The sequence below is a fragment of the Tyto alba genome, unplaced genomic scaffold, assembly GCF_018691265.1.
Source record: "Tyto alba isolate M040663 unplaced genomic scaffold, T.alba_DEE_v4.0 Super-Scaffold_2, whole genome shotgun sequence".
Lineage (NCBI taxonomy): Eukaryota > Metazoa > Chordata > Aves > Strigiformes > Tytonidae > Tyto > Tyto alba.
The window spans coordinates 69,870,960-70,159,317 of record NW_024881282.1 but is presented as its reverse complement, the minus strand read 5'-3'; the positions used below and the strand labels follow the sequence as shown (position 1 = coordinate 70,159,317).

The following is a 288,358-nucleotide window of genomic DNA, read 5'->3' as shown; positions in this document are numbered from 1 at the left end:
ATCTGAGAATGTAGTAGTTACCCTACAGACAGTGGGAAGAGATTAGACCAGTGCCATAGCAATTATACCATTTCTCAGGGTGATCCATTACAAGCACTTAAACGCCTTCAATTCTGCTTCATAAAGGCAGTCTGTGTCAAAAGCTGAAAGCCACTGGTTGAATTCTGAGCTGCAGATCTTCACTCTCAAGGATTTGGAGGAGTGGAATATCACTATTGCCTTCCATAGTGATGGAGAATCTTCTCTGAAATGTTAACAATCATGCTGCATGTCCCATATTTCTCTATTTGTGCACAATACATATACAGTTAATGATGGATAAAATATGCAGGGACAGACAGCTGTAGTAATGTTTTTCACAAGAAGAGAAAAAAAACAAAGTCAATGAAAATGGTTTTATGCTTTACTTTGTTTTTTTTTTTTTTTTCCCCTCCCTGGGTTGTGCTCTTTAATAATGATGACTATCTGTTGAAAATTATGTCTTTGTAAACTTTCACATATCTCTGCAGTTCAACTGTTGGCAAAGTACCATTGGGAATTTTATATGGGATACTAATCAGTCCTTGGCAGGAGGAAGAATTCGCTCTGAGGTAGGTAGCAAGGCCCCTATTCTGTCCTTACACAGCTAGGAAAGAAGTAGAGATGTCACACTCCAGCAGAATAATTTAGGCAGGAGGGGACCTCTGAAGGTCATCTCATCCATATCTCTGTTCAAAGCAGGGTCAGCCTCAAAGTTCAATCAGGTTGCTAAGGGCTTTTTCAAGTTACTCTCTGGATATATCTAAAGATGAAGACTTCACAGCCTTGAGCAACCTCTTCCACAGCTTAACCATTCTCTTTGTGAATATTTTTTTCCTCCCCTAAGTTTGATTTTGTCTTGTTGCAGATTGTGCTCGCTGCCTCTTGTGTTTTACTGTACACCTCTGAGCCAAGGCTGCCTCCATCTTCTTTATAACCTCCCCTTCAAGAGGTCCTCCCTCAGCCTTGTCTTTTTCAGACTGAAAAGTATCAGTCCTCTCAGACTCTCTTTGTTCATCACATGCTCACTTAAGCATCTTGGTAGCCCTCCATTGGAACTGCTTCAATGTCAGTCTTGTATGGTGGATCCCAGAACTGGACACAGCACTCCAGATGTAGTGTCACCAGTTCTGAATAAATGGGTGATCATTCTGTATGGGTCCTGACTACTTGACTGACTGAAATACTAACTCCACATTGGGATGAGACGATCTGGATATGCACATTTTTTCCCCGAGAAAGTTAAAAAAAACAATGCTCATGAAAGAGAACGGTGATATGGCAAATTTCCATTAGCAAAGCAGAACAAAATCAAGGAGGACCTTCCCTAACATTTAGGCCCACGGCTATAAAACAAGAAAAGACATCACCCTTGGCTAAGACCAGACTACCTTCTTCATGGTTCATGGACAATTTTTCTAAATGTGAAATTTGAGAAAAGTTAATTTACTGGGGGTTTCCAAAGATCAACATATTTCATACAACGAGTTAAAAAAGATCATTTTCTGCAGAAAACGGGTGTTTTAATAAAACTCATAATTACCTCCACTATTACTCAAAATTCATGGCATAATATATTATGCAGTTCTGCTAAATCTTGTGTCCTGGATTTGGAATTTGTATGAAAAAAGATAGAGGGGGTGCAAGAGCTAAAAAATGAGAGAGCAAGGAAAGCTTTGAGAGGAACACAAGAGACTAAGTGTAGCGACATTACTGAGAGGACAGTACATGTCATGAGGGCCTGATGGTAATAAAATTGGTGTGTGGGTCTCAATGGGGGCAGATGAACTGCTGGGAGATACACCTAAGGAAGATATCTCAGAACATCTGTCAGTACTAAAGGTCCAGGTGAAGATTTTCAAACATGCAACTTTCCTACAACAGATTATTAAATTTTGTTTCTGATTTTAGGAATCTTCCAAATTCCTCGGTGCAGAACGGATTGAATTTCAAGGAAAGTTTGATTAGCCAAATGGAGGGATATCACTCTGCCTATTTGAGTGAAAGTAAGGAGAAAGGAGAAATTAGTTTCAGCTGCATGAAGTGCAAGTATAACATGACAGGAATTGGAAGCTATGCTTCTTATTCTTTTTTTTCACTGCTTATCTAAATGACAATACTGTCCGTGCCTGAGAAGACACAAAGCACCATGGTCCAAAAGAATATAACTCCCAAAGACACCATCTTATGCCGACGCAATTTATCTGAAGAGCCTTGCAATTATGTTCCCTTAGTAAGTGCTACCACTGACCATTAATTAGGTGCTCTTGTTCAGACCAGAACCTCTCCTCACATGCTATCACATTGTGTTGCTACCTTGAGCCTGTCAACATAGCAATGTGAATGTCCATAGAAATCAGAGATATTCCTCTCTCCACCAAATTTAGCTTGTGCTCACTATGGCATCTGCCCATCTTTTGCCTCAGCAAGAGAGAGATGCCTTCATCAATATACTTCTTCACTAATTAAAAGTCTAGATTAATGCCAAGTAATAAAATTACTTACTAGGAAAAACTGTAGGGAACACTCCATGTTCTGCTTGTATTTAGTGCCAGAAGGAAGGGGCCTGGTAATAGCGAATAGCAATCAATGAGCACCTGAGGCACCACTCTAAATTGAATGCAAATTGATAGAATAAGAATTAAGAGGATGCAGTCATGCAAATATTTAAACAAAGTAACCTGCCTTAATCTATAAGGAACTCTATTCTCAGGTGTTGTAGTACTTACCTCTAGATATCAGCTCTATGTAATTTGTTTGAGCAACAGAGAAAAAAAAAAAAATCTGTCCCTTTGTTACAGACAGAGTATTGACTAAAACTGCCTGGAAGAAAAATATTTTTATTACACCACACCTGGAGGAGGAGAGCCTATTTTCCATATTTTTTTTTTAACTAACCATTGTTTAAAATTATTCTTGAGATGGCTTGTTTACTTCTCTTCTTCATCCAAGAAATCCATAGAGGTTTACTTATCAAAAAAACAGTTTTTGCTAAACAGTTGATAACAATCACAATTAAAATTAACCTGCAATTTGAAGTAACTCAAATTATGCCCCAAAGCTCTGTGGCATGTTCACTGCTGCTCCATCAAGTCTCATTCCTCATCAAACCTTGAAGTTTTGCATTCCCCTAGGACTGTATTTTTCTTTCTATCTTTTAATGCTATGAACATTTCCAACACTACAGAAGTAAATAATTTGTTCATTAATCAGTTTCCTCTGAATATCAACTTTGTTTATTTCCCTTGTAACTTGCCAAAGCAGGATTTTTATTATATTGGTTAAAATGAACCTACCTTGCAAATATTCAAAATCAGTTTTGTGATTCCATTTACTGGTCTCATTCTTACATGGTGGTACTTCCTGTTGAATAATATGAATGAAATTTCCATAATGAAAATGTAAAGACGAATTAAGTGTAATTTGTTAAACATATGCAATATGGCAGCATCCTGCAGACACCACTACACAGATGTGGAAGCAATTTAATTATCAAGATGTTTTTCTCTCTGTAAAATATTGAGAGCTCCTAAGAAGCAAGACACACACAACACTTGAGGTTAGTCCTTCCCTTTCTATTTCATCTTCATAAACATCACATGCATTTAAAGATAATGAACATGGGACACAAAACAAATAAGATTACTCAACCCTTTGGTGGTATGACTCTGTTCAATCATGGTGTTAGATTTATGTAATTAAAGTTTTAATGGTCTTCAGATACTTTATATGAAAAGAAATCCTCTATTTTTATTCACTAGTTACAATCTCATCAAAAATTCCTTTCCAACTCAGGGTATAATCTCAATGGAAACAATCCTTTTCATTAAAGAGCACATACGAAGTTGCAGAATGATTCTCCTGTCAAAGTGAAAACACATTTGTACATAGATGAAGCTGGAATTTAAAGATGAGATGATAAACCACACTATTTCTGGCTTGTGATCTACCTAAATGTTCTGAAAATCAGGAGGGAAAGAGTGCAAAGAGTATGCCTACAGAAGAGATGTTTTTAAGCTAACATTCATGAATATAAAATATACAATGAAGATACACAAGAAAATTTCTTACAGCACAGCAAGTATAATTTTAGGAAAAAGACAACACTCTTAGTTACATTACCAGATACAGGACCAGCTTCCTCCAGAAAGCTGACTTATATATATGAAACTTCACTGCAAGTTAAAACAGGCTTCTTAAGGCTAAATGAGATTAATTGGAACAATATGAATGCTGGAATAGGAATAGAAGTTAACTTTTTACTCATTCCAACTCAGGTTTGATTTGGTTGTATGGTAGCTACTATTAGATGAAGATGCTGTCCTCTTTCCTCAATTTCAATGCAATATATCAAAAGTAAATGGAAGCAGAAAAAAGTCTGAGAAAGACATTCCTTGTAATAGCTCAGCTCTACAGATTTGTGTACCTTAGCTGACATGCTATAGGGGCAGACCTTCAGCTGGCATTTCAGCTCCATTAACTTTCAATAGCACTATAACAAATTACTTGAGCTCACATTGTGCCCCATGATGTTTAATATCTCACAACCAGAGAAAAGTGGATTAAAGCAAGACCAAAGGCATACGGGATGCTACCCCTCCATATAGATCAGTGTGAGTTTAAACTTTTTTTTTTTTTTGTGGGTTTTATCCTTCACTTATTTAAAGCATCATATTCAAAGACAGTGAAACCTTGCTTAGCTGAGATTGGGAGTCAGTATGATTATTTAGTCATTGTAACACAGTATGTTAAATAGTTTTCTACTTGCTTTTCAGAAAATTTTGTATTTGTATTTGTTTAAAACTGAAAATATTTTGTATGTGTTAGTTTATCATACTATATATAAAACATTTAATATGTCTATATTGTACTTGAAATTTGTTTTTTTCCCTTAAGGAATATATGTATAAAACTTCAACTGTCAATTGCATAAACTTTCAGTATGTATCTATAACCATTTCTAACAATACAGTACTGATCCTTCTATTGATAATTTAGATAGCAGACTTGAACTACAAACTTTCACTATAGAAGACACACCCAGATTCACAAAAAATGAATAGAAAATTACACAGTGGAGGAAAGTAGTTACAAAGAAAACAAATGATTTGTTAAGTTTAAATAATGTCTGCCATTTCAAAGCAGTTTTCCCTCCAGAATCCCAAAAGCAGTATTTGACACTGGTAAATATATCCTGATCACAGACTGAAATAATGTGCATCTTTATCTAAGATTTTTTCCAATAAGATATTTCAGATTTAAAATACAAACAGACAAACAAGCAAACAACAACAAAAATAAACAAATATAAGCTATGTGATGTCAAGCACAGTTTCTAACATGCCCATATTCAAAATGCAGTAAAGTTTTCTCAACTTCCTGGATCTCTTTTTGATGAATCCAAGTACACATTGGAAACTGTATCCTTGCATGTTTCCTATTCTTTATATTGTATATAAATAAAACAAGACTTTCCTAAAATGGACTGAAAACTAGAGTAAGAGATTTTTTAACTGGACTGAGTTATCAAGCTAGATATTCAAGTGCACCCTTCTTATGTAGTTGTCATAGACAAAGTCTGTTCATAAAAGCTCTGTTTTCCTGGTCATGACTTGGAAACAGATGTCTGAAAAATTTTATTTGCTTGAGATTTAACTACTTGAAACAGAACTGAGATGCTTCTCTGTATATCCTCTATTGACAGTAATTCAATATGCTACACAGACTGTGTAGGATTGTCACGCCAAAGGTTTATCCTGAATTCTTCAAAGTACAGTAAGTAATTTTACCTTTTTTTTTTAGTCTATCCACCCTCTCCTCTGCACCAGCAAGTATAGCAGCCATTTACTCCTGTTCCACTGAGGAACAAGCACCAACACACAGAGCTGGATCGTGCCTCACATTTAAAAACAAAGTCAGTGATATGAACAATGACAAAAAAACTATTCCTGCATTAAATGAGAAAGCTGCTGTACAGTCATCTCATTACTACCGATTAGTAGCAAAATGAAGGCCAAGCAGCAGCTTAGTGATTCACTTACATGAAATGAAATCATTTAAATCCATATTTCTTCAAGTATCTTAATTCTGTTTGCACAACATTACTAACCATATGTCCTAGTAATAAGAAAGCAGATTAGAAAAAAACATTCTGGGACCTTTGTCATTGTAGAGATTATTCTTACTAATTTATGTGCTTAGATTTCAAAATCATCAGTGTGTTTCTGCTTTCCCATGCAAATTTTAGTAATAGGCTTGTAATTCCTGTTTCAAGATATACAAAGTCTGGTGGAAGAGTCTGAAACCAAAGTCAAAGTATAAGGGCTAATGTATAGGGAAGTACTGGAATGCGAGTTGTGCTTGGAAAGAGTGAAGAAAATGGTGGTGACTAAAAAGATTCAAAAATTGGTTCCAGCTTCTCCTTCTAGATTTTTTTCCTCACTAAATTAGTCTTTATCAAAATAATTTCAGCTGAATAAATAAAAGTCAAAATGAAACTTCAAAAATATTCTTTATCAATATTATATCAATAAATTGCACAAAGTATTCATGATCACACAATTCTAGTATAGCTTAATCCCATGAAGGAAAAGTGTCAAACTGATTGAAATATAAAACACAAGAAAAATTGTCCCAATTCAACCATTGTTAAGTGTAACTTTAAATTCATGTGGCTGGAGAGAGGTAGAAGGGCAAAAAATCTATAACTGCAAAGAACACTGTTTTTCTAATTGCAGCTGGAATAAACTTGATTTGAAAAATCTGCCTATTATATGTTTTCAATTTTGACAAGATTCCTCACTATGTGACATTGCTGGATGCTATGCTAATACTTTAAGACACAAAGGCTTAAACTCGGCATCTTTCTGGGAAGCATATAGTAGGCTTGAGGAAAATCAGGATTAGATGATATCAGCAAGCAGAGGGATTAGTTACAGTCCCACTGTGAGAAAATATTCATGGCTGCTTATAATAAAGAAAAGGGTGAGGGTCATTTGTCTAAATAATGCAACTATGGCAAAAAAAAATAATTAGCAAGTCAAAACCACGTATTAACCATATTATGCACTCCCTTATGAATTATGTCACTGTGTTGATGAGACTAGAATAATAGTTTTTGAATATATGTTGTATGTGTCAGCTTTCATTAGAACCGGATGTAAATTGTCCTCCACTTGAACCCTCACTTTTTAAATAAATCTGCACAAGAATTGCATGCAAATCTCTACTGTTCAGAGATTCATATCTCTTATTATTAACACAAAGTTCTTTATAGTTTAATTCATACATTTATATTGGGGTCAGAAAAGTCACTTATTAGGATATATTTTATATCAGAATGTGACAATTTAGTTGAAAATAATTAAGAAAAACTATGTTTTATTGCATAATGTCAATAATGAAATGGAAAACTTATTGATCTTTTATCTTTTCCAGTCTTATTTTGGCTCATGTGCTAGGAATCTCTGAAAATATAGTCTTTTTATTTAGATGACCTAAATTTCCACAACTATGCTTAGTAAAACTGATGAGAATATTCTTGGCCTGTTTTTTTCCAAAGAAAAAAGGAAGCCTGATATTTTAATATATATCCAAAAAATGTCTTTGGGAAACTGACAGTTTTGACATGTATCAAAAGAAGATTTATATACCTTTATGCTGGAAAGTCCATTAAATACAAATCTGTAATTCAAAAAAGGACACCAGTTTGTTTACAGGCTTCAGTACTGGCTTTCTGTAGGGCATAAGCAGCATCATAAACAATCTGTTCTCAGCAAGATCGCTTTTCACAAATGGAGACATTCAAATCTAATTGCTCTTCACAAATGTATTTTTAAATACATTCCATGATTTGATAAAACATGTCACCCTCCTTCTGAATTTCTACAATGATACAGCTTACAAAATGTTCAATAACATTTTCTTGTGAAGAAATTACTGTGCTTACAGAATTCTACAGATACCAGCTGGAATATCAAGAACCCAAGACAGCTAACTTTTCAGACTACATCTGGTAATTTCTAATTAGAAAAGGAAGGAAAATATAAGATTTACATTTAGCCTTGGGAGAATTTGGACCTACATGTAGCCCCAGTGCATGCTTCTCACTGCTGAAGCTTCCTTGTAGCTCTAGTAACTAGGGACTTCAAGAGGAAACCCCAGAGGGACCAGCAGAGACTCTCCTGTGTCACTGTCATTCAACCTTGCTGGCTGGCAAATGACTAGTGAAATTCTGCATCTCATATGCACAGGCTATGAAAGTAGAACAACTGATATTATTTGTGTTATCTAGATAGTGAAATCAGGGACTTACTGAAGTTAATGTGTGCTATCAGCCTCAATTAAGTACAACTCCATTTTCACAGACAGTGTGTTTTGTAGGACTTTAGAATAAAGTTCTGCAGGAGCACCAGGGCAATTTATTGGCTACCCAAAAAATATTTGCATGTTCATTTAATCTTTTGCACTTGAACAGTTCCACTAATCCGAGAGGAAGGGTGTACTCATGTTTAAGAAATTAGGTACAGGTGTAAATATTTGCAGAATCCGCATGCTTCACATATTTTTCCATTTCAAATGGTCGCATCACTTAACATTTTTCTGGTATTCAGAATAACCAAATATGCATATGAATCATAATAACTTTATGATGTGAATAATTATAGGAGGAGAGTTAAAAATGTTATAGAGCATAAAATAAATCTTACAAAATGTCAAATGTTGGTGGCTCTCTCAGTTTTCTGTAACTAAAATATGGCTAATTCAAAATGTTGTCCAAAAACTGTCTTCTGGACTGAGAATATGAATGTCAGGCTTAAACCCAATGAGGATTAAAATGAGATTTAATAATGGAAACACTGTCAGATCTTTAACGATAGCAGAGCTTCCAGGCACACCAACAATACTAGCAACAGTTGTTTGCAGATGTTCTTGTCATTTTAATCATCCAGTTAACAGAATTAGCAATGATCCACAGTTGTCTTTAGTATTCTGTTTGCAAACTGTGACATTGTGAAAAGATGAAGAGAGTCATGACAGTTTAATAGAAAAACATTAGGTCTTTTTAAAATTTATTACTTACAGTATTTAAATGTGTAGTGCTGGTAAAACTATTAGAACTTTTATTTCAGGAACATTTCCATTATATTTTTTTACTGCAATTTTAATCTAAACCGAAGTAAAAATACTTGCCTTCTGTAACTGTTACTGCTAGATATTCTTGCACAGTAATGCCCCATGTAGCACATAATACCAGGTTATCCATTATATGCATTGCAGCCATTGCTTTTAGTGTTATCAATTATGTATCAAGCATATCTTAAAAACCTTATCGAGATGTAATTGAGGAATGAAAACAGCCTCAACAGATTTAAAGAACAGACAAAACTATATTCTTATAAACCCAGATTTTGTTTCCTCAGTAGTCCTATTCTGCAAATTTCTCTAGACATATTCTAGCTAGTTTTGTTCTAGATAGGATAAGGTACTAAAGGATTCAGCTGCAATAGCTATGAAAGGCACATATAAGGTGCCAGCTGAGCATAGAAAGCCCCAATTATCATGGCTAAATTCCTGTTTGTCCCCAGGCAAGCTAGTTTTAAAACAGAGTTGGCATGTTTATACATGGTGCAGTCAAACCACTAGACTGAAACACAAACACATTAAAGTTGTGCTGTAAGTGAACAGAGTGATCATATAGCCTGAGAATTATGACCATACTTTCATGCTTCAAGACATCTTCTTAAATACTTATTACCATTAAAACAGTGCCCGCAGTCCAGCCAAGAAGCAGACTCCCTGTTGTGTGAAGCACAGTGTAACTACAGAATTGGACTGGATGCTCCTTGAGGCAGGTTTTAACATAATCTCTGAGTTTGCACATGATACTAACCTCATTTTTGTCAGATGGCAGTAACAAGGCACACCAAAAGGAAATCACAAAAGTCAGTAGGAAAAAGGTAACATCGGATGATCTTCACTGTAGATGAATATAATGTAATAATGCATCTAGGGAAAAATAATCTAAACCATGCCTACACAATGAAAACCTCAGAAGGAGCAGTTGCGATTCAGGAAAGAGACATTGGGTTCACTGAAACTATCAGTTCTGTATGCAGTGACACCCAAAAAAGCCAACAGGGTATTGGGAAGACTATTGAGAACAAGAAAAAGGTATCATTTTGTTGTCATATAAAATGGAGAAGTGCCCATATCCTGAATAGTGTGTGTTGTTCTGGTCTCTGCATGTCAAGAAGGTCTTAGCAATATTAGAGATCAGCCGAAACACTAAAAGCAATAAAGCCTTACAAGGAGAGACTAAAAAGCTTGGAACTCTACAGCTTGGAGAGCAGAGGTATAAGAGAAATTATCAAAGTTTACAAAAATCAAGGTGGCAGCGGCTAAGACAAATACCAAACCAAATTCACTAAATTCCTCAGTACAAGAATAGGAGGTGCCTGTTAAAAATAGTAGGAGTTCAATTTCAAACAGATAAAAGAACAGTTCTTTACACAGAATGTAAGAACGTAAATTGTATTTCTTTCCAGAATGTAGTGAATTTCTGGAATGTGCTGTCACAGGAGGTTTTGAAAGCAGACAGCATCAGCAGATTTGAAAAGGGATTTAAAAAATTCATGGGCAGCAAACCCATAAGCAAATATGAGTAAGGAATAGTAAGGGATGTATCCTCTTCCATCTCTAACATGACAGCTATGGGTACCAAAATGCCTACATAGAGAACAGACTACAAAAAGTGGTGAGGTTGGTGTTTTTCCTAAATAGCTTATTTTGTTGCTACTATTTTTCTTCCCCATTTCTGGAAGCACAGCAATCAATACGAGCTAATACACAGACTATACAGAGGTAGCTTCCAGTCCTAGCCTCCCCAAAAACTAATGTATAGCTCCTAAACCAAAGACAAGTATATATTGAACAGGTAATAGTAAATGGAACAGCAGATTGATTGGTGGTGTGATGGGTTTCTGTGGCACAGTCTTTTGGTATCAGGGGAGGGGGCTTCAGTGGTGGTCACTGTGAGAAGCTTCTCAAAAGCTCCCCCGGCTCCAAGTCAGACCCGCTTCTGCCCAGGACTGAACCAATCAACTGCACCTCTGCGATAACGTATTTAAGCAGGGGAACCTGAGAGGGGCTGGGACATGTGAGGAGGAGTTGTGAGAAGGACAAACACCCGGGTCAGTGGGAGGAAGGAGAAGGAAGCTGGGGAGGTGCACCAGAGCAGAGACCCCTGTGTCCCGTGGTGAGACGGCAGGGCCGCCCCCTGCCACCCGTGGAGGTCTGCGGTGGAGGCCGACCTGAAGCCTGAGGAGAAAGCTGCTCCAGGACAGGCGTCTGTGCTTGAAATAGTCTGGGACCCTGAGGGGAGAAGCGGCCCCCACTGTTGTGGTTCGGCACTGGGAGGACAGCAACATGCAGGGGTGACCCACGCCGGAGCAGCGTGGGAACGGCTGCGGCCCGTGGGGAGGGCTCACGCCAGAAGGTTCATGGAGGACTGTCTGCAGTGAGAGGGGAGCCCCGGGGAGCAGGGGAGGGATGTGCGGCGTTCACCCCAACTCCTGAGAGGGAAGGAGTGATGAGCTGACTGTAACCCCCATCCCCTGCCCCGTGTGCTGCTGGGGGAGGAGGGGGAGAGATCGGTAGCAGAGCTGAGCGCGGGGAGAAGGGAGGGGTGGGGGGAGGTGGTTTTGGATGTGGTGGTGCTTCTCACTGTCCCCACCTTGTCTGTTAAGTGTTGTCTTTGTTAACATTTTAATTAAAGTGGTTTTCTTTTTTTCTTCCTGTAAGGAGTCTGTCTTCTGCCTGTAAGCATAATAGGTGAGTGACTCCTCCCAAACCTTAGATGGATTCTTCGAGCCATATCTGCTCCATATTCTCCACACCCCCCCCCCCATCTCTGATGAGGGATGGAGTGAGTGAGCAGCTGCATGGTGCTCAGTTGCCCTCTGGGCCTAAACCATGACAGGTGGTTATTTTTAGTATTTTTAGTCAAGGTTGAAACCACAGCTTCTTGATACCTCTTAACTAAGTCATTTCTTAGGCTCCCAGCCTTCAGTACCATATCCTGTTAGAATATAATTCTTCTATTTTCCACAATACTCTTCCATTTGTATACTTAGAACCTTTGTCCACATGCCTTGAAGCAAGAGTGTTTACACTGAGGCCTCAGCAGGTTGCACATGCAGCCTTTGTCTTTCATCCAAATCAAAGACCAATGCTAATCACCTCTTTTTCATCCAAAAGTCCCCAGTTTTTCTCTTAGAAAGAGTATAACAACAAAAGTCAGACAACAGGTCCAGGCTTTTCCAGGTGAAACCATCCTGTTCCTAATAACTTCCCTGCTTGACTAATTATGGACCTCCACCCTGAATAACAATAGTCTCTTCACTTATGGATCCATTCTCTTTGGACTATACCCATATACAGCACTTACTATGGGGGGAAGATGAAATTTAACAGCAGCTAGTGGAGGAGACTAAGTTCTTCATTTCCAAACTTGTCTCAATTACCTTAATGCTGGAACTCCAAACGGAATGCTTCAACAAACATCCATACCCCAAACACTACCAGTAAGTCAGAGGAAACTGTAGCTGTGCACAAACGCAAGGTGATACAGGTATTCTGCTGTGTCTTGTGGAGTAGGCTAGCTTGGGGTTCATCTTGTACAGAAAAAAAACACAAGCAGCTCAACAGAAATTTCCAGCAGAAGCTGAAACTGGCTGATTAAGCAACAACTTGTTTATATGAAAACTAATACATCTTAATTCCTCTTGGTTGGAGACTTTGCAGCAACATTGTGCAGGGACATACTGTTCCTGCAGAAAGCAGTGATTTGTAGCTTCTCACTCAATGGTGTAATAATACTTACCTCAGGCATTGCCTGTCATTGGGGTCTGCTAGAATTATCCTAGTGTACATTGTTAATTGTAGAAATAAGTCTTCTGTAGGTGTTTGCTTTCAAATTTGCAAGGCTGATGCATTTAAATTCTAACTATGCATCTTCAGCTTGCCACTGGATTGCAACTTAAGCCCTACATGGTTAAAATCTTTGACAAGGTGCAGTTGCAGCTGTCTATATAAACTCTGACTTTGCTGGGATTTCTCATGTGCTTAAACCCTTTTTTGAAGTGAAGCTTTAGTCTATTAGAAAAATCAACTATCTGAAGCTTTGAACTTTTGAAAAGAAACTCTGTAATCTCTTTATGTTGTTATACACTTGATCTGATAGAGGGTTTACAAAGGAAAAGTGTGGATCCTACATTACACTGGAACAACATCTCTGATTTTTGCTATCCCCTCCAAAATGTACAGCAAAAAGAGGGATTCTTTACAACACTTTCATGCCCTACCAGGAGAGTTATGGACCAACATGCTAAAATTAACCTGAACACAGGCAGAAGTTGAATTATATGAACTCTACTGATAAATACATACTTGGTCGACTATCAGATGTATGTTAAGTACTCAGACAAAATATTTTTCTTTTTTTTTTTTCCTTTGATACAGCAACTTGGGCAGTCTACCACTACTCTATTATTTTAAAAATATATTCTGAAGGCCACTGTGACCATCTGTTGAAACTAAACAGGAGAAACATATATTGTAAGTATTCATTATCCTATTAATACATTAATTAGTTTATATATGTATTATGTTAGTAGTGTATTTCCTAGGTATATATAAAGAGAGAAGCCATGCCTTTGACAGTGCATCTGCAGCACAAAGATAACAGCCTCTTCATCAGTCAGTGTTCTTAGCATCCATGAAAGCAAGACATGTTGAAAGAATGACCTCTTCATTGCACTAATTTTAGCCAGTGTCTTGCACAGACTAAAATATAGACATACTCTTACCTCCTTCAAGGAAGCTAGTATTCTCTACTCAATTCCTTCAACTTCTGCATTTTGGGCAATCAAGTAAAGAGTCCTCAAAGGCTTTTGTACCTCTAAGTGTTACACACTCGTGCTTCAAAGTGACATAAAATGTGATTGCTGCTTTTAGTTCTCTTCTGGGCAGTGTGCTTCATTCCTCAGTACAAGTGAGCACAGATCTGCAGAGTGCAGGGAAGCCACACTTTCACTGCTGCTGGATTTCTTCATGACTTCTCCAACTATTCTTCAATCACCTTAAAAAAAGCAGAGGAAACCATTTTCTCATATACAGAGGCTTTTTACTTTCTCTTGGCCTACGTATAAACAATTTCACACTAACTGCTTGTGGTTTTCTCTTTGCAGTTTCACCAGTGTCAATATCCTTGTTACTGCTGTTGTAGTAATGCCAGTACTAGAACATTCCAAGAAATCAGCATTTTTAATTATTTACTATATTCAAGGGATTATTCTTCTCTAAGCTTGTGTGTTTTATTATAGTTTCTGATTCTTTAGAATATACTTGGGTAACATTTCCAAGCAGTTCTATGTACACACTGCAGTGGTAATTCCCTGTATATTAGGAAGGTACATAAACAATGTTGAGCACAATTAACACTGGATCTTTTCAACTTCTTTTATCAGAAAAGCACAGAAAAAAAAACATGCTCCTTAAGGAATAGAAGAGTATTCTTTATAATAAAGGTGTGTATAATCCTAATTTTGTCCCATAATCTAGTATTCTTCACTGTACTAACTCCCTTTCTGAGCTGAAGCAACTAGCACCCAAATTCAACAAACGAAAAACAGGCAAAATATGTGAAAAGAACATGTTATGTTGAAGATGAGAAGATTTGACACAGGTTAATTACCAGCAAGCCAGACTCTCACCGAGACTGAAGGAGTTAACGAGAAATACCAGTCGTCTTCATTCCATTGTAGCATGCCTGAACCAGAAAGCCAGCTCGAGTTTACAGATGAAATGAAGAGACCCTACCTAATAGATTGATTATGTGCATACTGATTTCCTTTATATTTGTTCTAATTCATAAAAAAGCATGGATCCCTGGCTAGTTCACAGAAAATCTGTCTTTGGTACTACTAAAGAAATAAATTAATGGGTAATGTTTTTATTATTATCTAAAGCCTGAGTAGAACACATCCAAAATATTTTTAGCTACAAGAAAGTTGCCTCTTTGGAAAAAGGTGTAATTAAGTAAGGAATTTTTCAATAGTCAGTGACTGAAGCTGAAATTTGAAGTACATTGAAGCTTACTACTAATGGGATATTAGATTTGATTTAGCTTTTCAAAGATGACACATATTGAGATACTACAAAACAAAGAAATCAGTCACCTCAAACAAACCGGACAGCAGCCTAAGACACACAATAGCTTAATTTTTAAAAGACTACACACCCAGTGATACTATTTTTTTAAAATAATACAAAATAACTTTCAGAAGGTTTTCGATCATTAATCAAGTATGAAACAAACATGACTATATTGTTCTTCAGTGACAGTTCACATTCTCCAAAATTAAATAAATTTTAAGTTCCTCCACATTTCAAATGTGAAGATCAACAACTGTGACCATTGTTTCCTTTTTTTTTTTTTTTAATCAAATCTCTAATTGGTTTGTCACCCCACTATACATGCACTAGTTCTTCTTCAATGTCCTAACCACTAGACTAGAGCCAAGATTTTGTTCATCTGTTCTTTTTCCTCTCTGTAATTTACATTTAGGGCCCCACAGTGCCTATTCTTCTTCACTGTCCTGAGGTGGGCTGGGTCCTTAACTTCTCTGCCAATAAAGCTTGTAGTAAAAGAGAAACACTCATATCTCTGGCACTCTGGAGCATTCACAATTGACTAATATCTTATGAATTTGATGCCTTCTGAGCCAGACAAATAGATTGGAGAGCTTCCTAGACTTAAAAGGATTTTTATTTGCCTACAATCAAATTTTGTCAGGATTTAGATAGACTGAATCCCACCCACTGTGTGTTTGCAGTGGGAGTCAGAATATGACTACTACAGCTTCAATGCAAACCAAGGCACACACTGAAAGCACACAGAAAATTGTGACATCAGTATACTTCATGTATTCCATATACTTCATAAGTTGACTGTAAACATTTGGTATATGAGGATCATTGCTGGGGGGAAAGGAGTTATTCCCTATAGATGTGGAGCTAAAGCAGAGATAGATGCCGTTGTTTGGTCAAGATCAAAAAACTCCAATTTAATAGATAGATTAAGCAATGCACTTATGTACAGGTTTAATTTTAAACGTATATGTATCATCACTGAAACAATGGCATATATTTGAACACTTGAGAGATAAGTTATCTACCTTACTGTCATTTAGATGGAGATTGAGGTGTCATTTCTGGAAGAAAGAAAAGTCAAAAATAATCATGCCATTATAAAACGGATATTGAAGCCTGGCTTTATTAATTTTTAATAAAAATGTTCATATTCTTTCATGTTACATTGACTATGTCCTACATTTTTTTAGTCAATTTGTTAAAGTGGTGTTTGAATTGGATTTTTCTCCCCAAGATTATATGGTTGTGTATTGTCCTTTGATTCTATTATTTTATGTTTTCTTAACTCCTAGTTTAAGTTGGAAACTCTGAATGAAAAGAATGCCAAACCTCAAATTTAAACTCAAACTCAGTTAAATCCATTAATTTTTACCTGCTTGAAACCATGAAAAATTATGAATTTCATCTGACCTCATTAAAAAAAAAAAAAAAAAAAGCAAACTAGAAGTCTGGGGTTCATGATCCTTAAAATAAACATACGAGGAAGCTCCACAAAGTTCCAGGTAGGGTAGTGAAGTTCTGTACCCAGTTTTCCTTATGAGACTTTTACATATTGCATACTATATATTGTCTAAGGTAGTTCTTTATCCTCAGGATCCTTCAGGAACAGATCATATAAAGAGAAGATAAAACCTTCCCAAAATGATCAAAAAGTGTTTATGTTTATGCTATAATTATACTGAGTTGCTTAATTTCTTTTTATTTAAATAAGGTTAAACACCTCCATAAAAGATAAACATTTTATTGCTACCGTAACATTCTTCAGCCTGGAGGGTTACCAGTATTGCCTACAAAATCCAACTATTTTTATACATATCCAGGTCACTGGCATTTAACTATTAGAGAAACTTTTTGTTTCACCAGATGGACTTTATATAGAATGAGATCTCCCAGGACTTTGGTTTATATCTCATGGAAATATAAAATATGCTTTTCACTTTGATTCAAATACAATCCATGGCTTACCAAACAGATCACTGTTTAAGAATGAATAATGTGATGAAAAAGATAGAATAACGTTCTCTAACCAATATCAGTGAATTACTAGATAAAGGAGCAGTGATATATGAATCCTCCTTAATCCTATAGAAAAGTACAGCTTGATAGGGAAGGATTACATGACACAAACACATTATCTGACATTTACTTCTGGTTTATCATAAAATATTTGCCCCTCTTATACAGTAAATGTACGGCTAAACAAGAAACAAGGAAATGACAGTAGTTCCTTTATGCTTATGTTCAACACAGACATCAAAAGGAGAACATCACTTAAATGGTTTAATTTAAACTTATTAGGGCATTGATATGTGCTGCTGCTTTAAGGATTGCATTGACTATCAACAGAGCTATCAAATGCATACAAAATCTTTAATGGCACTAACTGAGATTCACAAGTGTAAAAGAGTAAATCAAGTATTTTTGTAACAAACAGTAAAATTACAGAAGACCATTGTTTTGGAGAAAAAAAAAAAAAAAAAAAGTTAGTATTTCAGATATCTACTTCAGACAAATCTTGTGTTGTATCCCCTACCATTAATTTGTAAAGATAATTGATAAAAAACTGTATTTCACATTTTCCATGCACATGAACCATTTGTAGTTTAGAACCGTTCTCTATCTTATCCTTGATTAATTTAACAGCTAGCAGTTTTTAAACAGCTATAGTAAATATTCTGTTATTTTTGTTATTCTGCTTGCAGGCATGAATAATAAAAATAAGATAAAGTTACATCTGAAATAATCCATTGTTAGGAGTAACTCTTCAACTGAGAATAGATGACTCCCATTCTTAGACATAACTATTACATTCCATACGCTCCTGGGGAACATAGGAGAAAGAAATACCCATGAGGACAAGTGTAATTTTCAATTGCCAAAAAAAATATAAACTGAGGCTCACTCTACATGAATTGTGAGAAAGTACAGGAAGTAAAACTTCTTGCGTGATTTATCAATGTGCCCAAGAGAATGCAGAAAAGAGCTTCCAATTATCTCATGTAGTCTCCATTAAATAATTATTTAAGTTGTGTAAAGTTGTGAATGATCTCTCCTGTGTTTCCAGCACAGCAGAAAATAATTCATCTATATATTTAGATAGTTTATTTGAAAAGTACTTTTTTAAAATGATTAGTGAGATTTATAGGTAATGTCGGTGAAGAATTTCTTTATTGATCATAATAATTCTTGCCTTTTAAATCCCTTTTATATATTTGTCCGACTTTGAACGGTTGTGCTTTTCCAGAATATTAATAACTGTTCTCATTATTACTTAGAAGGACAAAGATAAAATTACAATGTTATATTGTGTCATTTCTAATTCCAACATGTCAGAAATACATCATGGACTTCATACTGCTCAAATATTAATCAATGAATGACAGAACTCCTGTTGATTACACTGCCCTAGAAAACAGAACACAGTATGAAATTCAAGAGCTTTAAACATATTCCCAGTTTAAAGTGTTTCTCTATGCATATGTAGCAATTTCTATTTAAAAATAGAGGAAAAAAGAAATAAAGAGTACAGGACAGATCATCTACTAATGCCACAACCATGTTTGTGTGTTCTGTCTTTTCCTGACCTTGGCTGTGGAATTGATCTGAATATTGACACCAACATCAGATGGTATAATGGGAGACTTATTGTAAATGAAGGGACATATAATTGGGTTGACTCCTGGTAAATCTCAGATTCAGATAGTTTGTCATACCTCTGAGATGGTATTTTGAGCCTCTGCAATCCCTACTATAAGCTCCTCAAGTGTTTGTCTGCTATTCTATGTATAACATCTGGGATGAAGAAACCTCTTCTCTGTTGGCTCTTAGGCACTGCCGTAACATGAATAGTAGCAATAATATATTACAAATGAGGTATCAGCTGTGCTGAGGAGGCATTTAGTGCCTGCGGAAGAAAAGGACCACATCATCTAAGCCAATCTTTTCACTGAAGTCAAATCTGATTTTAAAAAGTGCATTGTGTAATGTGTGATGTATGCCTGTTTTGATAGGACAAGGGCACTGCCAAAGCATCAATAACACAGAATAAAGTACAGTATCACTACAGAAAGCACTTTGTGCCAACATATAAAAGCATTCAACAGTGGCTATTTAGTCATATCCACAGTGGCACCAAAAAGCCAGCTTGCATTTTCCATAACTGTGTGACCAAAAGCATGATCGCCTTTAAAGAAACTAATTGCAACTCTGTAATAACTAACCTATCCAGGGCACTTGTAACTCAGCTGTAGAATCAATCATTGTAATGGATTCTGCTTACAGCTGTAGCTGAAGCTATATTAAATTCCATCAACATATTTGGAAAAAAAGGAAGAATATTTTCATCATAAATTAATGGTGATCTCCTATTCTTGATGCATCTATAATTGCCATGTCAGTGAGGGAAGCAAAGAGGCCTAGCTATAATGATAGGTGAGAAATTAAGGCACTTTGAACACTTCTCTTCCAGGAGAAAGAGACCTGGTTTCTGTCAATCTACCTGTAAATGCAATTTGAATCTGGGTCCTCCAAATGTAACAAAACTGTGCTCCGTGCTATTAATTGAATTTAAGAGTCAGGAACATTTCCTGTGGAAAGGCAGAGCAGATTGGGTACCTCTAAGGTAAGAGCTTGTAATTAAAAAGCAGATAGTCCCCTAAATCCATGAAGGATAGAGTTTAAGCCACAAAGCCATACCCCAGGATTTCCCAATGGTTAGCTACATTGTACTGTGTATTTTTAGGTACTGAACTTCAATTCCCCTGCATTGCATGGTGAACCCAAAACCTGATTTTCAGTAAAATTCAGGGTTCCTGCATTTCTTTGCATTATACTGATAAGTCCTCATGTGTGTCTTACTCTGACAATCTAAAGATGAACTTACTACAGGAACATTATCCTCTTACAGTGTTTAAAAAGAAAAAAAAAAAAAAAAACTCATTTGAAACAAAGCAATTTCATAATGTAAAGAATTATGGAGAAAAAGATATTTTTTTTTTGCTAGAACCTATTTTCAAAACCAGAATTCCCACTTGTACTAGTTTTGGTGAGGATAGAGTTAATTCTCTTCATAGTAGCTCATATGGTGCTGTGTTTTGGATTTGTGACCAGAACACTGTTGATAACACACCAATATTTTTGTTACTGCTGAGCAGTGCTTACACAGAGCCAAGGCCTTTTCTGCCCCGACCCCACCCCACCAGCGAGCAGGCTGGGGGTGCACAAGGAGTTGGGAGGGGACACAGCTGGGACAGCTGACCCCAGTTGACCAGAGGGATATTCCGTAGATGTCATGCTCAGCATATAAAGCTGAGGGAAGAAGAAGGAAAGGGGAATGTTCAGAGTGAAGGTATTTGTCTTCCCAAGTCACCATTACCCACGATGGAGCCCGGCTGTCCTGGGCATGATCTGAGATGGGCTGTCCTGAGATGGCCAAGCACCTGCCTGCCGGTGGGAAGGGGTGAATGAATTCCTTGTTTCACTTTACTTGTATGCACGGCTTTTGTTTTATCTGTTAAACTTTCAGCCTTCTGATTCTCTCCCCCATGCCACTGAGGGGATGTAAGCAAGCAGCTGTGTGGGGCTTAGCTGCCCACCAGGGTTAAACCACAACAGCTACGGAAACATTGGAAAATAAACTTGAAAACATTACTTTCTGCAGTGGATTGACATTGGCTGTCTGCCAGATGCCCACTCAGCCCCTCTCTCACTCTTCCTCACCAACAGAACAGGGGGGGAAATAAGATTAACAAGTTCATGAGTCGAGATAAAGACTGGGGGGAAATTAAATTTGTTGTCAACTAAAATAGATTTGGGTATCAAGAAACAAAAATAAAAATTAAAACAATACTTTCCTCCCACCCCCCCTTCTTCCCAGACTCTACTTCATGCCTCCATTCCTCACTCTTCAACCTCTTCCCCTCCTGAGCAGTGCAGGGGGATGGGGAATGGGGAGTTGTGGTCAGTCCGTAACAGAACTTGTTTGCCGCTTCTTCCCTCTCACACTTTTCCCTTACTCCAGTGTGGGTCCTTCCATGAGCTGCAATTCTTCAGGATAAACCTGCTCCATCGTGCTCTTTCCATGGGCTGAAAGGGGATTCTCTGCTCTAGAGCCTGAAGCACCTTTTCCCCTTCCTTCTCTGGCCTTGATATCCCCATGGCTGTTTCACATTTCCTCACTCCTCTCTCAGAGCTGCTGTACAAACACGCGATCACAGAGGTGCTGCCAGCCTCACTGATGAGCTCAGCTTTGGCCGGTGGCAGGTCTGTTTTGGAGCCAGCTGGAACCATCCAGCACGGGTCAGCCCCATCCTCCACTCACAGAGGCTGCCCTGCAGCCCCCACTGCCAGTGCCTGGGCACCGGCACCCCGTACACTTCCCTATGTAAATTTACCAATTATGGGTCCTCAGATTCATCACATTACTCACAGAGTAAAAGTAAATAATAATATTAGATACCACTGTGATTCAAGATTTTTCACTGTTTAAGAGGTAATTTTTCACTTTTCTTAAAATTAGTCTGGTTTCAGATTTCATGGGTGCAAACTAAAATTGTAGAGAACAGATAAAATTCAATGCATATATGAATTAATATTTACAATACTTAATGAATAGTATTAATCCAAAAAGTTTTACCTTTTTGATTAAATACTTTGATGTACATACTTTAAAAAGTGATTTTATAAAAAAAAAAAAAAATAAATTCTTAAGGAAGTATTTAATCCAACCTCATACCCTGTGATTCTCTTGAGTAATATTTGAGATTCTATTTTGGATGTGGCAGCTAGCTCACAGATATTCACAATGGCTTTCAGAAGAGTTACAAATGACTGACATGCTTTCACAGATGCACATATTCACAAAAGACCTTCTTCCCTAATCAGAGCAAAATGCAGCCCTCCCGCTCTGAAACACCAAACCTTTACCTGGATGGCTTTCAGAAGGCTCAGTTAGAATAGAAAGAGATATTGGAGACCACCCAATTCACATGGACTATCAATCAGGTTAAAGAAAAAGAGAAAAGAAACCACAATATAAAATCAGCCCCATGTGGTTGGGCTAGATGGGTTCTTAAAAGTGATACTTGCAGAAAACCAGTAATATTCCCAGTCAAAAAGTATTTGCAGTTTGCACTTGTGTAAGCAAGTTTATCTATTTTTACTACATTTTGCTGTTTTGATCATATTAAAGTAAAATATTTTCACACTTTAACACTGACCAGATGCTGATACCCTTATTCACCCATGAGATATAGACTTATGTTCTAAAAGAGTTTGCAGGAACACAGATTTATGGACAAAAGCATGACTTGAGTGGGTATCGAAATCCAGTCTGCAAGTGTCCTTAACCTCTTTTTTTGTTCTCTTTTAATTTTGCCATTTAAGAGAAAAATCCATAAGCACATCCTTCATTCAGGTTATGCTAAAAGTAGCATGTTATTTCTAAAAGGGGAAGATGGGAGAGTTAAAATGTTTCCATATAGAAGAGCTTATTCAAAACAGAATTTTAAAATCCTCCTTCTCTCAAAATAGTAAATGTAAATAATCTTTATTTGTATCATTCTGTGTGCAAAAATGTATGTATCAATTTGCCTTGTGGTATGAGCTTAGATGAAGATGATAGGGATGTGCATAATAAAATAAAAGAAATACAGGCAGATGAGAAGAGTCTGTTAAAGAGTCTTTTAAAATTCTTTTTTTTTTTTTTTTTTTTTTCTGTAATGTTGATACATGGTGGACTTTAGCAAGCAGCAGGTGTTTTCTTATCTTTCCAGGATAATCAGTAAATTGCTTGCATTGTGTATCTGTCAGCTTTGCCATGACTCTTTCAGTGTCTGTTGCTATTTCATACACTCTGGGGTCTTCGGTGTAGTTCAGCCTCCTGACAGCTATTGCAACCTCTTCTCATCACCTCTACTTTAGCAGTTTTCAAAAACACAGAAGTCAGACCTTTTATTTAAACATAATTCCCTTTAGGAGATTTAATATTTTTTTCTGAGGAAGATTAGAAATTTTATTAGCAAAGTCTAGTGCATCGTTTCAGTTTGGGGTTTGTTCGGGTATTTTTTTTATGTTGCAGAACTATTATGACATCCTAATTAAAGATGTTAATTTCTTCTAGCAAAAGAAACAACAGGAGGCTAGGAGCACAGCAGTGCTAAGTGCTCATACATGCTGAGATGCTGAAGAGCAAGGGAAGAACTACACTCCCTTGCACGGGAGAAGAGGCTTCCATGTAAATTCACATCTTTGCCTCACAAGAGGTCCAGTTTAGAAGTGCCCAGATTCAATGCTTCCTCACCAGGGAAGCCCTGAGCAACTTGACCTAACACAGGGTGGGACTATAAGTCACTTATATCCTAGGCCAGTCTATGATTCAGTTTCTTGCTGTCCAGAGATACCATCCCTTCCACACCTGAAATCTTACCCCGTACCTGCTTTGTCCCACAGGCCCTTCACACTTCCCAGCCTAGACCCTCCTTTCTTCATTCTCTTTCAGCCTAAAGTGTCTCCCATACTAGTGTTAGCACCTTCACTTTCACCAGACCAGTCTATTCAACCTGTTTCAAAACCTTCACATTTCTCTTACTTCCATGTCAAATTCTTTCATTCAGTTTTTAGTTAATTCCTTAAAACTTTAATTTAATGTGGTAGTCTTCTAATTCTAAATGGAGATGTAGCATAGAAATAAGTGTATGTATGTGTGTATGTGTGCAAGGAAGAATCATGGCCACTTTTTCTGGATGCAGAAAAGAGAAGGCACCAATCAGCCTTCCTATGAGAAATGACTGACTTTCAGGTTTCACAAAGGTCATAGTGATTATTTACTACTCAATAACATCACTATTTACACTGAAATAGAACCTGACTTGGCAAAGCTTTGGAAGGGATGTGACCAAATATTTTACTATAATGCAAGGATCAGCTGACTTACAAATACATGATGGGATCCTAGACAATTGCAAAGTCACTTTCTCCTATAGAGTATAACCTTAGCTTTCATAGGGTTATAAAAGAAAAAAAAAAAAAAAAAAAAGAAACAGGCAACGACAAAAAAAAAAATTCCAAAACACATGGCTTAAGCAGAAATAAAGAAAATGTATGTAAACAGTTCGGTCATGTATGAGTTTCTTTTTTTGGAACATACCTGATTATATAACATCTATGTTTCTTTGGTAAAGTCATAAAAATCTGACAAAGGAAAAATTAATAGACTTTAAGGTGCTAGTGTTCATCAAATTTATCCTTCTCAATTTTGAATTCTGAGATGAGACGTTATGCTATAGACTTTCTTTGCATATTCCAAATTGAAACAACTACTTATTGAAAAGATACATCATGAGGTTAATTACAATGAGATGACTTGACTTTTCATTGAAAAAAAAATCTTGTAACATATTTTTATCTCTTTTTCACAGAAAAAAACCAAATCACACAGTTAATAAGATTATTTATTTTCTAATATGGTATCTTTTCTCTAAAAATAATTATTAAAAATTATTTTAATGACCAAGTGGTTTTATAAGACCTGGATCAAGGGAAAAATTATTAACTATTCATAACCATATTTTTTTAATAAAATGACTGAGTATATTATATTGAACCAATACAGGAAAGGAGAAATATTTTCACAAAGGTTACCCCTTTTAAAATGTACTAACGTGCAACTTTCCAGCAACAATTTCTATTGCTTCAAATAATCATATCACAACCAGAAATCTTCTAATCAATATCTAAATAATTTTTCAATAATAAACTGCAGAACATGGAGGGTAAGGTTAGACTAAATATCTAGCTAAACATCCTTAATGCGTCTGTATGCACATCTGCTAAACATCCATTCATCTGTATCACAGTTTATGTCTAATACTAAAATTGACATTGTTCACATACGTGATTTACAGGATCAGCAGGAGCAAATGGTTGAGAGCATATTAATCGGGCAGCTGAAGGGTTATACTGTGAATAAGTTTCTGTCTCTTTTGGCCATAATATATTCCATTAAATTCAATAATGACAAAACCTAAAACTGGAAAGAGTATAGAGTTATGTAGGATTATAAATACATTATAACTGATTATTGTTTTAAATTTTATTGGCTACAGAATATTAATGGCCATATCCAACAAAGCCAAATACAATAGCTATTAATGCAGGACACTTATATTTATAAGCGGAAGATCTGCATTTGCCTGTATCTTTCAGCCAGCAACAAACAACATGGAGTTGGATGTAAAGTGACAACAAATTCTTTTGAAAGTGACTGCCCACTCTGACAAATGAGTAGCTGCTCAATTGGAAGAAACTCAATATTTTTTCTTCTTTCTCCAGTCAATTTCTAGTCTTCTTCTTAGATTTTACTATGAAATGCACTATTCCTTCCTTTCAGCCTCTTAGCCCTAGTTCAGTTTTTACTTTTTAGTTTTGAACACCATTCTGACTCCACCTCCACTGCCCCCGGGTCTGAGATGAAAGCCAGAAGAACTGGTTGTCTCTGTCACTTTTTCTGCAGAAACCAGAGCAAGGATGGTTCAGTTACCAGGGCACTAGCCTTCTCTGTTATGAACTCTCTAAAGCCATGTCAAGATGACAGCACAAATACACTTTTCTGACTGTCCTGTCATCCTGGTTGGATGGATGCCCAGACTGAAGGAACTATTGCAGAATATTGTTCTTCTCTTCCAGCCTTTATGCTGACTTTTCTTTTTCCTATATGGGACAGCAGGATTTAAGTGCAGTGAGAGTATGGGGCACCCCAAGAGGTGCTCATGAGGGACACTCACCTGGGAAAGCCAGTTCTTTCTAGATTTTTGCAGATTCTCAGGCATAAACTGGGCTTTGTTCCGAACCGACTTTGAAATGTGTGTCATATTTCTAGAAGTAGTGACATGCCCTAGATCTTCAGTGTGAAAGGATACTTTAAAACATGAAGATGGAAAGAAAAAAATCTAGGGATACATAGCAAGAGTGATGCTGTGTGTGATTCAATTTGAATTGAATAATAGATATTCTCATTTCAATCTTCAACCTTTGCAAGCACATATATGACTTCTGCAAGTGATTTTTGTGCACATTTTTCTAAAAAATGAAGATAAATTAGTAGATTAAGATGGATTAACCAAAGCAATTTTAGAAGTATCTTCATTTTTTGTGTGCATTCCTAAGAGGAAAATGCCCTGAAGTGTGTAATGCTTGTTGATAATTTTTCAGAACACAGTTTGCCAGTGGTAAATTATTTCTACTACTTAAATAACTAATCAATAGAGGTACTTTTTAGATGAACTTTTTATTCAAACATTCATTCTTACAGTCTTTAAAAATGCAAGAAAATGTTTCTTACATTTCATATTTTCCAAGGGGAAGGTCCTCTCCAAAACAGGTGTACATTGGAGTATCCAAGATTTTGGATACTCGTCATCCTAAAATAATGATTCTTCTAAGCAGCTGTCTCCACAGCCAACTTTTAGTATTTTCCTTAACTAAATAAAGGACTAATTAAATTATGCAGAGGAATCAAATCATGGAAATATATTTATTTGTACTTAATTCTGATTTGTGGTTCTACAGTTCCACTGTATTTCTCGCTGAGCTTTGTGTGTCCTCAACGCAACATTTTTGTGGCACCATCAAACTTCACCAGCTTTTCAAATGACACTCTTAATTTTTGACAAAAATTTCTTCTTTCAATAAATTCAGTATGCAGCAGGATGCAGTTATTATGTTGATATTAGGCTTCTAATTTTGTTTCATTTATGTAAGCAAAACATTTGCATGACTATTTGATTAAAGTTCTAAACAGAATTTCTTACACTGAAATGTTTTCTCAATATCTTGTAAATCATCTGAATATCTAACATAAGGTACTGGAAAGCTTACCTTTCCTTTTTAAAAATATAGGACATCTCAGGCTTTCATCTGCTTTCAGAAAATGATCAAATGTTTTTGAGATGACAAGCAGAGATATCAATGGAAAGTAATTATAATTCACATTTTAAAAATTATTAAAATATTATTTAAAATATTATTTTAAATACCAGAAAATAATTTTTTCTTTCTAATGCAACCTTTTGTTTTTCTCTTTTGCTGAAACAAAAGCTAGCTGAAACTACAATGGTGCTGTAATTTATAACCACGGCTGGATCATTAGGCAAAAAGATTGCCTTGATGAATTCTTACAGGCAGTGAAGTAGTCCCCAATTACTCCTAGAACCTGTTTTATTCCACCTAAATGAGCAGATTTTTTAAAAAAGTCTACTACTACTTTTTTTTCCTGAACATTAAGCATCTGGTTATGGAAGCAGTTGAGACATCAATGCCTTGCAAATGGTGCAACTGGTCATCTAGAACACATTCAGGCAAGAGGTATCTATTTACATATGCTTGTGGAGATTAAAATCTTTGTCTACTAGTGTACAGATTTAGCATTTTAATTACACAATTGAATCATGGACACAAACAACATCGTTTCTTAAACAGACTCCTTTTTAAAAGCTATAAAATGTTCAAAAGACAAAACAACTGATGTATTGCACTTTTTTTTTTTCTTAATCAGAGAATTATATTAGAACAAATCTGGTGTAGTTATAAGAAGGTGTTATATCACATGCAGTGGATGTTCCCCTAATATATCATTTTTATTCTGTTGGACACTAATTTTAAGTAAATAATGCCTCCTGAAACAGAAGGAGCAAAATTCATCAGCAAAATTGTTTTTAATTTCATCAAAGGTTCAAACCCTCCATTATAAACTGATTTTTGTTTTGTCATGTGGTACCTTTAGAGGATTCTCTTGGAACAGAATTGTTGAATTAGGTGCAATCCCTTTGTAATCTTTGGATAGCCTGCTAACTTTGTGCAGCCATGAAATTATAAAGCCTTGTAAGACATGAATAATAGGTATGTTCTATTTCTGCACAAATACATTTAGCTGAAGAAAAATTTGTTTCTCTATGTGACTTGACTCAATGCAAATAAATTGTACTCCACCAAGACGTATGTGCAGTTCTCCTGATTTATTCCTGTACTTGACTAGCATCTTTTTTTAATCTCTAATATCTATTAAAATAACTGAGACTTAGTTCATTCCCTTAAGAACTCTGTGTAAAGGGATGTACCGACTAGAAAAAGAAAAGCCTTGGCAAGGGAAGCTGGTATAAATCTTAATCCTCCAGCTCCCTCACAGAGAACTGTAAATACCCAAGAATGTACAGGCAATCAAAAACCAACTGAGCAGGCCAGGAGGTAGCCTTGAGGTAAAGGAAGACTCGTAGCATCTCATTACCTATCTCACAGGAAAATAATACTGCTTTGTTCCCATTTACACCTTAATGTCTTTTTTAAACCATTTGAGACTTGAGGTCTTGGATCCAGCTGCCATTACCAAGCAAGAATAGTTCAGCTGACACCCTGCTGACAAAGAGCAAAAGATGCTCGGTAGACAGAGAAAATGCGAAGGCAAAGAACCATCACAGGGATGCCCTGGCCTCCTGACAGCTTTCAGAGTTCAGAGTTCTTGGAGGCAGTCCCTGTAATTGTTCTCCAGAAGAACAAACCTGTTACTTTTTGAAGGAATGAGAGGGAGAAAATCTTCCCAAGAGGAAATTTGCAGGGATAGTTCCCACTTTGCTTTGTTCTCTCAATTTTTCCTTACAGTAAGAAAGATCTGTCCCCGTATTTCCCAAATACCTCAAACCTAAAAGAAGATAATCGCTAAAGTTGTTGTCACATTGTTTTTCCATTATCATAAGGGAAAATTTTATTTGTGCATAATGCATTACAAGCTGTACAGTATAGCAACTCTACCTTTCTAAATCCATCACTTCCTTCAAAGTGCTGCTTAGATCTTCTAAGGAGGATGACTGCATTTAGATATTTTAGGTATATTCGTTATGATTTGAAATCACAGAAATTGAACAATTGTAGTTAATTTTAAAGCAGGAAAAATTAGACGAATTATTTAATAAAGCTATATGTCTAGTTACTTAGAAAGGTCTACTGTGGAATCTAGTTCACTGAAATGCTGAGAAGAGTGGGAATAAATGACACAGCACAGATAGAATTAATATTGCAAAACAGATGTTCAACAAGTCTCTGTCTAGTTTTTGGTTTTTTGGTTTTTTTTTTTTTTTTTGCAGTAACAATCAAGACACAATTCACAACTGGTATGCAGAGTTTTCTATAACAGAATCCCATTTGTGCATAAAATAACTCTTTAATGTACTTTTTACTCAACAACGTTGTTATACATTAACAAATAGATGAATCAACTCATTGCTGCTCATTGTTTGGCATCATTTTTTTGGTTATATTCCAAGTTGCATGTCAGATAATATATCAAGAAAATTCTCATTCTAATATTCCTGCAAAAGTTGCATTAGGTTTTAGTCCAAATGAAATCCAATGGATATACTTGGACTAATTCCAGTAGTGCTTTTGGATTTGTCTGATCTTAAGCTAGTTCAAGAGCTAGACAAGTTGGACTTTAATTTGCTTCAGATAATCATAGTCAATTCATCTGTAAGTACTGGCAATCCCACAGGAGGTAGTTTTCATTTTTAAGGCCTCAAGGAAAGGGGCAAATTGAATATGAAAGGTGTGTGTAACACAATGTGGAATGCTCTGGCATATAACAAAAGAAGAAAGAATCAGACTTCTCATTCCCAAAAAATCTGCTCTAACCATAAACCCTGTAATGTGAAGTAAGGAACACCTACCCACACACCTTGGTATAACCATAGTTAAGTCTTAATGGGCTATAGAGACCCTCTGGAGCAAATAAAAGGGAAAGAATTACAGCCCAGCAGCCAGACCAGTACATTGACTCCCACTACTGAACAAACACAGGCTAAAGTAAGTGTTTATATCAAGCTCTCTAAAGCAACAGTTCTTCAATAAGCAACAATATCATTCTGAATACTAGTAATGTAGGAGTCAGTCTCAAGATGGTTTATCAACAATCCAACAGTGCCATCTATCAGATTTCATTAGAATTAAATTTTTCCATATGACAACACAAATGTGTCATTTTTTAATGCTAAACAATTGCAAGATTTGAACTACAGAACGTGTAAAAAACACTAAACACTGATCATGCATACATTAAATTAATGCATGCAGAGTTGTAACTAATCATAACTATCAGGATTGAGGGAAAATAAAAGAGAAGAAAAGGCAAGATTAATGTATATTTTTTAAAATGTTACATCTCTATTAGATGACATCAGTTAAATTCTTTTTCAGCAAATTGGTTATCTTCTCATATGATTGTCAAATGATTTTCTGGAGTTAGAATTTTGAAATGCTCTCTGAAACTTACCATCTAGCAGTCTTACAAATACAGTCTGTATCATCTAAAATAATTAAATAAGAGACAGTTCCATGAACACAATTATTTTTTGGACTTAATATCTGGAAAATTATCATTAGCAAAAAAATGTGTCTTCTCTTCTCCTGAAAAGCTAGCAGACAGGATAAATAAAAAGTTATCCTACCATAAAACTTACAAAACTCACATGGAATGCAATTAGAACTTCAGAAGTACAAGACAGCTATGTCATACTTGACTTTCAGTTTAACATCTAAGTTTTAGTTTCCTTTTCCTTCAATGAATAAAACTACATTGTGTAAACCTAAGGTAATGTAAATATAGGAGATGTGTTGGTGAGTCAGAGGACACGCAATACTCCCAACATATAAGGCTCAGGTAGGGAGAGAGGTAGATGTCACCTGTACAATTAAATAAAATTGTTCCTTCTTAAAATACATCAGGGAATGGTTCAATGGTACTTTTCAGAAGTCAAGTGGAATTGATTTCTGCTAACCCAGACTTGGAACTGAGTCACTGTATGGTAGTAAACACAAAGGAGGGTGAAAATCACCTGTTTAGTAAGTACATAAGTTCTTTGGTGCTCAAGGGAAAAGTGGCTGAATTCCAGGCCTCTTTACTATATCTATACAACTTGCAACTAGTTATAACTGTACAGTACTGTATGAAGATGGTCCTATCCCCAGACCAGTAAACAGTACAGATCTATCACAAACAGATATGCAGATGTAAATCCTTCTATGATGAAGTGAGATGGAAAATGAGAAGTTTCCAGTCTTGAATTTATGTGATGAGTTTTATTCCAGCCCATAGCTATCATGAGCAAATCAGAGTAAATACTACTTGACAAGTTCTATGAAATTCATTACATAAATTATTCAGTAATATTTTTCTTACTTTTGCCAAATTTATAGAGATAATAGAACAATTAGTAAATTATTCAGATAGATGAATCTCTCTTCCAGTCCATTGGCACTAAAATATTCTAGATTGTATGCAGAACATTATGTTCATTAGCAAAATATCTAAAGTTCTTTGTAGATTAAACTAACATCTGAAATTTTTGATAAATCCAGTGGGTTTAAATTGACGGTATTATAAAGCAGATTCCTGCAACTCAAATCGTCAACATTATCAGAACAGAAATCTTTCTTTTACAATGAGTAGGAAAATTAATTCTGTCATTAAATCTTAAATAATTAATTGTGTCTTCTGTTCTTTGCTGGACAATTTTAGTAGGAGGATTTGTCTTGAATAGTCTACTGGCTGTCCTTGACTTGGACACATAATTTTTAGACAAATTTCATCAGAGACTTTGGAATCACTGAGATGCACAAACCTATAATTAAATCAATAGACTTCATAGTGAATAACACAATAGTGTCTTAAAAATCCAGGTACAGTGAGATTTTCAAAAGTTCACAGTACTGGCCTAACTCTGCCCCTACTAAAGTCAGTGGGAGTTTTATCACTGACCTACGGAAGCACTAAAGCAGAAAGGGGGTAACTGGAAAGCATCTGATGTGGCAAACTTGGCAACATCAGCTCAGGGCTGGGTACTTTAAAAAGTCTTACCTTAAAGTTAAATATGTTCTTAGCTATTTCCATGCATTTACAAAGTATGAAAGGGAGTTGCATAGATAAAACTACTTTGGATCCATATGTTTACTTCGAACATCTTGAGAGAGATGTAAACTAAATAAGAAAGCAGGATCTTCTTTACCTCCAGTAACAACACCTATTCAAGAAACTGTTTGTTAGAACAAGTATTAGAATGTCCCTCAACACTTTATTTCACTATTTTAGTTGATTCTAGAACTTAAATCTTCTAGACTAAATTCAGGCAACACGTGCACTTTAATGCTAGTTTAACATCACTGTGAACCTGTATTCAGATCAGAAAGGACTGTACCAATTGCCTCTTGTGCAGATTAATCCTACCAGGGCAAGACTTTTGTATCTGAAATGAAGGACAATGGAGTTACAGAAGGAATTGTTAGATTCAACAAATACATTTTGATCAGAAGCTTTGTCTGCTACAGCTGGAAATGTTCATCAATTCTACCATATATTTTTGTCATTTCTAGCATATTCTGTCATATGACATGTTCTACTGTAATGAGCATGAATTCTGACATCTTTGGGGAGACCACAACATAGGCTCTCAAACTCTACCCTTACAACTCCTCTATTCAAATTTAGCTTAATAAGTATGTATCTAGCTACAATATATAACCAGAAATGGACCTTCTGTGTTAGCCTGTCTTCAGGAAAAAAAAAAAAAAAAAAAAAACAAATAAACAGTTCTGCAGCAGTGATTGATAAAAAGAGAGTACTCTTTTAAATGGTCTAAACAAAAAATTCCTCTGCAAATGCAAATATGCAACTACTACAGTCCTAGCACATTGTAGCAGTCCCAGCACACTGTAGCAGTCCCCTGTTTATAACCAAACACATTGACATTCAGTAAACAGTGCTGCATAAAATTTCATCTCCCTATGGGGAAAATTTTAACTTATTTTATTATTCCTTTGGAATATTTTAAATGAGAGAAAAATGAAGATAAACTGCAGTTGACCCTAGGCATTATAAATGTCATTAAGGCTCTCGCTCTGTTAGGCCCATCTGTTGCTTTTCAGGCCAGCTATTCATTAACCTTATTACCACCAGCCCCTATAGCCTTGAGTTGACATTTCCCTGGTTAATATGGAAAGCCTATTTCCTAGCACACATGAAGAGGCTGATTAAAGAATTTGTATGAGTTGTCTAATAGATGCAGTAGGATACAGAAACAACTGATCTGTTTTACCAAATCCAATGTGAAATTCCTTTCTGTGGGCTTCTAGGGGTCTGCAGTGTTCTTATATATTAACATGTAGCTTTGTACAGCTACTGTCCTAATCAAATCAGCAGAAAATCAGTCTTCTTGGCATCAGTAATAATATCTATCTGTCACAGCAATATAAATCCAACTGGTATAGTGTCAGATTTTGTACTAGATTTACTGATGAGCTGAAAAAACAACAGCAAATATGTTCATTCAACTGATATACCCAGCAGCTTAAAATATTGTGAACACATACACTGTTTATCATGTTTAACCCATTGATATGAAGTCACAATAAGGTGAATTGTTTGTTTTTTTAATCCCAGTGCTTCTTCATGCTGGGCATCCATGCAATTTTTTACTCCCACAGAGAATGTTGTGAGCAACTTAATTTGCAGAATGAGTTGAAAGGAAATGTTTTTCTCTCTCCATTTTAGATTAAGTATTGTAAACATAAATAAAATTCCATGTATTTCTAAACCTGCACACAATAAAACAAATGTTTCATAAAGCAAACAGTATTAAATCCTTCCATGTCATTGATTTGGAGGCAACAGTTGACATTATTTCACACACTAAAAAGAAATGATGAGCTCTTTTTTTTGTCAAGAGAATGTTTTCAATCTTTTCTGAGAAGCTTAAGAGTGAAAGTAAATGAACTAATGGGTTAAACTAGACAGGAATGGTTCAGCGGCCTTTCTTATAATCCCTTTGGCTCTTTTGATTCTTCTTGTGTATCTGTGGCAATACAAGGTAATTTCCAGATAATTTTTTCCCATAAGTGGAATGTCAGGATAATTTATAGAGGTACTCTATTGTCCCTGATCAGTTTATTTAGTTAGGAGTAAGCCTTTTAGGATTTTAAGGCTACAATTAAGACTGTCCTTAAAAACACACAATTCAGCAATTCAGCAATATAATTAATTAAAAATAAGATCCGACCTACAGAAACTACTACAATTACTGTAGGTAGAATATACTGGAAAACATACAGCTACCCAAATCTCTTTTACTTCAAGGATGTATTCATCAAGTATTCTACCTGTGTTAATCATTGTGTGTCTTTTCTTGTGAAGTTATCTGTCTCTACCATACCTTTTCTAAGCCTATGTAAGGCACACTCTCTTTTCACATTTGAGTCTTTTTCAACAATCAACAGCCTAGCACTAATTGATATAAGAAAAAAAATATAATAGTCATAAATGGTATAGCTCTTATCCAAAACCTAGTGAAATCAATGGAAAGACTTGCAGAAACTTTACATGGTTTTGGAGTATATGGAGTCCGCTGGTGGTCTTTCATAAGGCATGTGTCACTGATAATGTTACCAGTGTACACCTTCTCCCATTGTTATAACTTGGGTAATCTCCCTCAGCTCAGTGTCTTGACTTATATGCACCTGAGGACTGAGCCTGCACCTTTATTCCCTCACAGAAATACTGATATTTACAAGTGTTAAGTAACCAAAATATTACGTTGCAGGAGCTATTTAAAAATGGTGCTTTAGCACAAATAAGGATTTTCTATTAAAAAAAAAAAATGGCATTTTCTATTGGAATTTCCACCAATAATGGATAAATCTTAAAGATGCAGTTCAAGTTGATAAGCACCTCAAAATCTGGATGCCTATCTGGAAGTTAGTGACTAAGAAAGCTGAATGATTTGTATCCTCTCAGTTTAGCTGGGAATTTTAGGAAAATAATCTGTTTCTCGAGGCATGGCTAATAGATATAACTGAAGATACTCAAAGAAAATAATTAAGTATAAGGCCTGAAAAAAGAAAAAGAAGAAACATAACTAAATTTCTTCAGACCTCAGAAACATATTTACTTCAGATTTGATTCAGTAAATAGGTTAAGAAATTAACTTATTTATGTCATCACTTTTAGTCGTTAACATTATTTTAGTTTTTAATATTGAAATAAAAACCTACATCATGTTAAAATCCTTGCTTAGTATTTCACTGAGACACAGAGGGAGGACAAAACAACAGTTTCTGTTTGTTCTTCTGCAATGTGCTGAGCTGCAAGCTGAAGCTCTGTAATAGAAAAACTTTCCCAGTTCTGGTGCAACAGAAGTTTTTGCAAGTGCTTCAACTTCCAGAGAAGCAAGGCTGGAGGTAACTATATGAGCTTCCTCATCCTCATGGAACAGCATATTACCCAGCAAACATGAAGCAGTCTTTATGTGAGATTTAATATAAGAATATAAGGTACCAAAAAAAGAAGTTTCACACCTAGGAAGCTACTGTCTTTTTTTCTGAACATAATTATTTCATTTTTTCCTGCATAGGCAGCTCTCCCAACTTATGCAGCTGTGACAGTACATTTATCAATTTGCTGTCTTGAAGTTTGTGTTTTCCCTTAACTTGCACAATGCTACCTCACAATTCAGTTCCTAATTCAAAACAAGATTTCTTTTACAAAGCCCTGTACATACAGAAGAAAAGGCTGTGTGACTTATCCTTTATAACTGAACAAAGATAAAATGTAGAAAGTGTGAGAAAAATAGACATTCTTATTCGTATTTTTAGATTAAATTTTATTCTTGTTCTTCTGAAGTCCTTTGTTCTCTACTAGAGTGAGACCAAACACAAAATAACACCCAAGAAATTCTTGTTAGTGCTGTTAAGAATAACCGAGGTAAGTATTAAAGAAAAATATTGCATAGTGGGTTTTTTTCTAGACAATTAGAAGAATAAGTAATCTGCTCATTTCTACCAACAAATGAAAATAAAAACAAAACAAAACAAAACAAAACAAAACAAAACAAAACAAAACAAAACAAAACAAAACATGGAGATCATGGTTCCATTTCAAAACAATTGTTCACAGAGTTTTGACTCTGCTGGAATGTAGATATTTTCTTTGTGGCATTGGAAGTTCATCTCATATACAGCAGAACTTAATACATATTTCTTAAATAATCAATTTGAATGCATATTACTCAAATATCAAATAAGCTCATTCCATGTAGAAAAAGAGGAAGGCGTGTCTCTCAATTTTACAGGAATTGAAGAGATGGACTGTCGAGATTTTCAATGTGCAGAGAGCATGTGAGTTTGTACTGCTGATAGCAAAAAAGCAACCCAATAACAACCATAAAGCCCTTCTTGTGAGATAAGTTATGTAAATTGAAGAATGCCCTTACTGTCAGCAGGTATATTATTTAGAAGAAGACAGACAACTGTGTTAATCTCCCTTCTGCTTAATCCCTGTCTCTCCACAAATCATCATGTAGACAGTTTAAACAGATTTAGATGTGACTGAAATCAAGAAAAAGATATAGTCTCAGGATACTGGGGCTGATGCAGGCCTCCAAGAGGTAATTTTGTTTGTGGTAGAGAGAGAGCGCGGGAGAGAGAGTAAATCTAACAAATCTAACAAAGCAGCCCTCTGGCCCAGCCCTGAGGATCAAATCCAATTCTACCAAGATACACATTAAGCCCTGTCTATCACAGCTTTGCCCTTGAAAAGACAAATAATGATGAGATTCACCTCGTTGTGCTTGCCTCTGGAGACAGGAGACAGAAGACATTTAAGGAACATGCACTATTGCTCATTTTGAATACTTTTTGCTGTTTAATTCTTATTATCTTAGATCAGGGGTAAAATAAAAAGTTAACTCTGTTAGTTTAACCACTTGCTGTCCCTTAAGTAAGAAGCAATAATCACTAGAGTAATAAAAGCAGTCAATAATTGAGAAGGTGTGGGTCAGTGGAACAGTGGCTCATGCATTATGCATCTTGACCAAATTATTTGTTGCAAACTGCAGCATTTGTACTTGCTTTAGGTGAAAAGGACCAATTTCTACTTACTGCTCTACTGAAAATCATTGTCAAAAATGTTCTCAAAAGACCATGAACTGAAAAAAAAAAAAAAAACAAAAACAAAAAAAAACACAGTACAACTTCGAATATTTAATTTAATCATTTTCTGATAGTATAAATGTTAAATTCACTAATATTCTTTCTGTGCCTGGACCCTGTCAAAAACAGTCCTTTAGCACCGTTTTTCAGTGCTTTATAGTCAGGTTTCAGATGAAAGAAGTCCTTTTTCAGTAAGGATTACTAGCATGCCACTCTTGAAATTTTTCAAGCAGAAATTCTATCATTTAATGACTTTAGCTTTAACTCTTATCTGATCAAATTACCATTTTCAAGACTACACCTAAAATAACAAAAATAGCCTTTGGAATAATCTTCAATGCAAAGAAAATTATAATTACTTAGGTGGTCTGCATGATCACAGCTTGTAATTCTGTGTTGTAGAAGGAAACCAGAAAACTAATTAGTCAATATTAGTGATACTCTTTGAAGATGAATACCTATATGAAAGTTCTGAGAATTATTACAATTATTATATAACAATTTTTTTTAAAATTGAAGTAATTTAACAGAACTAAAGGGGTTGCCACTGTTTGCAGTTCCTTGGGCCAGCTCCCCAGGACCTATCTGATGGGTTGAGGGGAAAGTAAAAGAAAATCTGGGCAGATCATCAGTGTACAAGACTGCAGAGCCCCTTGGAAATGGCCAAATGGGTGCAGGTTTCTGCACTCAGCAGTAGCCAGGAGCCATTATTCAGTTGGGGATTACAAAAGAAAAATCTACCCTGTCCCCTTCTGCCAACAAGTACTGTTACCGTTACTGCCACTTGCTGTGGGGTCTTTCCTACCAGGCGAAAATATGTAGAGGGAAGAAGTGGGGACACCTCACAATACGGGAAATGGAGCTTGTGTTTGTATTCTCTTTGGAATGTTTGCAGTCTCCTCTGAAACCTCTTACCCAGCTTCAGCTGAAATTATTTCTGAGAAAGACTTCTGGTTTTGACAAATTAGCTTTTTAATGTCAAAAAAAAGGCTTTGTCAAAATGGCTCTGATCTATTCCAAATGCAGTAGTTCACTCCCTGGACCTTGAAGGTGCCTCTTTTGGCAGGCACTGCCTCTTCACAGCCAATTATCAAGCTGTATTTTAGCACTTTTATCTGTTTGTAGCTATCCATTCACTGTGTCCTTTCAAATATGTTTTCATGTTACTCAAACATGGTACTATGTGGCAATTGCCACCTTGAGATTTATTTTATGTGGTTTAAATTGAGTTTACAACATCTGCTATAGATTTCATTCTCAGCCAAGTTTCTTTACTTCATGAAATACATTTTTTTAATTTCTTAAATGCTTATAGGTCATAGGAATGTGACAAGGAAGTCATAAGGAAGTACAAGGTATAATATTCAAATTACATATAATAATATTAACATATAATTCAGTGAGAATGAATTGACAAATTTAGATTCCCCTTCTACATTGTGAGCCACCTTTCCTGGAACTATTCATAATTCAGACATATTAGAAGAGTCCTTAACTGTGGTATTTTATGAACTGTTGAATATTCATAATTTAAACTATACATTTTCTTAAGATTGCTCAAAGGAGCTACATAGTGAAATTTCTATTCACCAATTGCTTCATTGTTCATGAAGAAATGCTTGTGTTTGCAAAAACAGAGGTAAGATTTTACTAGTACTTTCTCATCACTTCTAAAAATTTGCTGCATGAAAACACATTGTTCAGTGAACTGCTTTGCCTGGATACTTGCAACAATACTCTAATATTATTGTACAGGTGAAAAGCAATTTCTGATGGCAAGTTTAAACTTATTCTTTGTCATGGCCACCTTGAACATATACTGACTTTTTTTTGTGTGAATAATTAATATAATTTTATAATCTTTGAAATGGATTTCTTTCAAAAAATGTTAAAACTATGATTGATTGTGCATATTGTGTTTACTGGGCCAACATTTCAGTCACTGAACACACAAAGGGCTTTGGAATTCAGCAATGAGCAAAGTTGCAAACTCCAAATGAAAAAATCAACCAGGGAAGGGGACTGGGATTTGTAAAGATCTAGAAAATTTAGTGATAATTAAACACAGTAAGAGGAATAGTCTCAAAGTTAATTACATAAATGGAAACACAGAAGGAAGCTGTGACTGCTCTATTGCTCTGAGCTGTTTCTCTAAAGGAATTGTCTCTGCAGAGATACCCAGTGCTCTGTATTGAGCTGAGGAACGTCTATGGATGGTGGTTACCTTATATTGCCTGTGGTAAATGCAACCTCTTTAGAGACTAAAGAACAGTGAGGTGGATGTCTGCAGTGACTGAGCCATAGTGGGCAATATAGCACAAACAGCTACACTTTATAATGGTAGTGTTGGACAAGAATGCTCTTTTAACGTCATTAGCCATCCTCTTTGCCCAGGTGCTGCATTTATAACTGGATGCCTGGTGTGAAAAGATTAATTGTATCTTTCCAAATTCAAATAATAAAGGAGCTGTCTCTAGCTCAAGACTGAGGTGCAAAAGCACAGTACTATCATGAAATCTGATCAGTCACTGTTCATGCCACCTGTTCAGCTCTGAAAACTGGTCTGCATGAGAGTGAACACAAGGGCTGTGACAAGGGGATAGTGTGTACTCAGCATTATCCTGTGGTAAAGTCAGGCCCATTCTGTGTAGCAATAAGAGATTTTGAACTCTTCTGCTAACCTTTATGATAGGCTAACAAAGTACTGCATTGACTGAAGGAGGGTCAGAATGAAATGATCCAAAAGACAAAAAAAAATATATTTTAAAGAACACCTTGTTTAAATATAGATAATGTTCACATGTCTCCCAGGTGTGATCACAACTAAATAATACATATGTCACCATCTTCATTTCATGCCTTTGCATTATTAAATATTCCAGTGCAATCCTAGCCTAAGAGGTAAGAACAAATAAAGGCAGCAGGCTGGATATTGCGGTACCAAACCTTGCAGTTAAATTCCTTACTGCTGCCCTTGCCTGGCACTGACGTCTTTGGGGCAGTTGTATTTTATGTACTAAGTGGAACTATGTGCTAGCTGAAATACGACTTGTAATGCCTTGGGCCTGGATTGCTTTATATCTTATGAAAATGTTAATTGCTTAGTAGCTATCTTCTTCCATTTTTTAATTAAACATCTTCCTAGGAAAATTTTTATTCTTGCAGTATGCCATGTATTGAATCTTTTCAAATAACCTCCTTGAACTAAAAGAAATAAAGTCTTTTTGGCTTTTCACCTTTTCTCATATTTCTAAACTTTATTTCTCTGTTCTGTTATCTTGATAGTACTGATGAACAAAAAGAATAATCTTAAAGCTTTTATGTTCAGTCTGATTTTTGGCTGAAATTTATTATGCTGTTTCTATTGTTCATTCTTGTTCAGATATGCAAATATCTTTATATAGGCACATTTTAATGAAAGCAAGCCTGTTTCTGGTATCTCCATGAAGTCGTCATGCTTTTATTCATTTCACTATAGTGTCTGAGAGAAAAATAAGAGAATCATATCTAGAAAGCCAAGTATAGAGTGCAATGAGCCTGCCACAATTCACTGTGGAGGCTTTTCTGGTTTTGACAAGTGACACAATAATTGTAGAGTTCAGGACCCTCTCCACTCCTGTCAAAGTCCAGGTGCTCCACTTAAATAATTCAAACTTTAGAGAAGTCAAAATCAAACTTCAGAGAAGTCATTGCTGCTTTCAAGCTGCACACACAAATGTAACCAAACCATACACATGTGCTCCAGGAAGATATTTGGTGTAGCATATTCCTTTGGCATTTGCAAGTCCAATCCTCCCAAGGTTATGCACACAAATCATCATCCTGAGAAGTCATCTTATGCTACAGATGAGAAAAACTATACTAGCATGTTCTTATGCAACAACATTCCCCAGAAGAAACAGGAACCAAGTGGAAGACAAATAATATAACTTGTGCTGAAAGCATTGCTCAAGATAGGAATTGTCGTTTCCTTTGCCTGATCCTTCCAGCAGCTCTCAACACTACACTGAAAAAATTGTTCACTAGCATGTCACAGAAATCAGAAAGGAGGCTGACATCCCAAGGTTATTCCATTAACCCAGGTTTTCTGCACTAGCCACAGTATGTAACAACAGTCCAGTTCAGTTTCATAGAATTAATGAAATTAAGGAGAAGGGGCTGTTTCCTCTTGTGTGTGATAGAAGTAATTGCAGCTAATTTGTGTTCTTGATGCAACGTTCTTAGACTACTGTAAGACTTTTGACTTAACACATTTTGCTTACAAAATTAGAGCAACACGAAGACAATATGAAACCTATCAAAGGAATAAAAATGCCTGATAGTTTCATAACTGGGTATGAGTGACACCCACCTTCAAGAATCTACTTCACCTGCTATTTGTTTGGTTCCCTTGGTTCTTTCTATAAGCAGCAGAGAGAAAGAGAAACTTCTTCAGAATGCAAAAATGTAACTTGCATTCTCAGAAACAGCCTTGGTAAGAACCCACTACCACAATTCTGTAAGGCACTTTGGGAGACTGGTAACTGAGATAACTGAAGATCCAATCCCCTAGACAGAAAAAGTAAAATAAATAACATCATTTGTATCAAGAGAGGACAGCAGTTAGATTTTTTAACATATGCTGTATGATGTATCTGTGATTACACAGAAGAACTTCTAGAGGACATAAAGTACTTCTAGAAGACATAACAGAGTGTGTGAAAGGCAAACAATAAGAACAGATCACTAATACTAAAGCTGGATCACTTGCTAAAATGAGCACTAGTGTAAACACTCAGTTTGGCTTTGAGTATTTTTTGATGCATTTAGTATGGTCAAATGCAGCCACACCTACAGAACAGAATCTGTCTCCTATTGCTTATCTGAAGACATAGGCATTAAGAGACCTAATCATCTAAACGCAAACTCCAAATGAAACAGCATGATCAAAACCAGTCACATAAACCCTGTTTGAATAAATAGGATATTTACTGGAAATAGATAGAAGATCCGTATTTCTGTACTTGTCTAGTGGTACAAACACCTGCTGGGATATTGTGTTGTCTAGCTTCAAGGCCTGCAATATTAAAAGGATGTTAATAGTGTATAAAATGTTTGTTGATCAGAAAATACTTCTCACAATACACGTCCTTCAGTAACTAGTTCATGCAGTCTGTCTTAATAAAGAGAAGGTTAGGGGATTTCATGCCCAAAGTCTCTGTACCTACATGACAAACAGGCACTCATAATAGAAGATTCATCAGTCCAGCAGGTAATTCTGTAATGAGATCAAATGATCTAGATGAAGCAAACCAAATTCAGATCGACCATAAAGAACTAAAGGTAAAGACTAATAAAACATTAAAATAATTTGCTACTGATTATGGCAGCCTTATCTCTGGAAACACTTTCAACAAGACTGGTTATTTTTCTAAATGGAACACTCTAGTTCATGTGGGAATTAATTCAAAAATTTCCCATGGACTGTGTTATGCAGGGGGTCACTGTAAATGATCACAATTGTTCCTTCTGGCTTTTATAATTTATGTAACTCTGAACTTGGTTCAATAAAATGAGTACAGCTGCCTAGCTGCAGGCACACCAGATAGTGGACTAAGCTTTCTCCTCTTTCACATGTGTAAACTCACATTCAAAACTCCCAGAAATAAATTAATATTCCTCTTGATACAACTGGCTAGTACATAACTCTGAAAAATCTATGTTGACTGTTTTATGTTTAAGCATGTTGGGCCAGAATTAAAAGAAAATTTAAGAACCTAGAAGAGTTAGTCTTCAGAGATTAGACACAGTTCACCAATGACTGGGCATCAGTTCCAAACCCAAGACATTCACATAAGCTTTCTCTATAATCAGATGAGAAGTGTTGGCATCCCAATGAGGTGGCTGCAAATCACAAACTAGGTGTCCAAAACTAGGAGAGTTGGGATGATTCTCTGCCTGATGGTGCCTTTCTCCCTTGCTGACTATGGTGTACCAAAAATGCCTCGCATAGACTAAATACCCAACTTACAGACAGCTAGGTGGGTGAAATCTGAGAGTATGTGATTAAGGGTAAAATTCTCATTCATGCCCTCAGTAGCTGCCTAATGCTTTATGTTTAACCACATGAGCAAAAGCTTTCCAAATAGATGGCTTATATGTACCAGCACAGGCGCTATCACCAATACATTTCTCCTCATCTAAAGATCTGGCTGTAGGGACGAAATTCCTTCTAGATACAGTTTGGTTGTCAGCAATCACAACTCTTCTGCTGAATGGAAGGATGTCTCATTTCTGCAATACATGTGAGTGTCAAGGAAGATAAACCTTGAAGAGCAATGAAAGTTGTGGTGTACTGAACACTTTAAATTCAAACCCATAAAGCTCAAGTCTATACAGTACATTCTGATGTGTCCCTACAGCAAGCAAATGAGAAAATGAGAATGACTAATGCATCTTTGAAGGTTGTGGAAGGACAACAGGGTATGAGTACAGATGCATGCTACAACTTTTCTGCTGGGTTAGAAGAGTTGTTCACTGGCATGATGAAGGAAAGAAGTAGCCAGGTTGAACTAGAGGAAAGGGAGGAATCCACTCAGCATTTACCATATCAACATCACAATAGCAGCTGATGCTGATGGAGTCAGGATAATCAGGAAAGCACCTGGTCATCACAAGAAAGAAAGCATAAGACAAGATAAGGAATTGTGGTAAAGACACATCCCTCAAAATAGGTATACCTGAATTGATAATCTTGAGGTTCGGTTTTGAGTACAAATAACCTGAAAAATCATATTAACACTTCAGCAAACAGCTGAAGAAACATCTCTGGGCACTACTTAAAAATGTAAATGGCATACTGGTTGACCAAATCCTTTCAGTTCTAGTCACTTTTCACACTTAGTCAAAAAAGAGGCAGGATCAACCTTTCACATTCACTTTTCTAATGATCTTGGATCACTGACAAGAAAAAGTGAAAGCTGAAAACTGCAAAGTCTATTGCTTTTCCCATACCATAAGAAACTGCTCTTCAACTGCTTGAGTGAGTGGGTGGATGGATAGATGAATGGATGGAAAGACGGAAAGAGAAAGAAAGATAGTTCATATACTTATGCACACACAGAGCTTTCAAATGTATAGAAGGGGGGGTGTGTGTGTGTGTATATATATATATCAAAAAGTGTATTTTCTATGGAAAAAGTTTAGTTCAGGCTGACCCCTGGGGAAAGCATTCAGAAAAAAAAAAAAAAAAAAAGAAAAAAAAAGTGCTCCAATGAGAAAGCTTTTGAGCACCCTTAAGTTACCTGACAAACATCCATTTCAAATAGATTCAAACACTGCAGCAAGCAGGCATGGTAGACAGTTGCAGAAAACAGAGCAGTTTGGAGTAGTAAGAAAATCTGATGCTGAGCAGTAGCTAAGGTAACATTTTTGAATCTAAGAATCAAAACAAAGAACTTAAAAAAATAGAAATTAAATAGATGCAGAACAGCATACACAGTTTATTAAGTCAGTCTCAACGTTACTGTTTTATGCTACTATTTTAACCACAGACTTCAGATTTTTAAACAAAGCTCCCGATCTCATGCAGGGTTAGCCTAGATTTTAAATTCTGATAGAAGCAGTTTCATGTGTTAGAGAAAACTCAATAGATGGAAAATAGATTGTTTTTCTTCAGTGATTATTTTATTCCACAGATCACGGAGTTGCTAAAGGCAGTGGGACGCTCCCCTGTGGTGCTTTTTGCTTGGTATTTGTCAAGTGAGTTGCAGAATTGTTCATCCGGTACTAATAAACAATCTCATTAATGCTGTCTGAGCCTTGCTGCCTGCTCCAGAAAATCTGTCCAAACCTTCATAGACTAGTCACCTTTACTGCAACACACTCTCTCCCTTGTGTGCAGGGAGAATTCCTCCTCCCTGCTGCATTCCTTACCTCCCCAACTATCTCTTCATGGTCCCAGTCATTAAATTAACATAAAAAGAATGATGTAGAGAAACTAACACATCAATTTAACGGGTGTATATTGCTTTCACAAATTACAATCCCCTAAGCAATATGAACCATATGATCCAGGGAACTAATAATTTTTCATCTCCCTATTATTCATGGACCATTTTTACTCATTGCAAACAGTCCATTAAAACTAGAGAGAAAGCTGATTTACAAGCGAGGTTTCAAATCCCATTTAAGGGTAACTCAGATCTCAGTCCTCTAGGAAAGTAGCATTAGTTTGCTCTGCTAGAGCTTAGAGTCCCTCTAAAAGCAAATAAAGTCTCAGGACTCATTCATATTGTCTGATTAGACACTCCTCAACCTTGCAAAACCTTGCCCATGTAGACAACATTTGTGTGGTTGGTGCCCAGGAATTTCCACTCCAGGTAGAAAAAAGGTAAAATAATTAATATTTTTCTGGACAAGGTCCCTTAACTACAAAAGCATCTAAGGTTTTTTATATCTTTAGATACAGAAGTAGGTAGGTAGTCAGTTCTGTTTTTCTGAGAGAACTCTTTTTGCTTTGAGAGTTTAAAAATTTTAGCTTGGCTTTTTCTTATTCAGTTATTGTTTTTATTGTATGTAGAGTCTTCATAGAGTATTTGTGCAATAGGCTTACAGTTCAAAAAAATATTTGTCTGAGTTATGAGAAAAGGAATCATTAATGACAAAATGACAAACCAGACTACCTTTATAAGAGAAGTTCTGCAGATGTAAAGGTATCAAAAAAAGTGTTCAGGGCATCTATACAATGCAAAAATAAGATCTGAAGGCTCTAAAGCCTCCAGAGTGAACAAACTCAATAAAAGAAACATGGAAATAACAATAGGTCATTACAGAGAATGTTTCTATGCAGTCAGGAATCTCAGCTCCTGTTTTGATAGCTGACCTACACACAAAGCATCCAGGTGACAGATTTCTCTGGGATCAGGGGAAATCATTCATGTGTGTACATGTCATATCATCCCTCTGCTTAGCCCATTCGGGTACTGAAATTTCAGGACCTTTCTTACAAAACTGTGATGACAGAGAGTCACTCACTGAAGGAGCTAGAGTGAATTCACAAAAGGTGATAGTTCTTTCTAAAGGAATAGGAAAATAACTGCTTAATTAGGAGCTGGGTAGCATAGATTTCCCTTTAAACCTTGCTCACAGCATCCAGGGCATTTTTGCACTCTTGCCCAGAATTATTCATGCACACCAAGAAATCTCATTTATTTTATTCTTTGTGAAATATGCTTGGCAATTTACTAACGCCAAAAGGGGGAAAGGAAGATTATTTTTTACCATTAGATTCAGATGCTGCTTCAGAACTAAAAAGCAGAGATTTAAAAGTGGGCTGAATTCCATTAATGCCACTTCATAAACTTTCCTCATGCATTCTCATCTGAAGCTCTGCATCCTGCCCAGCACAACAAACCAAACAGCTGTCACATGAGAGTGACACTTTGTCATGCCATACCTAGATCCACTGTCCAAGGTGGGTGAAATAGGAAAGAACTCATATTCTTCTGTCCCTGCTTTCTAACATCAATTTTTTACTAAAAAAATATAATACATACAGTTTTTCAATATAGTTATGATTTAAAGGAGTAACCACAAGTGTAAATGTTTTCAGTAATTTGTTCTTAAAGAATATGTCTCCCTGACATAGAAAAGAAAAAAAATAGTGAAATCTGAAATAGCTATTCAATGCCTAAAATTTATCATGAGATGAATTCACATGTACAAAGAGTCCTTGAAGAACATGATGAACCCCTGGAAAGCAACCCAATACATCCTGCACTCTTAACTGAATTAAATACTTCAGGCATCATTTGGTGATTATCTGACCACCTTTTTTGCTACACACATACATCACCAAAGCATGGAACACAATGAAGATGATACCCTCAGCTACAAGGGTACCATCTACAAGGCAAACAATAAATATATCTAAAAAATTTGCTCTCGAGTTGTTTGTTTCAACTGCCTCTATATGCAAAAGAAAACATTGCAGCAGGGATTAATAAAACACAGGTTTGCTTTTCATTTTATGGAATTATTAGCCATCGAGATTAAATAATCCAAATGCATGATTATGATGAATAAACAGCTAGTCAGCTAGGTCATTTCAGTAAAGCATAATCTGTAACACTCTTCCAAAAGGAGACAGAATTTAAGAGGCAGACTTATCATCAAATAAAACAAATTTATTCCTCACACAATTTTCTTGTTATTGCCATTGTCCATTTTTTCCTTCACCATTCCTGCTCATTTTGTCAAATTCAGTTGTGCTTTATTCAATTTCTTCTCCTATTTTCATGTTTTGTCCTTTCTAGTTATTTTCATCCTTTTTATAATATCATCTCTATTCTTGTCTTTTTTTCTTTGCAATTCCAGTCTAAAGGACTTCCTACTTTCTTCATCTCTTTTCTATATAGTGATTCTTTCAGTTTCTGTAATTTCCTGTCTAAATTTTCTACTCAATCTTGTATTCTGAACACACACTTCAAGTGTTTATTTTCCATTTTTTTTTTACTGAATTACATTACCCATGCTCATGCTACGTTGTTCTGCTTCCTAATTTTTAATTCAAATAGACATTAGCAATGTACCACAAATTTGTTGTTAAGATGTCAACCATTTCCTAACTAAAAAACAAAATAAATTCTCAGTTAAGGAAGTCAAATGTTTGGTATGATTAATATTAATATTTTCAGCATGACTGAGCAACTGAGGGGAGGATCTCAAACTTATTCTAGTAAATATCAGCAATTTAGGAAAAGATCATATTCTTTACTTATACATATTTGCAATTGCTTGCATTCCATTCAATTCTGGATTTGCACATAGATGACCTTGATGACTTTGAAAGATGCAGCTCAACACTGCATATCAAAACCCAGTATGTAGTTCCCTGGTTTTGCAGTGACTGCCACATTTTAGTGAGGTGACATGCAGGCAAAACAGCTCAGGTCTGGAAGCAGTAAAACAGCTTCTGGGCAGTGCTGCATCTGACTAAATGAGCCTCATCTCCCTTGCATGACTGACCCACAGAATAACAGAGCTACACTTCACCCCTTCTGTGTCTCTGGATCTCCTCTGATCTCTTCTACACTGCTGGGAGCCTTGTCAAAGCCAAGCGTCTTCACTCTCGATGCAGTTGGGATCATAAAATGACAAAGGACAACCATTCTTGTGCTCTTCTTTCTCAGAGTGGCTGATGGGCTTTTATAACCTGAAAAAAAAGAAAATCTGAACCCATACCAGTAGCATTGATGTAATTTTGCAATATTTTATTAATGTTTAGTTAGATATTAAGTGTGTTTGTGTGTATATATATATATATATTACTATTGCTCTGTAACATGTATTTCCAGGGACCCTGAGAAATACATGAACCCTAAAATAAGGATGTCCATGTGATGAGGAACTTATCAGAACTGTATCAAATTCTATCTGGAAAAGTATTACTGAGAAACTAAGGCTTAAAAATGTCTTAAAGAATCTGTATCTGAAGAAAATTCACTAAATTATCCTGATAAATATCTAAAAAGCTTTAGCTGCCTATGAAAGGTTATCCACAAACAACCAGTACATCACATTAATGCAAGCAGGAAACATTGGTAGCAAAAACAACTAACTGTTTTGACAGCATAGGTGAAAGCATCTCTGAGTTGCATATGCAGGTCTGCAGCAAGCACTGCAGGAATGTGCAGGGACTCCTTTTTTTCAAAATTAAGTGTGCAGAATTGATTACGGTGATGTGCAATACTGTACTGCTGCTTATGTTAAGTATTGCCTTATCATAAAAGGGAAATATAAGAGTCACATTTTGGTCTCCACTTTACATTTATGTTTAGTCAGTCCGATTATCTGTCCTTGAGGCTTAGTTGTAAAATTTTGATGCAGAAGACTGATCTTTTTCTGGATAATATTTAAACTTCTGTGCCACAACATCAAGATTCATCAACCCCATCCAAGGGAGGTAGTATAATTTGTAACATCCTTCTATGTCAGGAGGCTAATCTAGCACATCAAATACAGGACTACCTCCCAGGCTTGTGCTCCACCACAGTGCGGACTATCGTGTAGTGCCTATCCAAGCATAGTATATGTGGTATGTCAACACAGACCAGCCCCACAGAACAGGAGAATATCTCTAATTCAGTACGGACTCACATAATAGCTGTCTCCTTATTCACATAAAAGTACAGTGGTTTTGTGGTGAGTTGACCCTGGATGGCTGCCAGATGCCCACTCAACTGCTCTCTCACTTCCCCTTATCAACAGGACAGGGAGGAGAAAATAAGATGAAAAAAACTCATGTGTTCAGATAAAGACAGGGAGATCACTTACCAATTAGTCATGGGCAAAACAGACTTATCTTGGAGAAAACTAATTTAATTTATTACCAGTTAAAATAGATTTGGAAAATGAGAAACAAAGACAAGTTAAAACAACACCTTCCTCCCACCTCCAAACACCTCTTCCCAGTCTCATCTTCACTCCTTCATTCCCACCTCCTCTACCAATCCCCAGTCCTCGCGCGGTGCAGGAGAATGGGGAACGGCAGTTGTGGTCAGTCCATAATGGCTCCTGTCTGATGCTCCTTCCTCGTCATGCTTTTCCCTTGCTCCATTGTGGGACCTCCCATGGGCTGCTGTCCTTCAGGATAAAACCTGATCCACCACAGTCTCTCCAGGTGCTTCAGGGGAGTCTCTTCTCTGGCACCTGGAGCACCTCCTCCCCACCTCCTTCTCTGGCCTTCACGCTCACAAGTGTGTTTCCAACACTTTTCCCCTCACTCCTCACTGCCATGCAGCAGTTTGACCCTTCTTAAATGTATTTTTCGTGAGGCAGCACTGTCTTGGCCGAGGGGCCCAGCCGTGCCCTGCGGTGGGGGGGTTGGAGCCGGCTGGAACCGGCCGTGTCCGGCGCGGGGCAGCCCGGCCTCCCCTCACAGAGGCCGCCATTACCAACGCCTGAGCACCTGCACCCAGCACAGGTTTTTTCATCATACAAGCCCTGTGGTGGAGGAATGTGATATTTGCTAATGTCTAGATTGAAAACAAAGACATGGATGGGTTAAATGGGTTGCCCCAGGTCTTAACTTTAAACTGTGACAGATCAACCTCAGCAGGTGATTATAGCTTGTTGTCAGCCAGAAATTTCTGTAGGGTCTCTCAGATGATGTGATTTACACAGGCTATGGCTGAGGACTGTGAGCAGCAACCACATTAGTTCAGGGTTATGCACAAACACAGCTGAGAAGAATTTTCTTGACATTTATTTAAGCACCTTTAGACGGTTTTGACATTTTGTCCATGACCAGAGAGATATACTTATTACTTGAAATGTTGCATTTTTTACATTTTCATTCCTTTGATTTGTTTAGCTTGGTACAAGGTCAGGAGGATGTTTTAGCTCAGTGCTGTTTCTTGGATCAAAAATACTCCATGGCATAGGCTGACAAATGTACAACCAAAATTCTTGCAGCCTTCCTTACTGTAATATCCAAATGCTTCGCAGAAATGATGACATTTGCACCATTTTATATTTTAATATAGGCCATATAGCATTATATGCTTTTAACAGTGTTTTAGGGACTGTATTATATAAATCCTGAAGGAATCTGATCTGTAGGGGTTAAGAGGTATCTGTAGTGGGTCCATGCATATGAATTCATTCTTCAACAGTTCTGACTTCAGTAAATGTTTCGCTTGAAGTGCTCCCGTGAAGAATTAACATAATAAGTCAAAGACACAAAAGAAAAAGAAAAAATAAAAGTAAAAATACATTTTTCAGTGAGCAGAGGAGAGGGGAGAAGAGGAAAGACAAAATACAAAAGACGTGTCAACTCTGTTGGTAATTCATACAGAAGGGGAAGAGCAACTGAAATGCCCATTTGCCCAACTAGAAGAAAATCCTCAATTATAACAAAAATCAGCTTCATATATTAAAAAAAAAAAAAAAAAAAAGTCTCACTATTTCTATTAACATCTGTTGTGCATAGTTAAATCGGGTGGAAGGGTGAGTTAGCATGCAACAGATCATCAAAGTTACCTGTGGTCTTCACTGTAAAAGGTGAGACAAGGATGGCTTCAGACCTTTGCAAGCCTCCTTGATCAATGTCTGCCACAGGGACACAGAGAAGTTAATACAATTTATAGCAACTTTACCCCTAATTTGCACCACTTTGTACCTACCTGTTCTCTGGATTGTAGGACTTGCCAGGGGCTGGGAAATACCCTAACCTCTCCATACAGTTTCTCTGTAGTCTATCAGATCACCTTTGCCACAGCAAATTCTTACGTACTTACATAACGGAGCATGTTGTCCCTTTGAACTGCTCTGAGAAAAGATCAGAAGCTAAACTAGACTATTCAAAAACGTATATTTACTTGCCCTCTGAAACTAGCATAAGACACATGATGACATTTAGCACAGCATTTGCACAGTACTAGAACAGTTCAGAAATGTATTGTGGTTGGAATAAGTCATAAACTCATTTTGATCAAATATATTCAACAATGATGTAATATAGATTCTTCAGTGGACTGCACTGATGATAAGAATGATATTGAATGTAGGAACTATAACTTTCTGCAGCTATACATCTGCCTTTTCAAATGTTTTATTTTGTTTTCCTCATCTAAGATTTACAAAAAGCGGTTTTCCACTGCTGAAGTTCTTTGACTAAATCTGAATATCAGATAAGATGCCATTCACTGTCAGAGGATTGAAAAAGGTCTTCTCTGAATATAACAACCTTCAAATGTCTGTATAATACTTAAACTGCCCTTAATTTAGTAGCTGGACTGAACTAATTATCACAAACATCAAAAGGTTTTAAGAAATACAGTCATTAAATATTTTTCGTTTTCCTAGCATTGAAAAGCAACTCTTAGCTTTATTAACATAAGTTTTCTCTTTAATTGGGTGCTAATGATGGTGCTTTTTCAAGGTTTTTCCCAGCTAGTACCTTGGATTAGGTAAACATATAAATAGGTCTGTTAAATTTTGGGCCTGAAATTTCAGATTAACAACATCATTATAAAGAGGATATTCAATTATAACACTATTTCCTTGAATTATCTTTGGTGCTTTACATTTCAAAATGGCTCACAACATGACCAAAGTCATTAATATATGCCCAAACACTAAAAAAATAAAAAAAAAAAAAAAGTGATTTTCATGACCTCATAGAATCGATTGGTTTATGTTGGAAGGGACCTTAAAGATCATCTAGTTCCAACTTTTCTGCCATGGGCAGGGACAACTTTCATTAGAGCAGGTTGCTCAGAGCTTCATCCAACCTAGCCTTGAACACTTCCACAGCCACAACCGCTCTGGGCAACCTGTTCCAGTGTCTCACCACCCTCACAGGAAAGAATGTCTTCCTTACTAAATCTAAGCTAAATCTACCTTATTTCAGTTTAAAACCATTACCCTTCATCCTATCACTACACTCCCTGATAAAGAGTCCCTTCTCACCTTTCCTGTAGCCCTCTTTAAGTACTGGAAGTTTGCTATAAGGTCTCTCTGGAGCCTTCTCTTCTCCAGACTGAACAACCCAACTCTCTCAGCCTGTTCTTATAAGGGAGTTGCTCCAGCCCCCTGATCATCTTCATGGTCTCCTCTGGACTCATTCAAATCTGTCCACATCCTTCTTATGTTGGGGGCCCAGAGCTGGATGCTGTACTCCAGGTGGGGTCTCATGAGAGCAGAGTAGAGGGAAAGAATCACCTCCCTTGACCTGCTGACCACAATTCTCTTGATGCAGCCTAGGATATGGTTGGCTTTTTGCACTGCAAACACATTGCCATGTCATGTGGAGCTTCTCATCAACCAACACCCCTCGAGTCCTTCTCGGCAGGACTGCTCTCAATCCATTTGCTGCCCAGCCTGTATTTGTGTTTGAGTTTTCCCTGATCCATGTGCAAGAACTTACAGCTATTTTCTTACAGCTTGAGACAACCTCTAAACAACCATTTACTGAATTTCAGTGATGCATTATTTAACAGTATCATTCTTTTTCTTTTTGCCTTAAAGTGAACTCAAAATAGGGAAGCAGGAACTCCTCTAGCAGAAGGAAAACAGCTCTCAAACAACTGGAATGTGAAGAAACAGGATCTCAGAGCAATATTATCAATACATAACTTGTTTTTCCAGATATTTAATTAAAGCCCATTTGCTTACTGTAGTCACAACTGATGTTTATTGGTACCTTGAGTCCTGCTATAATTCACATTACATGCTACTTTGTGCACAAAGATTCCAGGGAGGTGATAAAGCTTCTGCCCTTCTTCATGACTTAAATGTGTTCAGGGTAAGGTTCTTTGTTTTATCTTTTCATTCTGGTAATACAGGAGGGTATGGAGGAGTGAGGGCTGTCACTGATGACATTTGAGGTGTGAGGTTTGTCAGTGATGGAGCGCCATAAGCCATGGTCCTACCCTCTCTCAGTCTAATGGTAACATAAGTCATTATTCTTTAGGAAATCCATAACAGCCTGCTGTCACCAACCTCCAGCACTGTCTTACACCAGAGACTATCTCTATTCCTGTTCTCAAAACATAATAATTTTTGCTTCGAGATTCCGGGAAAAGAACAAATCAAAATATTATTAATGTGTTTTATACACTGACCTTAACAGCAATGACTTTAGCTGGGAAAACATTACTTTTTAGTAAATATTCTTTCCTATATAAATGCTTCATTCTGTGTAGCAGACTTAAACCTTCCCCCAGTCAGACAAAGAAAAAGTTGGCAGTAGGTGAGCTGCAACTCAGCTCTTCTCCAGATTTCCTAAGTCAAATTTCCCTTTACCTGAGATTTTTAAATGCAAAATAACTGTCACTCACATGAACTGGAAACTCTCCATTCTTCAGGAATTCTGACATTTTGATCAAGATGATAAACTGATTAGCCTCTGAAATAGGAAGAGGGGAAAAAATAAAATAGAAAATTTAACATTGAATATTCATCCTCAAATTCTGTATCTATTTATAGCAATTTGCAGTCTGCTTGAAATATTTAACATTTTCTCAATTAAATTAAAAATTGATGATGATTCTTGTTTAATTTCTCATCAAAAACTTCACTGAAAGAAATAAGCTCATCTGAAGCATCTAAGAGAGATGACTGTTGTCTCTCAACATATCATTATCTGTTCAGAGGCAGGGGAGTACTCAGTGTGTACACAGGCTGAAATAAAGGCAACCTTCATCAGAAAAAAAACAGAATGAGACTTTTTCTGCACTGTGGTGTCTTGGCATTTCCAAGGCCACTGCAGAATAATTCCCATGCTACTGAATCACAGAAATGGTATACAAATGTATTCCCTGTCCCATGCAACTTTTTGGTTGTTTTGGGTTTGTTTTTTTTTTTTTACCCCATAAACCTTATAAATTTAGATTCAGAACATAATTCTTTCAGGTCATTTTCCTAACATTCCTGCTAACTACTGACAGTATTACCTTCCAATGCTGAAAATCTTTAATTTCTAAAGATTTTCTACAGACAAAAAAATCACAAGTTCTAATGATTTTACTAAACAAATTCAAGTTACACTTTTCTTTTGGTGTTGAAGCAAGGCAACATTCCATTGTGACTGAAAAGATCTACTCCAAACAAATTTCCCTTTATCTTTGAATAAGGTGCAACTATAACAATTTGATATACCAGACTGAGACCTGGACCTTACTCTTTACAACCGAAAAGTTTGCTCACTAGTGCCTTTGTGCTTTTAGCTATATGAATGCATCACCTTCTTTAACAATGCCCTCTGGTCAGCTGGCTTTCTGCACAAGGCATTCAGCTTCAGACAGATGTGGGGAATATTAATCATGCCAGTGTTTTACCTCCTATTGCCCTGACTTTTACTGGGGAAAATGAAGATCTCAGAAATAGAATATTTGAAAAAGAAGATTAATTTGGGATAAATTCTCTTCATTTTGGGCAAGATCCCAAGCGTGAATCAATCTGAAGACTCCGATGAAGCCAACTGAATTGTATTATTGAAACCAGTTGACTATCTTTTGCCACAGGACACTCTACACCTCTCAGGAGAAATCTTTTTCAGTTGATTCTAGGCTGCCTGAAATATTAAAAACACTAAATTAAATATATCCATATTATATGTAAATGGTACAATTTAGATTCTTCGGGAGCCAAACTAAAATTATCATGATTGGCACCTTGCTAACATATGTATAAATAATAATTAATTTCATTCTTGCAGGCTATTTCTCAGATAGCTTTGTAGGATATCTTCTTATAATTGCTGGATTTTTTCAGCACCTTACTTGTACAATATTGTGAATATATGAAAATATCCAGTCTTGATTTCTTATTTTTTAAGAACGTTCTACCCTTTAGAGCTACAGCAAAAAGCACAAAAACATCTCTAATACTTGAATGGCATAAAAAAACTACACAGTAAATTTAAAAGGAAAAAAAAAAAAAAAAAAAGACACACACACACAAAACCCTACAAAAACTCTAAATATTGAAAACAAACATAATATTCTGGAATGTCATTCATTATGTTTCAGCTTTTGAGACTGGCAATGCAGCTGTTAGACCCATTTCACAAATGAAGAAACTGAAGTATGGTTTTGGATGAATTGGGGTGAGCTGCTTTTGAAAATTAGCCAAGTGTTAGGGCCCAGAGGCAGGAGGGAGCACTATCTTCCCAAAAGCCCCAGGTAAAAGCTCAGACTGTATTCATCTACATGTTAGCCTGTATCATCATGTAATGAATTAATGCCTCAGAGAAAACTAATCAATCCTTGTCCTTTCAGGGTGATCATAGTGACAGGCTCCATTTCAGAAAGCCAGAGACCCTAGCTCCAAACCGGCCTGCTGTTCTCCAGGCTATGTAACCCAGTGTAACATCATAGCAACAGCTGATTAGCCAAATTTGTATGAAAGTAAAATAATTTATTCCAGTGTAAATAATGTAACAAATCCTCACAGATTATTTAATTAAGCATGATAGTGGCGGTTGGCAAGAGGCATTTTTGACAGGAGAAAAAAACTTTTAATTGGAAAGTATATTAATGGCCTCTATTTTTAATAAGGAATAAATGTTCATGAGACCTACCATGTCAATAATTCTTAACTTCCTCCAAAAGCAGCCACAGCTGGGGCAGGAGCCAAACAAGCTGCCCCACTAATGAGCCTGAGCCCTACTCTGAAGGAATAGCAGTGCTAATGACAGAAGGTCAATAAAACTCTGACATATGGGACTGGAGAGGGGCTGCATGACTGACCAACCGTAGTCACTTCTCAAGAGAGAGGAGCACCCACCCCCTGAGGCAAACTCATGCACTGGCATAAACCAACACCTGCCCTCAGAGGGTCTCTGGTGTGCCAGGAGCCCATGTCCCAGGAGGAGCTCCTGTGCTGCTTGGGAGCAAAAAGAGAAGAGAGCCAGCCTCTACCCTCCATGTTTGATGAATTCTTGTCTCCAGATCCTGACTCAGCCATGTGCCTGAAAGGGAGCTGCTCCACCATTTCCATATGGTGAACACATCAACTGATACCAACATTTGCACTCTCCAGGGTTTGCAGATTATTAGAAGCAAGAATACCAAACTCGAGTAAGGTAACTCTTTTTGCGGGGATATTTCAGCTCCACAGGATGAGGCAAGTTGCAGGAAAGGTTTGGAAACCAGAAGTACCATGGCCCTGCAAGGTCCACGTGGTGCCGTGGTTGCCACCCTAGGGGGCTGACAGCTCCCTAGCAAAAGTCGCTCTCAGGATGGCCTAAGTGCAGGTTCCCTGTGGGCTCAGCCCCTGCCCCAGCTGGGAGGCACAGGGGAGGCACACAGGCAGCAGCGTGCCCCCTCCTTACCAGGCACACCATTTCAGCAACTGGGCAACACCCATCTGGCAAACACAAATGAGCCAGGCACCAGAGAGGCTTTTGGACACAGCCTACAAGAATGATTATCACTTATCACTATTTTCAATTTGGTTTACTTTGTGAAGACAAAGGCCATAAGCTTTGAGAGAAAGAAAAAAAAAAAAAAAACAAACTAAAAACCAAAAACTATGACTAAATGTTCTTTTTTTTCCCCCCTTCCACCTTGCTTAGAGAAACCTCCCACAGCTTCACAGTGGGAATCAAGGCCTCACAAGGAAGAGCTGCCAAGAGACACTTTGGAGCAGCAGTGCAGTATTGTTGTGGTTTGAGCCTACTCAGCAGCTAAATGCCACACAGTCGCTCACCCACCCTTCCCCCACTTGGGAATGGGAAGGGAATCGGAGGAGCAAAGGGAGACTCACGGGTTGAAATAAAAACAGTTTAATAACAGTAACAGAACAATACGCTGACACCAGTATCAACAGGTAATGTACCATACAGCTGCTCACCACCTGCCGACCAACACCCACCTGCTCCCAGCCAGCAATCCCAAACACAAAGGCCCCACAGCAACACTCCCAGAAGTAGCAGCCTCTCCTAGCCCCCTCCTGCCTTTATATAGTGAGCACAATGTCACATGACATGGAATATCAGCCAATCCCGGCCCAGCCCTCCAGCTGTGCTCCCCCCGCCCCCGCACACAGGTGAGGGCACTAGGACCTGGGGAGCCCCTGGGGTCTCAGTGTGCTGCAGCACTCCTCCAGCTACTAAAACAAACAGGAACTCTATTCCAGCCCAAACCAGGACAAGTATGAACATCCAACTGTATCCAGCTCTGCTTCCCTCAAAGTAAAACAAAGCGGTATTACACTCCAGGTTTAGAAGCATAAATGCTTTCCATGTTGTTCTTATACAAATTTCAGTTTCAATACAATGATTTTTTATACAGAAATTAATTTCAGAATTTTTTTTTTAATTATAATACTTTCTATAATTGTTTTCTTGTTACAGTCTACAAATTCAAACAGGCAATTGGGAAGTTCATGCCCTTTGACGTAATTTTTAATTAGTTTGTATTTTAAGGGTAATTCATCTTATGCTTCTAATGTACGCAAGCAATAAAAAAGATAATATTGATCATGCATGTGCTTGCTGTAGAGAAACATTCTCATTTTCATTATTCTGCAAATAATATAGCTTTAAATGTAGAAATATAGACTAACAGTGTACACAAGTTTAGCAGAAATTATAGAAGAGAAGAAACTCTGCTCATGTATACACACTATATTTCTTCAGGCACTTTGGACTAAAAAAGAGGTCCTGCTGGAACATTTTAAGAATAAAGCAATTAACACAAGTAAGTGTTGACTGTTTACATTTTCAAGACCTGATCTCTCTCTTATTAAAAGCAATTGAAAAATTATGTAACAAGACTTAGATGAGACCTTTAATTTTTTTGTCACCTTTCTACACTGTTATACTGTTATGTAGGTGTACCGTTGTTTTGCTGGCATTAGAGATACAATGTGAAATCACATGTGTAAGTTTTCTTAGTGTTTAGATTATATTTTTTATGAGCTTTATACACAGTTGTGAGGATAAGGTCTAACCTTCCTACTAGTATTTCTGAATCAGACCTTTCTTTAATAGGCACTAAGGGAGAATTATTGTAGACTTTTCTAAATTCATTTCACAATCAACTCTGTCAGTGGAAGACACTATAATTCAGTAATATTGCATTCTGGTAAGCTCCTTTTTTTTCCCAGAAATACTACTTGAAATGTGCAAAATACGATTTTTCTTATACATACATAATCAAAAAAATATTGCAGGTGATGAATAGAGGTGAAATAGATTTATAAAAACACTTTGTGTAATGTCTCATAAAACCTTAATATCGCCAAAATTAGTTTCAATTGGAATAGTAATAAACATAATTGTGCAAAATGGAGACTATCTGAATAGACATAAATACACATCAGTGATATATATCAAAGTTTTGATTTGTGGGCAAAAGTATTGAAGATACAGTTTTGTTTAAAGATTCCCTGTCAGATCTGGAAAGTAGGAGGAAAACATGATGCTAACAGAAGGAAGTTTGAGAAATAAAACAAAGGTATCTAGAGAAATTAGAATGTGACATCAAAAAGTGGTACAGCTTAAGGAAGTACAGTCTCATACCTCCGAGTAAGACTAATGTAGATCAAAACTTGAAAGGAGAAGAAAGCAGGAAAGCAATTACATCAGAGGGATCAGGCTAAAGGCAATTTCCTATGGCTATGTGATAACATCCGCTCCTGCCAGGCTGCCTATAGCTCTGTTTTCTGGACAAAGCCAAGACTACAGCTGCCCAGGCGAGCTCTTGTCTGTTTGCATGGAGAATGAACACAGGATCAGAGGAGGGCTTCAGCTAATACAGTTCTCTATGGCTACCTTAGCTTTTGTCCCATTTTCTGAAAGACATAGAAGAGCAAGCAGATTTTTTTTTTTCATTTTGATTCCCACAAATCTTTATTCTTTTAACTAAGTCTGGTGAAAAATAAGTCACAATGGTCTCTCTATACTTTGCGCTTTAAAGAAAGGTGGTAACACCTCTTTTTGATCCTCAGAAGCCTTCAGTAACTCAGAAAATATAAATAAAATCTAATGCAAGAAAAGAGAAAGTTGTTAATCTTATTTTTGTTGGCTTTCTCCCAGATAATTTCCTTTTCATATTTAATTCTGGGATTTTGCCATTTCCATATCCCAAATTCAAGCCTTGGCAAGTTAAGATGCCCTGAACACCAATGAGTAGGCAACATCTTTGTTCATTGAACAAATGAAAATAAATTACAAAATGAATTTTCATTTTTTTTTTCACTAAGGTTGGCAAATGAGGGTTTGTCATTGTCCAGGTTTTGAATTCATATTTTAAGGTGGAGGAAACGACTAGACAACCAGATCTCCAGGGCTGATACATGGCTGTGACACTTGTGCTCTGCATGACCTCTTCCAAACACTTTCTCAGGGCCTCCTGCTGCCCATTTGTGTAACTGTTTACAGGAAGGATGAACTATCCCATAGGACTACACTACCAAAATTGGCATAATGACTTTAAATCCTTGAGTGCCTTGTGACATTGATGAGCAACTCCTTCCAGGGTGCACACCACTGTGATAATACTGAATTCAGCAGAGCCACACTAGTTCACCAAGTTGAGAAGCTACAACTGTGATTACTTGCAAATACTGATGGTCTCACATTAGGTCAGTACAACTCTGTTTAGTCCAAAAGTGCCTCCTAAGTGAAGCTTTGGTGGGATTTAGACCCTCTAACCCATCTGTCCTCAATCTTTGAAGTGTTAGGCACCTAACAGCTGTGGACAACCATACTGCTGCTTACGCTGCAGAGCTGCACCCAGTGCAGAGCTGTTTGAGTGATACAGCAGAGTGCAGTCCAAAAATGCCTGGATTTCCTGTCTGTGGGACTACTGTATATCTGAAGGGGTGCTTCTGCCTGCTCTTTGGCCACTTCCACAAGACCAGAGGAAGGGCTGCCCACCATCAGGACAGTGTTTTCCCTTACGTCCTCTGAGACACACAGCTGGACAGGTGGACCAGTACATGATGAAAGACTGCAAAAAACCTATCTCCATATGGTTCTCTCCTAAGACGTCTTGAGAGAGAAAGACCACTTGTAAAAAGAAGCAACTGTACTTCCAAATGCATAACTTGCTGAGAGAATATATGGTTTTAAAGAGATTGTTTTAATGCTGTGGTAGGTACAGGGTGAGGTAACATTTGCATCCAGCAGATAATGTGCAGTATATTATTATGTTTGAGGCTTTTGTTTGCATTAAATGTACAGAAGCCATTAAGAGGTATACATAGTACTAAACAGCCTCTGTACCTTTAAAATCTTTGTTTCAAAACTGGTTGCTTGCATTAGAGTCAATATCACTGAAAACTGGTTAGAGAAAAGGTGTATGTTTTTGCATTACTTGAGCTGCTGGTTTTGAGGGTATTGGGGCCCATCTGAAAGTGCCTCTGGGTCGCTTGCAGTGCAGCCCCAGCCGTGAGCATAGCACACCAGGCTTCAAACCTGCTCCCAAAGGTGGAAACAGCAGCAAGACTATTAACAGAATAATTTGTGGAGGCACTCTCAGTCCAAGATTGCCATCTTGTGGACTTCAATTGCAGAAGAATATTTTTTAAATCTAGGCTTGCCATCCTGTGATTAATGATAACAAATTTTGTATCTCATTTATTGCACTCCAAGAAAAATGGATTTTTTTTTTAAAGACTCATTAATGGATCTTTAAGAGCAAAGTAAGGATGTTAAATACTCCTGAAACAATCAGAGAAATTGCCATTTACAAAAAAATTAATAATGTCTCATAATAAATACTTTACAACTGCAATATTTAACAATTACAGGGAACAGTTTTATGTGCAATAATTTCCAATATAATTTAACTCCCGGTATCAACACAGGCTGGGGGGTGAAGGGATTGAGAGCAGGCCTGCTAAGAAGGACTTGAGGGTACTGGTGGATGAAAACCTGCACGAGCCATCAATGTGCACTCACAGCCCAGAAAGCCAACTGTATCCTGGGCTGCATCAAGAGAAGTGTGGCCAGCAGGTCGAGGGAGGGGATTCTGCCCCTCTATGCTGCTCTCAGGAGACTCCACCTGTGTTCAGCTCTGGAGTCCTTGGCACAGGGAAAGCCTGGACCTGTTGGAGTGGGTCCAGAGGAAGGCCACAGAGATGCTTAGAGGGCTGGAACATCTCACATGTGAAGAAAATCTGAGAGGCTTTGGGTTGTTTAGCCTGGAGAATAAAAGGCTCCGGGGAGACCTTATGACCACCTTCCAATACTTAAATGGGGTGTATAAGAAAGCCTGTTGAAATAGAATGAGAGGTAATGGTTTTAAACTGAAAAAAGGTAGACTTAGACTAGATGTAAGGAAGACATTCTTTACTGTGAGGGTGGTGAGACACTGGAACAGGTTGCCCAGAGAGGTGGCGGATGCCCCACCCCTGGAAGCGTTCAAGGCCAGGTTGGATGGGGCTTTGAGCAACCTGATCCAGTTGAAGATGTCCTTACTAATTACAGGGGTTGGACTAGATTGCCTTTAAAGGTCCCTTCCGACCCACACTATTCTATGATTCTATGATTAATGTTTTATAAATTCAGACATAAAAATGTAATTAAATCTTTTAGAGAGAGAGTAGCTTGGTAAAGAAATCTGCTCTCCCAACAGATGTTAGCTAGGAAAGCAGCTTTAATACAGGAAAACTACTCTCCTATTGAGTTACACAGATAAGTGTGGTTTCTTTAAAGAGATTGATGGGCATAAAGTATTTTATTTACTCAATATTTTGATCTAAAATATTTTAATATATCTGCATCTTAGTTAAAGATATTTTAGAAAGTTGAATTTTAAAAAAAATATTCAGTGCTCAAGGGAAGATGAGTGCAATAAGGGAAAATTTTAAACACCATTATATAGATCAGATATCATATATCCAATATACATGTTTGATGCAGCACTGTGTGTATGATTTACTCAGTTTTACCATTGTCACACTTTTTCAAACTGTCTGCTTTGTAAGCAGACTGTCCTCCTGGAGTCTGATTGCTGGGCTTGGAAATCCCAGGCAATCAGATGCTCCCAACAGCAGGACACAGCTGGAGAATTCAAGTTCATTATGGGGAAGGATGAGCCCTGCTCCCTGCTCTGTCATCTGCTATCAAGGAGACTATTTCATCTAAAGATAAAAGCTAAGAGCATTGTTTTATGATTTCCAAGGCCCTGCAGTATGTGCGGCTCCTTCTTTGTACTGTTAATATGCAGCTTAAAATGAGACCTCAAAATGCCAAATTCATTTGAAAACCCAATGAGCATGTGTTGAAAGGGCCCCTTGATCAATATTAACAATATGTATAATATAGAGGGTATCAAACTGGGACATTATTAAAGACATACTATTTTTCTTTAAACATTTTGCATTTTATTTCAGCGATACAAATGACAAACAATAACAAGTTTGAAATCTAATCACATAGTAGCAATCAAGTAATAATCAATTACTATCAGCCTGACTTACATGTCATTTACAGGTTCATTTTCTTAACCTGAAACTTGCCTTTAATATTTTATACTATATTGCAGTCATTTTAAACTATGGTTTAAATATATAATATCAGCTATTTAACTGTAAGAGTGTTCTGGTGTTATTTTCTTTAATATTTTACATAATAATCACTCATTCTTAGCTAACTTTGTCTCTGATCTATTTACTCTGCTATTTATTTGGTGTAGTAATAGGCAGAGGAGAATCTAAGTTAACACAGACAACTTCTATCACAGAAGTTGAAAAAATGCAAATGTATTCAACCATAATAATAATCGGATTAGTTTTAACAGTGAACATTCATTTTGACCTTCCAAGTTGAAATTATTCATACTGAATTTTCAGAAGCTCTTAACTTTCTCCTGTCTAAATTAAATGAACAGAAATTTTTCTCCTCTTTTGAAAAAAGAAAGATGAGTGTCTTGAATGGGGCATGTAAGATCGTTGCATTTGAAAACGTGCAACATAATGCCTCGATGAATGTCAGTACATGTCTAAAAGGCTCAGGTCTATAATAATGTGAACATGGCACTCTTTAGAGCAAAGAACAGGGTATGATATTTCAGTCCTTTAAAACAAAACAGATAAGAAAACAGCCCAGTTCCCTTCTGCCAGACACTAAGGTGTGGATTTGGCTAACAAAAGGCACTCCCATGCTAACGTAATCATATCTCAGAAGAATAAAACTCACAGACCTCCACCCACCTGTTATTGAGGCTGTAAACACAGAACAGACGTGCCATAAGCAGAGATAAGACAAAATCAACAACCATCTCTTTGTGGTTTTTGCTGTTGTAGTAAGCCTGTCAGTTTTATTACTTTATCTTTTGTTCAAATTGTTCAGCTTTGTAACTTTTCACTATTATCAAATTTCTCACATGACATATGTGAGTAGAAACAGATATTTTGAGTCACAACAATAACAAATATACATCTCCTCATGTGATATATTTTGACAAGTTTACATTAACACCTTTCTGTTAAATCGCAGTTTTGAAGAAAACATCAGATGTTACACCAGAAATCAGAAAAAAGGAAAATATAATTTTACCTATAGAGAATAACTGAATATGAGTAGCTAAACAGTCCATCTACTCTTAAGTGTCCCTGGATATATCAGCTGACAAAATCCAAAATTTTTAAACTGGCTTCTAACACTAAAGACACAAGCATTTAACCTGCTCCAGTGCTAATTACTATTATAGCAAAATGTTCTTCCAACATGAACCATTGAGTGAGGCCTATTTGAAAGAGCTATTCAGTGAAACACTGCTGCATACAGACCAGTGTTTCCACTGAAAAGAACATAAAGAAATAAATACGTACAGCTGCTGAGATGTGACTACTAACTTGTAGCTTGTATTTTATGTTATGTCCCAGAGAGACAGAGACATAGAAAATTCCACACTGAATGCAAGTGGTAGCCTTTCTGCCCAGTGCTGCAAAGAGAAATGTGCAATGAATCCTGCTGCAGACAACAGCTAATGATTCCTCAATGAATAGGAAAATGAAGGCAGAGTTACTGTTTGTACACGTGAAAAATAATCTACAAATGTCAAAAACGTAAACTAATACTAGAAAACAATTAAAGGTGGGTTTTACTCCTTTAGAAAAACTCAAACATCAATAGGAATTATTTAGACATATGTATCTTGGTCATCAACAGCATATACCTGTGCTATTTTACCTTTCAAGCAAGGCCTACATTTCTCCAGGCTAAAATCGTTAGCTAAGGCTGTGCACATCAACAGTTACAGCTTTCTAGGGCTAATACACTTCCTTTGTGCAAACTGTGTTTTGGTTTGGTTTGGTTTGGTTTGGTTTGGTTTGGTTTTTTAATTATTTTATCACCAAACAGAGCCTGGTGCTCACAGGGAGTAATTTTCATCTACCAAAGCAATACGGATTTCCTGGGAAATTCTGTATGCACTATTAGTCATCTGCTGGGCCGTATGTTTCCTACAGACATGTGCTGAAATTCACTTAAAAGTTTCCATTGATTAAAAAAAGTCACAGTCGTTTCTCAGAGATTTACTTTTCTGAAAAGGCAAGCTCAATCTGCTTCACTTAGTTCAACAGAGCCTCTGTATTTACAAGGATACTGAACCACCTTTGTGCAGAAGCCAACCGAGCAAAATCTCTTTACAAACGAGATTTAAGTTTTAGTGGTTTCAGAACAGGCTTGAAAAGACATTTCCTTACCAGAATACAAGACTTAAAGACCCAAAGGCTCTGATATATCCACACCTGCCTATGAAGGAACATATTTTCACTCTTTCTCTCTTGTGTTGAAAATTAAACCTAGATATTTTTGTACCTACATTCTCTACCTGTGCAAGTAGATAATCTTGGTAGATATACAATGATAATTTTAAGCAATGCTACAAAATGAGCCTTGCCATTATTACCCACAAGTCTACCACGTTATGGGAACTCTCCATAACTCAAATAAGGAAAGATGCTAATCCTGCATGACAACATATATTCTTTGTACTTTGTTGCTAGACATTTTTATGAGTCATTTTCTGGGCTCTTCTGGGGGAACAAGATTCTGGGCTCATCTCAATTGCTGTAAATCACTTCATGAAGAAGATAAGTTAAAGTTGTGGGTGTTATTTTCCATCATCCTTTTGGGGCCAATAATATGAGCCCTAAGGCAAGTGATTTCTGTGATAGCAATGGTACAGCTGCGTCCCCACAGAATTGACCAGCGCAGGAGGCCTTGGTCTGCTCCCACTGAGGAACTGCTACAGTGCTGGTGAAATACTGCACGGGACAGCAAGGTGTGATTACAGCAAGGCATGTGTGCTGCTGCCAGAGAAACGCAGCAGAAACAAGGAGATTCACTGTCCCTGGGTCGGTGCTGCTGCAGAAGAGTGGCTTCATCTGTGTTCTGTTCATGATGAACAGGTACGGACGGCATACAGTGTTCTCAAACAGCAGCAGTTTCACAGGAACTTTCAGACAGTGAATCAGTTGTACAGAGAGTGCCTCGGCAGTCCCCCGCACGTCTCCAGAAAAAAAGGAAAAAATACAGAATAATGTAATATGATCAAACTCTGCTACTTCTGCCCTAAAAAACCTAAGTTCTGTCCTCAGTGTTTTGTATTTGTTTTTTTCATGAAAAGGAAATTAATTTCACAGTCCCAAGTAAACCATCTTTGAAAGGCTGATGATGGCTTTACACCCAAAGAACCACAGTTCCATCTTAAAATCATGTAAATATTTTCAAACAAGCACATTCATGGATCTCTGAGATGAGCTGACCACCTGTCAGGAATAAGGAGAAATCCCTCCAGATCTTGTTTTGGACGGGAGGCTGCGTTAACCACCTGTCTGTACATATGTCTATAGGGACATATGGGACCAGCTCAGTATGACCTCTGTGCTCCTTTAGATTTATTTTAACAGGCAACATGTTATGTTAAAACAAAACTGTCCCTGTGGCATCATCCATCAAAGAGAATACCTGCAGCATAGAGAGCAGTCCTTCATGGGGGAAAACATACAATTTTTTTCAAAGTTGTCAATATTCTTGAGTTTTCATTCAAATAATGGTTGGGGTTTTCTCTGGGTAAAAGTTGTATGCAATTAGAATGGGCGTGTTCATTAAAAGGATTAAAGTAGGATTTGGATGTGAAGTTAAATCAAGACCGACATAGGAAGAAAACCACAAGTGATTATGTTGTTCTCGTTTCTGGTACCAAACAGATGAACCTCCTGATTTTAAGATAGGGATGTTAGGATGTAAGAAACTTCCTATGAAGAAAGAGGTTTGATAAGGTTTTGGTGACAGCTAAACTAGACTTGTAGGACATTCTGGCTCTCCTTTCGGTAAGCCTCTAAAATGTTTCCAGGCACATTTTTAATCAGATTGATAATAAGAATTACAGTATCAAGTTAGGATAGAAGATTTACACATCAACCACACACAGCTTTCCTTCTCAGAGCACTTTTATGAGAGTTCAGATGATAGCAAACCCATAATAATGAAATAACTTTCTATTAAAATTATAATAAAGTGCACTACACAATGTCATTGCAGAACAAAGGTTTTCTTAAAGGTTCAACTATTCTATTAATTTCAATGTTGTTAACTTTAATACTGATGTTATTTTAAATGTCAATACTGTTGAGTATTTCAAAATTAAAAGGCTAAGAAATGTGATGAGACTCATTATAAATACTTATATCAATATTATAGATATGGATAGCATCTGGCACATGCAAGAATTGTTCAAATTAAAAAGCATTTGTATTTAATAGGTCATGTGAAATATTTTGATCATGAATAAGTGCAGATTCAACAGACTAATTTAGTTTTGCTGTTTTCATTTTTTTAACACAAACAAAAATAAAACAGTTTGTCTTTTTCTTTTTTACAATAAAAATATTTGTGAACTCATATAGATTGAAATTTCACCCAGAAAATTTCCAAAATTTTGAGCTATTTTTAACGTGTGCCATTTCAGTTTTCTGCTTAGAAATATTTTAATTTAGAAACTGCCTATGTTTATTTCTAACTCCGTGCAAGTATGAAAAAGTAGAAATGGTTTTCATCAGACGTAAAAGTTTTAATCACAATTACATTTACAGAAAAAGGGGATTGAAATATCATTATATAAAAAGAAAAAAAGAAAAATCCATCTGAAATAGTTTAATTACTTTCTCTCTTAAGATAGTAAATTGCAAAAATTCCAAAAAATTCATCAGCCATCTAAACTTGAGCTGTGAAATTACTACTGTTAGGGAGCTTTATCCCTAATGTTAAACTTAAACCACCTTGACTGTAATTAAAGCATATTATTTCTTTTCCTGCACAAAAGATGTTGCATAAAAAAGTTCCTTTTTTTTAGCTACTTTTTACATGTTGGAGGCTCACTTTTCTCTTCTCAGAATTAAACATCACCAGCAGTATGTACGACTAGACATTTCTCTTTCTGTTGAAAATGAGATCTTTCCTGTGGTTTGAAAATAGAGCCAGCTTCACACTGCATGAGACCTCCTGAACAATGAAGGTAGCAGGACTTATGCTGTTTTGTCTTTTCCTGTTGCTGCTGCTAGGTGAATTAAGAGCAGGAAAGGGACTGGAAAGAAATTACTAGATGAGTATCATGAGAAGAAAATAGTCTTTGGACCCTACTGGATCCAAACATTTCTCATGCAGTTGTTACTAAAAATGTATGTGCTAATCATATAGGGGGTTTTTTTATAAATCTTATTTACATGAGCCTGAATTCTGCAATCAGACTTGTCATGTAATCACACTGCAAGAGTAGGACCATGGCCATCATCCAGACCAGCAGCATCCAAAACCTGCAAAAATTGTCAGGTGTATGCAAAAACTCTTAGTAAAACATAAAACAATTATACTATTCCGTGCTGGCTTTTCTCTGTAGCTTTATGTCTTAATACACACTTTCTTACTGAAGTGTGAAAGGAGGATGGGGAACATCAGCGATGCTTTGGCCTCATTTGAGGGCCTTGGGACATGGCTAGAGGTTGCCTGAACAGCTTGTTAACTTTGATACACTTCAGATGTCTGTGCAACGTAAAGAGCACTCAGAATGAATGAAGAGTCCCTGTGTGAACTAAATTGCATTATATAGGTTTACCTGCACAGGTATACTCATATAGAAACTGAATTGTACAGGCAGATTCATAAGAACAACATTTCCTGTAATTAATTAGATACAGCTTCATATTCCTAGATGTCAATGAACTGTTTTAAGTCTTTTCTTCAGACTCATATCAACAGGAAATCTGCAAATAATTGCAAAAACACAATATTGCATAGATTCATTTGGTATAAACTCTCAAGATATCTGAAATTATTGCTTGTTCTGTGCCCACCAAAGCCACTCCTCAGCTGGACAGGGGGAGAGAAAAGATATAATGAAAGGCTCGTGGTTGAGATAAGGACAGGGAGATCACTCACCAAATGCCATCACAAACAAAACAAACTTGTCCTGGGGAAATTAATTTATCACCAATCAAATCAGAGTAGGATAATAAGAAATAATAAATCTTAAACCATCTTTTCCCCACCCTCCTTTCTGCCTGAGCTCAACTTCATTCCTGATTTCTCTACCTCCTCCACCCAAGAAGCACAGGGGGATGGGGAATGGGGGTTGTGATCAGTTCATCACACACTGTCCCTGACATGCCTTCCTCCTCACACTCCTCCCCTGCTACAGCATGGGGTGCCTCCCACAGGAGACAGCTCTGTATGAACTTCTCCAACATCAGGCCTTCCCATGGACTGCAGTTCTTCACACACTGGTCCAGCATGGGTCCTTCTCACAGGGTCACAAATCCTGCCAGAAAACTTGCTCCAGTGTGAGTCCTTTTCCACGGGGTGCAGTCCCTCAGGAACAGACTGCTCCAGGTGGGTCCCCCACAGGGTCACAACCACCTTCCAGCAAACCTACTCCAGCATGGGCTCCTCTCTCCACAGATCCACAGGTCCTGCCAGGAGCCTGCTGCACCACGGGCTTCCCACAGGGTCACAGCCTTCTTCAGGCACCCACCTGCTCTGGCATGGGGTTGTCCACGGACTGAAGGTGGAGATCTGCTCCACCATGGACCTCTATGGGCTGTAGGGTCACAGCCTGCCTCACAATGGTCTTCACCACAGGCTGCAGGGGAACGTCTGCTTGGGGGCCTGAAGCACGTCCTCCCTGTCCTTCACTGACCTTGGTGTCTGTAAGGTTGTCTCTCTCACATATTCTCATTCCTCTCCTCTGGTTGATGTTCTGCAGCAGTTTTTTCCCCTTTCTTAAATATATTATCACTGAGGTGCTACCACTGTTGCTGATGGACTCAGCCTTGGCCAGCGACAGGTCTGTCAGAGCCAGCTGGCATTGGCTCTGTTGGACACGGGGGCAGCTTCTGACATCTTCTCACAAGAGCCACCTCCATAGCCCTGCTGCTGCCAAAACCTTGTCATGTAAACCCAATACAATGGGTTAACTAAAAGGTTTATCTTGGACCCCCGAATATTCACTTATAAAACCAGTGTTAAAATTTCTCTATTTCATGGAAGCTTGAGGTTCAGCAAATTGACCTTTTTTGATAAAACAAACTTTTTAAAATGGAAGAGTTGTTTAATACTTATGGCCTAAAGATTTGTCCTTTACCTTCTTATCCTCCTTGGACCACAAGTCAGGATTTAATTCTGTCACAGCCTAGGGCTTCCCATGATCTTCTAAATAGTTAACTTTCATAATTTAATCTCAGAACATTATCAGCTTTCTCTGCCAAAGGCCTATTGACATTGCTATTATCTATATGATCTTTAGACACTTAGCAGTAAGTCCACTCTGTGATTTCCGTTAAAGTTGAAGGATATTGCAACTGCCTCTCATTTCTCAACTGTATGAATTAAACCATGGCAAATAGTAATAAATTCAGTGAAAGACAACTGATCTTGCATATTATAATATTTTTATACAGGTGCTCCGTAATCCAAAATGAGGTGTTAATCTAAAAAGCATTAATTTAGCAAAACAAATAGTGCATGAATCTCTTCTACTTTGCAGAATGCAGGCATATTTACTGAATAATAAAATATTTTAATTTTCTTTATATTATTTGTGTATATTTGTCTTGTTTGAACCACTAGATGTAGCGTATTGTCTGGAAATGAGCATCTTTCCAGGCCTGTATTTGTCTGTAATATGTCTTATATAAAAAAAAAAAAAAAAATATAAGAAATCTCATCAAATAGCTACTTTAAAATTTTTTATTTGATAAGAATTTTCATGCAGTTGTAAATCCCTTAGTGTTAGTCTTAAAAATTAAGACCTCTTACTTCAGCAGGCCTGTTGGGGTGTACAGAGCAGGCTCTAACTACTGTTTCTTGTGCACCTTCTTAATCTCATATTGTGCAATGGTAAAAGTCCCACGCTGAAGATTTGCTCAGTTTGTTCACCTCCTTCAGAGTTAATGTTTTCATTTCCTCTCTCAGAGTGGGGAAGGAGAAAGAAAACCAACCACAGGGAAACCTGAAAATGTCTGTTAAAAACAAACCCAGAAGAAATCTGGAAGATGAAGGAAGACAGTGGAGGGCAGCGCCAAGTCCTCTTCATCTTTGTCTCTAGGCAGTTGCTTTTCAGTTCTCCCCTTGAGAAAGATTGTCAGAAATTGTAAGGGATGAGGGGAGGGAGAGGGAGCGTGGTCATATATAACCTATGTCCAGACCAATCTTCATCTTTGGGCCTGGGGGAAGTGTGAGAATGGTGGGCATTGGAACAGCCCAGCAGCAGCTCTGTTTGCCCAAGAGCAGACCCCTATATGTTATGACAGCAATTCTTATTAACTAAGGAGGTCTACTGTGCATGAGGGTAAACCTTTCCAAGATATTAGAGTATCTTCAGCATTTTATCATATCCACAGTTCAGTTCACTTATACCAAGCAAACTGGCTGAGAAAAATTTTTCTGTACTTGCATTTCCACAACTCCTTTAAAACAAGCAAAAAAAACAAGCGAACAACCTTAGCAGAGTAAAAGATTTAGGTTTAGTCTTTTCTTGTAAAGAATTTTGGTCCATGGCTGTAATTTTTCAGTAATATATGAATTATAGCCTAAACCTTAAGTTTTGGGCAAAATTCAGCCTGTGAAGATATTTATATCTTACCTCTGAGGGAGAACTATTTACCTAAGGTTGTATTCATTTAGTGAAAATGTGTTGTTTGTGAAAGATATATAAGCATTGTATAATTTTACTGTATTTTCACAATAAGCTAATCTTAATGAGAAAAGTTTTCCACAAGAAAAATTATGCCTAGTATAGTTCTCCTTTGTCTTTGTAGTATATTTGTACTAAACAAGCAGCTCATCCATCAGAATGAAGTCCTCAAATCCCTTAAAGACCATTGCGCTAATTTAGTGCTATTGTTTGATTAATACTCAGTGCTTCCACTTTGCCAAAATAAGGGATGGTTTTTTTCTCTTTTCATTACTTTAACATACATTTTGGTAATCATACTTAACAACCTGTCATCTTTTTGCCTAGAGATCTAGCAGTATAAAATTAACTTACATAGAAAGTTAAAACATTCATATTTCAATTAGCATGTAAAGAAATGGAAATACAGTTTCTAAATGAAGAAGCAGAGAATGGTTGTCCTGGTTTCACCTGGGATGGAGTTAATTGTCTTCCTACTACCTGGTACACTGATGTGTTTTGGATTCAGTGTGAGAATAATGTTAATAACACACTGATGTTCTAGTTTTTGCTAAGTAGCTCCTATCCTAAATTAAGGATTTTTTGGTTTCCCATGCTCTGCCAGCAAGGAGGTGTACAAGAAGCTGGGAGGGACCATGGCTAGGACAGCTGACTTGAACCAGCCAAAGGGATATTCCATACCACAGAACATCATGCTCAGTATATAAACTGGGGAGAGTTGGCTGGGAGGGGTGGATCACTGCTCAGGCATCGATCAGCGGGTGGTGAGCAATTGCACTGTGCATCACTTGTCTTTTCTCTCTCCTTCTGTTATATTCCATTTCATTACTATTAATATTTATTATTATTATTGTTATTATGTTATTTGAGTTATTAATCTGCTCTTATCTCAACCCACAGTTTTACTTTGTTTTCAATTCTCCTCCCTATCCCACTGAAAGGGTGGAGGAGTGAGTGAGCAGCTGCGTGGTGCTTAGTTGTCGGGTGGAGTTAAACTACAACAATGGTAAACCCCTATAACATTAAACATAGTACAGATGAATTTAAACTCTTTAACTACATGCACTAATTATTTGTTTTGGTAGTCTTCAAATGCATTCCCAGGTTGCACAGTAGAACTTCTATTTATTTCAATCCTGCCATGGCATACTTGTATAGATTGTATACTGGGAACAGCTAGTACAATATAACAGTAAACAGATTAGGATCAATTTAGTGTCTGTTTGATAAAAAATGTTCTATATTGTGCCTCACATCTGCAGCACAGGAGCAGAGATTAGATAGAGTCTAGATATATGGGTAGATGTCGTGGTTTAGGCCTGGTTGGCAGCCAACCACAATGCAGCACCTCTCTCTCCCTTCCCCTCCTGCAATGAGAAGGGACAGAGAGCCAGGCTTGGGGTTCAAGATAGGACTGGGATGGGGGAAAATCCCCCTTTTATGATCACGAGCAAAAGGCAGACTCGTTAGGGGAAGGAAAAAAAGAACATACATTTATTACAGACACTAACAACACGTAACAGAGTAGGACAGTGAGAAGCATTGCCACATCCTGAGAACACCTTCCCCCCACCCATGGGTGGCATGGGGGGGCCGCCCTGCCGTCTCCCCACAGGATACAGGGGGGTCTCTGCTCCGGCACACCTCCCCCCTCCTTTCTTCCTCCGTTCCTCCACTGACCTTGGTGTTCATGCAGCTGCAGCAACTCCTCCTCATAAGTCCCACTGCCCGTCACCATGTCCCTTCTTAAATATGTTATTGCAGAGGCGCAGCTGATTGGCTCAATCTCCCAAACAGAAGTGGAGCTGACGTGGAGCTGGGGGAGCTTCGAGAAGCTTCTCACAGGGGGCCGCCCCGATAGCCCCCCCCCGCCACCAAAAAACTCCACCACTCACTCAACCCAGGACAGTAGATAAGAGGCCAAGATAAATAATTGTACTGATAAGAAACTTTTCAATAAATTTATTAAGCAGGTTTTTGTAACAATTTTAATTTTTCGTTGAAGCATATTAATTTCTACAAGGTTATTTTTAGAAGGCTTCCTATTTACAGAATAGATGGTTGGGGTAACGGGAGCTCCGGTTCAGTGTCCACAGGATGCAAACGGGACACAGAGGATTCACAGGTAAGCACCTGTGCTGAGATCAAAGTGGGGCCTTAAATCTGAGTCTCTCATATCCCATGAGATTGCTATGACTACAGCACTATTAACTATTCTGACAAGAGATTAGAGAACTTAAAAATAAATTTAAAACTTTATCATAACAAGACCTTTGATGCTTATGCAAGATGAAACCAAATTGAAAAACCTCAAACTTTTTTTATGGGGTCTGGCTAGAATAGAGTTAACTTTCCTCACAGCAGCCTGTACAGTGCTCTGTGTTGGATTTGTGACTAAACCAGCACTGATAAGGCACCAGTGTTTTGGCTACTGCTGAGCAGTGTTTGCACAGCACCAAGGCCTTCTCTGCTTTTCTCTCTGCCCCTTCTAGTGAGTAGGCTGGGGCTGGGCAAGAGGCTGGGAGGGGACACAACCAAGACTGTTGACTTGAACTGGCCAAAGGAATATTCCATATTCACTTATTAAACTGTCTTTGACTTGACCCATGAGTTTTCTCACTTTTCCTCTTCCTGTGCCCTCCCCGATACAGCTGGTAGCAGCTGTGTGGGTATCTCACCTCCGGCTGGGGCAGCCCACCACACTGCTATTTTCTAACAAAGTTCAGTAAGCATCTGAGTTAGTGATTAAGTCATAATTTGACTAAAAAAGAAGAAATAAATTGGTCATTGAGGCAGAAGGGTATTCAGTTCAATTCTTAGCTCTGTCCCAGGATCCCTCTGTGGTCTTGAACAACTCACTGAATTTCTGTTTCACTCCCTTATCTGTTAGACAGAGGATAACAACACTTCCTATTATGTTCTTCCGTTGCATCTAAATTACAGCCTAGTCCCTAGCAGTGTTTGGGGCACAGTGCAACACCAGACCAAACACAAGCAAGAGATCAGAAGCCCAAGCAGCAGGGTAAACAATAACATATAAAATTGAACACAAGCAATAGAAGTGTGTTTCCCTTTAACAAATGTTAAATATACCTTCATATATACCTTCATAATACCACATACACACATATCTGTCCGTGCACACATCAGGTATACATGAAAATCTATTATTAGTTCTGCAGGCCTTACTCAAGTATGGGGCCACCCCAGCTAACATTTTTTGTTGCAGACTTACATACACAATCTAAAGAGGATTTCACCTGCGCTGTCAGCTATGGGCAGTATTCATGGGTTCTTGCAGAGTTCTGTATGTGGCCAACATGTGGCCATGTGATCCAAATCAGGAAGCTTTTTTCCTCAGATTTTTCTTACCATCATTTGAAATGCAGAGTTTCCCTCAATCTTTTAAACTAATTAGTTTTCCACCAACAGGAATTTCTGTTTTAACCAAAACTAACTTAAAGGCAGCAGCAACAGCAGCACTAAGCCGTGTATTGTTTTTTTCTTGCTCTAGAACTGTTTTCCCTCCTGTTTGCATTCAAATTAATCAATAAGTGGTCATTTAAACTTATAGGCATACAGCTTCTGGCTTCAATTTATAAAAAATACCATGAAGATCAGGAAAGATAGTGGTAATTTGATTATGCGCACTTGAGTGGACTAACATCTACTGCAAAGATTTCACATTTTCTCTTGCTTCAAACATGACAGCTAAACAGGCTCATCTTCAGCTTTGTAACTGTTTTTTGACTTTCCAAGGCTGACTGTTCTTTGGTTGGTAATTGTACACATTTGGCTAACATTAAAAAGACAGTTGAATACAAGAGCTAATATGAATTTCAGGCTGTCCCCAAAACTAATTTTTAGAAAGACAGGTGATAAAACAGACTTGTGTAGTTCATTAACTACACCTAACCCTCGGACTAATAGAATACAACACTGTCAAGCCCAGTAACCTTGGACATAGAAGATAGTGTCACACTAACTAAGATTAATGAAAATACTGAATGTTAAATATGAAACAAGACCAGAGTTTTGAATGACAAAACATTTTACTGCTGAGGTGATAAAATCTTAATGGTTTATTTTTATGCAAGTAGCTTATATGAAGCATGGGAGATTTGATAGACACTCTGAGCAATTGGAGTAATAAGACAGCAGCATGAGCAGGGTCTCTGAAATACAAAGCTCTGGAGGAGGTGTCATGCAACTATCCGCTGCTGCTATTGTCTTTGACCTTATATTTTTTTTTCATTCTGACTTAAACTGAGAACTCTGCCCTCATTTTCTATGCAACCTCCTTTTCCTTGTCTAGAAATTAGGACCTTTTAAATAACAACTGTTTTACTGTTGTTTGTGGAATCCAGTTTTATTTGCCTTTTTTTTATATTTTCTGGTTGAGACAGTCTGATAAATCAAACAAACAAGTAACATCTCTAACTGCTAACAGTTCTCTCTTATTGCTTATCTTGATGAGAAGTGTTTTCCACTCCATTACAGAAGATCTTCAGAAAAAAAATTTCATTTAAAAGTTCATTCAAAACACAGATGTAGATACACAAAAATAATCTAGACTAGTACTTAAGAGTTTTGCAGTGCTATTTAGCATGAAAGTCTTGAATACTATTCATTAATGTGCAGGCCCAAAAGTCAGACTATTGAAAATATTCCCTCAGTTTCACATCAACCAATTGACAATTACTTTGTGAACTGCTGCAGTTTTTCAAAAACCTGCTTGTTCTAGGTGATATTTTTCTTGTTAGCCTAAGAAAATGTGATGAACAACTTCAAAAGCATTAGTGAGGTCAAAAAGAATTCCTGCGGAGCCATGGAAGAACGACACGCCGAGACGGGTTCAGTGTGGGAGATAGAGCATCAATCAACGTGTGTCTTTATTGGTCCAGGGTACATATATATTTATACAATGATAATTATTATGCCTACTAGTCACTAGCTGATTGGCTTAAGCTCTAAAGGTCGTATTCGCACGGTACACCTACTTGCAGTTAGCTAACAGCACAAGCTTCTCATAACACTAAGTTTCTCATGCCACTATTTCTAATTCCTGTTTTCGACACACCACGGTACACAAGGCCAAAGCGTCCTTGACATTCCTCATGTATCAGCAGCTGCGAGCAGCTGCAGGCAAACCCTAGTGAGGCCCAGCATCAGCGAGGCAGCATCAGCCCTTAGAACAGGCTCTGATCGTACAATTGCTCGGTGGGCTCAGGACCCCTGTCTCTGAGCCATTCTCCAACAAATTCCAACTGTTACTTCCGTTTTTATCCACCATTACAACTGTTATCCAATCATAGAATGTTTTGGGTTGGAAGGGACCTTAAAGATCATCCCATTCCAACCCCCCTGCCATGGGCAGGGACACCTTACACCAGACCAGGTTGCTCCAAGCCCCGTCCAACCTGGCCTTGAACCCTTCCAGGGAGGGGGCAGCCACAGCTTCTCTGGGCAACCTGTGCCAGTGCCTCACCACCCTCACAGGAAAGAATTTCTTCATTTCATCTAATCTAATTCTACCTTCTTTCCATTTAAAACTGTTAACCCTTGTCCTATAACTACAATCCCTAATAAAGAGTCCCTCCTCATCTTTCCCATAGGCCCCCTTCAAGTGCTGAAAGGCCGCTATAGCATCTGCCCAGGGCCTTCTCCAAGCTGAACAACCCCAACGCCCTCAGCCTGTCCTCCCAGGGGAACTGCTCCAGCCCTCTGATCATCTTTGTGGCCTCCTCTGGACCCGCTTGAGTAGGTCCATGTCCTTCTTATGTTAGGGGCCCCAGAGCTGGACACAGTATTCCAGATGGGGTCTCATGGGAACAGAGTAGAGGGGTAGAATCACCTACCTCGACCTGCTGGCCACACTTCTCTTGATGCAGCCCAGGGCACAGTTGGTTTTCTGGGTTGTGAGCGCAGGTTTCTGTCTCATAGTCAGTTTTCCATCTACTAATACCCCTCACGTCCTTCTCCACAGGGCTGCTCTCAATCCACTCATCACCCAGCCTGTATTTGTGCTTGGTATTACCCTGACCCATGTGCAGGACCATGCACTTGGCCTTGTTAAACTTCACTAAGTTCACACAGGACCACTTCTCAAGCCTATCAAGGTCCCTCTGGATGGCATCCCTTCCCTCCTGCATGTCAACCACACCACACAGCTCGATGTCATTAGCAAAGTTGCTGAGGGTGCACTCAATCCCTCTGTCCATGTTGCCTACAAAGATGTTAAACAGCACCAGTCCCGATATAGACCCCTGAGGAATGTCACTCAACACTGGTCACCACTTGGACATTGAACAGTCGACCACAATTCGCTGAGTGAATCTAGCCAATTCCTTATCCACCAAGTGATCCATCTGTCACCGGAATTGTGAATTAAAACTCCTTAATGCTGGGTTTAGCATTAATGAGCAGGCATTACTTTATTCGGCCATGGACATAAGGGAATCATTCCACCTAACAGGTCCACCATACGTTACAATAGCCAAAGCTTATATCACTCTGTTACATACACATTTATCAAATTTCCCAAAATGTTACATACACATTTATCAAATTTCCTAAAACTTATTATCATATTTACGTAATTATTGCACATGCAGTTTAAGTCTCTGAGGGGCTTCCATGGGGGTTGTTGGTGGTCTTCAGTGGTCTCTGGTGGTCTTTGGAGAGGAGCCTTTCTTGAACTTTGCCTACACTTTGGAATTGGCCTTTCTTTGGTTTATGTCTGCATTTTCTTATCTCCTGCCTAGCTTCAGCTAGTTCATTATTTTTCAGAGGGCCTTAATCTTCAAGGACAAGGGCTTCTGATTAGGAGTCTCCCAATTTATGCATGGAGCCTCTCCATTTATGCATTTTCCAGGAGGTGTTTATCACACTTGCCTAGCTCAAGGAACTCTATGCAACAGACAACGTTGCAGGTGTTTGATTAAGTTTCTATGCTACTCTAAACAACTTTTTTTTTTCTTTATCCATTTTCCAACACATCCATCAAATCCATGTCTCTCCAATTTAAAGACAAGGATGTCATGTGGGACAGTGACAAATGCTTTACACAAGTCCAGGTAGATGACATCAGTTGCTCTTTCTTTATCCACCAGTGCTGTAACGCTGTGGTAGAAGGCCACCAAATTTGTCAGTCATGATTTGCCCTTAGGGAAGCCATGCTGGCTGTCCCCAGTCACCTCCTTATTTTCCATGTGCCTGAGCATAGTTTCCTGGAGGATCTGCTCCATAATATTGTCATACACAGAGAAGAGACTGACCGGCCTGTAATTCCCTGGTTCTTCCTTTGGGGGTTATGTTTCCCCTTTTTGAGTCAGCAGAAATTTCACCGGACTGCCACAACTTCTCAGATATGATGGATAGTGGCTTAATCACTTCAACCACCAGTTTCCCCAGGACCCATGGATGCATCTCATCAGGTCCCATGGACTTGTGCACTTTCAGGTTCCTTAGATGGTTGTGAACCTGATCTCCTCTCGCAGTGGGCAGTTCTCCCAGTCCCTGCCTTTGCCTCTGTGAATTGGGCGGTATGGCTGGAGTCCTTGCTAGTGAAGACTGAGGCAAAAAAGTCATTGAGTACGCCAGCCTTCTTCCTGCCCTGGGTAACCAGGTCTCCCATTTCCTTCTGGATACAGTCCACATTTTCCCTAGTCTTCCTTTTATCAACAACATACCTATCGAAACTTTTCTTGCTGCCCTTAACGTCCCTGGCCAGATTTAGTTCTATTTTCCTAAACCGATCTCTGGCTGCTCGGACAGTTTCTCTGTATTCTTCCTACACTATCTGTCCTTGCTTCCATCCTCTGTAGGCTTCCTTTTTGTGTTTGAGTTTGTCCAGGATCTCCCTGTTCATCCATACAGGCCTTGTGGAGTTTTTGCCTGACTTCCTCTTTGTCGGGATGCATCACTCCTCAGCTTGGAGGAGGTGATCCTCGAATGTTAACCAGGTTTCTTGGGCCCCTCTTCCCTCCAGATCTTTATCCCAAGTTACTCTGCCAAGCAGATCCCTGAAGAGGCCAAAGGCTGCTTTCCTGAAGTCCAGACTAGTGAGCTTGCTGAGCACCCTCTTTGCTGCTCTATGGATTTTGATCTCCACCACTTCATGGTCACTGCAGCCAAGGCTGCCCTTGAGCTTCACATTCCCACCAACACCTCCTTGTTGGTGAGAACGAGGTCCAGCATGGTATCTCTCCTTGTTGGTCCCTCTATCACTTGGAGAAGGATGTTATCATCAACGCATTCCAGAAGCCTCCTGGATTGCTTATGCCCTGCTGTGCTGTCCCTCCAACAGATATCAGGGTGGTTGAAGTCCCTCATGAGGACCAGGGCTTGTGACTATGAGGCTGCCTTTATCTGTCTACAGAGGGTCTCATCTGCTCGGTCTTACTGGTCAGGTGGCCTGTAGCAGACCCCCACTATAATGTCACCTGTGCCTGCTCTCCCTTTCATCCTGACCCATAAACTCTTGGTCAGCTCCTCACTCACTCCCAGGCAAAGCTCCATGCAAGTAATAAATGTTTTGAAATTAACTAAAACTTAAATTCTCCATTACCTTTAACTGCTTATAAACACACATAATTTGTATGTTTCTAAGTGGAAAAGTAAGAAAATACTGTTGCTCTCTCTGCCCATTTCTCAGCTATTACCTTTCCATCTAAAATCCAGCCACCATTTCTTCTCTCACTATGCCCTTGCAGTAGCTTCATCTTTAGCCAGATTGGTGGAAAACTCTCAAAATCACCTTTTTTAAATGAAGACACTCCTTTAGCACTTCTCCAGTTCTTTAGAAAGCCCTAAAGTCCTTCATGAATTCATGATGAAAACTGCTAATATTTTTCCTATAGCTGCCCACTGACTTACTGACAAAAATGGCTCATGTTCTTCCTGTACTTCTCCATCTACTTGAGCATGAGTATCAAGCTCCTAGAGCCCTAAAGAACAGGTAAGGAAGATACTATTAACTTCTTTTTATCAAGGAGAATGAAAAAATGAACTATCATCATCTCAAAACAACTGTGAAGAATGAAGCAAAGAAATCAACCAAAACCACTCCAATCTTTCAGCATCTTTGCATCATCTGTTAGCAACTCTGTTTTCCCATTAAAACGACAGGCATAGACTTTTCCTTTGTCCTCCCTGTGTTTTCCATATATTTAGATAATCTTTTCCTGTTTTGCTTTATGCTATAAGAATGTGAAAATTCCCATCCTCATAGAGCCAAGTATGGAGGAGAGAAGGACATGATCACTGAACGTAGATGAGGAAGACACGTGAGCTCTCCTAACCCATGTTAGGCTAAAATGAATCTTTCTTACTTGTGGCTGTTGCCAGGGAAGTTGAACAGAGAATATGGTTAGACCTCCCTTGGGTTCACAAAGCAAAGCCCTTCGCAGGGGAAAGTGGCTCCAGACAGCTTAGGCAAGACCAAAAATGTGCTAAAATGAAGATTAATGGGGGAGGTGGGAAAAGTAGTATTGATACTTAGGCCTGTTGTATAAAGAGGATCAATCAAAGACTGGACATAGGAACTATTCACATTACCCCAGAGCTCTTTGTACACCGACATTAGGCCTGAGACTTCCCTGGTTTGCTGGCAGTGCTGACTTGTTGTAGCAAAGACATCAAAACAGATGAACTAAAAATGAGCTGAGTCTGGAGGAACTTCGAACACAACCAACAGAGGCAGCAAAGCAGCATGTTGGCCAGAGGACTGTTTTCTAAGATATGTGATATCACTAGGATTAATTTTAAAATTTTAAAGAATAATTTATAAATTAAAAAAAAAAAATTCCTTATTCTGTCCCCTCTCTCCATGTAGTATTAGCACAAGATGGGGCGACCGCACTCATGGCAGTGTAAGATTTTTAACACTACAGAAACAATCAAAGAGAAAAGTATCTTGAATATCCTTATGGTCAATGTAGAGCTGATGAGATTTTACATTTTCCTCCCTGAGCAGCAGAGATTTCCTCCCTGACCAGCAGAGATCTGATAGCAGTTTCTGTGCACAGGCAATAAAACAAAGCTGAATAAAATAAACAGGCATATAAAAATAAATAGGCATATAAAAGTAAATTTACAGTCCCTTCCCATCAAATACCAATTTCCAAAAAAGTTAAGAAAAAGCTTATTTATCATTTTTATGCTGTTCCAAAACAGTATTTTCAAACTTTCATTAGCTTGAATTTATTTTTTTTCTATCTTACGAGAGAAGTTTTAGAGGAAATGAATCTTTCGAGTAAGACCTAATAAAGTAGATAAATCATCATAACTGAATGATGTTATACAAAAATATAAGTAAACTTACCAGAAGGTGTTAAGTAGAATGTGGACAGTAAATGCTTCCTCCATTTACATTTCACTTCTGAACTTATGTTATAGACTCACAAGGGGGGGAAAAAAAAAAAAAAAAAAAAAAAAAAAGTGTTTTCCTTATATAATGACCTTTACCCACACGATCACAGGTCAGAGCTAAGTTTATTTTAATTCCCTTGTGCATACCCTCAAGACAACCTTCCTTGCCCATCCTGCAGGGCAGAGCAGTTGTCTCATCTCGAACCTTCACCTCTACTCTTGAATATTTTTGTTGACAATTACCCAGTGTTTGACTTGCACTGCAAGTAGCAAGCAGCTCTGAGCCATTTTCTAACACCATAGAACGCACCCATAGCAGTACACCTAGGAAAAAATCAACAGCTAAATAAAACACAGTGTAAAAAGTAACTTGCCTGTCACTATCAATTATACACAAAGTAAGAGAGCCAGAAAATTCAGTTTTTCTATGTACTAGCTCTTCTATTAAAGATAAGCATTCCCCGAACAGCCCACTTGCAGCAATAACATCAGAGAAAGCTACTTCTGATGGGCTACAAATACTAGAAGAAGAAATTAATGTTTAACAGCAAAGTTTTAATAGCAGTATTTTGAAAAGAAAATATTAAATACTTATTTGTGAATGTTGATGGTCTGTGTGTATTGGCTCCCTCTAGTGTAAAAAATACAAAATCAGAATCAACAAACATTCAAAGAAATCACTGAGTTTGGTAAGAAATTGTTTTTTTAAAAGTAGTAATTCTCTATCCACAATTTTTCCCTAAGTTTTTATAACATAATTTCTTGTATTTTAAAACAAATAAAGACAAATTTTAACTTAGTTTCAGCTTCTGATCCAGGACTCTCACACTTTATTAGCAGATAATGATCAGACCAGAAAGTAGTAGTGAATACGCAAATCTACACTCCGTATTTACTGCTGTAACCTTCCCCAATAAATCAGTAAGATACATTGTGGTGTTCTTTTCCTTTTTTTTTTCCTCCACTGAAATATTGATTTCCAGTCTGTTACAGTTGTTAATGGTGTCACAGAAGAACTTGTTCTAAAATGTGCATTCTGGTATGTACTTATTCATCTGACTACTGTAACTGGTTAGGCACTAGAATTTTGAAATAAAGCTTGGCCTTCCTTTCCTAAAGAGGTATGAAATCCCTTAAAAACACACAAGTCATACTGAGGACAAGTCTGATAAATTATTTTAGACTTTAACCCACTCTGAAGAGCCACTGGATGATACGCAACTTTGGCAAAAAGAGTGCATGGTAACAGCCGTAGCTCCTGCTGCCACCTCCTCTCAGTATCTGGGAGGAATTCCTGGAACAGTTTCCATCACACATATAAAACAAAACCAACATAGCCTTTCACACCAGTTTCACCAAAAGCATATGCAATGTGGTTCGTTAGGATGCTTAACAGGCTGCTTTTAATCAGTGAATTCTTCCAGCTCAGAACTGCACGTGCACACACCTGTAAGATCAAGGCAGCAAATTTACCTTCTCCGAGAACTGATGGAGCCGTCTCTGCAGATGACAGAACATGAAACTTGGAAGTCTGAGTGAAATTCAAACTAAAGCTTTAACTGAAGACATGATTAAACCATTTGTTACAGAGTAATGAAAGTAATGCTCTGCTTCATTTTCAGAAAAGGAGCTCTTTTTACACACCCCCTTCCCCCCCCCCCCCCCATTGCTACCATTAGAAGCAGCTGAGAACTTGAGAAGTCTCCTAATGAATCATTTTGCAACTGTGTGCTTACTTTTTTTTTTTTTTTTTTCCTACTGGGACATCATACTTTAGATACCAGAATTCTGATACTGGGACTTCATACCTTACAGATAATCAAAATTGATATACAAGTATCACACTGTCATCTTCCAACTCCTGTAGCTGCAATTTCAGTTTTCCAAGGTCTGACAGAACAAAAAAAAAAAAATTTGCTTCCAAAATGAGGCTGAATCATCCAGTTTCACACACACCAAATTTGAGTGTATTTGGTAGAACAAGTCTGAAAAACTGATACAGGCAGTTTTATTGAAGACTCCTAATAGGCAGTCCTAACAGATAACAAGTGGTTCTACTGTCTCAATATTGCACAAATTAAGCTCCATTCCCTTCAAAGATGAGCACAGTTACAGCAGCAGGTCCTTGAGGTCATTACACATAATTTCTATTTAAGGAAAAAAAAAAAAAAAAAAAATTTTCTACCTGATATGGCTGTTGTTTCTACCACAGCAGCGCATGTCAACGAAGGTCCTTACAGGGTACCTGCCATTACTATTCCCCCTCAAGCTGTGTTTACTGTCAAGACAGAGACAACTATTTGCTTGCTCATTTGTGAAATTTATCCAACTTGTCTCTGTAATGATTAGAGTCCATTACAGCCAGCTGGTCTCAGCTAGTGTAGCCAGCTAGAATACCTACCGTGCAGAGGGCTCAGTAAAGACGATACGGCATGCCACAGCAAGAAAGCCATCAGGTTCTTGAACTAGCAGTAACAGCTCAGTCATGGAGTATGAAAATGGGCAATACAGCAAAATCTCAGGGGCTAAATTCAGGACAAAATTAACAGTTGAGAAAGAAATTTTATTTCAAGCTTCTAAGGGGGTATTACAAACAATAGAGAATAAAAACATTAAAAACTATTTAAAAAGTAATTGTCCCTTTAAAATAAAGATTCAAGCAGGTTTAACAATGAAGTATGCTATTCAATGAAGTTTTAAAAAAAGATTTAAAAAGTATTGGTTTTGCTGTATTTGCTAATCCTTTATAAAAAAGCTGGGCATAAATACTTCGTGCATTCATATGCATTATTTGGTGTTTCATATTATATAACTTGGTACAGTATTTAAGATATCACTGCAAAAGAGTTCAAACACAGTGCATTTATAAATAATGGAGTCAATATAAATCACATTGCAAACATACCTTGCCATTTTCATTGTTACAAATTCAGTATCTCAGTGAAGGTAGGAATAAAGTAGCTACAACAATCAATATCTTGACTTTATTTTTTTTTCTTTTTAATATAAAAATGCAGTTCTGGAAACCCACCCTCCTTCTTCCCCCTGCCCAAACATAATGCTTTACTTCTTAAAAATAAAAATAAAGTACTAATTCTATATACATCACATGTACCATACAAAAATGTATCCAAAGTTTCTATTGCTACCAAAGTGTTCTAAATTAAAAGTTACATAAATCCCCTCATTGGAAACAAAAGATTACAAGTTACAAAAAAAATCAAATTACACACAAACCATCAAGTTATTTTATACAATTTCCAATACATTTTTCTCCCAAAGCAAGTTGTTTTCTCATGTGCCTGTATAAAAATGCATATCAATATATTTGTCAATTTTATTTTTCATTATAAAGCAAATTAATACATTTTCTACAATAAATAAAACACAGGGAGGCACACACATCAACAAAATTAAATCAATGGGAGATAAATGGGATATGGTTTTGAAAGAAATAATGTGCTTGCAGGCTTTAAGCCAGGTTTGTTCAAAACAAAAACAATCTTAAGTTATTTTGGGCAACAATGGAGTGTTTTTGGTGATTTGCAAGTGATGTACATAGTATATTTTATTTTATTGATGTCTTTCTCACAAAGTACCCTCCAAAATAATGCAACTTCCTTTCTTAAAATACATATTTGTAATTGTAAATTTACATCAATCTTAAATACGTGGTACTTTGTGCAAAGAGCAACGATTTACACGAACATTCAGAAGTCTTTTTCAGAAGCTACAGACCAAAGAAGAAATGATACAAGCAGCACCATATTGTATATGATTTAGGCAAACATATATTTGATGTCATTTTGATATTAGGCTTTAAGATCCACTAAACACCTTAAGCTGGAAGTTGGTGCTTAGGTAACTTAACCTCAGAAAGAAGAAAAAAAGGTGAAAAGCATGGAAACAAAAACCAACTCCCTCCCCAGCAAAATTATAAAAGGAATTAAAGAGCTACTTCTAAAATCAGAATAAGTTAAGTGTTGAATATACATTTATGTACAATTATGAACACTATGAACAAGACATTTTAACAGGTTTAGTGGAAAATCCTCCAAACTACAACACGATAAAATCATTAATCAATATGGCAATGGTGATTTAGAAGAATTGCTCAACTATTTCAAGTTTGCAGAAATCAGCCACTGAATCAACAATTAAGGGGTTGTATCTTCAATACATTCTTTTAGACAAAGAGGTTCATTAGTACAGTTCAAGTCTGTGTGGTATTTTTCATGCCTTGGTAGAATTTCTGTTAGTCAATATCACTGAAGTCACTGACTGGTTCTCCGTGGACCCGACTCAGGTGATTCATAGCACGATCAAAAGCGATTCTTACTGCTTTTCGTATGCTTGAGTTACGTCCTTCCATCATTTTTAACTTGTCTATGGTCTCATCTATCCCAAGGGGAACCATTTTGGATTTAGGAAGCCACTGCCTGTATGAAAGGGTAAAATAAGTATTGTAAATATAGAATAAAATCAATAAGTTTGTCCAGAAATATCAGGGCTGCTATACTGTGTTTCTTATATAGCAGATCAGCTTTACCATCTTAAATAAAGTGATAAAATTCCTTTTAAGATAGTATTTACTTGCCTTAAATGTTCTAAGAACATGAAACATTACAAAAGCCTCTTCCGCAAAGCAAAGAATACACTCTAATTCGTTGTTACTTATTTAATGATTGATATTAAGTATCAACTGAAAAAAAAATTAGTATGAAACTGATGAAGTTCAGTTTAAGAACAGGCAGAAGCAACGAAGAATAAAGGTGGCTCAAGATTCACTTGACACATTGTAATTTCTCTACATTCTTTCATTTCCATTATTACAAGGAATCTGCAGATTTACATTTTTATTTAAGACATCTCAAATTGTTTTCTAGAGGAAAGCTAAACTGTCAAAGAGGTTCTGCTTAGTATCCTTCTACCCTGCAGTATGAAATTCACTAACTCAGTATTCAGAGTACTTTTCCATTTTAGGCCCCATGAATATCATTAACTGCTGGACATAGAGGAATGCTAATGAATAAAGCTCTACACGCCATTCCTCTAAACAAAAAACCATTATAAATATTTAATTGAAAAGTATAAAGTAAATTTATTAATTTTCATAATTGTTTATCTTAGTCCTGTTTTCTTAAATTACAGGTATTAAGGAAAACAAAAATTAGGTAAATTAATGATTATATAATTAAAAGTATGTTACTGTAGTCTGCAATTCCAACCCTGAAAATGGCAGAAGCCATGCTTTTGTTTAAAAACTTCAGTTTGGGAGTCCATTGGGAGCTGAACCAACTGCAAATCAGACAGTAGTCTGATAGAAATAATTTTATTTAAAAGAATTATTTTTTACCTGAATGAAACTGTCTCTTGAAATATTATTTTTTTATTAAAGCATTCTCAACTACAATCCTATTGTACTGAGCATACACACTGAAACAAAAAAAATTTGAAAGAGTCGCTACAAGGATACAGACAGAACAGTAGAGAATAGTAACATCAGCATGATAAGCAGCAGTCTAACCATTATCAGTTTTAATATAAATGAGAGGGAAGTTTTTTTTTAACAGAAAGCTTGCCAAGTCCTCCAGTTGCAAGGTACGAAGGAAAAGAAACAAGTAACACTATTTGAAAAGGTAATCCATAGGTGACAGAAGCTGGTATCACAGAATGAAGATGACATATACCCTACAAGTGAATGAAAATCACAGATATGGGTCCAGAATTAAGAGACAAAAGTGAGTTAGAGCGATGATTGCCAAAATGGCCAAAATAATCAGGATAAAGGAACCATTACCAAAAAAAGTTGTGGGGGGGTAGGAGCGGGGAAGGGGACAGAAGTGGAGGGGAAGAGGAGAGAGGGGCTGGGAAAGTATTTAGCCTTTCCTGTCCATCTATGCAGAGTATCTGTTAGAGACAGCTTTGTGTAGTATTTGCAAGATTTAGGACCACCTGCACATGGTGACAAATCAGAAAGGTTTAAGCTGCAGAGGGACTCCCCAGATAAAGAAGCAATCACAGCAATTATTAAGAAAGTGGCTAGGGAGAGCACGCATTACATTTGTGATACCAGTAAGAAAAGTGAGAAACAGAATACTGTGTGTGTTTAAATACCGATTTTTCTCCGTGAACAAAGGCAGAAGAATGCAGGATCTCATGAAATCCTTCACAAAAGAACAAAGATGATCATGAAGAAGTACCAATTAATTAAGAAAAGAATTAAAGAACAGAGAGTGCAAGTCAAAGAATTGTGATTATGCCAAAGGATCTATGGGGACAGAAAAGCAAACATCAGTTCTAAATTTCATGCAAGAAGTTATTTAGGTGATAGTGTACTGGGACAGAGAGAGAAGGGAGAACAGCACCATTTCTGACATCACATATAATCAGCTAAAGAGGAAAATGATACCTGAAAGTGTAAGCAAATTCAAGAGTAAAATTTTGAGATACAGAAAGATTCAAAGCTAGCTTGGCCTGTGGGGAAACGCAAATTGGAAAGGGATTAAGAAGAACACAAGAAAGAAACATATAATTTAATGAAAGGAAGAAAAAAGTACAGGAAAAACTTCTACATCTGGCAAAAAAACCCCCAACCAAACAAAAATAACACCTACCCCACCCCCCCCCCCCAAAAAAAAACTAATGAAAAACCCCCAAAGCAGTTAGTGAAAGGGGAAGAGAATGTTTTGTTGTGTGAATTATCCCTTCAGGCTCCACATAACACATGGCTGATACTGAAAGAAAAGGAAAAAGGGAAGGTTTCATGAAAAAATTTAGAAAAGGCTAAGAACTTCAAATGAGAGTGTTAATAAAGCATTTAACTAGAGAGGTTAAAAATTTAAAGAAAATGAACTTGAGCAGACTGGGGGAAAAAGAAGTGCTGTCATTAGCAAAACAATGATGAAGGCTGATATGAATAAATACTGAAGACTATTACCTTTTAAAAAATCTGTTTAGCCAAAGAAGCAGTTTTATTGAGTCAATAAATGAAACCAGCTTGTAAATTAAATCAAAAGACTAATGACATATTATTTTCTTCCAAACTGACCATAAAAATGTATCTTTCAGTGATGATATACCTTGGTCCAAGAATAGGCTCAAATATGAAATTTTAACATTACAGTTGATACTTTCAGAGGGAAGACATCCATGGAAAGATAATGTTTCAGTTTTCTTTTAGACTAAAGGTACAGGCTTTTAAAATTTTAAGTCACTGCATCAAACAATACATTTAAATAACATACCAACTTCTTTTATTGTCAAAAAATAGTACTAAGAACAGTTTCTCATCCGATTTGGTCTGCATTTGTTCTCCAATTTTCAGTACATCCAGAGGTGGCACTGGTATAGTAACACCATTGTGATGACCAGCAACACGAGGCATCTTAGGATCAATAATCTAAAAGAGAAGAAAGGACAGTTCCTGATTTTTGAAACTACATAATCTTTTTTAAGGCATCACAAATAAAGTTAATGGAAAAAGAATAATAAACTAAGCAGCCACTGCATGTAAACTGGCTTTGTGTTACACACGTAACTTCTTGACATAAACTGAATAGGCACAGTAAAGGGACAGCAGTAGATTTAACTGACGAAACTATCTCTAAAGAATTTTTCACCCGTATCACTTCTTAAAATCACATCTGAATTTCACTTAGTACAACTCTGCAGACTGACAAGCAGATTTCAGAATGAGAAACTTGAAACAGGACTTCTAAAAGCCGTAACTGGCCTCAAAATTTGGGTTTTGAACTTGATACCTTAAAGAAACAACCTATGTTAAGGTATACATATATATTTCTGCATAATACAAGCCCCACACTCAAAATCCGAAGAAAAAACCCTCTAACCAATCAAAACCACCCAAACAGAAAAGAGTAAATCAGAAGTCACTTTCAAATATCTTGCATATCCAATTTAATGACTCAGTTTTCAGCAAAACATGCAGTTACAGTCACAAATTCTTTCTAAAGAAAGGTTGTGGGAAGGGGGAAAATGCTGTTAACATTGAACTAATCAGGCTGATGGAAAAACTCCTTTGTAGGCAATCACAGCATTATCAAGTGCTCAGCTTCCACCGAAGAGGGGATATATTACTCCAAGCCTGTTTCACCCATCTTCTACCCTACAAATTCCTGTTGTTTTTCTGGCATCCACACTGCCACCAACCGTAACCCACAGTAAACTGATTATGGGAACTAAATCAACAGAAAGCTAACACTGTGGGGAGTTTGCAAAAATCAGTAGAACAACTTTCTGTCTCTTGACTGAGGTTTCATTCCTCAATCAACTCATCACACACTCAGAGAAACACAAGGGCTGACACAGAAGTGAGCAGAAAAGAAGCCCTTTGGTCATAGCTCAACTCTAACACTACAGTGCTAATACCATTCAAGAGACAAACAAATCATCACATTTTCAGCATCTGAACCAAGTCTTCAAGTCACCCGCTGAGGGCACTTAAACTCAAGTGCTCTGAATCTCACGTCCATAGGTTTTAACCTGTCTCTGTACGATTACACTTCCTGATGCCTCCAGCATACATATATGAAAACAGTCATGATTTTCCAGTCTATTATATATATCAAGACATAGTGTATGAACCGTTTCTGTGATGCCAAATGCCTGAAACCAAACACTTTATCAACAACATTTTCTCTGCAAACTTTGATGGAAGTAGAACTGTGTGTATTTTTCCTAAAATAACATGGGCACAACAGCTTTAAGTTTCCAGCACAATCCTTCAATTTATTCTGACTCTACCAAGTTTTTGTTTCTTTACTGAACTGCAGAATCAGAGTATTTTTATACTCATTTTGCAAAAGAAAATATCTTATAGTTCCAACACTAACACAATGTCTGTCAAATGCGTGATCAGTTGATCCTTTACCCAATAATATATATTGCAGAAGCAAAGCCTACTGAGACAGGCGTGCTCATTTTGGTTGGGATAGAGTTAATTTTCTTCACAGCAGCTAGTATGGGGCTATGGTTTGGATTTGTGTTGAAAACAGTGTTGACAACACGGGAATGTTTTTATTACTGCTGAGCAGTGCTTACACAGAGCCAAGGCCTTTTCTGCCCCTCACCCCACCACACCAGAGAGCAGGCTGGGGGTGCCCAAGGAGTTGGGAGGGGACACAGCCAGCACATCTGACCCCAACAGACCAAAGGGATATCTCATAGCAGATGACATCATACTCAGAATATACAGCTGGGGGAAGAAGAAGGAAGGGGGAAGATTTGGAGTGATGGTGTTTGTCTTCTCAAGTCACCATTATGCATGATGGAGCTGGCTCTCCCAGAGATGGCCGAGCACCTGCCTGCCGGTGGGAAGGGGTGAATGAATTCCTTGATCTGCCTTCCTTTCGTATGTGGCTTTTGCTTTACCTATTAAGCAGTCTTTATCTCAACTCACAAGTTTTCTCACTTTCACCCTTCCAGTTCTCTCCTGTATCCCATGACGGGAGAGTGAGTGAGCAGCTGTGTGGGGTTTAGTTGACAGCTGGGGTAAACCATGACAAAATGTATCGTACATCTCAAAAGATGGGTAGGGTAGTAGAGATTAGTGACTTAACAACTGATATTGCAATCATTTTACAAACTGGATGCATGGTAGAGAGGGCAGAATAATCCACCTTTGTTCAACCTGAATGGGAATTTATCAACTACTTTAAGTTCATACACTGCTATTTTCAGGCCAGAAACTGTTCACTAGTGTACTGATGGGAAGCCACATACTTACCAGAGCTGGGTAGGAGGGATATCCACTGCATTTGGCCCATACTACTTTTAGAGGCTCAAGAACAGATGTTGCAGCATCAGTTGAAATCCACATACTGCTATGCCCCACTTCTAAGAACAAATAATAATTAAACACAAAATTAAAATGTTAAAGAATGAAACCTCAGACAAATCTTCTGCAGTTCTTTGTATCCTCATTAATATCTCATGATAATTAGAATCCAAATACCAATACCACCTTTCATGCACATACCAATAAAAAGCAGGTAATGTTTGTAACAGCTCTTTAAATGATACTAGTAATTTAATCCATGTCTACAGATAAAAAACCAAGTTTTTAGACACTTCTAGAAACAGTGTATCTTAAAACACCTTACTTCTCAGAAAGCAAGTGTTTGTCAAATTCTAATAATCCTTTCCCTTTGAAAAAGCTCAAAAGAACGAATAATATTATGGTACTCCAAATAACCAGTTTCTTTTGAAACCAGGATGACAACACTGATGCAAGTTGCACTGTATGTTTACAAAGTTGCATATCCATAGTAGGATTAGCACCTGATAACTTTCAATGCTTGTCTGGTATACCTTTCTATTCTTATGCATAAATTCTGATCTGTGTTTCAATTTCTATTTATTTATTTTTAATCAGCCCTCTTGGTCTCTCTGCCCAGCTTTTTCCTGCAGCAAAGTTTGAAAAGACCAACAAGGTTCAAAGGAAGCAGCTGCAACAGTGTTTTTTTCCTTCTCAGGAGGCAGCATATCAGAAAAGTGGGTTTCTGTTACTGCTCACTTCTATCTGTTTTCTTCTCTGTTGCCCACCACTGGATTGAAGCGTGAAACAGGCTTAAGCTTTTCAGTCAACCAGAACTGCAGCTGGCCCCCTAGACACACAGGGATATGGTCAAGGGACTGGGCAGAAGACAGTGAGTTATCCCCTCTAGATGGAACTGGGGGTGGAAAGACTAGGAAGAAGGTAATTAGAAGTTCAGAAGCTGTAAAGATGAGGCAGCACTTCTTGTGCAGGGAAATGTGGTACCAAAATACAGTTCACACCGCCTTGAAGTGTTTAAATTGGCACGGTAACTTCTTGACCTTGTAAAGGAATCCAAGGCCTACAAACCTCAGCACATGTCTGTATACAGCAGCTATTAATGAACATCACTCACCGCATGTACCTATTACTCTTCCAGTGCTCTTGCACATCAAGGACACCAAGGTATTATATACAGGTAATTCTATTTCAAAACCAAGAAAACCCTGTTGAGCCTACAATCAAATGCCCAAAAGTTAGACAGAATTTTGAGTCACTTTTGAAACTTCATTGTCTGTATTTTTCAATACAGAACATATGTTTTCACAATAGACTTAACTTCTCCAATACAAAGGGTGAACCTGGTTCTAAAGCCTATCTCAGTCTCTCAAGTCAAAAATGCTGAACACGGCAGCAGTAATACAGAAAACAGTATGCCCTAACTTGCATGCTTGTCTTTGTGATTTCAGTAGCATTCTTGTAACATTGCTGCAGTTGAATCAGCACATTTCAGCATACAATGATTACATCCATTATGACGGGATGCAGTTTTGCATTAAGTGCAGTATTACAATATATCACAAATTTTGAGACAGCATCTTGTAAATACAAGCAAGCTATTCCTTGGACCTAAATACAGAGTAACTGTAAGCATTCTGTTTCTAAAACACATGTATGCTGTCAAACAGAATTGTTTAAGACATTCCATCAAGAATGAACAATCCTTTAACTTTCTTTGTAAAATCTGACATTTTACTAATATAAGTAAATCATGGTAAAATTCCAGTTATGCACAGAATCTAAGGAGTTTGCAGTTCACTCCTACTTATTTCCTCTTCTTGATCTGCTGAATTAACAGGGTGCAGAGGCAGCCAAAAGAGCTCAAATTAGACAGATCATATAGCAATATATAAAATAATGCTGTTAAATGTCATTTGCTCCTTTTAGGCACAGCTGTAAAATGTATTTGAGAATAGAGAGAATTAAGAATGATCAAGAAGAGTTCTGAAAAAACAAGTACAGGAATTCTAAGTGGAAAATTAAATATAAGACTACCCAGGAAAAGGTAAGAAAAGCAAATGGAAGAGGTTAAGTCTTGTATGAGAAGTTACCATACAGGTAATAAAGGTACTAAACCTGAAAGTAATGAAGCAGTAGCTGAAAACAGATTAGCTGCAAGAAAGAAAACCAAAACTGAACATATGAGAGAAAAGAACAGACTAAGGCAAACAAAGGGTCAGATGAAAAAAGAGTCCTGGACAAGGAACACCCAGGACAAGGGGAAGAGTTGTAAAGTCAGACGCTAAAGACAGGCTTGCTAGACACTGCAAGACTGATGCCTAACATCAGTGTGGGAGCACTGCATTACACAAGCACAGTTCTACTTACAGAAGAGATGACCTACTTATATCTTGTAATGCAGTTAAAATACTGAAACATGTGGAAAACATATCAACAGAACACGCATTACCCTAAAATTTGGTAACTTACTATCTTTTACATTCATAGAAATTTCCATTTCCTTCCAATTTCAAATTTCTCCTGAATCAAAGCAGACCATGTCTTACCCATCTGTTAATACACTTATGCAGAACAGTACATGAGGAGTAAACCCTAAACCAGTAAGCCCAACAAACAAAAATATGGATAGAACTATAAATAGTACTTCAGGCCAAGTTTTGCTTGTGTTACTAGAGTAGCTTGATCACTTTAAATACCACTCATTACTCAAAACACAAAATCAGGTACTATTCTCTTCAACATCTTTAAAGAGCCAGAAGCAGAAACTAGTTTCTATCAACACTGCTTTCAGAATGCTTAATGTATTTCAGCAGCAAAAATAAGAATGATAGAATCTGTCAAATAAATGAACAAAATTGTAGTTATACAATATTAATAAGAACACAATTATTTATAGTTACCAGCTGCAATTCTTGCTGCTTTGGCATAGTTTCCATTTTCAATGCAAGATATCAATTCACTTCGGTCTTCCAGTGTGTGTCTTCGTATAAGTGCAGGTTTACCTTTACCACACTTCGGCAGATTGAAACTATGAAGTATTAATATTAAAACCATTACTTGGATAATCAACATTGTTCACTGTAAATCAAGACTTTGAAAAAGAATTTAAAATTCATCAGTACACAGTAAAATCAGAGCAGGAAGTTCTAACCAATTTTATGTAACAAATACAAACAATAACAAAAAACTCAAAAACCCGGACTATTTTCATGCACAGAACTGCCTGGTTATCAGCAGAAGACAAACAGTATGCAGCTGCAGCTTGACTGCTGTACAGGTTATACTTGCACAGATGAGAGAAGCTGCTTTGTCTCCAGTGTTACAGTGGACACCGCCCAAATGAAAACATGTTCCTTCTGTTCCAACAGTTCCAATACAGAAGAAACAATTATTTTCTAATTTTTCACTACAAATTCAAGTATTTCAGTTGTGAAATGTCTATACAGAAAAGGGGATTTTTTTTTCTCTGCGTATGTGAGTTTTCTTTAAGAGATCACAGAACCTGAACAGCAATTTTTCTAGATCAAATCCTCAACATTTACAAGAGATGCATTATTAAATCCTCTTTGCTTCTGAAACCTGTCTGACATGAGTGCATTAACACCATTCCCTTAAACAGTTTAATACCTTCCTTTTTTCTCTACCAGATTTACCCTACACTCCTGTATGCCCCATCCTCGTAGCCCACAACTGAAGACAGCTACCTTCTACCTAGAGATTAGTGTGCTTTCGGAAGATGTGCACCACTGGTGATGGAGAAATATTTATCAATGATGGCAGAGGTGACCATTCTGACAGTCCTATCTTTAACACCAGAGTCCACAAAGAGAAGGTCAATAGCTGGTATACAGGTACTGTAATCACTGCAGTAAACTAGCCAGTAATCCAAATCACAGATCGATCATCTGCAGTTCCACAGCTACTTTATTTACCTTCCCTGTGTACAAGACTGTGCTTTGGAAATTGCTTCTCTCCTCCCTTCACCAAAACAAACACATCCATTTTTAGTGTTCAGGATTAGGAAGGTAATTAAAACAAGATTCTATAGACACAAACATGTATCTATCTATATAAAGCAAGAGATGCATAGTCGAGTATAAAGCGTAACTGTCTGGATCTGCAATAACCGGAACTCAACAAAAGAATGCTAACAATCCTGAAAGGTGTCTCAGAATTGACACAGAACTGAGAAAATTGAAATGTACTCTTTTTTCGAAAATTTATGCAATCCTCTGATGTGGGTCACAAGCAGTACAGAAAACAGATATATTCAGTTTCAAATTTGTATTTCAGATTTACAGTTTTACCTGGAGTTACACAAAAGACTGTTACTAGATGAAATACTAGATTCTGATGCACAGCGGCGACGAGGTTCAACTTTTCTTCCCGGAGTATCATCTAATGCTCTCTCATTACTTCCATCTCCAAAACCATTTGACAGACCTACAGCACAACACAAAAATAAACTGCATCAAACTAGAAACCATACCATTTGCATTAACAACTTTTTGTAATCACACATTGTATCATTATTGTTCTGTACTCTGATGTGATGAAAAAGAAAGAACATGACCATTAAAAAGTATTTCATTTCAAAACACAGTATTATAAATAGAAGGTTCCTGTAGTCCAGATTTTAAAGGTAGGATGGATATTTAGGTAACATAAAAAGAAGGGGAAGATTATAATACGGGAAATGTCAAATGGAATACCAAATCAGTCTTTGTATGTAATGTTTTCAACTATTAACAGTCAGGCTGCAGAAGCTGGGTAGAAAAAAAAAAAAAAAAAAAAAAAGTAACATTACAAACCTGGCAGGTTTACCAAGTCAACACAAGACTCATTTGAATACAATGTTACAATCATAACTCAAGAAATACTGAAAATCCTTTTCAAACACTGGAAGAGTGGTAGGGATTCCCTCTTGATGCTATCTAGTTCTTCCTGGAAGTTTTTCCATTTTAGTGAATTCAGACTGACATAATCATGTTTGTTTTCTGTGATCAACAATCAATAATATACACATTACTACTTTTGATTATCCTTCCCCTGGCACAAGTTTATATATGTCCAAGGATACTATATTTTAATTTCATAATTGTAATGAAAACATAGAAAAGGTTTTATATTACAAGCTACTGATTTGATGGCCTGCCACCAATCCTGCTCTGGATTTGGTAATTCACAAACAGTACGGTTCTTATTAAGCCATTTCCATATTTGACTAAAGAGACAAATGAGGAGGTTTAAGATAGTGTTTTGAAGACTTTCCCAAGGGGGGTGTGTGGGTGTGTGTAAATTAGAAGTAAAAAAGAAAGAATCCAATACAGACTCAAGAGTATAAACAGAAATGAACTGGCTAAAGACAACAGCACTAGCCTGCAATCAGCTACTGCAAGCTGTAATCTGCAAAGAGAACAATTTTTAACACAAATTCAATTCTGAACACACTTGTTTTCTTACAATAAGTTAAAATTTTTAACTTAAGGCATATGACCAGCATGCTTCTCATCATGCAAGAGCTACTCATCCCAGCCATCCTATTATCACTCTTAAAGGTCATCATGATCTTTGTCCATTCAGGCATGCTCAAATAAGCTTATGTAACTTCACGTGCCTTCCCACAAAGCATTATACTATAAGCAATTATGGCAGAACTCCATTTATTAAGTTCTAATTTTTCCAGTCTATTTGCTATAAAGACTTCTGCAAATAAGGCTGACAACTAAGGAACCCAAGCTTAGGAAGTTACTTGTATAATCCAGTCACATTTCAATGCATTCCCATACAGTGATTTAAGGGATTTCCCCCTCCACCCTCAGGAGACCTTCCATTTGGATTATCAATACAACTTCAGATTTTTAAGAGAAAAAGGAGATTCTATTTAATGGTCTGAAAGGTTTACAGATAAGCATGCTCTTTCATTGTCATTTAGTCGACACTGTAGAACATTCATTTAAGAGAGTCTGTTTTGTAACTGTTATATTTGCCTTTGATTTCCTATATAAGAAAGAAAAATATAAAGATAGTATTGTCTTGAGTGTTCAGCACCTAAACTACATGCTATGGATTAATCTTGTTCTCATTCTGAGCAAGTCAGTACAACTAGCTGGAGATTAAGGAGTTCAGTCCTAGACTATGTTGAAAGACCTGTCAAAACAGACTATGCTTTCTTTACGAGAGCTTAAATTCCTCTATAAAATCACAGTACACTTCACATAGCATCTGAAAAGCTGAAAAAACATTCTGCAAAAATAAAACCAAGATCTCTTAGGTCTCTGCAAATAACCATTTTTTATTCTTAGATATCCTGTCAGACCTATTTTTCAAGTGAGGTGTAGAAATGGTTTTCTTTTCATCCTGCCACAAGCCAAGAGACACATTACTCAAATTATCATTCAGCAGTCTAGCTAATATAAATCAGCTATCAGCAAAACCAAGTTAGATCACATATTAAATTTCAAATTTAAAGACAGATCAAGTAATTATTGCTACGAGAACCAGAGCACAGTTCAGGTTCCCAATGGACTGAGAAAGTGGAAGGAAGTATCTGTTGATCCTTGTAAGAGTATGAATAAAATGTTTAACCATATGTATGCCAAATATGACTTGGTTACATACATATCTCTACATACACTGTTTCTGTATGTATATGTATATCCACAACAGAAAAAATTAGGGAGTACCATTACATTTTAATTGCTTCAATCAGTTTATGACTGCATCTCTGCTGAAATGGACACTTAGATTCTCTCTCAGTCTCTTGCAAGGGTTTCTCCTTATGGCCACCATGTCAGTACCAAGAAATATGTGGTCATGGTAATGAACTAGTTTTCAGCGATGTACTGGGCAAAGCAACCATGTGATTGCCTGATTGCTGGTGTTGAGAAACAAGGGATGCAACAGAAACGTGCAACTATAGCAACAGAGAGAGCTTTCTGCAGTGGTAGTCCAGTCTTATACTAGTTTAAACATAACCTACATTGCAAGTTTAATGACTCATTTAATTCACTAATGTAGGTTTTTAAGATTACAGTAAGCAAAGTTTTTTCAATCTGTAGAATGGTTACTAAGAGTGGGGAAAAAAAAAAACCAAACAAACAACTTTCTGACAAATAAGGAATATGACAGTGCAAAAGAATTTAGAGCTGCTCAGACACATTTCTCTCTTGCTTGTGGAAGTATGAAAAACAAAGAACATGCAGGCTATCAGCAGGAGTAATCTTCCTGAATATGAGGCCCTGAATGACACAAGCTTATGCAATCCATTAGGCTCAAGTTTATACAGTCTGCTTTTCAGAAATTGTAAGAATAGGCATTATTTTAAGAAAGGAAGACCTCAATGCTTATTTTGAACAAAACACACTCATATCTAGTCACAGATGCATCAGTTCCCAGGTGACCCTTGTAACTTGCCAGAAAAATCCAGGCAATAAAATGCAAGTGCTTTATGGTACCATTGATGCACAAAAAATTAAACAGTTATATTACATTTATATCCTATAACTGGGAATTTGTTTTTTTGGATCATTACAAACTCTTTTCCCCATGAATCAAGAAATACACAATTTCCTATAACTACCAGAATAGGTGAGATTAAAGAAGATCCCCATTTCCTTGAAGGAATTTGCATTTTATTGGCTCAAAGTTATTACTAAGGAGGTCAAATAAAGAAAATCCATGGGAGAACTAACTCATCCTGCTTTTGCGGAGCAGTAGCCTGAGTAAGCCTGCAAACCCCTATGAGCCATTTACATTTCCCAAAAGCTCATGATTTTTTTAGATCAAACGAGCTTTCTCTACAGGTGTGAAGAGAAAGTTTATTAGGTCAGGTACTGAAATTCTTACACATGACCTCTCACCAAGGCCCTTGATTGAGAACAACCCCCCTCAAAAAAAATTCCAAACATCAAACTAAAACCCTTCATTAGTGCATGATTCCTTTTTATTTTCCCCTCTGTTCTTAACTTGCTTCAAAAAAGCAGCCTATTTTCAGAGGCAGAACTCAACATTTTTCATAAAAAAAAAAAAAAAAAAAAAAGGAATTAACGAATAGTAAAGTCAACTATCAATCTTCAATGCAGGGTTACTGCCATTTCTGATCTTCAGCTTTAGACTTCAATTTACATAGAAAGTTTACTACCATATCAAACATTGCATATAACATACATAACCATTTTAAAAATAAATGCTAATAAACAACTAAGAAGGAAAACAAAGGTAAGCCAAGGATGATCAGCCTGATACTTTTTCACACATTTCTCACTGTCCTGAAAACTATTTATGAGGGAAAGCTTCAACTTTTTCCTCACCAGTAGCAGTTTGTTCTGTTGTTCAGTTAAAACTTTCACTGACTACCTACATCAAGAAAGCTAGAATCTTGTTGCCCATATCAAATTAATGAAGCAGGAAAAGTAACTTTTGAAAGACAGCAGAAGTTTGGAAAAAATGAGAGAGAAACAAAACTCATGATAGTTCAAGGAGCAGCACGCTCCATGAATATACAAAATGCTGCCACAGAATACAGAATTGTGCATTTTGGACTGTAAACACACCTTGCAGTTCTGCTGAAATAAAAATAAAGATGCAGAACTTGTATAAAATTATTCTAAAGCAATTAAAACTTTATTAGGCATAGCTTGATGGAAAACCAAGCATATCCAAATGTAAGATGAAGTGTTATATTAAAACCATAGCTGAAGAGCTGAGAAATAATGAAAACTGTTAAATAATTTCAATCACTAAAAAAGTGGGAACATTCAGAAAACAACTGTATACAGTGCACCAGCACTTATATAACACTGTTTTGGTTAATTTTACCAAGCAAGGACTTATCAAGTCCTGACTTGTGCACTTACCCAACACCAGCGATGCTAGTCTTCATTAAAATATATATATATATATTAAAGAAAAAGGTGTATTTTATTAAAACTACTTAAACGCACAAAAATAGGTAAAACATTTTGTTGTACACTTCTCCAAGGAAGATAAGACTGGTTTTTGGGGAAGGGAAGAGGATGGAGATGGAACATTCTTAACTAATCTGCTCTCACAGAGCATGTTCTGAGAGTAAGAACGCTGGGACTGGTAAAAAAGTCTGCGACCAATTTGTGTCACATATACTACAACATGTACAACTTTATAACTTACGGAAATGGGGCAATATATTGAATGAAGAGCATAGTTTCATATATGTCAAAGACTTCCTCCAACAGTGTTCATATTTTTTTTTTGTTTTAAGGATGGCTGGTGTCTCCAACATGATCCAAAATAATTACTTCAAATGTAATTGTCTTTCTGCGTTCCAAAATGATCATTTAATTGAATTCCATTCCATGTTGAGGATAACAGAAAATAATTAGGATCCAAAGAGATAAATACCCAGCATGATATTAGTTAATATGAGAACCTGGAAGACAGTGAAAAAGCCATTAAGTCTCTCTGAAAGGAAACAGAGCTTTCAAATAAATAAGCCATCCTTACAGCAGCGTCAAGAGACAGTGAGAATGCTACAAGTGTTCCATGTATTCTAACACTAATACTCAGCTGAAGTTTCAAAGGGGGCAAAACTAGATTAGAAGTTTAACTTTGCTTCAGTCCTCTTTCTTTAAAAAGAAAATATATGCAAGTCATTGAAAGCACAGAATACAATCTCCATGTGCATGATATGCATCAAGAACATGGTTTTGAAACGTATCTAAAAATCTCTCCAGTAAGAGCAAGAAGGGGGATGACCCCAATTTAAGAGGACTTATATATACAGGTATGCACAGACAGGATAAAGGAATACGTCATGGCAATAAATAACCAGAACTTAACGTATTCTTAAATACGCAAACCTTGAAAATGGGCGTATTGCAATAATAGGAAGGCATCCACAAAGTTTTTAATAAGTGAACCTCAGAGTAACCCTATAAATGTCTACTTCCAACAGTGAATTCTGGAGTGCGGTAAGAATATTAGACACAGTCCTTCTTTTCAGGATACACAGATGAATATCTGAGCATGTCAAAGTTTACAGTTCTTAAAACAGTCTTCAGTATGCAGACAAAACAAGAGCCAGTTACTCACAAAGATGATAAAGTCTGGTGTGAAGTGTCCCTTTGGAAATAAAGCTTTTAGAGCTTGCTTAAAATTTGGTTATGGCCAAAGATAGCAAAGAAAGCTCAGTGTGAGCCCATGACGTTGCACCTACACACTAAACAGCAGCAGCTTTCAAGATCCTAAACAGAAAAACTTCATCTTTGTCGGTTTAAGTAACACATAATAAATACAGTTTGGTGGCTCACTGAATGGTCAAAGTTTGCTATGTTTCAAAAGAATGCTTAAGAATTCATACTGTAACTACTAATTTTCTTTGAAATTTGGGAATAAGAAGTGTCTCTAGCTAATCAGATGAGTCTGATAAAACAGCTGAATCTGAATTGCACAACAGAAAGGAAAACTAATCAACATTTAATAACTACAGCTCCCACAAGATAAGGATTGTCTGTTGCTCTGTGCACTATAACAGGATCACTGAACGGTAGGACGACTGTTCAAGACATTTTAAAATATACAAGTGAGAAGCAACACTAGTGGAGGAGTTTGAAAACATTCCAAAAAAATCTGAAAGGAAAAAAAGAGCATACAAGTAGAAATATTTCTCAAAAAAAAAACCATTTTACAACTTCATCCAGAGAGTATCAGCTATTCCAGTGGTATAGAAAAGACTGATGACAGTAGTCGTATAGTAGAAAATGCCATTAAAAAGTGAAGCACAAAACTTGAAGAATTTGTAACTAATTTTACAAATTGAATTCTTCAGTCAGCTTGAGTTTATATGATTTATGACATGTTTTACGTGTTGTAACATGATTACACAGATGATTGTAAAATACAATATTTAAGTGCCTGAATCACACATAGATCAGTGGTATGTCATTCAGGATCCAAGAAATACAAGAAATACAATGACTATAGAAAGTCATTAATATTTAGGACTGTTTACTTCTAATTATCTTGGCAAAGACTACTTATGAGGATTTAAGATCAGAAACTTTTTTCCCAAGCATTTTTTTAATAATGGAGTAACACAAACAGTAAAGATCCTCTAGAAAAAATACTCACACATTTCACATTTGAAGACTTCTCTCCTCCCAAATCCTGACATAAAAGCTTAGAGTTACTAAAAACTTGAATCGATAAAGATTATTTTTGTTCTCAACTTATATAATGAAAAAGCATGATAATTATCTATCAATACACTGCATCAAAAACATAGTGCCTAGCAGTTTTCAGAGCAGCCCAGTAGGGCCTACAAAGGCAGGCTATTCCATTTCCTAAATGGAACTGACTTATTAAATTACTATCTAAAGGATTTTACACAGAGCTTTTACCACCACATTTTTTTTTTCCCTTTGAAAGTAAATGTTTCCCCTCTCATTGTGAGAACACAATTACTGGGCATGGTATCCAAAGAAAAGTGAACAAACATGTGGACTTCAGAGCTCTCTTATATAAGTATGTCCTGCAATCCTACCCTATTAAAAAAGAAACAAATCATTTACCATTTATTTGCCTTTTACAGCTATTTAGAAAATCGGCTCTTAATTTGTGCCTCATTCTAGGATGGAGAACAGAAACTGAAACCGAAGTTGCCACCTGAGAGAAAGATGAAGGCAGAAATGTTTACCAGAGGTCTGCCACTCCCGAGATGACACAGAGGACAACACAGTGAACTGCAAGTCCTTGAATTAGCCAGTTACTTCATTAAGTTACACAGCTGCATTTTTGGACCTAATTTTCCAGGCCTTTTGTACCCTGAGAGGTATTTCACACAGGGAGATGGAAAACTTCAAGTGATTCAGTATGAAAGATCTAGTGCTTACTATAGGCATAGAACAGCCTCTATGACAGCTTGTGCTGTACTTCAGGAAGTGCATGAACTGAATCCATTTAGAGACCGTAACATCACACTAAAAATTTATTCCAGCCTAGCAAAAATTAACAGTGTTTGCAATCCTAAAATTGCCTTCCTGGCTTCAAAGAAAGGAGCTGCAAAGATAAAACAAGATGTTTCACTGCTCAATAAAGTCAACCTGACAGCGCTTGAAGCGTTGTCAAGTGAAGATAATCAAGGGCTATTAAAAACCAACCCAGCTTTTCTATTTTTAGGCACCAATGAACAAAGACTTAAAATAAGGCTGATTTGCATATTCATATCTTTGTATTTAAATCAGATGAATCTACAGTATGGTTTTCCCCCCTCAGACCTAAAATACTTTTGCCTTATAAAAAAAAAAAAAAATTGAAATTTTTATAGAACTCTGAGTACTTAGCCATTTTTATCAGCTGAAGGTTAGTTTTCAACATCTGCTTTCTTCTCCATTTTTTTCCAATGACCCGTTGCTAGAAAGTAATTTCTGAGTGACAGCTGTATTATTACAGCTTTGGAAGGAGAAGAAAAAGGTAAAGGAAGAAAAGAGAAAAAAAAGGAAAGAGGAGAGAAAGGAAAATGAAAGTGGAGGGAACATTACCGTGTTAGGATACCATGGTTTGACAAAGTCCAAGTGACAGCTTGACCAATGAAAACTGTTTTGGTACCAACAAAATAAAAGCAACTTCATTTCAAGTATTTTACCTATTCTTGAGTAATACATGTTTCTTTGTATGGGATACCTTCTTAATCTGTACACTTCCTCTACGCACACCAAAGAAACTATGTCTGGGTACTACAATGGGAAACACAGAAGAGAGCTATCAATTAAAACGTCCCAAAATATTGGGCTGTATGTATGGTACAACAAAAGACTACATGCTACTATAATTACTCTTTATGGAGGACCTCCATCTATACATGTAACTACATAATCTATTCTCATTGGGGGCGGGGGGGGAGGGGTGAGAAAACAAAACAAAACAAAACCCCCCAAAGCATAACCACACACAAGCCTTTTCTGAGACACATTGATCTTGTAGTCAATCATACCATGGGACCTGTCTTCTCTCTCCACTTGTAGTAGAATGAGCCCTAAGTCACCCTTATTTTTGACTGACAGGTTCAGTGCCCGATATTAGTGTTGGAGTCACTGGATTCATTTTTATGATCATCCAGCTCTTAAATCAGACCTGTAGGCAAGTATGGGGGGTTGGAACTGGATGACATTTAAAGGCCTCTTACAACCCAAACTACTCTACGATGTTCCAAACAGGTCAAAAATGATGGTGATTTGATCAACTCTGGGACCTTACGTACCCAATACAAGAGACTTCACAATATCTAAGCCTCTGAATTTGAAAGTAGGCCACCTGTCCTCAGCCCCAACACCGTGGAAAGCACATTCTTAATTTATAAGAATAGTGTGGATCTCCAAATTCACTTTTTTTTTTTTTTTAAGTGTCTTCAATAAAACCCACAGTTCTCTGTTTACCATCTGCAGTCCACAGAAAAATTAGTGTTAAATGCGACGGATGAAGCACGTGGGGGACTATGACATTTTATTTTTTAGAAAGACAAACCTGGTCCAAGAAATGAGCTAAGCATTCAAAAAAAATTAAATGCCAAAATACAGTAAAAGGCTCCACAATTCCTACAGCATCAAGAAAAACAGAAGGGCATCTAGAAATATTTTTTGATTGTTACAGAAGATTCAGTTATGCTGATCTTAGGAAACACAGAAATTATAAGTTGGGTGTTAATAATTCGTATCTTAAAAAAACCCCAAAAGAGTAATTTCAAAGAAATTAACAGGTTTAAGACCCAAGAAAAATTTCTAAAATAATAAAGCATATTATAAATTATGCATACACATGCTTCACAAGCCTTGAAAAAGGACAAAACCCCATTTATCTAGTTGTTCATCAAGCCCCACCATTCTTGACTATGTTGCTCAAAATTCCCTCTATTCTAATAATAGACATGAAGAAATAAGCAAGATTTTTACTGGTGAGGAAGTTTTTACTATAGTTCTTTAGATGAAATACAACCAAAAGGAAGATTTATTCTCTTAAGTGTCATTGCAGTTGCCGACTGGTATAAAATAGTTCCCTTCTCCTTATGCACTTTTTTAATTCTACATGTCTTACAAAAATCCTCTCTAAATTTTCCCAAAAATTAAATCAGCAGAAAATTTAGTAGGGCTGCCAGAATTCTTGTCTAAAACTTGAATGGGCCAAACAGAAATAAAGAAATGCAGCATACAGGGCTTTTTCAAATTTCTCTCCTTAATTTGCTTTATTTTCTTAGCAAAAGGTCAAAGTTTCTCAGTAGCCTATCATCCCATTAAAACAAACAAAAACAGAAACAAAAAACCCAAACAAACAAACAAACAAACCAACCAACCTTGTCAAAACCAAGCAAAAACTGCACTAGCATTCCCTCCCGCCCCCCAGTAATGTTGGTAGTGTTCTAGTCAAACTTTACTTTCTCAGCCTCTTTGGTACTTATGGGCTACTGTGCAGCCTGGTTTTATCCTGACAACTCAGCAGTCAAGCTCCTGTAGTCCCTGTGTCTCTACACTGACAAATTTAACAAACCAGGGGATAAATCCTTTTAGACCTTCGCAATCTCCAATGCTTTGTTTGTTTGCATATACACCTTTATGTTTCGAAACTTCCTGAAGGCAGGTAGCTGAATTGTTTGGACATCACTAAGTGCTTAAATAACTACATTTCACATCAGATTTTACAGGAAACAGTCACTATGCATCTAAAGAGAAAAAAGAAAACAGAAAGAATACTTTTAATTCAAAGTATAAGGACTCTGCATCTGTCAGTACATTTAGTCAAATTACCCCATTTTCCTCATGAATATATGTATACACTATCATTCTTGTCTAGGTTAACCAGACAAGTAATTAGGCCATTTTGTTTTTTCACTGTGCAACCTCTAGTTTAGTTTGTTATTTAAGTAAGTAAAGGACATAAATTATCTTCTTAGATATGTATGTTTTACTTTCACTTCTTCCATTTAGAAAATGGTAACTGATCGCTACACATATGAAGCTTTACTTTTAATCAAATTGGCCTGTGCTCCAGAGAGCCAAAGACTCTCTAGAAATCAAGCAGTGAAGAATTCAAAAATTATCCTGTGTTCCATTTTACCCCAAATATAATGTCCATCCTTGTCGCACCAAGTAAAATCAAGTAAAAGTGGTCACTGCTACAATATTAAATTATATCAAATGCAAGTGGAATTTATCTAGAGGTTACTTGTAGACAGTTCTTAAGTGGCATCAAACATTTTGTAGTGATCGGGCAGAAACAAAGTCAGCCCAACATTTACTAGTAGATTTAATAAGGTTTAATGATGTTTGTTGTATACAAACAACTGCTTGCAAAGCATATATTAAGGAATGATAAATCCCTCCACCCCCCAAAAAGCCTTCTGCTTTTTACTGTGGTACTCTAATTCAGTGATCCATGTTATAAATATGTCTTTACACTTGTTTCAGTGCCTTAAGAAAATCTGTGTAGCTGGAAGAAGAACAGTAAGCAAATGATGTTTCACTGAAATTTTCTGTTGCTGCTATCTAGCCAAGAAATACTAGAAAACCAACATACTGCACTAAAATAATCACTATTTGTGATCCTAATTCTATGATAAGTCAAAGTGATTGTTCTAGGATAGTATGTTCCAAATACTTAGTTTCTAATTAAAACAGAGGGTGCCAATACAGTAACTATGACATACTATTCGAAATCTATGAAAGCTTAAAAGTGACTGGTAAAACCAAGAACAACATGAAAATTTAATCTGAAACTAATCTAGCATTTTCAATGCTGAAAAGGTATCTTAAAATAGTAATTTGTTCCAGGACTTTATCTTACTAATACACACCTGGTAGATTTTACCGACCACTTAAAAATCTGCCTCTATTCTATCCAGTAATCAGCTTTATTTTTCCCAGATGTAGTAACTGCACCAACTAATTTCCTGATGAAAAGGATTAATCTTTGTAGCAAAAAAGAGGAAAGTAAGTATACAATGGGTATTTTGAAAAGGTCATTGAACTTGTTGCAGTTAAGATTTGACATGCCTGAACTTCAAGGATCATACCCCAATCTCTGATGTGACCAAAACCTCCTAAGTTAAAACAACCTACCTTCTTTTTGAAATTGCTACATACTATATGAAGCAAAACCAAGATACATTAAGTATATATAGGAAATTTTTAAACCCATCTCTCTGATATGTAGTTGTCAGTTTCCACATAACAACTATGGAGAAAGGTGCGCTATATATGTAAGTGATAGTGCCCTAGTAGAAGACTATGAAATTAAAATGTAAGGTTACATTACACTATTGCTTCATACTTTTTAAACAAAGATTCACATATAAAGGGAGGTCAGAGTACTGAAGTGAACTGCTTTCAGTCCTCTCTCTTTGAAGGTTAAATCATGTGCAATAGACCCCGATTTCTGAAAAAAGCTACTATTTGAATAATTATTTTGTATATGAAAACTAACAACATATGGGACACCATACTTACAAAGTAGTGTGCCAAGGGATCCTGTATGTGTCCTTCTTGAAATGAACTGGCAAGGACACCAACTTCTAATGTAATTCAAGAAAGCATAATAAAAGGCAGTCTATGAGAATAATGAAACATCAGACAAAGTAGGTGTGGTTTTACTTAACTAGGTAAGCTTTAAAGTCTTCCTTTGAACTTCTTCACATAGGAATGCATATGAGTAACATGACAGGGGGCAACACTGAGGAGACTGAATAAGGTGAGGGACAAAACAACAAGGCATCCTTAGGTAACAGCAAAACTCCCACACTGGTGGTGTATAGGTAAGAAAGAAAAAAGAGGTGACCGTGCAGCTCTCAACCACTTCAAAATTTCAGTGCTTTATATATTAAGCAAAGTCCTTTTTGATTACTTTTTTCCTATATCCACTAGAATTGAGGGTATTTAACATTCATACTAGTCAAATAAAACTGTGCAATAATAATTAATTTTCAACTACAGTGATAGCACATGAAGTTGCTAGCTCACAAGAACGCATGTAAGAAGCCTGAAGCACGACTTTTCTATCACGGTACAGCTTTGGAGGGAAAAGCTCATGTCTGATGAATTCTTTTGTATAAAAACATTTTTTATCAGCAGCATGAAATTAAATTTTTATGAAAAATAAATAGAAAAAAAAAATATTACTGCATATATCATCTCTTTTATTTTTATCAGAACGCAGACATCTGTATCAATCGACAGCAGCTTGCATATGCAAAAGTAAAACAATTCAACTGGTTTTAAATCCTGGCAAGCATCTGAGCTTTGTGCTGGTTTCCTGCTGAATCCTAGCTCAAAATAGCTGCCAATTGCAATTTGCTTAAATTAGTGTGGAGACACAAGTTTGAAAATAACATGAGGAGTAAAATCTCCAATGTGAAAGCAAAATGCTTGGTTGCAAATGGAAGAATCACAGGAATAAGATTTGATAATCTGACACATCTGTATGAACCATATATGCTTAAAAAACCCACGTACTATTAAAGAATAACTATAACACCTTTAGGTGAATTTAATTCGGCTAAAGCATTTCAATTCACATACATAGTCTCCTCCTGAACAAATAAGAAGTTAACTATAAATGCCCCTTTATTTCTACATAAATTTAATTCTGTGCATTTCTTAATTAGCTTGAAGAAGAGGCTCAGAATTCTTTTTATTTTTTTTAACATTAAATCTTTTAATCTTTTGAGTTTGCTGTTATTAGACTACATATTACATAAAAGAAAAAAAACTTAACTAGAAATTCTTAAGTGGGAAAAATACAATTAGAAGAAACTATCTACAATTGTCTTGTGTTGAGGATAATCAAAAGCACAATTGCCCCACATACACCTAACTCGACAGAGAAAAAAAGCATCAAAACTACAGATTTTAAATGTATTCAGAAATGTGGTGAGGGTTTGGTTTTTTTTTTTTGTCAAGAGTTCAGTTACTTTTCCTGTATAATAAAAAACCCTTTTTTTTCCCCAAAGAAATAATTCACAAGATTTAAGGTAAAAATTTCAAGGAATTAGTACTAATTCCTGGTGTGATGTAGCACAAAATGATTTACTGTGCATCTGATAAAATGCAATCTCTTTAAGGGTACATAATGAAATTATCTAGATTAAAGAATGGTAGATTGGAATATTTGGAAGCCGAAGGTTTTTGTATCATTAATGAAGACTAACTCATTTCTATCATCACACTACTGTCACAGTTCCTACTTCAGACCTTAAGTACCAAATCAAACCTACATGCTCTTTCCAAGCTCTTATGAAAAAGAATGGAAACTGGGGCTTTCCAAGCAGGCAAAACAAAGAAAGAAACAAAAATATAAATTAAAAGACCCCCCACCCTATATCAAATCTTACGTATAATTTTCTCATGCTATGATTCCAGCATTGTTTTCCTCCTCACTTGATCATTCAAAAAAAAACCAAAACCAACAAAACCCACCACCAAACCCCACACCAAAAAACACTAACCAAAAAAAAAAATTAAAAAAAAACCTCAACAAAAAAACAAAATCAACCAGCCAGTAAAAAAAAGCCACCCTCTTGCCCCCTCCAAACCACAAAAAATCCCACAAAAACCACAAACAGATTTTGGAACATGTCTTCACAACGAGCGTTCAAACTAAATTTCTATGTCTTCCATTCAAAGACACAAAAATCCCACAAGCTGTTTTTATACCTGCATATGGGTTATCAACATGACAATGAAACAGAGTATTTATTTCAAAGGTAACATAAAAGTCATAGCAATGGTCATGGATATGTTAAGGAAATATACTTAAGTAATTTCCTTATGCTGCTGTTCTTCCTCAAAGAGGGTTATTATTCAAGCTTCTACAAAAAAGAGAACTACGGTTCACTGAGAAAAGGTGTAATTAATGTCTTCAACTGTACTGCACAAACATATCAAGATAACATTTTTTTTTGTTCTTTAGATAAGTCTCATTAAGAGTGTAATCTTAACACTCATATAGTTCAACTGTACTTATTTAAAGTGCAAAGACTAAAGAAAATAAACACAAGAAATGTCATTATACTTTGGAATCCCAACATTTCCATAAAATACATGGGTATACAAAGCACCTCATACACAGTCATCAGTTTCATAACATGAAAATATGCTTAGAGTAACACCACAGCAAAGTGAAGTCATACATGGAACATGTATTTTCCATGCTCCTCTTTAGAAGAGTTCTGGTTTTGGTACCATATATGACGTTTCCATGTATTTTGACAGTGAATTTCCAAAAAAGCAGCTGATTGACCTTTCCTATCAGTTGCAACAAAAGGAAATAGAAGAATAGCTTAAAAAAAAGAAATCACCCACCCATACACGGAAATTTGGAATATTCCATTGATAAAGTAAAAACTGTGAAAATGTTAAACTTGGTTCACTAAGTCTAATTGTAGAGGGCCAACACAAAAATGATTCAGTAATTTTCTGAAATGTAACTACTCAACTATGAGGTAGAACTCTTCAAGCGCTAAAATCTGAAGATTAACAATTACACGTATGTCAAAAAATTAAGAGGTATGTTAACTTTTGAGATGCATCCATTCAAGTAAGTTTTGTAACATTTACCTGTATCCAAGCGCTTTACAGGGGACTCATCATCAACCTCAGAATCTCCACATGCACTCCTTGATCTTTTCCTTGGGTGCAGAAGTGTCTCCAACCTTGGAAGGACTACAGACAAAAAGGTTTTGGTCCCTAGCTGTGGAGAAGTTGGCTGGGTTTCAGTGTTCTTTGCAGACTTTTGGGGGCTTATACTTTTCGATTTGCAGAAGAGAATGGATGTACGTCTGTTTACATCAGTTGATGACTCAGCTACAGCAGAAACAGTCGACTCATTGAGATTACTGTCAAGTAAGTGTTCTGGAGTGTGTCCATTTATTTCTTTCTGAATGGAAGTGCTATATAATTCATTATCAAATTTTACTCTTTTGTAAAGCTTACTCTGCTCTGGATTGAGTTCTACTGGTTTGAGGGTTGGTGGTTCTGAATTAGTCTCCAAGTTTGAAGGAAGAGGTAATGCATCTGATGGTTCAAGTTTAGGGGGAGATTTATCTCCTGAAAAAATTATAAATAGAGTGTGATTTTTGAAAACCTGTAGTTATAAAGTCTATTATAAAACTCACTATAAATGTGCAGCCCACCAAATAAATTGTTGTTTGGAAACAAAGCATAACATTTTAAAAACAAACCTTGTCTAGCAACAATCTATCCTAGTTAGTAGTTCCTACTTTTATACTGGGAATGTAGCAGGGAAAGAAAAGTAGGTGTTTATAATTGGTGTTAACAATTTACACCTGGATAAATACTTTTTACTTCTCATGCAGTTATGTTAGTTTCATTAACTAAAAACTAAAAAACCTAATTTTTAAACAGAAAGTTGGGGTGGTGGATGATTATCTGTTGAATGCAATTACACTGCCATTCAAGTAAAATTTCTGGTAATATACATTTTTATCTATTTCCCTTTATCAATTATCAGATAACCATTTAAAAAAAGAAGTATTTGTAACCTGATCTACTATTGAGGGCTAAAACACGTTATAAATTTATAGAAAGGTGAGATTTACAAAGCCGTTTTACAGCTGTGGATGAAAGTTTTATGTACCAAAAAGAAAAATAAATTTAAAAGGGGGACAAAAAACCCCAACCCCCCTAAAGTCCTGCAGCTTGATTAGCCACTAGGTTGGCAAATACACACTTGACAATGCAGACTTGATAGGAGAAATCAGAAAAACCACCCTCTACCATTTTTTCTTCCTTTTTTTTTTTTTTTTTAATTTTTATTTTTAAAATTTTTTTTTAAACATGATCATTTCCCAGTAAATTTCAGTAATTCCATGTTGGGAAAAGACAATGGAGATACAACTGTGAGCATATAAAACTAATTTCTGTTTTTCATCCCAAGTGATGGGATAGAAAATAAACGTTCTACTGTTGAAGATTTCCAAATACAAGCAGAAGGATTCCCTAACCCATAATTTTCAACTCAGAAAGACGTTAAAACCTTCTTTCTAGCTTCAAAAAATATAATTTAAAATATATATTAATAACAACAAAGAAGATGCTTGTTCTAGAATTAGTGTATGAGATCGACATAATATTTACATTATCATATGAAATTTTGAAGTTTAGTTAATTTTTCTAAGCTACCTGAAAAAAAGGTGACAAAAACCAAGAGTTTAAGCCCTGTATCTGTAGTTGATGAAATATCATCTCTATATTGCTTTGGTTTTGGCTCAGCAATGCTTACTTGGAAATCAATGACTTGTAAAGTGCAGAAGAATCTCTGCTCCATTGTTTAATCAAACGATAGCATAGTTCATATTAAAAATATATTGTTAAAATGAAGCGTGACTATGCTCACATCCTTTGAAGGCATCCAAGAATTAGAACCAGTAAATAATATTTCAGGAAGACATTCAGGATGACATTTGCAGTCAGATAAGCACATTTAAGTACCACCAATTTAAAAGCCTGCAGTTTAGAATGTCCAAGGTAACTGTTTTTTTGAACAAATTCTGACTTTCTTACAATTAATCAGAAAATATTCACAAAAAGATTCAGGAACAGAATAACACTTGAGAACTATTTAAACACTAAAACCAAAATTTCATGGGGTTATTCCAGTACCATATTTTTCATACAATCAGAAACTGTAAACAGAATTTCAAGGGGGTAATTTACAGCTCTTCTCAAGCCACCTCCTGCAGAGTTCCTAAGCACAGGATTCTACTACTTTCCTTATCTTTCTTTTTGGCAATTTATTTTTTTTACTCCTCAAAGTACCTTCCATTTCAGATTCGAAATTTGAACTAATGACTATTACTCTTCACTAGATCATAATTGTAATAACAATGCAAATCAACTCCGGATCATGCTCTTCATTATGCTTTTTTTTAAAAAGCACATTGTATATATAAGAAAACAGCTACTGCTCGCTTTTGGACTATTGTTTTCAGAACAGCTGCAGTGAAAGGCTGTGTCATAAAAATGTTAAGCTACAAATAAAAATGTTAGTGTATTCATTACCTGCCAAAAACTACATCCCTAAAACCTGTAGTCAGTAGCATCATCACTTGAAAATTAAATAAAAAGAACAAAAATTTTTTTTAAATTACATGTTTTAAGAATACTTAACAGCCTCAAAACAACATAAGCATGCTGATTCACGTACACTTTTTCTATTATTGTTGTTCAAATCTCAAGGAAGTTATACGTTTGAAAAACATTCTCTTAGTCACACTAAGAATTAAACACCAAGTTTCTGTCTGAATGGCAGTTAAGGACAGTCATTTTATTGATTCTACCTTTCAAAAATTTTGATAGCATCAAGCTGCACCAGACACAGACTGTTTTATTTATTATCATGCTTCCACTTTCCCTTAAGCTTTTTCCTCCTCCCATTCAATGCATTATTTAAAATGAACACGTCTCTAATTCTCCTAAGGAAAAATAGGCTAGCTTTTTAGAGAAGAGATGACTGTGAAACAAACTCAATAAAACTTTTTTTTTTTTGAGACTAGATTTTCTTTGCATCATTTAAAAATTAGCAATAAAGACCTCAGTAACTGATTCAAAAACTAAAAATGCAAATACGATATTCAACCGAAATATAAAATTAGGCCTTTCTAGTATATTGCTCTTATTAAGATCGACCAGAATTAGCCAAGAGTAGATGCAGTTCTGAGACCAATGTTTTGAGGAAGAAGAGAAGCGCAAGGGGAAGGGCTAGTTACATATGGCTGACTAGATTCTACAACATGAAGTTTGTTAAGTCCTACCAATAGCTTTATTCAAAAAAAAAAAAAAAAAAAAAAAAAAAATTTAAAAACCCCAACCCAAACCAACCCTCCCCAGACTGGAGTAGAGAATAAAAAAAGCTACAGAAGACAGTATTAACAGCCAGAGTTTTAAGCACCATTGACCTAGGATCACATGATTCCTAATACATATTTTGGCATTTAAGTGGATTTCTGAAAGTACAAAGATGTTTTCCACTCAGGCATTTATGATACCTTTTCGTATGAGATTGTTTGTACTTTTGTTTCTTAACACCTAAATTTTTTAAAAGCACTGCTAACTGTGAAAAATAACAGAAGGAGATCTTTTTTAAAAAGATCATTCTCATATTCTTAAAATATCTGTTGTGATTAAGTGGCTATTTGTCCATTTAAAAATTCAATATAATATTCGTTTATTAGACTCTTCAATTCACATAACTAAAGCACCTGACTGAAGAGGTTTAGAACAGTACTGATTAAAACGTAAGATTATAACAAATCTTACCTTCTTCTTCTCCGTCTTGTTCTAATGCTGCACTTTCTTCTTCAAAACTTCCAATACCTGATTCTATTTGAGGAGCCTGGCTGTGTTGCTGACTTAGTTTGTTGCGAATAATGCTGATTTCTTTCTTTAACAGCTTTGCTCTTTTGCTCCTTGACCCACTGGATTTCATTGCACAGGTGAGATCAAGTTTTTCTAGCAACTCTCTCAGCTGTTCTTCCAAGGACATATGGGCTCTGTTTGCAGGATTCAGTAACCTATCCACTGAAGTCAAAATATGTATAATTATTTTCGTGTTACTGTTTCCTAGAATATTTCAAAGAATAATAATACCAACAGGAGGAAAAAAAAAAAACAAACCTCACTTGACAGAATTAAAAAATGTCATCAAAAAGCTACTTAGATTACAGTTGTAGTAGCTTCACAGTTACCAGTGCAGAAATGTTGAAATTAATTCTTGCTATATAATCACTACTCTTCTTGATCAGCATTTTGCTCAATGAAACTAAGTAGTAGAGCAAAGAATTAAAAGGTCAGAAAGGAAGACCTAGTTAATCCTTCCCAACCTAACAGATGATTTCCTTCTTGTCAAAGGGAAGAGCAAGATTATGGTTATAAAATACATGTGTTAATTATTCTCCTTTACTGCTAAAAACTCAGAAAACCAACGTGTGTATGTCAAAAGAAGTACTTTAATTCCTAGTATTACAAGCGTGTTTCCTTCTTTTAATTCAGTAGGTTATTTAAAAATGTGCTTAAGTTTATGCACACTGGTAGTCATTTTCCATGACTTACAAACACATACAATCATGTGAAAGAAAGCACTCAATTGAAAAACCTTTTTCGTGTATCTTGTTAAATGAGGCTCTGGCATTAACAAAATCAGAATCTGGATAACACTGTTTTCTAATGACAGATCTAGTAGAATACAAACACTTGAATCCTTCAAGCAATGTTTCTAATGAGGGGGGCAGAATCTAGTCAGCAAACTCAACTGCAACCATCTTAAACATCTGTATGGAATGTACACACTGTGTGTAATGAAAAACACTTACAAATAATCCAAAAACATCTTACCATCTTCCCAAGAGAAAGGCTGGGGTGACTCAAGTTTAGGCCGTTCAGGTAAGTGCATTCCAGTTTCATTATTATAACCGATTCCTTCAGCATCTCGCCTAGCTTGCCTGAGAACTACACCTCCTTGATCTCTTAACCGCACTGCAGCTCTATAGAATATTGTATCTTTTGCATTGTATTTCATACAGTTATCTATGATAAGGTTGAAGTCTTCTTCAAACTCACTGAGGTTTTTATAGCCTTGAGCATCTAACCGTTTTCGCATGGTAGAGAAATCCATAGGATGTTTAATATGATCCAAATAGTCTGGAACCTTTGAATAAATATTTAAAATGTGAATAGGTAAAATTATCTTATTACAAACAAAGTAACATTAGCTATTAACTGATCCATGTTTTTTAACTTAATTTGTAATACTTCAAATAAAGAACTTCAAAATATAGCTTAGAGTTGCACACCTTCATATTGCAAATGTTTTTATGCCAACAGAAGTTTACATATTACAAGATTCTGCATCTTAGGCAACAAGTTGGAGCTCTACTACAAGATGCTGAAACTACATGTTTTTATGTATATATTATATTGTATCTATGCACACGCATACTCATAAATGTATGTATTTATACATATGTAGGCAAATGTATAATATATACATGTGTATGCAGTATATGCAAGCATACATATATATACAATTTGTACACATATATGTCTACATGTTATTTATACACATGTGTTGTATATGTACATATGCACACATACACACACACATACACTGTCATTCTAGTTTCCCAGTGAACAGAAAGGAGTATCACCTGCAAGAACAAAGTATCCACATTTCAATTTTTAGACACCCTTTGAGTTTGCTTTATCAAATAATCTTATTGCAAAAGATCAACAGGTACACATGTTATTCTCTGGAAGTATTTCCCAGAAATTATTTTGGTATATGAGCATAAATAGACTTTCATAGCAGTAAGTCATGACTCAAAGTAAATTTTCAGAACAGAGATTAAAAGGTAACACTGCTCCCTACTCTGCATACAATGATTTGTTTCTTGTACTTAAATAATACCAAGTCATACCTAACCACAAGGAAATACAGCTTAAAACATACCTCTTTAAGGTTCACTGGCTGAGCAAATATACGGGCAGAATCCTTTTCCTGCAGCTGATCCAGAACTGATCGCAGAAGTACAGTGAATGGAGTAAGCTGAAGTTCCATAGCAACCTGCTCAATTTTGACCTAAAGAAGTAGTAATTATCCAGTTGAGCACTTTTCATTAGGACACTGTTTTAAAGTTGTTTTGCAGCAACAGTAAAGTACTTTAGATATGACACACAATAAAAATATATTTAAGTAAATGAGTTCAACGCTGCTTTCAATATCAGCTGGCATTTGTCTAACATATTTTCAGCTGATAATGAATTTAGTTTCATTTTTTAACTGTACTTCTTTTCTTTGAAAATAAGTTACATAAGAACAGATTTATAGTTTGCCAACAATGTGAAATTAAGAACAAGAATTTAAAGATAACATGTTTAAAATTAAATTTCAGTTGTAGTTCCATGTTCAAGGTGTAAAAAGAGAATGCAATGAACATTTACAGGCTACATAAGACCAAAACAAAGAGTAATTTTAAAGACAATGTTCCATGTAAATTCCAAGAAAATAATTTTTGAAAAAAAACAATTAACAGCATCTTCAAACACGTGATCATCCTTCAGAATTTTCACCATTTTTGACAATATTACAACTGCTCTACAGTTTTATTTTTAGGCCATTTAAACAGTTAAACATTGAAACAGTCTTGTTCTGGCAAAAATAAATTCTTAATGACACATTAATGGTGTGTGTGTATACATATAAAATAAACGTGTAAACAAAGTATACACACACAAACAGACATGCATAAAACACGTGTATAAATAATAATACATAATACATGTGTATAGCAAGTGATATGTGAACATACAGGAATGATGCATGTAATTCCAGAAAGCACTAAAGAATCACAAACTGTATTAGCTTGTAAAGAATGTTCACAGGTTCAAACAGGTAAAAATGAAATGTTTCTTTATACAAATAAGGACAATTAAAGACCCGTAAGTGCAAACATTTTGCTTTCACAGTTTTCAGATCAAATGTTGTCTTTCTGCATTATCACTTCCTCAGCTCTCCTCTCCCAGCAATGTTAACTCTAGAATGTCATAGGGCTTAGGCGCAGCTTTTTTTGGTAACATTAAAATAAAAGTGCTACTCAATATAAGCACATGTATTGGGGAAAATCTGAAGAGATCAAATATTCAGAAACCAATTGTCTTTGCAAGTCTAACAGAATGGTTTGCTAAATAGTTTCTCTACACCAATGCACACAGCATGGGCAACAAACAGGAGGATTTGGAGGCCACTGTGCTATTAGAAAGCTACGACCTAGTTGCCATTACTGAAAGCTGGTGGGACAAATCCCATGACTGGTGTGGCTATCAATGGTTACAAGCTGTTCAGAAGCCAGGCAAGGGAGGAGGGTGGAGGGGTTGCCCCCTACATCAAGAAATGGATAGATTGTGAAGAGCTGTCTGAAGAACAGACCAAGGTAACAAAGGGAACCTTGTGGTTGGTGTTTAACTAGAGGCTGCCAGATCAAGGCGGGGGGCCTACTGATGAAGCCTTCTTACTCCACCCACAGGAGGTATCATGCTCACAGACTCTTGTCCTGCTGGGGGGCTTCAACCACCCTGGTATCTGCTGGAAAAGTAGCACAGTGAGCTGCAGGCAATCCAGGAGACTTCTGGGGTGCAGGATAACCTCTTAAACTAGCTAAGAGACAGCCCTACAAGAGGGGATTCAATACTGGACCTGCTGGTCATCAATACAAGTGAGCTAATCGGAGACATCAGAATTGGAGGCAGCCTGGGCTGCAATGATCATGCACTGGTGGAGTTTGCAGTCCTGAGGGATATGGGTCATGCAAAGAGTAAAGTCAAGACCCTGAATTTTAGGAAAGCAAAATTCCAGCTGTTCAAGGAGTTAGTCAGTAGGACTCCCTGGGAAACTGCCCTCAGGGACAAAGGAGCAGAACAGAGCTGGCAGATCATTAAGGACACTTTTCACAGAGTACAAGAGCTCTCGATTGCCAGGTATAAGACATCAGGATAAGAAGGCAAGTGACCAGCATGGAAGAGTCAAGACCTGCTGGTCAAACTAATGGTCAAGAAAGAAATGCACAGGCAGTGGAAACAGAGACAGGTATCCTGGGAAGAGTACAGGGACACTGCCTGGTTGTGTAGGGATAGGGTCAAGAAGGCCAAGATGCAGCTGGGGTTGAACTTGGCAAGGGACACAAAGAATAATAATAAGGGCTTCTACAGGTATGTCAGCTGGAAAAAGGTCAGAGAAAGTGTAACCCCCTCAATGAACATGACTGACAAACTGGAAATAACAGAAAAGGAGAAGGCTGAGGTACTCAACTTTTTTGTCTCAGTCTTTACTGCTAACCTCTCTTCCCATTTCTCTCAAGTGGATGGATCTCAAGGCAGGGACTGGAGGCATAAAGTCCCTCCCACCGCAAGAGATTAGGCTCAAGACAACTTGAGGAACCTGAACATGCATAAGTCTATGGGGACCTTCTGAGATGCATCCCACAGTCCTCAGGGAATTGGCTGATGTAGTTGCCAAGCCATTCTTCATGATATTTGAAAAGTCATGGCAGTCAGGTGAAGACCTTGGAGACTGAAAAAAGGGAAACATTGCACCCATTTTTGAAAAGGGTAGGACGGAGGACCTTGGGAACTACTGACCCGTCAGCCTCACCTCTTTGCCTGGGAAGATCATGGAACAGATCCTCCCATAAGCTAAGTTAAGGCACATGAAGAACAGGAAGGTGATTCCAGACAGCCAGCATGGCTTCACCAAGGTCAAGTCCTGTCTGACCAACCTAAAGGCCTTCTATGATGGAGTGACTACATCAGTGAACAAGGGAAGATCTATGGATGTCATCTGTCTGGACTTCTGTAAAGCCTTTGACGTAGTCCCCCACAACATTCTTCTTTCTAAACTAGAAAGATATGGATTTGATCGGTGGACAGTTTGGTGGACAAGGAATTGTCTGGATGGTCACATCCAGGGAGTACTGGTAAACGGCTCAGTGTCCAGATGGAGATCAGTGATGAATAGTGTTCCTCAGGGCTACATACAGGGGCCAGTATTGTTTAATATCTTCATCAGTGAGACAGACAGAGGGATCAAGTGCACCTTCGGCAGATTCGCAGACAACACCAAGCTGAGTGGTGCAGTTGACATGCCTGAGGGATGGGATGACATCCAGAGGGACGGGGACAAGCTCGGGAAGTGGGTCCATGTGAACCTCATAAGGTTCAACAAGGCCAAGTGCAAGATCCTGCATATGGGTCAAAGCAATCCCCAGTATCAATACAAGTTGAGGGATGAAGGGATTGCAAGCAGCCCCGCAGAGGAGGACCTGGGGGTATAGGTGGATCAAAACCTGGACATGAGTCCTTAATGTGCACTCACAGCCCAGAAAGCCAACCACAACCTGGGCTGCAACAAAAGAAGCGTGGCCAGCAGGAGGAGAGAGGTGATCCTACCCCTCTATTCTGTTCTCATGAGACTCCAACCAGAGTACTGTGTTCAGCTCTGGAGTCCTCAGTACGGGAAAGACATAAACATGTTGGAGCAGGTCCAGAGGGCCACAAAAACGATCACAGGGATTAAACAACTCTCATACGAGGAAAGGCTGAGGGAGTTGCAGTTGTTCAGCCTGGAGAAGAAAACGCTCTGGGGAGATCTTATAGCAGCCTTCCAGTACTTAAAAGGGAGCTACAGGAAAGGTGGGAAGGGACTCTATCAGGAAGTGTAGTGAGAGGATGAGGGGTAATGGTTTTAAACTAAAAGAGGGTAGACTCAGACTAAATATAAGGAAGAGATTTTTTATGATGAGGTTGGTGAAACACTGGAACGGGTTGCCCAGATTGGTGGCAGATGCCCTGTCCCTGGAAACATTCATGGTCAGGTTGGATGGGGCTCTGAACAACCTGATCTAGTTGAAGATGTCCCAGTCCAGCCCCCTGCCATGGACAAAGTGACATTTAAAGGCTCCTTCCAACCCAAACCATTCCATGATAATTTCATATATTTTAAACAGTTTGCATGACTGTGTGCATGCATCTAGGTTTCCTGATCCTATATGAGGATTAAAAGACAAACACTGTAGCCTTTCTATTGCAAAAACTGTGTGAGAATAGTTAAATTGTTTTTCCTTCAGAAAAGTTTCACCAAATTAAAAGGAACTCCATTTACCTGTTCTCTTTTTAATTTTTCACGCTTACGTATAAGTTCAATCAACAAACGGGCTCTTTCAAGATCATGGCGCAGCCTTTGCCAGTACTTCAGTTTTTCTTTTAAGGCTTGCATTTCTTCATCATCTTCTCTCTAAGAAAAGAATCAAAAGATTTTCATTAAATGAAAAACACTAACCTCTTTTTATAAAGTAGTTTTATGCAATTACAGAACATATTCACATAAAAGGAGAAACTACTGCCTTACAGTTACAGTGCTTGGTCACAAGCTTCATACTGCAACAAAAGAAAACCTCTGGTTGGGGTACCTTCTAGAACTTCTCAAACATCGAGCTGAAAACAACATCTATAACCTGGAAAGCAATTCTATGATGAAGGCCATTTCCATCAGAAAAAGTAATACAACGAACAGCAACCTAGCAGTATAACAAGCTGCAAAATAATATTCTGTATCTTCACATCAAAATCCAAACCAGGTGAACATCGTCAGCTTCTTCAGAAACTCAATCCTGAGAGACACAAATTTTTGTTGTGCTCAACACAGTCTACCTCCCCCACACCCAAAAGAATTAGGACACATTGTAACAGAACAAAATCATGATGACTTCTGAGGACAGGAAATGAAAAGCAGTTTGTTGAATAATACAGTAACTTCAAATGGTACTGCAAACAGCTAATGCAGTAATACAACCTTTCAGTGAATGGATATAATAATTTAATTCACACATTTTTAGGAAGAAGTAGTGTTTAAACACTTGCAGTATTTAGTTTGATTTGTATATACAGAAAAAAAGAGCCTTTCATGTTTGCTTCTACTATTTTTCATACGAAAAAGGAGGATATTACCTGTACTATTCAGATGGTATTAGTAATTTACCAGAAAGAAGGCCATAAAAGAGTAGAAGTCCTGATATTAGTACCAAGCACATGAAAGAAATATCTGCTTTGGATAATGACTACATTTTAAATGATTATTTTATAAAATAGTCTCAGAAAGAGATCCAAAGCTTTGTATGCTTGCTGTAACTAGCATAATGCAATATTTACTTGATAAATAATCATCATGTGGATTTTTCTTAAAAACTAAAAGAAAAAACTCAACAAATTCCATAAATTATATAAAAAAAGAGAAGACAGGAATAAAGAAAACTGACTAAGCAGATGAATAACCAGCATCTTAAATTGTTCCACTCCAAGCAAAAACCTCCTTAACAGAAGGATAATTTATAAATATCACAGGTCCTCTAAAGGAAGCTTGTGCAATTTTTCAGACAGAAGGTTCTAAAAATAGAATTGCAAAAACTGGCACTTTAAAAAAATATCTAATAGTTTGTGAGTGCTATGATTCTATGATTTGCATTGTATTTTATTACTTTACACACTTTGTAAAAGTAAACGCACGTTCCTGTGAAAGCTATGAAGTTAGTTTTAATCGAATCTCTGACTTCCTGAAGTTGAAAATCCTTAACTATCAACTCTCTGTATTACAATATATCAATCTGGAAACAACAGTTTGTTCCTCTTTTCAAAAAAAAAAAAAACAACAAACACCGAAAAACTGTAGCTAGAAACCTTTAGTTCCCTTTCATAATGACTATTACTACAGACAGTTATTTCTTTTAAGGAGTGAAGTCTTGACGTAGACACAACAATTTAGCTGTTGAGAGTCAGAGTAGTTCAAAGTAAATTTTGACAGAATATTAATACACGCATTTTCAATTCCTTAAAATTCTCAGGGACTCACTGAATTAGAAAGTCTACACTGCCACTAACTGCTGATATCCTACACCCCTTCATCTCTGAGTACTGATCCCATGTGTGGAAAAGCAACTTAACTGTTAACTGACATAGCTATACAATTTTTTAATAGTTTTACTGCTTTTCAGGTCCAAAATTAAGTTGTAGCTATTGCTGAAAGTGGAAGGCTTGTCCTCCCTTTGCTTGAAGCCATTTAGAGTCTGCTCTTATGCTATATGTAATTGCATAGTTAATGAAACTGAGGAACTGATCCTTCTGAAAACTAGAGTCAACAAAACCATACTAGTTTAGGGTGGGTCAGCAAAGGTAAATATATCAAGGAAAAAAAAAAAAGTTACTTTGTTACACCAGGTCTTGGGTGTATTTCATTAGAGGGGTAAGTAATTGGCTAAATCTGATGGTGCAGTTGCACTTTTTCAAAAAAAAAAAAAAAAAAAAATTCTTTCAGTTGAATCACTTATTTGACCAATGTCATTCCATAAAATAGGCAGGTAGGTGTAAATCTTCAGATGTGACCCAAAGTATCACAAACACCTTACCTGAATCTTTGTGTGCACATATACACTCCCTTCTTGAACATCACTCTGGCTTGGGAATTAATAGCAAGCCTCCAATTTAACACATTTATGCAAAGTAATGTTGGCAAACACAGTTATAATAGCTGAGATAAACCCTCTTTACCCTAACTTATTTACTACCCAACATACAACATATACTTTAGATTAAAAGATCCAGGCAAGATGAAAATAGCATGATGCTCTGGTTTCCGGTATCTAACTAGTAAAAACTTGGATAAAAATAGTTCCTTTCAAGATTTGTAGCTTTCAAAAGCTTTCTGAAAAGGAAAGTTTCTATTAACTTCCTAATAAAGAGTTCTTCCAAATCAGTCTTTCTGTAAGAAAACCATAAAGTTTCTTCTGGCTGATGACACAAGAAAAATTTAGAAAGAAACTCTGTGGTATTTTCTGATGGACTCAGTTCTTGCTGAACACGAAATGTTATCTAGAAAAGCTATAACTGACATATTAATTAATATTGAGGGAAGCACTAAACACTTCTAAGTTGACACACAGGACATCCATCAGCTGAGAACTTGTCTTCAGCTCCAATTCCCACAGTATGTTACCAGTCTCTGCATACTAGCAGGAATACTGTCAGCATACCAGCAGATCACTCCTTACGGTAGATGTGAATACATGGGGACAGCTTCACTCCCTAAAGGGACTGTAACTTAATATGAGCTAAACAGAAATAGAATTACAGTGATGAAACTGGATCTTGATCAATGCAATTAGTTTTATTAAGACTCTCTGCTGGCGCTTTTATGCCAATCAGTCAAAAACATTTAGCAGTTTCAACTTGTCTTCTTACTGAAATCTTCAGTGCAGGTATGACCTTACTCACCAGCACCTTTGTTTCTCTGAACAGCAGTTTTAAACCAACCTCACTACAGCAGCAACAAGCTACTACACTTAAATTTCATGCCTTATTTTCATTCAATCATTAAGTACAGAAATTAGCATATTTCCAATACCTATCCTGAATTTCTAGGTGGAAAGAGGGGAGTGACAGTATAAACCATTCTTTCAGACAGTTCCTTGTCCCTGCAGATGGTGAGGTAGTACATAAGCCAAGATCTTCTTGACTTGTTTAGAACTGTGTTAGTTGATATAACATCACCTTCAAAGGCATCTATCATAACTGACCTCTGTAACACATTCATTAGGAAGTGATTCTAAACCATGAATGCTCCCCCCTCTGCCAAATTTGTTCTAGTAAACAAACATCAGAGAGAGATCAAAACCACCTTTCACTAGGTATCTTGAAACCACTTTCAGGGTTTTGGTTCCTCATCTTAATATTTCTTTTCAGTTGAAATTAAAAAAAAAAAAAAAAAAAATCCTCTGAATCTGTATTACGTCAGTGTATGTTTCTCTGATTGACTGAAAACCTATTTAGGTTTTTTGATATTCTGACCCCTCACACCAAAGAAGGAAAAAAGAATTTTCCCATCTAGACCAAAATAATCATCTATGTACCAGAAATTCTGAGGCGTTCTCACAACAGCTATGTCACAGCTGTTTACTAAAGTCTTCATTATGGTTTGGCTTATACTTGAAGAAACGAAGATGACTAATGCATCAAATGTTTTGCATTTATGACTACTTCAACAGGTATTATAAATACATATTGAAGATGCTATGGAAAAGACACAATGTCATACACAGGACACTTGCTACTCACTGAAAAGCATGACCTACACATTAGTTTACATCAACAGAATCATTAATTACTCAGCTTTGCTTGAAACTTGCTTTTTCTTTTCAAAAGAAAAAGTTTATTCTTAAAAACTTATAATTGAAATTCTCTGAAGTGCCTCAATTTTTAATAAATCAATACAGTTTCCAATTAATGTAGAAAATATTTTCATTATTTGATTACTTAAGAATCATGTATAGTTCTGAAATTAGAAAAGAAAAGAAAGAAATAGTGTTTTTAAAGGAGTGAAAACAGGCAAAGGGATTTTAAACAGCTCCTGTCTAAGGCTTATTTTATTATAATCAAACATCAATTATAAGAATCAGGTTTTTTTGGTACTTAGTATTTAAATATTTAGAAATATAGTCTCATCATGCCATCTCAATATGAAAAGTACTTCCCAACTACCAACTAGCAAGTGTAATTTTTTCAGATACTACCTGTAGTCTAGGTCTACACTGCTACAGGAGCCCCAGACTTTTGTACTCGATTTTATTATTTTTAAGGACTCAATTTAAAAAAAAGTCTACTATCTGAATAAATTAATTTCAGTTATTATTAAGTAACTGCAAGACACCACTCTTCAGAATAGAAACTTCTCATACAGAATTACAAGATTAATCGAAGATTAAAAGTAGACTACAAAATACTTTAGAGAAGTTAGAATCCAAAATATAGTATTAAAATGGACTAATACAGAAGCAATGAAAGAAACATGAACAAGTGGCCAATTTATTCAAAGTTAATTCCACTTAAAAGGAATCCACCTAAGTTCCACATAAAAAAGAATCTGAGCATCTCAACTATGAGGGAAGGCTGCAAGAGCTGGGACTGTTCCGCCTGGGAAGGCCGAGCCAGGCTCCCTTCAGTGGTGCCCAGTGACAGGAGAAGAGGCAATGGGCACAAAGTGAAAAACAGAAGAGTCTGTCTAAAGATCAGGAAACACTTTTTTTACTGTGAAGGTGACCGAGTACCAGCACAGGTTGCCCAGGGTGGCTGTGGAGTCTCCATCCTTGGAAGTATACAAAAGCTGTCTGGACCTGGCTCTGGGCAACCTGCTTTAGGTAACCCTGCTTGAGCAGGGGGGTTGGACCAGATGACCTCCAGAGGTCCTTTCCAACCACAATTGTTCTGGGAATTATTAATCAGGTTTTTTTTTCATAAAAAAGTAAGAAAAGAAATACCCACAAAAATTACAGATCAAATAATTAGAAAGCAGTGTCAACTATGGTATTTTTATGACTGTATCAATTAATGGCTTCATCAGCAAAACAGCAATGCAATCCAAAGAAAAATAATAGTTAAGCTTTGGGGGGGGGGGGGGGAGGGAGGGAAATCACAACTTAATACAAGTAAATGATTATAAAATGCATTAAATTCTAGAGGCTATTTTACAGGAACAACTCCACTGGAAGTCAAACACCTGGAGAATGAAAAGAACACAGCCAACTATTTTTTCAGTTCAATTAAAAAAAGTAACTGAGATGCAGTAAGAATGATGCTTCACAACATTTCAAGGTCTACGCACAAGGATCCATACACAGATTTCAGAAAAAAAAGTTTTAATTATTTTCAAAGACACTCAGTGACTTGAAACCAAAACGGTAAAAGACCTCCCAAAATTTCTAATGTCACTGAAGAGCTGTTTATATTACAAAAATGGAAAGCTTTCTGAATTGGATACACATCTGGAGTGACTTCTTCTGGTTTTCCGCAGTTCTGACTGGTAAATGTGTACAACTTTAACCAACCTAGACGTACTTTGGCTAGGATGAGTTTTACTTGAACAAAATATCAACATAAATTTATGCTCGTCTACCATCCCACTTAACTTTGTTAAAAGTGAAAATGAAAGCTGAAACAGGTCTTTGAACTTCAACCACTCACTCTTTGTTCTGTTACTCCTCAGTGATGTGGGCAATACGGAACTGAATACAAAAACTATAAACAAGCATGTCTAACCTTTACTCTGTAAAAATGTCTGGTTTTCTCAGCTATAAGCAAAGACAACATTTGCTTTACATCTTTTGATAAGTTTAAAATAAAATTTATTTTTTGTCTTACTAACTCATAGCACACTGGGGAATGAGTTCCAAAAAATCACAATACTAGTCAAAGAACAAAGGTATTAGGATAGTTTTGGTGACAGTATTTTTGTAAAACATTTCAGCAAAACAAAATAAAAACCCATACAAATATTTTTTTTCCTATCTCACAAATTAAAAAGGATTAGATAATGCCCAATTTCTAATATAGGTCATATTACTTAAGAAGGAAAAGAATTTACTCAGTTCTGAATAAGTTTTCATGCCATGCTATGTTTCCTGGTTAATTTTTTTATTCTATAAAATAGATTTTTCTTTAAGTAAAAAGTGTGTCACATACCTGTTGTGTGTTTCTTTGTGACTGTAAACTGGACTGCAGCCTTCTCAACAGAGGAACACCATTCCTAGACAGTCTTTTAAGCAACCAGTAACTGTGCACTCGTTCAACAAACTGCTTCTTCCGCTGAATGGCCACCTGATTCATAATCTTATTTAATCTAAAATATGGAAAAACTGATATTGTATTTTTCACAGCAAAGCATAAAATGTATTGGTCTATGGAAGCTAAATATCATATATATATATAAATGTATAACATAACAACAGCAGTGATCACCAAACTCATTATTTCCTTCAACGATATCCCTTTAAGTAAAATCATTTCTGAGTGGTAGATTACAATCAAATACATCTGCTTGATATTGCAGTTTCTACCAAATACGTCAGGGTACTTTATAAAGCTAACGGGTATTAATTTATTTATGATCATTATCTCACGATCAATCCCCGATTAGGGTTGAGAATAAAGCTTTATGTGCATTTCAGAATAATTTTTTTTTTCCTATTGAAAATAAAATCAGAAATAAAGCTCTAAATCCCTACATAAGTTTTCAGGTCCTTTGTTGCCATCTTCACACAGAATTAGTAGTTTATTTTACAGGCAATATATCTCCAAACTTTTTACATAAAAACATGCAACAAATAGCTTGTATTACTCATCTACTAATATTAAATTTCAGTAAATCATGTGAACAAAAAATGTAAACCAGAAGAACACTTATGATTTTACCCCACAAATACAATGAAAATATCCACACTGAAAAGATGCAAGAGAGGATGACACAGTGAATCAAAATATCTTGATTAAATAAACAGTATTTTCTCCAAACTTGTTTTTTGAGATGTAATTACTGTTTACATATACTATATTTAGAAATACTCTAAGAAAGTGCTATAGGAACATCACACATAACAACCTTGACTCCTCTTTTTTAAATAATGACATGTTAAAATGTCCATGTCTCACACATTACACCAACTTCCCAAAACTTACATTCAAAGAGTTTATCTGAAACAAACCATCAAATCTGCATCTTGAAATCACAGAAAAAAAATGACAAAAAAAAAGTTAGTGGTTGTAGAATTAAACAGTTTTGGTTTTGTAAGATATTGCAAGGATTTGTAATTGGTGGCAGCCCTTGCAAAACTAACACAAGATGCCCCAAGTCACCAACCACCTGTATTCTTAGGGGATTGTTCATTCATTTGGAGCAGGGGTGAGAAGAAAAGGATTTCCCGGAGCTGGACATAAAACAGAGTTACAGAAAGGACAATATTAATAAACAGAAATCTGTTAATTCTTCACTCAATATATTACTACCCATAACAAAACTCTACAATGGGTAGTAATAAGTTTATCAGATTCTCCAGTAAAATTTAATACCAAAATAGACAAAATTAAATTCAATAAATGTCTGATTTATAGAGCACTACTATGAGGTGTTTAAATAAAAATCGTGGATGTATACACATATTAGTATTTTTCCATTTTTTCCCTTTTAATATTAGGAATAAATCAGTTTCTCATATGAGAGAAAAAAAGTAATCAAATATCTAAACAAAATGTAAAGCTATAAATAAATCTTGGGTAAAATGATTTTTAAGAATAGCTGGGAAACTTGAATGGTATTTTTCAGACAGACATACAGGTGAGTCTACCCAGAGTTCATCAAAGGTCATCTATTCCTGTTTTTTTCTGCAGAGGGTAAGGTGCAACAGGTCTACTCAGTCCTATGTTAACCAGCTACAGAGCTTTCAGTCATCACAGGGATGGCTCATCACAGGCAGAGCAAACACCAGTTTTCTTCAAAATACAGTGCCATTGTGTCCTTTGGTTCTTCAGTGATACCATTTTTCAATTAATAACTAAGCCAGTTAGACATTCTTGAAAAATTTTAGCTTAACTTAAAGTTTAGAAAGTCTGCCGATGGACTTAGGACTGTCTTACAAGTCTTTCACTGAAAGGCAGAGGCAGGTTCCACAAAGATTTACTCATTGCTGAACAGACCTTGATGTGACCATGTTAAATTTCAAGCACAACAGAATTACAATTAATTACTGAATTAAATCAAAATCAAGTAATTACTTTCCCATCTCTCCCTTGGAAACAGCAAAACCTACTGAACAGGGTCAAAAAAAGCACAGTCAAATATATACCTATTTGTAAACATCAGAGAATCACAACTTAACATGAAGAAAAGTACCTTGGCTTCATGCCCATCAGATGTGGCAAGACTATGCAAACATGCTTAATTACAGCTTTAAGTACATTCGCCAATTCACATAACAAACCATTCTATTCATACATAATAGTAAAGTGCTAAAATAAGCATAGCAAAGATGTTCACAGAGGGTATTCTCCAACTTCCAAAATACAAATAAACAGAAGGTAATTTGGAGTGCAGAAACTACCTAACAAGGCGCAGGAATTTACTCCTGTCTGCCTTCCCTCTAAATAAAACCAAATACTGGCTGCTCACATTTCATTTAGACACCAGACTTTGGTAGTGGTAATATATCACAAATCACCCCTTAATTTCTCAAAATAGAGAGGTCAGAGGTTCTTCGCATGGCGGATACCTACAGAACCTCTACTCTATGATCTTACTGATATAACAAGGACGTTATGTCTGCTGTTAGACCCTAAGAACCCCCTAACTATAGCACAGGTCTTTGATCATCCTTTGCTTAGTCAGATACTCCCAAGTAGACTTTTACTGTCCGAAACACTTAGACTTTTGACAGTCAACACAACTGTTTTAGCGAAGTAAGACACAATTTGTCTGCTGCTTCAGAACCCTAGAAGTAGCACCGACTGGGCATTGATTTTCAAGCTCCCACCCTTGACAGTGCTATCATATTGGAACAGAGGTTCTCACCCACATGCAGTGAAGCTGAACACAAGCATGAAATAAGGCACATAGGTATGACCAGTCTTGAACAAGTTCCTTTCTGCTACCTGAGCTTCAATTAAACTCGTAGATGTTGAAACTAAATTTTCAAACTAGAATTTCAGAACTCTTTGAGGTCTTAAAGGAGTTTGCTGCATATTCTATTTGCTACTTTTTTTTTTCCAACAGACATGCAATTAAAAAAAAAAAAAAATCGAATAGTAAAAAATACATATATTTATTTGAGTCAGGTAAGGGAGAGGTATTTGAAAGCATTATAGTTTTGCAATCCAGGATCTGACTTGCACAAGACAGGATTAACTGCTACACTACACTGACAAATCCCCCACGCAGAGCCAAAACTTACAGAACTCAGGTCACCTCCCACAACTGCACAAAACACCTCAGCAAAGGCTTTTTTTGCTAAGGTATCTGTCCATCCTAGAACTTTTTCCAAGTATACAAACATCAGGAAAGAACAGCTTTCTGTAGTGTTTTAATTTCTAAGGACAAGTCAAGCATAATATGTACTGGAAGAAGAAAAAAAAAAAAAAAAAATCAAGATACTTAGAATGCACATTAAACACAAGTGTATCAAATGAACCTGTGCTTTCTCTTCACAAAAAAATAAACCGATCTCATTACTTGGCAATTTTTTATATCTGCTAAGATTGCCAAATAAGTGCAAGATTACTACTGGAAACAGCTCACAAAGAAGAGAATGTAGGAACATACATTTGGAAGATACTACCAGAGTTAGTCTGCTCTATCACAACTGACTTTAGATGTGTCTGGGGAAAAAAAGCCACAACTACAGTGACTACAGAAAGCAAACAGGGAGGTAAGAAATGTTCTTGCTGTCCAGTTTTCACACGGAACAGAGAATCTGTTAGGACAAAATTCCCAAGGAGCATCCTGAAATGGACCATGTTAAGTGCTAGACTTTTCTCTCAGAACATTTCAGCAATTAACACAAGTTAAACCCCAAGTAGAACAGTTCTTACACTAACTTGCTGCAGCTTGAGCCACTGTTCTGAGGCCTTAAGTACAGCTCTGTGTGGCTCACAAGATGTTTTTCTCTCAACTTATCAGTTATTTAAAATAAAGAAAGTACATTGAAAGAGTTAGAAAATTCTTTAAAAAGTGGCTGTGTTCCCATTAAATTCAGTAGCTGCTGTTATATAACTGGTCCCATAAAAGCAGCACTGGGTTTCAAGCTGATGGCCACTGCAGCCTTTCAATGTTTTCACACCATCAGTCATACTCCCTCTTGTTTTTGTGTTGCCTTTTTTTTTCTTGGGGGGGGGGGGGGGGGGCTACATTGCAAGACTACACAGATGTCACAGCATTTTGCAAGTACTACTTCCCTTCCCCAGCCCCACTTGTATACAACTGTAACACACTGACAAGCACTACAAACATGATACACAGGTAACTGTACAATTCCCCGTTTGTCTTGAAAAAGGGAAAGATCCCTTTTCAACTGAATCTTTCAAATAGCACCTGCAGTTATCAGCCTGAAAACTTAGTTCAGGCTGAAGTGTAAATTATGGCATTAGAAATACGCTGCATTTACAAAGGTAACAGAAAGATGAGGAAAGGAAAAGGAAACTGGTTTATTTTGAAAGGGTAAGACAGACTCAAGTAATTTAATTTAAAATCAAAGTTAATATACAACAGCTTTACTGAGAACCTGTAATTTATCAGCTGCTCTACACTAAGCCTCTCCTCACTGATAATCTACCCTGCAAAGGGTGATACTCAATGCACTGGTAGAAGCATTCAGAGAAAGCTGAGTGTTGCTCAGTCCTGTGTTTCCTTATCTTTTAGATAAATGCATATAATAATTTTTGTCAACATAAGAGATGTGTTCTTGTCATATTAGCAATCTCACAGCTTCCTTCCTCCTCTTGACTGCCTTCCACTCCCACTTTCAGTTACATGTCACTGTGGCAACTACGGCAACTGGTTACAAGAAAAAATGAAAACCATTTTTGGTGACTAACTATGCGGCAGTTTAACATAAGAAAGCCAGTGAGAGATAATCAGTCACTTTTCTGTTAATCATCACTAACTGCTCCATAGACCATACACGCTTTTTAAGCCCACAGATATAATTTTAGTATTACAATATATGAAGAATTCTATAGCATCTCTCTATTGTCACGTTTTTTAAATATAAACTGGAGAGAAAATTCCCTTAAGCAGTATGTCATTTTGCCAGTATTACTATAGTAACTCAGGCAGAAGGAACATCATATGAAAATCTGTAAGATTAAGTGAGATCAAATGCCCACTAAAACCAATTAATTTTTAAACATGAACTAAACCTAGTACTTTCATTACTGTACTTGTCCTGAGCCTCCAGTTTCGTCAATTTGTTATTTTGCGCCTTCCTTTATCCAACACAGTGGTATTAAAGGTAAATGAAAAAGACTAGCAAAACTACACTATACTCTAAAATTTTATTTAATATCACTAAAACACAAGTTTCTTTTGATCTACAGTAATACCCATAGATGTTTCACTTTACTAGGCAAATAAAATCCCCCTATTTTCCAACATAAAGATGAAGATACAATTCTAAAACCTGTCAGAACAGAACATAAAAAAATCTAAATTGAACAAATTGTATCAAAGCAAACTGAGTTTCAAGAACATTTGAATATTCAAGCCTTGCTCAGCGAAGTTCCACAGAACATACTGAGACTCATAGGAAGTAGGAAAGACAAAAATTACCTACAAACAATTATTATAATTCCAATTACACTAACCGGAAGACAATTAAGCAGAAAAACAAAATAAAAAGCTATGGAAGTGTCTATTTTGGGAACTGGAATTCATTCTGGAGCCCTGCCAACTACTGCTCCTAGCTCCGTATCTAAAGACTTCAGTTTTCAAAGATGACAAAGCCTGCTCGGAAAGATGAAACCCAACTTGTCTCACAGATAACCTTTGGCAGCAGCTTCTTATCAAACAGTGTTTGTAAAGATCAGCTTTTAATATACCTTTTTAAAAAACAAAACAAACAAACAGAAAAACCACAACAGTGGAGACAGTTTTGTTGTTGTGTCTGCATTTGTTATCCCCTCCCTCAATAAAAATTCAACTTACTATATGACTTTTTAATTAAAAAAAAAAACAACAAAACCCCCCCCCCACAAAAAAAAAAAAAAAAAAAAAACAAAAACAAAAACAACAAACCCAAACTATTTTGATCAGCTTTAAAAATAACACAGGTAGATTAACAACTACGTAAAAATTGGAGTCTATTTGCCTGTCTTTATTTCCTTTTGAAAAAGCGTAAGGATAAAGTTTCTTTTGTAACTAGCACAAGTCAGCTTCTACCTGTTGGGTATGTATCAAATCCCGAGAAGACTGACAATGATTTCATTTAAACTTCTGTGCAACACAAGTCTGCAGAATCCCCATGTGATGAATACGCACTTTCCTAATTGTAACTACTTGCCAGATTTTGTACTGAAGATTTGAAGAAATGGGAATGTCCCGTTCCCAAATCACTGCCCTTACTAGTTTAATGCCGTGATTAATCACCTTCACAGTTATTCCTTTTTGTCTGTATGTTTTAAAATTGCAGCTACTGAATTTGCTTTTCTCTGCTAGGTTGAGAGTCCAACAGTATGTATTTTAGCTGCTGATACATCTTCTGAAGCCTGAAAATCTCTCCAGGTTCCTACTCTTTATTCTACATTTACTGGTATTTAAGTAGCATTTGATTGTGACTGAACATGTAAGAATCACTTTTTCTTACTTTACATGACTGAAACCAGGCATCTATTTTTCTACTTGAGCAAAGAGCTTTTTGTAAAATTTTTTCTTGGACAGGAAAGCAGCACATTGAACTTATGAGTTAAGAACATGCTGTTATTTCAGTCAATTCTCCATTAGTTATAATAGGTTACTTTGCTCCTTTTCTAACAATTAAGTTTGTGATCATCCAAACTTTTAAATAAGGAAAAAAAAAACAAAACAATAACACACACCCCCCCGCCATCCTGTCACACTGGAAAAACCTCCTTCGTTTTCTCAGAAAAATCAGATGCACAGATTTACTTCTGTCACTTCCTATAAATAATATCAAGTCATGACTTTTCCTTAAAATTATTCACAATATTTTTCTGTGGTTTTTTTTTTGGTAGTAGTCATACCCATACCACACATGATTTTGTACTCTCATCTCAAAAGGCTAAATTCACATTAGCAGAAAATAAAGTATCGATCAAAAATCACCTTTTTATCTGTAATAAAAATCTCAGTATATCTACTAATTTTTGTGCGCTCTAACTTGACCATTGAATAAAGAACTGCAAGGCGACAGTTCTTCAGACAATGAGTTCTGAAAATCATGTTTTTGTATGGCACTTACAAGATACAACACCCTCTTATTGCCACTAAAAAATCTAATGAAAAGTTCACGTAACTGGTGAAACTCAGAAGTACTGAAAAATAAAAACACGTGAAGTTTAATCTTGAAAACCACATTAGCACATATATAATCATTGTGGACCAAAACCCTTAGAGAACGCACACAATACTAATGATGCACCTAACAGAACTATCTAAAGTATCAATTTCTGTTTTAGGCTTCTTTGTCCTATGCCTGAAAAATAAACAGAAATAGAAAAGAAAAAGAAAAAAAAACCTGTATGTAGAGAATACTCCTAGATCCATTCTGTAAAAAGGCCATATTTAAATATGACAAAGCACTTCCATCCTCTGGAATTTTGGGGGGGAGGCAGTAGGAGGGGACGGTAAATCCCCCCTTAAACATCAATCAACGTGGTTTTTCATACCAGATATGCAAGTACCTTCCCCATTATTTTTACTCAAAATCAAGATTCACTTTCACAACTTATTTAAAAAGTCACACCTTGTCAAACACATTAATTCTTATTAAATAAGCCAAACAGAGTCAAGACAAACTAGGTTGAAAATAAAGCTCTAAAGTTACCTTTTTTTTTTAAACACCACTGAGGCAAATATAGTAACTCTTTTCACAGTTTAGACAAAATTGGCTTTTTTTTTTATTTAAGCAAAGAGGACAGGATGACATCAGCAGTAGTTTCCACGTGTATCAGAAAGGTTTCAAAGCTGATCAGTCTTACATCATCAGGAAACATCAGTTGATGATGACTGCTAGCATCCTCTTCCACTTTACCTAGGTGATTCCATCATCTAATTATTAGATACAGCCATAAGGCATACCTACATCATGCTCTTCTGTAATTAAAATAAGTATTTCCACATGATTTTGTGAAAGTGTACATAGATGCGTATTCAAGGATAAACATCTAACAGGTAGAAAGTCAGTCTTCAATTTTTTTGCAACACTGGCTCTAGTGAGATTTTTCAGTGGCTTTTTTATGCTGAATTTAAGCAGCATTTCTTATTCTCTTCCCTCACTTAAAAACCTTCTGAAGGTATTAAAAAAACATCAGTACTCTAAAAGCATTAGAACAAATCCCTGAAAGAAACCCACAAGCTACATATATATTTAAGAAGCATCATCTGTGAATGCAGACTAACAGGGTCTTAATGGCCTTGTACATGTTCCTTTCTGCTTATACTGTGTTTCATCACTTTCTGCTCATTTATTTTTTTCTAGTCCATACCTCATTTTAGAGCCAATCAAGATTCCTGCGTTGAGGTAACAAGACTGCATTTAATTACCTGGTAAGAAAGTTCAGGATAGTTCAGTTGGGTAAATTATAAAACCAAAGGAAATACTGGTTCTGCCTTGAGACGTACTCTAACAGAAATCCAGTTTTACTACCAGGAACAATATGTTTTCTAATAAAAGTAAAGGTCAACATAGAAAAATACAATGTGCAGCACATAAATGTTGATTTCTAAAGACAGCTGAAAATATTTAGGAGTCTCAGTAATTTTTGTTTTCAGTTATGTGCCCACAACTTACCTAGTTTCATAAGGATCTTTTAATTCTCTTCCAATAATATGATGTAAAACAACTGATGCATACAACATGGAAAACAAGTAAAACACCTCATTCCTACTTATTAAGAAAGTGGGGATTTTTTTTGCTCATTTTTTTTCTCTCTGCAGAAGTACTGCATTTCAATGCTTTCTTCATTTCAGACACTACAAATACACCATGTAGAAACTGAAATTTAAGACGACAGCAAGTATTTATGTAATTTAAAAATATCTGCTTCCACTTGATGGAGCAATACTTGCATGAATGGTATGTTAATAAAGCAGATTATACTTTATCTCAGTGTAATTTTGAAAATATCAAAGATTTAATATTGTATACCACATGAAATTTGAATGTATATTGCCACAATATCCTAGTTTCACAACATTTTTACAGAACATGAGTACTGACACTGGCTTTTCTTTTCATCAAGCAAGCTCATTTTAAATGCCTCTTTTGTCACACAAGATCAAGAGACTACACCAAAGCGATATTATTTATATAGTGCTAAAGAATCAAGTACTCAAAAATAAGAGAAAACAGATAGTTTTCACAGCTGACACTGCAACTCCTCCTTTATGTATCCATCCTACTCACTTGATAAGCCAGCTGTTATAAAAGACAAGGATGAGCAGCAACAGGGGGGAAAAAAAAATATAATACAAGAAACAGAGCACAGAACCAGTAGAAGATAACTAACATAGACAAGAAGCTCAATTTAGACTGTCAAATCAGCCCGAAAAGGCAGCACTGACAGCACTGAAAACTGAAGTCACCTTAAGGCTCTAAAATGACCTACTGCACCTTTGGAAATGGATACTTAGGTATAGACTTTCTAAAACGCCCAGGCAACAAAATAGATAGGTGTGCGGGGCGGGGGGTGGGGGGGAAGGAAAAAAAGAGAAGAAGAGACAGGGGAAGCAAGCATTCATCTCCTATTATCAACGGTTAAAAACTTCTGATCCCACACTCTTAAATCAGTTCACAGATCACAGTCTGAGAAACCATATAATTAGATACAAATGACCTACAGAATTACACTATGTAATTTAACAGCAAAAAGCTTAATATGACATCTGTGTAAGAAAGTCTGGAAGCTGAAAAGCGTACAGTTCTCAAAATCATTCAAGGCAGTAGCACAGAAACCTGACCTACTGATAAATTGATATAGAAATTCATGAGCTACAGGAGTTGTGTAGAAATTATGAAGTATGTTGTCCTACACCAGTCTTTTTAACATATCCTGAACGTTAAGATAGGTGTTTCAGAAAACAGAATTATTATAAATGGTGTTATTAAAATGCCCAGTCTTTCACATACCCACACTATCCAGGTAAGGAAAAAGAATGCAACCCTTCCACATTAACCTAATATAAATGGAAAGATGGTTTTCCTCAAGCTTCAGCAGATATGCTCACGGGCTATATCCACCACGTATTTTCCTCCTCACTATAATCTTTATACTTTTATACTTCTCTGTTTACCAACTCTAAGCCAGCTATATACCAAGACAACAGGTAGTCTAGTTATTAATCATTAAGGAAGTAAACCAACCAAACATCTCCATGTGTGCCTCAATTTCCAGAGATGCTGAAAACACATTTGTTTAAAATTCTTTAGAAAAAAAGTACTAGTGTTTAAACACTGAGCGCGTATTTCTTCTCTGATAATTTAAATAGCTTAATTGCTCTTGCTCAGATCTCTGGAAAGGGAAATCATGTTTCAGCTCCAGGGGAAAAAAAGCACATTAAAGAACAGATTAGAGAAAAAGGATCATTTAAATGAAGACTGCTGCAAAATGATCCACATCATTCAGTATTTGAGTATGTATTTAACTTCCCCCCACACAGAAGAGTTTTTCTAAAGGGCAAAAAAAAGGAAAAAAAAAAAAAAAAAAAAGACAAATAGCCACAGAACACAAGACAACTGAAATCTGGGTCTGCAGCATAATCACTTTTGGTTTTAATATGTCCATTTCCATTTTGCTTTTAATTGAGGTATCAGTTTCCTAGGACTAAACACATTCACATCATAAAGAGTACTTAAGCAAATCTCCTTCAGCTGAAGACAAGCAATTTATAATAAAGCTCTACTTTAAAATAGTTTTAAACTGTGCCCATTTTTTATGCTTCTGACACACAATATAGGAACTATACTTGTGTCCAGTAACATGAAAACCAATCATAAAAGAAAACTAAATCTCTCTGTAGCCTTGAAAAGAAATTTAGTCATTATTAAAAAAAAGTCTTTATACTTCTGTTCCTGTCATCTAATGAAATTTAGAAAAAAATCTGATGCTAATATCCTTTTAGGGTGCAGCTTTTATGAAAGTTACCAATGGAAAGATTTTCCAAAGATACAACTGAGAACATAGATTCTGATCCTCTTAGTTCATATTATTTCTTATTTTGTCTTAAAAAAAAACAAAACAAAACCATACTACACCACCTATCAGGATTGTCCTAATTGAGACAAACCCAAATTCTTTTATATGAACTCTCCCCTCTGACAGACAACTGTACCTGTTTAAGTAACAGTATTAGTTGCTTACTGTCAACGTAAGCTTTTCTTCAGTGCATCACTAAACAAAAATACATTTTACCAAGCACATCATAACAGAGAACAGTTCGATCCATCTGATGTTTGTAATCACCACACAGGAGCTAAAGGCTATTTGTCAGTCAATCAACAAGTAGCTACTTACATTACAAAACTTACTATGGTAAAGGAATGCAGTCTCAAAACATGTATTTATTTAGATTAATTTAACCAGCCTTAATTGTCCACTACCTGAGACTCAGGTCTCAGCCTGCCTTACTTGTATTATTTTAAGAGCCCTCACTGTCTAAGCATTCAGAGTCCTGTCACAGTACAATAAACCTCTACATGGAAGTGGTGCTTGTTTTGATAAACTTTCTGAACTCCTGTTCTTAAGCCAGTAATAATTTAATTCAAAGGGTAAACAAACATACTAATGTTGTAAATGCTAGAAATAAAACAAATAGTCTAGAAAGGCAAACTTGATTTTAGTCCAAATAGTCTAATTTTTCATTTCTCAGACCAGTATATTTTGTCTCAAATGTTCAGGAAAGACAAAACTGTATCTTTCTACCACAGAACTTTGTCACTGCCAAAATCTCAGAAACAATTCCCACTGCTGAAATGCGTAACTCAGATTATCTGAAGGAAATCTGAGAAGAGATGCTACTGTTCTTTTAAATGAAGATATAGCTAAACTAACTGAAGTTCATGATGAGTTTTTTAATCTCCTGACAAATAATAAAAAAATCTTCATTTGCTCCAATTAAGTTATTACTTATGAAAACATCACTCGAAACACTCCTGCTTTCTGATGTATCACTTCACTAGCCTCATCAGATCTAGAGCCATCTGCCAGCCCCCTGATGATCACCGTTAAAATACAAAAATATAGCATGTTATATGTAAAGAGAAATTTCAGTTCCTGTGTTCATGATTTATATTTGCACTCACATAGCAAAAGCTCCTGCAAGAACTGCAAAAGACACAGTAAAATAAAAATCAGCTTAAACAGAACTTCTTACAATGTCTAAATTCATAAGCAAAAACAAGACTAGGATTAAAACTCTTCATCACATGCATTAATTCATTTTTGTTCAAACATATACATTTTGCTAAAGTTATAGGACAGATATTTGATAGCACCATTGAACAGGAGGGCATTAATTTCAGGTTCCATGACTAAGAATGTATCAATTAACTTCACTTATTTGATAACTTTTTGAAAAAAAGTCTGCAAGGTACCAAATTCATCCAAGCCTTGATAAACATTATTACATTTGCAAAAGGAAAAAATGAAAATTTATTAAAAACCTCCTGAAAAGTTACTCTGCCCCACAAGGAAAATAATTCCTGGAGGGGTTTTTTCTGTACCACTTGCAGAGATCTTCCAGTACAAGTTTATATTTAATTTAGATGAGATGAACAAGATTCAGATCTTATATATGCAAATGTAATTTTCATTTTGGGGCTCTTAAAATTAGGACAAGAAGTTCAGATTGCCAAATTGTGAATACAGTTAACCTTGAGCTTGGTGGTGTTTGTTTTTTTTTTTTAATATGAAGGTCAACTACATATGCTGTTCTGAATTGAGTGATTAATTCTCAAAAGTACAGTGAATGACAACAACAGAACACACATGATTTGGTCTGACAAAAAAAAAAAAAGTTTCTGAGGACAAGACAGACACTGGAACACTTACTAATTTCTCTGAGGAAGTTACTGCATTTTGAATGAAATTCCACGAAAGTACAATGTACATAATTTACATTAATCCTCGGAGTATGTGAAGGAAAGCGTGTAAGATGCTCAAAAACTTCAAGCCAGAATCTAAAAGCATTGGTTTAAAATTAAAACAGATAATTAAGGAAAAGTTTCTCTCACTTGGATTGTTTGCTTACCTCTGGGGGGGGATATAAGGAGCAGATACTGTTGGCATAACTGTACAGGGTTCAACCACTGTTTTCTTGGCTTTTTTGGTCTTTTTTCTGACTTTTGATGTAGACCTAGCAGTTCTGACTGATCCTTCCTTTCTACAAACACCGTTTTTGATTTCAGCTTCTCCATAAATATTTAGAGGTCTCCGTGTGCAACCTGGTGGAGTATGTACATCGCAATAGGCAGTCTTTTTTACAGAGAATGTTGTCCCACTGCCAGTTAATTCTTTCACAGGTTCCATTTTCATATATAGACCGGCCTTTTGAGCACACGTCACATGGAATGCAGTATAGCAGTTTGCTTTGTGGCACTGGATGCAGGCACCAACACCTTTCTGTTTACAGAGGTAGCATGTTAACTTCCATCTGGCTGGGGGAATGTTCCTGACACCATCAATTGGCTCAATAAAAACTGTATTGGCAAATCCAACTTCTGGAATCCACAAAGCACACACAACGTGTCCCCAACGATCATCATCAGTCTTTTTAAAGGCACCTCCCTTGTTCGGGCACAGCACACAGTCTACAGGCCGAGAACGGGACTGCAGACAGTGTCTGCAGAGCCACTGGCCCTCGGGTATATATGGCACCCCATAGCATTCCTGATGTACTGCTAAATTACACATATCACAAAACAGGATTACATTGCTGTTCTGACATTCACCATCCATGCATATACAACACACCGCATCTTCATCAATTAAAGACTGATGATCACCCTGTTTTTGGTTCTCACAATAAGACTCTTTCTCAAACCTATCCATAAGGAATTCAAACATATTTTGTGAAACAACTGACACTCCATCGCTTTTCCGCTTCTCGTTTATTATTTCTAACCATGCGTAATCTTCTTCATCCATGTCATACTCAACTTCGTTATCAAGTTCTTCTGCTGACTTCTCAATGAATTTGTAATAAACTGGAGGTCTCCGAGGAGCCGAAGGGGGACTGTATTCAACAATCCGTACTTTTGGTTCTGGAAGAGGAGTTGTTGTAGCAGGTATACCATGTGAGCTCGGAAGAGCTTCATTTTTCTTTTTCACTTTGTTATTTTTATGCCGTTTGCTTCTTAGACAAACTGGTGGTCTTTCACTATTTTCTTTATTGCTGTTGCACTCACTCATTTCCTGGGCTGTAAGATCATCTTCTAATATAATCTCTAAAGGATCAAAGATACTGATCCTATGCAGGCGACCTTCAATTTCTATTTCAACCATTCTTTGAGCTTGAGCGTATGTCAAGGTTTCTCGTGTGGGGGAGTGCTTAATACTGCATGGGGAAGAAGAATGCCTTGCTGCCGATACTCGATGACATCTTCCTTTTCTCCTCATTTGGTAATGTTTACCTAAAATTAGAGCAACAGTTAATATTACAAACCCCAAATGTTCATATTAAAATATTACTTTTATTACAGCAAGGAAAAAACCCTTCAGTTCTGTAACCCCCAACCAAATTAAAAAAAAAAAAAAAGAAAAAAAAGAGAAAAAAGCCTGTTACCTTTACTTAATAGGACTGCTCACACCATTTGCTACAAATTTAACCTAATGATAAAGAGATCTCCTAAATAACAGCTTCTCGAAGTAAACACAGCTATACAAAATCCTTGATACAAAAATCCTACAGGAGAGCTATCTGTAAGACCTCTGCGTGAGAAAAAAATGTTTCAGAACCGCCACAGAATAAAAATTACACTTGTTACATTGTAAGAAAACCTTTAATACAATATTTCCTAATACCTTAAGGGTGTAGGCAGCTTGAAGTTTTTTTCCACAGCTACAGGTTACTTTCTCCAGATCTCCCCCCAGAAAAACTAACATAATTGTGGAAAAACAAAGAAACAAACAAGTTTTCCCCACCATTTTTTCCAGTGCAACTTGAAATAGTTATGTTAACAACTCAATTACTACAGCTATACTTAAAGCTAGAAAAAAATATGTAAATCCAAATTTGGCAAGTATGCCGTTTGACAGCCTTTTACTTTTTTACTTTTCTCACTTCTTAGTGAGCCTATTATTCTTTACAAAATGACAAGAACACAGTGGAACTTGCAGTGCCCAATATGGCACAGTACAGACTGCAACTAGGAGATATTCCACCTGTAAAGCAGATTTGACTTACAGCAAAAACAGGCTGCCTCTGTGTCAGTATGCATGTACACACACACACACCTTCTCCCTCAACAGATTCTCCCAGAGTTGTTCTCAGAGCAACTGTGGTAGATAAAAATCTCCCTGTCTTTAAATCCAATCCCAAAATCATTAATGTAATTTTCAAGTTTCTCACTTACTGGAAAAAGATCATTCTACATACCCTACTAAAAGATAGCTTCCCCACCACCACCATGAAGCAACATGACTAGGACAAGCATGCATTCTGATCACAAGATTTCTAATTAAAAGCTTCGATACTTATACCTTTTGATATTTTAATGTTGGGGGTTGGGAGGTTTTCTGTTTGTTTGTTTGTTTGGGTTTTTTTCCCTATGAGGATTGAAAATGTTATAAAACCAACTGATAAGGTCAGGTTTAGAAGTTCTTTCACCCTCTTTCCTCCTTACTAATAAATCATTAATAAATAGCAAAATTCAACCTCAGCTACAAAAAAACCTCCTGATCTTTAATCACTGACTTAAAGTATGGTTAAGGGCACATCCTTTCAATTCTGCACTTCAAGTCAGCGTTGCCTATTAGTTAAAATAATGCAACTAGTGTTAGCATGTATTGCCAAAATAGCAGAGAAATAGAGAGATCAAAACACAATTATTTTTAAAGACTAGTGTATCTATTTCAGGAAGAAAATAGCAAGGATTGGAACAACTACATAAGCTACCCCATGTAGCCTGCCTTTTGCTTAGTCTATGTATTTAAATGTACACCTTCAAAGTACTGAAGGAACTGCTTTTACAGGAAGACTAATTCAAGCAGCTAGCGTTAAAACTAGTTCTTGAGAGGGTCTGATCTTTCTTACTCTCACAAACTGACCTTGTTTTCCCAATCTAAGCTGGTTTTATTATTCATGCGAGAACTGTGATGCTCACAGATCTGACTTTTACACAAATAATCCTTAACTCCTTATTAGTTGTTTTTATATCACAAGCACAAATCCAAAACCAGTCAGTGTTTAATCATGAAAAACCTATGATCTGTTCTATATAAACAACAGATGAATAAAAAAGGATCCACCTTTTCCAACAAGTTCGGAAGAAATATTTAATAATTTAATTTGGTAAAATGTCACAGGGTTAAATCATAATGATTTCTTAACTGCAGAAGAAGTTTAAACAACTAACACTGCTACAGAAAATCCAATAACTAGAAACAAACGCATACTGATAATTTAACTGAAATTAAAAGTTAGTTTCCACTTTCACAACAGATTTGATAATTCAGAGGCCAAAGATAATGCAATGGCCCTGATTTCTGTTTATTATTGTGAAAAAGTAACGTGGGATTCTTTAGCTAAAATACACTGACATGTCAATGTACAGCAACATACCATAAAAAGAAACCATTCTCATCTGCAGTAATACTTTTTATATGTCTTTAGTCACCAATCAAGAAAAAACATTTACATTATATTTACCTCATGTAACTGTACTTCAATTCTACCTAGATGTAAAAGGTTTGTTTTTTTTTTTTTTTTTTTTTTTTTTTTGTTTGTTTGTTTGTTTGTTTTTTTAAATGTCCCCTCCTACATCTTAGCTGGTTGTGTATCTTTTCATAGTGGTTTATGAGGATAGTAACTGTTTTGAACAAAAAATACTGGGGGAGAGATGCTAGGTAGCCTTCAGAAATAAAAAAAAAAAAAAAAAAAAAAAAAAAGGTGCAACTTGTCTACACTTCACTAACTTAACCCACTACCACAGAAAAACACACTAATGATGGGTTTCCAAGCTTTCCATCCCTCTCTGTTCCCAAGATTCTTAAGCATGGCTGCAAGCAGGCAGTAAGAACAGGAAGAAAATATTCAACAGCACAAGCGTTCTTGCTTTAAGATTCAGGACTACTATCGTAAAAGTCAAACAAACTGCATGAACCAGAATGATAAAAAAATGGTTGAGCTAACATCCAAGCATCTTCCCTGTAATACTCAACTGTAAATAAAGCTAAATTAGGAAGCGCATTACAGTCACAGCTAAATGCAGAATGGATACTCTACAGATATAATGCAATGAACACAGAATTGGAACTGATAGTACTCCAGCCAAATTTCATAGAAACTTAGTGTGAATAACTCCAATGCTCTGGAAGCCAAAGCAATGTTTTGGTTTCTCAAAAATTATTCTTTTTGCAAATGTCCTATAAATATTCATGATGAAGACCAGACTTCGGCATAACAAATTCATGACTGGCCCTTGTTTTGCTTTTTCTAGGTAATTATCATATATCTTTCTTCCCTCCTGTCCTGCAGTATCCTATAGATGCACAGGAATGAAGACCATGGATTTAAGCTTGAAAAAATAAAGAACTAAGTTCCCTTTCAATATTAACAAAGACACCACACTAACAGCAAAATGAACCACTTAGCGTATTTCTGTTAGCACTTTTCTGCCTCTTACAACTCAAAGACTGCAGGAGATAAAACTGGAAAGTTAACCACAGCTTTCCTCCCTTGAAATTATATCAACTGCTTAGGAAGAAAGTCAGCACCAGACGCTTTCCTTGCCACGACAAGAGTACATGAAGACTGCTGTTTTTGTGGAATGTATGGTATGAGGCAAAAAAATACTTTTTATCGCTGCGCAGGATAGCTAAAACCGACAGAAAAAGTATTATAACGTACAATTTTTGATTGCTAAGTCCTTTTACAATCTCTGTCCTAGCTACCTTCCTCCTCTTCAAACAAATGGCCTTTGGTCCCTGGATCCCCTGCTCAATGGAAACGAGAATTCCATTCTCAATGGGCACTTTCATGCAGACCATTAAAAAGAGAAAGACACAGGAATGCTCTTTGGTCCTAGACAATGAGGGAGGATAAGCAAACAGTGATTACACGCACACGGGGCTGACACCACCCACAACTTCAGCTGCGGAGCAGGAGCAATCCCCTCAGGGGAAGGCGGAGAACTGGCGCTCACGGAGCCCACCGAACCGGCTCGGGATCACCAGGGCCGCTCCCCCCCCCGGGACCCACGCAGCCACCCCGGCTACCGGCGCGGCCCCGCCGCCCCGCGCCGGGGCCTGCCCACGCCCACGGCCCCGCCCTCGCCGGTCCTGCGCGAACGCTTCCTGCCCACGCCCAGGGAGCCTCCAGCGCGCACACACCCCTCCGCGCCGATGGTTCCTGCCCGGCCCCGGCATTCCCCCCTCCCGGCCCCCGGGAGGATGGTTCCTGCCCAGGCCCATCATCTCCAGCCCTTCCCAACAGTCACCTCCCTCCCCTCCGCGAAAATACTCGGCCCACAAATATGGCGGCTGACAAAACAGCTCGAGCGGCGCCCTCCCCCAGACCGCCGCGCTCGGCTCCCCCCCGCGCAGCCTCCGCGCCCGCCCGCCTCGCCCCCGGCCGCTTCTCCTCTCAGCGCCCTCCCCCGCCGCCGTGCCCAGCTCGCCCTGCCCTTCCCCCGCTCAAACACCACCACCCCCCCCCTCCAAAACCACCACCAACCCCGCCGGTCTCCGTCTAGCCGCGGCGGGACCCGCCGGCTCCCGGCCCCGCAGCTCCCCCCCACACCCGCCGGTCCCCCGGCTTCACTCACGCTGTGGGAGCCGCCAAAGCGCGGCTGACAGACCTCCCGCTCCGCCTCTGCGGCCGACGCTGCGGCCGGTTTAATGGCGGAGGTCCCGCCGGTGCTGCCGCCTGGTCCCGCGTCCGGCAGCCGCGGGCGGGCGAGCGGGCGCTGCGAGGGCCGCGCTGCCGGCGGCGGCGGCGGGGACCCGGCGCTGGGTGCGGGGCTGCTGCTGCAGCCGGGCGCGGCGCATTCGTGAGGCGCGGCCGCGGGTCGCCGTCCGGCTGCGGGCTCGGCGCTCGGCTCCCGGGGCTGAGCAGCTCCCCTCCCCCCTCGGCACAAACAATGCGGCTTCACCACAGCGCTGCGCCGACGGGGGGGGAGGAGAGGAGAGGGAGGCAGGGAGGGAGGGAAGGGACGTGAGGGCGCCAGGCACCGCCCAGACCCGCCGCCGCCGCCGCGGGGCGGGGCCTGCGCGCCGCCTCTCCCCCGGCACCAGGCGCCCCGGCGGGCGGGGCGGGGCGGGGCCGGGCCGCGCCTCAGGGGCGAGGGCGGGAACGCGGTTCCGGCCGCCTCTTTCCCGCCCGGGCCCGGCAGCAGCCAGACCCCCGCGCCTGCCCTCAGCGAGCGGCTTGCAACGCCCCAGCGCGCGGTGGACGGAAAGAGGTGGGGAGGGGGGGGCGGGCCGCAGCGGGTTACAAAACCCAGGCTCGAAACGACAAGCGAGTGGTAGTTATTATTTCTTCGGGGAAAGTCCAAGCTCGAGGTTCGTACGCAGAAAATTTGCTTTGGAAGTTTGCTCTTGCGTGGTCTGCGGGTCAGGCTGCTGCTTGTAAATTACCTGATAACAGCCTTACATTTTGACAAAGCAAAAGCAAGTTATTTCTGGCTCTCCCTGCGAAGGACACCCTTTGTTACGTATTATTTTTAGACAGCCATTACAGCCCTCTCCGAGATCTGGAGGATTTTACTGCAATATATTTCTGTGAGTCAGCTGCACCCACGTGCTTAACAACTTTTAGCTAGCCCAGCCCGAGACAAACACTTGCCTTTGCCGATCGTAGAGAACAAGTCCTGCATGTAATGAAAGGCAAACGGTCAAGAGTAGACATGATCCTCTTTGGTGATAACAGATGAGCATACACTGAGTAAATCTTTCTTCAAAAGAACTTACCAATTCATTTTTATGTTTTCTCTAGTGCTACTGTGTTTGCTCGCCTCAAACAGCAGTTGGTCCTATCATAAATTTATGACTAGAAAATCAGAAATAAATACACGTCATTACTTGTAGAATATAAATTAAGGTCCAGAGAGCTTAAGTAACTTGACTAATGAAATCCTGTAGAATTGGCAAAGTACTTTCCAATTAATTTTTCCCTGTATCAGGGACCATCCAGAACCCTGATCTCTTAAAAATACAGAAGCTATTATAACAGCTAACATTTGTGCAGTGCACTCAGAGTAGAAATAGATCTTTAGGATCAGATAGGCCCAGTAACTTAAATTTCCAATGTTAACAAAAAAAAAACAAAACCAAACCAAACAAAAAAAACACACACAAAAAAAAAAAAACACACAAAACAAAACACAAACCCAAAAGATTGTATTATCTGTAGAGGCCATCTGGTTATTTGAGTACTTGCCTGTGAGGAATTATTCTCCTGTTATATCACTTAAGTGATCCCACCATCAGTCTCAGAAGTCTTACAACATGCTGATTTAAGTTAATGTTGTTGCACTGGAATTCAGCTTCTAATAGAAAGGTATTAAAGAGGGTGCAGCAAACTCAATATATACATTAGTGAGCAAAGTATAAAAATTACTAGAAATTATGCTGTCAAGAAGCTAATAATAACCAAATATAATTTATGATAGAAAACACATTGGTTTATCTTTCAAGTGATAATCCATGTGTATCTGCCCTGCAGCTGTACAAATGCTTTCTAACGGGAGACAAGTTTTCCACAGAGAACATGCTGGTGTTCATATTCTCACGTCTGATGCCCAAGTAAGTCTGGCACTTTTCCAGGTTTTTTTTTCCCTGCCAGGTAGACTACAGCATTCCTTAGCTGGACGTCCCTTCAGTAATGCAGTGTTCCTTATTGGTATTTGCATCATTTAACCATCTTTTTGTAGTTGAAATGCTTTATTCTCTCTAGTAAGCTCTACTTACATGACTTCTTAAGACTCCTGTTCCAGCTCTGCCTAGCCTGAGCATAGGGCACATTTGGTAAAAACACTCCATCCATAAGGTGTAAAGTCTTAAACTTCACACGGATGAGAACAGGAAGCGGCAGTTCCAAAATGATTTCATTAAAAAGACAGCAGCAGCATTGATTCCCACAACCTATTGACCGAGGACGCATAGCGCAGCCTGAATCAATCACAACAGTGTGCTATGCTGCCAGAACCTGATCTCCTAACAGATTCTCCTAACAGCTTCTAATCACAGTAGCCTAATACCGAAAGGCCTCCCTGCTCCGCAGAGTCTCTAAAGAATTTTCATAGAACTGCTGAGCTTAATTTCCTGGTTCTCATACTGGAGACAGTGTCTCCACCTCAAATTTCTAATATGCTGGCAGGCATCATCAGTGTTGTAGATCCTCCCAATTACTCTCAGTAAGAAAGTATGAGGAGTTTTCGCTGTGGACTGTCCAGGCTCTGGCACAGAATGCCCATCATTTGTGGATTACAGCACTTCAGAGCAACAGCAAAAAGATCAGGGCAGGCTCAACACACAGTTCAGTATTAGGAGTCTTACACCTTCAAATCATTTTTCACTCACCTTATAACAGGCTACCAGATCAGGACCATCAACCCCTCCATGTTAAATATTAGTATACGAGTCCACATTGTTTCAAAATGCAACGGTATGTAGCATTGTCCAGGGCATTTGACCAGTCCTCAGCACATGCTTCTGTAATCTCAAAGATCTGTTTCCTTGGCCTTTTCCATCTCATAAGGGAGACTTCGTGCCTCGAAATAGTATGCTTTCTACTTTTGGACAAAGAGGAAACAATTCTACTGGGATACTGCACAATTTCAGGAAAAAAATAGCTGGCCCTCTGAACCACAGTTTGATAGCAACAGGACCCTCACCACCTTTTTTGGCACTTGCTCAACATGTGCACAGGCCTTCAGTCTCAGTCCATCAGAATCTACATACCCCTACTTGGCTGCATCAAGTTTTTATTCAAGCTGCCACTGCTGACACCCTGCATGGAAGACTTGCACAGAAGGGGTATCTTCTGCCTACCAGCTTTCACCTGCACCAGTTATCCAATTCTCAAAAGAAACACTTTAGGAAGTAATGATCATGAAAACAAACACAGATGCTATTTATCTGCTTTGACATCCTCCCCTCTTTTCTTGCAGAATCAAACTTCGCAAGACACATTTCTACATTGCTCAAGGGTATCACGTACATGGTGTCGCCTTCATTTTACAGATTAATAAAGATCAACTCAGACTTGCTGCAACATTTAAATATTGGCAGTGGTGCTGATCTTCCCTGGATGGAACTCTGTGTAGCTCCCCTGGTATGAACACCTGGCTGCTGAACGGACAAGCAAGAGGCAGAGCCCACTCCACACATTCTTTAGAACCTGCCAGAATCTTTCCATTTCAGGAAAGGTTTTGGACTGCTGTAACATGCATCCGTGGGTCTTCTTCCTATCACAGTGACAAATCTGCCTAATCTTGCTAAGTGACGTGATGCCTCTGTATGATGCCTCAAGCCAATTTACCCCCTATAAAGTTTTGAAGTCTCACTTCCCACTATATGATTTACACTTTCAGACTCATCTATGCATGATTAATATTCCCCTCCAGAATACCACCTCATAAGATACAACATTACCACAGTTCTCTCATCCTGCAAAGGGCTGCTTTCTGATCTCACTTACCTCATCAGTCACAGTATATGGCACTGGTAAAGTACTTGCGAGCATGACCATGCAAGGCTGGTTGTTCTTGAAAGAAAGGTTGTTCCCAAACCTCACAGAAGCCAGAACAGCATGCACTGTGGAAAAGTTGCTTCAACCCTATCAAAAGACATGTTACAGCAGTGTGCTGACAAACAAAACCACAATTCTCTATCTTTGGTCTGCAAGGTAGCGTAGTATCCCTCCACCTCTTCTGGCTGATCTTTGCAAACTACTATATTTAAAGACCAATCCACGTATCACTGATCCATCTCCTAGTTATCATTGATACACTGGCAGAAAGACTGACTTCTTCATACTAGACTGAGTGGGATATACGGTCCAAAGTCCTAGATGACCATTTCAGAACAGGGATCAACCTTTTGGCTTCAAATATGGAATAAAAGTGTTAGCCCTTTTTAACACTCCATGTTTACTGAATATCTACCTTGTTCTCTGGTCAAGAATTGTCTGCCTTTTCCTTTTCAACCTTCTGGTCCTGAAGTTTTAGCCATATTATAACAAGAGGGTGAGTTAAGATGAGGTAATATTGGTGTTCATGAATGTTTACCAAATGCTAAGGAATCAAAGATTTTTGCTTCTTATGGACTCACCAACTCTTAGTTCCTGAACATAACATCTTTCTCATGCACAGAATCAAAGTGGTTCTCTATTTATAAAATTGGTAAGATGACCCTTTAGAACAGTTCGTGTCGATCTAAACAAATGGTCTTCATTGAAACATGAGTTTTAAAAAAGACCGGAGGCTAAGTCAATGCCTTTTACGGTACTGATAAAAACAGAGCCCTTTTATCATCAGAGCTCCACCAGAACTCAAGCTACATCAGTGTGCTTGTTAAGAAACACCTCTGTGAGTTGCATCTGTGAAGCAGTCCTATGGAATGTTATCTACAGATAATACTTAAAGATCATTTGACAGAGTGGTCCTTTAAGCTGTACAGATGCTATGCAAAGGCCCTTACCCCATTTCCATTTAAGCATTTGCAGGAACTACTGTTTGGAGTCACCTACTGCAAGAAGGGGTATGTAGACTGTCACTTGCAGACAGAAAGATATGTTAAGCACTTCACAGATACACAAGTGACAGGGAAACCTACTTCCTGCCTTACTTATCCTCCCACTCTCTAGCCTGAATCCCTTAACATCATGTACCTTTGGGATTTTGCAGTTATAAGACACTCTCTACCATACATGCACAAAACTGCTGCATGATGGAAGGCTGAGCTTGAGCTCACCCCTATGTGCATTGCAAACATTAAAAAAGAAAAAAAATCTTCAATATTACAATATACATGAGAGCATATGTAAACTACACTTCAGCAAAACAAAACATCCTCAAATTACAAAATGCTGCAGCAAAATCACAAAGCTTGCCCATCTACTCACCTGTAGATCTTCCAAATAGCAAAACTACTATCTACTGGAGACTATTTTATCAAGCACAAACCTATGGAGCAGAGTTATTTGTATTCTTATGTATAATGATATTGCTGTTCACAAAAGAGCAGACAGAGCCATAAACAAGAGAATAGTATTCCCCTTCTCCCTCGTCATTGCCTCTTTGGCATTAATTATTCAATTCCTAGTGTTTGCAGTTTGGTACGTTTATTATGTTCTGCATAGCAACTCCACTTGCAAAGGTTTTCATGAGAAGCTATTCCCAATTACAAGTCACCGATTTTCTGTTTAGCTCCCAGAACTGCCTCCCTGCATGATCAGATGAAAATGACTGCCAGCACAAGGGAGGCAGCAGGAAAGTAAATCCAGGGTTTGGGAGTGTCCCCTCCAGCAACCCTGGTCATGTGCTTAGCTGACAGAAGAAGCTGCATGTTTAGAATTGAAGCGTCTGTCAATTCACATCAATTAACTGACTGAGCCAAGTTATGGGCAAAGACAAAATGTCACTGGTAATGAGTAGGAATCAAAAAGCAAAATAATAATTGCTATGTGAGAAGTTTTTAAAACATCATACTTGCATAGTAAAGAATTACAAGCCACTGTGGCTAAACAATTTATGTTGGATATTGACTTTTTTTTTTTCCCCAAGACATGCTGAGGAACCCACACTAGCAGATAAAGACATAATTTGTAGACAGTTAATGCAACAAAAAACCCCCATGTATCTGAACTGAAAATTTTTGTCAAAGGCAGCCACAGCAAAGGGAAAACAAAGTGCTCTCCACACAAATATCTGATACACAACATATTTCTCAAATCAAGCATTCCAGTACTTCAATTTCTCCCTGTGGTTGTTCTCATCAGGTTGGGATTTCAGAAGATACTTTTAGCATGAACTCGAGTAACTGCTTAAGCCAGCATACCCCATGTAAACAATATTACTGCAAGCACATTATTACTCTCTCTGATAACCCCTTCCTACTCCCTGATCCTTTCCTCTACACTGGAAACAATCATCTACACTGCCTTCATCCAAGCAAAGAAAAGTTACTCACTGCCTTAAAGTTTCATAATATATAAAGTTTATTTTATTTATTAAATCCTTTAGAGTGACTTCTCTATTCTCAATTCCTTGCTGTCAGTATCAAAACTTGCAAGTGTAATATGTGATGAAGTATAAACTCTGAGTGAAGTTGTTTTCATAGTTAGGTCACTCACAAATGTGTATCTCCAAGAAACAATCTACAATGTTTACAATGAGTTAATACTTCAGCCTTTGTATAATTAAGTTAAAATTCAATCAGCAAAGAGCCACAAATCCAGTCTTAATTACTTTACTACCTGTTCCTCATTCATTCTAGAGGACAAACCTGGTCTGCAGATGATTAAGACGGTGTGCAATGGAGGAAGCTTCGCTGTTAGAATCCCTAGTCATTTACTGCAGAAGAAATCCCAAAATAGATGGGCTCATTCAGAATTAAAACCTTGTGCCTTCCTTTACGTGGCGAAGGACTATAAAGCAAGGTAACATCAAAATCTGGTGAGGAAAAATAAAGTGAAAAACTAAGTCAGAAGCAAGAGTCAATACACGATATCCACAAAAATAACCAACAAACAAAAGAATCAGACATGGCTCATAGCTTCCTCTGTTCAGAGAAACCCAACTCGTATGTATTATTTAACAAATAGTAATGAAACCTACACAAGTTTTCTTTGTTTTGTCTCAGACATATTTACCACCTTGGCCAGTGCCTGGTGCTGGATAATAAAGAGATCTTCCAACCTCACACATCTATAAACCAGTTCTGATATATAACATAGTGCAGACAGAACCTCAATAGGCTCAAAAAATGCAAGAATAGGAACTTCAAACTGAGCACTTCAGAAGGACGTGTTCCAGCACCATCCTTGCTCCACATAAAGGGTAAGTATGAATAAATTCTGTGAACATGCGTATGCTCAAGTCAAAAATCACTGATGTACACCTCTGATGTGCTATAAATTCAGAATGATAAAGAGATTAGACAGTTGTGTTTGTAACAAATGAGATTGTTAATATAAAAGCACAAAGGCATCATGGCTTTGTCAGTGAATGCTGCTTAAAGTTGCTCACAACTATTGTGTAATTGCTCATTCTTTATTTCCTGAGCACCCATCTTGATACCTTGGATCTGACAAGTGGAGCCAAGTGCCCTCTGAAGTTAATGGGTTATGTATGCTAAATATATAAAAGCACTCTCCTATGTTAAGTGTTCTTAGAAATTGTGTCCTTGTGATATTAACTTGGACATCCAAATTTAGTATTTCTGACCTCTATTTTAAGGTTTTGATCATTAAGTTGACATATGGTCCTGGAAGAGGCTAGAGCCAATACAAGAAGGAAAAGAAATCATTTTATTAAATATGGTAACTCAGTCCATGCAAAAGGCAGCAATTCTTTGTGTTTGACTTAAGAACTACTATTTCTTGATACAGTTTCTGTCTTCGTGATTTCATATGGAAAATGCATCACCGATGCACAAGTTGCTAGAAGTGAAGCCAAAGGTTTGAGTGATTCAGTAAGGAAAATAGGCTTATCGGAGCAGGTTTGGAGATAAATACATTAACTGCCCACTTCTGCTAAAACAAGGTAACAGTAGCAAAATGGTTAATACTCCCAACAGTGGTATTATCAATATGCCATTATAACATTTAATGTTTCCAGTTATACAAATTGAGAAAGACAGAACTACATAAACTTATCACTGAATTATCAATTTTTACTATCAAGAAAGAAATTGATAGAAGGAAGCAAAAGATTAAGATAAACAGGTTAAGATGAATAGCTGAGTGACTAGAGACTCTGGGAATACAGAACACAAAGCTGTCTGCAGCAACTGAACATCTACAATTGTCTAGTAACACAGAACATAACATTGACAGAGAAATGGGTATGTTTAAGGTGTATTTTAAATTGTCACAGTAGGAAGGGATACAAGGATTTAATCTAGTTTACAACTGGTTTTAGGCTCTTGTTATAGCCTCCCTGGGAGCCTTCTGAGTTCAACGTGCACGCCAGTAATGAGTATGACAGAGAGCTGGTTACTTACGGTTACTGCAGTGACATTTCCTTCTTCTCTGAACCTGTAACACCTATTCTCCAGACAACCCAAACGGTTTATTTGGGAGCATGCTCTCTCAGCTCTCCTATATTCTACAAAACAAAACAGGGAGCCAGGTACTTGCAGTTTGCTCCAGGGACTGGTGTAAGAAATTACTTCTTTATAACCATTTAATATCAGATCACTTTTAATTCATGCCAGGTTCAGTTAAACGTGCAAATAAAGATGTTTATTCACAATATCTGAAACAGATAACACGTTTATAAAGGCATAAATGGGGAAAACAAAGAAAAAAAAATACCCTTCTGAAGTTAAATATTTAAGAAAAGTTTTGGTTTCTTCCTGTCAAGATGCCTTTCACAGACTGTACTAATATCCATCTTGCCAAACACCTATGTCCTTTCACATACTTGCACCTCAGACCGCAGAATTTATGGCAAATCTGTACCTTTAGACTATCATTACACCAGGGCAGCTACATTCACCACAAGCTGGCAGTCTGGAGCCTTCTCTAGGAATTGCAGTTCCTTACTCCTTCCTTTGCCTGTCATCAGATCACCATCATCTCTTTGTTTTAGTCTTCATGTTACTTGTTTGTTTGTGAGAAGACTTTCTGGCCGAAGCTTTGCTCAGATTTTGAATACCTACTTTCTGAAGTTTCAGGTGCATTTCTGTAAAACAGAAAGAATTTATAGCTATTGCACTCCATCTGTGATACAGATCTGTGGGTTATATACTGAATCACTGATCGGTTTACAAGCCACTCAGAAGATAATTTAAAGAAATAATCAACTTTCACTAACATTCAAGGAAGTTTTCAGAATAGTACGCATGAAAAAATAAAGAAGTACAGAGAGGTGCATACAGAAAGAGCTATATGCAGTGGGAGAGCACAAAGTGAATTTGCAGTCTTTTTTAATGAACTGTAAAATTTTCAACTACAAACTGTGAAATGCTTCAAAGTTGTAGCTGTTAGGAGAAAAAAAGGCAGTTAATAAAGCCACGTATTCTAATATTATTAGGCTTTCCATGGGGTGGTAAGTCTAACTATGTAATTCCAAGTAAAATTCAACATAACTGTTACAATTTTATAGTTCTTTAAGATATGTTTATAAGAGGATATATTTATTATTATTATTATTGCATGTTAAATAATCAACATAGTTTCCTGTAAACAGACTGATGATAGAAGGCTCTTAATTAAGCTCTCACTCCTCTATTGCTGAGTCTAGTTGGTAGATCTGGCCAAGACCAAACTTCTTTTTTAAGTAGTTGTATTTATATAAACACACTTTGTAACAGTGGAAACTGGGCAAGTCAAAGTAACTTCACCTCAAATCACTTTGGCCACAGTTACTCAATTGTCTATAGCAGCAGTTCAACTGTATCAGTAAAAACACACTGTAAATTAAGAAGATCCAATATTGAAAAAGAAGAGCTGCCAGCACACAATATAATAGCTATTTCTTTGGGATTTCGAGTAGCATATGAATATAAAAAAAAAAAAAAAAACAAACCTACAACAATAACAAACACACACAAAAAAAATTGCAAGACAAAACAAACAAAAAAAACCCAAAACAGCTTGACATGAGATTTCCAAAGGAAGCATTAACTGTAACAGATCATTTATGTTGACTGGCACCATCCATTTAGAAGACCCCACAAGTACTACAGAAGTACAAACACAGAAATACCACAGAAGAATGTTCAAAAGCTCCACTACTTCAAATCAAGAAATGATCATGTGATTTATTCATATACTGCCATATATCTACCAAAACATTTTTTTACCTGAATCTGTTCAATTTAAAGATATCAAGGAAAAAGAAAAATCTAATAACTGGTGAAAACAACTCAGATCAAAAACCAAATACTTACTTAAGCACTATTTCTCTCTATATACACTGTCTTAATCTAAAACTTAGCATTTCTTCCAAACCAGTGTTGTTAATGTTTTTCTCCTGCTTCTACTCCCGAAGGTAAGATCCAAGTTATTATGAGCAGTGACACTGAAGCCAAAGAATTAGAAATCTGTGACTGCCACTGTTAATTTGATAACAGATGGCAGTCATCTCAGCAGATCAAATCTTTACCCACCTCTCTGCTGATGTGACATACATTAAAAAAAAAAAAAAAAATGAAAACAAACAATCCTGCTTCACTTCCCACCCCACCCGAAAAACCTGGATCACTCAGCCCACTTGACAACCTTGAGTAATCTTGCTCAATCAGAGAAGACAACCACCAACCCACAAATGAATACCAAAACTGGAGAAGCTTTACCCAGAAAAATTCCAGGATGTCAATCATATAGCAAGCCACTGCTTCGCTGAACGGATGCAACACATACCCTCCATTCCACCGCAGCTTTCCCTGTGATGGCTACAGAAATCGTATTGAAGTGTGATGTGAATTGCCCCTCCCGAGGCAGACAGGGGCTGCAAGTACGGCAAAACAGAGCCCAACTTCAGTGCGCGTTAGACCCCAAACACATATCAAGGTGTTTTTTTTTTCAAATGCGAATACACATAACGAAGATGAAATTCCTGGAAAGGTGAGGGCTGTGTTCAGAGCAGCAGCGTTGCCCGCGCTCCGGCGGAGCGATGCCCGTGAAGGCCTCTCCTCGCGGGGTTGGGCCGGAGGAAGCCGCGGCCCCGCCAGCAGCCCGCTGCGAGCACGCCGCCCGCCAGACGCTGCCCCGCTCGCCAGCCCCCGCGACGAGACCGGGAACGGCGAGGCCCTGCCGCTCCCCCGAGGCCTGCGGGCGCCGCAGGAGCCCCCACAGCCGGCAGCGCCCCATCCCCGCCGCAGGATGAGGCGGGCGGGAGGCGAGCGACCGCCGCGCGGGAGGCTCGCGTCTCACCCCGGCCCCACCGCGGGGGCGGCGCAGCAGAACACCCGGCTCCCCGCCGCCGCCGCCGCCGCCCCGATCCGGACGCGGAGCCGCCGCCTAGTCCCCGTCTCGACCTCTGGGGCGGCCATTTTGCGCCCCCCCCCCCCCCGCCGTGACATATTGCGCGTCGTGCGTGGCCCCGCCCACCCTCCCGCGCCTGCGCAGCGCGCCCCGTGGCGACCCAGCCGGGGCAGCCTGCTCAGCGCCGCGGCGGCGGCGGCGGCCGGAGACAAAGCGCCCGGCTAATGAATGGGACGGTCCCGCCCGGCCCTTCCTTTTAACTCTTTCGGGCCCGGCCGGGCGGCGACGACCTTCGGCTTCCCCTGCGGTGGCCGCCCGGGGAGGTGAGTGGCACCGTTCTAGCACCGGGAGGGGGCCGGGCAGGGCGGTCCGGCTCCCCCTCCGCCGGCCCCTGCCGCCCCTTCCCTCTCCTCTCCCGCCCCCCCCCCCCCCTCCCCGCAACCGCCACCGGGTTTTGCCTCAGCAGCGCCGGTGCCTGCGCGGCCGGGACCCCGCGTCCGGGGCCCGACAGAGCCCCGTCCCGCCTGGGAGCGCCCGCAGGACAGCGCCGCCAGGCCGGGGAGGGGGCGTGCGGCGGCGGCGGGGCGGCGCAGGAAGCCGGGGACTAGGCCCGCGGTGCTGGCTCCATTGTCTGCGAGGCCCCGGGAGGGGGCCCGGGCGGCCCGGCGGGGGGGGAGGTGGTTCGCCGGTACCCGGGGGGCTCGGCGCTGGCCCGCACCGCCCGGCAGGCTCTGCCGTCCCCTGCCCGGGGAGGGGTGCCCGCCGAGCCGCCGGCCGCGCCCCGAGCCCGCCCGGCATTGTGCGCGGGCCGGGCCGGGCCGGTGGGACCCGCCGGGGCTCCTCTCCCGCTCACACCTGGCGGGGCCGCGCCGGCGGAGGGAGCGGGGACCATGTGGCCGCTGCCATCCCGAGCTAAGATGGCCTGGGCAGCCCCGAGAGGGGCGGAGAGCCCGCCGCCCCCCGCGGCGAGCGGCCGCGGCTCCGCGCAGAGCGCGCGGTGCGGGCCGGGGCTGCGCGGGGACCGGCGGGCGGGCTCCGCGGGCGCAGGCTGGCACAGTCGGACGCTGGGGCCGAAAAGCCCCAGGAATCCGAAAAAGCGCTTCCCTCCGAGAACGCGGGGCGCCAGGGGGGCAGGCGCCCGCCGGCGGCTTCGTAAACACCGCATCCCGTCCTGCGTGGGGTGAAGTTCCCAGCCCCGTTCCTCTTGGGCAGAGTCGCTCAGGAGACGGGTATGTGGAAGGACTGCAGAATTTAACTTTCGTACGCTGCTGCTCTCGTTTTCTCCTGGGGACGTGGTAATTTTGCTTACAAATGTCTTCCGTAACTTCTAGAGCTACACTGAGACGGCTGCTCAGTCAGTCTTAAATGCTTACTGGATTTCAGGGGGGGTCTGATACACTTAAAAGTTGTCTGCTGCATGTGCATCCTACTAAAAGTGTAAAAACATGTATTAATGTAGTGAAAGCTAAAAGTCCTCTTCTGCATTAATGGTGATTCTAATTATCATTGATAAGTTTAGTAGTGTTTGGCTTTACAGTGTACAAAAAAAGTCCTTTTTCCCTAATCCTTTCTCCCTGGTGCTTATGTGTTAGAAGCAGCTGTGTTCTGTTTCTGGGGGGTATCACTGAGAGATTTCAATAATTTAGCATGATCTGTCATGCTATGCCAAGCAGATAAAGTCTTTCAGGCCCCCATAACAAACACATACTTCTCAGGCTTTCCTTATGTGTTGTCTCTATGGCCCACTCTGTGTGTGTATGTGTTGTGCTTTTCAAGAGAGTGAGCACAGTTCTGTTCTTCTAAAGGTTATCTTCATTAATGCAGCATTTCACTTAAAGCACAGATGTGCACCCTTGAGAGGATGTTCGTGAAGTACATGCTGGGGGTAGTGAAGTCTGGAAGACTTTATCAACTATGCCCAAGATACCACGCTGGTACTAGAAAGCCTATATTTGTACAAATGCTAGGCAGGGGCATTCTAGTTATTATTTACTATAGAGATTGGGCTGGTGGAGAAAAAAATCTTACATCTCTTCATTGTACATTAAAAGCAGCAGAGATTTTTTTGTGGACTCTTTAGAAATTTGAGTGTTATCTGCTAGGTCTAAGGCCAACAGGCAAGGTGATGGAAGTTTTTATATGGTTAGATGTCTATCTACTTTGGTACTGAAAGTGTTGGTAGTATCTTCCAACTTTAACAGATATTGCAGAATTTTATTCCATAGAAGATCTTCAGAGCAGACAAATATAAGAATGGGTTGAGAATACGTACAGTGAAAATAAAATGAAATATCTAAGCTAAACATCTCTGAGAAAAATTTTTTAAACGTTTGTACTTTTGGATAACTGTAAACCAGTTTCTGTTACTCTATATAAAGCAAAATTGTGACAGGTACACATGATAATGTGGAAGGCAAAATAGAATCACAGTGGAATGTTAGACAGGTGACAAGATTAAAGCAATGCTTACTGTCTTTCTGTTGCCTTGTCTCCTGTGGCCTCTCTCTGTGTTTGGTGTTTCCCCCTATTCTGGCTCATTTTAAACCTAGACTGCAAATGACCTGAGCAAGAATTGTGTTTGCAGAACAGCTAGTGTCATGGGGTCACAGGTGGCTAGTTCAGAGGGGGGTCTATTTCAGTACACATAATACATCACTAAGGCTTATAACAGGCCCTTTGGAAATACAGAGGGACAACTGAATTTCACTCGTTTATTTAAAATTGTCTATCCATGTAAAGTAGAATATCCTCCTATCAAAGATTCTTAAGAACTAGGTATTACAGAAGAAAGTCCTGGCAAACTCTTAGGTTGTAGGGTATAGTTGCTGGTTTATGTGGCCTTTGAGCCTGTTGTATCCTTTTTTCCTCCCTTTATTCTTGGAATTTGTTCTCTTCTAATTTTTAGAATCCTAAATACAGTAACTTCTTGGAGATTTTTCTGTGGCTCTGAGAAAGTTTGAATTAAGGAATGCAGATGATGTATCTCCCAACACCTTGCTGCATTTTACCACCATTCACAGGGAAGAGTCTGTGTGTAACGATTTTGTAAATCCTGTCTTTTGAGGCTTGCTTTTAATTTGCAGGAGCTCTCATCTTCAAAACAAGCATATTATGCTATGGGGTTGCCACTGTAATGTACAGTTAAAATAATCTGCTTTATGCAAATGGGTGTGATGATACATGCATATTAGCTTAGGTTTAGCCAGAAAACAGTATTATAGATAGTTTAGTTGGGGATTTTGCACAGCCTAGGCCATAGTGTTTAACTCGTCATCATGACTGACAGTTTTTCCTTGTGAAGGGACAATCTAGGTGCTTCAGTAATATAGACATAAATTAATGGAACTTACATAACGTCATCTGTTCTAGTGTACACTTTCAAAACAGGCTTCACAAAAAGGTGTTCTCTTGCATATGGCAGATGTGCATTGTTTTCTGTATAACTTTGTTTATTTTGCATTTGCTACCGGAATCATCAATATCTGTCAGTTCACAACTATGGGATTGATCGATTTCAACAAGTTAGTGAAAGAAATGGGTAGTTTCTGTGATCTAAAGATGACTTTCAAGTGAAGTCGAGTTGAAAGCTCACACAACAAGTAGTAGGAACAACTGAAGCGTTTGTTTGTTCCCCAAAGTAGAGGAACTTCTATCCTAAATTAGTGCGATACATAGTTTAATCATAATAGTATTGTTCTCTTTGGGTTTTAGTGGATTTTTTTTTTTTGTGCTGAGACAGCATAAAATGATGGTCTGGTAAAACATCAACAAGGGTGTAGCTTGGTTTCGAAGATTCTTATTTTCAGTCAAGTGTGATAATTCAGAACAAATTGTGACTTTTTTAATATTGAACAACATATTGGAAAGTGATGTATCAGTCTTTCCTACAACCTGTGTAAGACTGGTTTTCAGTGGTGTTGATGTAAGAAATATTATGATATTGCCACAATCTATATTTAAACTTGCAACCTGTGTGCTCTGTTTAGCTATTACTGCATGCTTGCCTTCCTTCCAGCCATCACCTCTTACCCTTCCCCCTCTGTTTTGTAAGGGCATGTAGGGTTGGTTGGATGATACCTCTTTGAAGGTTTAGGGGGCTACTAGTTCACTGTTATAGCTGTCTGAAAGCTTGTTGGATTTGGGGGGGGGGGGGGTGGGTTTGAGTCATGTCTGCAAGTTTGCAGTCACTCGTGTCATACAGATGTATTTTTCCTTTGTTGTATTAGAGTAATCTTTGCACTGAGTGCTCAGATTTCTTGCACATTTAATACAAAAGCCAGTTCTGGATTTCAGTAGTCAATAGCTTGACAAATATGGCTGAAAATAGGCTTGATTTAACAGCTGTGACATATTTAAGCAATACTGTTTTGCAATTCTTTACAAAATGTATGAAAAAAGGTATTTAAAATTTGCCTCATATGACTGCAATCAAATAATTTCTACCAATTTTGCCCCAAATAGGTTTCCTTAATAAGCATTTCAATATCTGCTTACCTGTTGCTGTAACTCTGTATGCTGTTTTCTGAACCAGTGTTTGCCTCTGAAGAAAATAAGCTTGGATCCACCTAAAATTACTTTTTCTTTGTTATTCTCATTAAAATAAACAATCGGGAAAACCCAAACATTAATTTGAATTTAATGAAATGTTTGGCCTGCCTTGAAACTATTTTATAGTCATCTTTAACAAATGATAGAGTGGGAAAATGGGAATGGAAGGGTTGTGGGGTTTTGCTGTTGTTTTTTAAAGACATTGGGGAGGTTAAAGATGCAGTATGTGTACTCTGTCTTGCCTGTAGTCTGATGGCTCTGGCACTTGCAAGGAATGTGGGAGAGCCAGGTTCACTTCCCTGCTTTGCCTGAGGAGCTGAATCCACATCTCTGAGTTCCCTAACTGCTCCTGCTGAGCACCCTGCCTCAGGTGGGTCTCTGTCTCCTTGGCTGACACCCTCCTCTTTGTATACATTATTTAAATATTCACTGTAGTAGGGACAGCTGAAGTGTCTCATCTTAACAGTCAAATTAGCCAGCCGTACAGCTCTGGAGATATTTTCACTTGCTTAAGAGGGAGTCTAGAAGTATTTTTAAGTGAAAATGTCAGTAAAAGAAATTACATGTAATTCATTCTGTAATGCACAGTAGGCCAGCGGTCAGGACTTTCTACCCTCTGAGAGGTGTTCTTCTCAAGGGGAAAAAAAAAAAAAAGTGTGTGTGTGTATACCTGTGCATGTGTATATCTGTCTCTCTCTCAATCACCATCTCGCTGTCTGAATAAGAGCAGTAAGCACTGACTGGTGGGGAGAATGCTTTGCTGATATAACCCCTGTTGATGTTTGATCCACATGGAGTTTAGAAAAGAGGACAAAGCACCATCCTGACCACTAAGCATTACAGAGTCCAGCATTTTCTGCATTCGGGTTTGGAGTCAAAGTTTACTTTCTGGATTTTCTAAGATGGCAAAAAGATTTCTTGGTTGCTTGTTTGTTTTTGTTTTTTTTTTTTTTTAGTGTGCCGGGGCCTGTGTACAATGACACTCATGTCAGTGGGACTAAAGTTGCAAACTCCAAAAGTATGACCTGCAGTAGACTGTTTTGGTCTGTTTTGTTGCTAAGTCAAAATATTGGACTTAATGTACTCCACTTGCAATCATTCCTTTCTCATACATGGGGAATGATAATCTTGTGTTGATCCTATGCTATTGCATGTTGATTAATACATATGTTAGGTGAAGTGTGTAAGCAGTGTGTTTAGCTCATGAAGAGTGTAACAAGCTGCCAGGTGAATCCTGTTGGGCATTGAAAGGTATCGGCAAGATCCTTTGAAATCTTTCAGGTACTGTAGACTTGTTTTCATTCATCATGAGATGTAGTCATCAGAACGCATAAAAAAAATGGAGCAGCACCAAGACAAGTACAAAAATTTGACTTTTAAATCTCCTTAGTACTCATCTTGGGGAGGTGGTATTTTGATTTTCTGCTTTAGAGCTCTAGAGTTGAAAATACCTGATTTTTCTTGACAATTATGAGGACTAGGAATTTTGAAAAAAGGAGAGAGCTAGTCATGCAAGTGCACCTCCTGGAACTGTCACCTAAAGAGAAGCTTGAAACACCTCATGACTTGCCAATGTGACAGTTAACTTGACTAAAAAAATTTATTAAGAGGAATTACTTTTTTCTTTTCCTTAGATACAATCTTCATCATTAAGTTTGAGTAGCAAGTATTTAACCTCAAATGAAGCAGCCTGCATGCAGTGGAACAGATGTGTAAGTTTGGGGTGTTTTTTTACTTTGTTTTTGTTTTTCTCAATAAACTAGTGGGCAGTTTGTTTGTTTTGGGGTTTGTATTGTTGTTGTTATTAAAGTAAGCCAATGGATGAAGGTAATGAATAATTGTATGCCTGTGCATTGACTTGTATGGATAATAACCTAGCAGAAGGTTTTTATGAGTGCCTAAGACATAAAAATCACATTTGGAAGCATGGATATCTTTACAGTGTTACAGTAATAGTAACTAGTTTATGATTTGTGGGGTACCTCTTACTCTGTAGTAACAGCTGGCAAATATATATCCTTACCCTGCAGTCTGCCTCTTAAAAAGGGGGAAGTAACTTCCATGCTACATTCAACCTACGCTTGTCTTATTCAGATTTTCATGTCCTCATTGATAAAGTAAATTTTAATATCTTCCAGGGTTTTTGTCTGAAACATTTTTTTTTTCTTTATCTATTTAGTTTGAGTACAGATTTTTCAGAAGCCTGAGATTCCTGACTAAAATGCAGTAGAAAAATATTGTTCATATACAGATCAGCATTTATAAGTAGATTAACAATAAATGTTATTCTTATATAGTGTTTTGGAGCTTTTTGTTTATTTTTTTCTCCCCCTGCCCCAAATAAAATAGTTCAACTTTTAAGCTGCTTGTGTTATCGGTTAACATGCATATTAGCAACAGATGGACAAATGTTTAAGATAGGTAAAATGTTGAGCTAGGAAGTCGTGGTGGGGTCCTAGAATTGTAGAATAGTTTGGGTTGGAAGGGACCTTTAAAGGGCATTTAGTCCAACCCCAGTGCCATGGGCAGGGACATCTTCAACTAGATCAGGTTGCTCAAAGCCCCGTCCAACCTGACCTGATTTTTTCAGGGACGGAGCATCTACCTACCTCTCTGGGCAACCTGTCCCAGTGTTTCACCAACCGCATAATAGAAAAAGTGTATTCCTTCTATCTAGTCTGAATCTACCCTCTTTTAGTTTAAAACCATTACCCCTTGTCCTGTCACAACAGGCCCTACTGAAAAGACTGTCCCCAGTCTGTCCGACCTTTCCTGTAGCCCCCTTTGAGTAATGGGAGGCAGCAGTAAGGTCTCCTTGGAGCCTTCTCTTCTCCAGGTTGAACAACCCCAACTCTCTCAGCCTTTACTCATAAGACATTGGCCTCTGTAGAAAAAGAAAAATAAAAACACGAATCAGATTAATTTCTTGAAGGAAAGTTTTCCTAGGTGACACATACAGAAGGTGTGGGGGATTTTATTACATACTAAATCTGCTTGTGGATCTTTCTTCATCAGTCTAAGCAAAAATGAACTGCTAGTGCTTTCCAAGTCCGTAGCAAAGCCAAAGAACAAGAAAGAGTAGTTGTTGTTGGCAGCAGCATTTTGAGTCAATTCTAGACCACTGTAAAGAAATCTGATAAAATAGACAATCTTGCTTTTACCAGAATAGCCAAAAGTTCACTCTTGTGAATTTAATGCTGAATGCTAATAGACTCATGTCAGGGTTACTCTGTTTTGTACTGTTTCATGACATGGTGTCAAGCACTGTAGCATTTCATAGTTCTACCTAAAGTGCCTTTCTAATGTGGCTCTCAAGGTTAAAAGCCTTCAGTGAAAATATCTGCTTTAGTACTACCTTTCCACTGAAAATGAGTATATGGTCTTAGTATCTTCAAGAACTACTTCTTGAATTAAAATCCCAGATGAAGTAGCTGTTGACTGCAAATTCAGTTGTTCAGATAGATAATAAAATCTGTAAGTATCTTAAAGAAATTAAATGCAAACACGAGTTCCAACAGAAAAGTGTATGCATTTTATTACCTGTGTTTTGTCATATTCGTGTACGTCATTGAAATTAAGGTAAACACTCAGGGATAGAATTTAGATAATTCTGGTCAGCCTAAAAAAATGCATTTATAGAACATATTTTGAGTTCCTTGTGACAATTTTTTTTTCTTTAACTATTCTGTTAAGGTTTTATAGAACACAGTCATTTTTTACATGTTTATTTTTGGAAAAACAAAATGTGAGAAATATATCAAATATATAATCTTTTAAGTGATTTCATACTACTTCCTGCTGGGGTATTTTTTCCTTCATGGTAGTTGAAGACTGACTTTTTTTTTCCTCCATATTTCAGTGTATCAGTGTGCAATATGTGATGTATTCACCAATACAAATTGCACCATGCAGTGTATTATGAGCAAGTAATTGCATACTAGCTCCTGGAGTTGAGTAGTGCAGCCCATAGAGCTAGCATTTTGCAAATGTTCCTTCTGTCCATGATGCTTTCTTCATCTGTGATTAAGAAGGCTCTCTTTTGGTAGAATCGATACTTACATAGAGCTGGAGTTTCCCGAGAACAGAGATAGGAATATTCTGCTGCCCAGATATTATCTTTTCTGTTAAAATTTTAAGTTTCAGTAGGATGAAAATGTCATAGGTCTACATCCTTTAGCATCCACTGTAAGAGTTAGTCTTCTACTGAATATGCTATGCAGTCGCTTTTAAGTGAAGTTTAGATCATTGAAGAAAATCTGGTTCCTGATTAAAGGGATCTAGTAGTGTTAGATGTCCTGTGAGGAGGTGGGAGAGGAAAGAGCAATATGTAAACTGTTGCCTGTTTATAGCTCCCACCCAACTACTGGCTCCCAGCCACTCAGAACTTTTCTTATTTAAGATTTGGGACCACAAATCCTTGCTAAAGTGTGGCATAGATAATGGCAATCATATACTTTCCATTTTTAATCTGTGGTTCCCCTTTCTTCTGCATTAAAGGTGGGATCATGATATGCTAATAACTGTGGGAGCATATCTACAGACAGGGAAAGAAAAAAAAAAACACAAAGCACTAAACCAGAAGACACAGGGTAATACTCATTAAATGAGAGGTTTTCACTTGTTCCAACTTGCATTAGTAGCCTCTGGAATAGTAGGAAGAGTGGGTCAGTTTTCAGGGAGCCAAACAATGTGCAGACCGTTGCTCTTGTCAGCACTGAGAAACAGGAGAAATTGAGGTTTCATTCTTCTTTTTCTTTCCTAGTAATTTTAAGTTGTCTTCTGTGGCATACTGCGCTGTGAGGAGACCATATTCCATTTATGACAGAAAATACAACGATGCTCATAAAGAACAGGGAGATTCCTGATCCTTCTCCTTTCTGCAGATGTTTTTATTTCCCTTTCCTATACCTCACAAAATATTAGGTTTATTAAAATAATTATTATGGCTTCTGTATAATAATAGAAATCAAGCAAATTGGAACAGCAAGGGCTATCCTTTTCTTTACATGTTTTTGTACTAAAAATGTTGTGGATCCTGCTCTGAAAAAAAACCCTGTGTAACCTTATTCTGTAAAAGTTATTTAAATTACAGGTTGCATTACATGAATTAAAGCTCATGAACTGCACTGGTTAGAATAGGTACTACAAAAAGCTTTATTCTTAATTGAAATTCTTCTTGTATTTTTTGTTAGGTCCTTGAGCAAAACCTTATTTTCTCAAATTAAAATCTGTCTATGGCAGTAGGATGGTTCCTCTTCTTTTGGGAGAAGACAGAGTTATTTGTTTGCCAGGGACAGGAGTGTCTCTGGATTTCCTGCTAGTGCTCAGTGTGATGCTAGTGGAAACAATGTCGACTTTCCTGGCTTGTTTGTCCACGTCAGCTGGGTCTTTGCTGCAGAGTCTTACCTTGCCTAGAAGAAGGCAAAGGCAATCTGTCCCTAGAAGAGGTTAAGAGGGAAAAGACTCCTTGTCATGGAGACTAGGGACCGGCTGGTTAACAGGTGAATAAGGAAATCTGTACAGTCATTTTTGTCTCCCTCTGCCCTGTTTTATGAGTAGGAATGTTTGTTTTGAGAGGGACAGGGTTGAGGTCATTGTTTTTTAAATTGGAATATCAGGTGAAATGTCAGGTGCTACTGATGAATGTACAATTTATTTAGAAAATACCGAATGCCAAAAAATACTTGAAAGGAGTATGAGAAGTTCACCCCCTTCATGGGCAGTTGTGCCTGCATGTGGTACGGAAGCTTGTCTGTAAAGTTACCTGGTTGTTTTTATTGCAGTTTTTGTGCTCGTTGGCAAGGTGAAACTGAGTATTTCTGAACTCTATAAAAATTATCTTTTATATAAAAGATAAATATTTTTATAGATATATATAAATAAATATTATTTTCTGTTATATTTAGTAAAGAGATGGTGTTTTCCTTGCTTCATGTAAAATCTAGCATATTTCTTCAAACTATTACACAAGGAAGAAAGAAGATACCAGGTACAGAGAAGAAACAGATTTCTTTGGAGAATCATTTGCAATTGAGGGTATCTTCTGACTTGAAATAGAGTTTTTTGACAAAAGAATGGTTTAGCTTAGCTGTTAAAAATGCATACAAAGTATTTAAACTACTGTTTATCCTCCTGAAAATATTTTTTTGTGTTTTTAGGAACTATGAGCTGCATTTTCTTTCTAACCTGCCTTTATATGTGAAGCATTCCAGCACACAAACATAAAATATAAGTATAATACTATATTACACATATATGAATGAGATATATGTAGGTCATGGAAAACCTCTCCATAGCACAAGTGAAAATATCTGAGGACATGTAACTAACAGGCATCAATATGAACACTGAACTGGATTAATGTTTAGCTGTGAAGGGTTTTTGAAAACAGACCTCTTCAGACTTGATCTGGTTAGTATCAAAGTAGGTACTAATATATGATAATCTTAGGAGTTCAACATATATCTTTTATTTTAGAAAAATTATAGTTAAAACAGATTAATACAATATTACATTCTGTAAAGGACCCTGTTTTTCATTTTGTGGGATTTTTTTCACTTTATACTTACATGGATGTTTTCAGCAAGAGTTCTAAGAAGACTTGCTGTACTCAGACATGGTGTGCCTCTCCAAACTGCTTTTCCATTCTTTATCATCCTGCCTATTCAGCTTTGTAACCCTTGGATTTCTCCTTTACAGGTGTCTCATTTTTAACTGTTTGAAATCATCCTTAAAGTGCTTAAGGTTTCACTCTTACTGAGTTTAAAGATAGAAATAAAAAAAAAAAAGGCAACTAATAAAAGTGTATGTTTTCTAGTATATTGCAAGCTAGGAAGGTAGACTAATCAGGAGAGGAATCTCCTGTCCTAATCCTATCCCATTTATTTTGTTAGCTGTGGACTGCACAGGAGGAGGAGGAGAAAAGTATAATGGGCTAGGCAGAGGAATTGATCACTTGGGGAAAAGAAGTGTCAGAGGAGCTTTGCTTTGAATTCTCTGATGCTTTTCTGAAAGCAGGCTGCTGTTCTCTAGCAACATGGAGTAACTGTTTTGTCTTTTGTCTTTCATTCTTTTGGAACTTAACCGTTGTTACCATGTTTTTGGTTGTGTGGTGTTTCCTGTTCCATGATGATATTGATGCATCTTCCCTGCTCTGTTCTTGTTTTTATCTTCTGGATTTTACCCTCATGTTGTGTTACTCCAACCTTTGTTCATCTTCCCTCAGCCTCAAATTGTATAGCATGAGATATTAAAAGCAGTTTTGATGTACTGAACTAAAAATGCCATAAGCCAAGCAATACATGCTTCAGCTGTTTAAAAAAAAATCTAAATTATTTCTTAAGAAAAAACACCTTATTTCTTGTAACTTCAAGAATTACACCATCTTACTAGCATATAATATTTGTTTGTCAAAAATTGCAAATGATAAAAACATCAAAATAATAGTATAATTTTCTGTAGGTTTCACTTGGAGCAACCTTGAACTGATTCGTAAGACTTAGAAAAATCCTGCTTAAAGTTTTAATGCATTTATTTCTTAAAACATCAGCATTTTAAGAACTGACGGACAGATCTCACATTTGGTAGATGTGAACAATAGCATAGAAACATATCCTGCAAGTATTGCTTCAGTAGTATCATACCAGATAATGAGAAAGAACACTTCAACACTTAAAATACTGTTTGTATCCTAGACAAATGTTGACATAATTTACTTACAGTGACAGATCATTTTTTTATGAGCAATCACTTAGTAAAAGCTGGAACAGAAATTATTAGCATGTGTACAACCTGCTTTTTTTAAAATACTTTCTTAGAGTGTGCTGCTATGGGAAGGTAGCAAAGGATGTGTGAAGGAAGAAAGCCATATTTGAGAACTGATGGCAGTTTTAGTGCACTAAGAAAAAAAAATAGCACAATTAAAGGCTTATCAGGTGGTTGTAGGTGAGAACAGTGTTACTGTTTGTGGTGATACATAATGTTATGTATGGTGGTACATGCAACACAGTGATATTTCTGTAGTTTTTTTTATATAAAACTTGGGAGTGACATTGTTTTGGCTGAGGTAGTTCTTTTGGTTTTGTTTTACTTTGCATTTTAATTTCACTTTAAGATAAATACTGTTTGAAAACAGCTGCAATTGGAGTTCCTGTGCTATGGGCTTTATAGTGTTTAACAGTGCTGCTTAAACCTTTGTGATGGAGGATGATGCCTCAAATAGATATATACTTAATAAATTGTCAGATAAATTAGGAAGACCAATTTCTCCAGAAATAAGCTAGAGTTTTGACTCTTTACCCTATACCAGACACCTGTTTTGTTCTTAAACATGCTGAGCATTCAGCCTGTATCACTGAGGTCTCATGAAACATTTGGGTACTGAGCATGTTTAGCAAATCCGGTTGGGCACTAAACAGGGATGCCATAACTAAATGTCAGCCAGATGTGAATAATATGTATGCTAACACAAACATCTTTATTTATATCAGACTTCAAAAATAATACGAAATGTATAATATTTTAAAAGAATTATCTCAATCTTTTTAAGAAGTTTTCTGGTTGAGGATATACTGGTGTAAGAACTGAATTAAGAACCAGATCTTCTTTAAAAAAAAAAAATAATTTTAAATTAAATCTTAATAATTTCTGCTTTGTGTCTATTTCAGAATTTTTTTTTAAACTAGTGCTAATCTGGAAATCATACCAGTTCTGCAACTGTCAGGAATTATTTTCACTCCTTTTACACATCAATATAAGAGCTAGAGTAGTTTTGTGCAGGGGGAGCTGGTGCAGAGACTTTCTTCCATACATTGTGATGCAGATGATTTAGGTTTGAGATGGAGATATTTGTACAAAGCTGGGGCTTTTAGTTCTTGAAAATTTCCCAAGGCTTCAGGGAGTATTTGAAAATGATTAGTGAACAGAGTCCCATAGACTTTTTGATGCTTACAGAAGCAAGAGGAGAAAACAGATGTACACAATAAACTAGCTTTTAAAAGAGTAAGAAGCTAAGTTTGAGTCTGAGGAGTTCGTGGAATGTTAAGTGTTTTCTGTGTGCTGGTTAGATTTTTAACTCGACACTGTCCCTTTAACAATGGTCTAAGACTAAAGCTGTCACTTCTGAGCTGTGCTGTTGATTTTTAGCTTCCTGCATTATTGTTAATTTAGTGGTGGTGGGGAAAAAAGGGAAAACAGAGAGAAGAGTCCACAGACTGCTAGACCAAAAAAATATAACTTGGCACTAGCAAGTCTGTTTTACTGTTTAATATTAAATAATCCATGTTCATAGTAAAATTCTTTGATTTGGGGGACAGAAGGCAAGAAAGGGGGAAATACTTGCAATTAGCTGGTAGTCTTTTTAACTTTTCAGTGTCTACTTTAGCTATATTTCTGCATTTGTAATTAGAATTGAATACCCAGAGTCTAATCATGATAGTTATGGCAATAATACTCAGCTCCCCACACTTTGTTTTTTCTGTCTGGAATGACTGATTTAGGCCCCAGCTTACACCAAACTGAGTTTTTCGTGAAGAGGCGTGAATGATCTTTACACTTGGATAAATCGAAGGTCTCTGTGTCGTGTCCTGACAAGTATCCTGAGTGCACTGGGGAGCTCACGTACCTTTCTTGGAGGGCTCTCGTTCTTCCTGCCTTGTCTCCCAAGCCCCTGAGTGTGTACCTTTGTCCCATTGCATCCCAATGCGTGGTTTCATTTCCTTTCTTATGCGTTGCTCTGGCTATGTTATTTGCTCTTTGTAACTTTTCCTGGCTTCTCCTCTCCTCAGAGATGAGGGAACTGAGGGCATCAGCTGCCCTGCCCAGGTGCTGCCCCGTTTCTCCCAGCAGCTGAAGGCCAGCAGTCACAGCATCCCCAGGAGCTGCCCGGCCTCTGCCTCCCAGCCTGTTACAGCTCCTACGCATGGCATCCTGCTTGGCTGGCCACACATCTGTGAAATTCTCCAGCCTTGGAGGAAATAATCCTACCCTCCTTTTGGTTTTTGGGTTCGGTGTTTTTTTTTTTTTTTTTCCTTCACCGGTCCTAGTCTGAAAGCTGAACTGGTCTTTTCTTGTTTACACAAACAAATAAAACTCTTCATGAATGTTCCCTGTGTGTAAACTAGGATTTTTCTAAATGTTTGTCTCACTCCAGAATGGAACCTTAAAAATATTTATAAAAGTGTTTTGTTTTGTTTTGTTTTTTTTTCTACAAGTGTTTCAGGAGTACTTAGGGAGCCATAGTTAGAGTGATGGCTAAGTCAAATAGCAAGATGACCCTGTAAAACTCATGGTGGAATAGATGGAACAAAAACAAAAGATGAAAGATAAAATATTACAACCTTCCTAATTGGGAAGGGGTCATTGAGGGAGAAATTTAGAGTTCTGCAAGACCAGTAGGCAGAACAAGAGCTAAACCTAGATAGTATTTTTCAGTCAATATTCAAAAATGTTGTATTTTTGTTACTTCCATATATCACTCTTTCAATGTATAAGTAGGGAAAAAAAAACATAGTAAATAATTGAAATTTTAAATAAAAATACTTTAAGTTTCTAACATCAGGGTTTCACTGTCCAGTAAAAGAGAACACTTCTAAAAATAATAGCTTCAGTCTTTTTGGTTGTTGGGCTGTTTTTTTTCTGCTTTTTCTGTGTATGCCCTTTTTGGGTTGTTTTTTGTGGTTTTTTTTTTGTTTTTGTTTTTTTTTTTTTTTTGTTTTTTTTTTTTTTTTATTAAATACGATTTTGATTATTTCATTAACATTGGTTATTTCATTCTGATTTCATTAACATATGCCTCTCTGATTATCATTTTCTAACATTCTTCTGTTAAGTGCATAGATTCCCATAAACTTCTCCTCTTTCATATTGCACTAATAAAAATGTCTAATGTTACTTTGTCCTAATGGTCATATTCTGTTCCTGTGTTTGGTTAAGGTGAAGACTATTCCTGTCAACAAGGAGCAATGTACAGTATTGGTGGTGCTGTTTCTACGCTCTACATTTTGTGCCCAGATGGGGTGTTTGGGGTGATGGACACGAGAGGTTATTTTGCAAGTTGGAGAGAATGCCTTTGTAAGACCACAACAGTTACCAGTTCATGTAAGATCTGCCTTTCAGGTGACTGGGAAAGTAATGGAATAATAAAAGGTGGCTTTACCTCCCTCTTTTTTTCTTTCCCAACAGTCCTCTGCAAATCATACCTCCCATGAGATCCAAAACAACTTGTTTCATTTATTAAGCCTAACTTTATTTACTTTGATCCCAATTATGTTGTTTCATCGGCTAGTTCATGCTTGTATGTCTGCATGGATTCCTGTGAGCTTCAGTGAGACTTGAGCATAGCACCCACCTTGTTTCAGGATGTGACTAATGCTAATTTTTCAATCTCTTCTAATGCCACATTTTAATCTATCAGTATCTTGGAAACTTTTGCAGTTCTTCATAAGTGAGCTAGTACTGATACTTTGTTGTAGTAAATTTCTATAGAAAAAATATGTTCCTGTTAGTTTTCCATCTTCAGGGGATTTGTAACTTTGAAAAGTGTTAAGGTTCATCTAGGCTATACATTTATAAAACTATGTTCTGCTTATTCATTACAGGTTTTTGGATGTGTGTTTTATTTTTGCCTTTTTTTGAGATTTTTTTTTTTTATGTGGTGGTGGTGTTTTGGTTATTTTTTTTTTTTTTTTTAGCAAATATTCCTGAATTAGCATAGTACCTGCCATTGACATTGAAGCTCATAATAATTTCTTAAAATAGCTCCTCCTTATTGCTTGTATTGCTTTCTTTTAGAGATTTTCTTTTTACTTGATGTTCTTAATGATGCCTGTACATTTCCAAAAATAAACAAGATTAGCACTATTTACTCTAAAACTGACATCTGTTTGTGCAAATTGTTTTTAATGTGCTTTTATGTACCTCCTACGCTCAAAATCTGTCACTACTTTTATTTTATTTTTTTGTTTCAAAATAGTAAATAGTTTTTCTTTCACTTTGTCTCCACATTTTGCATCTGTCTTGAAACAACTGCTCTTACATTTTGCAGGGGGGTGTTTGTGTGTTTGCATTTACACTATATGCACTTGTATAATAATTTTAAAATTTTTAGTTTTAAAATACTTTCTTTAGACCATTATTTGCACTAAGATTCTGTAATGTGATCAAGTCTATGATTATTGCCGGACTACTCAACCTAAAATCTAAAATAGTTTAAAGCTTGCAGGTCACTATCTGTTTTAAAAACAAATAACCTGCTCATGGTTCAGTGTTCTTGCATATTTTTCATGCTTCTCTGTATGTTAATGTATGTCTCTGTAATCCCACAACACTGGTGTGGTTTTGTTTTTTTTTCTTCCACCCCCTTCCTTCAGCAGTGATTTCTTCTGATCATGGCAGTCCGCTGTGTCACTCTTTGGATCAGTGACATTCTCCTGACATTTCTTGTCAACCACCATATGTTTTCATTAATTCCATTTTTGAATGGAAAAGCGTGTAAAATGTTTCTGCAGGCTTCCTGCCACTGCAAACCACAGACTGTCTACAGACACTCAGGAGCTAATAGAGTAGTACATTTGAGTAGATAATTGTTCTCTAGTTCCATTTCATTTCTTTGAAGATTTTTGTTTCAAGGTGACTCTTAATTCTCTTTGTTTCACTGCTTGTCTGTATCTAATTGAGATTTCAAAGCCATAAATCATTTTAATTTTGAGCTGACTGCTCGTAGCCTTTTGTACGTTTTGAAAAAAAAAACATTTTCCTCCTCCTTGACTATCTTGTTTGTTTTAGCAGTAGACCTTAACTTCAAGTAGCTTGTGTCCAGGGATAAATAAGCTGTGTAAAGGTGGCTGTAACCAAATTCATGCTTTGTTCTAGGTTACTATAAAATTTTAAAATGGGATGCAGTGTTCTGTTTGCTTTTAAAAGAGAATGTTTCTTACATAGAATTGGTATGGGAGGGGGATTTGAAAAAGATACCTATCTGAGCATTTTAGGGACTGTATTTGAAAGAAGATTTGGGTTGAAAGCTCAGGGCTTCAGTGAGGGAGTGAACTTGACTTAATTTTACAGTATGATGTGGCAACATTCAAAGCAATAGAGATCATGCTTAAATGTTTGAAAGAAAATGGAAAAAAAACCCAAAAACAAAAACAGAAAAACCCACCAAAACAAAACATGCAAAATCTTCTAAGGGGCATCCAACTTCGGGGATTTCACAGGAAGTGATCTAGCAGCCCTAACGAGTCTCCTCTAAGAATCTCAGCTAGTCTACATTCCTAGAAGGTAGCAACAGTGCCCAGAAAAGCATGTACTACATAGCACATAGCCAGAGACCTGTAACATCCATAAAGTCGACAAGAGATAATTAATGTTTTCTTGTCTTAAACTCATTTTAAGACACTAAAGTAGTGTTGCTGGCCACAGTATATAAACACTTTGTAACACTGCTAATTGCATAACCCTACGAACAGCATGAAAGCATATCACAGCTAAGCATATGTATAGAAATAATATGTAGCTGCAAAGGGAGACCTATTTTTAATTGCGCAAATAGGGGACAGAAAAACCTGGGAATCAACAGTTCAAGTAGTAACATCTGCAAGTAAAAACGAAGGATACAGAATAAGCAGGGAAGATTTCTGGTGGAACAAGTACAGTTGCTGGTCCTAAAGAAAAGAAGGTAAATAATGTCAGGAGCAGATGAGGTTGCTTCCCACACCCTTTTTTGGTAGAGGAGATAATGAGCATTAAAAACACCCAGCGAGAGCAAGGAGAAACAGGGAGGAAAGAAGTCTACCACAGCGGTTCCTGCCTCAGAGTCCAAATAGCCCTCTCACCTGAGCTGCAGCAACTAAGTCCATCAAAGTCCACAGCCATCAGTATTTAACTACATGGCATCAGCTTGGTGGTATTGTGTACTCAGAGCTAATTTAGGATAAGATGATTAGGGCCTAACTGTTTGAATATGTAGTGATAGTGGCTGATAATGATTAAGAACTTAACCACTGGCAATGTGTATTGTTAATGAATGTCACTAGGTAAGTGTTGCTACAAAGTTTGCAACTGGTTTTATTTATCAGTTTTCCAGATCTTCACATCACATCTACTTTACCCTTAGCTCTGTTAAGCCGTCAGTGCCTATCAGGACAAGTGAAGCATATCCGTGGATTTTTGTGTTCAAAGCCTAAAACTGTTTTTTGCATAGTTAAGGAATTACAGGAATTGCAGGCTAGAGGTGTGATTACCTGTTTTGATGCAAAGAAATTGTGCACAACTTCATCAGAATCCAATGCCTGTATTTTGTGCAAATCTAGCTAGGAATGTGTAATGTGCTTACTGTAACTTGGCACTTACATGCATAATTTATGTTCTCTAAGCTCTGCGTGGAGTCACTTGCTTGTGAGCCTCTCTATTCTGTGATCCTAAGTCACAACAGTTTATTATATATTCTTACTTTTCCTGTTTGCAGTACAAGCTCCTAATTCACAAATTAGATCAAAATAAAGATGAAGAAAAAAAGCCACAAAACAACCTTAGATTGATTTATATTAAAAATGTTGGTTGTCTTACATGTTCTCTTTTGTCCCAGATGCACATGCTTTCATATCATCTATGTGTGTGTGATCACTAACTTGTTTCAGTCAGTTTTATAGAGTGATGTAAATTTAGTCTTTGCTGCCAGAGTTGTTCTTAGATGTGATTTCACAAACCTGTGGAAAGTACTGTGTAGTGTGTTAAATTTCTCATAGAAATTTAAGGTTTTTCTTCAAGACTCTCCCTTCATTATAACTGATGTTCTTCATGGTCAACCCTCATATCTTTTGGTGTCTGAAACCGTCTGGTGGTGGTTTTTGTTGTTTGTTTGTTTTGGTGTTTGTTTTTTTTTTTTTTTTTTTTGTTGCTGTTTTGTTTTGGTTTTTTGTTTTGTTAGGAGAAGGAAAGGCAGAGCACAAATACTAAAACTTTCACAGAAAGAAGACCAGAGTTACTGCCTTCCTCTTTGCAAGTTCTGACTGCTTCATCTCCCTTTTCTTAAAATAACTGCAATAAGCTGATTGCCCCTCCTTCTCCCTGCCCCTTCCCCTGCACTGGAGAAGAAAATAAGTTCTCTACTATAGGCTTTCCAGAAATCTGACATCCACGGAAAATAAGTGTTTCTATTTTCTTTTGTAAACAGACCTCAGAAAAATAATAATTAAAATAGGCTACAAGGCTAATATGACATTGGTCTTGATACAAGGAGGAAGTAGCTGTGTAAGTACAAGCTGGACTTTTTTAATATGTCTTGTAGCTATGGCTAATTTCACCTTTTCTCTGCTGAAATCATTGTGTTTGAGTAACACATGAAAATTGTGTAATAAGTTTATAAAATAACAGATTCAAAGTTGTATCTTGTTTTCAGCTGTGGAGAATGAGTCCCATAAAATCCACTTTGCATAAATTGGAGCGCATAGTATAGCATCACCTGTGTGGTCAAAAAATGTTTATCTTAAATGAAGGCACCAATAACTACATTCATGACACAAGAGAATAAGTGAGAAAGGGTTTGGCAAAATTTAGAATTCTGACAGTACTGTAGTAAAAAGAAAAAAATAGTGGCTGACAAATGCAGACAGCCTCTTCAGGTTTGTGTGGGGCTGGTGGGGGGGGATTCTGGTTTTTACCCCTGTTGTTGCCCTCTGACTTATGCGCAGCTGTACTTCAAAAACCTACTCTTTGTACTGGAATTTTTGGTGGGGGAGATATTTACCCATGAGGGAAATAGGCTATCTCATTGTAAGTGAGCTTTCTAGTATAATCCTTGGGTACATTAGGAACTTGAGCTGGCCATGCTGTGCTAGGTACCAGCATATGCAACTGTATGTATCTCTGCTTCTGAGTGATGTTGTTATCTTTTGGGAGTCCTCAGTGTATATATGGCATTTGCATAGCCCTGTTATCCTAAATTAAGAATTTGAGGTTTTAATCATGAAACCCTAAAAGCAGCTTGTTTCTAAAGTATGGTTGTTGTCTGGGAGCATTATGACATGAGTATAACCATGTGGTCAGAGGAAGAGAGAGTAGTGTGACAATGCTGAACACCCTTACAGAGGTTTCTTGTAAAGCATTGTGTTGTTAAACACTGCTGTCAGTAATGGAGGGCTTACATGTACAGGAGTATAACTTAATGTTTGGTTTTAAGTACATATTTCTGTGCTAACGTGATTAAATGTCTGCTTGTTTTCATATCTATCTATAGATATAGACACCTATCTAGTATATATTTGTGTATATATGTGTGTATGTATGATTATGCAGTGGTTGAATTAGGATGTAGGATGAGGCATAGATATGTCCAAGCAAATACAGAAGTGATGCTTGGACTCTAGATTTTGTCAAAGCTGAATGGGAGCTGCATGTATAGACATGTATTTGCCCACAATAAATATATTGAGTAAATATTGTTTTGTTTTGTTTTTGTTTTTTTCCAATAGCACACCGAACTGCTTTTATCTCAAAGGGAAAAAAAAGCAAACAAAAAAACCCCCAAACAAACAAACAAAAAAACAAAACAAAACAAACAAACAAACAAAAAAAAAAAAAAAAAAAAAAACCAAAACAACCCTGCAGAACGTTTAGTGCATGTTTTCAGTTCACATTTGCTGTAGCTATTTAAAGTGTTTGTCAACTTTTTCTTTTGATTTTTTTATTTCTAGATGGTGCACAAGAATCACAGTTGCCCAATCAAGATGAACAGAATGGCTTTCTTCAATAAGAAAATAGAACATTCATTTTTTAGGATTATGTCTACAACATGAAGCATTTAACAGTAGCTGTCTTTGAGAACATTCATCTATGACCTGAAATGTCCTGATCCTGGGGAAAATACGAGATTCCATTAATTAAGCCTATAATTTTTAAATATATTTTTATGACTAATCGTATTTGCTTTTGCACAACACGGATACAGAATTCATAAACCAGGGATTATTTTAACACATACACACATTTGTGTTTTTGCATTCAATATACAAGATACATCATTTTAATCAAATTTTAAATAATCTTTTAAATTATCTGTATTTATTAATAAATGAAGACTTGTCAGGAAGAATTTGTCATCCACGAACAAAAGTAAAGCAGGTTCCCCCAGAATGGATGGTAATTTTGTGTTGGGTAAAATCAATAACTTAAAAGTAGAGCAAGAGGAAGACAGCATTAACTGTACTCTGGAAAGAATGGATATAAAGACAGAACAAGATGATTTCAAACATGCAGACAGCAGTGATGAACAGGAAGACAAAGAAAAGAACTTCATTACCAACAACCCTGGCAAATATTTATCTACAGAAAATGAAGATGATTATGGATCTCTTTTTTCTCAGTATAGTAGTACGTTGTATGATGTAGCAATGGAAGCTGTGACACAAAGCCTCCTTTCTAGCAGAAACATAAGCTCCAGAAAAAAGTCACCTGCTTGGAACCATTTTTTTATATCTCCTAGAGATAGCACTAAAGCAATATGTATGTACTGTATGAAAGAATTTAGCAGGGGTAAAAATGAAAAGGACCTGAGTACAAGTTGTCTCATGAGACATGTGAGGAGAGCCCATCCCACTGTACTAATTCAAGAAAATGGAAGTATGCCAGGTATATCCTCATTTTCTTCACCTACATTGTTACTGCCACCTCAGTCCGCAGATGTTGGAGATCTGAGTTCTATGTTATCACCTATAAAACTGGTCAAGAAAATGGCTTCTAAAATACCATCTCCAGATCGAATAATCGAGGAATCTGTTTCTATTGTTTCTTCTGAAGAAATACCAGATCTCTCAGTTTCTGAAAAGTGCAGCAAAGAAGAAGTCATGGTTGGGTCATCTCCACAGCTACCCAACAACCAGTACGATGACACGGTAGAGAATGTAGCAGAAAAAACTGTTGTAATTCCAAAGAGCACATCAGGTTCCAGAAGGAGATCTGCTGTCTGGAAACACTTTTATTTGTCACCTCTAGATAATTCTAAAGCTGTTTGCATCCACTGCATGAATGAATTCAGTAGAGGAAAAAATGGAAAGGACCTGGGAACGAGTTGTTTAATAAGACACATGTGGAGAGCCCATCGTTCCATTGTCCTGCAAGAGAATGGGGGTGGTACCAGCATACCACCTCTCTACACTGCACCTCCAACTCTGTTGCCTTCTTTACTACCCTCAGATAGTGATCTGAATTCTATGTCATCCTCTCCTGGAAAACTAATGAAAGAATCAACTTCTGTTTCTTCTTCTCCAGACAGAATCTCTGAGGAGATCCATACCAATCTCTCTTCTGGAGATGCTCTAGTGGAAGACACAATGCTATCGTCTTCTGATGATATAGGTGAAGTCTCCTTTGTTTCATCTCCTGAGAAACAGTGTGAGGGATTAGGTCCACTAATATTTGAACCTACTGCTGTATTTCAGCAAAATAAAAGGATTATGAAAAGGCTTAAATCAGAAGTTTGGCACCACTTTTCACTGTCACCTGCAGACAGTCTCAAAGCAGTATGTAGATACTGCAGTTGTATGATAAGTCGTGGTAAGAAAGGAGATGTGGGCACAAGCTGCTTGATGAGACATCTATATAGACGCCATCCTGATGTAATTGGAAACCAAAAGAGCTTTCTTGATGTGAGTTTGGCAAATTCTCCTTATGCCACTTTGGCTTCTGCGGAATGTTCATCCTCAAAGTTGACTGAGTTGCCTACAATGGTTACACATGATAATCAAATTATATTTCCTGTTAATAGTAAGAAGACCTCAAAACTGTGGAATCACTTTTCAATTTGTTCTGCAGATTCAACAAAAGTGATATGTATGCACTGTGGACGTACAATAAGTAGGGGGAAAAAGCCAACAAATCTAGGCACAAGTTGCCTTCTAAGACATTTGCAGCGGTTTCATAACAATGTATTGAAAACTGATGTGTCAGAGACAGTATTATCCTCTTCTACGGATAATCACATGACACTGAGCACAGAATTACTAGGATCCTCAAATTTTGATGAAACCAATGACAAGTTTTGTGACTCTCACCCAGTTGCCAAAAAAATCACAAGTCTTGTAGCTGAAATGATTGCACTTGACCTTCAGCCATATTCTTTTGTAGACAACATTGGCTTTAACAGGCTGCTTGAATATTTGCAACCTCAGTATTCTTTACCTTCTCCATCATACTTTTCTAGGACAGCAATTCCAGATATGTATGATAATGTAAAACAAATAATTATTTCACATCTTAAAGAAGCTGAAAGTGGAGTGATCCATTTTACATCTGGAATATGGATGAGTAACCAAACACGAGAATATCTCACCCTGACAGCTCACTGGGTAACATTTGAGTCTTCATTTCGACCACAGTGTGAGGATTACCATTGTTCAGCACTATTAAATGTATCACAGATTGATTGCGACTACAATGGAATCAGTATTCAAAAGCAGTTAGAGTACTGGTGGGAAACATGGATTACTTCTGTTGGCCTTCAGATTGGGATTACTGTTACCGATAATCAGAGTATAGAGAAAACTTTAAATGAAGGTGACCATTCAAGTGTACAATGTTTTAGTCACACTGTTAATGTCATTGTAAATGAGGCTATTAAAAGCCAGAGAATGGTTCAGAATTTGCTTAGTATTGCAAGAAAGATCTGTGAACGCGTCCATCGATCAGCAAAAGCAAAAGAGAAGTTAGCTGAGTTGCAAAAAGAGTATGAGTTGCCTCAGCATCAGCTAATACAAGATGTTCCATCAAAGTGGAATACATCATTTCACATGCTTGAACGTCTTATCGAACAGAAAAGAGCAATTGATGAAATGTCGATAGAGTGCAGCTTTCGGGAGCTAATAAGTTGTGATCAGTGGGAAGTCATGCAGTCGGTGTGTCATGCTCTCAAACCTTTTGAAGCTGCAAGTAGGGAGATGAGTACACATATGTCTACTCTAAGCCAGGTGATTCCAATGATCCATATACTTAACAGGAAAATAGAAATGCTGTTTGAGGAAACAATGGGCATAGATACGATGCTGAAATCTTTGAAAGAAGCTATGGTGAGTAGATTGTCCTCCACGCTTCATGATCCAAGGTACATTTTTGCTACACTTCTGGATCCCCGGTATAAAACATCCTTATTTACAGAAGAGGAGGCTGAACAATATAAACAAGACTTAATCAGGGAGCTGGAAATAATGAGTTCTACCTCAGATGATGATAAACCTGTTTCCAATGGATGTGATATAGGTTCACCATCTACAAATTCATATGGGGAAGATAATCTTTGGTCACTCATGGGTGACATGAAGAAAACAAAAGACCTGAAAGAGAGAGCAAAGTTACCGGAGGAAATGGTGCTTTCTTACTTGGAGGAAGAAGTGCTTGAGCATAACTGTGATCCTCTAACTTACTGGAACTTTAAGAAGTCATCTTGGCCAGTACTGTCAAAATTGGCTGTCAGGTTCTTGGGGTGTCCACCAAGCATTGTTCCTTCAGAGAGATTGTTCAATACATCCAATGAAAGCAACAATTTTAGTCAGTCAAGGTTAATGATTGAACACTTTGAAAAGCTTATCTTTTTGAAAGTGAATCTTCCTTTAATATACTTCCAGTATTGAAACTAATGAACAAACTGCTAGACTAAATCTATTGTTGCTCACTGGATATTAACTATCTATAACTTGGATTTTTAAATTGCTCCAATAGGGGCCATGTATGACATCTAATCAGTGACTATAATTCCAAATTTTAGTTTCTTTTTTTTTTTTTCAGCTTTCAATATGTCTACATGTGCCTTATTCATAGTACTTCAGGCCAGATATTGTATATATGTTTTTTAAAAATCCACACTAGAAATAGCCTGTCTTGTCAAATTATACAAAATTATGTAGGTTTTAATCCATAATTGTAAATGAACTTTAAAAAAGCTCAGTCATTTGTTTTAATAGAATTGCAAAAAAAAAAAAAAAAAAAAAAAAAAGATGTAAACAGTTCTATTCTGTAGTTTTTTATTCAATTATTATGTAAAAACCATAAACCAGGTACTGTATTTTAGTTGAACATTGCTTTAATTGCAACAAAACAGCTTTTGTAGTTGTCAAAAGAAAGCTGTACATGAAAGAATGGGGTTCAAGCTGTCTTTTTATCATGTGGTGTTTTTAACTGCAAGCCCTAAAGTACTTAAAGGATTAAAAAGTTACTGAGGAAGACATGTTTACAGGAGACTATTGACTTAGTATCTGAAAATGAATCTTAAATTTGTGAATATATGGAATGTCAGTTATACAGCAATTAGTAGTAAAACTTCCCATTCTGGGTTCTCCTGTTCAGGTTTTACATTTTAACTGAACTACAGAAATATTCTGGGTATTTATAAAAGCTCTTTGGAAGTCTTATCAAAGTTTGTGAATTAATGCTTGTTATTTAATGCCGTGTACAAAAAAGGCAAGAAATTTACCATGAAGACTCTAATGTCATTCTAAAGCCTGTTCTAATCTTTAGTGCATTGAAACTATAAGGTTCCCTATTGTAAAAACTGAGCCCTTACTCCTAATGTAATTTCAGTTGTGTAGAACAGCCTGTCTTAAAGCTCCTAGTACAGAAATAACTGACCTTCTGATTTTCAGTAATAGCCTTATGGATATGGTGCACTGCTTATAATTTTATGTAGTAGGGTTGAGACTTAACTGTTGGTGTCCATCAGGCAAATGGGATATAGAGCCCTCAAAACTTCAAATAAGATGGAAAAAAAAATAGCCAGCGTTTTAATTTGAAAGGAACATTCTCCATGGTTTAACTCTAGAAAGATTAATCTTCTCATTTCAGCTTTCACTGAATACTTTTTGGGAAACAAGTCATCATTTGCCTATGACCTTTTAGAAGAGTTGTAGCCTTGTTAAAATACTGTACCTATGCCTAATCTAATTTTGCATTTACTATGTTTTAGTGTATTTATAAATGGTGAACTCAGTTTCTGAAATTAAACATTTTATTTGCAATTTTCTAGTGGTAGTCAACACTGCCTTTTATTTTCAGATGGATTTAAGACAATCATTGAATAAAAATTGATACAATTGTAATCATAAATATACCACAGAACATGCTATGTGGGAAAATTGGGTTTACATTTAGCTCTTTGGACTTAAGCCTGGATTCTGGTTCTTTTCATTTCACTCAAGCTATTCAACCTCAGGAAAATTTGTTGAATTCTTTCCCAGGTGGCTTCAGTTGCTACATGACATTTCTCTAAATATTTTATGGTTTTAGGTATTTCAATTGTTACTCCATCAGTTATATTTGTACCTGTACTATTTTAGTAAATTATTATATAGTGTATCTGGGAAAAACTTAATACCGCATTTTGTCTACAGTATTTTAAAAGGTAAATTTCAATTCTATCAACAGTCAGCATTTCTTTGTTCTCCTAGGGTTAAATGAGAACAACACGTGTTTTTTTCTGCAGTAATAAAACAATTTGTTCTAGTTTATGAATAGTTGGAACTAGTTGAGTTTGAAGCAGCTTATTGGGAAACATGTTTAAATGGTTACTGGTTAATTATTATCTCAGTTTTTTTCCCTACATTTTTACCTGTGAATATAACCTTGACCTTTGTAAAAGAGATGTTTAATTTCTCCAAACCAGTAGAGAGGCAGCGTAGAGGATTAAGAAACCTTTTTTTTATTATTATTTTTAAACAAGTGATACAATTTTCACTCAAGACTTGAATGTAAATATGGCCTTTGGCTTAAAGCACTGTAGAGCCACGTCATACCAGCGGGAATGCTGGCACTGCACATGCTTACCTGAAAATCCCAATTCTCTGGAAATAAGCATCCTGGCTCCTCTGAAGGCAGCCTTTACTGTAGCTCCTGTGTAACTCTCATGTGGAAAGCTGAAGTGTAGCTGACAATTTGTATCTTATTCATACGGATACTTAATTGTATAGTTGTGCTTTTTGTCAAGACTTCCTGAGAGCATGAGAACTAGTCGCTGTTCTTAAAAGTAAAATTTTATCAGTTAATCTAGTTCATTTGTACCTGCAATTTCTTTTTTTGAAGGGCTTAGTTCTTAAGACCACACTGTTTCAGTGTCAGCTTGGTTAAGAATTAATAATAGGCTTGTGTTAGAATTTTTTTGATGATAATATGCAGGCCCAAATGCCTTAAAATTGAAGCACATAATTCCTAGAAACTTAAATAGGAGAGGCTGAAAGCCCAAAGTCACTATTTTTCCATTGCAAGCCTCAGTCCTTCTGTAGGAGTTACGGGAGCATCTCAATCTTCAGATCAGGCACTGCTGCCTTTGAGAAAATAATGACTTCAGAAGAAGGGCTGAAAGCTTTCACTGAAGTATCGAGGTAAGTTATTGAGTGGGTTGGGCTTGTGTTGGGTTTACTTTATTATTTTCAATATAAATTCTTAGTGATGATTGCTAAAATTTTGTTTCTTCCAACCTTTCTCATATTTGTAATGTATAGGAGACTCACCTATTTTTACATTACCCTCTCAGACTGTAATAAAGCACAAGCTGTCAACATGGAAGTTTTCAACAAGCTGAGTTTGTGCTGCACCAATCCCTGTAGCAGCAGACAGTTCCCAAATGGGTAATGATATGATGAACCTGCAACGATAATATTTATTTAATTAAAACAGTTAATTTAAGTACATTTGCAACTTTAGAAGTAAATTTAGTAAGCAGACTTTGGTTATTTTCCTCTTGGCATAAAAAGTGTAATGGTACTAAGGATGTAACTTTGTGTCACTGTAAGAATCTTACAGCATTCTCTTAAGAGTAGGCAGGTGTAACAACTAATTACACACCCCAGTAAGAAATACTTTGTAATACTAAAGAAGAGGAAGAAGTAAAGAAATCAAGACTTGTGAAGGGTATATAATGGAAAGTATGGGAGATGTGTATTATGCTTGGGAAACCTGTGAATAATGCTCCCCAGACATTGCCTCTTGTCATTTGTCCTCTTTTCCTACCCAAAGTAAAAGTGAAGGAAACCTATTTGACTGCAAAATTTGGCCAGTGGGCACTTACTAGGAATACTCCTAGCTTCTCCTTTCTCCCCAAGAGTAGGTTCTGAATTTGCGAAGAACCAGAATCTCAGACTAGAGCAGTTTAAATTCCAGGAAAAGGATGTGATGGATTAAATGTAGATATAGATGACAAGCACAAAATAGATGTTTACAGTTGTTGAAAGATCTGTCCCTTAAAGCAGCATTTTTTTTTCTGTCACTATACAGAGCTGACCGTAACAAGCTTGCATTTAGGTATCTCCAAACACATAAAAAATAAACATATAATTAGCAAATAACACTTTCTAATTATAGATTATTTAGATTTTATAAACAAAGCCTTTTAGTCTTCCACAAATATATTAATCCTTTGCTTTATTCTTAGCAACAAGAAAGAGTGATTCTTTACCTTAGTGGTTTCCTTGCAAAACTGACCCAAAAGTGCTTTGTTTCATAAAATGAGTATGCCAGCCAGAAATAACCACAGTCATGTCCCCAACTCAGGTATCAGCTTGGGCTACAAGGGCTAGACTGATGTCTAAGCAGAACTTGCCTTCTCCCCCCCTCCCTGTATGAACCAATTCCTTCTTTTAATTTCTTATTTTAAATTGGCAGTTTTAAAGGAAAAGATGGACTCCATTTCAGATGTCATTTTTACCTTACACTTGACATAACTGGACACAAATCAAGCCTTGATACAGAACCAAGGCTAGTTGCAGCTGAAATAAAGCAGAATTTGTAAACCAAGACTGCCTGCGTCAGTAAGATGTAACATTTCAGAAGAAACATTGTCTGTCCTTGCTGTCATAAACAAAGATCTGAAATGAGCAAAGAAAAGTAGTTGTAGTTGTTCGTTTATCTAAGGAGCTGATCTAAAATAAGTAGTTGCATACAAAATGGATCGATTAAATTTAGGAATCATACATATTTAAATTTAAAAATTAAGAAAACCTTCAAAGAAGTATTCTTTGTCATTTAACTTCAGGAATTTTTGCAATCACTTCTAATCTTCTGTGTCATATGTTAAGCAGATAGCAATACATTTCATTTCAGACATAGCTGAGACTGATTATGTAACCAGCTAACTGAGAAGGCTGTGGCTAAACAGTGTTGCTTACATCAGTGATAAACTCAGCTTGTGGTTTTGTTCTTTTCATGCAAACAGAAAGTGAAGTCATTTGTACAAGACTGAATACTAAGTTACAAGGAAAGCTCTTGCTGGGTGGGTGGGAGTAGTTACAAATCAGCACAAGTACTAAAGCGAGGAAAGCAACACAACTCCCAAATAATTTCTGTTATGTATGGAAAAGCATTCTCTGATGCAAGGAAAACGCACACTCTTGCATTGAAATTGAGATACAGCAAGCGAGTTCTTAAATCTTCTATCACCTTTCAAACTCCTTAGCATTATGGAAAGAACTGGAAGTATTAAGGAAGATGGGAATGGTCCTAGAACAGTTGTAACTGTAGTAGGAGAGGTAGCACAATCTCAGTCTTGTTCACCTGGATGTGTAACCTGTCTCACCCAGGGGAAATAGCCAGGAAGCGAGAAAAGGGGGTATGATCAATGTTTCAAAATGTGTTCTGCATTTACATTGCATTGAGGTTGTGTTCCGACAGCTGAAATTAAATGGATGGCAAAGGGGGGAACCTGAGATACGTTCAGGCTTTTCTCAGTGTTAACAGATAAACATACGTATTGAATCCAACACAACCATTCTCCAGCGCCCTCACCCCAAATCTGCTCTCGAGAGAGAAGACCCAGAGCAAGTACTTAAGGAAGGTATAAAGTAAATATGGTCTGATTTTTTTTTCCCCCCCAGCTCTGTAAGTTCTATTACCTTAGAGACTTTGTGAACTCTGAGTTGTTCCCTGATCTTTTGTTCTTTCAGTTCTCGATGGGAGTGATCTGTTTAACCCTGTTTTGAAGCGGCTTTTACTTTCAGCATCCAAAAATGTTCTCTATCAATGAGTTCCACAACTTTTTCCATGAGTTTTACAACACAACATGTCCTAAATCTCATGCTGTAAGATAGTGATTATTCACCATCTCTGGGTGAAAAGATAGAGTGACATGTTTGTGTCCAAATAATTTGTTAGCCGTGCTCTTTACAGGAATATTGTTGCTTGTAAGAAATTAAGTCAAACTTCAAAAGGTGATGCTATGCAATGTTTGACCTTTGGGGAGTTTAAGAAGATGTCCTAAAATAAACTTAGTTCTACAGCAGCATTATACATATTAAATGTGTTTTATTTACAACTCCATTTTGTGTTTAAATGTCATAGAAGTACAGTCCATCTATAAATTATGTTACTGTCTTTTCCTTTATTGAGGTTAATTAAACCCTCACCTATTTCAGCTTTTATTAAGAAGAGCTATACTCTAAGCTAGGCTCGTTTGTAATCACTAAAGCCAAAAGGAATTTTTATTTTAAGAACGTGAGCAGTCATGAGAAATTTTTGAAATCCCTTCAAAAATTCAACCAAGTTTTCAGTGTGTCTTACCTACTATGTGTCTACCCCTATGCCTCTCAAATGCAAAAAAATTTGTAATACTCCAAGCTTGCAGAGGGTGTGAGAAACTTCCTCAATGCCCTCTTATAGCTAAGGGAGCTTAAACCCACACTTTCTTTTTTCCATGCAAGTACACGGAGTATTAATTTATACTAAAGGAGAAAATAAGCTCCATCTTTTTTTGTGGGGCTAACAAAAGGCAACACAGGACTTGGAGATGATAAGATTCATTTGAGAGATTGCTTCCGTTTCTATTCCAAGGACTGCTTTGTTTATTTAAAGTAGCCTTTGGGGGAAAAACTGCAGTAATCTTCATCACAGTTTGACAACTGCCCCTTCTGAGTGTGATCTACTGTAATATTCATGGCCTATGTTGGAGGGGGTTACCCATGCTCCACAGAAGTCATACAGCCACTGGTGCTGCATGCAGTACATGGGTTATATCTAGCCTTTTGTCTACAAACCCAGACAGGTTGCAGATCTTATATCTAAGCAATTTTCAAGAACCACATATGCAGACCAAAATGGAGCAAGACCCAAAAAGACTTCAGGCACTGCTCAAAACTGCAATTCAGTATCTTTCCCATCTCCTTGCATGTATTTTACCTTTCTCTACTCCAAATAAATACACGAAACAGAACAATTGGAGTTGATTAGTTCCATTTTCATCAGTGGCGAGGCCGTGAGCAGTAGCACACACTACTACCACAGCTGATCACCATCTCTGGTGTAAGTCCAACAGGTAGCACCCAGACCCAATGTGGAAGGACTCAATCAGCTGCGTGTCTGACGTTCAGCAAGATTAAACTCTTCAGCTGCCTAAATCCACGTATTCTGTGCCACTTCAGGCGTCAGCTTGAGATGCCTTTGTTACAAGCATAATAGCCCTAGGTTTTCACTGTAGTTAACACAAGCAAGTTTCTGCAGAGGGATTCTGACAACCAGGGATTTGAAAACCTAGAGTAACTATACACCTAACTTCAGGAGTGCAGACATTTGTCTACACCTGGGCAGCGTAAATTTTAGTTTAGGTTGTAGATTACAGTGTGGGGGTTACATAAAGTCAATGATTAGGCTTAACATAAGGGCCTACATTCTTACTCAAAAGCTTCCCTTTGTATTGTTCCAAATTCTCAGCTATTTGCACATGTACTTCCTTCTGTCTCCTGTGAATTGTTTGATGTTCAAATTGGCTCTGGAGGAGGCCCTTTTCTTCCAAAGACAAATCAAATAGATAATACTTGAGTGATTTCAATTTCAAGAGCAGAGAGAGACTGGACGAACAAGTTCTGCAGGCTGCCTGTGCCAGATCTGCTCAGCCTGGAAACAGCAGCAGCCACCCACGGGGGGAGCAGGCTCCACCCAACCAGATCAGTTCCTCTGATACACAATCTAGCGAATAAAAAGAAATCGTAGTCCTAAAAACTGAAACGTACACGGGTAAAGGTAGTTCCTGAATGAAGAACACTTTAAGAATTTAAAAAAAAAAAAAAAAACCAAACAAAAAACAAACAAAAAAAAAAAACAACCCCAAAAAATTCAACAAACCAAAACACTTTATTCAGTAAGAATTTTTTGCTCTAGTTTTCATTCAGCAAGGAATAGATTTCTGCCCATGATTATTTCAGCAATACTGATTTTTTTTACATTAATGGAGCTCATCATATTAAAACTGGCCCTAACCAAAATGCTAACATTTTTTCCTTGGTTCACCCCTTAACTTGTTCCATTCAGCAATCTAGGCTTAACAAAATCCTTAACAAAAACATCTAATAAAGAAGAGACTACAGAGCATGCTATTTTATTCTAGTTCATAAAACGTAACACATGGCACATCAGATTATTCCTTTGCAAAGGGACAACTTAATAAAAAAAGGTCAACATCACCTATTTTCTTAAAGTGTATTCAAATGAATATTTTTATAGGTAAATTTTTACACTGCAAATTAAGATAATATCATTACAGCAGAAGAGGGAAACTTAATTTTTTTTTCCTGTGAAATCCAAGCTGATGCTTATTCATGAACTGTCAGAATAAAGATAACCATCCTTTAATACTCAAATCTGTTATGAGACAGTGGTTGTCAGGAGGTTCAACTGATTTTTAAGTGAATCTTTCACTTTAATTAGTTCGGTAGCCTACAGGGCACAATTAGGTATTGTGATGAAGCTACAATGAATATGGCTTTCCTATGTTGATAACATCGTTAAATTTCACACAGGCAGTCTGACAACGGAGGGAGTTACAATCCTGCAGATACATCAAGTAATACATCTTTGCACACACAGATTACATATCAAGTTATTGCCATAGCACAAACCTGTTTCATTATGTGTCTTATATAGGACAATTAGGACATACCTGTGCTACGTTATGAAACAGCTACCCAAACCAAGTAGACAGGTTTTACTTAATACCACTAAACTTGTAGGTAGCCTCTCTCAAATTTATCTAACAATACAACTCAGTATTTGAGTATATACTGACTAGGAATGCATTGTAATATTTATATGAGAAACAGGACGGAGCTGAATACCAATCAGTACAAAGATTTTCCGTGCCTTTCCACAGAAGCTGAACTGCAGTGCTAGAATGACAATTTGCTGCTGTCTTAGATTATTCAGTCATCAACAAAATTACATCAAAAGACTTAATTGAAATTCACAGTCAAGATGATACAGTAAGTTTTTCCAACAGTACTAGTTTTGGTTTCAAATTTAAAGTAAAAGGAGGTAGTGCAGTGAGGTTCAACCCGATTTTACTGATGCCAGGTATATTTGCCAGTGGCCTGTGGGTTGTCTTGTAATGTGATATTTGAAGAGGGTTTGTTTCCATCAGTATGTGTGTGTAAGAAAACATCAACTGGTCTCCTGGTTTAACATCTTCTCTTTTGTCATACCTGTAAAGAATAGAGAAGGCTTATTTACACTCCTCTCTTTACATATTAAACACCTCCATTATCACAAGAGTGTGCAGCATCCAAGATGAAACACAAAAGGAACTAACATTCTCAGCTATATCTCTTGATTAAGTTAACTAGTACAGGAGAATGAAGCAGTATATTTGAAGAGTTTAGGGAGCCAGTCATTTTATGCAAGTCTTTATGCTGCTGTATCAGGACTTTCTCACTAGTCCTCTATATGAGTTCTGTGGAGAAAGGACACCAAACTCAAGACTGTAGAAAACTGGACTAATTTTTAAGTTTTACTCTACTACAACTGCAGTTAGGTTAAGTGTGTGTGTGTGGGGGGGATGTGTTTGGGGATTTTTTGTTTTTGTTGGGGTTTTTTAAATTTTAAAAAAACTGTTATGAGACACTTTAGCAGAAACCTTTCTCTTCTGGTAGTCATACATTAAAGTAGAAGCCTCAGAGAACAGCAGGGAGAGGACTTCCTTGAACACTGTAGAAAAGAAAGAACGGCCTAGCAATTACAGTATTAATTTGGCACTTGTTATTTTGGGGTTCAATTCCCTAATCTACTACATGTTTGGACAGGTCACTTTGGGTCAGTTTTTGTAAACCTGTTTAGGTACCTAAATATATATAAATTATATATTAAAAAAATAGATATAAAAAGTAACTAATGAGTCCTAAAACTATGTAACATGTACACTTACAGTTATTTCTTAAAAGGAGTTATATTCAATCTAGCCATAGAGGGAGTTTACAGGATGAAAAAACAAGTAACTTAAGCATTTGGCAGGGATGTGAAAGATCTAGGTTCAGCCACTTGCCTTCTGATCTCAGCCCAGAACTGAAGTTTGTTATCTCACAGAGCTGTATGAACCTCTCTCATTCTCTAGAAATTGAGACAGATCTCCCTCATTGTCTCAGAAAAGACATGGTTCTACTTCATAATAGTTATTTATTCATTTACTGAAGAGAGTCAGGTGGAATTTATAGCCCAAGGGCTAGGATGCTCATATTGGACATGGCAGCCTGATCAAGTCCTCAGTCCAACAACTTCAAAGGGGAATAATAAGGTAAGACCACCCCAAAACATTCCACAGACTGTTAAGTGTGCTTCCAAAGGTGGGAAACCTGGAATCTAATCTTTGCTCTGTATCCCTGAAAAATGTTCCACGGTAATGCTGGGTAACAGTCCAGAAAACAGAAGTTACGACAGAGGTTACTTACCTTTAGTTTGTTTATGACAAGAGAGTTTTAGGCATCTAACTACAAAAGAGTGTCCATGCTCTGTGACCCCAGTGCAGAGCAGTGCCCAGTTCTTCACCCCTTCTGTTGCCCTTTTCTGTGAACTGTTTTCTACCAGCTTTTGGAGCTCCTATTCTTAGGTACCCGATTCCTCCCATGCATTTCACAAGCAACTGACTCAAGGCTGTGGCTTTTCTTACAGGCATGGACACAGGTAGTGAAGTGGCGGAATCCCAACCCTATGTGCTCTTAAGTGCACCTAGGAGTAAATCCAGGATGCATCTTTTGCCACGTGTCTTTGCAGGCCTGGCCTCTCATCTGCCTGAATTCTCTGTGAAAAACTGGAAACAATCTAAACTTTGTATTTTTAAAACACTCCCTGACAGAGTCATTAGCATTTAAGATATTTAAAGCAAGTACTCTACAGCAAATTAGAGGATTTGTGTGGATTTTTAACTAAAATTTTGTCAACCCAGAACAGGCTGACAGAATCCAGAGGTGTCAATAAACAGACCACATAATGCAGAATTAGACTTTGCATACTGAAGAAGTGCTTGCTTCTGAAAAAAAAAAAAAAAAAAAAAAATTGCATGATAATTTCAACTGGCATTTCCAAAAAGATCACAATACCACTCAGGATGGTACATACATCCAAACTGGCAGAAGGAATGGCATACTTCATAACAACTTTACCAACTACTAATTTTGCATTTTATTCATCAGCAAGTAAAGGGCCTTTCATCTGGCTGCAAGCATTTCTGAATTTTATTATTTTTAAATACTTTAAGCTTACACAGCATATTTATTCCTGGTTCAAAGAGACTGCACTAATTGTAGACAAGATTGTAACACCTGTCCTGTGTAAGAATCTGCATCAAGCTTCTTTCAATCACCCTTTGAAGAAAGATAATGGATCACCTGCATTTTTCTTGAGGCAAATAGATCTAATCTGAGCACACCACTGAAAGCTGTTAACTTTAAGACACTTTTATTTATGGACTGTAGTTATCCTGATGAATCATCAGCCTTCACAGCCACTCCATCCATAAATCTGTTTTCACTTGATGTACACAGTCTGTGAAGATGGTAAATCAGTTTTCACCCATCTGAAAGGCTGTCCCTTCCTTGGCTAAAGAGAAAACGGACAGCTGGTGCCATTAAATTTTGCACTATCGTGCTGTGAGACAAAGTGGTACTTCTGTGTATGATGCTCAGTTGTGGATTTTTTTAATATGAAACTTTATGATGAATCAGCCCTCCCTTAAGGCTTTTTTATGATGAGTAAAGATAAAAGTGAGAGACAAACTGCTCTGTAGCTGCAACACTATGAAACATCCATCAACGACAGGGATATTATTCGTTCACCTTCCAATCCCACTACATTACAGCCTTACAAGCCCAAAACAAGCCAAAACCCCTCCACTTCAAAAAGTTAATTGAAATTAAGCATTGTATTTAGAGAGTAGAGTTGTATTCCGAGTAGTGCGTGTACTTAGGTACATTCAAAAAACAAAGATTGGAACAATTCAGATATCATGCGTGTTCTATCACTTGTACTCCAATAGTTTAATGTCTCCTTCTGACTGTTCATGGCTTAAAACTTTCTCCAGATTGGACATGCAAAAAACAGTTTGAAATAAACACTGAATTGGTAACCGTGAAGGCAATTCAGCTTTAAACTGTCTGCACCCTCACAATATTTTAAGAGAGCACGGAAATAAAATAAGGCACAGCAAGCTCAATTACTTTTATAATTTCCTCAGAAGCATACTTTTCCCTTCTTCCTCTTTATTTCCAAAATACTTTTATCTCTAAACATGCTAAAAATTAAATCATGTTTGTTCATCTGATCCTGAAGACTAACTGGGAAAAAAGAACTGCATGCTAAGAGTACTTCTTAAGCCAAAATCTGCTTGTATTGCTTTTGTTTTGTGCAAGTATGAAATGAGGCTTTGTGTTACTTTCTGCCAAAATATTTTCATTAAGAAGACATTTTAAATTAGAAACCTACACTTCAGCTGAAGAGCTAGGCCTAAAAATCAGAAAGGTGCCTTATTTTGGTCTGCATCCTGAAAAGCAAACAATGCAATGCCATCCCACAAATGTCTCCTGCTACTAATTTAAATACTCTGATTCTTAAAACTGTTTGTACATCACTGCTGGTCATGGTAACAAAGCACTCAACTGCTTTCTCTCGGAACCAATGAATGTGACCAACAGTCCACAACAGCAACTTCAATGCTATCTATGTGAAGGATGTTCCACACAAAAAACTTTGGATATTAATATGCAGATAAGCCTCATGTTGCCACACATCATTCAAAAACAAACAGAATTCTGAGATACCCCCACAATTATATACACTGTTCTGCCGAGACCAGAAAAGTATTCATCTACAGCTCTGTTTTACAAGATCTAGTGAGATATCAAATGTAGCTGTATTAAGGACACTGATGTTTTCATAAGCTAACAATTTTTTGCACTGATGTATTTAAACAATTCTATGCTATTCAGACAAACTAGAACCAACCAAAACAATTTTAAAAACATTACAGTGCTCTATTTCTGAAATAGCAACATTGTCTACATCAAAATTCTCTGGATTCACGTTTTCTTGACCTGGCTTAATAAATATGCTGTACCAGAAACTGCAACTGTGAATCCTGCCCCTGTGCATATACAAAAAAGGAAAAAGCTGGCTCTTGTCTTCAGATCAAAATACTTCGTTCATAACATACCTCCAATCTGAATTGATTTCTAGAAACCGGGAAACTCCTGTTTGTGCTGCAGCCACATCAATATGAACAGATACATCTACATAAATAAAGAAAACAAAATAGTTTCAGAATTCTTCTATGAACACTCTGATTCATAGATTAACAAAACAGTGACAGAAAAGATGCACGTAAGTAGTGTGAAGAATTAATAGCCAATACATGCAAAAAGGCCTGTAATTGAAATTAGGTGAACATACCTCAAACGAGCTTTACATACCTGCTGTTGAAGGTACCAACTCATGCAACTTCTGAATTGCCACTCCTCCAGGATAATTGAAATGTGAAACATATAAAGATGTTCCTGAATAAGCAGCATTAACTAGAAGATGCATTATAACAAAGAAAGATCCCAGTTTGTATAGCCAGAATTTCCGGTAGTTATTCAGACTGTTAAGGGAGGCAAAAATGAGCAATAAATTGTTATTTTTATTTCATACTGGTCATTGGCTATTGTGACAGAACTTTTACAAAAACTCCATTGCTAGATAACAAAGATTAATGCAAACTTTATTACAATCCCATGTATGGAATATATTTATTATCCATTTCTAAAAGACTAGCTTCTAGTGACATTTAAATTAGAATAGTCTTAGTAATAAAGCCAATACAAGCTCATCAATAAAGTTAAGTATTTATGTGTTTAAAACCTTTAGTGATGAATGTATTCTCTTTCAAAGAAGTTCAGAGTTTAACTTCAATATGTTTACTCAATATACCCAAGTTTAACTATTTAATACAAACTACAAGTTTCCTGAGAACTACCTGTGTATTAAACTATCTCCTAAAGTAAGTTATGTTAATGACATAGTAGTACACTGCAGTGTGTCTTTTTCTCTGGTGGATAAAAATAAACTGAATTGTAACGGCACAAAGTAAAAGCAAGGCTCTCTTCTCAACACTGCCCCAGATTTGCCAAATGGTCCTGTCAAATCATTTAACTTCGCTTTGTTTCTATTCCCCTCATTAGTCAAATGGGTACAATGATACAGACATCCTTTCTAAAGCATATTAAGATCTCAAGATGATCCAGATTCCAAGATGGATACAAGTGCATAAAATAGTAATAATAGTTATTGCTTTTCTTTTGTATTTTCAGAGAAAAAAAAAAAAAAACAAATAGAATTTTGAACTTACATTCGTGAGCACATTTTAGCAGCCACTATGTTGAAGACAGGGAAAGTATATATGATAAAACGCAGCTCTTTGTGTGGGAGAAATGAATACAAGAAAATAAAACCCAGTGCTGGCAAAAGTAATATCCGAGTTCTCTTTTCTGCTACACCCAAAGGTACAAATATAATGCTGCATCCCAAAGCACGAGGCAGCGCTGAATAGAAATACCACAAGAAGGGGGAGGTCTTCAAGGTGAAAAGGAGAGTTAAGGATGCTTTCACCGCTAACAAGTAACTGTTCTTCACAGTAGTACATGCAAATACACAGTATACTTTTTGTATATCCCATTCTCCCAGGCATTTGGTTCCCTGCGTTACCCTCTGAGAAATAAAAGCAGCTGCCTAACTATGTTCATATCACCAAAGAGAGGCATAACAAATGGCGCCAATGATGAGCAACATGAAAAACCAAGGGGACAAAACTTGGCTTTACATTGGTAGAACACAAAGAAGCAAGAAGGAACAGTCAGTGGAGGAAATTTAAAATTTATGGAACGATTTAAGAAACAGACATTGTCTCATAAACTTCAAATAATGAAATACTAGATGAAAAGTAGAATTTAACACTCTAACTGAGTCTCAGGAATAGGTTACATCAAGTCTTTACTTTGGCTGGTAGTGTTCAATAGATCATTTTCCCCGGATGTTTCAAAGGATACTCCCCAGTTGGAACTTTTGTTTAAAATTGTATTATACCAGAGCACTTTCCCCTCAGGCCACACAAGTGACCTCCAAAATAGAGAATCCACAGCAACTGTTAGCCCTAAAAGAATTAAAGAAATACAAATCTGCGTGAATTAAAAACTAGAGAAAAGCAAACTAGCACATCCAAATTGCACATTTACTGATGAGATCAACATAAATTGCAACATGCATTGTAAGCCTCACCCAAAGCCACAGAGAAGGTTGAATCTGTCTGTCTTGCAGTGGAAATGCAGGGAAGGGAGGCACTTCTTAATAGAAGTCTTAACAGAAGCATGTTAGCTAGGAATCTGATTGAGATTCACCCCACTCCAACTCCAGGTGTGAAAAGCAGTGGTCTAATTAAAGTTGGTTTTATAAGAATATTAGAGCATTAAATGTAAGAAGCTCAGGTTAACTTCAAATGGTACTAAATGGATTTTTACAGTAAAGCTGATAAGAAAAACAGTATCTAGAAGTTTGCTACTACTTATTAGGCGGGAGGGAAGAAGTAGGATAAGGGATGAAAGGCAAAAAGACAGGAAAAGCAGCAAATCCATTGGTCTCATCTCCTCTGCTCAGATCTGCGAAAACTGCTCTGGTATTTAAGAAGTTTGCCCAGAGATGGAATGGGAGTACCAGTGACTAATTCCTGTTGGACCTCCAAACTCTTATGCTGTGAGGTGTCACCAAATGCACCTGGCACGATCTTTTACTGTTTCTACTGTTCATGCTGTAGAAGGTACAGCACACTAGCAGAGGTCATCATGAGGCATCTGACAACAGCATGTTTTAATAAGGTAGGCTGGCAGAGAAGCTTAGAGTATTTATGCGCGTATGCATGAGCCTTCCATGGATGGGTAGAGACAAGGGGATTTTTCAACCACTGTAGCATGAATAATCAATTAAACTATTAAAATTAATATAATAAAGAAACAGAGTTGAACTGTGACTCTCCCCACAACTGTCTTGATCAGTATCCTTGTCTGTCATATTATTTTATCCTGGGATTCAGCTTATCGTCATGGCAATAGATACTACAACTGATAATGCACATGTAGCTACAGCCAGGTACTAATTATATTAAAGTCAGCTTGCATGTCTGAGCCATTTTAAGACCAGGACATTATACTACAAGCATCTAAAGGCAGGGGTCACAGTATATTTCTACTGCTCTGTGCACACCTCTCCTGGTTTGGGCTGGAATAAAGTTCATGTTCGTTTGGCAGCTGGAGGAGCTCACACAGAAATTTTTAATGAAATAAACGCTCTTGTCATATTACTAGCAAATGGAATTAAAAAAAAAAAAAAAAAAAAAAAAAGCCCTGAGGGCCAGGTCACCAGAGGAGTCAGTCAAATCTCCAGACTTCTGTTGAATTTACTATCTGGCATTTGTTTATTCCAAGTAAACACTTACCCAACCAAAAAATTCCAGCAGGAACAGCATGGGAAAGCACCTTGAAAATGGAGATTCTTTTAGTTAATAATGTCACCAGGAGCATGAGGCCTAAGAATATGCAGAGCTCTGATCTGAAGACTATAATTGCCAAAGCTGAGAACCAAATGAATGGCCTTTGTTTTTGCTGTATCCAAAACGTCAATGCCAGGAGCACTGCAAAAATAAAGTACACTGTCTGACACACTGAACTACTCGATTTCTAAAGGGCAACAATTTTCTCAATGCTGGCATCTTGTTCCTCTAACTTCCCACCAAGCCTCTCTTGGTCTTCCTACTACTACTAGTCTAGAATTTCTTCCTGCTAGAGAAATGTAATTTGGAATAACACAAACTTTCTACTACTGATGCTTTAGTAATTATAATAGTGTAACTGCAGAAAGAACACCTGGGAACTCTTCCTAAACAGCATATCTAACAGGTTTTGGGGAAAAAAAAAAGGCAAACAACAAACAAATCCAAACCTTAAGGGAGTACTAAAAGGTCTTTCAAACTAAGATTCATAATTATTATTGCTCAGTATCAGCTGAAGAGTTAGATTATTCTCTTGGCTGAGTATATCCTGTATTCATGATAACACCACCCTATTTCAAATATAAAAAAGAGACTGCAGACTACCGCTCAGGGAGAAGGAGCTATAAATCCATTTGCATGGTTAGCTGGGAGTCACACCATATCTCTACAGATGAAGTTGCCTCTACTTTTTCACAGTTTAAATCACATGATAATACTGACCACATAGTAAAGTGGTCATGATCCTAAGGAAAATGTGTAAAATATTAATAGTGCAAAACCATGAAACAACTTGTATTTTTTAATATCTGCAGAAATTACCTGAGAAGTATTACTACACTGTATTTATCTGACAATTCAACTGCTTTTTGTTTTTCAATTCTGATCTACACAGGTTCTTACACCAACCTCATGATTTCATTAGTAGAATAACTTGCACTGAAGCATTAAGTGACTCAGCTAATATCTGTCACATGGTTAATCTTCCCTCTCATCATCTCTGGGGAAAAATTGTATGTGTAGAGTAAGGTTTTGACTCTGCTTTTTTCCCCCCTTAAGAGTACAAACTGCTACATTTGTAAGTAACTCCAGAAGAGGAAGGCTGAGAGGTTGCGGTGGGAGTTTGTTGCACAGTCTCGTGATAAAGCCGTTTCCTGTGTAGACCAAGTTCTCAGACTTTTTAACTGCAGTCGTACCTTCTGCCTTTCCAATAGCTCTGTTTTATGCATCAGATGTGCACTCAAACCTCAAGTTAACCAAGGCCGTCTGACAAAATCCAAAATCCACATACACTCAGATTCAATAAAACTTGATTCAACAGTCATTGTAAGTGCATACAGTAAAAGAACACAATAGAAAGAAATCAAAACTGCTTAAGTTTTCTAGTTTTGTTATCACATGGTTTAATCAAGCACTAATATTAGTTTGGTCTGATCACACATTTTCTGTGCTTTGATATATTTGAGAAGAATTTTTGTATTTTAAAATTATTCTTATACAAATACTTACCAAAAGGAAGTGCAAACACGTTAGGGAGAGTTCGTGTACAGTAAAACATCAAATGAAACTGAGTAACAGTGATGAGACAGAAAATTGTTGATGTAGTTGCTCCAAACTGCTTTCTAACTTCTTTCTGCAACTTCCATAATGTGTAAATCACACTGAGACCCAAGCTTCCTCGGACTATTAGAAGAATAAAAATGGGAAGTAAGAGTAATATCAGATGGATCACTGATGAACAACCATGTTATGTAACGTAATGGGAAGAAGTTACAAAGGTAATACTGAAGATATCACAATATAACCCAATTCAAAGAAAAAACAAAACAAAACCAAAACTTCCCCATTAGTTTATCTGTTTTACTGTACCTTTAACTTGTCTGATACTTTTGCACAAACATCAATGCTTCTATGCCCAAGTTAAACAGTATTTCCTGAAGCGTACATGGAAGCACACATGAGAATATATTCTTTGAAGGCACTTGTTTTTTCTACATTGACATTCATTACCACAGATTTTCTCTGTGCTGTTAGTTACACCAAAGAGGGGGTGGAATTGCCATGATGGCTCTAAGTACCTACAGTTTGCAAAATCCCTCATTAAGGAAAAGAATATCTCATTTTAACCATTGATCCAAACACTGAATGTTGTAACAATGTCACCCATTAGTCCAGCAGTAAAAACATCTCTATTCTGCCTATTTAAAGTTCTCATACCTATCAGCTGGGAGTAAAACTTGGACATTCTTAGCACAGAAAGTACATATATAGCTGGGCTGGAAAGTGCAGCAATAAAAATTGGTCCAAGGAAGGTTCTTGGGACAACTCCAGGAAATTCATGATGGTCGTACTGCAAAAAGGAAAATCTAAGTAAGATAGGCAAATCAGGAACAAAGGAAAACTGAGATAAATCGTATTCACACTGCATTTATCATACTCATAAAGCAGGGAACTGCAATCTTCAACCATGTACAAGAAAGAACACCTTCTTTCCAATTTACCTTATCCAAGTCCAGTTGGTGGTACACCACATCATGGATGGCTTGTAGGTTAAAGCTTTCCTCCACTTTCGTAAAAGGACAGACAGTTAAATGAACAAAGGCCACAACAATAATCAGCAGCAGCAATGGGAATGATCGCCCACTCGAGCTCCTCTTCTGAGCCATATTGGGTTCAAAATTCACATATATTCTATTACTAGTAAAAAGACAATAATAAAAAAAAACATTAATAACATGGTATGAAGCGTACAGACAGAAAAAGAAAGACTAATAACACAAGGAAAACATACTACAGTATTGTAAAAGTTTAAACAAAGACTAATAAGTTAATCAATCCCTTTTTTTTTTTTAATACTTTATATGAATTGAGTAGATAGCCCAAAACATATTCAAGCAGCATTTCAGGATTTATACCACCTTCTATAAATGTAAAGCGTTCAGTTTTCACCTAAAAAAACTCAAATGTAGACCCTACTTAAGAAAATATTTCCCTTTGCATCCCATACTGCCACCACTGCTGAGACTTGCCACCTCAATTACGTTTGCACTTTGTGGGAGAGACAGCTTTGTAATTTGCTCTCCCTTTAATCTCACACTGGACTTACACATGATCTTTCGAACATACTCTCTCGTCTGTCTACTACTCTGAAACTAGTGGGAGAAGAACCACGAGGATGAGAAATTGCTCGGAACAGAGAACTTTGATCTTTTGTCAGCCGCTAGGTCCGGGCTCAGCCAGCAAAGGACGAATCCCCCTTGGCACCCACACCACGTGTCATTATGGCATGAGATGGTCTGAACCTCATCCTTCGCTATCCTACCCACAAATGAAGGCCATCTCTCCCTAGCGCTTAATTTAACAACACTGTGCTGAGCTATTCTTCTGGTAGTATTTATGATGTATTTTATCATGATGATAAAGTCATGTGTCCAGGTGATGGCAGAGCAAATAAAGCAGAGGCATTGTCATGGGTAAACAGCTCATCTTTTCTAGTTTCAGATTACAAACCACTTAAAACGTTCTTTTCCGTGACCATTTCCAGCAAAAACATGGTAATCTACTTCATGTTCTTTAAGTTTAAGCTTTCCATTTTTTCTAAGTTTACAATTTAATAAAAGACAAGAGATTTCGGTTATTGCTATTGTTGTCTATTCTCACAGAAACAAAACTTTAAAAACAGCACCTGTTAGGTACAACTGGGGATTTGGTTAGAGATGTTTTCTCCCATGTTTTGGTCTAAATATGTCCATCAAAGAGATGTAAGATAGTTGGCAGATTTGCCAGGATCACTTAGCAACTGCCTCCTAGAGTTAGCTTTTCCTGAATTGATGTTTGTCCTGCTCATTAATAAAGACAAATAAAAGAGTGAGTTGATTTTCCCTTATTTTCACAGCTGACACCAATAAATCCTGAAATTTGTGTACTTCCTATATATAAAATAATATGCAAATACATGCAATTTATCTCACTGATTGCATCACATCTGATTGCTGCTGCTGCAGACTGTAACTGAAGCTCTAACCCTGAGCTCAAAGACAAAGAGTTCTGTGGTAGGTCCTTACGATTTTTGGCTTGTTTAGCAATGGCAAGAGCTTAAATAAACACAACATCCCAGGAAGTGGGAAGTAAGTCTTTTTAATCTGTGCCTAGTATTACTTCTTTACAAGGATGGATAAAAATGGGCTATGCTACGACAGTCCTTTTTCCACAGCAGTGGTAAAAAAGGTATGGGAGTGTCACCAGCAGCACTTCAAGAAGCATTTGGCAGGAATTAAGCCTCTGCACTGGGCAATTTATCTTGAACAATTTTTTGTCTCTAGAAAGCTTGCTTGCTGAATTCTTCCAATAAATACAGAGGAATCTCACATTTCTGGCCAAACTTGCTCAAGAGACAAACAGACACTGAAGGATCAATTCACCGCTGCATATAGCAATACGGGCACTGGAGTAGCTCGTGCGCCATGTGAAGCAGCATGTAAACACACCAGCAACGTAGGTACTCCTCACTCCCAATTTGCGGATTCTTAACATTTCAGATATTTTAGGACCCAGTGAATCCTTGTAAAACAACCCAAATGCCAAGAATCTCTTATTTTTACCTCCTTATCAGTTGTGTAATGAAAAGATGTTACCTTCACTTACAAATACTGCATTCCTTATACTCTGATCACTCACCAATATAGCCTGCTCCTGACATCTTTAGTTGATCAGCGCATGAATAATCAGTCCCCAACTTCCTAAATCATCAGAATGACAGGGAAGCTACATATCTCATACACAGTTTATAACAAAGCTTTGTTTTATCTTGTTGCTTCCAATCCTTTTTGTATGCCTTTAGCAAGTAAGCTTGCCAGCCTACTCATACATTTTGAAGATAATTATATGCATAATACATACCGAGATTCCCTGAAGGGAAACACGTTAGAAGATAAAAAAAACAAAGCGTGAAAACAACACCTAGGTTTCCGAGATAAAGCCTCATAAATTTAGTGGTGTTGTCAGGACTCAGGATAACTTTCTGTTGAAAACTGATGCTGACAAACCTCAAAATTCAACTGGAAATTATCAAGACAGGTAGACACTGAATTTGATATTTAAAATGCATTTGCTATATAAAGGCAAAATACTTGCAACTACAGCTTTTATTTTTAAATGCCAAAAACACAGAAACGTATTTTCACTTATTAAAAATATTTTAATAACAAATGTTAGAGGAGTATCATAAGCAAATACAAATTGTTTTATCCATCATTAATGTTCTAATAAATTTTGAAGAATCTTCCCAGGACTGTACAACGTGGCCACACTTACTCCTCCCAGATCAAGACTCAATCACAGAGGAACAGAGATTTTCAACATAAAGAATTCATCCCTTCCTGGGATTAAACTGGGTGAAAATAAATTGTTTTCTTACATTAAAAAAAGGTTGAAGTACTTGCATAAAAAAGGGCTTATTATTTTTCTATACTTTTTCCTGTGGAAGTGTCACTAGTTCCAATAATGAACTTTTTACTCTCCCCATGAAAAATGTACTATATATAGCTCACTTATGTTTTTCAGACACTCTTCAGTAGAAATACGTTAGAGTTTGGCAGCCAAACTGCATGTTGAAACTGTCTAGAGGGGCTGCCCTTCACTCCCTCACACACTCTGTATGCGGGTATCTCAGCAGAACCACCAAGAGCATCCCACCATAAAGTCCTCCCTCTTTGGCTTGATCTAGCTCTGGTAAAACCTACGCTGTATTATCTTCCATTTTCATGGGTTTTTCCCTATGATTTAATAGCTCTTCCAACTTTGCTCTAAAGCTAGCTTCTGAATGAGGTCAGATTTAAAGCTTGTACTTGCTGGGATTGTTTTTATTCCTTTCTAAGAAGGAACACAGCAGTTGATATTTTTATGTACGTTTCCCCATGAGCTTTGGGACTGGCTGAAAAAAAAAAAAAAAGTAATACAAAGAAGGAAAAGTTGAGGTAGAAAACGAAGCCTGGGACAGCACCACGTATGACGAAGCTACGTGATTCTTCAGGCAAGGGAAGAAATGCACAGAACGCTCTCGACTGAAAAAAAAAAGGCAAACAAACAAAACAAACAAAACAAACAAACAAAAAACAAACAAAACAAACAAACAAACAAACAAACAAAAAAAAAAAAAAAAAAAAAAAACGAAAAAACAAACAAACGAAAAACAAACCAAACCAACCAACCAACCACCAACCAACCAACCAACCCCCAGCCCCTGCGCCCGCCCGCTACCCCACGGCGCCCCAGACACCCTCGCCGCGTGGGGCCGACCCCCCCTAGCGGCCGGCCCCGCGGGGGACACGCAGCCACGCACCCGCGGGTCGCCCCCGCGCCTCGCCGCAGCTGGCGGCCGGGCCAGGCGGGACCCACCGAGCTCAGCCCCCAAGGAACGGCGCCTTACGGTCGGTCTTTTTAACCCGCTGCCCCTCGGGTCGCGCCCGGGACGTTTGGAGGCGAGACCGCGACGTCGCCCCGCCGCTTACCGCAGCCACCGGCACCGCCGCCGCGGCGGAGCCGGGCCCGCCCGCTGACAGGACGGGCGCCCCGCGGGAGGCGGAGGGGCCCACCTAGCAGCGCCTCCGCGGGAGACGGGGCTGACGGGGCCGGCCCCTGGCCGGGCTGCGGCGGGCGAGCGGGCCCCGTTGCCTCCGCTCCGCTCCGCTCCCCCTCACGCGCGCGCGCAGACGACCGCTACCACCCACCCGCCGGCCCGGCCCGGCCCCGCACTCACCGCACGCTTATCCACGTGTCCGCCCCGCAGCGGGAGGGGGCGGGAGGCGGGGGGAGGCCGCCCCGCGGCCACGTGACCTCGCCTCCGGCCAGCCATGTTAGGTGAGGGCAGAGCATGCCCCCGGCAGCCACAGGGCTCTGGGGGCCGCCGCCGAGGACAAATGGCGGACGGATCCGAAGCCCCTACGGAGCTCCCGTCTGCCCATCCTCACGATGGCGGCAGCGCGCGGGGCGGTCCATCCCTAAGCAAGCGGTCTACCGCGCCCCGCCCCCGCTCGGCTCTAGGCGCACGCGGGGCGCTCCGATTGGTCCGGAGCGTGGCGGGCGCTGATTGGCCCACGTGTCCCGCCCCCCTCCCGCCACGCTCCCCTGCCTACACCAACGAGCGCCCGCGGTTGCGAGCGTGCGTGGCGCTGACGCGGAAATCCGAATGGGGCTCGCGGGGCGGCGCGAGCGCGCTGCCGTCGCTGAGGCGGGCTCGGCGCCGCGGCGGGAGCGGGGGCTGGGGCGGCGGCGGCCCCGCTCCGTCTCCCCGCGGCCTCACTATGGGGCCCCGACACCCGTCTCGCCCGGGCCGGCTGCCGCCGGCCGTGGCGCTCTGCGCTGCCCTGTTGCTGCTGCTACCGCTGCCCGCCCTGGGCGCTGGCGAGCGGCGGCCCTTGGCGTGTTCCACCTGCCGGGGCATCGTGGACAGGTTCAACCAGGTGGGCGGCGGGGCTGAGGGGGCGGCAGGCGGGGGGGGGTGTGTCGGTCTGAGGGACAGCTCCCCCGGTCTCCGGGGCGGCGGGCGCGGAGAGGCGCTGGGGGGTGCCGCCGGCTTTCCGTACCGGCCTGCGGCCCCGGGGGCTGCCCGGCTCTCCGCCCCGCAGCTCCGAAAGCCACCGTGGTACGCGGCAGCAGTTTGCTCCTGGCCTCGGTAAGCGGTTGTAGTCCTGAGGGCGGTAGGTTACAAAGCTCCTCGAGCTTTGCCATCAGAGATGTTTTGGTGCTTTAGTGCAAGAACACTGGCTGTAGTATTGCTCGGCTCCGTGAGGAATGCTGATGGAAAACATCATCCCCTAAAATTCTGTGTCTGGTGCCACTTGCAACAGCCCTACGTTATGGCACTGTAAATGCAGCACAGGCACCGATGGGCTGCTTTGGCTGGTGACAGATACTTAATACTCTTGGTACGTATATTCACTGTTGTAGGCTTGCTAGATCACTCTGTCTGCGGGGATTTTTTGCAAGGTGTGATTTAATAGGCATTGGCTGTGGCTCAGGGAAGCTGTCTGGATCATGATGAAATAACTTCTTGTATGGTCCTGTGTTTAAGTTACAATGTGGTGAAGATTGGGCTAAATGCTATCAAAACTGAATGAAGTAGAGGTCCTGTTCAACTAATTAATAAAGTTCCTGAGAATTTAAAGGAGATGGGTGTAAAGTTTCATACATGTATGTTTTTTGACGTAAGTGAAGGCTGGAACAAGGCCTTGTTTATGCATTATGAAAATGGATTTATGTTACGCTATAAGCTACACTTTCTCACTCTTCATGTTGTCACTTGATGTTTATTTTGCTTAGGAGCTTGCTCAGCAACTTCAGAGCTTTTCTGAAGTTTCTGCATAGCGCTTTTCATAATTTTCACATAAGTAGTATTTACTACTGCCCTTCATTTTTATTAGAAACAAATCCTATGTAACCTACATTCTTTTGCTGCTTTTCATTTGTAGGGATTAGCAGATACAGCAAAAAAGAACTTTGGTGGTGGAAACACAGCTTGGGAAGAGAAGACACTGTCAAAGTATGAGTCCAGGTAATCTGCCTCAGTACTTCTCATCTGGCTACGTTTCGTGTTCACTGTGCATAACTTCACCATACTGGTGTTTGTCTGAAACTTAATTATTGAATGTTGCAGCTGAGGTTTCATGTGTCCAAGACGTAAATTCTTATCAATTAAAATGTAACATTACGTTGTCGAGTAAAGATTACAGTGAAGACTGAAACACCTTATTGATGCCTTTACTTGTTTCCGAAACCAACAAAAATGAATACTGTCATTGGTCATAGTAGCTTTTTTCTATTTAACCAAAAGTCCTAAAATACTGATCTTAAATAATGGTCAATAGTTAATTTATAGTTATGAAAGGTGTGGAGTACTGCAGTACTTGTTTTGGAATTAAAGCAGTGTCTTCTCCCTAGAGTTGTCACTATTTCAGTGCCAAACAAAAAACTGGAAGAGATGCAGTTTACTGTACTCTTACTGTTTTGTATATATGTTTCATCACTGAGCAAAGTGACCTCGTATCTTTCTTCCAGATTTCAAATTTACTTTTTAGTCTTAGTTGGAACATTGAAACATAAGGGTGGGATTTCTGAACCTCAGTTACTGTGAGCTTTGTGGGCTTGTATCAAATAAATGAAATTTATTGTTAAATTTAGGTGAAATTCCTGCACTCATAATTTGCTGGGAAGCTAGGAATCTGTCAAACCTACAATCTGCAGATGTAATAAACTGCAAGCAAGCCAACATGGTTCTTGTGATCATCCTTCTAATTGTTTTGGTGGAAGTATTGTTCATTATGTATTTATTCTGATATTTGTTTTGTTTTGGAACTAATTCAGAACACACAGTAAACTGATAAAGTATTCTAGGCTGAAGTCTAGCTTCTCAGTCATGTCAGATGTTTAATTTAAACTTACGATTTTCCTTCTGTGTAGTGAAATTCGTCTTGTAGAGATCATAGAGAATTTGTGCGACAGTAGTAACTTTGAGTGTAACAACATGGTAGAAGAGCATGAAGAACGTATAGAGAAATGGTGGTTCAAACTGTAAGTATCAAACTTTTTTGTGGAGATCTTTGTGTGGATAAGTTATCTAAGAGGATGAACTACTAATGTTAAATCTTGTGCCTGAACAGTAGCTGTATGGGCAATTCTTCATTATCCTTCAAGAGTTGCCATTGGGTACAGCTGAGTTCAGGCTGACTTTTTTAGCAGTATGTGCTGCTCTGCCATGTTCTCTTTCATTTTTGGTTTCAGAAGTGCTGCACCAAAACATCCAGTCTGGCTTTTCATATATTGTCTGTTCCGTTGTTGAGGCAAACTAACATTGGAAAACTTTGAGGTTTATTTACCCTTTTTGTTTTCCTTTGTCATAAAACTGCAAGGGACTCTTGGTTCTTGTGAGTTGGTTGGTTGGTTGGTTGGTTGGGTTTTTTCCCTGAAACATTATTCTGGCAATCAAAAAAATAGTTGATGCTAATAAATCTGGAAGTTTGATCTCCTGAGGATGGTAGTATAGCAGCTGACTTTTCTATCTGCCTTCTAAGCTAGCCTGTGATTTCTGTTATAACTAGCTTTTCATATACCATTATAAAATATGAGTGCAAAGATGGCATTGTAGCATTTAAATTCAAGATCTGTTTTTAAATTCCAAATCATGTTTCTTCTAAGTGTTTTTTTTGTGTTTTTTTTTTTTTTTTTAGTTTTGTTTTGGTTTGGTTTGGTTTGGTTTGGTTTGGTTTTACTACTTTAGACTGTCAGCATTCCCAATCGGCTAGAATTCAGTAGGGTGAACTGCCATTATAACGTTTCATAACTGGATAAGGATTTTTGATTAACCCACTTTGCTCTTAATGACTGCTTTATTGCTTTTTGCTTTTACCTAACTATACAGGATTGTGTATACATTAACATGCCAATTGAAGGAAATAGAATAGCGTAGAGTACTTCTGTTGGAAGTGACCTATAATGATCATCTAGTCCAACTGCCTGACCAATTCAAGGCTGACCAAAAGTTAAAGCATGTTAAGGACATTATCCAAATGCCTCATAAACACTGACAGGCCTGGGGCATCGACTACCTCTCTAGGAAGCCTGCTCTAGTGGTTGACCACCCTGTCAGTAAAGAAATGCTTCCTAATGTCCAGCCTAAACCTCCCCTGGTGCAGCTTTGAACCATTCCCACATGTCCTGTCACTGGATAGGAGGGAGACGAGCTCAGCAGCTCCCTCTCTGCTTCCCCTTCTCAGGAAGCTGTGGGGAGCAATGAGGTGGCCCCTCAGCCTCATTTTCTCCAAACTAGACAAGTCCAAAGTCCTTAGCTGATTCTCATAGGACATGCCTTTCAGAAAGGTGAACTATGCAACCCAGAGTCTTAAAATTGTCATAAATTTTCAAAACTGAAAGATAGGTCTTAAACTAGGGAATTTGACGAAGTAGACTTTCTAAAATAAACAAAGCATTTCATAAAATATATTGGCTTTTGAAAAGTTTCTGTATTTAATAGATGTTTTGAGTGCAATTGATTAACTTTGCCTTCTGTCCTTTAACCTGCAATATCCAAATGTCATTCAGTTTCTGTGGTAGTTTCCAAAGACAGTTTCTTTGTTGATCAATACCTTAGATCTTTTTTTCACAAGTTGTTACATTACATGTGGTACTCAATAAATAATTTTCAGGGCCTGAGCCTTGGAGTCAATATGGTCAGACGCGGTAGTTTAGAAAGAGAAGCTATACATGTCTTGGGAGTTGCTGGAGACTTCTGTCAGGCTACAGAATATCTAAGCCTTTCCTTTCCTAAAGTTTTTGAGATTTAAGCATCAGTGTGATACCAAGATCTGTGAACTGTCATTTGGAACTGTAGTAGTCCTCATGTGTGCTTGCAGAAGTAAATCTAGTGAATTCATTGTTAATTGGGGGTGTATGCTAGATCTAGAGTAGCATATAACCTAATATTAAAAAATACTTGATTCAGGCTATAAAAGAGGAGAAAATTAATGGGTACCCTATCATCAGGTTGGCAACAATTTGATCAAATGGTAATATCTGTCTTGGGTTATCTCCTGCATAGCTGAGATAGACACAGCATTTATTTTTAAAATGAAGATGTAAATAAGACTGTCAAAACTATATGTAAGCCTTCCCTAAAAATAAGGTATTTAAAAAAAAAAAAAAAAGAGGGAGGGGGTGTGTGTATGTATCGAGATGAATTAATTTTGTTGGTTGCTCTTATTTCACATTTTTCATAAATACAATCTATGATGTTTGAGTAGAGGCTGTAATAGTGTTGTAGTTTAAAAGGTAAATTAATCTCAAGTTGCAGGCCTACTTCTAGAAATTGGTTCCTGAAAAAAGATCATCTTCAGAACAGAAAAAACGGGTTTCTAATCTGTCATGTGCAATAGATTACTGTGTTATGTAGGTTCAGTTGTGTGAGTTGGCTTTTAAAAAAATCTTCTTTCTTTTTGTTGATAAATTATTGTCTTTCGTGTACAGAAAGAAGAAGTATCCTGATTTGTTTAAGTGGTTTTGCATAGAAACAATAGAAGTTTGCTGCCCTGCTGGAACATACGGACCAGATTGCCTTGGTAATTTTTCTTTTGAAAAATACAGTAGCAGATATATTCTTTTTACCTGTTTGTTTCAGTCTTCCAAAACATGGACAAATATATGAAGTATGATATTTTGTGTGAGACACTAGCTGCTGTGTAGTATGTACCTGCCTGCTGCCTGGTAGTTATGTAGCTGCCTTGTAACCATCCTGCCTGAAGAAAAGTCACAAAGTAATGTACAAAGCTATCAAGCGCACTTACATGTGCAGAATCCATCTGATCTGATCACCCATCATCATTCACACCTGACCCACACTTAAAGGCTCTCTGACATGGAGTCTGTCATTTAGATGGCCTTTTGGAAGCTATGTAGACAACAGTCCTTCACCAGTGTCAAGGGTAAAATGGCTAAAACACTGTTGGGGATTAAATGAAGAAATTCACAATTGAGGATTAGTTAAAAAGGCAATGGGAGAAATTAAAAAAAAGTAGGTGACAATTGGATTCAAGTAAGGTCTTTGCAAAAAATATAAAGGAGATATTTGGGCCCCTGAAGTTTGTATAATTCATAAATGTCCAAAACCTTGCACCTCGTTAAAGATCAATTTTGACCTTCTATATTATTAAAAGTGCCAATTCCCAAGATTGAGCTAAATGGTTGCTAGTAGGTTTTTCCAACTGCAGTGTGGTTGTTCTCAGAAACCCAGAATAAATAAAGATAACAACTTTAGCTAGGAAGCTGGGAAAATCAATAAAATTCTAAGCCATGGTCTTTACCCAAAATTAAATTTATAACTGAACTTTCCTGGATATTGTTTTAAGTTCCTGTTACACTTTAATGTATTACTGAGCATTCCTTGTTGCAAGCCTTTTGATTGCTCTCAAGGGAAAAAAGGTTTTGGAAATTATATACTGGTTTAGTGTGACTTCTTTTGTTTTTTATTACATTTTAATGTCTATGAAGGGAGGGTCTTCAGGTGCTTGTGGCTGAGAATTTGAAGTTATTTCCTTTAACATCTGACTTAAAAGGTTGGTTTGGTTGGGTTATTTTTTTTTTTTGAATCCTTTTTAGCTTGTCGTGGTGGATCGGAAAGACCTTGCCATGGAAATGGCCACTGTGATGGTGATGGTACCCGAGGTGGAGATGGCTCATGTAGCTGTAACAAAGAGTATACAGGAGATTTTTGTCTGGACTGTTCTAATGGTTACTTCAGTACCTTGAGAAATGAGACACATTCTGTTTGTACAGGTAACGAAGTCTTGTGACAGATGCTTAGATCTTTGTCTTCCTTGTTCACTTTTTCTAAACAAAACTAGAAACAACTTAAAATGACAAATATAAAACCAAAAAATAGTTACAGTTTGGTCACTCAGCTTTAACCGTAAATTACATGTCAGTTGGTTTGGTGGAATTCTAAGGTTTTCTTAAGTCATCCTTCCAGACAGCCTGTTTTTTGGTGATTTTTTTTTTTATTATTATTTTTTTTCCTCCTTTAAATTAAGAAGCAGAATTGATCTTTATCTTGCAGAAGCAGGAAGAAAGAACAAGCTTTGCCCGCCCCCCCCAAGTACTGTACGAAAATCTTGAGCATCAGATTACTTTGAAAGATAGGTTTTCCTCATTTCTCAGATAAGCTTAACTGGAGTAAATGAAAACAGCTGATCTGTACTGTGTAGACTACATAGGTTCCAGTTAAGTATGTCTAAGCTTAATTTTGAAACAAAGTCGGCTCGTAGGAATAAACTTTTTCAGTTGGTCAGATTTTCATCTGTTTTGACATTTTGAATGAGATTCTGCAGCAACTAAATTCTGACTGTGGGGTCTAAAAAGACTGTTTTTCAACATGATCTATGTTGGGTTTTTTTATCTGGCTGTGTAGTAATTCTATATTATTTGTTTTATATTACAATATATAACATTACATGTTATGTATGCATATAATATATAAAATATGCATATACAACTGGATTTCTAGTATGATTCCTTGTGAAATTCTTCAGACTGTTATCGCTTTACACATTGCTCTCATAGCAAATGAGGTAGTCTGGCGATTCATTAGGTGGGAGTGCTGAGTCTGGTGTTTAAACTGTTGTTCCAACCCTGAGTGGCTGAGCAAATTTTACTTTCTCAATCTCCTTTTCCCAAGTATTTTGGAAATTGGACCTGCCACTTCTAGTCACTAGAATTTCATGGCACTGCTTTAAGTGGTGCAGATGACTGTTATTGCCAAGTTTGACTTCCTGAGGTACTTTGCGGTTTGTTTGGTTTGTTGGAGTGGGGTGGGGTTTTTTGTGGTGGGTTTTTTTTTTTTTTTTTTGTGTGTGTGATTTTTTTGGTTTTGCATTTTTGTAAATGATAACTCCATAAAGTGAAGATTTAATCTTGTGAACGGGAGGGTCAAGCTACTAAAATATGATAGCTTCCAATGAATCCTAAATAAGGTTTTCTTTGAGAATTTGCGTGCCTAAACTTGTCTTGGAATCTCTCAACAAAGCTCAGATTGTAGTTTTCTCTTATCTCAGCCTGCCACACTGCCTGTAAAACTTGTACTGGTTCAAGTAACAAGGACTGCCAAGACTGTAAAGAAGGCTGGATTAAAGATGAAGCAGCAGCTTGCGTGGGTGAGTAATGCTTTATAGACATTGAACAGGTTTTGTAGCAACGTTGGCTAGTCAGATTAGATGACATCACATCAAGTTTTATTGTATTTTACAGACGTGTTCTATCAGTTTAGATTTCTATAGTTTGTAGTCTCTTTCTTCCTAAATTGTTACACGTTGCAGGAAAGCAGTATTTCCTCCTCAGTGATAACCTGGTGATTACATCTGTCTTTATCAAACTCTTGACTATATATCTTTTTAGTTTAGTGGAATACAGATAGCAAGTGGGGTGTTCCTTTTAAGACAAGTGTTTTGTGTTTATTTGAATGCTAAAGAGTGCCTTGCTCTTAATTGAAACTGTTTTGTCAACTATTGGAAGATTCTTATCAGCTTATCTACATATTTTGTAGTAATTGCACAAGTGTCTTCATATTACTGTATGTTTATAAATGCCCAACCCTAATAGAGTTCAAACATTTCACTAAAAGCCAGGCATACTGACTTTTGCTATTAATGGAGAGAAATACCACGAGTCATCAAGCTCAGTGCTTCCATTAATCTCTTACCTATTTCTAGGTTAGCATTTCTCTTGGTTTATGAGGAGATAACATATGAAACATTCCAGGAAAAAAACAAAATTACTAAAAATACTCCCAATTCAGGAATGCACTAGGGGGAGACTAACATGTTCTGTTTAACTGGTTGAATTTGACCTGAAAGGCCCTTAACATAATGTCTGGAAACAGTATCTTAGAAATTACGTGAATGCTGTTTTTTTTAAAAAGCGCTAATGAGAACTAGGATTTGAGCTACAGCTCCTGTGATACCTGCTTAGGCAAGTACTGAACACTCCAAGAGTGCTTTTAAGATGCTCCAGTATTATCTTCTGTACAGCTGTGTTTTTCCAAATAATGACTGCAACTGAATAAAGTATGAATTAATTGAATAATCAGGAGGAATGATGTTTGAAGCAACAGGATGAGATAGACAGCAAGGGAACTTACATAGCCTTTCTATGTCTGAATTTTTTAGTTAAATATTGTTGTGCCGTTTCCTTGAAATCACAAGACTAGCATGTTTTAACTTCCCAGGTAGAACTGGTTTTCACCTGACTGGTCCTAATCATAACTTGGGTTTTCTCCAATTACTTTATCTAGAACACTGAGTGGTGTATGTGTGTGCATTTGTGTATTTTTGTAATACTTGAAGAAGTTCCATAACTTTGTAATATAGGAGTAGAGAAATCAACAGTTTTCCAGAATTTGTCTATCTGCTTATTTGTTATGCTGTTTGTATAAAAACAATAAATGTATGCAAAACCCTGACTTGAAAATTACAAGAACATCATCTGAGGACCAGATTTGATTTGATAGTGTAGGTTTAAACTGAATAAACCAGTATGTGTTACCATGTTACTTCTATGTTTAACATGTTGCTTATCTGATCCTGAACTCATTGTAACATTTACTCTCAATGCAGTCAGTTTTAAATTTATAGGGTCTGTGAGCCAGTTCTTACAAGATCTCAAAGCATACCATTCAAGTATTAATCTGGGTATCTAATCATGACTACTGTTTTAGATAACTTGTCACTTTTTATCTTTCAGATTTAGATGAGTGTGCTGCTTCTCCTTGCAAAGATCACCAGTATTGTTTGAACACAGATGGATCTTTCTCATGCAAAGGTTTCTTTTTAATCTGCTGTTGTTCTTTATCATCTAGAATCCTAATCTAGTGCTAGAGGTAATGCTAGAAAGGGCACGATACCAGGCATTTGGTACAGGGTGGTCCGGCGCTGACTGGGCATGGGGAGGATGAGGCTTTATACCTATCATATGAGGAAAGCAAGAGATTCTGGTTATTTCTACTTCGCTCTTGTGAGACCCCACCTACAGTACTGTGTCCAGCTCTGGGGCCCCCAATGTTAGAAGGACGTGGACCCTGCTTGAACAGGTCCAGAAGAGGCCAGAAAGATGATCAGGGGGCTGGAGCACCTCCCTTACGAGGACAGGCTGAGGGTTGTTCAGCCTGGAGAAGAGAATTCTCTGGGGAGTCCTTATATCGGCCTTCCAGTACTTAAAGGGAGCCTACAGGAAAGATGGGGAGGGTCCCTATCAGAGGGTGTAGTGATAGGATGAGGGCTAGCAGTTTTAAAATGAAAGAAGGTAGATTTAGGTTAGATTTAGTACTGTGAGAGTGGTGAGACACTGGAACAGGTTGCCTGTATGGGTTGTGGCTGCCCTTTCCCTGGGAGTGTTCAAGGCCAGGTTGGACGGGGCTTTGAGCAACCTGCTCTAATGAAAGGTGTCCCTGCCCATGGCAGGGGGGTTGGAACTGGATGGTCTTTAAGGTCTCTTCCAACTCAAATCTTTCTATGATTCTATGACTTCTTGTGCAAGTCAGCTGACTGACTTTAAGGATGGTACTTTAAACCTCAGATATATCAATTTTTATGCTTATAATACTTTGTCTTTAGCATGTGATGCCAGCTGCATAGGTTGCACAGGGGAAGGTTCTGACAAGTGTAAGACCTGCGCATCTGGATACATGAAGGAAGATGAAAAATGTACAGGTTGGTGGATTTAGCAGTACACGGTAGAACACCACTTAGCTCACTCTTGGTTGGCCATGCTGAGGAGCTGTTAAGTATGTTCACATTTGTTTGCTTCAGTTTTCAAGCCTATCAAAATTAACCCATTCATTCTGGTATTAGCAGCAAAGATTTTCTTTATAACTTCTATTATTTAGCTAATATGCATGACAATGCTTAAATGTGAAACAGTCCTATAAAAGGAACAAAGTATTTTATAGCGAGTTTAGAAAACAAATACATGAGTCTCTTGCCAGTATCTACTACTTCATTAGAAATGTGCATCTATTCATTTTGCACTAGAAAGTCAGGAATGCAATGTGGATTCTATTGTCTTTCTGTTAATCCATTAATGTCCAAGTTCAAATTATATTAATTCGTAGTGAATTATAATGTGAAATAATAGTAAAAAGAGTGAAACTAAAGTTTCTCTGTGGGGAAGAGTAGAAGGTACACATAATCTTAAGTAGCTGTTAACTGTGATGATGTAGTATTTACAGGCTCTTTTCCCCTTGCCTGTACTTTGATGACATCAATGGGAAATCTTCAGTAGTTTAAGATGAGAACTGTTGCTTAGTTCATTTCCCCACAGAGGGACCTGCAAAAAAAAAAAAAAAAAATCACCCCAAACCACCAAGAAACAAAACCCCAAAACAGTACTCTCTGAATAAATTGTAAACATACTCTAAATCATGAACCATGACAGATTATTTTAACAGAAGTTAAATCTGTTGCAGCAGCATTCTGTTCCTCAGTGGTTTTTATATCTGAATTGAATTTTGTTTATATGATTGAGCACAAGTAAGTTTTATAACAAAATAACAGCAGTGGACTTTCTTTCCCTATCCTATCTCTAGATATAGATGAATGTAAACTTCCTGAAAAGGTCTGTGTAAAAGAGAATCAAGACTGTGTTAATACTTCAGGTACTTACAAGTGTGTATGTTCAGAAGGGTTTGAAGATAAGGATGGAACGTGTGTTCAAACTGTAAAAACAGGCAAGTGGCTTTTCGATGACAGATTTTTTTTTTTTTTTTTTTTAAATAAGCTATATTGACAACTTTTGGAGGTATATTTCTGTCTAAGGCTCTAATCTATTGTAAACTCTTCTGTAAAATTTCTCCTGTTCCTACAGCTGTAGTCTGTGTCAGGTAGTTTGTAGTGTAGGCCACATTCTGGCATACATGTTTTCTTGCTTAAATACAGTAGATTTTTCAAATATTCTGTTATTATGTTCATATTTTTTCTTAAGGTTGCGTTTGTAAGTCACTTAACTGTTTGGCTTCATTACCTAAAGTGAACTAACAAATACCTGCTATCATAAAAAGGTGGTGGTCTTCCTCTGTACTTTTTTTCCTTTATCCTTAACTGTAATAACTTATGGGTTTATCTGATTGCATGCAAGCTGCTTCAACTCCCTGAAATCTCAGAATATTAAGCAGAATTTTTTTTGCTGGATGAGCAAGCTGAATTTGTTTATTTTGTAATCACAGAAGTGCCAGAGCTGGTGTGAAAGTGAATGTGGAGAAGACATCCATCTTTTAGTAGTAGGGAACTATTTAGCTTGATTTAAACTATACCTTCAGTCAAGAAATTCAAGCGTAATTTGCTCTAGGATGTTTGATACATTATGGACAGAATTATGTTCATTAGTGTTGGATTACTTGGTATAGCCTTTTTTTACAATTTCAAAGTGAAAGACAGGATTATTTTGCAATAAAGGAGAATAGATGAGAGATGCTCAATTTCATACCTTTGTTTTTTCTCCTTAGCTTGTTTGGGATTTGTGTTGTGTGTCTGTTTCTTCCCTTCTGCGACTGCTTTTGCATCTTGTACTTATAAAGATCTATGTAGTATTGCTACTCAAGGCCATTCAGTTGAGAATTTACATTCTCAGTACTCGCTGTTAGTAGTCCTTTAAAATCAGTTAGGTACTTTTCCTGTGCAGATGCTCAGGATATCAGTTACTATGTTTTTTAATGTGGCCTGGCATTTTATGAGAATAAAAGCAAAATGAAAAGTTGACAAATTGGCTTAGCTTTTTTCTTAGATTAATGCTTTTACCAGTATAATAAAATTGCTCTGCTTTAAAGTCCATTTTAACATCTCGACTGAGAAGTTTGCACTATCGAAAATAATTCAGTAATACTTGCTTTTTGGTTTTGAATATCAGAATTTCTTCTGACAGGTTATGTGGAAAGGAGAAAGTTTGCTTAGAATAGAAGTAGCTGTGCTGCTCTCTTCTTCCACTAACAGTATCTTACCAGCTTACTTGAAATGTTTTGTTTGCATCCAGTAAAAAAACCCAATAAATTATAAGCTTAGACTAGGAGGATGGTGCAAGTAGCTCTTCTATATGGCTTTATTGCTTCTCTGGTCTTGATAAATATGTTAATTTCTTTTAAAATTCCAAATGCCAAAAATTATATGGTATGATTAATAATACATTTGTATTCTAACTATGATACTTAATTTCACAGGAGAGGAATTAGAGAGTGAAACAACTGAGCCTTCACCTGCTGGACATGATGACTTATGATCTTCATTCAGAACCAAAAGACATTCCTATCTAAAGTTTTAAATTATTGGAGTAAGCCTCTGCTAGGTGACATACTGTGGAAATGGTATTAAATATGCAGGTTGCCATTAAGATTTTTTTTTTTTTTAATGGTGGTAAGATGCTCTTCAAGCTGCATTTCTTTTTTTCTTAAATGCCACTTTTTCTATAATTCTTCAAGAAAAACACTCTAGATGGGTTAGTATAAAATTTGAATTAACATTGTACCCAGCAATTGTAAACAATTTTCAGGTTTCTCATTATAGTGCCTACTGAAAAGTATCACCATTTTGAAGGATTTAGTTGCACTTCATAATTGAAGAAAAATTTAGACTGAAGTTTGGTGTTTTGTGACATGAGGAATATTTGTATAACTGAAATACAGCTTTTAGAAAAGGGAATCTCTTTGGGGGGGAAGCACTATTCCCTTAAACAAAATAGAATGCTTAATATTGCATTCAATAAAAGTTTATTTTGTTGGAATGTGCCTTAAAAATTTCTAAGATGTTAATATGTTCTTAAGTGGTCATGTCTATTTTTCATCTAGTGAAAATAAATAAAAAGGAAAAAACAAAACAGAAAGATCCCCTGAAACCTCAGAACCTTGTAAGCACTGTATTTCAGTTCAACACTGAATTCCAGTGCTCAGTTGTGCTGGAATGTGTAAGGCGGGAGCAGCAGGGGTGGGAAACAACAAACAGAAAACAAAGCAACAAAAAACGCACACACACTTTTTCCTCTAAAGGAAGAATTATGTCAAACTTAAACAACTTTCCAGTGGTAGGTAGACAAGTCTTTCTTCCAGATACTTGCATTAAATACATAAACTAGTTTATACAGTGATGAAAAATAAATTTGGTTAACATCTGCACTCGGTGGCTCACAGTTGTTATGAGTACTCTCTAGAATTGATGAATATGTGACTTTTACTACAGTCTACTGCTACATGTAATAGCTTCCTGTCTTTTTTAGAGCAAACATACTGCAGTCACTTTATCTCGTTGCCTCATGTGCCATTTCAGAGGGATAGCTAATAAGCATAGCATAGGAACAACTTCCTACATGTTGTCCCTAAGCTTAAAGGCAAGTATAAGAGCTAAAATTGGTATGTTCTGCAGGGCCGTCACAGCTGTAAATAAGCTAAGTACCATCCACGTACAGTATTTAAAGCTCTGATGGAAACGAGTAAAGTTTGGAATACATTGCAGTGGTGGATACAGGGAGCATAAAGAGGGATTACAGAATATAGCTAAAAAGAGAATAGTTTAGGCTTGACTATGAAGCAGTTAAACAGTATGCCAAGTGGAAATAAGAAGGGTATGACTAGGGTTGACCTGTTAAGCAGTGAAGGCCAAGCACCTGTATACTGCTGAAGACTTTGTTCAGACTAAGTCACAGTTCAGTTTGAGAGCAGTGCATGTAGAATTTGTGTGTGCAATAGATATTTGTGACTATTCTACCAAAAAAGATTCTGTTAGATTCTAATGTTAAAAGCTGTCTAAACTGATCTTGTCTGCTGTAGTTTAAATACCCAATGGTATTAAAGTATCTATAGCAGTTTTCTTTATTTTTGTTCAGCTATTATATATAGATGTTTCTTAATATGCCAGTCTGAGAATGAAAACTTTAGTGCTTTCTCAGCTGTAATTGCCAGAGATGAAAGATATGTGGCACATAAGCCCAAGTTGTAGGGGAGGTGTTTTATTTAAGTGCTAAATTAAAAGGGAGAAGTAGGCAGTTTGGGGAGTATGGGGAATACAACTCAAGGATCATTAGGAGTTGTTATTGTAACTGGCTATGCCTATACTAATATTAGGCCTTAAGGATATTACAGGAGTGTAGCTTGTCTTTGTTGCTCAGTCACTGATGCTTAGCTCCCAGGTGTTCCAGATGATGGTCCAACTAGTCCTTAATAGTAACATGAAATACCAGTGCTGTTTAGAAACTACCATCAACCTCTACTCAGTGGAATTCTCTCTCCAGTGCAAACTTTTCTATGAACATTTTAAACCTGAAATAATGCTTCCTCATAGGGAGAAGAACTTGCTATTCTAATTGCCTTCAAGTTATTTGGGACTCTGGGAGAATACCTGATGAGGTTCTTAACTACATTGTGGAAGCATTTGCTTCCATTTCCCTTCGCCCTGCCCCCCCCAGCCCGCCAAGCTCTGGACAAAAAGCCCTAACTGAATTGATCCTAGTTAAACTCAACTCTGGGATGAAGTAATGAAAAACAAAAACTTCAAGAATTTTTTTTTTTTTTCTGGTGATATATAGGAAAAAGACTTCCTAGCCCAATCTGCAGAAGTAATGACTGTAGTCTAATATAACCAAACTATTGTTCAGTTCTAGAGAATAATGTTTTCAGTTTTCCATTACCACAGTAGAACCATCAGAGTGTTGTTCCCTAGGAAACATATGGATGTGGTACCAGGGTATTCGGAGTCACTAATGTATCTTTCTTCAATCTTCATTCCCCAGCCCCCCAATTATTAGCACCTATTGCTCTGCATTAAATTATTGTGGATAAACATGATAAGTCAGGGGTCCAGAAGGCTGAATTCAAATACTTAGATCTTTCTCTGAAGGCATATTGACCAAGTTATATACTTGATAAATATTTTGTGCTATGCTACTGCCTCACGCCCTCTCAATGCTGAGTTTCTAAAGAGTTAGTCCTCTTGTTTTATTCTGCATCCTCATTTGACTACTTCAGACTGTATCTACTGCTTTGTTTTAGAGGTTGGAACTAAAAATTGTTTTGACTGAATTTAATTTTTTTTTTCCCTCCTCTGCCTTGAATAGAGTGGGGATGGGACTTTTAATTATCTTGGGGTTTGCCCCTTGTAATCAGAATGAAGAGGGTGGGGGAGCAGGATTTAAACTGATTGGCAGAAACTGTCAATGAATGTCAAGTGCTCTGTGTTAACCAAACCAGTCCAGGGTATGCTTTCTGCAGTATGTGTTAACAGCTTAGTGCTAAATAAAATGAGCTGTTCCCATTAAATTTTTCATTACGTTGTAAGGAGATCTGGTTACGTAGTACAAGACTTCATACTTATGGTTGCCTGGAGTTGCAGGTCTCATGTCAAACTATATGAATATGTTGATAAATATTTCATAAGTGATCCGAGATATCCAACAAAGATGATTTGTGCCTTAGTAAAGTGTTGGTTAGGTACTTTTCTTGTAAATACCAAGGTGAACTTTGAACTTATAGATTCACACCGATTATCTGGTAAACTTCATACTGTGTGGTATTAAACTACAAAGGGCATCTCTTTACTAGTTTGCCTTGCTATGTAAGACTAATCAGTTTTTGCAATGGAAAATACACTATTCAATACCATCTAGGCACTTAAAAGGACAAGGTTCCGTGGTATGTTATAGCTGGACTCCACAGAAGGTCCAGGAACAAACAAACCTGAAGACCTGCACGTTTCAGTTAAAGCTCTAAACAAGGTCAGGAGAGCAGTATGTATACTGAACGTATACAGCACGTGTACCACAATCCTCCTGCAGTGTCTAATCTTGGGAATCAAAGTATGTGCTGAATTGTTTTCATCTGAGCACTGGGACATAATATTAAAATTATGCTTTGGTGTGAATTTGTAGCATGTCTGTCATAGATAGTGAGTTCTCTGGAAAGTATAATACCATCCATCCATAAATAGTGTAAGTCTGTTTTGCAGGAAAACCTGATTTAGATCATTCAGGAAGTCAGAGAGCACCTGGAAGGGTTCAAATCACTATCTTCTTTCTCAGGAGAGATGCAAAAGCCCACAGGTTATAGACTAGATCAGAACACAGATCACTGCAACATATATGGGATCTATTCTACAAACACAACAATATTTTTCCTTTTATGCTTGATGAGGACTGATCATATGTTGTCGTATGTATGGGAGAAGTACTCTTCAGTCGGGCAGTTGTCAGGGCTAGCCTTTGAACCGACATTTGGAAGTTGAAAAAGCACCAAATCATGTTTTGAGTGTTAAGCTCTCAATGTATACAGCACTATGCATATATTAGGGTGACTCTCCATGACAAACAGGGTGCACCCTGCCCTTCAGGTTCCTTTCAGACCATTCTTAATACAACACAAGATTAGGCATACAAATAATTCAAGCTTGATTTAACAAATGACTAATTGAAAAGAATGCATGGGGAAAAAAAAAAAAAAAAGCTTTAAAAAACCCCCCAAGCAGTCGTGGTTCATGTATATCAATAATATAAAAGACAGTTCTCCATAATGATCTTAGCTGACCTCCTGAGACTCTTCCCTTTCCTTCCCTGTCTTTCAGTCTGCCATGATTTATTTTCTGAGTTTATATTTTTTCTGTTCTGAAAGGAAACTTCTGAGATTATTCAAAGAATCTGTCTGTGCTTTTTTCCTTCTCTGAATCAAAATGGAATTTTCCTCATCTTTTTCAGCAACTTCACACCATGTCTAACTTCCTGGTTTCAGTTCTAATGCTAATCCAAATATGATCTGCAGATAGAGCTCAAATATGTTTGCGAAGATCTTGTTTTTTTTCAGATTTCTCTTAAAAATAGATGATAATGGATGCTAATGTAGTAGTCTTGCGCTAGTGTATTAGATTTTCTTTCTTACTTGAAAGTACTTTTGAAAATGTATTTCCATTGATTTAGACTTTTCTTTGTAGCCTTTCTGTCTTGAATTTAACTTTTTCTTCGAAGTATTCAAGTTAATACTTTCTGTTACATGACCAGAAAGTTAAAGCTTAATTTCTAGTCTACTGATTGTTCTTGGCACACATGGCTAAGTGTAAAGTAATTGGGACAACAGGTATGTCCTTATTACCCTGTATTTGTTGAATTTCTTTGGGGGCAAGTGGAAGAGTTGCTGTTAGTCCTACTGAATCTAGACCTCTTAAACCAAGATTCTGGAAGGTAGAAGAATCTCCTGGGATAATTTGCTGATAGGTAAGAGACCTTGACCTGGATTTATTTTTCATGCTTTCTGAGAGTGCTCTAACCACAATTAATGGGCAAGGCTACATCTGGTCACACATCAAAAGAAAAGAGTGAGCTCATACAAGTTTGTATATTCTTTTAGGTATGTGTGTGGGGGCGGGGTTGTGTTGTTTTTTGTTTATTTTGGCTTGGGTTTTTTGGCTTGGTTTGGTGTTTTTTCAGAAAATTACTATCTGTTATCAGTAGGCACAATTTGCTGATCCTGATTCATACACCTAAGTTCTGTAAAAGGAATGAGAAGTCAGACTCATTCGTGTGCTGGGTAGGGGAGGTTTGAGGGGTGTTTTTGGCTGCGAGTACGTATCTAGCTTGCTTAATTTTGGCTACCTAGAATGTAGATGTCAAAGTCTGGCTGAGTTGTTTGATAGTTGCCAACAGAACAGACGACACCTGTTGCTGGCACCCTGCTCACACCTAGTAGGTGCTGGGCTCCTGGAGTGAAATCTACAAGTCTAGATTTCAGAGAGTGTGATTACATGAAAGTACTAATGGAACCACTCCACTGCTGGAACAGTGCAATGTCCTGTACCTTGAGCTAAACTGGGCCTGGCTTGGCCTAGCATCATTTTGCTTTGCTAATATGGTATCATGACCATGATCTGCAGGTCCTGACTACACCAATTCTGGCTGTCCATTGAAGTTGTACTCTAAGGAAGTTAATGACCTGTCTCCTAAATGTGCTTGAGGCCCAGTTAACTCTTCCACACTTACACTTGTTGCAGGCAGAACTCATTCTGCCACTTGACCAAAATTGAGCTTTGTAACTGCGAAGAATATAAGCCAAATTAATTTCTGAGGTGATGAAAATCACAGAATGGTTGAGGGTAGAATCTGCCTTCAGAGGTTGTCCAGACCAACAACTCTGCTCAAAGCAGGGTCAACTAGAGCAGGATGTTGTTTTTAAGGATCATGTTTATTTGGGATTTGAGTATATCTCCAGGAATGACTTGACAACCTTGCCTTCTTCACATCCTCAGGAACCTTTTCCAGTCAGAATGACTTTTCAAAGATGATCAAGAATGGCTTTACAGTAACATTAACTAGCCTGCCCAGCACTCAAGAGTGCATCCCATTAGGGTCCATGGGTTTACTGTCTGTCCAGCTTGTTTAAATGTTCCCTAATCTGGTTGTCCTCCAAGTAAGTCTTCCTTGTCCTAGACATTCCTTTGGACCTAGGAATCCTGAAGACAAATCTTACCAGTAAAGACCAAAGGAAAGAAAACGTTGGATATCTTGGCTTTCTCTGTGTCCTTTGTCACCTGGTCCCCTGCCCAAAGCAGTGGGCTCATGTTTTCCGTCATCTTTCATTTGCTGCTGACATGCCTGTAGGAGCCCTTTATGCTCCTCAAATTCCTTGCCAGTTCTATTTCATGTGGGCTTTATCTTTCTTCATCCTATCCCTAAGACGGTGTCTGTATTCCTCCTGTGTCACTTGCCCCTGTTTCCACCTCGTGTTACTTTTTATGTCTTGAGTTTAGTCAGGAGCTCCTTGTTCATTTGTGCTGGCTTCCTACCACCTTTGCTTGATTTCCCACGCATAAGGATTGGAGAAGGTGATCACTGAAAATCAACCAGCTCTCCTAGACCCTTCTTCTGTCTAGGACTGTCTGCCTTAGCTTCCTTTGCAAGCAGATCCCTGAACTGGCCAAGATCTACTCTCCTGGTGTCAAGGGTTAGGATCCTGCTATTGCTTTGATGGTAAAATGATATTTGGTTACACTAGTCACTAGTGGGTCTGCTGCTGAGGTAAAAATAATATCTATTTAATGATTCTTTTTTGTTGATTCTGACCCTTCTAATTTAGCTTTGTCAGCAGAGAGACTGTAGTTTCTCTGGGACTGAGGGTCATCTCCTTGGTTTGCTTTTGTTAAATAGTCATGCCCCAATCCTCTCACATACCCCAGTTTGCATCACAGCATCTGGTATGTAGGATGTACATCTACCACTGCATCCACTAATACAGAAATCACTTGAGTAGTAGCTGGAAAGTTGTGCAGCTAGGAGAAGCATTCTTCTCATGTTAAATTCTTCTGTATTCACAGGGCACAGTAAGTCCAAGAAGGGGGGGAGGGGAGGGAGAAGAAAAGGAAAAAAAAAAAAAAAACAAACCCTTGGATTTCATACTAGCTGTGAAATGCTCAAATTAAGCTTGTTAATGTTGGGACAGTCATCTTTAAATATGTCTTGGGGCTCCTATGTCAGTATTTCTAAGCATATTTGAGAAAATAGTATGGATACTTCGGTGATGGTGCTTCATGTTTTTGTAAATCTGTAATGTCCACGTAGTATAATCTGTTATTTTGTTAGGTTATTTATATAGTAACTTTATAAACTCAGTTCTTTCTGTCCTCTTCTTGATAGATATCATACTTGGACTAAGCATATTTATCTTCCTTGAGGAAAAAAGAAAAGGCATCTTAAATATTCTCAGTTCTGCTTCACACTGATTTTTTTCAGTGTCTTCTAGGAATCTAGTCTGGATCCTGTTATTCTCACCCATTCTGTGTACCTGTAACAAGTTATTTCTAATTAAAAATAAACCAAACACATTGGCTTCCTTTAATGTTTCTTAGTTTAAAAGAAAAATATAGAGTTTGGCTTTTTTTTTTTTTTTTTTTAATAAAGGAAAAAGTGGAGGAGGGAAAAGGAAGAACACACCCTTGAAAGTGAAATAATAAGGTGGCCTGCATATTTGGGCTTGTTTTGGTTTTGTTTTTCACTAGATAAAAAAGGCTGCCCAAAAAAGGGATGTGTGAATAACTTATTCGGTGTTCTAACAGGAGAGACCTTGTGGGTCATCTTATGCTTCTGTTGCCAGTGTGGAATTGTTCTCTCTGTGCCATTTGGAAATGCAGTATCTAATTACAAAATTGGTGAGGTAATGTCTTTTCTATCATTCCCTATTATTTTATCTATAAGAACATACTGTCAGGTTCTCATTTGATGGTAATTCTTTTTAATGACTAACACAATAAGTAACCTTCACATGCAGCTGTGATCAGGGTCTCATTTGTTTGAAGTAGTGCACAGACTCAAAAGATAGTCCTATATAAGATCTTTGCCATGCAAAAGGTGGAAGAGGAACAGGTTCAGGGAACTGAGACTCATCTTTGACATTTAACATAAATATTATGCAGCTTTTTAGTTTGCTTTAAGACTTTTTGGTTCCTGGAGTAGGCAAGGTCACATTTTCAAGCACTGAAGCAAAGAAGGCCAGAAACTGCTATTTAGAAAAGCATAACATCAGCTGCCATTTTCATATAAAATGCAGTTATGTAAAGGAAATGGCTAACCATAACTTTTGGCAGCAATGAAACGTAGTTTCAGTGCTAAGGTCAACTTTAATTTGCTCTTGGGAAATTCAGAATTTTTGCTGTATGAGTGCATCCCTTCAGTTACTTGGTAACATACTTTAAGAAAGTTATTAATTTATTTATCAAGTAACAGCAACGTTAGCTGTGGCTGCTCAGCATTGGCAAATAGAAAGATCACACATTGCTGGGAATGGAGAAGAGGGAGAGTGAGAAGCCATCAGGTGTACGAAACAGCCACCAGAAAGGGGTGGTGTGGTATCCACCATCAATGTCAAACTCTTGGAGCTCTTTAATAATTTTGTCCAAGAGCCTGGACTAAAGGAGCAGCTTCTCCTTAGTAATCAGGTTAGGAAATAAAGACTTGTGTCTCAACTCCATTTTTACATTTGCTCATCTAATTGCTTATACTTACAAAGAAATACTTTCATAGGTAGGTGTATATATAGACTTATATGCCATAGTATAGATAAATGACACATTTTTCATTTGGACTACTTCATGACTTTGTATCTTTTTTTATTGTACATTATAATATATGCAGTGATTAAAATAAATTCTTCCTACCTGGTGTCTACTTTGAAACAAGAAATTTGATTACACTGTGAGTTGTAGAAGGTGGATAAATGCTTCCCAAGAGCTCGCAAGGGAGAAAGATGAGTCATTAAGACACAAGCTGTTCCGTCTTTTAGGACACAATTCTTGTATCAATTCATTGCACACTGTTCATGTTCAAAACAAACAGAGTGTCCCCAGAATAAGTTTTATTTTATGTTAAAGCTCTTCACACAGATGGCATTTGACAGGCTATTTGACAAGGCAGGCATCCTAATGGGATGACAGCTCTGGAATTCCTGTTGTTTGGGAAAAGAGAGCTCTGTGGCAGGCATGGTGTGATGTTGCTTCAGGCATTCCCTTTGTAGATGATAAATGTTGCTGCACAGCTGTTGGCTCCACGCAGAGATGTACAGCTGTGCTACGCTGAGGAAGGACTATATCTGTGTGATGCCATTTCAGTAGATTGTGCTGCAGATTTCCACAATTTTTGTGTTAAGCCAGCAGAGGGTACTCTTAAGCTTCCAAGAAGCAGTTGTTATATTGGCTGCTTCAGGAGGCCGCTATCCCAAATACAGTTACAGTACTGAGGGGAGGGGCAAAAAATGTGATCTCTCTAATTATATGGGCCTGATTGCACTTAAGTAAAACTGATAAGTAGGTCATATACTACTTTGAATAAATCTTCTACACTGCATTCTTTGCAAAAGCACAAACAACTGAGATCTCAGTCATATGAAATAACATGATTTTAGAAACTGGAAAATTGAGGTTGGAAGGGGCTTCAGGATGTCTCTCAGCCAGACATCTACTGAAGCACAGTCAGCCATGAGGTTTAAGTAGCTGCCTTACCTGCTCTTGAAAACCTCCAAGGATGGAGACTGCACTCCCACTTCTGGCAACTGTCCTCACAGTCAAAATGTTTTTCTGTATATTCAGGCTGATTCTGGCTTGTTCCTGTTGTTTCTGGCCCTCCTGCCACGCACTGCTGTGAATCCTTGACCTATTGGCTCTGCTCCTGTTAAGGCAGCCCAGGAGGCTGGTGGCCCTCCCTGCTGCCAGGGCGCTGCTGGCTCACGGCCCACCAGGACCCCCAGGGCCTTTTCCACAGAGCTGCCCTCCAGGCATCAGTCCCCAGCCTGGATTGTTGCAAGGGGCTCTTCCTTTCCAGGTGCAGGAGTTTGGGTTTCTCCTTGTTGAGTTTCATAAGGTTCCTGTCAATCCATTCTTCCAGCTTGGATAGATCCCAATTTTCTTTGAATTCTTGTAGTTACTCTATTTTCATTCAACAGTTTCACTGCCTTTAATAGAATGAATTACATGTATAAAGCCTAAACGTTTGTAGGCTCATGGATTATAGTTTTATATATAAAATTACCACAAGCAAAACTACAAAATTAGGTTATGGATTTCTAACCTATTCAGCAAATAACAGAGGAGCAGAGTTTTATCTTTTCTTTGAAAAGTAATACTTCAAGAAGAAAAATAGTCTTTCTTACATAGCTTGCATATCTCTCACGTGATGTGATAGTCAAAGTCCAAGGAACAAATGCACAGTTCACTATATTTGACAGGATGATGTAAACATCGTAAGACCTATATTTTTAAAGGCTCAAAATCTTTCTCTAAAAACCACATATATTTCTGTCATTACTCATTTGTACAAATACAATTTATTTAAAGCACAACTGTTGTTCCATCACTAATTTTCAGTCTTTCCCTCTGCCAGTCAGCTATATCACCAGTAGTTCCTATTGCCTACAGCTGAATGTTTTCTACAGACTTGAAGCAGAGCAATGAGGCAGCCAGAAACACCTGGAACCTCTTCAGGATTCTTGCTGGCACATCTGGAGCTCCCAGGATGGTCAGAACACTGAGACTAATGGAACCACTTTTATGACCGATTTGCAACCTGGCACCACCTGAACCAGATGAGTTTTAATGAAAGCTGATGACTCATTAGATGCAGTATAGCAGTGTTTTGAACAAGACCCTTGACTTAACACTACAGCCAATTAAATTCTACCTCTTCACAAAACCTTGTGGAAATGTACCAGGGCAGTAAAAATGCATGGTTTTGTGAAGGTCACAGCCTAGTGTACTTCCCCTTTTATTTCATTTTTTATAGTTTGATAGTTAGAAAAAGTAAGAGATTAGCAAGGTGGGAATTAGGTACTGGAATATGTATAGACCAGACAGTTAACATTCTTGTTTCCTGAACAAAGGTGAGGTCAGTGTTCTGCTCCTTAGAAGCTCTTTTATTTTTCCAGCCATCATCACTTTAAAAAGGCAATACTATTTTTTTTTTGGTCTCTTATTTGTCACTACCATGAAGACCATTCAAACTATGATAGAAATGCCAAATATAATAATTAGAAATGACATTTCAGATTGTCATGAAGAATACACATTTCTTCAGATGTAAAATCCTGGTGTTTGTATTTTCTATGTGTACATGTGGGTTTTATTTCACCTGGTTTGGGAACTCTTCAGAAGAAAGTAAATCCATGAATTATACACATGTGCATCCTTATTCAGGAAAGTGTGTAAAGCTTAAGTGGAAAGTACTCAAAGCCAAATATATACATAGCCCTCTTCCCAAAATGTGAGTGAGATTTAAACAGAGGTTTAGCCTATTTGCTAAATCAAGTAGATCCGAATGGATGTGGTTGATACTCTTCAAACAATAACTTATACAATTCATTTTAAGGTTATGAATAATCTCACTGTCTTCAGTGTGACTGGTGCAATTAAACTTTACTACACATGTGAGAAGATTCAGCACTGGCCTGGAGGGTTCAAGCAATACATTGCACTATTGAAGAGAGAGATGTCTGCAAGATGGCTGAAATGCTTCAATATATGGCAAGGATCAACAACATATGGCATAAGTGCCAAAAGTGGGGGAGAGGTAGATCCTGCATGTCACTCAGGTATAAAGGGCAGGGGCTATGGAGTCCTGACAAGTCCTTTGGTGGCTCTCCTGACTAATTTCTGAGCTCAGGGATCAGATGTCCCTGCCTCACAAAGAGAAGGAACGACCATCCCTGTCAGAGGCTGTATTTCCCAGCTCCCACTCTGCTCCTTACAGTGCACTTAGCTTCTCGTTTGGGAAAAAAAAAGAGTAGTCTGGCACACTGCACTTGAAAAGATGCTGACCCCTGTTCTGCATCTCACACTTCCACAGGAAACATCCATGGTTGTTTAATTTAGCTATATCAGAGCATGTGTTCCAAATCCTGTGAACTTATGTGTCTGTTAACAGCAATATAAAAACCTGCCAGTTTTCATAGTATCCTATAAACAAGAATATGTAGTACTTCTGAAGAGTTATCTGTTATTATTCTGAAAATAGTATGATATTTACCAGGGAAGTCATCACCAGTGATAGTACACGTTCCCTATTGGCTTGCATTCTTTATTGTAATAATATTTGGGCTTCCCACAATGTGAAGTAAAACCACAATGTTTACATGAGTTAGAAGCACAGTACTGGAAAGAAGCAACTATATGAGTTATATTCTTTGAATAGCAGTTGAATAAACTTCCATGGGAAATTTGTTTATTTCTGAACTTAAAAATGGTTCCAGGAAATACTTATGCTGTGACAAAGTTTCACTATTCTCTGGGGTAGAAAGGGACTTTATCACAGGATCATGGCTCTCTGAATTGTCCAGTGAAAGAATGGACATGTTGTACTTTTTATTGTGAATCCTTGTGTTTACAAATATAAAGAAAGAGGAAAAAAATGGTAATTCTGCAAACTAAGCTTGGCAGTTGTATTTAAGGTCCCAGGAAAGCCTTAAAAACCTTACAATTCCTAGCATCAGGTTGAAGGAGGAAATGGTGGAGATTCATAAAAATAAGCAGTTGTGGGAAACAGTCACTGCTAAGCTTTGTCATTGCAAATATCACTTCTTCTAATGTTGTTGTCCTCTATAAATAATTGGTAAACATAAGATTTTTACCAAAGCATCTAAACCGTAGGTGAGCTTCACCTACAGCAATTATTATTTTTTTTTTAAACCAGTTGGACTATAGGAAAAAATAGATGTGATGACATGTAGAGCAAAACATAGAATCTTTGAAGACTAGAATAATCCTGAATATATGGTGAAGTTGGTGCCAGTAAAATGGAATGATCAGGCCCTTGCCACAGAAATAATTTCCATGGCACACTGACATTTTGCTTTGTTTCTTCCACAGGAAGAGCTGTGGAACGAACACATCTCCAAAGCTTTTTGACTTATATCTGTCAGCAAGGACAGATGACCGATGATTTAAGATGTGTGTAACAGTAGCACACCGAGGCATCAGTCACTTGCATCCTGCAAGATAAGCACAAAGACTGCTCTAAGTTTTTCCAGGGACATCTTTGAGGTACTTTTTTGAAAGTACAGGAGGTTCAGATAGCAGGTCCATAAACAAATCCATGGGAAAGAACAGTCTGGTGGAGTGCAGGCAGGGATGAGATTTCTGAGTTCTAGGTCTAGCCTTGCTGTAAATTACCTGTGTGATTTTTGGATCATTTGCTCCATGGAGCTTTACTCTTTGGTCAGGGCCGTACTTGATAAGCTGTCTTGGGGGGTGTTATCCCAGTGTGAGGTAGGAAGGCATCTCTCTTAATATAAGAGGGTGAAATGACTCCAGTGTCTCCCATTGAATCTGGAGGCCAGACTCAGGAATGGAAAGTTTTGACCTGAATGAGGAAACTTAGTGAGCTTAGTCGCCACCCATACTCACTGTCCTTCAGAGCATCCTCATGGTTTCCTGACTTGCTCTGGAGAACCTGGCAGGCCTGTGGCAGCCTGGATGGCATCTGGTGCAAACCAAACACCTCTAGTGAACACAGGGATCAAAGTGATTTTGTGCCTTTCTAGTGCTTCTGTGAAATTGATATCACCACAGAAGTGGGAGAAGCACACAAATAGTGCAATGAGAAGTGTCCAAAATGATGAAATAACTACAGGTTTTGGACTGTGGAGCATATCTCATACCAGTTTAAAAAAAAAAAAAAAAAAAAAAAAAAAATTAATGTAAACATTGTAAGGACAGGCAGCTGCATTTTTGGCAAGAACTCAAGCAAAATACAGGCACGGAGAAAAAAATGCTTTTGATTATACAAGGTTTGGTCATATGGTCATAACTGGAATTTACTCAGCCTCTTGTTCAGGGAATCAGCACTTTGGTGCATTCCCACAGCAATAATAAAATAGATGTATGAAGAAAATGACAAAATGCAACATGACAAATACATAATGTCCCCAATCCATCTCTTTTCCTAATGGAAACTTCTGAATTTTTCCTTTTTTTCCTTAAAAAGTACCAGTTCTAATAGAAACAAAGCTTGTTAGGGGACGGCATTAGCAGCAGGAAAAGTGTTGTTCTTAGCAAAACCAACTTTCCTTTCAAGGACGTGTCAAGAAATACTAAACTTCATGAAACTTCTTTAACCTCTCATTCTTTCACAGCAGGTGATGTATCTCCTGGTGACAAATGATGAATGATTTCATAGAATACTTGTTTCTGCTAGCAGGAGTCACAACATATTTTCCAGGATAAAAGCTCTTAGATACAGTGATTCCTGTTTAAAGTAAAAACTGGTTTTCAGAATCTCTACTGTAGTGGAAATCACTGAAACCAGACAAAAGGAATTTTTATTCTTTTTCACCTGCAAATGCAGATTAAGTTATTGTACTTGGATAGCCTTTTCCAGCTGCAAAGTTATGTGCAAACATCTAGCTAATTAGTAGATTTGTACATGCAAGCAGGCAGGAGAGGTGAAGAATTCTTTCCAACACCAAATGGATTTTGGGGATGACTGGTGATACTAATTAAGTGATGCTGAAGGATAATTTTTTGTGGCTAACTTCCTGGCTTTCTCTATCTCTCCCTTCCCCACCTGCCACATTCCTCTTCACTCCCTTCTTGCTTTTATCTGCAGGCCCTCTCCTTCCACAGACCACAGCTGTCCAAAAGCCTTTGCTCGCTGCTTACATTTTTTCCGCTCTCAGTCTCGGCTTACCTCACTTCTGTTGGCATCTAAAGAGACATATCAGCTGCTTTTCCTCACCAGTAAAATCCCAGATGATCCCCAGGCATTCAACACGACAGAAGGGATGGGACTAATCAGCATGTAATTCACCCCAATTGTGCAGCCAACCCTGTAATTTTGGGTTACAGCAAGGAAGGTGTGACCATTGCTGTGATCAGTGGGAGCTTTGCCCACAGCTTTTAACTTGGACCAAAACTGAGACCTCAGAGCACTGAAAATGAATGAGAAAAAACAGAAACCTTTCTGCTAATGTTGTAAAGAGGTCTGTTGTAAGGAAAATACCCTAGTCATTTGAGACTCCTCTGTATTGGAAAGAATGACCTTTCAGGAAGGAACAAAAGTTCAAAAAAGAAAGAAATGAAATAGATTTTATCTGAATACAATTTAGAGTATTAGAGAATAGAGTAACAGAGGAAACTTTATTTAGTCTGGTCCTCTCACAAAGAAAAATCTCAAACTCCAAAGAAATGCAAGAATAAGGTTTAAACAAATGAATAAATATAAACTATTGAATAACAAATGGTTTTGCTTGCCCACATGTAAGAAAAAGCAAAGTATCTTCGTAAGCCAAACCCTCACATGGGAAGTTCTTGCAAATAAGGACTGAGTGTGACTGGCAGCAGGAATTTGGATGATATTGATAACTGCATCTTTGGGCTCGCAGGTGCCCAATGCCTCTGAAAAACACTGTCCTCCCAAAGCACCAGGCTGGGGTGGCTGAAGATCTCTTGGTATAGTGCCAGTCCACATTAGGTGTTTCACAGAGTTATTACGAGTTGTTTATTATGATTGTAGACTTTCTCTACAAGGGTTAAGCAGTGCTGAGCAGTGCAGGCAACGTATTTATACATCTTAACCAAAGCCTGGTAGAGTGCTGAGAAAAACTGCAAATGAAAATATTTATGAAACAGTTGTCCAAGTAAAATATAGATACTACTTTTGAACACAAAGACTATTACCTATCAGCGAATAACATGCTGCCACCCTGATTATGATTTCTTGTTTTGGATGTGTCAGTGACTTAATGCAAAGTCAGACTATTATATCCCTGATGAATCTGAGAAAAGAGTAAGTAGCACTCAGCAAACAAAATCAGTCCCTCCTATTTTAGAGATTTATAGTCTTTTGTCTTGCAGGGAGGCTTAATTTGGCTTGAATTAGAAGTGTCACTGTAATGGGTATGCAATGATGGAAATCAAGTCTGGCTGTGGAGTATTGCACCATTTTGAATGCAGGTTATCACAGGCTAAGGATATGAATGAGGCTTGGATGCAAAAACACTAAAACTTCAGAGTCAGCATATATTCTTCAAGGCAGATCTGCATTGCAGTTTCACCACAGAAAAGAATAGAAATATGTGTCATTTTTTAATTGGAAATAGTTCTTCTGGCGAACACCCCTCAGTCAATAGACAGACATGTTTTATAAACTGTTTTATCACATTGGTAAGAATTTATGCCTGCAGAAGTGTTATGGGACAAAGCAATGATAATTAATCCCAAATCCCATCAGTTGTATAGTAGTTTTAGTGCTACGCTTTGTTACTAATAAATAACATGCTGTTTCTTTAGGGTGAGGCTTCTCAAAGAGTAAATTTTCGATGTAAGATTCTATTGTTATGCTGGTTGAGTATGTCTACCAATTCAGTAAATTATATTTCTCAAACTAATTTTTCATTATTATCAATGAAATAATTTTCTATTCAATTATCATTGATAATAATTGTCTGTGAAAGTCTGCTTTCTGTACCAATTTTATAGTTTCTCCAAAAATGACAAAAAATATAATATGGGGGGCAGTTTATGGTATATCATCAGATGCCTTAGATACCAATCAGGACCAGACCTGTATGTTGCAATTAAATTATCTGGGAGTTGTGACAACACCTTTTTAGTATCTTCCAAATCTTCCAAAAGAAATAATGAATGTTATGTGTGTCCAGCTTTGTGTATATGAAATTTGTGGTGTCCAGCAGTGGTAGGTTTTAAGGCTACTTAGAAATACTCCGCTCCCTTGTCAAGTCTCTCCAAAAAAACTTTTCAAGTGTTGATGTCCTATATAGTTTACAATATCTAGAGTGCACTGTGCGATAAGCTGTCCATGTGGAGTTAGCCTTACTGCTAGGGCTGTTTAAAAGACTCAGGAGATGCTGGGCATAATGTGCTCATAGACTCCTCAATGTAGATGTGTTGGCTTCAGATCTGTTCCACACTGACCCACCTGCATGCTGTATGTGGGCTCCCATCAGATCAGGAGCATGGGGACCCCAAGTTAGCTTTGTGAGCAGCAGCAGAGTTTGAGGAATCTTCATCTGGATGTTTGAGAACCTCATTCCTCCTAGGAAGTTCCTGTGGTCTGGGTTACACTTAGCTCTAGGCTATGTGGGTGTTGATTTACCCATCAGGGCAGCCAAAGATTCCCTTGGCATAGAAGCCACCAAAATTGATTTAATACAACATAGCAGTAGGAGAAATTTGTTCCCTAATTAGAAACATAGCTCTTAGGAGCAGGTCTCATGCTGCTAGGTTTGAAGTAACTTATATGTTTTTACAAACTGCTGTAGGAGTCACTTTGGCCTCTCATTGGGCTAAAGGTGATGGAAACAGAAAAGTACATTGCTATTTCACATATGCTCCCCACTGTGGAAAGGCTGCCCACTCCTTCACTCATGGCAAGCTGAGCCTTTCTTCATGAGGTCCCTGATGCTAATTGTGTCAGTCAAATCCTATAAATGGCCCCTACTCACTGTCTGCATGAGCGTCTTCAGTCAGAAACAGACCTCTGTATTACAGAGCTGTTTTATAGGGTAGGGTTAGGAATAGTCTAAGTAATAAAAAACACCTGTGAAATGCTAGAGACTCATTGCTTATACCCAATCAGAACAGGAAATTACTTTCTTAGGATATACTCCTTTCCTAAACATACCATTAGGCAAAACTATGGTATGAGGTGCCCGCTCAGTTAGACAGAACTTGGTGAAATAGAGGAGAAAAGGAGATTCTTAGTTCTCTTAGACTTCAGAGTAATTAAACTATACTGGGAAAGTGCTGTCTGTGCTCATGTCATCCAGTATTTGCTGAATGTTCATTTAAAAAAATAAAAAAAGAAACCGAAAGAAAAGCATCCAGAAGACAACTAAATTCTTGCAGAATATAGCAATTCATCAAATGTAACCCACAAAAGTAACTGAAACCACCTGTTTCCACTTCCTCCCTACAAAAGAGAGTACTGCAATGAATAAAGCACAGAGCAGTGAATGCAGCAAGTCCTGAAGATGAATCATGGCAAACACAGCCACGCAGAACTTGTTTAGCAGGAAGATGGCATAACCCTTTCTTTTTCACTTTAAATCCAGGCATTTGTACTCAGTCTTTTTTATAGCATGCCAGATGATAAACCTCACCTACTAGAAACCAGGCCTCAGATTATCTGCACTGTCAACATTTTTTTAAGTTTTAGGATCTTTTCTAGGCTTATATTAATTGAGTTGTGTTTTGTTTGTAATCTAATGATGAAAACTGTCACAAGTTTTCACTGAAGAGAGCAAAATACATTTATTCTCATTCCAGTTGAGAAGGTAACGAAAGCTACCATTGCAAAAACTTCTATTTCTTGTGTTCTCCTTAGGTACAAATTTAATACTGATGTGAGATGATGCTTTACCCTGTGAGTGCCCTGTCAGTTCATGTTGACTTCATCTGTATACTTACTGAGTAATTTGTACCTCTGGCCAGCAGATGATGCATTCGTTCTGTGTGGTCTCCTCTGTTGCTGACCGATACTGAGGTGTTTTGAAACTTCACTCTCTTCATGTCCTTTAAAACACTATAAAGAGCGTTTTCAGATATTGAATACATAGCTCTCATTATCACTGCTGTCTTTATCGAGAAAATCCATACATTAGTTTTCAGAAATACTGAGTTCTGTTGTTTCACATCATATATAGCTTTTGCTTCATATAAAATGTGTCTTTACCAGTGTACTCCTAAAACTGCAACTAAAGGTTGCACTAATATTCAAAGCTACTATGTTTCCAAATATCAAGAACTCATTACTTAGACCCTTTATCTTTTATTATTTTAATTAAATTAATGGAATGAAATAAATAAAAGAAAAATAGAAAATATCCTTGTTATTGCAGTAGGCCAGATCTTCAGCTGAAAAACTTCGACAAAGTGGCATCAGTTTATGGGTGAGGCCTTCAGACACTGGTGAAATTATCTCTGAGAAGTCTGTATGCTATATACATTACATATATAATGCTTTGCTGTACAATAGTTACTAATTGATCATTTTAAAAGCACTGTTAGCAATTCAGATAACATTAAGCATATCTCACATTTGCACTTCTCGATCTTCCCTTCAGATGCAATTGCGATGTCCTGTGATTGACATTTCTGTTGTCAACACTTACTTTGCAGCATACATAGTTAAATAAACATTAATGTTACAAAATCTGGTTTTGATATCTGCTCAAAACCCACAGTTATCCAGACTTCTTCATTACTGTAGCACTAGCCTGAAGTAAAGATGCAGGAGTGTGTTGTCCTAGGTGATGGAATGAATTTGTGATTTGATTCCCCAGAGATGATTTCCCTTCAGTCCTCCTGTAACATGAAGGTGACTCAGCAGTGTTGGTAGCCAATGTAGCTATGCAGAGCATGTTTGTTTGGTGTCTCTTCACAGTTCTGTTCAGGTTTCCCTGGCAGGGACAAAGCAGTTCAGGAACAATAGTGAAATGACATATGCTAGAACTAGGAGCACATGGCATCTGTAAAACTTCTATCCTTAATGTCTTGGCAGTGGATCATTTGGGAATTAAGGATGAAAGCAACAGATGTTATGCATTCACCTGGATAAAGAAATGAAAACCTGAAAACCACATATATTATTTTGACAAAGCAAAATGATGAAACTTGCATTTGTCTGTGATGTCCCATCCTATTCAGATAAGGTGCTGTTTGTTGTTAAATGGAAATATGGCTTGGCATAACATAACAAAACCATAAAGGCCCTTGTAGCCATGTTACATCTGGGTCAGATGTATTTGATGTTCTTACTTTGATCTCCTGTGTAATCAGTGTGTTTTCAGCTTAGATCTTGAATCCACGTCTCATGTAAACAAGAACAATTCCCAGACCTTTTGATCTGCAAAATGACTCATTCTTCCACAATTCTACTCCGGGACAGCAGAGGGAAGTGATTCCTTTTCCTAGAGGGTTCTTTGGCATGCTCCTCCAATACATATAAAGCTGTCTCCTAAAAAAAATTAAAGGGGCTAAAAAAGGTCTCTACCCGATCTCTTGGAGCTTTTTCTTAGACATTCTTCCCATGGCTTTCCTTGGGACTTTAAAAACTTGGATAAAGTTCCCAATGAAGACTGGATTCACTGACTGTATTGCCTGGGACTTGTTTGATAAGGAAACTGGGACTGTAAAGTAAGAAAGGAAGTAATGGATAGTATCAGTAGAGACTGATAAATTGTGAAGGAAGCAAAGAAACTGTGGACAAGGACCAGGAGAGTGCAAGATAGTGTTGAACAGGGGGAGAACAAAGATGGCAGAGCCAACAAGGACTTGGTAATAGGTGGAGCTTTGAGAAGGGCTAGGCAAGGACATAGGACAAAGCACTGAGGTGCCCAGAGCAAAGGCGTTGAGACTGGCTGAGGATTTTGAAGAATAAATTACAAATCAGAACTGCAGGGATCAAGATCTGTGGGTAGGGAGAAGTGATGAGAGGTGGGTGGGAGGTGATCCAGGCTGCATGAGTGGTGCGGGGCAGGGGGAGCAGGCCTGGCTCAGGGGCAAAAATAAGGGCAAGTCTTGGAAGCAGGGATGTGGAAAAGACAAAACTGAGGCTAGCCCAGGGGGAGGGAGCCCTAACAAAAATGGGTAAGAAGTGGTGACCACTAAAAATGTACTCTTCACCATATGACTGCACTCTTAACCTTCACCATTCATCCACACTTACCACTTTTTGTGGTGCAAACTGGCAAAATATCCTGTTCCTTTCAGAGCTGGTAAATATCTCTCTCTCTTCTGTGAATTTAAGGGGTTAGTTTTTGTATTAAAATACCCCATATTAACGTTATTAAAACTGTGAGGATTCATTTCAGTTCAAAAAGAGATTTTTTTTCTTTGAAAGCTTACATCCATTTTGGGAAAACATTTTTTTTCACCTGTCTCTATCCCATTCAACCTCCAAATACTAAATAAGATATGAATCCTGCTAAAAATAGGATGAGATCATGTAAGGAAAGACAATGCCAATGCATTTACAGAATTCTGAATTACAATAATCCTTTTTGCTGTTGCATTTTGATTTTTCAAAGAACCCATAATAGTACTCTTTTAAAACACATTTTCCATTATTAGATAGAAATATTTCTTCTCAATATACCGAGACATTACCCACAATTTCTATTTCTGTCTGACTCCTCTATTGTGCTTCTTTTGTGTGTCATACTCAGAATGTGGGTAGTAGCTGTGAGCTATTTTTGGTATGTAATACTATAGATGTGAGCAATGGATCATGTGTTACAGTTGGAGGAGGATTCTGCAGAATATATCTCATTAGGTGCTATTAAAAGTATATAACTCACAAATAATGTGAAGTGTAGCAACCTCCCAGGACAGCAAGGCACAAAACATTTTTGTGCATAAGCAAACAGAAACAGAAAGCAAGCGGCACATTTTTCTAATTGATGGGTGCTGTTCTCCTTCCAACCTGCTTATTTTGACACAAAGTTAATACACAGGCACAAATCTTATTTTTTGTTTTGGTTTCCCAGTTAAATTTCTTTCTGTTTCTTGGCTTTTCTCAACTAGAGGGAAAGCAAGTGTCTATGTGTCCTTATCTCATTTCTTTTAACTTTACATGGTTTTTACCTGAAAAACACTTACTGAGAGCTGTGCTGGAAATCTTTCTGTGATGTGCCATCCTTGAGCATTTCAGCAGCTGCACATCTGGGACCTGTGGCATCTAGGGGGGTCATAGAAATCCAGGCTGATGAATTTCCCTGGTATGACTTTCAAATCATACATAAACACATGCTTAAAATATGCAGTGTGGGCCATGTCAAGGCACCCCCATTGTCCTTTCCCTTACTAAAGGTGCCACTGGCTCATCAGGTCACTTTTAACTTTTGGCTAGAATACTGTTGGGGTTTACTGAGAGGATCTGGGAGTTCCCCTGGTGTTTTCCGTTGGAGAAACCTACATCCTGTTATTGGGGTGCTTTTCATCTTCCCTTTGAAAAGTGAAAAAGGTTCAGGAAAGTGATGTTTATCTGTTCCAAACTCTTTTGGGTTCATGTCTGTCTACAAACAGCAAATGTCTAAATAAAAAGGAAGAGCTATCTAGTAGGGTGCTGGTTTAAAACCTGACACAGAATGGATGGCACTAAAAATATATATATGTACATATAAGTATACACATGTGTATGAATGTATTAAACACTGTGTGACTAATCTTAACGAGCCCATCCTTCAGGCCGAAAAAATTTACATTCATAACTGAAAATTTCTTGCGTGTGCCCGTCTTTACCTATTTCTATACAGCATATATGTGAGTGTGTTTCTGTTGAATTCACTGCATTACATATACCTACATGGACTGACCTTTGGTCTTTTTAAAACGCTGGTGGGGTTGCCACGGTGTCAGGCAACCTCTAGAGGGGACTTCGACTGTGTGCCAACGAAGGTGGATTTAGGGGCTTTTGAGCATGGGCTTTCTGTTGCTAACACGCATTTGTTTAATGTTCCGTTGCCAGGTCTGGCCTGTGTCTGCGATAAGTCCCACACAGGCAGGAGGTAGGTTGTGCCTGGAGCTTTCCCTTTCACCCAGTTGGAAGTTGGAGGGCGAGGGACGGTGCTTCTGGCAGCGGCTCTGTGGGTGAGAGGCTGGGCGGGGAGGGGGGCTGCTGCCCTTGCGCTAACATCCGACCGCGCCGCTGAGACCTGAGACCCCCTCTGCCCCCCCTGGACATTTCACTCTAGAGATTTACAAGTGGTCGAGTGATGTGATTGATGTGCGACTGCTGGATTCACAAGGAAACTGGGTAAGAAAATTAAACCTGGTCAGGAAAGGTTTGATCCGTACATGTCCCTGATCCCCATTTTCATAACACCAAGGTAGAAGCATTTGCACAATTGGCCACACAAGAAACCCATTCAGTGGTACTTCTTTAAATGATAAAGACATTACTATTTAAGGTTTTTATGGAAAAGGGAAAGCTTAAAATATGCATGCATTATCTAGAGATATTTGGGATTTGGCAATCCTTCATACAGTTATAATATTTATTCAGGAAGAGTCAGTGGATAAAGTAAGCCTGGACAATAAGCATCCTAATAGAGTTGAGACACCCGGTTCATGTCTGCTGTTGTTTCCATGTCCCGTAGGTTTATTACAGAGACATGTGACAGCTTACAAAGTAAAGCCATGTTAACGAAATACCTTTACTTCCCCTGGGGCAAAGAGAAGGCCTCTGAGCTCAGAGATACGGTAGTAACAATACTAATATATTTTCCATTTCTTTTCAGGGTAAACACTACCATCTTCTCCTCTTGAGGCATTCCCTATTACAACTGAGTACTGTGCCGAGTCTCTGGCACATGATCCAAAAATGTCAGAAGTTTTTTTACCTTCATGATTTCTCCTGGCTTTACTGAAATTCCACGGTATATCGTTCCATTAAATCTACCCAAAGCTCTCAAATGCCTTGAAAACTATTGGTGGTAGTCCAGTTTGAAGGTCAATGGAGTCAATTAGGAAGGTTTCACTGACTTCAGCTACTTTGGACAAAGCTTCCATCCTGCTCTAAAATTTTTAAACTTTGTCTTATGTTTTTCAAGCATTTGTAAGATGGAGGAGCATGCTGATTAGCTTGGAATAAGCCTCCAGCTGTGTGAACCCTCACATGTACTGCACTAGAACGCCTTTAATTTATACAACTGCCTGAGCTTGTGGCAGCTGACTCCCAAAGTCTCAGTTGAACAGGAAAGCCAAGAGGTAGGCTCCTAGGGCACCCTCAATGCTCTCAGAGCACACAGGAGATTTGTTTGCTTATAAAACTCATCTTGAAGACTTCTCCATCTGAGCTCTGGATGAGTTTGGTCCATGTGAAGATGTCTGACCTTTCAAAATCTTTCAAAGGGTCTGGCATAACTATGGGAGCATACGGTGTACAGTGGTACTGGGTTGGAGTTTCCCGTCTGGTAGCTGTCTGACCTGGTATGTGGGAGCCTCTCAGCTGTTGAAAAGAACTCATAAGCAGGGGTACTAATTCTCTCTGGTTTGTGCATCTCTATTCTGAGATATATTCAGAGAACCAAAGACACTGGAGAAATCTGCAAGATTATTTAATAGCTTTTTAGAAACCAGATGATATAAGAAAATCATCTGTAAATCCCTTTTATTTTATTTTATTTTTTTTAAAAAAAAAAAAAAGACAGGCAATTGCAGGTCAAAAGTGAAGAGTCATTATAGACTACAGCAAGTCCAGGAAGGGGAAAGTGAGGACAGCTTAGAAACAGCTCTTTTAAAAGCAATAGGAAAGGGAATCCCCTGAGCTACAGTTTATAAGGAAGTGTCAGGAGGCAGGCAGCAAGCACTGTGGTTCAACTGCAGTGAGAAATAGGGCTTTTGTGGCTTTCTGTGGTCATCTAGGGTCTCTGTGAGGTGACTTGATGTTTTAAACACTGATGGGGATTGAGGTGAATCACCCAAGAAGGAGGAGAGTGAAATCTCCATGGTCATGCAGACCACATCCTGGCCTCTTGAATCCAGATGGAAATCCGCTAGTTCTTGCACCTCCAGGGAATCCCAGATATTGTCATTTTCTCTTTCTTGATAGTGTCTCAGAGACATCATCAAGTGTGGTGGTAGCTTAAAGCTTACATCAACCACACTACAAAACAGCTTCTGGGTAACCAGGATATGGTAAAAAAGTTTCAGGTCCTGGTTTTGAGCAGGTGATTAAGTGCTTTATAGCCTGTGCTATGGACCCCAGACCCTATCCTACTCATGTCTACACTAAGCAACATACACCACTTCCCTTTTTCCACTTACTTATCTTTGTGAATTTTTATTGGGGTATTCTCTCTGCTGCTTGGTTACAGGTTTGTGTTGGACTGTGGATAATTGCTTTGCTTGTTTTTTTTTTTCTTGTTTGGCCTAAACTATCTCATTGATTTAAAATATTTTTTTTTTTTTAAATATACAAATGCATATAAAAAAGAACCAAAGTAAATGTAGAGCATGTTGGTTTTGATGTCCTCATTTTCACCTGTTATACGACTTTGGTCTGAGATGAAGAGCCAGCCGTCAGCATTTGTATCTGCACATGCACACGTACACACACACAGATACAAAGAACTCTTTCACAGCCAGGCTTTTCCAGTAAATGGAGAGTAAAGTTGAGTGCCTGCTGCTCTCCTATTCATACAATTAGTGTGGATTTGATCGTACACACTTTTGAATGCTGCCTGTAAGGTGCTTTGTGACCTCAGATGTCACACGACATCTCTCTCCCAACTGATGGTTAAGTACCAAGCTGCTACAGCATCTCTGTGTGAATTGGATCTCTGGAAAAGATGGTTTTTATTAAAAATTTCCTTATGAGTATGCTCCAATAAATGTTCCCTTTAGTTTAGAGAAGGGTATGAAAGGCTTCACTTAACAGTACTACTGAGGTCATGTAGTAGTGAAAAATGTAGGAGCCTAAGAATTTGTTTACAGCAGGTTTTTTATCAGGTTGAAAGTAAAAAGTATAAAAAAAAATCAGTGCATATAAATACTCCTGTATATGCGTTTTATAGTGCAAGAGTTCAAGAAAGATCAAATTCAACACCAGCTTTATTCTTTAGATATGAATGTCAGTTTATGAGCAACATTGTAGCCAAATCATATCACTGTGGAAAGACAAGGGCTCTCTTGCTTACCAGGTTTCTCCCAAATTAGCTACAACGAGTTGTGCAGACACGTATAAATAAAGCCCAAATTAATATTTTTCTAGGTACATTTCAAAGTCCAATTTTTATAACTTATAATCACAAAGGGCTGGGCTGGGGAGTGAGAAATGAACTAGATATAGGGTTAGTTGAGGACAAAAACGTCAGGCACACTATCATACTAGTAAAATGTGTGTATGGAATAGAATGATTTGAATTTGCATATTTGGCGCTGTTTATTTTTTAAGTTCCCTAAAGCATCAAGGATAGACATATCATATCAGCCAAATCTCATAAAATTGGCTCCTGACTCACACTGGCGTGCTGTAAAACATGTATTTTAAATCCTAGCAGCAGTCTCCCTTCTGCTCTGTAAGTACAATGCCAGCTGCCACCGGTCAACCTGATCTTGCACACTTCCAGAGCGGTCATGGAGTAGGAGGAAAGCCATACTGCTGAACAGCAGCTGGGATAAGCATGTACCCAGCCCGGAGCCAAGATAACATTGCTGTGAATTTTTTAAAGCATAGTGACTGATCTGACTAAAGCTATCTGGGGATTTGAAGATGCACCTCCTATTCATGGTGAAGGCACATACGGGGTGTGTATATTTAATGCTTGTGCTCCTAATGGCTGTGATCTTGTACTCTGCCTGGCTGTTTGGGAACAGGAGATCACTGGTAGCTTAAATTGGATGTGTAATGCAATCAAAGTGATAAGAAAATGTGGAGGAAACACATATTTACTACATGAACAAATATGGTAGGAACAAAGTTCAACCTATGGAAGTTGCTCAAAAAGTTAGTTATTTAAATCTAAGATATCAAAGTTCATGTTTATTTCAGATTCATGTGCATCTGGATTCAGTAATCTAAATGTAGGTCCTGTGTAATTTTAAATGCTTGTGAGACATCCCACCTGCTGTTCCAAAAAATTTCAAATCTTTTCAAATTCAGTGTCATATGCTAGCCCTGTGAGGATGCCTCAAGTGGCTTAGAGTACCTAAGTACTCTAAAGTAGCACAAGACACCTACAAGTATTCCTTGAATACTTTAAACACTTTTGACACCAAAACCTAGTTGTCTTAATCCAGTGCTAAATCCCACTCTTAACATTTGGTGACATCAACAAACCTCAAAACTTCAGTTTTGCAAATCTCTATCAATATGCTTGTACTAGTAACTAGATAATCAGTATCACACTGATTTAATAATGATGAAGGCTTTAGACAGGAGTAACAAGCTTAAACCAAGATGAAAGACAACAGGTCTAATTACTATTCTTTGAAAATACGAAGGAGTTAGATTTTTGCTTCTTTGAAAGGCTCAGGGACAAAAAAGCCTCACAACTCTTCAAATTTGGAAAGTAAAAAATATTGCTTTACGAATAATGATGAACGGAATAACACTCAATATTCTCACACATAATAAGCTGTCATCAGTTCCTGAATCCAATCTGGAAGCTGGAGATGTTACTGTGGTCCTTTCTGGAACATGTATTATTTATGTAATGCAACATTTCATCCAGCCGTGCTGCAAGGTCTCCTTGAGCCTCAATGTTTGTTCTGAAATATGGAAATTTGTGATTGTTAGTGAAATTAAGTTTGAGGTACTCCCTGGGAATGGGACCATCTGCTCTTATGATCTCATGGAAAATGGTCTCTCCCACTAAGGAGAGACCATTTCATTGCCTGCATGAAAAGTCCTATCCTACACAGCCATGTCAGTAAGGCACACTAGTGCAGATGCAGCATATTCTGAAGGGGAGTTGTTTTTTTTTTTTGTTTCTTTTTTAAGGGCAACTTTATGCTTTTTCTCAGATTAGTGAAGCTCTTCTGTGTCTCCTCTCCATTGGTGTGGCACTTGGGTATGTGTAAAGCTTAGTATGGTCTGGAAACTTTAGGACTTCATTGCAGACTTGCTTCTCCAGATGATTGATGAAGTTGTTAAATAAAACTAGTTCCAGCATCCATACCTGGAGATACACTGGTATTTTCTCCATCCTGTAAGTTATACTTAAGCCCTATTTTTTGCTTCTTGTCTTTTAACCAGCTCTCAAACAATGAAATAATGTTTCCTCCAGAACAGTAGCATCTTGGTTTTGGTAACCTTTGCTGCAGAAGAGGTTTTAGTTAGTTTTTCTGTACTGCTGGTTGTGTTATTACATGCTTATGGCTTCTGACCTTAATTAAGATGGTCAGATTTCCATGGTAGACACTATCTCTTGATATTGTGTGAATGGCATGTAGCAGAGACCAACATGCCCCAAGCAGTCCCAATATCCTTTTTCATATTACTATCAGATGATCAACTCCCACTAAAAGATTTTTAAATGCTGTGCTGTAAAACTTCAATACGCCACAAAATTGCCCAGACACAGGTCTCTGGGACATGGGCATAAACTTGGTTTCCATTGGAAAGTACAAAGGAGAAAAGCACCTCAGGACCTTCTATTCCCCAAACATGCACATGAACACAGCTTCTGGAGTTCATCTCATTACTTTGTGATGACTATGGTGATTTCCATCTTAATCTAAATATGAACTAAGCAATTTAATTTGTTAATAAATGTGGTGCTACTACTTCTCACATCCATATCACCACTAGATATCATGGTGTCTGTTTTGGAGTCTGTGTGGAACTGCACATGGAAGATGCTTCATGGTGTCAATTAAGCTGTAACTTTTGCTTCTACTGCACCGTTTGATCACTGATAACTCAAAGCCTTTGACATGAGAAGAGTTCTCTGTTTTTATCACTCATCCTTTTACTGTCTTGGGGTTTTCTGGGTACGGTTAGGTAACTAATTATGGTTTTGGTATGGTGGCTAGTTTCTGGGAATGGGCCCCATTAATATACAAAAGCAGTCACCCAGCCATGGTGTAACAGACCTATCACCTGGGAGCACCCACATTTTAATAAAACTCATTATCATCTAATCCAACCAGACACACAGCTGAAAGAATATTTCACACTAGTCTTTAGACTTATTTGAGCACGCCTCACAGTATGATTTTACCATTTTAATTTAGGCCATTTATTCTGTAGTAAGTGATGTCATTTGTCATAGGGAATTAAAACTTTAACTTAAAAAATAAGTTTCTAGCTATGAAGTATAGGGTATGTGTTTCTATTTTGCTTTGTGTGTTTTGTAGGAGGCAGTCTATATCTTCCTCCCAAATGTTCCTGATTTATTGTCATGGAAAAAAAAAAACTATAATTTTGTAAAATGGAGAAAAAAAATATTCTTTTACCTTGACAGAACTTAGGGATAGATGGAACAATTTAGTGAAGCATCTTCAAAAATGTTTGACCTTGGGACAGAAAGTAGAAAGGGAAGATTTAGTCTATTGCAAAATGTAGGGGTTTTAACCCCTATATAACTGTGAACATATATAGACATAGCAATCAAAAAACAGTATTTCCTAACAAATCACAAGTGCGTTATTTAGTTTCTAACAACACATCTAAGGTAGCTGCATGACCTCAGTATCCAAACATCTGCAAGCTTTACAATATTTAATATTTTCTCTTATAACATCCCTACTAAGGAGAGAATGCCTCTGTCCTCCTTTAGCAGACAGAGAAGCGAGGGAGAGTTCAAAGCATTGCCTTACAAAGACCACTGCACTGAACTTGAACCTCTGAACTCATTCCTGAATTTGTTCCAGCACACAAACTGCTGTGGCTCAGATCTATGTGCTGTACTCCTTAGCCCTCCTTGCTGTGGGGAAAAGCAACATCCAGGAGGAAATACATCTTTATAACACCATGAGCAGTCATGCAGATAGGTGTAGCTATGTAGCTGTATAACTCTGCTAATGCAAGCATCAGTCCTGGCTAATGCAAAGCAATGTCAGCTGGTCCAGACAAACTGCATGGACTACAGAACCTGAGCCAGGTTGTTCAGAGTGTGTCTGTGAGTCCCCAGGTGGCCCTGCACTTGCAGAGGTGGTCAAGGCTGTGAGGCCTGTGGCTCAAGGCACTGCTGTCATAGCTAGTGGAGCTTTTTGGCATCTGTCTTAAATCTAACCCAATTTGGGAGCAAATTAGACCCATCTAACAAACACTGTGGGTATTGAGTTCAGTGTAGAACAAAGCAGTCATTTCCAAACCATAGCTAAAGAAGACAGTGGTAGTACTGCACTTTGTTTTGTATCATTTAGACATGTCTTTAAAAAGGGAGAGATCTGGTTTAATATTGCTGTCATCCTGATGAGATTCAGATTGTCCTTCCCAGGAGACTGCACTCTTTGGCAGTCCAAAGACAAACCTATGGTGATGGCCATCTACTACAGGCGAAATGTGAGACTGATGGGGGCACAGAAAGTAAAAAAGAGTCTAATTCTGTGGGCTACTATTTATAGGTACATCCTTGGCAAGGAAAAAACCTTGATTTTGCTTCTTATTTCCATGTCGGTTTGTGTGCTTGATCCAATGACCTTTAATGAGCTAAATTCAACACAACATGGCAAGGGGTTTATGTTGCATGAAGTAGTCATGGCGAAGTGCAGAATGGATCAACATTAATCACTAGTCACCATGACCGGTAAGTTGTTTCTCTCAGTCAGTACTGGAGATTGCTGATAAAATATTGCCAGTAGTCATTTGTCACAGGGAAGGTGGCAGCGGGTGGGGGGAGTTTTAAGGCATGTGAATGGGATGAGGGCAATAAGTTAGCAAACTGCTTGGCATGAAAGCAGGTGCTGGGAGTGCTAGAAAACACAGTTATTGCTGCTGCTGGTGGTGGCACAGGACAAATAGGAAATGAGAGTCAAGAAGGAGCTGTGTCATGCAGGGTGTTTGCAGAAAGAGTGGTCTGTGCCAAGGTGAGGAACAGCAGAATGGGGAATTGGTGTCATCTTTCCTTGTTCCTTTACATGAAGAATGAGAATAGTGATCTTTACAGCCTCCTAATCTTTCTTTTGCTCAGTGTATATATAATTTTAATTAAGAGCTGCATGCCTCCCAGGCTGGGTCATATAATAGTAGTACTTCTGCTCTTCCCCCGTGAGTGTTGGGTCATTCAAAAAGGGAAAGATTTGGTCATAAGACTGCTACCCCAGCTCTAGTGGTTTCTTGACATTCTGGACCTTACTACCAAGGCTGTTATCACAGTTTCTGTTTGTCTCTGTGTCCCCCTGCCCTGACACAGCCACTCTGGTTTCCAAAATGTGCAAGAAGCTTCATTCCTGTGCCCGGGACGTGCTGCAGGGCAGCAGGGGTGGGCAAGCATCATTCGAGTGACTTTCAGCAAGTAAAGCTGGATATTCTGTATGGCTGCATGAACTCAAAGAAGTTTTCATTTCCAGATGGAAGGATTTTCCTTGGACCTGTCCACATTTTAGCATAATTAAGTCTTTCAAAACAGATGATCATCTTGAAAAAATTTGAACAGATTTCAGCAATTAAAGCAGGCGATGTTTAAGATTAATTGCTATCATACCAAACCACGTTCATGGTGCTAGTCATCTTCTATTCCATGGTCTGTGTTAAGAAGTTGTAGGGAATGAGAGCTGTACTATGAACCCATTAAGTTTTTTGTTTGTTCTTCTCCAGGTTTGTTTCTCTTCCTCACTGGGACAGGAGAGGTATTCTTTAGTTTTAAATTTTAATTCTTAGTTCTTTTAAGTCAGATTTCAAAACTGCAGAAATCGAGGTCAATATTTACAGCTCCAGGCTAGCAGAGAACAGAATGTTTGAGGCACAAAAGCAAGCAAATCAGTCAGTCAGTCAATCAAATTGTTATGGTCCTTCTCTGATAGGCAAATAATCCATAAAACATTACGTCAAATATTTTAAATAAATGGTCTCACCTTAGTTCAGGGACTAGTTCACACACCAGTGCAGGATGTGTTGGCATTTCTCTTTATGAAGGGTAATACTGCTTGCTAGAAAGGGAGACTTTAATGAAGAATTTTGACAGCACCTTGAGTTATAGTCAGCTGTCATTTATTATCTACAATCATAGAGGCATGACAAATTTTTCTTGGCATTCTAGACACTTTCACATGACATTAGAAAGATATTTAAGTCGGATGAGAGATGCAGTACTAAATGAGGGCAGAATCTAGGGATTAAGGGCAGGGATGTGTATGCTAATTATAAAGCTTCTATCTCCAAACTGCCAGCGATTGGTTAAACAAAATTTAAACCAGTTTCCTCCTGGTTGGTGGGCAACGAGGTCTCCCTTTTGGTGGTCACTGAAGCCTGATCCAGCAACATGATAGTGGGTCATCCTGAAAATTATTCAAAACCCTGTTAATTAGCAAATGCAAAGCTGAAATATTATGAAACATTAGGACTTGACATTGGCTAACATTTATATAAAAAGTAACTGGGGTTGTTGGTTTAAGAAAGTTATAAACCCAATATTTTCCCTTACTACCATACCTGAAACTAGTTATAATACCTCTTTGAAAATATGTCAGATCAATCACTCTGAATTGCTGAGTTATATAACAGACTTGATTGGTGTTCATTGTCTCAGGTAACATTCTATGACTGTTTCCTTGTTCTTTATTTCCTAAATAGTCAATTAACAAAAGTAATTACACTTCACAGTTTGAAAATAATTTAGTACAAAGAAGCACAAAATTTACTTCAGGAATGTTACTTGTTTTCAAAGCTTACTAGGAAATTGAATTTTAGTATCTACTTTATTTTTTCCCTCTCTATAAAAAATGTGTCTAAGTGTAGAAAAAATTCTGGGAACTAAAGCAAACAGTTATACAGTAGGTCCATCAGTGAGCAGAGAGCCGCTGAAGCAGCAAGTTAGACATCAAAAAAGTCATTTCTGATCCTTGGGATTTAGCCTGCCAGCACTGAGGCAAGACTAAATTTTACAATTGTACATGCTCAAATGAACCCTAAGCTAGCTCTGAGTGAAAGCTGTATCGACAAAGCATAATGCTGCACTGAACACAGATGTTGGCTTGATCATAGAAACAGTATATTGCTGTGAACACTGCTCTGAGCCCAAACTAACTCTACTTCCAGCTTGGGTTCAGGGCTGCACAGCCATCATTACACTCCTTGTGCTCTCCTGGCTGTGAGGGTCGGCTACGTGGCGACTCTGCACTGAGTGCCCTGATACACGGCCAGCATAACCTTGGTGATCTGCTGGCCTCAGGTCTTTCTGCTGCAGGTCTGCACAGCTCCACTTACCCCTTGGTTATGTGCCAAAGAATGGACAAGGAAGGGAGATTTGCTGGGCTTTTCCTTGTTTTGTTGCTAATGCTTTTTGAAGGTTTTATATATAATTTGTCCTCAGTTTATGGCAAACAGCAGTGAAGGACACCTCCATGACTCACTGGCCATATGTTGATACCTGACCTTCCTATATATTTATGAAGTGGTCACTTATTAGCACATTATCTGTTCTCCCTTGCTTTACAATTTGGCTAGTCAGAGATTTTTAAAAATAGATCATCTTCATAACCACGGTGCATCAGAGGACAGTAACTGTCTTCCTTCTTTCAACTTTGAATGAATCATGGAGTTAATCATGGACACTTAAAAATCTGTATTTCCAAATATCAGGCAGCTATTTAAAACCTGTGATCAGCTGTCACTGTGTCCTGATGGAGGTTGGATGGCTCTGAAATGTTGACAAATGCACTATTTGAAAATAAAAGCAAGTTATAACACACCAGACTGCAAGCATCTGTACTGTGAAGGCTGTATGCAAAGCTTAGAAAAGAATGTGGTGTGGGATTGCACGCTGACAGTTCTCAGGCGTTTTTATTCAAATGTTTCATTTAGGATGATTTAAGATCTCCATGAGCAGTGCCAAGAAGATAAATAAATAAATGCAAATAAGTTACTCACATGCAGCTATCGTGGGAGAATGACAAATACCCGCATATCATGTTCTGATAGGGTCCCAGCTTGTCCACCACCTTGGTGCAACAGTCTCTGTGGGTTTCTGAAGTGGTATCGAAGCCATGCACTGACTCCTGATGGTGTACAGATGTGACATCCCTAAACACTTACAAGTGTGTGCCTGTGTACACACATGCAGATGTGCACATTCCCATGGCTCTGTGATTATGCTTGTGAGGACAGCACATTAATAAGAGAATAAGCAGCATGGGGAACCACCTGGAGAGCTGAGGTGGCAGGGAAGGGAAAAACCAGAAGACAGCCATTGCCTGGTGTCTTCTCCCTCGTCTCCTGACTCAGGAGTCCATTTTGGTACAGTCCCTCTGTGCCCAGTTACCTTCCAGTAAGGTCAAAGTCAGCATTATTTGATGCCATGACAGCATTTAACGTCTACACTAACTTGAGACAAAAAAAAAAAAATCTGTAGTTTAACACTGCACTGGGTGGAGGCATAATTTCTTGTATTTGTTTTACACTGTTTTTGCTAATGCTGTGCTCTTCAGACATGGATCTCCATGACAGCCTCTCTAGCTGAGAGCAGGACCAGCATTCTTCATTTCTAAGGGTGTAACTTTGTAGAGGTCGCTGTTAATATATGTTTTGAAAGGCAATAGAGAAAAGTGGTATGCTGCATCTCATAGTGGTGTTATAGCACCTATGGATCCTGAGCCAACACTGTGGATGCACTGTGCTGGGCACTGTATATAGATATAAATAGACATGCAGACCTTTGGAAATGAAGGTGAGTCTCAGCTTTGGGTAGAGTTCTTTTCAAAGACAGGCAAACCCAGAATGTTTTAAAGCTAAGAGGACTGTGTATTTCTGTATCAGTGTTTCCTTGTATTTACATCTTATATTAAAACTGAAACCTTAGGAAAGACAGATAGAAGAGTAGAAAAAAGAGGTATTAGCCATGTTATACAGGTAGAGAAAAAAAGTACAGGAGAGTGCATAAACTACCTGGGGTCACCCAGGAGATGTTTGTGCTTCTGCTGACTTGTGCCTCTTGATGAGATGAACGTTCGTCAGAGAATTTTCAGACTGGGATGCTCCTGAAAAGGTGCATCGTGCCAGGGAGTGTGAGAGAACAAACATTCATGAAGAGGAATAAGCATTCATGACTTTTATACCGTCTGGCAGGGCTCATCTGTCATGGGAGAACATGAGGGGAGAGGACTTGCAAGTTTGTGCAGAGCTAGAGCAAGTTTATAGGTCCAGCATAACAAAATTAAGAGAGAGTGGGCAGATGAGCGTTTCAGCGGAAGACACTTTAAGAGGCTCATGACACATCTCCCTTTTTCCCTTTCACAGTCCCATGATATCCCTTTCCTTCTCCCGTTGTAAACTGAATTTCCATTCCCTTGATATTAAACAGTTACCAAATTTCATCAAAGCTGCTGCAACAATTCAGCACCAGATGGACAGATTTCTTTGTCTCAGTCTTCATCTCATTTCATGTGTAAAAAGTGCTGCAGGATCTGTTAAAGAAGGAGGTATAAGTCAGGAAAAATCAGGGAATTAATCCTATGGCCTGATGGGTGAAACACTCATCTGTGTAGGTAAGAAATTTCTTCTGGTCTTCTAGAAATTTTTAAATATTATACCACTGAAGTGATTAAGAGAGTTCCATGGCTTTATGCTTAGGGAAAGATCCCCTGGATGATGGGAATTTAAATATCAAGCACAAGCCCATAGATGTCCAGGTTGAGTATTATCTTTTGGTTTAAAGAAATCCACCTTCATAGTATCATGTCTCCCCTTTTTTTCCCAGCTGACAGTAATAAGCAATTCAACACAACCTGCAATATCTCCTGTCATCAGTCACTGCCATAGGAGGCCATGCAGCACTAGTGTAAAGGGAAGAACACAAGCAGAGCAGTTATTGTAAAAGATAGGTCTTTAAGGTTTACATTTCTTCAGCTTTTTCTTCCTTACCATTATAATATCAATTAAATTGAGATTAATATATACTACAGCATCTGGACCAAACTAAGTAGTTGTCTTTTATATTACAAGCCCTTGCAATGTCCAGCCCTTCTGAAATTGAATGCATGATAGCAAGAGCTTTATCTGAGCTTATTAACTCGTCTGGTCTTACAGATGAGTTAAACACTCCAGCATTTTACATTTTTAGTTAGGAAAAATCCAAACCTAATATTTGATGTTATTTGTTATCAAATTGAGATTAAACTATATCTGAGTGTCATTTTATTCTATATTTTTAGCCTCTCTACTTTGGCCCCTTCTTGTGTGTTCCCTCTACTCCAAAACCTAAAACCAGATGGAAACTTGGTGGTTCAGGGACCACATCATCCATTTAGAGTGTAGCACAGTGGCGCCTATGAGGCACACATTACAAAGTATAACTGTAATAATAGTTGACACTCCAGAAACTCAACAGGACTCAACCAGATTTACTTTTCCAGACATTTCCCTCATCTCCCAGTTTTTGCTTTTGAAGTGTTTGAGTTAATGCCTGACGTAATGCAGAAATAATCTTCTCACTTGATAAGAGAAAGTATCTGGATTTGTGAGAAAGTTGTGCAGTAATTTATAAGAAATCTTTTAGTAAAGACCTCACCGTACTTCTGCTCTTCGGCACTGCGAACATGGGAGCTGTTTCTTTACAGTAACCAGGGCTACAACATTGTAATCATTTCAGTCAATATAGCTACAAGAGAAAAAAGACAACATTTGTCAATCTTGGTCCCAGTATGAAAATAGAGAGTTTTTCAATCAACTTGTAAATTGATTAATATAATCTGGAACTCATTCCCTTTTGTAAAAACTTATCAGTACATTTCTTCAAGCAACATATGGGGATTGCATGTATTTTAACTAAATCAGTTCAAAAAGTTTTAGTTCAATTGGTGTAATTTCTTCATATAGCTAGCCTTTTGTCACAGAGTTAATCTAGATGATTTTCATGGGAACTTTGCTTCATCTTTTATCTTTCTACCAAGCTAGTAGAAATTAGTGGTTACACTGTGAGGTGACTCAACAAAAATAAGACAACATTAATCAGTCAGAACAAATCTTTGTTGTATAAATGTAAACATGTTTCCTGAAATAAAGCAAACACAACATAAAGTTTCACTAGCCTGTGGCTCCCACATCAACATGTTAGAGCACCCAGCCTTCTCACAGAAGTTACAGTCTTCCTGCTGTCTTTTCATACACAGCTTTTTTCAAGAACCTGCCAAACAGAAGTCAAAGAGATGGGGTTAACACCTAGCCAGGATCAAACCTTCAAGTATCTAGGTCCTTGATTCATGTGTGGAAACTCAGCATTAGACAGTGATTGCCCATGTTAGCATATGTGCTGTAGCAGTGCAGCTGAATTAACTAACTTGGACACCTCATGGCATTGCACAAATACTCTGTTGTGCTGAAGAGCATTGTCAGGTCTCTGATATCAGGATACCTGATCCTAGTGTAAGTTACAGCAGGACTTTTTTTTTTTTTTTTTTTTTTGTAGTGGGTACCTGTTGAAGAAAAGTTACCATGGGAATGAGAAAAAACAGATCTACCCTGGCATGTTACCTGCCTTTTGACATGTTTCAGATCATAACTCCCAAAACATCACCTGTCAAAGACTGGGCAGCTGAAGGAAGACAGGCAGCAAAGACAGGACTAATGTATTTGTGGGAAGGTACATACCAGTGGAGGACTTTCCACAGCTAATCAGTGTTTTATTATGATCACTTTCTCCTGAAGATGACTCACATGCCCCATATTAAAAAATATACATGTATTTTACGTGACAAAGGCAATGGAAAGGCCAAAACCAATTCTTGGTAGAAGTTTTCTACTGACTTCAGCGGTGTTCTCTGAGAATACCCTGACTCCTGGGATAAAAGGGGCTGCTATTTATATTTGAACTTGTATTTGAAGTCACTATTGTATATACAGGAAATGCAGAGAATAATAGTAAGGTCAGCAATAGAAATAATGACTGTATTATACCATATAAAAGGCCTTGGATGCTGGTGAGACTTTGATTTTCCCTATTGTAAACAGAATCTTATTGAGGTTCAGAATATTTTGGTCTAAGTACTTCAGAGCTGATCTCAGTCTTCTGTATTTGGAGACGGTATTGCATCCAGCTGTGCATTCCCACCTCCCTCCTTGTTTAAAGGTGGAGCAACAGGGTGCAGGCTGCAACAGTTATCCCTTTGTCTGGCTGCAGGAGCAGTAATATTTGGGAGAAAGAAAGAGTAGAAAACTTCAGGTAACTCAAATCAGGCCCTTTGAGTCCTAATTTTAGATATTTAAACTTTTAAGAAGGTTTATAAAATGTAATGACCTGTAATGTGTGAGAGTACAGACTAACTAATCTAACCTTTTCTATGGAACAACAGAAGTTATCAGCTCTGTATATACAATACTCATTGCTGGTATCACTCAAGTGAATGGTTTAGATTTGTTCTGGGCACCGCTTCTGATTCTCCCAAATGCATGTCTTTCGTAGGGAAGTGATGCACCAGGGTTTGGATTGTATGCAGATGGAGGGGTAGATCTATTTTGTGCTTATAAAGTATAGCTGGGATGCAGAATTTTCATGTTTCATAAATTAATCAGCTAGATAGAAATAAGGAAACAACCAAAATAAAATATGGATTTTTTTTTTCTTAAGGATCTGCTGGATCTAATGTATTTTTTTCTGAAAACTAATATATATATATATTTTTTTTTTTTAAAATTTGCAAGAGATCATTTGTCAGAAATCAATACTACCAGTAGACAAATAAATAGCTGATAAGAGCTAGAGGGAGACAATCTAGAGCAAGAGACATGTAGAAACAGTTTGGACTCATGGAAGCTGAAGCTGTACATGTGAGATCCCTGAGCTGCTTCTGCAAAGCCGAGAAGATGCCCAACAGAAATGCCTTGAAGGGACTCCATCACTAGGACTGTCTCCTGAAACAGGCTCAAATTATATCTCACAAGCAGCAGCACTTTTTACATCTACACAGGTCTTCTTCTTGGGACTTGTTCTTCACCTCAGTGGATAAGGAGATACATACCTTGTGCATTGTGGGCTGGTGTGAATACCACGTAACAGGACACAGCCCTGCAGAAACAAGACAAGCAAATGTCAAGCTGCCTGGCAGTTTCTGCTCTCTTGCATGAACCATGCTAACTCTTTCAGGCCAAACCCTGTACCAGGACAGATAAACCTAGCTAGAAAATGAACTGACTTTATGTGCATCTGCTAGAGCATCTCTGCCATACTCCTGGCAACCTGACCTAGAGGTGCCTGAGCAGACACACTGCAGAGACAGCTTAAGTTCATGGCTTATTAGCTATTGTTCCCTGTCACCCAAAGCCATTCCTCGGCAGGAGATGCCCCTGTGGGAGAGATCCAGCCCGGTGCAGTGCTGGGTTGGTGGGCTCCATGTGGGTGTCTGTGCACCCCAGGCACCGCTCATCCAGCATGCAGAGGACTGAGCGTGAACCCTGTCTCACCTTGCACAGTACTGGCATTTTTTGCTCAGCACATTAAAGCCATCTGAAGTTAGCTTGCATAATGCCAAGCTTTCTGACTTAAAATTAAAAAGACAAAAATGTGTTGAGTCTCATTCCACAAAGTCATTGACGAAACTTTCCATCTGGCCCTTGCTCGGTATGGTTGTGACTGCATGTTGAGACTGATATTTGACTGAAGGGGATTTAAACACTCACTTAAAGGGGGTACATTCCTTACTTGACCCTAAAATGGAAGCAGTAGCATGGCTTCATATGCATTATTAGTTATATCACGTCCTAAATATGGCATATGTTGAGAAGTGGTGAATGAATTCAAATGAACTACAGAAAAAAAATCCTTCCTATAATTAAAGACAGACTGCAAAAAATTCCATCACACAAATAAAACATAAATGCTAAGTGAAACAATATCATCAGGCTTAATGATTTGTAACCTGTTATTTTATATGTATCCTGTAACATCAAATCTATTGCACATATTTAAAAGCAAAAAAGGAACAACTTGTAAAAATATTGGTGATTAAATAGCATAGACACAGTGCTGCTTTGATGCTAAATCATGTAGATTCCTTTTTGATAGTTTGTCTCTCTGGATTTCATCCCTATCTGTTTATGCTTTTATAGATATCCTTGTATTTCAGCTCCAGACTTGCCAAAATACAGACCTCGATGGAAATACAGACACATAAGAGTGCTTTAGACGGGTTGTTTTGTTTTGTTTAACAAGATGTAGGTAATATACTTTAGACCACTAATATTTTTGAATTTTCTGCTTGATTTAGTATTTTTCATTCTTCACAACATTTAAATAAACCTTTACTTTATATATCCCTATTACCCAAACATTCCCTTTATGAAACCAAATTTTTGCTGTGTACAAGCTGCTGGGGACAAGATCATAGCTCTTCTGAAAACAATGTTTACCCAAAATTTAAATGAAAATTGTTATTTCTGAAACTCTTGGGACACAAACTTGTCTTGCAGGAAACTGAAATAATTTAAATTCTGATAATGAATGCCAGCCTCCATGCTGCCTCAAAAGCAGTTTAATGTTCTTCTGATATTAATGTCTACTATTAAAAATATAAAGTCTATCAGTTCTTCCAGTGTGAAGTTAAAATAAAGCAGGCCAGACGCATTTATCCTTTCACTGATGTTTTCAACTTTTGGCTGGCTGTGCTGAAGAAAAAAGGTACAGTTTTCTTTTAAACAGGAAGCTTAATGTGATCTTTGACCTTTGCCCTTAAAAAAGTTTTTTGCCTGGAACAGTCTTCCACAGATGTGTTATAAATCCCTGAAAACAGAAATTTATAATGGAAAAACTGTCACCACATTTATTATGGTAGCATAAATGTGGTGCTACTTCTATAGTTAGTCACTGCTTAAAAACAAAAACAAGGAATATAAGATATTCTAACGTGAAGTCTATCCTCGTAGTAATCAATGTCAAACAGTCAATATTCAGTCAACTGTTTTTAAAATGTGATAGCTCTAGTGCATTCCCTTGCATTTTTTTTTTTTTTCTGAGAACTTTCATTTGTTTGTATATAAAAGATTACATTTACACCAACAGGTAGGAATTAGAAAAGAGTGAAGATTACATATATAAAAAAGATTCATTGCATGATAAAAAATATCTTGGATGTTTACTTAGAAAAGCCATTAACTGGCTTACTTTTTATTTTTTTGACCCTGCAGTCTTTGTCAGCAGTTTGGATTCAAAGACTCTAAATTTAAAATTTCCTATTGATATCCTATAGGTCTTGGTTTCCTTTTGATTGCTTCTGGACTTATGCTGACTCTTTAGGCTTTAAATGAATTTGGAGGAGAGGAGTCACTTAAACATAGTGTAAATGATCTAATATGGTAAACTCTGTAGGCATTTAATAGACTCTGTGTGTGTGTGTGTTTGGTTTAGACACGATATTGAGAGCATATGTTGTAGTGTATTAGTATGTATCTATTTGGCACAGGGAAAAAAAAGCATAAATCATGGAACAGTAAAAATTTCACGATGACAATCTTCCAGGGGATATCCAAAGAAAATTCTAAAGGAAAAATTGTCTGGTGACACAGTATGCTGTGCTGAAAGGTTTTCGGGACTTCAAAAGACATATAAAAAGCATAACAAAAAAAAATGTTTATGAAATGGAAATATATACTTTTTGTGCTACAAAGTACTATCATAAAGCTGACACTGCAATCCAAAGATTTTGGCCTTGGTTACAATATTTGTGATCCACTGAATTTTAACTGTTCATGGCATACATATTTAACCCTTTGCATGGTTACAATATTTGTGATCCACTGAATTTTAACTGTTCATGGCATACATATTTAACCCTTTGCATGGTTCAGAATGTGGCAGAAGGATCTTTTAATATGACTGAAGATAAACGGAAACAGAGCAGCTAGCTGTAGCAGTCCCATTGAAGTATTTGTTAAGAAGCTGGGTGTAGTACAGAAAAAAGTGCTTAATTTTTGTTTGGTTTGAGTTCTCCCAGACTTCTCTCTGTGAAATCTTCTGTGCCATTCTCCTTCTGTATAATTGTGTCATAATCATCTTTTCTATTTCCAACTCTGTTTTAAAACACATTTCTTCCTAACAGGCTACTGAACATGGAAACCTTCCATGGAAGGATGTAATTGTAAGAATCTTCGGAGGAGCAGCCCTTCACAGTACTGGTCCTAGGCAATGTTATGGGATCTGGAAGTACTACAAAACACGTTCATCCTATTCCAAGCATTGCTGGGCACAGAAAAACTGTTAAGTGCACGTTGAAATTAAAGTGTTTTCATCATTATCATCTCATTTATGCTACATTTTGACTGGTCTTCATTTTCCCTTCCTTATGTCATAACACACAGACCAGCCAAAAATAACAGTGTGAAAAAATGCTATTACTGTTGGCCCTGGTCACAAACCAACATAGGCAAAATGAGGTGCTCTCCTATCATTGCACACAAAGCAGAAAAATACTAGTGTCTTCTGTAGAATTCCTTCATTCTCCCCCTGGTACAGGAGGTCTAAGTGATATCTGTCATCCTGGGATCCTGCCTTGGTATTGTTTCTGACAAAGTGCAGTGTGCTAGCAGCACAACCAAATTATAAGTGTCTTAACATTCAGTGCTTTAATATTTCTGGGGTTTTTTTGGGGTAGGAACTAGGTCTTGCTCAGGTATTTGAGTATTTTCCTCACTAAAGAAAAAGGCACCCATAACTCAGAGCAATTAATGCGCAATAAATACTCCATTGAAAACAAGGCAGTTTATAGGCTTCAAATAAAATAAAAGTTGAGCTGAAGACCGTAGAGAAGCCAAATAAAAACTGTGAGTTTCTTTGACTTTGCTAGGGTCTTACCTTTAGTTAACTAATTCAAAATAAGAACGCACCTTTTTTTTTGTTGTTTTTCATTTTTTCTTTTTTTCCTTAGTGAAGGCAAGACCTTGCATCTGACATACCAAAGCAAAAGAACATTTAATTCAGGATCCAGATTTTGCAATTTGGGTCCATCTGTGATAAGAACAGAGTGTGAACTCATGGAAATGCTTGTGTGAATTTTTAATAAATTGTTACTAGCCCATTATGATACAAGCTAGAAAACTGCACATAAATGAAGCAAGGAACTATCATGCAGAAGAGAGGTGCTTCCCTAGCAGAGAGTCCAGCCCAGCTCAGTCCAGTCCAGTGCTCTGCAGCAAGGTGCAGAGAGTAACAACTCCCTGCAGTAGCATTTGACTCCATCTCACAAAGCTGCTGCAATGTTAATGTTAATAATGGAGCGTGATCAGAAGCACTAAGTTCGTTAAGGACAGGACACAGAACAACAAACACTGGGAGAACCATTTGTATTTAATCTGGTAACCTGATTAAATCTAGTTACATTATTTTCGGCAAAAAGATTGCATGTTAACAAATGCAAACATTTATAGTATGTTAAATATACTTAAAAAGCCATAAAGTCTAAAAAAAAGACTTTTAATTTTTTTTTTTTTTTGGTCCTCAACTGATTTGCACTGATTTGTCTGTTTTTCCAAGGAAACAAGAGAAGGAAAGTTCATTTTAGGTCAAAGTGGTTTTTATTTCATTATTTGATAATTTTTTGGCAACTAAACCATACAAACAGATATTCACATAGCTCTAGTTTGTAGTTCTGGTAATGGCTGTTTTCCAAGATGTACTTGGAAAACAGTTAGGCTCCCACAAGTCCATTTATTAGGAAAGACAGTATATTTGGGATTTTGTAATTCTTTCTTGCTTTCCTCTTATATTCAGTTTTCAGGATTGTAAGGAAGGAAAAAATTAATCTCTTTAAGATGAAACACACAAATTTGAACTTAATATGCAATGTGAAGAATGAAAATTCCTTTTCTGGGTAGAGTTTGAACACTCCTTTAGTAATTTTTGCGGACACATGGTAATAATCTGAATTATGTTAAGATATGCAAATAGTTTTCTATGGAAACTAGAAAAAGCTGCAAACTTTAAATCCCAGATGGAGTTCTTATTAAGGAAACCTCGTACTTTTGAAAATCCTATTTCTCCATCTGCTTGTAATATCTTTCAAGTGTCTCTCTGTATAATTGTAATGATGATTTCTTTAGGTCATATTTTTTCTTGTTTATTACGTAATCCCACTCCTTCCCCAAAAACGCAAATATTCACCTTATAAGTCAACAAGGACTAAATTCAATTTCTTTGCTGATCTGAGTGGGGGAAAGTGATATGGTTGTGGCATCTCAGCAAAAGCTCCATGAAGGGAGTGTGTGGCTTGAAACTCTCTTCTTCCTCAAACCCTCTGCAGAGAGAAGTTTTGTGCCAGGGCCATCCCTGTGGTCTGACTCACTCTGACTCACTGAGTTTGAGAAAGCAGTCAGCTTTACTCCTTTCTGGGAAAGTGCAAAGAAGGAGCAATCCTGCTCCAAATAAATGCAAATAAGTAAGCTGCAAGCATCTGGGAAAGCACAGTTAGAAAAGTGAGAAATTATTTCTTGTCATCCAGTATTCAACTGCAGTGTAATTTTGGTTTTTATCTTATTTTCTTTCCTGACTGAGGGAATGAAGTTCAGAGTTTGTGAATCCAAGCTCAGTACATGATTTGGGTAAATAATAGGCCACATTTGGTTAAATTTCTATTTTAAACAGTTGATTGGAGGTGCTTATCTAGTCATTTCAGTTTAAGAATGCAAGCAATTTCATTGACTTCAGTACATTGTTCAAGTGCATTAGCTTAAGCCTTGGCTGTTTTACTTGGAAAAATACTATGGTTCCTCAAATAACTTTCTTGCGTCTCACCTTACTTGCCTGCGTGTTCCTGAGAAGATAATACACAAGCTAAAGGTTCACCCTGATGATATAAAAAACCCCAAATCATTATTTACTAGAAACTGCTTACAGTAGGTGACAGCTTTTAGTTGGGAACATCACAGAGCTGTAGTAATAAAATAACTGCACCTACCCTAAGAGCAGTGAGGCAAGGAGGGTGCTTGCCTCTAAGGGGACCTCAGCTTTTCCAGCTTCCATAGAGTGCACACAGGTGGTGCTGGCTGTTCACTCAGGATCCCCCTCTTGGAACTGGAGGTCAAAATACTGTATTTTTCCAGGTGTTTCACACAAATGTTGTAAAGCCTGCAAACTCTCTAGTAGCCAGATGGTGTCAGCCTTGCATTGAAGCTTTATAATTATTCGCTGGTGCTCAACAGACTATAATAAATTCTGCTTCTCACATTTTTTTCACCTGTACTTGCCTAAAAAAAAAAAAAAAAAAAAAAGGAGTGACTTGCCGAGATCTGTTGTGAACAGGTCACACAGACTGTCCTTGAATTGCAGTGAACTTTTGCAGACCAGAGTGCAAAATCTGCATTTCCATAGATCTAAGAGCTCTTCTCTAAAAAATCGCCTCATCTGTCTGTCTTGATTTTATTGTCAGAATGACTGACTCCTGCAGAAATGCTTCTTATCAGAGAGAGAGACACACACAGAATATGAAGAGTGCATGCAAGGATTTAAATGGACTAAACTCACCCAGAACTGGAAAAAACAACAGCAGTGAATGACAGACCATTTTGAGGCAAACACCATTACCAATAAAGAAAATATCTCATAATATGCAGAGCCACAACACATCGCTAAAATGGTAATTATTACATAATCCATTAGTTAATGCAAACATTATGGGCTTTTGGATGAGCTGTAAAACCAGGTTCTTGGCTACTCTTAACCTCCAGAAGTGCTTTGGCGCTTTGGCCAAGAGCTGGGGTGTTAACACAAGGGCTCTGTCTAAATTCCATTTGGGTAACTATATTTTGCCTAACTGACATTTGCATGTAATTTAGTTAGATACATTATTATTCCTTGCTAGTCTCATACTGTAGTACAGAGCTGCTGTATTAAAAGCTGCTGCTGTCTTGCCAGAGGTTTTAATAATCCAAGGACCGTGAAGGGATTCCTGTTAGCACCAGAACAGGGGTTGTGGTCAGTGTTTTGGGAGTTTGGAGTGAAAGTGCTCTATAAATAGATGTCCATAACCAAAGCTCTGTTTCAAATATCACAGATACCCTGAAAGCCTTGGCATTTGCTAGTGATGCTGAACTGCTGAGACTGCTGGCAATGTTAAGGGAATTGGTTAGCATCCCTGCTGAGCCCTGAATGAATAAAACAAGAAAACTGGTAAGAGGGCTCAAGAAATATGTGCTGTGTGTCTTTTTCTTAGTTGAATTTAAACTATTTATTTAAACTATTTCTTTTCTAAACTGTCTATTTAGCAGTCTACCCAAAGTCTGTACACTGCTTCAAACCTGAGCCACTTCTGTCTCCAGATGCAGACTTGACAGGGTCACTTGGCTGTTCTTCTGTGGGGACTGGGTAGGGGTTTGTGTTGTGACTGCATCGTTGTTTTTTAGACAGGATGTTTTGGAGGGTGTCTCTAGGAGGTTTGTCCTGTCTTCTCTGGAAGGTTACTCCCTCTCTGGCTTCTCTGAAATAGGAATATTTTGTTTCCTATCTTTCATGTACGTCATCTTAAATATTGTGACCAGAACTCTTTTAGGGAAAGGCAATTGTCACGGTAGCCAAGGCTCCTCAGAACACGGTTATGCGGGGCTTTTGCTGGGGCAATCTGCTCTGCACTGCAGTGCTAAGATGGAGGATGAGCTGCCCACAGCAGCTAGCAGAGAGTGAGCCCAAGTCAGTGCAGTCACTGCTGACTCCTGCAGTCCCTCCTGCATTCTTGGCCTTCTAAAAGACCATGTGTATGCCAAGATATCACAGCCACAGTGAGGGCTGGGGTGCTCTCCTGTTACTGTCCACAGTGTCTGTTAGCCCAGCCTGTGGCATGTTTGATTGATTCACCCAGCACTCTCTAAGACAGTACCTAGGCTTGTTTCTGGGGATAGCATGAGCCTAGGACTGTTCTCCCTCTGTGGCAGCAAGGATGGGACAACTCTGCTGTGGAGAGGCAGAGGACTAAGCTGAGCAGATATGACCACTTCTGAGTCTATATTTTGGGAGCAGAAAGAGAATTGGAGATGAAACCAAGCTGTGAATATCTAATGCTTGTGGTTGTGTCCAGTGGCTCAGGATTGGTTCTGTTCATGATAAACTACTTCAGTCCTAGGAAACCAAGGCAAGTGGGGCAGGGGAAGGCACAGCAAAATTTCTTCTGGCCCATGGATTACATAACCTGTTCTGCCAAACATTGCTGTTCACACAAGAGTCTACAGCAGCCTGGCTGGTTTGTGCAGGAAAGCTGAGATCTGTCAGGTCTGTGTAAGTCAGTGACTTTGAGACCTCTTTAAGACTAAGCAGGCTGTGGAGATGGAGAATCCTCTGACCACTGTGCTCTCACAACTTGCATTCACCAATGCAGAGAACCTTTCCGAAACCCTGCAGCTGCTTTCCTCTTTCTGCTGTAGAGAACCTCTTTGTTAGTCTGGATTTACGGTGCTCTTTTTACGCCTCTGGAAAAATGGTGACACCTCTCTCTTCACAGCCTGACATCAATGGGGACTTCCAGTCACTGACAATTCATAGGCAGCATCACCGTGTGAGGCATGGGAGCCAGACATGAAGCCGTTGGTTTCCAGTTCTCCCTCTTGTATCTCACCACTGTGAAATAGGTTGTTCTCTTCCAGTAGCAATGACCTCCATTCCCCTCATCCTTCTATCTTTAAAATCATTATACCAGGCTTGGCATTCTGTTATTTAGTCTTCTGTCTCACTAAAAATATGATGAAACGAGCAGTGAAAGCTGGTACTGTGTTGTATATAGAGAAAAAGTGATACTTTATGAATTTTATGATGCAGAGCGTCAATTCCAGTGGGTAGCTCTCAGCTCATCATACTTGTTGCTATGCAGAATCTGGGGAAATGCTGGCTTTCACACAAATGAGTTTACAATGTATTTTACGTGTTATAAAGTCAAAGCAAAACTTGTTTCCAAGTGGAAATAAATACAAAGAAAACCTATTATGCAGAATGGAAACTAGATGATTCTGATTTTCCCCTTTGCTCTGTTGGAGTTTGATTTCTTCTCCCACGAGCGCTACTCTAAGAGCTGTAATCTAATAATACCTTATTTGTGGTTTTGGTGGCTACATAAGAGTCCTAAGAAACCTTTGTCTTTCTGGACTACTTTTTCCATTGGGTTCATAAGCCTAAAAAAGGGTCTTTCCAACTCATTTGTACTTTTGAAACTATGAGGAATTTAAACAAAGAGGTATATTCAGTTTCTGTCTTACTGTGATGCAACTCCACGGAAACTCCCTTCACTTCCAAGGAGTTTAACTGGATCTACATAAGTGTAAATCAGACCAGAATTTGGCCACTAAAAATACAGCTGATTTAAACATTGGCTTAGTGTGGCTGGCATTAATGGTCTCACTGTATTTAGAGATCCAGACAACTCTCTTCCAACTTAATTTCCTTTTAGATTTTTTTATATCCCCTGGTGGTAATATGGGTTGACATGATGAGTTACCTTACCTAGCAATGCAGGATACAGAGTGATAGAAAACATTGAAACAGTGGGATAGTGTTGGCTCGTGCTGATGGTGAAAGTGCCATCCACACCCTGTGAGTGCCTGAATCAGTGAAGACCTAAGACGTCTTCCAAACATGCAGTACAAATTAGAAAAAGGCCTTTTACACTCTTGTTATTGCCAATGCTGTAGAGAAAGAAAATTAGCAAATTAAAACCAGGGGCTCTTCCCAGAATAAGTTCTTCCTTATCACAGGACATGCCACATTTAGCCCTTGTTACATCTCAGCTCACTTTTGGCTTTCATGAACCAGAATGAGCTTATCTGCTCACGATTTTTTTGTGTTTACTCAAGCTCTCAGCTTGATAGTGATGCAGAACTAATACTTGGGTGGTACCACGTTCCAGGAGATTTGTAAAGTAAATGAGAGAGAGAGACCTCTAATTATATGTTGTTTTGGAGCTTTGCTTTCCACAACCATTGCTATAAAAACTGCAGACAGCAACTTCAGCCCCACTCAGAGCCCCTTGTCCTCTGCTGCCAATGCAGAGGGTCCCAGAAGCTGCCATCAGCAGCTAACAGGGGATTTTCTCTGGCTGTATGTTGCCATTTGGCTACATCCTTTTGTGGACAGAGGAAGATTTGCCCATATATTCTGGGGCAGTTTCTATAGGGAACATGGGGAGGAACACTGGCCATTCAGCATGGGTTAGGCAGCCCTGAGATGTGTTCAGATCACACTGGGATAGAGTCAGTATGGAACAACCTGTTGTACAGGGAATTTGTGAGAAGTTGCCTCCATTTTACTACTGCATGGATCCATTCAGTGCTTCTTGGAAACAGGCAAGGAATAAGCCTATCTTCTGTTAGTGAATTTCAAAATACTTCCAAGAAAATTAATATGTTTTTTCTGTCTAATGATCTTGAACAACCATGTCAGAGTTTATTTTTCAGTTTTTAAAGTAAGAAACCTAACTGACATTGATGGTTTGTTTGGAAACATGGATCCCTGATGTCTTTCATTTTTATAAGTTACAGTGTAAGTTTGAGAATGCCTGGACCTTTAAAAAGATACAATGAAGGTGGTTTTATTCTGAAACAATGGACATGTTTTCATTCTGAACTTCTTTGATTATTTTTGGAAGACAAAGTAATGGACATGAATTTTGCTTGGTGTTTACACAAAAAGCAAAAATGAAGAGAATTCTTGTTTTTATTAAGTATTTCCTTGTGGTAACTGGCACAAGATATTTTAAGGTTTTTTTTCAGTTATTTCTTGATATTTCCCCTATTGGATGTTTTTTCACACCTTCTAGGCAGAGTAGAACAATGAAAACATGAATCAGTAGGCTCGCTATTTAATTTTTCATGAGATCTGAAAAGGATAAATAGTATACTCCCACCAAGTGATTGCACTGACACTCAGTCTTGTTGGTGAAGTCAGCATAGGAAAATTTTGCAAAGCCTCTTCTCCCATTCACAAGGTGAGACATGCATGTAAAGTAAATTCTCTTCATACAGTAATCCTGGGGTTGTCTGCTTGTTGATCAAGTTATCTTCCTTTGGCCTGTCCTATCACAGTGTTTCCAGTGGCACATTAGTCACAAATTCTTTAACACAGTGTCTCTACAGAGGGTAACCTCTGGTGTGCTTTATGGGTGACTTGGACCACATCAGCTGGTATATCAAAGGATCTGACCTCCAGAGACCTGCATCGTATAAGGTTTCTCCCAGGCAGAGTGGATTACACGCCCTCTGTCATATTTGCACTGTCATACTAACCTCAGAGCACTCAGTCTTTCGATGTATATCTCAGAAAGTTGTTTTGTGTTGCTTGCACCCATATGCATTACGTGGTTCTTCAGAAACTCTGTTACAAGAACACATGGCTATTTCATTTTTAAAGTAACACCTTCCTGACGAACATAACAATATTACTTACTTTGGGTGACAAGGAAAGATAGACATGTAGAGAGTCCCATGGATTCCTGTCCCTAAGTATATAAACCCAGAATTTAGGCTCTGTCACTCCAGACCATGATGTGATAGTTATTGTTATTTTGTTGTATTGGACTATGTCTTCTCTCCAATACACAGTGATGATGCATGGTACCACATCCAAAGTTCAGCTGTGGGGAAGGGACTAGTTAGTGTATACTTTTACAAATTTCTATGATCAGATGAATCACAATGGGCTTGCTCATGACAAATTTCTGGGCTAAAGAGCAGTGGAAATCTGGCCAGATTAGAGAGAGTAGTGCCAAACCACTTCTGGCCAATAACAGATGTACTGCCACTGCAAAGCCCCTGACAGAAACACACCCCCCCGCCAAAAAAAAAAACAAAACACCACCAACAACAACAACAAAACAACAACAACAAAAAAAGAAAGGTGTGAGACTTTGCATCATGAAATTAGCAGCCCCTTGGTTTGATCATCCACGTCTGGAGTTACAGCTCTGCCTTTCAGTTGTGTGGCTGGAAGAGTGGATCACATGCTTCCTGGAGAGCCAGCATAAAACTCGATGGAATAATGTGAAATATGTGGAAGAGCAGGAGAGTTTGCTTATTTGAAACAAGTGAATAGTAATTCTATATCAGTGAGGAGGTATGTTTGCTCTGGTAACTGGTCTGACCAACTGGTCTGGCCCATGAGAATTAAGAGTTCCCAGTGATCCCTGTGAACACCCTATCTCTCCATCTTCTTAAAGAACATCCACAAATTTATAAGGCCAGATAAATAAAAGGAACTAAAGCACCTAACAGTTAAATACTTAGCCTCCTGACTGGATACCTTAACTCACTGTTAGGCATTTAACTGCTGTGGAAACACTTCCAAAACCACTAACATGCTGACCACACTGCTACTCAGCATTAACTACCAGGATATGCTGAGGATAGGAGCATGTCTAAATCTAGATCTTTATTCTCCTTTTCTAGTAATACAACCCAAATTGCTCTGGAGATGCACACTTTCTTTCTATACACGCATGGAAAAGGAGGCACAACAACAATTTTTTCAACACTCCATTAATTGCAGGGTAAGTCCTGGGAGTTGAAGACCTTAGTTGTACAGTGGCAGCAGTTTGTGATTGTCTGAGCTTCCACTTATCCAGTGGAACGCATTTCTGTAACTAATTGCTTGCAGTATCAGGAAATGCTTTTCACTGAACCCAGTGCTGCGTTTCAATTATATGTTTGGCATGAGAAAGATTAATGCGGGGGGAGGGGTGGGTTTCTGACATCTCTCTCCCCTTTGGGAGTGGGTATTACTGAGATAAAGACAATTAAAATCCACATACATTTATCTTAGGCAACGTGGTAGGTGCTCAGAATGCCTTCCTTGCCTTAGAGTGTAGCAGATCTTTCCTAGTTCACAGACTGTGAGACAACTGGGTCCTGCTGACATCATGTAAATACCATCATTTAGCAGTTATCCACCCAGAAAATAACAGCAAAAAAATACAGTGACAAGCCATACAGCAAGAAGAGCTTTATATCAGTGATAGGGACCTTACTACCCTCACTTTAGCATATTTTAGCAGGGTTCGTGAGTGGATCTCTCTGACCAGTTCTTTCGTAGGAAGCATCTGCACTGTTTATATAACTATTTGGTTAATGTGTCTTGTTTTTCACACTCATTGATAAAGTTCACTTTAGTATCACACTGATACTAATGGAAAGAATTACAAAAGGTGTCTTAAATAATCTGGTTCATAATTTAGAAGGTTTACCAACCTCCACTGTAGTCCCAGTGATTTACAAGGTGATACTAAAGTGATATTGCTCTGAAATAAAAGTTGGGTTGACTGGTATATTTGGATACTTTTAAAAGGTACATTATTTAACTGGAAATGTGTTAAAAGTATTTCTGCTTTTTAGATGTGTTTTGTCAATCACAACTGAAACAGTCTACATTTGAAAAAATACAAACCCAATCTTATTTTAAATTATGCAAACACTGATTTTGTCATTTGAGTTAATGTAACAAAAATGGATTTTGAATTTTTGTCAGAAGCCCAGGAGGAGTTGAATTTTACATGCACATTTTCAAGAGTCTTATCTGACATTCATAAATATCAATGGAAATTTAACTATTTTGTAGGAAATTGTGTTACACTGTATTAGTGTAATACTTTAAAATATGCTAAAGGCAGTTGGAGTGGATTTTAGGATTTCTTAGCAATTCTGTCAGTCTCAAAAAAATAAAATAAAAGATGGAACCATATCAGAGACTGTTTCCAATAAAAAAAATTGTTGTCAGCTTGGTTCAGAATACCTGTGGAAAAACATGAGCAATACTTCTCAAGTGGTTACTGAGTGTACAGTTTCAGTAGGTATTGAGGGTTCTGATTCATGATGCAGTATCAGCTTTACCATAGATTCAAATATACCAAAGTCCAAGAAGGTTTAGTGCTAAATATCAGAATGAAGACCCATCTTTAAGTCTGAGAAAGCTCCTAAGGTCTGGTTGACATCTCAGAGTGTTGGCAATAGAACGTGAATTTATAAAATGCACTAATATAAAAGGTAAACTGAATGAGCTGATGTAAAATCAGTGTAATGACAAGAGAACTGGGTGGTTTTTTACATGAAGGTTTAAATAATTCATCCTCTTCTTCCATTTTTGACATCTCAGCCCAGCTCAGGCAAAAGTGTGGGCTCAGAAGACAGCTACACTAGGTAGGCAGCCAATTAAAACAGACTTTTGTAAAAGAGCAGGATGATTTTTCAGGACAGGCATCGTTATTTTATGAACACCAATATAACTTCCTAAATGTCTCACAGATGCAGTCTGAAAGAAATTGCATCCCCTCCCAGTAAAAATATCTTAGCCACCTCAAAGAAGAGACCATCTGGAGGCTTACTCACTTCGGGGGATGCTGAGTTAATTGAGTGAAACTCCAAATAACTCTTTAGGAAAGACATGCTGAGGAATAACAGTAAATGCTAAAGTGATTTAAAGCAATGTATCTTCAAATGAATTTGCTTCAGTATTGCTATTACTTAATTAGTTGTATTATCACCATACTCGTGAAGCCTAGTCATAGATCAGAGCTCATTTGGAAGGACTGCAAAAGCGAATTGGCAGAATACCATTATATGTATTTACACTAAAAAGCCAGTCAAAATCCAGTAATATTTCAATAATAAAATCAATACAGTTAGTTACATTTTGCCCTGACAACTTTCTTTTCAGACTAATTTAAGGTAGCTTTCAGGTAGTTTAAGAAAAGTTTAAGCTTGTTCTCAAGTAGTTTAAGAAAATAATATTCACAAAGCCTCTGAAATGATCTCTAAATTAAGATATATAGCTCCCATTAAAATCAGCCAAAAGTTTACAACCAAATTTCTGTATGCTTCTTTGAAAACTAAAGGACGGTGGCTGAAGAGTCAGAGTATTATAGATTTTTACCAACATGATTTTCATTAAGTTTAACAGAACTCATACTGATCACCAAAATGTTTTTAAGAGGGACCAGGGGATGAAACATACATCAGGCCAAATATGGGTCAGTGTGAAACCTTTTAGTCCCTTTATTAAGGATCTGGATCAGCAAGTTTTCAGATGATACAAGACTGAGAGGAGTGGTTAATAGACCAGGTGGGTGTTTTGCCTTCCAGAGGGACCTCATCAGGCTAGAGAAATGGGCCAACAGGAACCTAATGAAATTATAGAAGAGGGAAATATCAAGTCCAGCACCCGGAAGGAACAATCTCAAGTACCAGCACAGACTTGGGGGTGACTGGAAAGCAGCTAGGCAGAAAAAGACTTTGGTGTCCTTATAGATACCAGGCTGATCATGAACCATCTATGTGTCCTTGAAGCAAAGCAGGACCTGGGTTGCATTAGGCAGAGTGGTGTCAGCAGGTTGCGGGATGATTGCCAGCTTTCCAAGTGAAGAGGCAGTAGCAAAAGGAATGTGCTCGCTCTCTTGTTCATAGAGGTGACTCCATCTGCCTGGAAGAGTCTGAGCTGTGACTGAAAGGTGCAGCACATGCGTTCACCCAAGATACTCAGGATTAACAACTCTCTGGTTCCTAGCTTTCCTGGCTGCTTTTCTCCTGGGTTTTCTGGTTGCTGTTGGGAACTGTATTGCATTTTCAGACCTGTCTGCATGTTCAGAGCTGCCATTTGTCTGATATGTTTTGAGAGTTTTTGTACTTCAAATTGGCAATACTGTGTTGAGGGAGTGCTAAGATCTTTCAGTTGAGAAATTTCCAGTATCATTTAGACAATTTACAGATTACTCCTTAGGCTGCTGTCTGCAGCCTGGAATCTCATCAATTGTAGATCCTTTGTGTTTGCAATCTCTGTGCCAAGAACTGACAGTGTAGGAGATAGAAGACTGTCTTCAGAAGACAGTTTTCTGACTGACTGCTAGTGCAGGATTCATAGCTTGACATTTTCTTTTGTTTGGCTCCTTCTATTGCCACCTTGGCTTTTTATGTAGTATGAAAGCAGTAAATTTTGCCATGTCACATATTGCTCTTTTCTAGCCTAAGACTTCTCTTTGCTCTTTGATTCCTTCTTTGCACAGCATTTCTTCTTTCATTGGCTTTACCCTGGATAAGTTGAATTGATCCTGTTCTAGTGACTGGAGATTCATATGTCTCAGACCTTAGTGTTATCTTGTAAGCCCTTCCTTCCCCCATAGTTATAGTGGAATTACTTATCTACATCTATTTACACTTTGACTCTAGTGGAGCTGGGATTGTTAAAAATTATAGAATCATAGAATCATAGAGTGTTTTGGGTTATAAAGGACCTTAAAAATCATCTAGTTCAACCATCCCCTGCCATGGTCAGGGGCACCTTCCTCTAGATCAGGTTGATGAAAGGCCCGTCCAGCCTGGAAAAGTTCAAGACCAGGTTGTATGGGACAAATGGGACAAATTAGTCCATTTCCAATTCATGTAAAGTTCAGACCAAAATAAATGAGATTTAGGAACCTAAATACATTTGAGGATCTATGTCTTATTTTTTCTGGATGATACCCATAACTGACTTAGGAAAACAGTCTTAAAACTATATTGTGGTGTCAAATTGTATTTAAAAAAAAATAGTTTCATCCTGCAGATTGTAATGATCTAGAAGTTAGTATAAGAATGGGAATTAAGAGAGAAAAGTTCAGTGGTCTTTGCTGCTTTAGAATGCTGAAATTGAGGACAAGCACCAGCTTCTAATGCTTGTTGTGAGTGGGACTCTGCTGTTTCTCAAATTAAGGTTCATGCAAAGAAAATCAAGAATATTTTCCCCAGTGAGAGAAGACTGACTCTGTAAAATGGATAGAGCATTTAGAGCTTCCAAATGGAAGAAGAGGGTGCAGTGTCCCTAGTAGCTGAAATCCCTCTATTACAGCATTATTTTTCATAGCAAAGCCAATTTTGCTCTAGTCTTTCAGGTTTTACAGCCTTCCAGTCTTTCCAGCCTTCTAATGCTTGTTGTGAGTGGGACTCTGCTGTTTCTCAAATTAAGGTTCATGCAAAGAAAATCAAGAATATTTTCCCCAGTGAGAGAAGACTGACTCTGTAAAATGGATAGAGCATTTAGAGCTTCCAAATGGAAGAAGAGGGTGCAGTGTCCCTAGTAGCTGAAATCCCTCTATTACAGCATTATTTTTCATAGCAAAGCCAATTTTGCTCTAGTCTTTCAGGTTTTACAGCCTTCCAGTCTTTCCAGGATTTGAAGACTTGCTTCTTAACTCATTTGGCCCATTCAAAAGGGGAAACTGTTCAACTCCAGATACATACGGCTCATAGTACGTTCAGCTTCTCCCTTCCCTATTCTTCAGATAACTGATTTGTCTTTTTTAGCACTTCAATACTTTCAAGCAAGAACTGTGGTGTCTCCTGTACACTGCTTAGTATCTAGTCAGTATGGTGGGAAACAAGCAAAATTAACTGTACAACTCAGAGAAAATCAAAGTACAATTTACTTGAGGTCCACGGGTCCAGTCTTTTTTCCCCCAAGCCTGGCTTTCTCCATGAACTGGAAAGTGCTAATGTGTCCATGTGTTTTGGTGGATGGATGCAGTCCTAGTCCATTGTCCAGACTGAAGGACCATTTGGGGTACAATAAGCACTTCTTCCAAAGAAAACCTGGGTGCACAGGTGGGAGGTTACATAGCAAGGTCTTATCCTGACCTGAAGACCAGAAACAACAAAGTACTATTCTTCCAGCTAAACTCAGAATTGAATTTTAGTGATGGCCTAGCATAACTAAAGAGATGTGACACCTTTCAAGATGTCTTTTCAGGGGCTTTGAATGGCTGCAATTTAAAGGACAGGTATTTTTTTTCTTTGGGCTCACACAGAATTTGTAAAACCCGTGACACTGGCCAATCATTTGTAGAATGGGGAGGAAAGAAGAAATGAAGCCATCAAAAAGAGAAACAACAAGCAAAGCCAAATGATAGAGCAAGAAGAGCTAGAAATAGGAAGAGATGTAGGAACTTAGAAGAAGCAGGTTGGAATTAGAGAATGAGAGCAATGAGAATGAAAAGATATCACAGAGGAAAAATACACACAAGAGCAGGCGGGAATGGAGGAAGGAGAAAATGGGAAGGGGATTCTTGTAGAGAAAGAGAAAGGAAAAGCCAGAAGAATTAGGAGATGGAAAGGGACAGAGAAGGGTAGTAAGGAGCTGGGACATCAACATCAAAAGAGAAGAAGAAAATGGAGGAGGAGGGTGACCAAAGAGAAAGAAGAAATGTATGCTGGTGGCAGAACAGAGGAATGAGAGAATCTTGAAGCAAAAGAATTTATGGAAAGGATGCAGTCACAGGAAAAGTAGGGCTGTAAAATGAGAAAACAAGAAATCGAAGCATGAGCAGAGGAAGAAGAATAAAGGTATCATGAAGTAGACCCTCTACATCAAGTGATGAATTTATAGATGTCAGAATTAAGGTTGATGAACCTCACCTTAATATATGAAAGAAAATTTTAAGTTTAGGGGTTATAGCAGATATACAAGTATTTTGTGGAAAATACAATATGTCATGATTTTTACAAATATTGGGCTGTGCTACATATTGCTTTGTAAAAAGCAACAAATCAGATTAAATTACATTGAGCTGTTGTGTAGAAATTTGAAAAACAAAACAGAAACATGATATTTTATGACACAGGCAGGAAAGTATAGTCTTATGTATCCTATGACTTACAACTCAGTGGAAGCTATTGTGTCCAACCCTCACTTTATACATTACTCAGTCTAAAGGATGATGTCACAGGAGGATTAGGTCTAATCCTGGATGAGAAAACTTTGTGATGACTCAACAAGGAGCAGAAAAGAGGGAGCTAAATCAGCTTAAAACCAGGCTTTATGGGTTTGGATGGAATCAGCATTTTGCATGTGTGGTCATGCTTTGCACATAACAATGTGCTCAGTTCCCAATGATACTGTCTATGACTTTTCTATTCCTGCTTCTCTTTTCGGTATGCTGCTGGCCCAGTCTCTGGCTTCCACTAACCCGAAATAGGAGACCACGCTCTATGATCGATACAAGGAAAATTTTAATTAACAGCAGAGCTCTTTGCACCACATAAGTCTCACAGTGTATTGATCAGTGCAAATAGCCAATAGATAGATCAGGGCAGGCCTTCAGTTGTCATGCAGTAGAAAATGTGGCTTTCAGATAAACCAGCTTTAATTCTCAAGTTCTGTTGGTAGCCTTTGAAACTTCTGTCTAGCAAAGCACAAGCATAGTTAAGTGAGCAAATTTGCTCACCTACTAAATTGTTGGTGTGAATTACCCACTGGTTCTGACTCCAGAGCTCTACTCAGCCCAGTTGAATGGTGGAAAGAGGACAGACCTTTCTGGAAAGGATGGGTCTGCAATTTGTGTGGAACCTATCCATAAGCCATGGAACATCTTTGCAACAAGCCCTTTAGTCAGACCATCACTTACATGGGAATCAGCTAGGCAGTAAGGTGCTAAGGGCACCACTGGGTCAACATTATGTGAATCAGAAGCAAAAGGTAAGTGATTTCAGTATTATCTGAAGTGGTCACTGTAAAGCGGGTCTATTCTCATGACTAGTACTGAAGAAATCTTTCTTATATTGAAATAAAAACAAACCATTCACAGAGATTTATAGAACATTTAATTTAATTTTCATTGGAAAAGCACCAGAATCCTGTTTGGGGAGGTAGCAAAAGGAAAATTACTTTGCAGCTCATCATGGCTCTGATAGATATTTCTTGATTTATTTATTTTGGAAAGTATTACAGAAATGAGTGATAATTGTTGCAGAGATGGTTTAGTTTCTGTTTCAGGGAGGTACCATTTAAAAGATTTCTCTAGGTTTTAAGCAGATTAAGAAATGAGGACTTCAGTGATATATCCCAGCGTAATATTTTTTTACTCATGCTGTTGTTTTCGATCTCAAAACCAATTACTTCATTGAAAGGTGCCGTTTAGTCAAAACAGATTTTGAAAAGACTTGCAGTTTTATTTCAGAAGTTTGTTAGACAGTGCAAGGACTGCTTTAAAAGCTCTGTTTTGCAACAGCCAATTTAAAACTTTAAATAGGAGGGACAAATCTGTCCTAACCTAATGTAGATGTGACAGTTGGAATGAATTTGGTCCATTATTTTCAATGCTAGTTGCTCAACTTCTAAATTACTATTGCAAGTCTTGGAGGTGTAAGAACAGAGTACAGGAAGGAGATGCTATCAAATAGAATAAAAATGGGAAATATAACAATTTTTCCCATTTAGGAAGTATGAAATTACATGATATGTCACAGTTAAAATATTGTGTAAAGAAACATAGATACAGAAATCAATGACAATTGTTATCTGACAGCTCTTTGTCATCCTTTGTGTAACAGCTTTGACACCCTAGTCACTTCCCAGTGGACAGCTGTCAATCCAACTGTCAAAACCACATCCCAGCTGGAATAGTTTTGCATAGAGAGGCTATAGGTCAGCCTGAGGACGTGAGGGAATCCCAGCACCCTGGACACATGGAGATGAAGTCTCACTGTCTTCATGTGCTCCTCTGACAGAAGATAATATATGGAGTCAGTCCAGTGCCTGATGATCCTTTCCTCATTATGCAAAAGTGTTTTGGCAGGGAGGGTCTCCTTTCTCTCTTCTCTATCCAGTTGCAGAGTTTTTTCTTGCCTCACATTGAGTTTCTGGATTTTGGGAGGACACAGCAGGAATTGGTGTGACAGCCTCTCATAATCCCTCCTATAAAACCTTTTTAGGTTACTGAACCACTGTCTCCTGTCCAGGTATGAAGGACAAAAGGAGAAAAACACTTCAACATCATGTGCTTCCAAGAATGATCTGGAAGAGATTTTGGAGCACTGATAATAAAAAAAAGTTTTTAAAAAAATCAAAATGGGGCAGATCTACAAAAGGACTTGGGTTGATCCAATAAATAGTTGAGGAAGTTCTGGAGAAACTTGGGTGTAGCTGAATTTAATTATGACCCCCAAATCCCCTGCTCAGCTGCAGCTAACCCAATATAGATACCTAAATTCACATGGGGCCTCTTTGTTTTATGTTAAACATTACTATTATGAGAATTCAGTTCTGTGCTGCCCATCTCAGATTGCTCCAGTATGAGAAGCTCAGCAGCTGGTTCAACACTTGATCAGGTTTCAGAAATAGGAATTTTCCCTTAAGTCTGTCTTTAACTTGTAAAATATTCTCAGAACATTCCTAGCAAACACGGAGAACAGTGCGCTGCTTGAAAAACAGTGATGTATTTTTTTTAAAGGAACCAAAAGGGACTTTTAAAATTTCTTCATAATATAAGATAGCATTTTTAATATTTGTAAAAATTGTGAAATATAGTCTCTAGACCATCCTTGGCTAGACTGAGAAAGTTTTTAATTTTTCAATTGAGGATGAGAACTCTTCAGATGCAGGGTGTTCTGTGGTTTTTAAAGCATCTTCTTGAGTTGAAGCTGAAATATGTCACAGGAAAAAGAAAAAAAGACTAACAAAATCAAAAAGAGGGCAAAATAGGGGGATCAATCCTAAAAAATAAGGGCTATAAAATAATTATGATAGGGAGGAGAAAGATTTCTTGATTCTGGTTACCATTTCTGCAAACGTTTGTACACTGTATCCAGAGACTACTTAATATCGAAACAAGAGGAAAAATGGGTTTGAGTTCCCACTGACTGAAGAGGAAAATGAAACTTGATGCTCATACTTCTTGGATAAATACCTTTGTGTTTGGCTTGTGTGGCAGAGTTTTAGTAGCAGGGTGGTTTCTGTGAGAAGCTGCTGGAAGCTTCCCCTGTGTCTCATAGAGCCAATGCCAACTGGCTTCAAGACAGATCTGCTGCTGGCCAAGGCTGAGCCCATCAGTGATGGTGGTAGCTCCTCTGGGATAACATATTTAAGAAGGGGGAAAAAAAACAGATGGGAAAGAGTATCCAGAGGAGAGGATTGAGAATATGTGAGAAAAACAACTCTGCAGATACCAAGATCAGTGAGGAAGGAGAAGGAGGGAGGTTCTCCAGGTGCCAGAGCAGAGATTCCCCTGCAGCCCATGGTGAACACCATGGCGAGACAGTCTGCGACCCTTCAGCCCATGGAGGACCCCGCAGTGGAGAAGGCAGATGTGCCCCAAAAAGGTTATGACCCCATGGGAAACCTGTGCTGGAGCAGTCTGTTCTTGAAGGACTGCACCCTGTGGAAGGGACCCGCACTGGAAAAGTTCATGAAGAACTACAGCCCATGGGAAGGACTCACATTAGAAAAGTTCATGGAAGATTGTCTTCCATGGGAGGGACCCCATGCTGGAGCAGGAAAAGAGTGTGGGGAGGAAGGAGCAGCAGAGACAATGGGTGATGAACAGACCACAACCCCCATTCCCTGTCCTGCTGCACCACTTGGAGGGAGGAGGTAGAGAAATTGGGAGTGAAGCTGAGCCTGGGAAGAGGGAGCAGTTGTGGGAAGGTGTTTTAAGATTTGATTTTATTTCTCATTATCCTAATCTGATTTGACTGGTCATAAATTAAACTAATTTCCCCAAGTCCAGTCTGTTTTGCCTGTACAGTAATTGGTGAGTGATCTCTCCCTGTCCTTATCTTGATCTACGAGCTTTTTGCCGTATTTTTCTGCCCCCGATGAGGAGGGGGAGGGATAGAGCAGCTTGGTGGGCACTTAGCGTCCAGCCAGGGTCAACCCACTACAGCCTTAAAATCCAGTCTTGGACATGCCAAAGTTTTGTACCTGGAGGTCCATTTGGTAGGTTATGGAAAGGGGGATACAACAAAATCCATTAGCAATAAAGTGCCTTTATAGCCATTAAGAACACTATAATATGCTATGTCTTACATAGCCAAAATTGTAAGTAGGAGAATTCATGTTTTAGAGTGACTTTACTACTTACCATGTGAGGCAATTTATGTACAAAAGCTTTTGCCTTGGGATTGACTGAGTCAAAGCAATTAAAATAAATATGTCTATTTTCCTTCCATTAGCCTCTCCAGTACCATGCTATCCTTGCTTATGGGATGAGATTAGGATCACAGCTTAATTGGTGCCAGATTAAGCTGTTCCAGAAACACATCACAGGAAAGACCAAAGGGTCAGGATTAACTTCCAATGACTCTTCTCCAGGAGGTCTCCTTCCATTCCCAAAAGCTGTTTGATCACCTGCCATTTCATACAGTCTGTCTCTTATTTCACTTTTACCTTAGCATTCATTGCTAGATCTCTCAGGTCAAAACACTTAGATGTTCTGAGCTCTTCAGTCTGATAAACTTCATCGCACTCACCCTCATGGTGCCCCTAGCTTTTCCTGATACATGCAGCTTCTTGCTCTCCTAGTTGTAGTGAGCATCCTTGGGGTCCTGGAGAGAGGGAGCTGACTACCTCTGCCATTCTCATCTCACCTGGAGGTTAAGTCTGTAGAGTAGACCACAAAAGAATAAGCAACTCTGGAAAAAACTCTTCAAGTGTTTTAATGTTTTAGTACAAAATAGTAAGTTTAATCTTGTAGTTATGCATTTCACATGATGTGCTCATGCCCACTGGATAAGGCTTCTCAACCAAGAGGGATAGAGAATATGCCTTTTAGGAAACCTGATCATGTTTATCAATTGGATTTGCTTTGAATTGATCAGTCCATGTCAGATCTAGGGATGCACAAAACTACAGTTTCTGTTGTCCATGAAACCTGGGTTAAAAAGACATTAATGTACACTTTGTTCTTGGACCAAAGTATACATGCATATGAAGACCAATTTCTGAGCTAGTTGTAGTTCCCAGCCAGAAGTCATTGATCTAGAGTTATAATGTGACTGAAAACTTCTTACATTCAGTTTTGTTTGGTATTGGTAGGACAGGAGTTTTGGAATTGCCATGCATTTCTTTCCAATTTTACTTTTCTTTCCTTGGTCAGTAGAATTTAATGAATATGTAACCAAAAGCAGATTTTGAACTTCCCTGTAATTTTTATGACATAATAGCAAGAAACTTTATTATATGATTCCATTTATAATTACAATATAATTACTCTCATGTTAATCAGAAATAAATATATTTTAAATGTAAGTTGTTTTGTGAAGTTAAAATTAATCTGTTGGGGCTGAGTGAGGTATATACTTAAACACTAATTCTGAATATTTCAGAACTAAGTAGGAATAGATAAGTAATTAAATAGTATTGGAAAATTTCAGAGGTTTTTTTTTTAGGTTCGAGTAACTACATATTAATAATAAGTGTGTAGTATTTACTAATTACATTCTGCATTTCTTAAAGAATAGTTAGTGACATTTTCTACATGTAAAGTATTTTATTTTCATCCTTATATTTTCTGTGTCCTTGTATATATTCTTGATGACAATTTCATATTTGGGAATTTTTTTATTTAAAGGAAGTGAAATGAATGAACTTTCAGGTTATTATTTAAAAATAATAACAATAGAAATTAATTTTTTATCCACAACCCCTTTAGCTAGACTATACATACATTCCTCTACTCTCAGAGCCCTGTCTAGGTTGATTTCAGATAAGTGAAGCCTGTGTCCAGCATCTCCAGGTAGTTTCTCTGAGCATGACCTAAGGAAGGGGAGGGCTCCGCTGGAGGCAGAGGTTGATGAGAAGGTAGAATTGACTCATAGCAGTCAACAGGGGGTAATAAATGAACAGCACCATTTGGGAGATGGCAGCCAGGGTGGGAATAGTGACACGAGGGTGAGGAGCTCAAAAAGGCTATAGGAGAAGAAATGGGAACTGGGAATAGGGGGAGAGCATAAGGTCTGGGGAAATACTTGATAAAGGGCTTGGAGAAGAATGGTGATAGATGGAAAAAGAGGGTCAGGGTTCAAAAAGTATTAGAAAGGCCTTATTCTTCTAGTTTGGAGGTGTGAGGATTACAAGAACTGGCTCTGGAGGAACAGGGAGATTGCGTTAGTGAAAGGTATGAGAAAATAATTGTCAAAGATTAAGTAAATCTAAGCAAGGAGAGTTTGGGAGAAAGATGAGTGGCTTTGGTATGGGAGGAAGGTGCTTTGGAATGGCAGAGACATTGGGAAAAGACAGTGTGGGAGAAGACCCTTGACACAGAAGGTGTTTGAAGGGGTTTTTCGACAGGAAGAACTGGAGGATTTGACACCTGGGACAGAAGGGACTGAGGACAGTAGGGTGTAGGAGGGAGATTATGGTTACCAGTCTGGACAATATTTTTATCTAGGACCTGATGTTAGAGCAGAGGCACACGCAGAGAGAAGTGCCTCCCTGTCCCCATGCAAAGAACAGCTCCTCCCTTACTCTGTTAGTAGCAACTACAATAACCCTGTTTGGACTAAATCATGCAGAGAATATCTCTAAAGTCATGAATGACATGAATTCTGATTGATCTGAGGAATTATTGTGCCATATGAAAATTCCCTACATGACTGTTGACTTGAGAGACTGAAACTTAGTGTTTCTGAACTTGTTTCACACAGCAAGTGTGCCTAATAAATACAAGTTTAAAACTAAACACTATTCCACACAATGACATACATCACTTTTATCTTAGATGTTTCCTTAAATATCTGTGATCTTTAGGAAATTGGACCTAAATCCTGTCAGATCCCAGATCCTTCCATGGATGGCCAGATAATCCTACTCTCCATATGCTATGAGCACTGAATTTGCATAAATTCATGTCAGCACACATTAGTGCTCTGCTTTAGCTTTAGTCTGCTTTTCTTTTTGGATAGAGCAACACTGAGCTCACTTGAAATCCTGTCCATAATGCACAGTTATTTACAAATCACTTGATACAGAAGTCACAGCACATATTTGTGTTGGCTGATAATCCTTTGTCAATGATGGATGAAGATCAGGTGTCTTTTCTGATTCTTTTGGATGTGTCAGCTGCCTCCAGTACTATTGACCATAAACTGACCTGCACTCTGGCAGTCTGAAACCAAGGACAAATGGGATGAGTTGTGGAGCTCAGAATTATGTGCAGCTTTGAGCCCTGAAGCATGCTGGAAGTACATTGAAGCAGGGACCTCTTCTATGTTAAAAAAAAACCAGCTAATTTTTCATTTCACAGCATTTTTGTTAACATGTTTACCTATTAACATTTTGATAATGTAATTTTAGCACTTATCTATGTCTCTGATTGCTTGTCTCATAAATTTTAAAAAATACTGTAAGCTTATACAAAATGTTTTCTACAAATATTTTCCCCCACAGTCCTTTGCCTTTAGCTCATACTTCCTCCAACTGTCTCAAAAAATAGATGAGAAGAAGCTGTACTCCATATAGCATGCTCAGAAATGCCACCCACCTTCCCCCTCAACAAGCAGCAAAACAAGCTGGTCTCTGTTGGACCTGTGGGTATGGGGCAGGTTTTATAATCAAAGGTGGAGGCAATTCTGCTAGATAGCTCCTCTTGTCCTTGTTGGCTTCATTGCCAGTATCTCTACTGTTCTCAACTGTGAGATGTTGCAGCATATTAATTTCCTCCAGACAGAATTTGGCTTATATACAGCTCCAGGCATCTCTTATCATATATTCCAATTCAAACGACGGGGGAAGAGAGAAGGGAAGCCTATATTTTTCTGCCTCCACTTCTCTGTTCTGTATGGGGCAGAAGAGGCATAACCTCAAATTGCCTTTAAGTTGCAGACCCAAAACCAACAGTCTGAAGTCCACCTGGAAACAGTTACCAACCACTAATGGTTGCCAACCACACATGGGCTCAAGCATTGCCTATGTGTATAGCTCTGCTTGGGAAGCCTGCATGAGCCATCAGACAGAGCCACCAGGTTATCCCAGCACCTAGGGTCACCTAGGGAATTTTACATCCCTAGGTGAGAAAGGCATGGATCACATTCTGGAGGCAGCCAACTTTTTGATCCAATTCCTATGGCAAAGCATGTTATGCCATGTCAGCTCAAACATGGGAGGAGTCCATGTTTAAACTACTAGTCAGGTGCAAATATAAGATAAATAGATACAAACTTCTCTACCTTGTATTTACTGGCCTCCTAGATACAATTAGTCAGAGAGGTAAGTAATTAGGTGGAGACATAATTCAATGATTAACAGCAAATGCAAATCTGTGCAACACAGGCATCTTGGGTAACCACTGTGAGGATGGGAAGTTTTGCCTTTTACAAAGGAGTGCAGTAGAGGGATTTTCTTTTTCTTTTAAATATTCAGTTACATGTCAGTGTATCTCTAAGGTTAGACATGGCCTATGAATTCCTACATTACTAAAAAACAGTTAAATCCATGCCCTCTACCAAGAGAAATAAGACATTCCCTCATGACTTGCATACGTTATATTAATTTCTCTAGTTCTTTGCTGAATAGGAAAAAAAGAACAAATAATAAGGTGGTTTATTACACAATCCTGACATTTGTCCACTTTCTGTTGCTTTTTTTGGCCACTCTGTAGCCAAGAAAGACATGAGCATTGGGAAGCAAACAGATTTCCCTGAAGGATCTGATCTAGTGCCGTGCCACTGCCAACAGCTTCAGCCACTTGGAAAAAGCGGTATGTTGTGTCTTCCAAAAACTGTTCCCAGGACTTCATAATATTTGATGATTAGACCAGGGTTGTTTACTGTAGGGTGGCAGCTACACTCAGTACAAACTTGCTGCTTTATTATGCACTGGCTCAATCTGTTTGCGCAACACTTTACATGTAGTGATAAAGTCAGTAAAACACTGGCTGTGATGTAGTACTATTTACTAAACTATGAATGTCTCTGTTTTGTTCCTTACAGAGTACTGAGGATAGATGGATTTCAACTGCCTTGTAGTTTTAAAAGAAAGAAAATTACTATGTGTAATTGATTACTGTGAGGCCGGTCTATTATCTGGCCTCAAATCTGTTCCATAGTCTTATAATACTTCACCCCAGACTTTGTTCATTGCTTTCCCTGGCTGCCTTCTCCATCAGCTGTTAGTCAGCACCTCTATGTTTTTCTCTAATACATCTACCCAAGGCACCAGAGGCAGGTGCAGGAGACAGGCACAGCTGCTTGTGATTGTTTTAACATCAATGCCGTGTTTTCCAGTTGCAAAGTATTTTCAAAGTTTGTTTTCCTTAGTGCAATGAAAACAACAAAAAGAAAAATCTGTTTGTGTTCCCATAAACTAGTACTCAGTTATTTTTAAACCTAACTTTTACTTACAGTTTTCATTGTAAAGCTGCAGTTGACTGGGTTCCTTTAGTTTAGTTTTGTTTTTCATTATTCTATAATCCTCTGTGGCTTGAAACAACAGGGTTTGAGTTTCATTTACGTAGACAAGTTATACGAGGAACTAAGCAACTAAGATCCTGATTTATAAGACAAAACATAACTCCCCCCTCTATTCAGACAGGATTTACAGGTATTTTGCTAATCATACATCCACAGTTCCTTTGATTTCCAAATGAAGTGCTGCCTATATTATTAATATTGCTGTCACCTTCACTGGTGCAAATTCACCCAACTGTTTTATATCAGTTGAAGGGTTGGCTTTTCAATTTCAAAGTTTCCTGTTCTCATCTTCCTTCACTCTGAGCCAAAGCAATGCCCTAGAAGTGATTACATTAAATTTAACATTCGCTGAAAGCCCCTCAATATAGCAGGCTCAGTATAACTGTTCCTTTGATTTTCTTCTCTGGGTAACAGCCAGGTAGTACTCTTTCCCCGAGAAAGGACTTTGTCAATAAGGCTATAAGGATCATGTTTTGGGATGAGTTTTTATCATCACTTTGCTGAGATTTTTATGTCTGAAATATGGTATTCCATGTTACTACACAGCCAGGCAAGAAAAAAAGTCCCCTCCAAACCATAAACATAAGTTTAGGATGACAGGCTGAATCCCTGCTCAGCTCAGGTTTTCTGTCATGCAGGTCAGTCTGCACAGTCTCTATCTTAGATCCTGAACTGAAAAACTGTGATAATACTCCCCACCTTTGCAGATCATTTTCAGGCTATAAAACGTTCAAATACTCTTCCTTAGTGTAACTGTGGCAAGGGTAGAAGTGTTATCAGTTCTCATGCTGGAAGCTTGTGTGAATATCCCTATCATAGCAGGAAAACTAGCCCACACTCTGTCTTGATTAATCTGTGTGCAAATCCAGAAGGTATTGGATAGTTTGGGTGGTGGTTCTCATTTAAACAGTTGTTGCCATATCCTCCAGCAAATAGGCGGTGAGCAGGCTGGTATAGCATTAGCAGTAATATGTCCTGAAGCTTGAAACTTCCCAAGTAACTCAAAAAATCCTCTTGTCTCAGAAGTAACAAACCAGTTCTTAAATAAGTGGCCTCACTTACGTGAAAAAACCTATTTCTAGCCCTCAAAGACAACAGAAGTCACAAAGACCTCATCTTTTCCACTGGAATGTGAATTTCTAAGAGTTTACTGAAATGAACCCCTCAACTCCAAAACCTCCTTCTGGTTTGAGACATTTCCCATTAAAAAAGTAACAAGAAAGATTACAAAAGGAAACTCCACTGTAAAGGTTGGAAAAAAAAAAAAAAAAACCTCAGCTGCAAATGAGTTGAACATACTACATTTGCAATGTAAGCAGAACTCAGCTGACAGTAAAGACCTGACATAATAAATCCAGTTAGTTTGTGAGACTGCACCAGCTGAGAACCCACAGTGTTGTTAGGGGCAGGCAAGAGGGGCTTGGGGGTGAAGGGTCCTTGCCCCTGAACTCACAGAGAATTGCATTTTCTACATCTATAGGAAAAAGAGAGATTGTGCTATCCATGGTCTCCCTTACCATCATAAGAGCACCTGTTCCATCTTGATTAATGATCGGCTCTATCTTCTGAATATCCTATATAAATATAGGCATGAACCTCATCAAGTCCAGATTTATCTCATTGCAGGATGGTGAGCATAGGCTTAGCAAATGTGAAGTGAGAGCCAAGAATTTACAGACCTGCAGTGTACTCATGTCAGGATGCTGTGTCAGCCCGGGCTTGATTGTACTGCCCACCTGCCTTTGTGCTTATGCCATGTAATGATGGAAAGCTAATTCCTGGAAAGAGAGTCCC

At 37.9% G+C, this 288,358-nt stretch overlaps 4 protein-coding genes across 17 annotated transcripts; 2 read left to right on the top strand and 2 right to left on the bottom strand.

Moving 5' to 3' along the window:
• Nucleotides 1-86,029: 86,029 nt before the first annotated feature.
• Nucleotides 86,030-158,567, bottom strand: BRD1 (bromodomain containing 1). Of its 8 annotated transcripts, none has more exons than XM_033011423.2 (14): nt 155,565-158,567; nt 153,846-154,012; nt 141,430-142,810; nt 128,145-128,301; nt 121,744-121,875; nt 117,541-117,669; nt 116,427-116,739; nt 115,353-115,613; nt 111,633-112,121; nt 96,363-96,498; nt 94,956-95,083; nt 92,005-92,114; nt 89,504-89,658; nt 86,030-86,695 (listed from the first exon to the last, which is right to left on the bottom strand). In XM_033011423.2, exons 3-14 carry the CDS (start codon nt 142,794-142,796, stop codon nt 86,512-86,514), a joined length of 3,561 nt encoding a protein of 1,186 aa, XP_032867314.1. In that variant the 5' UTR covers nt 142,797-142,810; nt 153,846-154,012; nt 155,565-158,567; the 3' UTR covers nt 86,030-86,511. The 8 variants fall into 8 exon arrangements, 7 of the variants coding, with proteins under 7 accessions (XP_032867314.1, XP_032867313.1, XP_032867312.1 ...); XM_033011422.2 differs by having other exon boundaries at nt 153,846-155,668; nt 156,025-158,567; XM_033011421.2 differs by having other exon boundaries at nt 153,846-157,588; nt 157,863-158,567.
• Nucleotides 158,568-158,635: 68 nt separating this feature from the next.
• ZBED4 (zinc finger BED-type containing 4) lies at nt 158,636-189,292 on the top strand. Of its 4 annotated transcripts, XM_042792925.1 has the most exons (4): nt 158,659-158,816; nt 164,676-164,753; nt 173,974-174,138; nt 179,733-189,292. In XM_042792925.1, the coding sequence occupies exon 4, from the start codon at nt 180,171-180,173 to the stop codon at nt 183,657-183,659; it is 3,489 nt and encodes a 1,162-aa protein (XP_042648859.1). In that variant the 5' UTR covers nt 158,659-158,816; nt 164,676-164,753; nt 173,974-174,138; nt 179,733-180,170; the 3' UTR covers nt 183,660-189,292. The 4 variants fall into 4 exon arrangements, with proteins under 4 accessions (XP_042648857.1, XP_042648859.1, XP_042648858.1 ...); XM_042792923.1 differs by lacking the exon at nt 173,974-174,138 and having other exon boundaries at nt 158,636-158,816; XM_042792924.1 differs by lacking the exons at nt 164,676-164,753; nt 173,974-174,138.
• A 1,822-nt stretch (nt 189,293-191,114) lies between these two features.
• ALG12 (ALG12 alpha-1,6-mannosyltransferase) lies at nt 191,115-206,834 on the bottom strand. 4 transcript variants are annotated; one of them, XM_033011431.2, is made up of 10 exons: nt 206,589-206,834; nt 202,333-202,528; nt 202,049-202,181; nt 201,341-201,514; nt 199,781-199,975; nt 198,342-198,445; nt 197,645-197,868; nt 196,728-196,897; nt 196,472-196,547; nt 191,115-192,476 (listed from the first exon to the last, which is right to left on the bottom strand). In XM_033011431.2, exons 1-10 carry the CDS (start codon nt 206,702-206,704, stop codon nt 192,245-192,247), a joined length of 1,620 nt encoding a protein of 539 aa, XP_032867322.2. In that variant the 5' UTR covers nt 206,705-206,834; the 3' UTR covers nt 191,115-192,244. The 4 variants fall into 4 exon arrangements, with proteins under 4 accessions (XP_032867322.2, XP_042648723.1, XP_032867321.1 ...); XM_042792789.1 differs by lacking the exon at nt 206,589-206,834 and adding an exon at nt 206,228-206,547; XM_033011430.2 differs by lacking the exon at nt 206,589-206,834 and adding an exon at nt 206,341-206,547.
• Nucleotides 206,835-207,027: 193 nt separating this feature from the next.
• Nucleotides 207,028-220,145, top strand: CRELD2 (cysteine rich with EGF like domains 2). The gene is made up of 10 exons (XM_042792957.1): nt 207,028-207,291; nt 208,300-208,382; nt 209,288-209,398; nt 211,847-211,938; nt 212,975-213,151; nt 214,426-214,524; nt 216,110-216,187; nt 216,979-217,074; nt 217,950-218,090; nt 219,573-220,145. Exons 1-10 carry the CDS (start codon nt 207,133-207,135, stop codon nt 219,629-219,631), a joined length of 1,095 nt encoding a protein of 364 aa, XP_042648891.1. The 5' UTR covers nt 207,028-207,132; the 3' UTR covers nt 219,632-220,145.
• The last annotated feature ends 68,213 nt before the right edge of the window (nt 220,146-288,358 follow it).

Excerpts from the sequence above, each read along its gene's own strand:
- ALG12 (XM_033011431.2), bottom strand. The coding sequence starts at position 206,704 with ATGCTCTGCCCTCACCTAACATGGCTGGCCGGAGGCGAGGTCACGTGG. Across the intron at positions 202,182-202,332 it reads ACCAACTGGACTTGGATAAG|TACGACCATCATGAATTTCC; the intron begins GTAAATTGGAAA and ends TCCTTTTTGCAG. Across the intron at positions 192,477-196,471 it reads GAAATCAATTCAGATTGGAG|GTATGACAAAAGAGAAGATG; the intron begins GTATGTTATGAA and ends TATTCTTTACAG.
- BRD1 (XM_033011423.2), bottom strand. The coding sequence starts at position 142,796 with ATGAGGAGAAAAGGAAGATGTCATCGAGTATCGGCAGCAAGGCATTCT. Across the intron at positions 121,876-128,144 it reads CACAAAGAAACACACAACAG|AGAGAAGATGATGAAGAAAT; the intron begins GTATGTGACACA and ends TTCTTTTCTTAG. Across the intron at positions 117,670-121,743 it reads AAAAATTAAAAAGAGAACAG|GTCAAAATTGAGCAGGTTGC; the intron begins GTAAATGGAGTT and ends CTACTTCTTTAG.
- CRELD2 (XM_042792957.1), top strand. The coding sequence starts at position 207,133 with ATGGGGCCCCGACACCCGTCTCGCCCGGGCCGGCTGCCGCCGGCCGTG. Across the intron at positions 207,292-208,299 it reads TCGTGGACAGGTTCAACCAG|GGATTAGCAGATACAGCAAA; the intron begins GTGGGCGGCGGG and ends TTTCATTTGTAG. Across the intron at positions 209,399-211,846 it reads GAGAAATGGTGGTTCAAACT|AAAGAAGAAGTATCCTGATT; the intron begins GTAAGTATCAAA and ends TTTCGTGTACAG.
- ZBED4 (XM_042792923.1), top strand. The coding sequence starts at position 180,171 with ATGGATGGTAATTTTGTGTTGGGTAAAATCAATAACTTAAAAGTAGAG.